Raw genomic sequence first — 288,358 nt, forward strand, 5'->3', positions numbered from 1 at the left:
ATTATTGTAATGGAATATGTGTTTGAGACATGGTCCCTGCCCTCTGGACAGTTTAAGGGAGAAAAAACCCCACAAGAGACAGAGTAGTAAATGATCAAATGCTGACAAAAGTGCAGAGGGAGGAACAATAAAAATTATCCTTCACCGAGAGTGTGCATCTTCCGCAGGGATCTTGTTTTCACGGATGGCAAATTTTTCTTTAAATCCAGGAAATTTCTTCCTCCATAAAATGCCCATTTACTTCATATATTCATAGCACTTAGAATTTGGAAGATCTTAGCCTAGTTATATACCACCTCTGTAATTTAATATGAAGAAATGGATGCCCAGGAGATTAAGCAATTTTTTTCAAGGCCATGGACCAGAACTCGTGAGTTTCAAAAATGCCTAATCCATAAGCAAGATGTGTGGAGGGGAAACCAGTGCTTTAAAATGTCTTTTCCATGACACTGAGAAGATGAAATATTTCTCTAACTAATGCCTTCCATTTTCTTCCTGCTCTTACCATGAATAGATAGGTAACTACTACATATTGGCACTCAGAAATCCCCCTTACTTCTGATGCTTGCTGTCTAAAATGAGTGGTGGTGAGGAGTTGGAGGGGATTAATATGACCTGCCTCTGACAGGCTCTTCAAGCAACTAGGTATGACTGGAGAAAGGCTGAAAAGCTCACTTGCTCAGAAATAGCTTGCTCGAGGATTTGACTCAGGTAAGGTCATAAAGACTACCTTTATGACCAACATAAAGGTAGACAAATGAATGCAGGAATGCAAGTGTGCCACCTGAATACAAAATTCCCATAAATTTGGGCCAAGTTAATGAGCGCTGAAGAATTGATGCTTTTGAACTGTGGTGTTGGAGAAGACTCTTGAGAGTCCCTTGGACTGCAAAGAGATCCAACCACTCCATTCTGAAGGAGATCAGCCCTGGGAATACTTTGGAAGGAATGATGCTAAAGCTGAAACTCCAGTACTTTGGCCACCTCATGCGAAGAGCTGACTCATTGGAAAAGACTCTGATGCTGGGAGGGATTGGGGGCAGGAGGAGAAGGGGACGACAGAGGATGAGTTGGCTGGATGGCATCACCGACTCGATGGACATGAGTTTGAGTGAACTCCGGGAGTTGGTGATGGACAGGGAGGCCTGGTGTGCTGTGACTCATGGGGTCGCAAAGAGTCAGACACAACTGAGTGACTGAACTGAACTGAACTGAATGACCTGTAGATACATAACAAAAAATAGTTAGCAGTTTCCACAAAAATACGAAGTTACCTGTATCAAAATATACAAGATAAGTGAGCATTTAATGGATGACAGGTATGAATTGAACCTGATAATTCACCTTTTTCATTCTTCAACATAGATTAGAAGGTTGCTTTTGTTTGAAGCACAAGTACTCATTTTATTAACAGTTGCAAGAAAACATTCAATACAGAATCACAAGAACATTTTAATTTCTCTATTTCTACAAAGTAAGGAAAAGTATTCAGAAGTTGCCTTCCCATTATTTAATAGATGGGTGTAAATTGGAGCCTGGAGAAGTGAAGAGGCTTGTCCTAGAATCAACAATAGAGGGAGATGTAAACGCAAATCTCATAAACCTAAACCATTTTTCAATTCATTCTATTGCATTGTGCTGTAAAAATAGGGCACGCTGATTGTGGTTTTCTCTGTTTAATACTTTGTAGATCACAGATGAGAAGACCGGTGGCTGTTACCACTGTCCAGATGTTTCTACACAGGCAATTCTTGCTTATCTGCTTGATGAACATATATATATATATTTTTATATCGGTATGAATACTGTGGAAGTTCAGACTGGAACACATGAGCAGGTGGTTTCCAAAGAGAGCCAAGTCTGCTTATGTCAGATATTCACAGAATCTTGGAGCTGAAAGTAAGCTTAGAAATCTTTATCCTGCCCCTTATTTTACTAGATGGAGAAACAGATTGAAAGAAATTAAGAGACCAGGTCAGCTTGTTGAAGATTCTGGCTGAGAAAGCAGAGATGTGTAATTTAAAATGGTTTTGTGTGCCAGTGTTGGAGTTATATAATAAATTTTGATCCAAATTAGTATATTAATTCCAGTTTGTTTGTGATGATAAAATGAAGAGAAAATAAACCAATCTCAGTTAAATAAGTAATTGAATGATCAAATAATAAAAAGGATTTAAACAAGAAAGCCAATAGTCATCAAAATGGTGACTGGTTCCTAGTCTAATAAACTTATTATCTGTTCAGATAGAAACATTACTTTGAACTGAGAGAAAATATGTGTGAGGATTAAGTGAGACCCTAAGAACATCAGGATGGCAGCCTGAGAGCTGACTAATGAACACCCCTTGTGATTGTTCACCTTTGTCTTCTTTATCTCTGAGATGTTAACTCAGAGAAGAAAAAATTTTCTTTGTTGTTACTGAAGATCTTTGAAGTTTGATCTGAATACATTTCAAATGTGCAATGTAAATTTGTTTAACTTTGTTTCAGTTCAGTTCAGTTCAGTCGCTTAGTCGTGTCTGACTCTTTGCAACCCCATGAATCGCAGCTCGCCAGGCCTCCTTGTCCATCACCAACTCCCAGAGTTCACTCAGACTCACGTCCATCAAGTCAGTGATGCCAACCAGCCATCTCATCCTCTGTCGTCCCCTTCTCCTCCTGCCCCCAATCCCTCCCAGCAGCAGAGTCTTTTCCAGTGAGTCAACTCTTCGAATGAGGTGGCCAAAGTACTGCAGTTTCAGCTTTAGCATCAGTCCTTCCAAAGAAATCCCAGGGCTGATCTCCTTCAGAACGGACTGGTTGGATGTCCTTGCAGTCCAAGGGACTCTCAAGAGTCTTCTCCAACACCACAGTTCAAAAGCATCAATTCTTCGGTGCTCAGCTTTCTTCATAGTCCAACTCTCACATCCATACATGACCACTGGAAAAACCATAGCCTTGACTAGACGGACCTTTGTTGGCAAAATAATGTCTCTGCTTTTCAATATGCTATCTAGGTTGGTCATAACTTTTCTTCCAAGGAGTAAGCGTCTTTTAATTTCATGGCTGCAGTCACCATCTACAGTGATTTTGGAGCCCCCCAAAATAAAAGGTTTCTATAATAATAAAGTTTATAAAATTTTAATTCGAGAATACACTTTACTATACAGAGACCCAATTTAACACAAAAAATGAACAAACAGAATACCCTATGGGGTCAGAGACCTAGCTCAGTTCAGAAGTGATTTGGAATCAGACAAGCATGAAGCATGACACCCAGTCCTTGGACTGTGTTCTGAAATCATGAGTTTCTGCCCAGGATTAATTGTTACACCGAAATTACTAAATTTCTCTCCAGCCATTATCCACTGGCAGCGTCTCGCGTCCATATTCCTGGCGGGGGCCAAATGCCAGAAGCAGAACTGTGTAATCTCAACTGGCATCCAGCAATGGAGACTACAGCTAGCCTTGGGAAACTTCTGGCAACTCTTTAAATCTTTACAGGTACAGAATTGCCTGAGGCGACCAAACTGTGGAGCCAGCAGTATAAACCAGAGAGTAAAAGAGTCTGTTACTGTGAGGGGATTCTCCAAGAAGAGAAATTTTCCCTTTCTGGTGAGAATGACTCACTTAGCAGAGCTGATTTCTTGAGGGCAGAACTGAGATGACCCAACCCCACTGGCCAAAAAAATTTTTTTTTGATTTTAGAATGTATCTTTATTCTCTTTGATTTATTTTACTACCTTTTAAATAATTTAAAAAAAGTTTTGGTCACTCCTTGTGGCATTGTGGGATCTTACTTCCCTGACCAGGGATCAAAGCCACACACCGTGCATTGGACCTGCACCTTCTGCATTGAAAGTCAGGATCTCAACCACTGGGTCGCTGGGGGAGTCCCTATTTTACCATACAAACACCTGTTAGCTTTCTGGGGGCTTCCCAGGAGGCTCAGTGGTAAAGAATCCATCTGCAATGCAGGAGATGAGAATTCGGTCCCTGAGGCGGGAGGATCCCTTGAAGAAGGAACTGGCAACCCACTGCAGTATTTTTGCCTGAGAAATTCCATGGACAGAGGAGGACTTGAGGACACAACATCAAATTGGCTTTCTGGGCCATAAATGTATAGCTGCACCGTGTGTGTTGATCTTTATGCATCTCCACAGCATCCTGGCACAGTTTCCCAGCACACACTGACACTCATATCACTTGAACAAGTTAAACATGATCACATGACAGTGCTGGGTTTACTCTTTTCACTTAAAAAATCAAAGGGTATCATTATGTACTGGGGCTACCAGCTATTGTGAAGTAGCAAGCTTCCCTCGAACCCATAGGGACTTTTAAAATGGGGCCATCCTCTGACTGGCACTTGATTCTGTATGTGTGTGTGCTCAGTTGCTCAGTCGTGTCTGACTCTTTTTGACCCCATGGACTGTAGTCTGCCAGACTCCTCTGTCCATGGCATTCTCCAGGCAAGAATACTGCAGTGGGTTGCCATTTCCTGCTCAAGGGGATCTTCTTGATCCAGGGATAGAACCCATGTCTTGTGTGTCTCCTGCCTTGCAGGTGGGTTCTTTACCACTGAGCCACTGGGGAAGCCCCTGATTCTCCACACAAATGCGTAATAGACAGAGTAAGGAAAGGGTTCAGAATCCAGGAAGCTGGAGGCGAGAACATTCTCATTTTCTAGCTTACTCTTTACAAAGGGAGTACTGAATGTCTGTGTTCAGAGCCCCTGGATTGCCCAGATCCAGGGGTCTCTCTGGTTCCTTTCAGAGAAGCAACCTCATCACTATTTATCCTTTAAAATGCAAACTTGAAGTCAGTGTTGTTCAAAGCATGCTCATCGTCATACTGCACCAAAATCACCAGTGTTTGTTAAAATGAAGATTCCTGGACCTCCTAACTCAGAGAATAGGGACTAAAATCAACATTGTATTTATTTATTTAGTTTTCAAACTTTAAACTTTTTATTTTGCATTGGGGTATAGCCAGTTTACAATGTTAAACTACCAATGTTATGGTAGTTTCAGGTGAATAGTGAAGGGACTAAGCTGTACACATACGTTTATCCATTCTCCCCCACACTCTTCTCCCAACCAGGCTGGCACGTAACTTTGAGTTGAGTTCCATGTGCTATATAGTAGGTCTTTGTTGGTTATCCATTTTGAATATAGTAGTGTGTAAATGACCTTCCCAAACTCCTTAAACATCCCTTCGCCTACCGGCAAGTTCATTTTCTATGAGTCTCTTTCTGTTTTGTAAGTAAGTTCATTTGTATCATTTCTTTTTATATTTCACATATAAGGGATTACATATGATATTTTTCCTTCTCTGTCTGACTTACTTCACTCAGTATGACACTCTCTAGTTCCATTCATGTTGCTGCAAATGGCAAAAATCAACATTTTAAATAACATCTGAAATGATCCTTATGAACAACAAAATCTGAGAACCCATTTTTAGCAGATTTATTTCATAGCTTTTAAGTACTGAAAAAAGAACTAAACACGTACTAAATGCATTTTTACTGTGAATAAAAATAGGATTACTTGTTCCAGAACTTGCTTTTTGCTGTTTAAGCCTTGATTTACTCCCTGGTCTTGCCTCTTGATTACATGGGTAGCGCTGTGGCCAAGCAGGACCAGGAGGAACAGGAGAGAGTGGAGTTTGGGTAAAAGGGTATATGAAATAAAACATGGACTTCTATAGAAAGTCTGCAGGTTTTACAGGAATACAAATAGGTGAGAACTTTAGTCTTTCAAAATTATCAGTGGTTATTTGATATTAGGTATCAAATAATAGGAGCCTGGCATGGCAGTCCATGGGGTCCCGAAGAGTCGGACACGACTTGGTGACTGACCAATAACAATTTTATAATATGGAGAGCTTCTGAGGTAACTCAGCAGTAAAGAATCTGCCTGTAATGTAGGAGATGCAGGAGATGCTGGTTCCATCATTGGGTGGGGAAGATCCCCTGGAGGCAGAAATTGCAGCCCGCTCCAGTATTCTTGCCCGGGAAATCCGTTAAGGCTCTCATCAGGCTCCAGTCCATGGGGTTGCAAAGAGTGGACACAACTGAGCACATACATATATTTATATATTTATAATATGTACTAAGATTTAAAAAAATAATCTGCTCTGATATTTTTGGTATCTAATTCACGCTTATTTGGATGGCTATTATATATGTGCATGCTCAGTCACTAAGTCATGTCCAACTCTTTGCGACCCCATGGACTATAGCCCACTAGGCTCCTCTGTCCATGGGATTTCCCAGTCAAGAATACTGGAGTGCGTTGTCATTTCCTTCTGCAGGGGATCTTTCCAACCCAGGGATAGAACCCATGTCTCTTGCACTGCAGGTAGGTTCTTTACCACTGAGCCATCTGAGAAGCCCCACTTAAAGACGTACCCAAGCACAGTTCAAACAAACAGAATATTTCAGTTCAGTAGCCTCTTGGATCACACCTAAAAATCCAAGGAAATTAAGTTTCTGAAAGCGGATTTGGAGTTTTGTTTTTAACGGAAGGCAATCAGCACCATCTAGTGGACACAAGTAAACTTTCTTCTTGAATTCAGTCCAGTGAGAAGGTGAAGAGAACAAACAGGCTTTGGAATTGGGCTGGAATCCAAGTACCATTTAGTTACCAAATGAACTTGGCAAAACCACTTAACCGCTGTGCTCTGCTTCTCAAGTACCCATCTGGGTAATAACAGTGCTGTTGCATAGGTGTTATGAAGTGACATGGAATGACGTATCTGAGGCATGTTCTAAACCCTCAGTAAATGTTACTTTTTAATAACTAAGCCATAGATAGATTCACATGTCATGGGAACTGTCCAGTAGCACACATTTTAAATTGCCCATCGAAGAAATGACTGTTAAACTTAGTTTGTAGAATCTATGATACAATTCTTAGTGAGGTTTCTCTCCTAGTACCGTGTTACATTTGGCTGAAGCTCATGGTGAGAAAAAGGAAATTGGGACAACAAGGCTGGAATGATAGTTGGAGTCCAGATGGAATACAACGTGGGCTCATTCATTCATTCAAATCTGACTCCACTCAGAAGGAGAATGTCAGGAACAGAGAGAGACTGAAAACAAAAAACAAAAACCAGCTTTGAAACCAACGCTGCCATATGTCACCAACCTGGAATGAGACCAGGGAAATTTTAGCTTAAAATATCTTGACTGTAGATGAAATCTTTATGAATTATTTTGAAAGGCATAATTCTTTCTAGAATATTTTGGGGGTGGGGTATGAACACAGCTCTAACATATTTGGTGCTCTAACATATTTGACTGTGAATTGTTTTGAGGGTATAATTGCAATGGTTGGCATAGAAGTAATTCAGGAAATTAAAAACAAAGACACAATTTATTGTGTACTAATACACAACAAATACAATTTATTAAAGTTTGCCCTCAAGGCACATACTGTCTCTCAACAATCTATACAAGGGAAGCAGCAGAAGGTAAATAAAGGGAATGAGAATGATAGAAAGCAATTCAAGATGAGGTGAGTTTTATGCAAAATGTTATCAGTGGGGACTTATTTTGAAAGGTTACAAACAGTAAATGGACACTACATTTCTACTGAATTTGAACTTTCTATTCACTTGCTTTATATGTATTTTATGCTGTGTAAGCAACAGTTTTTAAAAAAATGATAAGTTAATCATGAGCACTGGACACAATCCTGATTTTTCTTAGTTGTTTTTTCCCCTCACATCCCCAAGAAATCTGAAATGTGTTGTTTTCTGAAGAAGCACCATTGATTACCAAAAATAAAAATGGAAAGAATAGCCTTTATTCATGAAATACCAGCATTGTGCGGGCATTTGGAGATTAGTCTGTAGCTACTCAGAGAGTGATCTGTGGACCAGAAGTATTGGCATCACCTGGGAGCCTGTTGGAGTCTTGGCTTCCACCTGACAGAATTAGCACAGAATGAGGAAATTATAGCCCATAAAAACTTATGGATTTACCCAAGGTCACCCAGCTATTTAGTGCTGTGCTGTGCTTCGTCACTCAGTGTCTGACTCTGCCCATGGGGTTTCTCCAGGAAAGAGTACTGGAGTGAGTTGTCATGTCCTCCTCCAGGGAATCTTCCAACCCAGGGATCTCAACCCAGGTCTCCTGCATTGCAGGCAGATTCTTTACCATCTGAGCCACCAGGGAAGCCCATTTAGTATCAGAATCCAAACAGTGGCATCGCTCCCCTTTATATAAAAGTAAGAGTGTCAAGGGAACAGAGTAGGCCTTCCATGGTGGTTCAGAGGTAAAGAATCCACCTGCTAGGCAGGAGACCCAGGATGGACCCCTGAGTCAGGAAGATCCCCTGGAGAAGGAAATAGCAACCAACTCCAGTGTTCTTGCCAGGGGTATCCCATGGACAGTATCTGGCAGGTTACAGTCCATGGTCACAAAGTCACAAAGAGCTGGACACCACTTAGCTCCCTGCCAAATAGAACAGCAGAGATGGGAATTATTATTTAATATAGAGTGGTCAGGAAAAACCCACCTGAGGAAGCAGACACCTGAAGGAAGAGAAGAAACAACCATATGGAAGGCTGGGGAACTGTGTTCCAGGCAATGCGTGTGAGTGTGTGTGTCTGGCAATGTGTGTGAGTGTGTATGTCTGTATGTGTGTTTATTCATATTGGAAGAACAACAAGGAGAAGGAGTAGGATTTCCAAATTCCCAACAGATATTAATATTTGGCATGCATAAACAAGAAATCAGAACTGCTAGGAGCTCTCCAAATTTTAAGTTATTCTTAAAATACTTCCAACCTTCTTCATATTATTTACTCATTATCATGCTATATGAAGCACTTGTTTAAAAAATAAGAACTATTAAAAGCATTTATGAGACGTAGCCTGTAGCAAATATTCAAATATTGGAGTACACAGAGAACATTATTGGGTGGGTACCATTTGAATAATGTAACACACAAATCTCCAAGCAAGGCTAACAGTGCTTCACATAATCATGGGTTGGAAATTGCCCAGTTAAGAACTTATTTCGAATAAAAACTTGTTCCTTGGACTATCACTCATAGAATTTGTGTAAAGTATACAATAAGTATCAACTTATTAACATTTATTTTACTTGCAAGAATGACTATTAGAAGACAGTTAATGTGCAGAAACACACACTTACCACACTAATTGCAAGCAAAATTGACTGGTTGAGTTGTGATCGCGTCCTTCCTAAGTGCTCCTGTCCTGGTTCCTGAAACGTTTATCTCAGCTTCTGACTCACAGTGTTTCCTGCCCTTGCTTTTGATTTATCTTGACATCAGTGGATCTCTATGTTGATTGCTAAGGTTTAATTCTTGCAGGAGAATTAGAACTCTCTGTCCAATTTTCCTGATTTCTCAACTGACTTTCTTTTAATTTGGAAAAACATATAAAGATTCTGAGAAATGCTGGGAAGAAATTCTTGAGTAGAAACACTAACAAGGAGGACCTTGAGGAAGCAATTATTATCTCAGGCCCCAAGGAGGGCCTGAGACTGGCAGGATGCAGTTATTGATTAGGTAAGATAGGTAAGAAGGTGAGGTGGAGGAGGGACTGTGGAGAAGTTCACTTTTTGACATCTTAAGTTTGAGGTCCTTCTTACATCGATGTCATTTAGTCAGATAAGCATGTGGATTTCAGAGCTGGAGATAGAAATGCAGAATGTAGAAGTATATGGATGACATTTACAGTCAGGTTTTTACACCCACCACTGCCCTAGTTCTGCACACATCACTTTTATCTATTTGATCTTCTGAAAAATACTTACAGAATACATACCTCACCACCTAACAATGAGGCTAAAAGGTCCATGTATTGAAAATGTCTTGTAAACTGTAAAATGCTGCTTATATTGGAAGAAGCAGATATTTGATGGCACTGAGGATGAAGAAAAGTCAATTTGAGGACCCAGGGAAATAGTCTTCATGCGCTGAGAATTTAGAATCACAAAAGAAAGAAAGTGCAAATAGCAATTATTACCTTCTTTGGATTGTGGTCCAATCTGGGCAAAATTAATATTTTTTATTTACATGCCATCCAACATTTACTAAGAACGTCACAGAACATTATGGTTTTGAGCGCACAACAATGTTGTGAGGAAGCAATCATTATTACCCCATTTTACGGAGAAGCAAACTGAACTCGGAGAGGATAAGCTGACCTGTAGAGCATCATATTAATAGTGAGGACAGAGGCATACAAACATTCATACATCCTCGTTCCGAGTTCAACCTAAATACGAACAAACCATTCCACACCCTCCGCCGTCCGCCCAGAAGACAGAGAAGACAGTAGAGGTTCCTCAGGTCTCAGGGTTTCGTCAGGTTGTGCCCCAGCCGTTCTTGGGCTCCCATGTCTTGTTTCTAGATGGTACTGTCCTTTTCTCCTATCGCGAGACTGGAAGCGTCCGCTTCTGGTTGCCAAGGGAACGGCGTTCTGAGAGGCAAGAGGGCTTAGGACCCGCCGCTTCTTCCACCTGTAGAGAAAGAGAAACTGCGGTGGCGGGAAAAGACCCCTCCCTTTCGGGGGACAGTGGGTGACGCTGAGTGTCAATGCTCTGACGACTGGACACTGGTTTTCGCCCAGAAGGTGAGGGACCGCACAGATTAGCAGCGGAGCTCTGTCGCCGGACTACAATCCAGTCAGAGTGGAGCGGAGTCCCATCTGGCTGCTGGGCTGGGGATGGGCGGACGGTGTCAGCGGGGGGCCGGCCCGGAGTCCTGGGAGGGAGCGGTGGGTCTGACCTCGGAGAAGCTTCAGTCTCCTCGAAGGCTGTGCCAGGATTTCCTGGACACTGTAGCAAACGTTCCTGACCGTAAGACCTAGTACCAAGGACTCCCACTGTCCTAGCCCATAAGATCTAGAACTTGTGTTACAAATTAATTACCAGCCATTTAAAATAGTCTATAAGTGACAAAGGATGCAAATAGGTATTTCACAGGAATAAAAAAAAAGGTGGGCAGTAAACATTTGACTAGAGACAACTTCTTTGGTAATTAAAGAAATGTAACTCATAGATACTTCTTGACATGTACCAGATTGACAAAGGTGAAAAGCTTTGACATAATCAGATTGGCCCTGATGGGGAAACAGACGCCTTCATCTCAGCATACCCTGTTGGTAGTAATGTAATCTGGTACAGTTTTGTTGTAGGACAATTTGGTAGTTTACCAAAATTTGAAATCCAAGTGTTCTTTGACTCAACAATTTAAAAAAATTTATTGAAGTGTAGTTGATATACAATGTTAATATCTTCTGTATAGCAGTGACTCAGTTATACATACATATATATATATGTATATTCTTTTTCATATTCTTTTCCATTATGGTTTGTCACAGGATATTGAATATAGTTTCCTGGCTATACAGTAGGACGTTGTTTATTCATCCTATTTTTAATATGTTGCCTCTGCTAATCCCAAACTCCCATTCCTCCCCTCTCCTCTCTCCCCTCCCCCTTGGCAACCACAAGTCTGTTCTCTGTATCTGTGAGTCTGTTTCTGTTTTATGTATATTCATTTGTGTTGTACTAAATTCCTCATATAAGTGATACGGTATTTGTCTTTCTGACTGACTTTGCTTAGTATGATAATCTCTAAGTCTATCCATGTTGCTGCAAATGGTGCTATTTCATTCTTTTTAACGGCTGAATAATGTATTTAATGGGCTAAATAATTGTATATATGTACCACGTCTTTGGGCTTCCCTGGTGGCTCAGAGGGTAAAGCATCTGCCTGCAGTGCGGGAGACCTGGGTTCAATCCCTGGGTCGGGAATATCCCCTGGAGAAGGAAATGGTAACCTACTCCAGTACTCTTGCCTGGAAAATCCCATGGACGGAAAAGCCTGGTAGGCTACAGTCCGTGGGGTCATAAAGAGTCAGACACGACTGAGCGACTTCATTTTCACTTTTTCCTTGCCTCTTCTGTTGATGGACATCTGTTGATGTCCATCTGTTGATGGACAGATTTAGGTTGTTTCCATGTCTTGGCTATTGTAAATAGTGCTGCTATGAGCATAGCGGTGCATGTATCCTTTTGAATTATAATTTTGTCTGGGTATATGCCCAGGAGTGGGATTTCTGGGTCGTATTGCAATTTTGTTTTGACTTAGCAATTCAATTTTATATTCTGGACATATAAACATAACTAAGCAAAAATTTGTACAAAGAGGTTAACTTAAAATTGAGGTATTCTTTACATACCGTAAAATTTACCCTTTTAATATTGCAGTTCTGTGAGCTTTGACAAACGCATACAGTTTGTGTTTATGTAATTACCATCACAGTCAAGATACAAAACACTTGCGTCATTCTCCCAGAAATCCCCTTATACCGGTTTATGTAGTTAACCCTTCCTTATGCCCAGTCATCCATTTTCTGTCCCTATGCTGCTGCTGCTGCTGCTGCTAAGTCACTTCAGTCATGTCCGGCTCTGTGTGACCCCATAGACAGCAGCCCACTAGGCTCCCCCGTCCCTGGGATTCTCCAGGCAAGAACACTGGAGTGGGTTGCCATTTCCTTCTCCAATGCATGAAAGTGAAAAGTGAAAGTGAAGTCGCTCAGTCGTGTCCGACTCTTAGCAACCCCATGGACTTCAGCCCACCAGGCTCCTCGGTCCATGGGATTTCCAGGCAGGAGTACTGGAGTGGGGTGCCATTGCCTTCTCCGTCTGTCCCTATAGTTTTTTCTATTCTAGAAGTCATATAATTGGAAACAAATACTATGGAGACTTTTGAATCTGGCCTCTTTCAACTTAGCGGTATATAGTTGAGATTTGCCTAAGTTTTATGTCAGTAGTTTGTTTTCTTATACTGCTGAGCAATGTTCCATTGTATGGCTGTACCACAGTTGCTTATTCATTGTCTAGTTGAGGGACATTTGGATTGTTCCTAGTTTGGGGCAGTTGTTAATGGAGTTGCTATAAACCTTTATGTGCAGATTTCTGTGTGATTACAAATGTTCATTTCTTGGGTGAATATCCAAGTGTGAGATTGTGGAGTCATAAGGTAAGTGTATGTTAAACACTGTAAGAAAGTGGCAAGTGGTTCTGCAACGCTGCTATCCCATTTTGTATTTTTGTATTCTCATCAGCAACATATGAAAGTTCCAATTGCTTCAACTTTGTCAACACTTGGTATTGTTAGTTTCTTAAAAAAGTAATTTTCACCATTTGAATGTGTAGCAGTATCTCATTATGGTTTTAATTTGAATTTTTCCCATGGCTTAATGATATTGACCATCTTCTTATGCTAGCTTGCTATCTATACATCTTTGGTGATGTGTCTGCTCAAATCTTTCTTATTATTGAGTCTTGATACTTCTTTATATATTCAAGATGTAAGTCCTTTGTCAGCTATGTGTTTTGCAAATATTTTCTTCCAATATTTGACTTTTGTTTTCCTTTTCAGTAGTGTTGTTTGAAGAGTGGAAGTTTTAAACTTTGATACATTCCAATTTATCAGTGTTTTCTTTTATGAATCATACTTCTGATGTTGTCTGCCAAGGGATTCCCTGGTGGCTGATGGTAAAGCGTCTGCCTGCCACGCGGGAGACCTGGGTTTAATCCCTGGGTCGGGAAGATCCTTTGGAGAAGGAAATGGCAACCCACTCCAGTACTCATGCCTGGAAAATTCCATGGATGGAGAAGCCTGGTGGGCTACAGTCCATGGGGTCGCAGAGTCGGACACGACTGAGAGACTTCACTTTCTTTTCACTTTCTGATGTTGTATCTAAGACATCTTTGCCTAGCCCACGATCACACATATTTTATAGAAAGTTCATAGTTTTGAGTTTTTCTTTTAGGCTTGTGATCAATTTTGAGTGAATTTTTGTTTTGCTTTTTATAGCAAATCTTCCATATAAGCTAAATGAAACTGATTTTTAAAATGCTACATCTATGCAATAGAGTACTATGCCATGATTTGAAAGCATGAAATGTATTTGTGTGTGGTGCTACAGAAAAGTCTCTGAAATGCATAAAGTGTGAGAAAGCAAGTTGTGAAGTACCATGCCATTTGTGTGTGTTTGTGTTGGGTAGGAGTAGGTAGTTACAGGATAGAAAGTTTGCATATGCCTAAAAAAGTAAGACCTACAAAAATCTATCAACTGTGTTTCTTGGGATGAGGGTAAGTTGAACTTGAAAAACTTTTACATTGTTCTATATTATTTGCCTTTTTTCCCCTCTCATAGGCAAATATTTCTTACATAATAAACAAATATAGAAAGTTAAGAAAAAACACCACAAATAGTTTTTAAACATTAAAATCATGAAAATAAATGTAATTCAACTTTTTAAAAAGGCTGGCTATTCATTGTAACTAAACAGAGGAGGATTAATTTTCTTTTTATTCTTTCATTCATCCCAAAACATCAAATTACATTGGCCCAGTGTCCCCATTTTGGTTTTAAATCATTCATGGTGGTTGCATTTCTCACAAGCCTATATGAAAAAGTTTAATCTCACTTGAAATGAATGTTAGGAAAACTTTGTACCTCTTAACAGTGATTTATTGCAAGTTAGAATCTGGTCATATATCCTTTTGTTTAATGGAATATCAAGAACTGAATAGTATTCTATTTTAGAACTATCTTTAATGTAATAAGAAAATGCTGATCACTTAATGTTAAGTGAGAAATACATGGATTCAATTTTGTTGAAAAAATATGAAAAGCAAAAATGGAAAAGAAATGTGCCAGCAGTGTTTAGCTCAGGGTGATGAATACTGGGTGATTTTTAGTTATTTTTGAATAGACTTTAATGTATTCCAGAAAATTTACTACAATAAATAAATTCTTTAATTATGAATTTAAAATACTAGAAAACCAGCAAGTAGAGATAAGCAAAAGGTAAAAGAAGACACAAGAACACCCATGAACCTGCTAGTCCAGAACCCACCATTGTTACTTCTTTGATTTGTGATCATCCTTCAGGTCCCTCTCTGTATATTTCTTTAATTAGAGAAATTGGTCTTGTTTTTTAAACAGGATATTGATTTGCTTCCTTCCTGCTTCCTGCCTTCCTTTCTTGTCTATGCCCTTTGCCAGTTTTCTATTGGAATGCTTCTTTTCCTTGTTGATAAGAGCTCTTTAAATATGTAAATGTATTAATCTTTTGTATATTATCTATATTGCATATATTTCCTCCAGTTTCTCATCTATCTTTTAATTTAGAGTTTTTTTTTTTTCTTTTTGGTTTGATACTCAAGAGCAGTCAGTGTTATGTGATCACATCTATTAGTCTCTTATTTTTTGACTTATGCTCTTGATGTCCTGCTTGGTAAGTCACTAACCTCATTTTTGGGCTTCCCAGGTGTGTTCGTGCATGCTCAGTTGAGTCTGATAGCCCACCAGTCTCCTCTGTCCATGGGATTCTCCAGCCAAGAATACTGGCGTGGGTTGCTGTTTCCTCCTCCAGAGGATCTTCCCAGCCCAGGGATGGAACCTGTGTCTCCTGCATTGGCAGGCGGATTCTTTACTACTGAACCTGTGGTAAAGTGCCTTCCCAGGTGGCTCAGTGGTACTGAGCCACTCCTGCCGAGTAGGAGACGTGGGTTTGATCCCTGGGTGGGGAAGATCCCCTGGAGAAGAAAATAGCAACCCACCCCATGATTCTTGCCTGGGAAATCCCATGGACAGAGGAACCTGGCAGCTGTAGTCCATGGGGTTTCAAAAGAGTCGGACAGGACTTAGCAACTAAACAACAAAAAACCTCATTATTATGTAAATTAGATGTATGTTTCCTTCCAGTCCCTTGGAGATTTCATATTTTATATTTATTTATTATTAAGCAATTTAAAGGAGAAGGCAAAAAAACTTTTAATAAAGTAATATAGTAAAATATGTCAAAATACAGTATAATATTTACAGTGGAAAAAAATGTCACATCCTTCAGGGACAAATATCTTGAACTTGTAAACATTATGCTTGTTTAACTATTGTTTAGATTTATCAAGTTTTGGATATTCTCTTTGATTTCCTATTTTGACAGGTTAGATTTTTTATACATTTCCTTTTACATACTCCTTCTCACATACACTCAATATAATTAAGGCACAGTATTTGGTTAAATCAATATTCAGTGCTTATATAATTAAAAGTATTTAATTATCATTTGATTGTTTGCTTTCTTGCACAATGCTTTATTTTTCTTGTGGGATTTCTCTGTGGCTACTGAGATTGTTTTCTAATACACTCAGATACATCTCTAAGTTCCTAATTCACTGCCCTTTATCCGTACTTTTTTCTAGATGGCCAAATCATAAGATTGTTAGTTATATCCCTACCCATCCTGGGAAGTGTGTTTTATTTATGATTTTCAGGAGCAAACATAAAAGAACAGACCTATTTCTAAAGCAAATGGAGAGATTTCTGGAGCCTCTTAGCTGGTCCATGCCATTGGTGGTTCCCTGTGCCCCTCCCCTTATTGACGTGTATTATACGGGCTCTGCACAGGCTTCCATCTCATTGCTCCCTCAGTGCACTGCAATAAGTCTCCCTTGACAGGCTGCTTAGGGCATTACAAGACATTTGGCCTTTCAGTGACTTACGCTTTTTGATTGTGATGTGACGGGCCAGGGTGATCCGTCATCCCACAATAATAATGTCAGTGCCTTCCTGAGTGAGCCAAAAACTCTTTTACAGAGTTGAATAATGTTGAGATCAATGCCTTTTTCATTTGGTGAGATGGAAAGAGTTGACCTACTGGTCCTTGACGCCTCGGTACATTGAATGGTTGGGAGCTAAATCATATTATCCCTCTGTGTGCCTTGGAGGAGCATGGGGTTGTTCATGTTTGGGCTTCCTCCTGTGTCCGGAACTTTCTTGGACTCTGCCTTCCCTGTTCATAAAGAGAAAGATAGATGAGTCATTTTGTAGGGTAAGAAAAGGACATTGTTTCACTTGCTGGGCCAGAGGCAGTTGCCTTTATTCTCTTATGAGAGAAATGGTTTGATTCATAACCAGTAGGAATTTAGGAAAGGATTTGTTGGAAGATATCCAGTCACACATATGTAAAGCTAAGTATTGAGAAGGCAAACTCTGAAATTCTCTCTGTTTCTTCCATTTTATTTGGCATGTATGCCACCGCAGCATTACTGAACAAATCTGGAATGGTCCTGATCAAGGGCACAGTTTGGCAGGATCAAGGTGCTGGCAATGCTCAAGTTTTCTCATTAGATTAAACCACCCTGCCTAATATCTCCTGCTTTAGGAAACAGTCCTGGGAATAGAGCAGCCAGACTGGTATAAGGCCTTTGGATGGTGTCACCTGAAAAATAGTTAAGGAGATTGGCAATGTGTATCCAGATAATGAAAGTCTGTCCTCTGCTAGATAGAGTAGGTTCAGTTCTCTGTTGCTTCAGGGCAGAAGTAGTGTTGTGGGTCTTAGAAGGGCAGGGTTGATAGAAGAGTGATTACCAACAGCAGCAGCAGCAGCAGGTACTCCATGAAGATTCGGTACCAAGGAAGAGAGGAGAAATCAGAGCTGAGAGGGAGCCCAGGCTGAAGGCTGAGCTAGAATAAGGAAAGTAAAACCAAAAGCAAGTAGAGGCTTTGGGAAGTTATTACAATGAAGCATGAGTCTTGGCTGAGAGGTGTGGTTCTCCGAAAGTGTCTTCTAAGGCCTAGGACACAGTAAGTGTTTCTCTTGGAGATGCAGAAAGCCACTGAATGGCATTCACTTCTGCACTTTTTTAGCCACTTTCAGAATCTAACATCCTGGGCAGCATGTTTTTTCCACTTACAGTGATGTAAAATGTAATGATCCGTGGACATAGACATCTTTTGATGAAGTTAGGGTCCTGTGAGTTTGGTAGCAACATAATCCTTGTAACAAAGGCTCTGAGTTAACTGAATGTTAACAGTGATGAAACATTTAAACATACAAGTCACAGCTTGCTTAAAATTTTGTTTCAGGATATCAATGGATATTATAAAGGGAAACTTGGATGAAATTTCAAAACCAGCCTCAAATTCAAGAACACGTCCTGGGAGCCGAAGTTCAAATGCTTCTTTGGAGGTGCTCTCACCAGAACCAGCATCCTTCAAGGTACTTTGCTGTTTAGAAATGATATAAACGACTTCTTTCAATCTCTAGCAATTGGTGAACCAGAGCTGTTGTTAACATCCCCTTCTAAGGTTCCTCTTTAAAAGGTGTGTTCTGGGAGCACTCATAGATTTCTTGTTTGTTACTTTAGATCTTTTTATGTGAAAATACTCTTTCCTTCTTTACTTTCCCCTCTTTTGGGGGTAGGGGGGATAGAGTTTGGCTTAATTTTCCATAGTTGTACTTTGATAATGCTCATTTGTTAACTTTTCTTCTTTCATAAGAAAGCTTTGTATTCCAATATCTACTATGCCACCATTGACTCTTAACTATGAAAAAGATTCATTAATTTAAAAAACAGAGTCTGGATCAAGACCACATGGTGTATATTTAGTAGGTACATTACCCGGGTGTGACTCCCTTTATTGTCTTTATTAGTCTTTCTATCTTTTCTCAAAATATCTAATTCAATTTTTTTTTTTTTAAAGAATCTTTTTCTCTCTGTGATGTGGAGCAGTTTATTTGTCTTAAGGTTGTGGGAAACAAAAATTTTGAAGCTTATGGTGAAAATTTTCTTTGCAGTTTTGTGACTCCCTTCTCACGTATTCTTTTGACTTATGGGTTAGACTGCATTACAAAACTCTTAGAGGAGTGTCTATCATGATTTAATGCTGGAAATAGAAAACATTCTAGGCATTTCCAGCCTAGAATGTATTCCAGATTGAATACAAGAAATTCAGTTCCTAAATCAATTGAGGGCCAGCTGAAAAGGCAATCACAGAGGGGACTTTTCTTGGATCATTGGTTCCCAGATCACACTGTGTGTGCATGCTCAGTCACGTGCAACTGTTTTGTGACCCCATGGGCCGTAGCCTGTCAGGCTCCTCTGTCCGTGGGATTTTCCATTTCCTCCTCAGGGGATCTTCCCTACTCAAGGATCAAATCCAGGTCTCCTGTGTCTTCTGCATTGCAGGCAGGTTCCGTACTGCTGAGCTACGAGGGAAGCCCAGTCACACCACCGTATCCAAAATCCAGAGATCTGAAAGCTGCTGCTGTTGCTGCCTCTGATATTCTACACTTCTCTCAGAACCATAAAACTGGTGACTAGACATGCAGAGGTGACTGCCTTTGATATTTCTTGTCAATAATATAGGGCTTCCTTGGTGGCTCAGTCAGTAAAGAGACCAGCTGCATATCAGGAGCTTAGCAAGATGGCTTCTACCTCATTTCTGTGGTATAAATTTTGTGCAGATGCACCTAATTGGATGAAACTAACACATATCCAGAATCCAGCCTGCAAGCAGCTTTGTAAAATACAGTTTCTAGCTTAACTCTTATGTTTTTTTCATCTAATCCTGCATCATTACTGTGTGTTAACTCTTACAGCATTGTAATAGTTCTTGATATCTGATGAGATCGGTCTCCCCATCATATTTTTCTCTAGGACTGTCCTAGCTGTACTTGGCTTTTTGTTGTTTTTATATTTTAGAACAGTTTTCAAGTTCTATGAAAAATACTGTTGAGGTTTTGATTGAAATCGCTTTGAATTTATAGATTAATTTGGAGAGAATTTCTAACTTTATGATAGTAAATCTTCCCATCTATTTACATAGCATCTCATTGACTTCTTTGCTTCTAATTTAAACATTTTACATACTGTGAAATTCAGTCTCTTTTGGTGTTTAATTTTGAGTTTGGCACATGTGTGGAGTGATCTTATCACAATCACAATATAGAACAGTTCCATCATTACCTCTCAAAAATGCCCTCATGCTAGCCTGTCATAAATAGTCTCTCCTACTCTTAATCCCTGGAAACTCTGGATCTGATTTCTGTCCCTTTAGTTTTTCCTTTTCCAGAAGGTCAAATGAATGAAGTTAAAAAAAAAAATGTAGCTTTTGAGTCTGGCTTTTGTTTGCTGGCACACTGCGTCTGAGACTCATCCATGTTGATGCTTGTTCACTCACATCTTTTTATCGCTTAACAGCGTTCCATTGTGTGGGTAAACCACAGTTTGCTTATTCATTCCCCAGGTGAGGAGTGTTTGGGTAGTTTGCAGATTTTGGTGATTATGAATAAAGCTGCTGTAAATATTTGCATATATACAATAAGTATAAAGTAATATCTCACTGAGGGTGCAAATGAAATTTCCCTGATGACTAATAATGTTGTGTTTTTATGTGCTTATTTACAATTCACATATTTTTTTTGGAAAGTTTATGTTCAAAAGTCTCTATCTGGAATACATAAAGAACTCTGAAAAGTCAATAGTAAGTAAATAGTCTTTTGTCAGATATATTATTTGCAAATATTTTCTCCTAGTCTGTAGCTTGGTTTTTCTTTCTTTTAACTGTGTCTTTTAAAGAACATTTAACATTTTAAGTGCAATTCATCATGCTTTTTTTCTTTTGAGAATTGTATTTTTTGGTTGTATCTAAGAATCCTTTGTTTAACCCAAGTTCCCAAATATTTTTTTCCTGTTTTTTCTTCTGAAAGTTTTATAGTTCTGTATTTTGCATTTAGATACTTGCCTCTTTTGTTGCCAGTGAGAAGGCTTTTGTAAGCCCACTATTCATTCCAGTGTGGGTTGTCTATTTTAGATATTTTTCTCTGGCCACTTTATTTTTTTCCCTTTGTTTTTGATATCTATTATTACTCCCCTAGGTATGGACTTATTTAATTTGTGTTTCCGAAGACTAGTACTACTTCAATGTAAGGATATGTGTTTTTTATTTTTATTTTTAAAACTTCTTAGCCACTGTATTTTCATATGTTTCAAATATTGCCTGCATTTTTTTTTTTCTATTTTAACATCCTGGAAGTCCAATAAAATTTCTTTTGAACCTTTCTCTTCTATTCTTTATGTCTCTTAAAATTTAAAAAAATTCATTTATTTCTCTGTGCATCATGCTGGGGAATTTTTAATATATATTTCTTGGAATTCTTTCTAATACTATGTCAAATCTGTTCTTTAATCTATCCATTGAATTTTTAATCTTAATGATATATTTTTAATTTCTTGAAGTTCTTTGTCATTTATTTTCAAATTTATCTTAATCTTTTTGTGTTATTTGGATTCTTTCTTCAGACTCATTAGAACTATTTATCAGCTTTTTATAATAATATCTTAAGTTCTTTTATTTATTCTGAATCTTGCTTATTATTAGGGCTTCCCTGGTAGCTCAGTTGGTAAAGTATCTGCCTGCAATGCAGGAGACCCTGGTTCGATTCCTGGGTTGGGAAGATCTACTGGAGCGGGTTAGGCTACTCACTCCAATATTTCTGGGTTTCCCTTGTGGCTCAGCTGATAAAGAATCCACCTGCAATGTGGGAGACCTGGGTTTGATCCCAGGGTTGGGAAGATCCCCTGGAGAAGGAAAAGGCTACCTACTTCAGTATTCTGGCCTGGAGAATTCTTAAAAAGAATATCTTTTTCTTTTTGTATTATTTGGATTCTTTCTTAATACTCATTAAATCTTAATACTCATAAATCTTTATCAGATTTTTATAGTAATATCTTAAGTTCTTTTGTTTATTGTGACTCTTGCTTACTGTTGGTCATGTGTTCATGGCTTTTGAACTTTGGGATTGTAAGTTTTAATTTTGGAAAATTTATGGAGCCTGATTTGAAGCTGTACCTTCCAAAGCAAGTTTCTGTTTGCTTCTACCAAATGGCTCAGAGATACCACTGGCATGAATATTTTTTTTTTTTTTTTTGGCTAATTTTTCATCTTGAAGCATTCCAGAGCTCATGAATAATATTAATTGGAATTCAAACCCACATAAAGCATGACCCCATGGTTGCACATTCTCAGGGAAGACTGTTTCCCTCTTGGAACTGCTGTTGCTGCTGCTAAGTCGCTTCAGTTGTGTCTGACTCTGTGTGACCCCATAGACAGTGGCCCACGAGGCTCCCCCGTCCCTGGGATTCTCCAGGCAAGAACACTGGAGTGGGTTGCCATTTCCTTCTCCAGGGACACAGACACATTTTTTGTTTGTATCCTGTGCTTTTGGATAGATATATTTTTCTAGTCTGCACTGTCACTGAGGAGGCACCTTTTTAAGGGATCCAGCTTCATGAAGCAGGAGAGGGAAGGGTCTTCTCCATCCTGTCTTGCATGAGCCCAAGTCCTAGTCTCCTAGCTCTGTGTAGGTGGTAAAGCCCAAGGCTATGGCTTTCTGAGGCCAGCATATTTTTCTTTTACCTGTCCTGGTACTGGTGGTAAAGAGTCCTGCCTGCCAATGCAGGAGACATAAGAGATGCAGGTTCAGTCCCTGAGTTGGGAAGATCCCCTGGAGAAGGGCATGGCAGTGCACTCCAGTATTCTTGCCTGGAGAATCCCATGGACAGAGGAGCCTGGTGGGCTTCAGTCCATAGGGTTGCAAAGAATCAGACATGACTGAAGCAACTTAACACACACATACTCTGCTCCCACCCAGCCCCCACCAGGTCATCTGCTTTAAGGATTTATAAAGGTTCCTATTTCAGTTTTTGTTGTTCTTGTTCAGTCTCTTAAGTTGTGTCTGACTCTTTGGAACCTCATAGACTGCAGTACACTAGGCTTCCCTGTCCTTCACCATCTCCCAGAGTTTGCTCAAACTCACATCCATTGAGTTGGTGATGCCATCCAACTATCTCATCCTCTGTGTTCCCCTTCTCCTCATGCCTTCAATCTTTCCCAGCATCATCGTCTTTTCCAATGTGTCAGCTCTGCATCAGGTGGTTAAAGTGTTGGAGCTCCAGCTTCAGCACCAGTCCTTCCAATGAATATTTAAGGTTGATACCTTTTAGGATTGACTGTTTTGATCTTCTTGCTGTCCAAGGGACCCTCAAGAGTCTTATCCAGCATCACAGTTTGAAAGCATTAATTATTTGGTGCTCAGCCTTCTTTATGGTCTAACTCTCATATCTGTACATGATTACTGAGAAAAGTGTAGCTTTGACTATATGGACCTTTGTTGGGGAAGTGATGTCTCTGCTTTTTAATACGCTGTCTAAGTTTGTCATAGCTTTTTTCCCAATGAGCAAGTGTCTTTTAATTTCGTGGCTGCAGTTACTGTCTGCATTGGAGCAGTGATTTTGGAGCCCAAGAAAATAAAAGTCTGTCACTGTTTCCATCTTTTCCCCATTTATTTGCCATGAAGTGATGAGACCCGATGCCATGAACTTATCTTTTTGAGTGTTGAGTTTTAAGCCAGATTGTTCACTCTCCTCTTTCACCTTCATCAAAAGTCTCATTAGTTCCTCTCTGCTTTCTGCCATCAGGGTGGTGTCATCTTCATATCTGGGGTTGCTGATATTTTCTCCTGGCAATCTTGATTCCAGCTTGTGATTCATCTAGCCTGGCATTTTGCATGATGTACTCTGCCTATAAGTTAAATAATCAGGGTGACAATATACAGCCTTGATGTAATCCTTTCCCAATTTTGAACCAGTCCATTGTCCCATATCTGGTTCTGACTGTTGCTTCTTGACCTGCATACAGGTTTCTCAGCTTTTAGTTTCCTTTTAATTTCTGTTGACTGGCAATTTCCCCAGTATTCTTGTGAGCTTAGAACTATTCATTTCTAAGTAGATGGAAAGTTTCAGTTTATTCGGTTTTCCTTATAGCCTAAAGTGGAATCTAAAACAATTTTAAATTCCAATAGCCCAAAACAATTTTAGACTCTTTAGTATCAAGCTTACTGATTATAAACCTAAACTCTGGAGTTATGGGTTCAAAATAGGCTTTGCTGACCACATTTTATGTGATTTTGGGAAAATTATTAATACTTCGACTCTCTGTGTCAGTTTCCTAATCTGTTCAATACTGTCCACCTCTTAGGCATGTTTTGGTGCCGGGGTCCAGCCCCAGTGGATCCAGGGAATTCGAAGCGGGGACGGCGTCGGCGAGGACCAGGAAACAATTGCTTAATTAAACGTTAATTAAGGATATAAAGAGTAATAGAATGAGGATAGCTCAGTGAGGAAATTTCAGTGAAGAAAAGAGGCTGAAATAAGGATAGCTCAGTGAGGAAATTCAGTGGAGAAAAGAGGCTGAATAATTCAGCCAGAAGGTAAGAGAAAGAACGACATGGTGAGACCAAGTTTCGGTGAACAAGGCCCGCACTTTATTTTCCAAAGTAGTTTTTATACCTTAAGTTATGCATAGAGGATAATGGGGGAAGGGGTAGAGTCATGCAGCAAGCCAGGCTTTCTTCCTGCAAACTTATCATATGCAAAAGCTTAGGTGATTTGCATCATCTTCTGGCCCGGAGGCGTGTTAACATTTTAAGACCCTTTCTTCAGAAAACTTATTTTTCTCTAAAGGTAATTGGTCAGGAGCAACCCTCCAAAAGCATTAGATAAAGTTGCATTCCTACAGAGCAAAGGTGTGGTGGGCTATAACAAGAAAAAGAATTAACTCAAGGGTCCCAGGTTACAAACATTAAAGCTACTTACACCAATTATATTAATCAATACACTGCCAGGGACACAGCAGGTAAGGGATATGGAAACTTAGCAGCAAACATTGGCCCAACAAGTGAAAATCCCTTCACCAATACAATTTCTAATCAATCTTTTAACTACTCAAAAGAATCTGTGTTTAGACAGTTTAGAACATCTCCTGCCTCTCACAGTTGGGAGGCTCTGAACAATCACATGTGGCCAGAAAAACCTATTCAGGCAGGCTAGAGGATTTCCAAAGGAGTTTGTAGGTTGAAACACTGTCACACCCAGGAATTATTAACTGGAGCTGTAAGCTAACTCTTCTTTCAGAGAGAGGTAGTGGGGGACAGCCCCCTGTAAAGTCAGAGGTGTAGGTGAAAGCACAAAGCAGAAAGTAGGCAGACTCTGGTTTTGGGGGTAGATGGGGGACTCCTGAGACTCGATCCCGCGTTTGCGTATGCCGAGCCTCCTTCCTCATGACCTTTGTCATGGGTGGAGTTCCTCACGCTGGCTCCCGGCAGTGATAGAATTCCAGTTGAGCTATTCCAGATCCTGAAAGATGATGCTGTGGACAGTGCTGCACTCAATATGCAATATGCCGGCTCCCGGCATTTTGGGGATAAAATGAGTGAAATATCTACAATTTTTAGAAGTGACTAGCAATGGCACCCCACTCCAGTACTCTTGCCTGGAAAATCCCGTGGATGGAGGAGCCTGGTGGGCTGCAGTCCAAGGGGTCGCTAGGAGTTGGACACGACTGAGCGACTTCACTTTCACTTCTCACGTTCATGCATTGGGGAGGGAAATGGCAACCCACTCCAGTGTTCTTGCCTGGAGAATCCCAGGGACGGGGGAGCCTGGTGGGCTGCCGTCTATGGGGTCGCACAGAGTCGGACACGACTGAAGCGACTTAGCAGCAGCAGCAGCACCTAGTACAGAGAAGGCAGTGGCGCCCTACTCCAGTACTCTTGCCTAGAAAATCCCATGGGTGGAGGAGCCTGGTAGGCTGCAGTCCATGGGGTCGCTAAGAGTCTGACACGACTGAGCGACTTCACTTTCACTTTTATGCATTGGAGAAGGAAGTGGCAACCCACTCCAGTGATCTTGCCTGGAGAATCCCAGGGATGGTGGAGCCTGGTGGGCTGCCGTCTATGGGGTCGCACAGAGTTGGACATGACTGAAGCGACTTAGTAGCAGCATGTAGTAAGTACTCAGGACATCTTAGCTAATTGGTCTTAATTCTTTAACCTAATTGGTCAGTCCTTCCTATGTTATTTTTCATGAAATTCAGTGTAAAGTCAGACACATAGTAGCTGTCACATAACTGTGTTTAACAAATTTAGAATGAAAAATTTACCATTTTATGTAGGTAGGATAATATATTTACAAAGACCTGACAAATTTTAGAGTAGCAAAGGATTAGTATTTCTGCTTACATATTCCTAGGTGATGATTTTTTTCTAAAGCAGCAACTTCACAATATTGATGCACATGTTTTAAAACATAGCTTAATATTACCTCATTCAAATTTATTTAAAAGAAATATATCAGCAATTAATTCCAGGCATATTTTATTTGAACCCACTAAGCTATAGGTCAAAACAAACTCTAGCATATTTATTAACCAATGAGGACTTTGATACTTATAGCAAAGGCAAGACTTTGTAAAAGTTGTGATTTACGTGGAAAATTAGTAAGGTTCATCTGGGGTTGGGGTAGAAAATCCACAGGTATGCTGCATGTTGACTGCTGACTGCAAATGATTAAGTGTCTGTAAGCCCTTTTACATTGTCAGAATAATAAATCTTAGTATTTTGATTAGTTTTATTGCTCATTTGTCTTTTATTAATTTCTTGCAAAAATTTCTGAGTGGCAGAAAATGAATTTAAAATGCTAGAGGTTTTTTTTTTTTTTTTTGCCACATGCTGTATAGCTTGTGGGATCTAGTTTCCTGATCAGGGATTGAAGCCGTGTCCCCTGCAGTGGAAGCATGGATTCTTAACTATTGGACTGCCAGGAAGTCCCTAAAATGCTAGAATTTTAATGAAATTTCTGTAGTAATGGTATAGTTCTCAGTCTTAGAATTTTGGTTTATTGTTGCTTCTGAATATTTTTCTTGAAGGAGCCAATTGTTGCAACTGGTGTAAAAATCTCATGGCTTTCAGGTAGGTATCTAATTGTTTGGAAGTGTTTTTATAGACTATCTACCTTTCTTGGGACTAACATGGAGATGAAATAGGGGACATGGAGCAATGAAAAGTGGAGGCTGAATGTGGCTTTGAGAATGAAGAAGTGAAAAAAGCAAACAGGCCACAAGGTAGACGATCAGAGGGGTTGGGAAGAGAGAGGCCCATGGGCAGTGGGATGGGGAGATGGTTGGTGTTACTGGGGTGGGAAACTGTGGGTAAAATTGTGAAATGGGCAGTATTTGCCTTTTGTTCTGTTTCATGTCTTTTGTCTCATTTTTCCTGCTCATTCTAAGCGTCAGGATCATATGGGGTAACACGTGTGAAAGATCTTTGTGTATACTGAAATGTGGTATCTGAGTAGTTGCTAATATCTAGTTATGTTACCCCTGTATAAAAACCCATTCTCAGGGAAAGATCAGCTTGATTCATTTATGCCAAGATCTAAATTACTGACAGGGCTTGTGTGACTTCTAGCAATTTCAGCATTCTCACGAAACTATGCAGCCTTAAGAATTTACTGGATATTATGGAATTTTAGGCTTTAACCTGGCCTTTCACAGAAGAATATTTTTGAACAGGAAACCCTCTTTAACACTTTCAAGATCACATAAAGTAAGCATTGTTTTGCTTATTATAAATTAGGTCTCTACTAGTTTCAGTCCATAATGTACCTGTTTTCTTCTCTGTTAAATTGGGGTAGTAATACCTATCCCAGAGGGTCATTGTGAGACGTGACTGAGGCAGTGTGTGTAAAGCACTCAGCACAGGACCTGGCCAGTAGTAATTCTCAGTAAATGTCAGTTATGATTTTTATACTACGGACTCAGCTCAGTTCTCCTGGGGCTTATGTCCTAGTTCAGGTGAAGAGAGATGCTTGTGCACTCGTGTAAGCTTGTGCAGTCATGTAAGCAATTAAACCCTGGCAGTTTAATTCTCAGCACCACCTGCCTTCTGTCCTGGAGATTCACAAGGGGACCCAGATGGCAATGATGGAGTGTAGACCAGGAGCATAAAAGCCTCCAAGGGCTGAGTCCTGCAGGGCTGGAGCAGACATTCCCTCCGTTGGAGGGGAAAGGTATGTCTCCACTCTGCCTGAGGTTTTGCCCTCTTGTGGGCTGTGTGAATTTCCAAGGTGACTTTTGCTGCCAAGCAGAGCCTTCAAGCTCTGTGATCCCTGTTTTTGCTTCGTGCAGCCATGGATGTCTTTTCCTGTCCTCTCTCAGGAAAACACAGCTGCACCAAACTGGTGTTTTCACCAGTTTTTAGCAAATGAACTTTGCTAAAATGGAAAGAGAAACCAAAATGAGATAGAAAAGCTGTGACTAGTATAAGAGTAAATGATTAACCAAAGCACATGGTTCTGATTTGAAGACCTCCATTAGAAGTACACTGTGATTCAGACTATTCACTTTGCAGCTGTTCAATAGCCACATGTGAGCAGTGACTACTGTGTTGATTAGCTTGCCCTAGAACCCTTGACTCTCCATCTGAAAGTAAGCTCAGGCAGCAGGGACCATTGTGCCTCATCCTCAGAGCTTGACAGAGAGAGATTCTCTTTGGGACGGATTCTTCTCTATTATTGCTAGAAATTGCTGGAGAGTGGTGCATATTACTTTGGTGCAAATGTTATTAAATTCAATTGTGTATGTAAATTGTATTTTATCAAGTGTTATATTATTAGAATAATTTAACACTACTGTATGATGCATGTCCTTACATATACTTATATTTGAGTTAAACTAGTCTAGAAATTTAAAATAAAAAACATTATTTTTGAAAACTATTTCTTTGGAAATAATTTTTAGGTTGATACTGCAATCAATTTGAACTCTGGTAAAGAAGGCCACTCAGAAAGCAATAATACAGAGGAAAGTAGAAACAGTAATGATAATAAAGGGGAAAGCTACTCTGAGAAAATAAAATTGCCTGAAGAGGGGTCAGATGATGATTCGAACTTGGGTCAACATCAGATAGTCCCTGAATGTTCAGGTAGGATAATTACTTGGTAATTAGCTAATGATAATTACAGATGCTATAGTTAAAATATTAGAATTACATAGTTTTTTATTATTTATTTTTTATTATGTAGAAATAATGATACATTTTTTTTGTGAGAAAGCAAATCACCAAGTTTTTATTTACAAGAATATTAAGAGTTCTTAAGTACATGTAGAAATATAATATGTCATATAATAAAATTGTTACTGTGATCATTTTAATCAAGTAGGAAGTATTTCTGTATTTTATGACATGATTTATTGATCTTTTTGAAAATTATATGATAAAATGTATCCTGTAATATATAAATGCCTTTTAAGGGATAATCTCATTTGATTTTAATAACTTCTGGATTTCAGAAAACTCCTTCTTTTCCCATGGTTATTAATACTGGTCAAAGTGAATTAGAACAGCAGTTCTCAAAACATGGACTGCAAAGCCCTGGGCTCTGAGGCCCTTTTAGGAACTCTGCAGAGTAAAAACTAGTCTCATTGTAATACTGATATATCAGTAATATAATTCATTATAATACTGAAATGATTCTGTTTGCTTTTTTGCCCCCTGAGTGGTTTCACTGATGGTACAAAAGCAATGGTGGGTAAAATTGCTGGTGCTCTGACATGAATCAGGACAATGAATGGCATCAAACTGTACTAATAGTCATTGTGTTCTTTAAGGCCTGGCATAGGCAGAAGAAAGAAATAGCCGATGTCACTCAGGAATGTTCTTGATGGAGCAGTAAAATTTTAAAATTCTAATTAATCTTGACCTTTGAGTACACATCTTTTTTATAACCTATGTGGTAAATTGGGAGGTACATATAAAGAAATTCTGCTGTATGCCAAGATGTGAAGGTTGTGTTGAGGAAAAGTGTTTGTGAGGTAATTTGAGAGTTGAACTGGTCCTTTTTTAATGGGACTCCATTTTCACTTGAAAGAAGAAGTGGCAGACAAACTACTGTTGTTCAGACTTAAGTATTTGGCAGACATTTTTGTAAAAATTGAAAGGGACCTGTTAATTCGGGAAAACAACTGAAAGTATTTTTTGTCAATGATAAAATTTGAGCTTTCAAGTAAAAACTTAGAATCTTAGAAAATTTGTGTATGTCAATATGAGCTTTACAACTTCCTAGTACTTAGACTTTTCTGATAAAAATCAGTGGCAATATTAACAAATGTGATTTGTTGATATTGTATATTGAAATGTGTTAATATTTTGAAGGTTTGCCTACTTCAGTGAACCACTGGCTTCCAAATAACCAATGCAGGATAAAAGATCCATTTAACATGAAAAATAGATCCATGGATTTATGGAATAACTAGGGTTACAGATTTCACATTATAACTAAACTTTAAGAAACTACCTCTTGTCCAGTTTTAATATTAGTATTAAAGAAGAATATCCACCATTATCTGAAAAGGATATTTCTCCTCCCCTTTCCAACTACTGTGTAAGGCCAAATTTTCTTCATATACTTTAACTGAGGCAACAGATTACAGTAGATTGACTTTGAAGCAGGTACGTGAATCCAGCTGTCTTCTATTAATCCAGGTACAAAAGATTGAAAATATCACTATTCTTCTCAACAATTTTTTGGGAAAATATAGCTATTTGTCATAAAAGTGTTATATTTGTGTTAAAATGTAATAAGTAATGCCATGTTTATTATTTAAAAATGAATAAATATATATTTATAATATTCTTCAATTTTGATTTCTAATATGATAATTATCCATAGACATAACTCACATAAACAAAAGTTACTTTGGGTTTTCCATAATTTATGAACTATAAAGGAAAGCTGAGCTTGTAGTGGTGGCCTCCCCAGCCTGAACCTGAGGCGTGATGGGCTCTTCCCTCTCTGGCACAGGCCTGTGGGCTCCATTGAGGCAGGGGCTGCTCAGCTGCCCCTCTCCACTCAGGCCTTGACCAGCTCACTGGGCTGGCTGGCTCCCACTGCACAAACAGCCAGCTTGGAGCTCCACTCCGGGGGCACCAACTTTGAGGCTGTCTTGAGGGTCACAGGCTGGCTGGTATGGCCAGCAGAGGGCTGTGCTCACAGTGCCCACTGCCTCAGACAATGGTTCTGGTTGATGGGTGTGTCAGCCATCTCCACATGGCCACTAATGCACTATGGGTTGAAGAATGATGTTGCTGGAGCGGCCGGGTGCTAGTTCAGACCTGGCTGCTTTCTGCAGTTGTACGTTTCAGCTTGGGGTGCAGTAGCAGCGAGGCAGACACCAGCCATAGTTGCCCTACTCAGTCATTGGTTGGTGCCACAGTGGGCCCCTCCCCCAAGCAAGTGACTGTTAATGATCAACTGTCAATCAGTAACCATTAGTAGCCCTGCTCAGCCATTGGTTGGTGCCACAGTGGGTTCTTCCTCCTCCCCCTGTTGTATATTTAAAAAGAGTCCAGATTTGGACTGACAGGGAGATGGATGTTTTTTTGAGATGCTAGTCTGACATCTTCTCAGTCGGCTAGTTTTTTGACTCAAGTTGTCATTTCTTGTTCCAACAGCTTGTTTTCTGATTTATTGGCCTGTCATCTGGTGAGCAGAATGAGTTTGGGTTCAGTAACAAGCTCATAAACTTTGAGAACTGATTTAAATTGTGTTTGGCATGAGATCCGCTCTCAGACCAGGTGACTCAGGATTACAGTTATCAGGAAATGAGGTATTAGAGTTGAGACTAGCTAGTGGCCCCATTTACGTTGTATTGTTTATATTACATTATATTTACATTACAGTGTAAACATTGTAATGTTTATATTATATTACATTATATTGTTTCCGTGTAGCAAGAGTTAACTTCAAAAATGCCTGCTGGATAAACCACCTGTATACATGGAGCTTGAGAATGCTAGGGCTGCCAGTTGGAATTAGAACTAGAGGCTTTTGCGTTTGATGTATGTGAGCAATACAATTTGTAGAGTCTCCTTATTAGTAAGATCAGTATTCTTTTTGGGTAAGCTTCTTCCCTCTAAACATATCTCCTTTTCCTTTAAGAGAAAGTGATATACATTATAGGGAAACACCATTGGACTCTGTATTTTCAGAAGTTGCAAAACTTGGCTTTTCTTTGCATAATATGACATTTCTGATGATCTAAGATCTGATGATCTAGCTGAGACTTTAGGACTTGAACACCTATGCTTATTGCCAGGTTATCATCTTTCATCAGACTTTACAGAGGAGTTATCTCCTGATGGGTAAAGAGCTTTAGTTCTGGAGTCAACACAGATCTGGGCAGAGACTGACTCTGCCTTTTACTAGTTATAAGATGATAGATCTTGGACATGTATTTAACTCAGTTACAAATTAGCCTCAGTTTACTAATTTGTAAAACAGGGGCAATAATTATTCCGTCTCATTGGTTTATGGTGAGGATTACACAAGATAATGAATGTAAATAAAGCATTTAACACTGTGCCTATCAGGTAAATGTATAAATGTTAGTAGTAGTGATAGTTTTAGTCTCTCAGTCACGTCTGACTCTTTGTGACCCCATGGACTGTAGCCTGCCAGGCTCCTCTGTCCATGGGATTTTCCAGGCAAGAATACTAAGTGGATAGGCATTCCTTTCTCCAGGGTATCTCCCTGACCCAGGGATTGAACTGGGGTCTCCTGCTTTGCAGAAGGATTCTTTACTGTCTGAGGTGTTGGCTGCTATTATTAATATGACCATTAATCATAATGATAATTATTATTAATCATTTATAATTATTATTAATCATAGTCATAAGTGAAAACTTAAATAACAGGAGTTCTAAATAGTTCCTAACTATCAATTATCCATAATTCAAGAACATTTTAGAGTGTTTTGGGCTTCCCTGGTGGCTCAGCTGGTAAAGAATCTGCCTGCAATGCGGGAGACCTGGGTTCGGGAGATCCCCTGGAGAAGGGAAAGGCTACCAACTTCAGTATTCTGGCCTGTAGAATTCCATGGACTGTATAGTCCATGGGTTTGCAAAGAGTCAGACATGACTGAGCAACTTTCACTTTTACTTTAAGGTGTTTCAGGAAAATGGGATAACAGGAAGGAGTGTAGATGAAAGGTGTTTAGTTACATGGTATACTTTTCTGAATTTGTTTCTGACATGGTGGAATTACTCTGTGTCTCTGACATGCTATATTTTACTATAGCTATTTGTGTAAGTGACTTCTCTTTCAGTTAGTCTGAAGCAATTGCAGGATAGGGTCTTTGTCTTATTCTTTGTTAATTATGAATATAGAAAGTATGGCAGAATGAAGGAGAAAGAATTTGGGGTTAAAATCATATGAGACCCACTTCTGAATTCAGTGCTATAATTTATTAGCTATTTGAAAGGATTAAGTTATCTCAACTGTAAGAGAGAACTAAATGTCTGTTTCACAAGGTTGTTAGATAATTATATGAAAAAAAAAAAAAAGCGAAAGCAGGCTTCCCTGGTGGCTCAGATGGTAGAGTCCACCTGCAAAGCAGAAGGCCCAGATTTGATCCCTGGGTTGGGAAGAACCCCTGGAGAATGGAATGGCTACTCATTCCAGTATTCTTACCTGGAAAATGTCATGCACAGAGGAGCCTGGAAGGCCACAGTCCATAGGATGGCAAAGTGTTGGACACGACTGAGTGACTAACACTTTCACTTTTTTCCAAACCAAGATACATGACACCAATGTTAGTTATTACACCAACCATAAACATTTGTTGAATGAAAGAACAAATAGTAAAAGTAAAACAAGAAAAAAAAAAAGCTTTATGATTTTAATAAACTTCATGCTCATTCCTACTTTCAACATAATACAGATGAATTTGAATTAAAAGAATTAGATTTTCAACTTCAGGATGCAATTCAGAAGATGAAGAGGCTTGACAAGATATTGGTGAAGAGACAATACAGAGAAAAAGAAATTAAGAAGCAAGGTCTAGAAATGAGAATAAAGCTGTGGGAGGAACTTAAGGTAAGAATTGTATAATCTTGTGCTGACATGTGAGAAGCAACTTCCTCTAATAAGTAGGAATAGCGTGGCCTCTGGTAGTGCTAGTGTGGTCTGCCTTAATTTATTTTGTGGAGGTAGGGCAGTAGTGTTTATATGTGTGTATGGGGTGAGGGAGCAGTGAGAGAGAGAGTTTTCTGGAACTGGAGAAGGTGATTTTGCAGGATTCCAGATTTCGGGCACTGCCCTGAGCGTCTTCATTCCCCAGACAACAAAATAGGCTTCTCTCGCCAGTGGACAGACAGCACAATAGGCTTCTCTCTCCAGTGTCTGGCCTGGGCGCCTGGGTTCCTCCATATCTGGAATAGAAAGGAATTTGGTGCCTACGTTCATCAGCTATATATGTCAGCTTTTTCTTCAGCAAGCTTACAGTTTGGAGATCAGTACACAAAAACAAAAAAATCTAACCCCCTGGTTACCATTATTACTTGAGTAAACTTTTGTGACAAGCAAGCGAGGAGTTGACTATTTCACATGCTGGTCAAGGTCTCTTTGGGAAGCTGTAAAATGCCTGTGGTCTGTGACCATGCTCTATATACTTCTGTCTTAGTGAATTTCTAATGCTTGATTAACTCTCCTTGGCCTTCTTGGACCTTTTATTCTCTGTAGTATTGAGGGGTGGAAGTTGACCAGATGTTGGCACTGACTTGTGTATAGCTATTGCACTTTTAAGATAAGGAACATTATAACAACAGATGGATTGTTTTTTATAAATTCTACCTTGATTAGTTGACTGACTTCCTAGGAAATTTCCCAGGCAATGATGTGAATTAACAGTAAAGTAGTTAAGAATACATTTTTACAGGGTTCCCAGGAAGACCAATGGGATGGAAAAGTAAGTATATAAAATGCAGTGCTTTAAGCTAGAAAAATACATTTTAGCAGGAAAAGTTAGTCTATCACTTACCTCTGTTGAATTTCAAAGCAAATTTTTACTTGCTTGGAAATATGAATTATAACTGGAATCATAATAAAATAATACCAATTTTGAAATGTATGAAACTTGCTTATTATTAAACAGAAACTTAAAGCAAGGTAATTATCATATAGAGATAGACATATTCCAACTCTTAACTGGGAATGCTCATTGACAGAATTTTGAGGGAATAGGAAACATGAACAGATTTCCTAATTAAAGGAGTAAAAATGACCTGTATTTATGAACAGAATTGGAAACCATCTTAGAATTAAAAAAAATATATCAGTGAATACAGTTGCCTTCTTTCCCCATGTTTAAGCTTTTATTCTCTTTTATTAGTCTGCAAAAAATGATGAAGTTTTGCAAAGTAATGAGGAGATGGAAAATACAAAAAAGTTTCTAGCTTTGACTGCTGCATCAGAAGAAACTGTTGGTGAGTAAAATTGATTCATTATTTTTATCTCAGAGTCATAGAATATTTGGATTAAAGTAAAATTCTCAATTCAGTTTTCTTTTTCTTTGTGAGTTTAATTTTTCTTTAGGAGAAACCATCATGTTAGGTAGGACAATATGAAACTATGGTGAATTTGAGTACATTTCAAGAGTCTTCTAGGGTTTGTGTTCTAGGGTTTGTGTCTGCTCAGAGATGAGGAAACAAGGAGTGAAAAACCAGGAAGTAGACCAAGCATGTCTTTGCTGGTAATTGCTGTACCTCTTGGATGCCTCTAGACACCTAGTTTATGTTCACAGTCCCCTAGTTGTGTGATGACATCCCATGGGGTTTCTCACTCAGGCCTCTGCAACCTTTTATAAAAATCTGTTACTGATTTGTCCTTTTCCTATTCTCTCATAGTCCTGCTTTATGAGACCAGCTAGTTACTTCTGTGCACGTGTTTCTACTCCCCTTGTGTGTATGTAGCAGTTGATCCTTGAACACATGGTGTTTAGGAGCACTGGCCCCCGTGCAGTTGAAAATCCAAGTATAAGTGTATTGGCCACCTGTCTCTGTGGTTCTACATCCACGAGTCAGTTCAGTCGCTCAGTCGTGTTCGACTCTTTGCAACCCCATGAAACGCAGCACGCCAGGCCTCCCTGTCCATCACCAACTCCTGGAGTTTACCCAAACTCATGTCCATTGAGTCGGTGATGCCATCCAATCATCTCATCCTCTGTTGTCCCTTTCTCCTCCTGCCGTCAATCTTTCCCAGTACCAGGGTGTTTTTCAAACGAGTCAGTCTCTTCTTCCCATCAGGTGGCCAAAGTATTGGAGTTTCAGCTTCAACATCAGTCCTTCCAATGAACACCCAGGACTGATCTCCTTTAGAATGGACTGGTTGGATCTCCTTGCAGTCCAAGGGACTCTCAAGAGTCTTCTCCAACACCACAGTTCAAAAGCATCAATTCTTTGGTGCTCAGCTTTCTTTATAGTCCAACTCTCACATCCATACATGACCACTGGAAAAATCATAGCCTTGACTAGACGGACCTTTGTTGGCAAAATAATGTCTCTGCTTTTTAATATGCTGTCTAGGTTGGTCATAAGTTTTCTTCCAAGGAGTAAGCGTCTTTTAATTTCATGGCTGCAGTCACCATCTACAGTGATTTTGGAGCCCCCCAAAATAAAGTCGGTCACTGTTTCCACTGTTGCCCCATATATTTCCCATGAAGTGATGGGACCGGATGCCATGATCTTAGTTTTCTGAATGTTGAGCTTTAAGCCGACTTTTTCACTCTCCTCTTTCACTTTCATCAAGAGGCTCTTCTTTTCTTCTTCACTTTCTGCCATAAGGGTGGTGTCATCTGCATATCTGAGGTTCTTGATATTTCTCCCGGCAATCTTGATTCCAGCTTGTGCTTCCTCCAGCCCAGCGTTTCTCATGATGTACTCTGCATATAAGTTAAATAAGCAGGGTGACAATATACAACCTTGACGTACTCCTTTTCCTATTTGGAACCAGTCTGTTGTTCCATGTCCAGTTCTAACTGTTGCTTCCTGACCTGCATACATGTTTCTCAAGAGGCAGGTCAAGTGGTCTGGTATTCCCATCTCTTTCAGAATTTTCCACAGTTTATTGTGATGCACACAGTCAAAGGCTTTGGCATAGTCAATAAAGCAGAAATAGATGTTTTTCTGGAACTCTCTTGCTATTCTGATGATCCAGTGGATGTTGGCAATTTGATCTCTGGTTCCTCTGCCTTTTCTAAATCCAGCTTGAACATCTGGAAGTTCACAGTTTATGTATTGCTGAAGCCTGGCTTGGAGAATTTTGAGCATTACTTTACTAGCGTGTGAGATGAGTACAATTGCATGGTTGTTTGAGCATTCTTTGGCATTGCCTTTCTTTGGGATTGGAATGAAAACTGACCTTTTCCAGTCCTGTGGCCACTGCTGAGTTTTCCAAATTTGCTGGCATATTGAGTGCAGCACTTTCACAGCAGCATCTTTTAGGATTTGAAATAGCTCCACTGGAATTCCATCATCTCCACTATCTTTGTTCGTAGTGATGCTTCCTAAGGCGCACTTGACTTCACATTCCAGGATGTCTGGCTCTAGGTCAGTGATCACACCATGGTGATTATCTGGGTTGTGAAGATCTTTTTTTGTACAGTTCTTCTGTGTATTCTTGCCACCTCTTCTTAATATCTTCTGTTTCTGTTAGGTCCATAGCATTTCTGTCCTTTATCGAGCTCTTATTTGCATGAAATGTTCCCTTGGTATCTCTAATTTTCTTGAAGAGATCTCTAGTCTTTCCCATTCTAATGTTTTCCACTATTTCTTTGCATTGATCACTGAGGAAGGCTTTCTTATCTCTCTTTGCTATTCTTTGGAACTTTCAGATGCTTATATCTTTCCTTTTCTCCTTTGCTTTTCACTTCTCTTCTTTTCACAGCTATTTGTAAGGCCTCCTCAGACAGCCATTTTGCCTTTTTGCATTTCTTTTTCTTGGGGATGGTCCTAATCCCAGTCTCCTGTACAATGTCACAAACCTCCATCCATAGTTCATCAGGCACTCTATCTATCAGATCTAGTCCCTTAAATCTATTTCTCACTTCCAGTATATAATCATAAGGGATTTGATTTAGGTCGTACCTGAATGGTCTAGTGGTTTCCCTACTTTCTTCAATTTAAGTCTGTGGATTGAACCAATCAAGGATTGTGTGGTACTGTAGTACACATTTATTGAGAAAAATTTGTGTATAAGTGAACTTGTGCAATTTAAACTTACATTGTTCAGGAATCAACTGTATATTGTGATCTGCCTCCTCCTCTTCCTTCTTTTCTTTTTCTTCTTCTGCAGAAGTGCTGTGAATCATATAACTTATTTTAACCTTCTTAGTAATGAATGTTTTAGTGATTGGGAAGAGTTGGTGTTTTTTGGCAGAACACTTTTTAAATCCTTTAAGCTACATCATCTAAACTGGTCATATAGTATTGCTTGGGCATTAGACTGGCTCTGAGTAGGGCTTCCAGGAGTGGGATTGCGGGGTCATATGTTAGTTCTATTTTTAGTTTTTAAAGGAAGCTCCCTAATGTTCTCCATAGTGGCTGCCCCAATTTGCATCCCCACCAACAGTGGAGGAGAGTTCCTTTTTCTCCACACCTTCTGCATTCATTATTTGTAGACTATCTGATGATGGCCATTCTGAATGGTGTGAGGTGATACCTCATTATGGTTTTCAATTGCATTTCTCTAGTAATTAGTGATGTAATGGAACATCTTTTCATGTGCCTATTGGCTATCTGTATGTCTTCTCCGGAGACATGTCTGTTTAGGCCTTCTGTTCATTTTTTTATTGGGTTGTTTGGTTTTCTGCTGTTGGATTATATGAGCTGTTTGTACATTTTGGAAATGTTGGTCACATTGTTGGCCAATATGTTCTCCCGGTCTGTAGGTTGTCTTTTCGTTTTGTTGATGGTTTCCTTTGTTGTTCAGTAGGGAAAGATTGAAGACAAAAGGAGGAGGGGGCAGCAGAAGATGAGATGGTTAAATAGCATCGCTGACTCAATGGACATGAATTTGAGCAAACTTCAGGAGATAGTGGAGAACGGAGGAGCCTGGTGTGCTGCAGTCAATGGGGTTACAGAGTTGGACATGACTTAGTGACTGAACAACAATGATCAAAATCTGTATTCTAGAATGCAGGAGTTAAATGCTGATTTATCCACTAACGCATTTCTAAGAGGTCACACTTGCTGTGCTTGACTCTGGAGCAAGGACTTTAAGTCAGGCCACTCCATATGGGAATCCATGGTAGTAGCCTTTTAACATCAGCCTTTTTGGTCACAGGGTTCACTACTGAGTGAGCTTTTGGCCCTGGAGGGCAAGACTTTGGTTTTCATCTGGCCTTTCTTCACAAATTTGAGCTATCAAATATATTTAATTTTTAAAGCCCATGAAAGGTCTATATGGTTAAGTCAATCCTAAAGGAAGTCAACCCTGAATATTCATTGGAAGGACTGCTGCTGAAGCTGAGGCTCCAATACATTGGTCACCTAATGTGAAGACCTGACTCATTAGACAAGACCCTGAGGCTGGGAAAGATTGAAGGCAGGGGGAGAAGGGGATGACAGAGGATGAGATGGTTGGATGGTATCACAGACTCAATGGACATGAGTTTGAGCAAGCTCCAGGAGATGGTGAGGTACAGGGAGGCCCGGTGTACTGCAGTCCGTGTGGTTTACAGAGAGTCAAACATGACTGAGTGACTGAACAGCAACAACAACATGGAGTTCACAGTTGTACCTCTGGAGTTACGTGACTACTGTAGACCCTTAGACATTTACATTTCTAACATGGAATCTTTTTAGCCTTCATGGGCTGAAAGCTGGAGTTACTAGAGGCTTAGAAGCTACAGCCAGAGAAAGTCATTGCTTAAATATTATTATTTCAAAGTTTCAGTTTTTAGATTTTGAATTCTTAGTTGATTATTATGTATTGGCAGTGTTTGTTGTGTGCAGAGCAGATAAGATGTAAAAGTAGGGTCAGTATAAAAGGAAATGGGATCTGTATGTCTTCTTTGGAGAAATGTCTATTTAGTTCTTTGGCCCATTTTTTGATTGGGTCATTTATTTTTCTGGAGTTGAGCTATAGGAGTTGCTTGTATATATTTTTTAAAATTTTATTTTATTTTAAAACTTTACAATATTGTATTAGTTTTGCCAAATATCGAAATGAATCCCGCCACAGGTATACCTGTGTTCCCCATCCTGAACCTTCCTCCCTCCTCACTCCCCATACCCTCCTTCTGGGTCGTCCCAGTGCACCAGCTTGTTTATTTTGAGATTAGTTGTTTGTCAGTTGCTTCATGGTATGGGGAGGGAGGAGGGAGGAGGGTTCAGGATGGGGAACACGTGTATACCTGTGGCGGATTCATTTCGATATTTGGCAAAACTAATACAATATTGTAAAGTTTTAAAATAAAATTAAAAAAAAAAAAAGGAAATGGGATCAAAGACACTTTTGGGTAAGCAAGTGTCTGTTGTTCTTCATTCTTGATGTCGTCTGTCTTGATTAGTTCACACTTGACCAGTTCACCAGAACGAAGAGACGTTATTATTGTATTCCTTGTTCTTCAGATTTATTAGATTTTTTTGATGACTAGTCTTCTATAGGAGGCGAATTTCTTTTTTTTTACTTTACAATATTGTATTGGTTTTGCCATACATTGACATGAATCCGCCACGGGTGTACATGTGTTCCCCATCCTGCACCCCCCTCCCACCTCCCTCCCCATCCCTCTGGGTCATCTCAGTGCACCAGCATCCTGTATCATGCATTGAACCTGGACAGGCGATTCATTTCACATATGATAATATACATGTTTCAATGCCATTCTCCCAAACCATCCCACCCTCGCCCTCTCCCATAGAGTCCAGAAGACTGTTCTATACATCTGTGTCTCTTTTGCTGTCTCACATACAGGGTTATCGTTATCATCATTCTAAGTTCCATATATATGCGTTAGTATACTGTATTGGTGTTTTTCTTTCTGGCTTCACTCTGTATAATAGGCTCCAGTTTCATCCACCTCATTAGAACTGATTCAAATGTATTCTTTTTAATGGCGGAGTAATACTCCGTTGTGTATATGTACCACTACTTTCTTATCCATTCATCTGCTGATGGACATCTAGGTTGCTTCCATGTCCTGGCTATTATAAACAGTGCTGCGATGAACATTGGGGTACACGTGTCTCTTTCAATTCTGGTTTCCTCAGTGTGTATGCCCAGCAGTGGGATTGCTGGGTCATATGGCAGTTCTATTTCCAGTTTTTTAAGGAATCTCCACACTGTTCTGCATAGTGGCTATACTAGTTTGCATTCACACCAACAGTGTAAGAGGGTTCCCTTTTCTCCACATCCTCTCCAGCATTTATTGCTTGTAGACTTTTAGATCGCAGCCATTCTGACTGGCATGAAATGGTAACTCATTGTGGCTTTGATTTGCATTTCTCTGATAATAAGTGATGTTGAGCATCTTTTCATGTGTTTGTTAGCCATCTGTATGTCTTCTTTGGAGAAATGTCTGTTTAGTTCTTTGGCCCACTTTTTGATTGGGTCGTTTATTTTTTTGGAATTGAGCTGCAGGAGTTGCTTGTATATTTTTGAGATTAGTTGTTTGTCAGTTGCTTCATTTGCTATTATTTTCTCCCATTCTGAAGGCTGTCTTTCCACCTTGCTAATAGTTTCCTTTGTTGTGCAGAAGCTTTTAATTTTAATTAGGCCCCATTTGTTTATTTTTGCTTTTATTTCCAATATTCTGGGAGGTGGGTCATAGAGGATCCTGCTGTGATGTATGTCAGAGAGTGTTTTGCTTATGTTCTCCTCTAGGAGTTTAATAGTTTCTGGTCTTATGTTTAGATCTTTAATCCATTTTGAGTTTATTTTTGTGTATGGTGTTAGAGAGTGTTCTAGTTTCATTCTTTTACAAGTGGTTGACCAGTGTTAAAGAGATTGTCTTTTTCCATTGTATATTCTTGCCTCCTTTGTCAAAGATAAGGTGTCCATAGGTGTGTGGATTTATCTCTGGGCTTTCTATTTTGTTCCATTGATCTATATTCCTGTCTTTGTAGCTTCTTGCTGGCTCTTTTCATCATAGACATGTATTCAGTAGTCACACATATCTGATTTTTAAAAATCTTAAAACCCAAAAGAGATGACATTTAGTATGTGCTAAGTGTCCAACTTTTTGTGACCCCATGGACTATAGCCCACCAGGCTCCTCTGTCCATGGAATTCTCCAGGCAAGAATACTGGAGTGGGTAGCTATTCCCTTCTTTGGGGATCTTCCTGACTCAGGGATTGAACCCACGTCTCTTACATCTCCTGCATTAGCAGTCGAATTCTTTACCACTAGCGCCACCTGGGAAACCAGCATTTACTATAGATTATGTTATTAGCCTAATTATACATTTTGAAACACTTTACATAACATAAATTATTAGCTTATTCCAAAAGAGGTAACTTTTGGAATCTTCAGTTTATGAAATGTATTATTAGCACATGTGAAAGAAATGAACAGAAAAGCAAGAGTCCGATTTGACCACATGACACTAATTTTGACAGTCTCATATTTCTACTATTACAACATAGTCTCATATCATGAAATGGTGTGACACTACTTGTATCTGTTCCATCCTGAGGGTAGTTTCTTTCCCAGATAATTCTCTGAACTTCAGCTATCCCCTCTTAATTAAAAATGTAAAAAAATTTAAAACTTAAGCAATTATTTTCATCAAACCTATGTATAGCCATAAAATGTAAAGTGTTCCTGTAAAGCTTATTATGAAAACAGGAAACCGTTTGCTCTGTTTTCCTCCACAGTCATTTTTTCCTCTGTTACCAGGAAAGCGCAAACCCTTGTAAACTGTCCAGTAGGTGGCGGCATTTAGTTAGAATACTGCTTTAAGAGCACCTCTTGAATTTAGAGCCAGGCTTATTTAGACTTGAACTTTAAACACACATTTACAATTATCCAGACCTACTATTTACCATTCTTTTAATTTTTCCCCTTTAAACTAAAGGAAAAATCTTAGAATGAGTATTCTTTATTTTCCCCGATCATTTCCTGAACTTCTTACTTAAGAGTAACTCAAAGGACTTCAGGCTAGTGGCAGAATGGCAATTTCCAACCTGCTTTCCAGCCCCCCAAACATAAAATTCACTGTAGTCCCTTTCTAACATCACAAATAACCAACAGTAAAAAGAAAAGTTACTTGTGTATTTTTTATAGGTACTGAACACAAATGAGGACTTGGCTCTAACAGAAAGATAAAAACCACAGTAATTTTTTAAAACCATATTTTAGCTTTATAAGTGAGATAATAACCCATACTGAGGTTTTGAAAGGGACAGTATTGTACTTTCTAGACGTCTCAGAAATATTTTAAAAGTCTGTCTCATCATGTTTTTGAAGGATCACTTTAAAGTTTTTCTAGAGAAATATGAAATTACTGAACTAGGAGTTTTCCCTTAGTTTATAGCATTTATCTGACGGATAGAGATAAAATTCACTACTCTCTGAGACAAATATATCTAGTGATGGGATTGTTACCGGTGTTTTGGACAAGGGTTATTCTTTTTTGCCTCTGTTACATTTGTGACTTGTGTTTCCAGCTCCAAATGTACAAGTTTGTGTAAATACAAAACAGTGACATTTTAATCAATTAGGTTTCTCAAAATTTGCAAATACCTCTTTTAGAGTGCTTTTCTGTGAAATTCAGGAAATTGTTGCTTCTACTCTCGGATGTTAAGATGAAATATTCCAAGAAAATTTGGTATTCTCTTTCTGCTCTGATTTGCAGAGGACTGGGGGAGAAAATCACATAATTGTGCTCACTGGTATAGCTAAGGAGTCTTTTCTTTTTTAAACTCTGCTGGATTCTCAGTATAGCTTAGCGGTTTCTCTTATATTCTCCAGTATGGCTCTTCTGAATTACTACTGTGTGCTTAACCTCCAGTCTTCTTCTGTAAGTCCTTAGCCCAGGCAGTCTTAGTGTTCAGAGAAAATGGATCAACTGGGTGGGTCCACTCTTACTTTCTGCCTTTAAACTGCACTCTGACTGTGCTTCTCCACCCTCTTCCCTCTTCCCTTAAATGAGGATGCGTGCTCTTTTTCTCCAAGGCCGAAGTCAGTAATATTCTGTGCTTTTCACTCTGCCCCTGGCTCCTGACCCATCAGTTTTTCTGTCTCTTACCACCTTCATCTCTTTCATCTCCTCTGGGTCCTTCCCTTCAGTTAACCACATTTAAATCTTTTGACCATAAAACAGAATCAAAGAGCCCTCAAATCTACTAAGTGAAAGTCTCTCAGTCGTGTCTGACTCTTTGCGACCCCATGGACTATATAGTCCATGGAATTCTCCAGGCCAGAATAGTAAAGTGGGTAGCCTTTCCCTTCTCCAGGGAATCTTCCCAACTCAGGGACTGAACCCAAGTCTCCTGCATTGCAAGTGGATTCTTTTACCAGCTGAGCCATGAGGGAAGCCCCAAATCAACTAAACATGCGTGTAAAACCTCCTCCGTCGGTTCTTCATTATACTCCCGAACAGGTACCACTCTGTTTCCCTCCTCTCTTAGGGTCAGATTTCTTGAGCGAATAGTCTGCACCTACTGGTGCTACCTGGTCAACTTCCATTTACTTCCCAACTGTATTTTCTTTTATCACACTATAGGAACTACTTTATCAGTGGTCCTCCTAACTTCTAAATCTAGTGACTTACTCCTGATTTTTATCCTATTTGATATCTCTGTAGCATCTGACACAGTTGACCACTCATCAGATAGTAACATTTTTACTGGATTCATCATTCCCTGCTGGCTCTCCTCTCCCTCTCCTTACATCCCATTCCTTCTTTTGTATATTTTCTCTGTCTTGGCTGATGGTTTCATCATCCCCCAGTGTCTGTGATGGCTAATTGTATGTGTCAACTTGACTGGATCACAAGATGCCCAGATGTCTGTTTAAACATTATTTCTGGGTGTGTCTGTGAGGGTGTTTCTGGACGAGACTAGCATTTGAATTAGTAGACTGAGTGGAGTGTATTACTCTCCAGATTGTGGGTGGTCATCATCCAGTTAGTTGAAAGCTTGAGTGGAACTAAAATGTAGAGGAAAGGAAGATTTGCCCTCTCTGCCTTACTGTTTGATTTTCTCAGGCCCTCAGTGATAATTATTTTATTTATCCTAATTATCTTTAGTTGTTTGCTTTGAGTTTTGTTAGTTTATAATCACCTGGAAATAATACATATTTTTTTTGTCCTTTCAATAATTATTCCTATTCTGAGAACCTTGTAAAGACTTAAGTGTTGGGATTTATGCAATGTATTTCAATATCTATTTAAATTATTGTAAACTTTTTTCTTCTTGACAAACCAATGTTTCAAAATTAATAGATTTAATTACTAAATTACTCTGTTACTAGATCAATGAATTTCTTGGTTATGGAGGATTATTCTTTTAATTTAGTACCAGCTATGAATGGTTGAATTTATTCAGAATTTTCACAACTATATTGGTGAGTGAGATTCGCTCTGTGTGTGTGTATGTGTGTGTGTGCCCACGTGTATGTATGTCATGGGGTAGCAGGTAGTGGGGGCGTTAGTAATGGTTGTGTCTATGCTTTTTCAGGCTATGTTAACTTCATAAAATGAATGGAACTAGCTGTCTACTTATTTCCATGCTTTGAAACAGTTTGTATAACATGGGGATTTTCTGTTCCCTAAAAGTTTGAAAGATTTCACTGGAAAAAACCATCTGGTTCAAATAATTTCTTGGAGGCGATTCTCCGACTCTTTTCAGTGTCTTTCATATTTACTATTGTATTTCAGTTTACTAGTCTTCTGGAGTCAATTTTGGCAATATGTCCATGTCACTGAGATTTTAAAGTTTCCATTAGTGTTTAAAAATGATAATTCTCCTTCTTATTGTTTACATGCCCCATTTCTTCTAATTTTGTTAAGTGTTTGTTTCTCTTTTTAATCTAGAGTTTTCATAAAGTTAATTTTTAATTTTAGCAGTTTTGGATTTATAGGAAAAATATAGAATATATTTTAGAAATATAGAAAGTATAGAGATTTTCCATATACCCATAACCAGTTTCCCTTTTATTAAGATTAGTATGGTACATTTGTTAAAATTAATGAACTGATATTGATACATTCAGTTCAGTTCAGTTCAGTCGCTCAGTTGTGTCCGACTCTTTGCGACCCTATGAATCACAGCATGCCAGGCCTCCCTGTCGATCACCATCTCCCGGAGTTCACTCAAACTCACGTCTATCGAGTCGGTGATGCCATCCAGCCATCTCATCCTCTATTGTCCCCTTCTCCTCCTGCCCCCAATCCCTCCCAGCATCAGAGTCTTTTCCAATGAGTCAACTTTTCGCATGAGGTGGCCAAAACACTGGAGTTTCAGCTTTAGCATCAGTCCTTCCAAAGAACATCCAGGACTGATCTCCTTTAGAATGGACTGGTTGGATCTCCTTGCAGTCCAAGGGACTCTCAAGAGTCTTCTCCAACACCACAGTTCAAAAGCATCAATTCTTCAGCGCTCAGCTTTCTTCACAGTCCAACTCTCACATCCATACTTGACCACTGGAAAAATCATAGCCTTGACTAGACGGACCTTTGTTGGCAAAGTAATATCTCTGCTTTTGAATATGCTATCTAGGTTGGTCATAACTTTCCTTCCAAGGAGTAAGCCTTGGAAGGAAATTAAAAGTAAGTCTTTTAATTTCATGCCTGCAATCACCATCTGCAGTGATTTTGGAGCCCCCCAAAATAAAGTCTGACACTGTTTCCACTGTTGCCCCATATATTTCCCATGAAGTGATGGGAACAGATGCCATGATCTTCATTTTCTGAATGTTGAGCTTTAAGCCGACTTTTTCACTCTCCTCTTTCACTTTCATCAAGAGGCTTTTGAGTTCCTCTTCACTTTCTGCCATAAGGGTGGTGTCATCTGCATACCTGAGGTTATTGATATTTCTCCCGGCAATCTTGATTCCAGCTTGTGCTTCCTCCAGCCCAGCGTTTCTCATGATGTACTCTGCATATAAGTTAAATAAGCAGGGTGACAATATACAACCTTGACGTACTCCTTTTCCTATCTGGAACCAGTCTGTTGTTCCATGTCCAGTTCTAACTGTTGCTTCCTGATCTGCACATAGGTTTCTCAAGAGGCAGGTCAAGTGGTCTGGTATTCCCATCTCTTTCAGAATTTTCCACAGTTTATTGTGATCCACACAGTCAAAGGCTTTGGCATAGTCAATAAAGCAGAAATAGATGTTTTTCTGGAACTCTTGCTTTTTCGATGATCCAGTGGATGTTGGCAATTTGATCTCTGGTTATTATTAACTGAAGTCCATACTTTATTCAGATGTTTAGTTTTTACCTAATGTCCTTTTCCTATTCCAAGATCCCATTCAGGATACCACATTACATTTAGTCCTCATGTCTCCTTAAGCTACTCTGGGCTATGCACTTTCTCAAACTTTCTTGTTTTTGTTGACCTTGGCCGTTTTGAGGAATACTGGTCAGGTATTTTGTAGAATTTCTGGGAGTTGTGACTTATGTCATGGTTTTCACATGATTATATTTGTGTTGTATGTTCTTGGGAGGAAGACCACAGAGTTAAAGTGCCATTTTCATCACATCACATTGTATTACCAGTATAACATTACTGTTGATATTAACTTTGGTCACCTGGCTAAGGAAGTATTGATATTTGTCAGATTTCTGTACTGTAAATTTTCCCAATATTTCCCTTTTTCCTTACTATCTTCTTTGGAAGAAAGTTACTATGCACATCTCATACTTAAGGAGTGCGGATGTTATGTGTCACTTCTTTGATGGCAGAGAATTCAAATAAATTATTGTGAATTATTCAGTGTGGGAATACAGATTCATTCTCCCATTCATCTAGTCTCCCTATTTATTTATATCACTATGCTGCTGCTTAGTCGCTTCAGTCATGTCCGACTGTGTGCGACCCCATAGATGGCAGCCCACGAGGCTCCCCCGTCCCTGGGATTCTCCAGGCAAGAACACTGGAGTGGGTTGCCATTTCCTTCTCCAATGCATGAAAGTAAAAAGTGAACGTGAAGACGCTCAGTTGTATCCGACTCTTAGCGACCCCATGGACTGCAGCCTACCAGGCTCCTCCGTCCATGGGATTTTCCAGGCAAGGGTACTGGAGTGGGGTGCCATTGCCTTCTTCTTATATCACTATAGATGTGGATATTTGTTTTCTACTTTGGGTTATAATCCAATACTGCTTTGTTTTATTGCTCCAGTGTTTCCCACGTTTGGCCACTGGGCGCTCGTTCAGTTGGCTTTTGTGCCCCTTTGTCGTATTTCCTCCATTGTGAGTTTTGTTGTTGTTGTGTGCACTCCCTTACTCTCTGCCACTGTAAGATGCTTCAGATTCGTCTTCTATATTTCCTACGTAAGTCCTAGAAAATCAGCTCTTTCTCCAAGAAGCCCTGGTTCCTCCCATTGGAGAATGATATTAGAAACCAGATCTAGATGCTTGATCAACTTGTGGCTATTGGGGAGTTGTTGCTTCTGAGAAAGAAAGTATTTGTGTGTATGCTAACCTGTTATACACATATCTGTAAATATTTCTATGTATAACCATCTCTCTCTATGTTAAGCTAAATATAGGTTCATATTGATGTCTCTGACTTTATTACCACATGGATCATTCTTGACTTTTCCTCTTGCTCGTGTATAACCTACATTCCAACAGTGAAAAACCTGGTTCTCACCATCGGCCGTCTATTTAGTTAATTGTTCAATTCTGCTGTACGTGTGTAGTGATATCAGAATTTTTGAGGACGTAACCTAATCAACTGGAGTAAAAAGCTCAGATGCAATTTCTATTGCCTCTAGTCTTGCAGACTCTATTCATTTCCAGTTTACTTAAAAAGTGAGCATTCTTCCCTCCATCCTCTTCAGTGAAATTAATTTGTACATCAGTAACACAGATTGTTTTTCTTTTTTTTAACCAAATTCTGTATTTTGTCCTGGGATTTTATTACATCCTAAATAATCTTTTGATAGTTTGCGTACATTAAGGTTCACTCTCTGTGCTGTGAAGCTACAGGTTTCCAAGAATGTGCAGTGTCATGTAGTCACTGTTATGGTATCATACAGAATAGGTTTACCACCCTTAAAGATCCCCTGGGTGAATCCCCATTCAACCTGCACATCTTCCTCCAAACCCCTAGCCACCACTGATCTTTTTACTGTCTTTCTAGTTTTACCTTTTCCAAATGTTGTAAAGTTGGAATCACTCTGTAAGTAGCCTTTTCAGATTGGGTTCTTTAATTTAGCAGTATACAGTTAAGATCCATCCATATCTTTTTGTGATTTGATAGCTAATTTCTTTTTGTCACTAAATAGCATTTCATTCTATGGACAATATCACTGTTTTTCTCTTCATCTATTGAATGATATCTTGATTGTGTCCAGTTTTTGATGATTATAAATAAAGCTTCTTAAACATTCGTGTGCAGGTTTTTATGTGGACATAAAATTTCCATTTTGTGGGTTAAATATCTAGGAGTAGGACTGTTAAATCATATGATAAATGTCTAGCTTTGAAAGAAACTGCCTGTCTTCCATATTGACTGTACCATTTGCATTCCCACCAGCAAAAATGAAAGTTCCTGTTGTTTTGCATCCTTGCCAGGAATTGGTATTGTCACGTTTTTGGATTTTATCCATTCTTATAGGTGTTTATTGGTATCTCATTGTTTTAATTTGCATTTATATTTCTGTAATGGCAAACTATGTTCAGCATCTTTTCAGGTGTTTATTTGCCATATCTATATTTTCTTTAGTGAGTTGTCTGTTTTCTTATGGTTGAGTTTTCAGAGTTCTTGTCTATTTTGGATGCAGGTCCTTTATGTGATATGTGTTTTGCAAGTTATTTTCTGTCAGCCTGTGGCTTGTCTTTTCTGCAGGGCAGAAGTTTTTAATATTAATAAAGTTTAAATTATCAATTTTTACTTTCATGGATCATACTTGTGGTGGTGGTTATAAAAACTCATCACTAAACTGAAATTCACATAGATTTTTATCCTATTTTTATAGTTTTGCATTTTACATTTGGGTTATAATCCAGTTTGATTTCATTTTTGTGAAAAATGTAAGGTCTATGTCTGGCTTTTTTTTTTTTTTTTTTTTCATGTGAACATTCAGTTGTTCCAGCACCATTTGTTAAAGAGATTATCCTCTTGCTATTCGGAAGTCTTGCTCTTTTAAGATAAGTTGAAAGGATGACCCTATATGTGAGACAGCAGAAGAGACACAGATGTATAGAACAGTCTTTTGGACTCTGTGGGAGAAGGCAAGGGTGGGATGATCTGAGAGAATAGGATTGAAACATGTATATTATTATATGTGAAACAGATCGCCAGTCCAGGTTTGATGCATGAGACAGGGTGCTCAGGGCTGGTGCACTGGGATGACCCAGAGGGATGGAATGGGGAGGGAGGTGGGAGGGGGGTTCAGGATGGGGAACACATGTACACCCATGGCTGATTCATGTCAATGTATGGCAAAAACCACTACAATATCGTAAAGTAATTAGCCTCCAATTAAAATAAATAAATTAAAAAAAAAAAAAAAAAAGCAGGCATTATTTTGCCAACAAAGGTCTGTCTAGTCAAAGCTATGGTTTTTCCAGTAGTCATGTATGGCTGTGAGAGTTGGACTGTAAAGAAAGCTCAGTGCTGAAGAACTGATGTTTTCAAACTGTGGTGATGAAGAAGACTCTTGAGAGTCTCTTGGACTGCAAAGAGATCCAACTAGTCAGTAAAGGAAATCAACTCAGAATATTCATTGGAAGGACTGATGCTGAGGCTGAAGCTCCAATACTTTGGTCACCTAATGTGAAAAGCCTACTCATTAGAAAAGACCCTGATACTGGGAAAGATTGAAGGCAGGAGGAGAATGGTACAACAGAGGACGAGATGGTTGGATGGCATCACTGACCAATGGACATGTGTTTGAGTAAGCTCCGGGAGTTGGTGATGGACAGGAAAGCCTAGCGTGCTGCAGTCCATGGGGTTGCAAAGAGTCAGGCAAGACTGAGCAACTGAACAACAACAAATCACAGTTATAGGCTCAGAATAATGCTAGGCTCAGAATAGTTCTCAAGGAGGAGTATTAAGCCACAAAAATCGAGCTCCATTTATCTGTATGACTCTGAGTAAATTACTTTGCCTCTCTGAGCCTGATTTACCTCATCTGTAAATGGAGGTAATGCTACTCTGTATTGTGGTAATGCTATGAATGTTCAGCAAAATAATGGATGTAAAGGAGACAGTCACTAAATAATAAATAAATAAAGATAAGTTGAGTAGGCTTTTCTGGGTCTGTTTCTGAAGCCTCCGTTCTGTTGCAGTGGTCTTTGTGGCTGCTCTTTTACCAGTACCATGCCACTTTGATAGCAGTGAGTGTTTTCTCTTTTTAAAATTATACTCGAGGATTTGTCTTTTTATACTTTTGTAAATCAATTTTGAATTTCTTTGTTAACTCTAGCGATTATCTTGATTATTTCTTTTCTTGAACTTGTTTTCTCTTCAGTTAAATTAATTTCTTCATTTAAATTAGTTAAGTTCTTTTTATTTTCTCTTAAAATCTGTGTCTGCTAGGGCTGCCATTAAAGAAATACCACAGACTGAGTGGCTTAAAGAGCAGAAGTTAATTTTCTTACAGTTTTGGAGACTATACGTTTAAGGTCAAGGTACTGGAAAACTCATTTTTGGTGAGCTCGCTTCCTGGCTTATGGACCTTCTCACTGTGTCCTCACGTGGCCTGTTCTTGGGGCCCAGGGGGAGAAGAGGTGAGGGTGAAGACACCTCTGGTACCTGTTCCTCTCCTTGTAAGGACACCAGTTCTACTGGGTTAGAACCCTACCTAATAATCTCATTTAACTTTAATCTCCTTAAAGTACAGCCACACTAGGGGTTAGGGCTTCAACATATGAATTTTGGGGGCATAGAGTTCAGTCCCTAACAATGTGATAAAGGCATCATTGCTATGAATTTGTTTCTAAATATAGACTTAGCTCTATACTGCATTCTTTCTTATGTGTCATTATCATTATTCTCTACATGTTGTTACTGTACTCTTATTTCCTCATTGACCTTATAGTTAATTAGAAAATGGTGCTTTTCCTTTGTTCTCCAGAATCTTTTATAAGCCCTCTGCTTTAAAAGCCAATATAGAAATCTGTAATACTGTGGGCATTGTTTTGATATTTTGAGTTTATTGAACTTTTCTCTGTAGTCTAACAGGGTGGTTCTTAATTGCATGGGACATTTGGATGTGTGCATTTAAAAAAAATATTTGTTTTTATTTATTTAATTTTATTTATTTGACTGTGCCAAGTTTTAGTTGCAGCATGTGGGCTCCAGCTCCCCATCTGGGGATTGAACCCAGGCCCCCTGCACTTAGGGCACGCAGCCCCGGCCACTGGACCACAGCGAAGTCCCTGGCTGTGTGCATTTTTGGCTGGTGTCATGATGTGCGCTGGGAAGGGGTCTGTTTCTAATTCTTAGGGGAAAGCAAGCACTCCTGGTTCTCGTCCATGCTCCAGGCCAGCCATGCAATTGTATGTCATATGTTTCTGTGCATGTGTGTGTGTATTAGGAGTAGGGGAGAGAATGAAAAAGAGATAGGGAAAAAGAAAGGGTGACTATATCGTGCCCTGCCTCCCTTAAAACGTGCCCCACTGCCATTGGTGCTTTGGAGCATCAGGAGTAGGTGTGAGCCCTGTGAGTGGAGTCTCCTAGAATTCCAGGTGTTCAGTGAGGCAGAGCCCCCTGTGCTCTGGTTTCCCCATTTTCTTTGATGATCTCAACCTAACTCCAGGATTTCACCTCCAAAAGGGTGAGTTCCAGGGAGCAGTCTCACTTGTGAGTCACTTGTGTCTACTCTAAACTCATCCCAGTGATGTTCTTCTAGGTCTTTCCCATTGTCTGGGATGGGCTTTCTTCCCTAGGTGACAGGAAGCAACTTAAATCAACCCTCCAATCTTCCTCTTTCAAGACTCGTATTGAAATTTGTAAAACACTGTAGAATTTAATGAATCTTTCATTCAATAAAAAATTAATAAAAAAATTGTGCTCAACCCTTGATCTCTGAAGGAAGATTTCTTTTTTCCCTTTAGCTAAATGTTTGTAGTGAGGACATTTGAAAAACTACCTATTAACTTTTAATTTTGATATAATTTCAGATTGAAAGTCTCAAAAGTATGAAGAATTCGCAAATACCCTTTACTCAGATTTTCCATGTACTAGCATCTTACCATATCTTCTGTCATCTTCTCTACAGATGGACACACACACAAATCAGGAAATTAGTATTGATACAATACTATGATGCAATCAACAGGCTTTATTCATGGTTCACCGGTTGTCCCACTTAAATCCTTCTACCAAAAGAAAATTCAAGCCCTTTCATTGCATTTAATTGTCATGTCTCTTTAGTCATTCTTTGTATTTTATGACATTGGCATTTTTGAAGGCTATAGGTCTGTTATTTTGTAGATAGTTGCTCAGTTTGGGTTTGTTTATGTTTCCACATATTGGGTTCAGGTTATGTATTTTTGGCAGAAACCCCATAGAAGTGGTACTGTATTCTCAATGAATCATAACAGGAAGTGTGTGATGTCGATTGTTCCATCGCTGGTGACGTTAACTTTGATCATTTGGTTAAGGTGGTGTCTGCTAGGTTTCTCCACTGTAAAGTTACAGTTTTCCTTTTTGCACTGGCTAAATTATCTTGTGGGAGGATACTCTGGGGCTGTTATCCTGTTATTCATTAATTTCTACCTGAGTCAGTTATTATTATGGTGTTTATCAAATCATTATTTTCTAATTCCATCATTTTTTCTACATGAATTAGATTTTTTGGTTTGCTTTTTACTATAAGGAAGAGCTTTCTAATGAAGGACTTTTGTAATTTAGAAAATGCTTTTTTCCTCTTAAGAAGTTGAGTTTCTACAGTTGAATATCTTTCTTTTACAACTGTTGTCTTTTAAACTCAAGGCTAAGCTATGAGACCTTTGTGTTAGGGCTGTACCCTGCTGCTGCTGCTGCTGCTAAGTCGCTTCAGTCGTGTCCGACTCTGTGCGACCCCATAGATGGCAGCCCACCAAACCCTGCCAATCCTGGGATTCTCCAGGCAAGAACACTGGAGTGGGTTGCCATTGCCTTCTCTGAGGGCTGTACCCTAGCTGTACCAATTCTGTCTGAGGCAATTATATCCTGAGACTATGCATGAAGAGCCATAGGGTCACATGAATGATTTCAGCTAAGAAAAACTCCTTGGTTTAAAACCTTCAGTATCACCTTGCTATAATAGTTTTTTGATTTGCAGGTTTTCATATTTTTATGTCTCTATAGGTACTTTAGTATAAAATTAAGTGAAACTGCTATTAAAGAGGAATTATGTGATCAAAAATATATTACCACTTTGGATATATGATGCAACTTAAACCAATAACAGCATGTTGCCAAATTGCTGACTTGCTGTATGCTTCAATGAATATTTAAGAACCCTAATAACAATGGTTGCAAAAAAATTAAAGTTTGAAAAGAACTTCAAAACTTTTTGCCTGCTAAGTAGCTTACCTGTCTTCTTGTAAGGCTTATACCACTAATTTGCTAGATTAACCCATCAAACAATGAACAAGGATTATGGTTGTACTGTCAGTCCTGGTGATGCGACGCTACATTATTATGAATTCCAAATTAGGGAATTTGAATTGATGAATTTGTTTTTACTATCAGAAGTTGTATGTTTTGAATTTGTTGGTGTTTGTGTCATGGTGAATGTATCTTGCCCATATCATCTCCAAGCAGGTGCTTGAATCAGGTTTGTTTCAGAGGTAGGTGGTGAATCCTCTAATATCTTCAAGACATGCCATGTTTTCTTAAGCAAAAACATTTCTGGGCCACAGCCTGACAGATTCTTTCATGTTAAGGCAAAGTGATATTTATTTATGTTAGCTGTTTCTTGTAAATATACATTGTCTAAATTAGCTTAATGGAACATAAGACAAATTAAATTAAACAAAAAGAGTTAAACACAGTTTCTTAAATTTTTATGTGTAGTATCCCAAGAGAATCAAAAAAAGGAAAGCTAACTGCCAAGTGTCTCTCCAGTTTTCTCTCAAACACATTCTGTTATTTTAATAACGGCTCATATATCTGAAATCTCACCTTGTGGATCTAAAATAAGGAGTAGAAACACAAAGTTATTCAGTGTGCATGTTCTCTGTTTTATGAATGTTAGAATTTGGTATATTATATCCAGGTAATTCATGTGATATTTTAGCACACCCTGGTGCATACTTCTTGCACAGAAGTTCTACGGAAACTGTTGACTGGCTTTGATTTCTCGGTTTCAGTGGCTCATGTGTACAAAGATGATTATCATTTCTATCTGAAAGTGACATTGTCTTAAGAAACGTGTAGAGGAAGTTGAGGAATATTGCAGAGGACATTATTAGATCTTATCTGTTTTTTAAAAACAACTGTCCACATAAACGATTCCTTATTTATTTTGTATGTATTGAACAAATGCTTTTTAAAAATTCATTTGTTTTTAATTGAAGGGTAATTGCTTTACAATATTATGTTGGTTTCTGCCATATAATAGCATGAAGCAGCCATAGGTTCCCTTCCTCTTGAACCTCCCTCTGACCTCCCACCCCATCCCACCCCTCTAGGTTGTTATAGAGCCCCAGTTTGAGTTCCCTGAGTCATACAGCAAATTCCCACTGGCTGTCTGTCTTACATATGGCAGTGTATATATTTTTTCCATGTTACTCTCTCCATTTGTCCCACCTTCTTCTCCCCCTACTGCTGCCCCATGTCCATAAGTCTGTTCTCCATATCTGCATCTCCATTGCTGCCCTACAAATGCATTCATCAGTACCGTCTTTCTAGATTCCATATATATATGTTAACATATGATATTGAACAAAATGTTTAAATCACTAGATCCTTCTTGTAACAAGCATGAAGATACCTTTTTCTCCGTGTTTCACACTCAAGTTCCACCAGAAAACTATGAAAATCATATACAGAATGTCAAACAAGGTATGTGATTTTATATATTGTCACAAGAAGATACTAGCTATATATACAAATATTCACAGATGAAATGATTTGATGTGATTTAATTCAGTGGTGAGGGGAAGTAGGTGAGGTTCTAGATGAAACAGGATTAGTCACGAGTTAATCATTATTGAAGTTAGTTGTTGAGGGTTCATTATAATAGTCGTCTTTAGAACATTTGAAATTTTGTATAATAAACAGTTAAATCTGGCTGCTAGTGATGGAAATCTAGTTTAAGTGAAAAAGAAAATTTATGAAAAGAATCCTCCTGGTAGATAGCTTCTTTGATTCCTAAGATCATATCCTTTCGCTAGTCATTGAGAGGGTGATTCAATTCCATAATCCTAGAGAAGAGACCAACTGATCCATCTTGGGTTAGGTGCCCACCCTTGGTCCAACCAATTCATCCAACCTAGCAAAAGCTGGGGTTACTACCGGGACATGGCAACTTCTACCCTGGATCACTCCCAGGATGGAGAGGAGAAGAGGACATTTCTAGGCAGATAGTTTTTACCAGACTATCTAAGATTTTTTCCTACAATGTATTAAAAGTGTATTTTAAAGAAACTATTATAAATGTAGACAAAGATGCATTTAATTTGATTTATTTTATTTTTTTATTTTTAAAAATTAGTTTAATTGGATGATAATTACAATATTGTGATGGTTTTTGTCATACATCAACATGAATAAAAGTTTTATATGTATAATGTAACAGTATATAACACTTTGTATAATTTGATTTATTTTAATGTGTTGTTTAAGAGAATATGAAACTTCAGCTGAATGAATAAACTTCAGATTTCAGTTAAAAAGACTATATACAACTTGGATTATGGGAAAGAGTTATATATTTTATATCTAAGAAGGCCACTCACCAAAAAAATAACTCATACTTTAACTATTGGTGTTTGTAAGTCACTCAGTCATGTCCAACTCTATACGACCCCATGGACTGACTCCAGGCTCCTCTGTCACTGGGGTTTTCCAGGCAAGAATACTGGAATGGGTTGCCATTTCCTTCTCCAAGGGATCTTCCTGACCCAGGGATCGAACCCAGGTCTCCCACATTGCAGGCAGATTCTTTACCATCTGAGACACCAGATTGATTAAAGAATGAACTCTCAGTTATAAAGCGTAGATTTTTTTTTTTTTTTTGCTTAGAAATGTGTAACTTAAATTTGAGTAAAACTTTGTTGTTGTTTTTTTTTTTACTCAAATTTATTTTAGTCTGAAAAGAAATTAAATTCAGAGATCTAACACTTTTTATTGGTCTTTCCAACTAGTGTAATTAAAATTTATTCTTTAACTATTAAATTTGTACTGAATCTTTGCTAATGAGCCACAAAACACCAATTGACTAGCTCCCTGAATCCTTTTTATTGAGGTTACCTCTCATAAAACAAAGATAACTTTTAAGTAAGCCTGTCTGCACTGAGCTACTGGCTAGTGTTTTTTTTTTTTTCTCTAGTACTTTAATACGGCAGTTTATCCTGTTTTGTAAGGTGGACTCTATTTGTCATTTAGGAAGACTCTTTTTATGCATATTTTTAGAGCTTTAATGAAGGATTCGCATGGTCTTTTTAAAAATGCTTTAAATGTGACTACAGTGAAACCAAGATATTTTATAAAGGGGATAAGAGGCCACAAGTATTTTTCTTGCTCTTGTCTTGAGCACTCAGGGTCTGAACAATTGACGCTGATGCAAAGCTCTTCAAAGGTTGAGAAAAACTGACAAACTGAGATGGGCTTTAGGGGTTTGTGCAGATAGGACGAGGGACATCCAGAACACTTATGCCCCGACCTGGCTTAAAAAACAGGTTTGAACAAGAAGTTTATTTTTCTAAGATGATAGCGAATCAGTGAGTAGTAGGTAATGGTTCTAGTCTTTAGAGTAAGTTTTATGTCATATAAATACTAAAATAAAATACATGTTAAAATTCTCATGACATCAGCGATTTCTCCTTCATGTATATTGCTTGAAGTTCTTTTCATATCTCCCATGATTCCAAAGAAATCAACAGCAAGAAGTTTGACACATGATAATAACAAAAGTTTTATGAGAACTTCATTGTAAATTATGGTAGCACATTTATCTTTTTAAGAATAAATGTTTGTGTGTCTTAAGTTTCTGATCTGAAATTTAGGACCTTTTCTACGTGTGTTTATTTCTTATATGTTTCAATATATGCTTAAGGTAAATTCTGGCATAATGGACAATTATAATTCTGAAAAAATTTTGAACTTTTTTATTATTAGATTCTACCTATGATGTGGAAAGAAATGAGTCAATGATCAAAGCAGAAAATAAACCTTTCTCAAATACAGAAAAGATTGAACTCAGGGGTAAACACAGCCAGGATTTTATTAAGCGAAACATTGAGGTATGTACCTAGAAATTTAGAAGCCAGAATGTGGGACTAAATGAGTTGCAAAAATGGAGATAGCTATGTTCGTTGTCTTAAAAAAAATTTTTTTTGACCATGATACATGTATATGTAATTGAAGCAATTTATATAACTGTAAGAGAAGTTATATGAACCAATGCTTAATTTCACTATTTTCACTCCATCCTAGCCTATTCTATCTCATCCTACCCTCTTAAAAATTGCTAGCTGCAACTTAATACATTTGTTTCATTGCCCAGAAATGAATCTGGTTCCTGCAATTTGAAAAACATTTATTTAAATAATAGTTTTATATACTGTTTCCCAGATTTTAAATTGCATATTAATAAAATTGGTTTTCTTTAAAGTAATGGGACTGATTTTATGGTTGGTGCATTTAGAAATTTGAGTGGAAAATGCTCTTGGCAGAGGTGGAGAGGTCAACTGGTTGTCTGCCTACTGGCCCTGCCTCTCCTCTCCCAGCTCCTGGAGCAGCCTGTTGTTTGTCTCTTGCTTTGATTAGCTCACTGATATAGAGGCTTAACTTGGTTTTAAAGGCTGTGCAGTCTGACTTGGTTTGTCCTCCAGGCAGACTTAGACTAACCAAGGGCACAAGGACTCCTGTATTTGACCAGAATGTGAAATAATTTATAGCAAGAAATAAAAGTATGGTGAACAGAAGGTTCATGGCAAGCCACTCAGGCAGTTAAGTCACTAGAAAGCTACATTGATAAGTGTGATGTTTTAAGAGGAGAGAGTTAAGTAATTCTTCATAGTTCAAGCCTGATGTTTTCCACAATTAGCATGTCTTTTCCAGGGAGACTGGATTCATGGGTCAGCCTGCCACTGCCAGGACTGGCCTCTGGGACTCTTGACTTTTATGTGCTCCATGTTCCTATGATCTGAAAGAAACCTTTGCCAGCTTGCTCTTTTTGCTCCATGTTCCTATGATCTGAAAGAAACCTTTGCCAGCTTGCTCTTTTTGCACTGGCTCATTGTTTGTTGACTTAATGTATAATTTTCCAAGAGCAGTAGGGTTTTCCCCACATCCAAGTTCTTGCTGACACAGATAGCAGTTCCACCATAGATTTTCCTTTTTCCTTTTATCAATAGTAACTGAATCCTATTTAAACTCCTGATGTGATAGTCTTGAAACTTAAAAGCCATTTCATTTAGTGGATATATATCACATAGAAAGTGGTAAGATTCCTCCCAAATGTCTCAGCAAGTATGTTGCATTTGATACATTTAATATAAAGAGAGGTTTGCAAACTGCCCATGTTTTATTTTTTATATAAAATGTTTGTTGAGATGGTTGAATATCTTTGCTTGGATAATGGAGCTCTTCCAAAATTTAGAATAAAACAAAATTACCCAGCAAATGAAAATGCCTAATATAACAAATTTTGCCTTAGTGAATCTGTATTGTAGAAGCCTCAGATTCCATTTTAATTTTTCCTGAACTATGAGTTGCTTTGAGTATTTAATATTTTCTTTTCATACATTCTGTAGTTGGCCAAGAATTCAGGAAAACCTGTGGTTATGATTGACAGAGAAAAGGAAAAGCTGGTTGAACTTTTGAAGGACTTAGACGATAGTGATTCAGGGCTGTCCAGTTCTGAGGTAAGTAAACTCTGATATTCTACAGGCTCCACATGTCTTAATTTTTATTTTTAAAATCATATTGTTGATCAAATAGCAAAAATTGCAGTAATTTTTCAAATTATGAGGCAATATTTTTAACTTAAAAAATCCTGTTTTACAATTTTATTTTTATCGAAATTTTCCAATTTATTCTTGTTGATTCATTATTGACTCTCTTATGGCATTATAAGAGTGGCCTACACGTTGGTTTTCACAATAATACCCTCTGCCTGTGATGTGACGGGCTTGCTCATTGATGACATAGAGATATGTTTCTCTGGATCCTTTTTTTTGGACATTTCTTATTATCCCTAAACCAATTCCACATAATTTCAGTGTAATCTTTAGTAATCCTTAAGAGCACCATCCAGCTCCTGTCCAGGTAATGTTGGGTATTCAGTTCCCTGAAGAGTCTGGGGCAAGCACAGGCTGAGTCTGAGGAGTGAATCCATGGTGTGAATGTGAGTATTTACAGGGCCTGGGCAGGTCACGTGAGTAACGCAGGCTCAGCATTTGCACTTGTTTGCATACTAAACTTCTAGCTCTATTCTTACTTCCACAAAGAAATACATTGTCCTGTGTTCCTTGAAACTCTTAGCGCTGTCATCTAATTTTTATTCTCCTGTGTTTAATAGAGATAATACGGTGACTGCTGCTGACACCCTGGAGCAGCCTTTTACCTAGCACATCTGCGCATCCATCCCCTGCTGTGACTCCTTCTCTGGAGAATTGTCCTGGGCCAAATGGGAGCTGACCAGTCCAGGAGAGGATGGCACCCGCCCCCCCGACCCCGCCCGGCCCCTTTGTTTCCTCACCTTGAAATAGGATGAGCTGTGTGCTGCAGTTTGTCCTCCAGAGCTTCCCCAGGGGTCAGTTGGTCTTCAGCTGAGACAACACCCTTGTCTGGCTTTGTTCCCTTGTTCCTAGCCTGCTTTCCTCACACCTCTAATCCTGAAAGCACTCTTCCGCTAAGTCACTTAAACAGGAATCTCTGCCTCAGGTTCTGGGTCTAGGGAACCCAGCCTAAGACATGTAGGTTCAGAGGGCAGTTTTAGCTCTGGCTAAAAAGCAGTGCATGTGCAGCAATACCTGGGCCAGTATGCCAGTCAGTGGCTGCTGCTGCCTAGAAATCCCTGCCCAGGGCTGCCTGGATCCTCCAATTTGTCAAGAGAAACTAGAAATTCAGATTAAAAAAAAACCAATTCTCTATAATTCCCACTCCAAGAAAGGCTGGTGTATATTCCTCCAGGTTATGTATTCACAGCTGACACTGTGTTCTGGCGAAATGGAAAATGGATCTGCAGACACTGGAGGTGGTTTAGGAGAGTGGTTGAGTGCTGGCTTTGGCAGACTGGCTAGAAAGCAGGATCTGTCACTTTCCAGTTCTGTCACCTTAGAAAGTTAGGTCTTCTCAGCTCAGTTTCTCCTGGACAGAAATCTAAAATGGTCTCACTGGACTAGGATCAGAGTGTTGGCAGTGGGCTGCTTTCCTTTCTAGAGGTTCTTCAATAATTAATTAATTTCTAAAATCTTACGTCTTAACAGGGCAGGATCTTTGGTATGCTTTGATTTCCCTCTTCTCCCATTTCTCTAGAATGCATTGAAATCACTTGGAATTTTAGTTCCAGGATGTTATAAGTTTTCCTTTTCAGGATGTTATAAGTTTTCCTTTTAAAAATAGTATGCTTCTTATATTTCAGGAATCTTTCTCAACAGTAGCCACATTTTAAAACCGCCGTATTACCTGTGTATTTAAACTCAACTAATTGTTTATTGGGGCTTCTCTGATGGCTCAGTGGTAAAGAATTGGCTGCAGTGGAGGAGAGGCAGGAGTTGTGAGTTTGATCCCTGGGTCAGGAAGATCCCCTGGAGGAGGAAATGGCAACCCATTGCAATATTCTTGCCTGGAAAATCCCATGGAAAGAGGAGCCTGGTGGGCTACAGTCCATGGGGTCAAAATCATTTTTCCTGAGTTATTTTTCTGGAATTAAAAGAATTCCCCTAAATATGATGGTGTGTAGATAATTTTTGAGTGTTTGCATATTCAAAAATTAATTCTTCTCCCACTTGAAAAGTGAAAGTGAAAGTGAAGTCTCTCAGTCGTGTCCAACTCTTTGTGACCCCGTGGACTGTAGCCCACCAGGCTCCTCTGTCCATGGGATTCTCCAGGCAAGAATACTGGAGTGGGTTGCCATTTCCTTCTCCAGGGGATCTTCCTAACCCAGGGATCCAACCCGGGTCTCCTGCATTGCTGGCAGATGCTTTAACTGCTGAGCTACCAGGGAAGCCCATATCTCCCCCTTGAATGATGGCTTCAAATGGTAGCTTTAAATGGTGTTAACTAAATTCTAGATGTAAAATCCTTTCTGGAAGCTTGTAGGATTTTTCTCTTTATTTTTGAGTTCGCCAATTTTGTCAGAACTTATTTGTGTACATCTTTAAAAATATTTTTGTTCTTGCATGGCATCTTGTATGTAGGCACTTTTTACATGAAGGTTCAATTTTTTCATCTGTTCAGAAAATTATCTTCTGTTATTTCTTCTCTTCTGTCATCTCTTTTTCTTTCCTTTTGGGCTTCCTATAAAGTGGGTATCAGGTGGAAATGGGATTAACTGTAAGTCACAGAAAACTTTAAAAACCATGACTTAAATAAGAAACTTACTTTTTTTTTTTTTTTGTGACAAGAAATCCAAGTGTAAGTAGCTAGTGTCTTTTGATCTTCTTGACTCATGGTCTTAATGTGTTTTTGTTTCTCAGCATGCAAGATGACTGCTATATCTGTAGATAATGTGTAAATTTTCCAGGCAGAAAGAAAGGGGGAAAGGAAAGGGTAAAAGAGATACCTCTGAAGCTTTGCCTTTTTGCTTGGGAAGCTGTGGTCTCCCCATGACTTCCACCTGCACCTCACCGGCCAAGCTAAGACTGCACATGGTCATTCATTTCATACAGCTGTGCAGTCAAGACCGGGGATCCAAGGATTTTATTTCTTGTTTTTTTAGCAGAGAAAGGTGAAGGAGGAGGACATTGGAAAAGGGGACCAGGTCAGTCTATGTACCAAGCCCATACATGGGTATAGAATCTCCTCCAGGATCTCTCCTCCAGGCCTTCAAGTATTTTTCTTATAATCTTTATCCTTTTTGTCCTTTTGCTCATCTACATTCATTTTACAGTTTTCTGAGTTGAATTTCAAACATCTCTATTTTGCTTACTTTGCTTGTGCAGCCCTCTTTTGAGATTGTTGCTATTTTTACAGTTATTATTATTTTTTAAACTAATATTTGCTGAAAGTTCTTTCTGCAAGTCCTCTGAGGAGAAGGTGTCCTTTTTTATTATCTGATGTGGGAGATATTTTATATGGAGATTCTATGATGCCGGATAGGTGGTGACACATGATGGAATAGAGATCAGAGGAGGAAGACATGGATGTGGCAGGAAGGGACTGCCACTTTGAGGAAGGGATTGATCTATCTATTGTTTCCTGAAACGGTACCAGACTTCTTGCCATGCTTCGGATTTGCTGTATTCTTTCAAGTATCTGTATGTCCTTTTGGAGTGCTCTGCCACTTCACCTCTGACAAATCCAACATAAAGATGACTAACATGGTAATTATGTTTGAATTCCTCAGAACTCATGCCTGCTGGTTGTTCCTTACAGTGGCATGTTTCATTGCATGGATGTAATGTTCTCTTCAATTTGTCTAGGATACTTTGAATTTGTTAAAGATTTTTCCCTGTGTTGGGAACTCACAACTACTAATGACTTTCCCCAAAGCCGGAAGCCTCTGCTGTCACCCTTCCCAGCAAAATGGGTTTTGCATCAGATCTTAAATTCCTCACATCTAAATCAATACTAGACGGGTGAATCTGATTGTAGACCCTCATTCTGGCCTGAATCCTAGCTGTAAAGCAGGTGGTGAAAAGCATTTTCTGGGTTCTGTCTTAGGGAGGCGAGATTCCTACACATTGCAAGTGTAGGCAGAAACACGTACATCATCTGCTGCTGCTGCTGCTAAGTCACTTCAGTCGTGTCCGACTCTGTGCGACCCCACAGACGGCAGCCCACCAGGCTCCTCTGTCCCTGGGATTCTCCAGGCAAGAACACTGGAGTGGGTTGCCATTTCCTCCTCCAATGCATGAAAGTGAAAAGTCAAAGTGAACTTGCTCAGGCGTGTCCGACTCTTAGCGACCCCATGGACTGCAGCCTACCAGGCTCCTCCGTCCATGGGATTTTCCAGGCAAGAGTACTGCAGTGGGGTGCCATTGCCTTCTCCAACATCATCTACTACATGTTACATACCTGTATGCAGGTCAAGAAGCAACAGTTAGAACCGGATGTGGAACAATGGACTGGTTCCAAATTGGGAAAGGAGTACATCAAGTCTGTATATTGTCACCCTGCTTATTTAATTTATTTGCAGAGTACATCATTCGAAATGCTGGGCTGGATGAAGTGCAAGCTGGAATCAAGATTGCCAGGGGAAATATCAATAACCACAGATACCCAGATGATACCACCCTTAAGGCAGAAAGCAAAGAGGAACTAAAGAGTCTCTTGATGAAGGTGAAAGAGGAGAGTGAAAAAGCTGGCTTAAAACTCAATGTTCAAAAAATGAAGATTATGGCATCCATCACTTCATGACAAATAGATGGGGAAACAATGGAAACAGTGACAAACTTTATTTTCTTGGGCTCTAAAATCACTGTGGATGGTGACTGCAGCCATCAAATTAAAAGATGCTTGCTCCTTGAAAGAAAAGCTATGACCAACCTAGACAGTGAATTAGAAAAGCAGAGACATTACTTTGCTGACAAAGGTCCGTATAGTCAAAGTTATGGTTTTTCCAGTAGTCGTGTACAATGTAAGTGCTGGATGATAAAAAAGGCTGAGCGCTGAAGAATTGATGCTTTTGGACTGTGGTGCTGGAGAAGACTCTTCAGGGCCCCTTGGATAGCACAGAGATCAAACCAGTCAATCTTGAAGGAAATCAACACTGAATATTCATTGGAAGGACTGACGCTGAAGCTGAAGGTGCAGTACTTTGGCCAGCTAATGAGAGGAGCCAACTCATTAGAAAAGACCCTGATGCTGGGAAAGATTGAAGGCAGGAGGAGAAGGGGACAACAGAGGATGAAATGGTTGGAGGGCATCACCAACTCAATGGACATATCTTTGATCAAACTTTGGGAGATGGTAAAGGACAGGGAAGTCTGGCGTGCTGCAGTCCATGGGGTTGCAGAGTCAGACATGACAGAGCGACTGAACAACAACACACAATTTCCTTCTGTTACAGTATAAAACATGAAACATTTCAATTTCTGCTGCACTTAGTTGAACAGTTTCTTTTACTTCAGTGTCATTTAAAAAGAATTCCATTCAAACAAGAATTTAAAATTTATTAACCAATATTTAATCATTGATTCCATAGTTTTTATTTTGTGTGTGTGTCAGATTCTTATTTCTCTTAGGTCATACAGTATTTATATCACTTTTACTTAGGAAAAAAGATCAGAATTTATTTATGACTAATTAAATTTTTTATAATTATGTATAATTTTCATATGCCAACTTGCAAGTATATTTTAAATGTTTATTGCTATAGTATATCTTATATGGATATAGTATAATCTCACTTTCTCCCTATTTTCAGACTTTTTGAAATTATCCTTTATTATAAGTAACATGGCAAAAAAATTCAGTGTTTTGGGTTGCCAGAAATGGAGGCAAATTTTGGTTAAAAAAGGGAGAAAATGAATTTTTTGGGAGACTTGGGTACCTCAAAGGTACAGTGGAAAGTTTGAAGGACCAAGTTTGTAAACCAGGCAGAAATCAAGCAAATGGCCAGAAAAAATAGACAGAAAAATGGCCCTAGAAACTCCTCAGAAGCAGGCTGGTTCAGGGTTGCACTGCAGCCGCCAGATGCCAGACACCCGTGCTAGCGAGCACTGCCGCCGCCTTCCCTGCTCCAACACTGGCTCCTCGCTGCTGTTGCTGTCATGGTTAATCTCTTCCCACCTTCCTGGCATCTTTGAATCTGTCTCTCCCTCAACAGTCTAAGTCCAGGCAGGGTGTTTACTTCCAATTGACTGAATCTAGTTCATTTGCTTGTCTTCTTGATGTCAGTGGGTAGGGAGAAGGAGTGTCTGGTGGGGACCTGTTCCCTAGAGAGGCTTATGCAGTATTAGTGTCACTGAAGCAGGAACGGAGATAGGATGCTGGGGCCAGGGAGAGACACATGTTAAGTCTTTCTGCATAAGTTTTTGCATGTACTTTTTCTGGTTACCACTTAGGGATTGATCCCTGGTTTTAGAGTCATGAAACCAAAGGGCATGAAATTCTCATGCTTCCTTGCCCTCCATCTGCCCCTTTGTTGTTAGTGTTCTTCATGGGTCTTCTGTCTTCACGCTTCTCTTTGTGACCTCACCCATTCCCATGCTCTGAGGGTTTGAATCACTATAGAATTATGGGTGAGTCCAAAATACTTATTTCCAAGTCTCTATCTTGAACTTCAGACAAACATATTTAACTATCTGACATAATCTGTGGATATCCTAGGGATATCTGTGAATATTGAAAGGCCCCAAACAGAATTCATTATCATTTGCCTCCTTAAACCTACTGTGTGTCTGGATATTCCTTATTTTGATCCATATGACCACTATCCCCCTAGTTGATAAAAATCAGAAATTTGGTTTTTATTCTTGATTCATACTCCTCCCTCATTCTTCCATCAAATTATTTCCAGATTCTGTACATTCTGCTTCCTAAGTATCTCTGGAATTGGTTCTGTGTTCTGCATTCCTAGGAAATGTTCCAAGTTCAGACACTCATCACTTTTCTTTTAGATTGTGGCTTTTGCTTCTTAACTGGATTTTCTGCCTACCATCTCACCCTCACCAGCTCCAGTTTTAAAGTGCACAGCTAATTGTGTTGTTTCTCTAAGATGTTACTAAGATTGATTATTTCCTTTAGGAAGCCTTCTCCAAACACTTTTTCTCCTTGCTCTTTCCTGTTCAGAGAGGCTAGTTGACCCTCCCTGATCCCCGTGGAGCCCTGGATTTACCAATACTTTTCACACCTTGTTAAAATCTTTGCTGTCAAGGGACTGAGAACTCCTAAAGGCAGGAATGTGTGAGATTCATATTGAATCACTAGTGCCCAGTATAAGGCCTCCCCACAGTAGGGGATTTAAAAAATTTTTTTAATCTATTTTTTAATTGAAGGATAATTGCTTTACAGAATTTTGTTATTTTCTGCCAAACATCAACATGAATCAACCATAGGTATACATATGTCCAGTAGTGGATTTTTGAATGAAATATTATGAATGGCTTTTAACCTGTGAAGAAACTAAAATTGAGATTGACACATATACATTGTTGATACTATGTATAAAATAGGTAACTAATGAGAACATACCATATAAAACAAAGAACTCTACTTAATGCTCGGTTGTGACCTGAATGGGAAGGAAATCCAAAGGGGGGGATATAGGTATCAGTTCAGTTCAGTTCAGTTCAGTTGCTCAGTCGTGTCCAACTCTTTGCGACCCCATGAATCACAGCACACCAGGCCTCTCTGTCCATCACCAACTCCCGGAGTTCACTCAATCTCATGTCCATCGAGTTGGTGATGCCATCCAGCCATCTCATCCTCTGTCATCCCCTTCTCCTCCTGCCCCCAATCCCTCCCAGCATCAGCGTCTTTTCCAATGAGTCAACTCTTTGCATGAGGTGGCCAAAGTACACATATACATATATTCATTTTGCTGTACAGTGGAAAACAATACAACATTGTAAAGCAACTATACTCTGATAAAAATTAATTTACAAAACTAAAAAAAAAAGAGAAACTAATGTTGGTTGAATGGCCAGTTGTGATCTTGAAACCCAAACAACTGAGTTTATAGACTCAATTACTTTTCAGGGACAAATTTTGAAAATAACATGTCCACTATAGTGTAAACATGATTTCTTCCTATTCAACAAACCACTTTTCCAGAGTGGAGAAATATGGATATTATGAGACTCAGACTTTGAGGCTAAGAGATTTATTCCATAGTGGGAAAACCCTGCAAAATATAAGAATATGCAGAGTTGGCAGATAATGAAACCTTAAACTATTTAATTTTTTCTTGTACTATCCCAAGTTAATTCTATTTTTTTAATTTAAAATTTTTATTTGTTTTTGTGAGGAGCATTGATGTGGCTGTTTGAAAGGTATATTTTGGGAAAAATGTAGTGTGAGAATGACCTGGTGACCCTTGTTTCCTTTTAGGGAGGTCAGTGTGGCTGGCTGGTCCCAGGAGAAGGATACACGCTTGCAGTCACCCAGCATCAGCAGCTTGCTGAAATTGATACAAAACTCCAAGAACTTTCTGCCACCTACCCAACAATTTTCAGCTCTTCTCCAAGACCAGAACATCAGAATGATAAGGTATATTTGATTCAAGAGCCTATAGATTTCAGGTTTGTATGTACCTACGCTAGTTCACATCGTTTGACAATCTTCTTGTTAACTAAAGAGATTTCTTCCCAGTTGCTTTTCCCATGACTATAACTGTAGTGATAGTGATTTCCACAGCAGTGTGTATTTTCCCTGGCTGACTTTCTGTTCATTGTTCTTTCAGTTGATAATTTGCTAGGATGGGGTTACTGAGGAAATATTTATTTTAATATCTTTATGACTTAAGCTAATTCTTGATTATGAACAGAGGAGAGGAGAGGGAAGAGAATCAATGCAGTACTCATTCCTTTGAGAGCTTTATTTCTGTCTGTTCCTTGGTTCTAGGAGTTAGCAATGATAGTCACCTGTCCCTTACTCTGCCACATTCTTCTAGCTCCTTTAATTTAACAAGCAGTGAAGCTCACCATATGGGTTTCCCTGTGGCTCAGTGGTAAAGAAAGCTGCCTGCAGTACAGGAGACTTGTAGGAGATGTGGGTTCAATCCTTGGGTCAGGAAGATCCCCTGGAGAAGGAAATGGCAACCCACTCCAGTATTCTTGCCTGGAGAATCCCATGGACAGAGGAGCCTGCTGGGCTACAGTCCACGGGGTCTCAAAGAGCCAGACTCAACTGAGTGACTAAACAACGAAGCTTGCCGTGCTGATGACCTCTATCCTGTGAGGATTCTTCACTTGATAGTTCCCCCAGATATTCTTTTATGTAGCTAGTGGAAGGTGAAGAAGAGCAGAAGAATGGCAGCATCTTTGGAAAAGTAAATTCTTTTCCTGCCCTAGGTGTCAGTATTTTGTGGGATCTAGTTTGCAGTTGGGTGGTAATTTTGCCTGAAGAGAAAATGGCTGGTCATTTGTTAGTCTACTAATCCTCCATCAATTTTGTAAACATATCGCCAAATCATTTTCTTACGATATTAGATGCATGTGATTTTACTTGTTTTTTTAAAAATGTAAATAATATCAGTAGTCTATAGGTAATAATTCTTATTTATAGTGAATCTTTTCTTCAAGCTGTCAGTTGAAGGTTAGGGATCTGGATTTGGGTCAGCTGAACTACCTTAAGGGAAGGGAGCAGTGTTAATATGCTCCCAAGAAAGTTTGGTTGTGAGGGAACCTTTATGGAGTCATCACAGCTTCCTTAAATTACATTCCTAAGGACCAGGCACAGCTGCCTCTGAACCCTTTACACAGCTCGGTGGTGGTAGTGGGAACCACTGTTTTCTGGACTAGGGGCAGAGTTCTAAGAACTATAGAATCTCTGTCCTCACCCAAATATACCCCAGGACTTTGACACATCAGCATTTTTGCTGCTAGTTTATTTATGTTTACTGGGTACCCATTCCCAAAAGGAGGAAGCCAGGACAGGGGAATAAAATTGTTCAGGGATATTCTTTGTTCTTTCTCTGTTATAGCTGATTTTTGTTGTTGTTATTGTTGTTAGATTTCAAAGGCTGCTGAGATCTCAAAGCTGGATAATGGTCCAAAATACAGAAAATGTCTTTTTCACAATCATCAAATGTTATTCTTGAAAGAGAAACTTAGAATTTAGAAATTTGTTAGATGACAATGATCAGATGCTGTCATTGTCATCTAAATCACATTTCAAAGTTAGCATTTATGATTTAAACAAAATATTTAAAAAATAATAAAAGGGAAAACCAGTACATTACTTAGTTGTAACATACTGATATTATATATTTTTATGTGAAACAAACTATATTTAGAGAAAAGATAAAACTGCATTTTGGGACTCCTACTGGATGCAGAAACAGAAATGTGACATCCTAGTTATTGAAAGGAGGTAATTAATGCTCCTTGTATGCAAAAAAAAAAAAAAAATCTTTTGAGCTTTTATTAAATCTCCTGTTGGCATTTCCTCATTTCTAACTAAAACCAGTATTGCACATTGAATTTTCAGGCTAGAAATGCTAGCATGGCAGATTACTTTACGGATATTATTTTTGGATTGGAATTCTCTTTGAATAATACACTGAAAAGTATCTCAGGATAAACCCTGCATATCTATTCAGTTGATGAATGGCCTCCAATCTATTGCTGAACACAAATATTCATAACGCACAGTCATGGTTTTTTAAGCTTTCTGCAAACCATTAACTCATCAGTAATTTTTCTCCATGTTCCTTAAGAAAAAAATGTCTTTTAAGTGGAATATAAATTTCTATTTTCAACAATCAATTAAACAAATGTTAATCAAGTGCTCACTGTATGCAAGGAATTGTAGAGCGTTTAAAGATGAGTCAGGCACATATAGAACTGTGGAGTGAGAAAGCCTTATTTCAGGTTCTGGCTCTTCCACTTACTGGCTCTGAGGACTTGGGTGTTAATTAGAAGCACTTTAAACCTCAGTTTCTTCATCTGTAAAATAGTAATGATAATATTATTCCTGAGGGTTCTTTTAAAGTGTAGGTGAGTTATAAGTTAATATGTGTAAAATACTTAGCACAGTGTCTGACCCCAAAAGATGTTATTATTAATATAATAAGTGACTTAAGAAACTTATTGCCTTGTGAGAGGCACAGAATATATATAGATAACTGTGGTACAAGACATCATAGGTAAGAACAATAGAGGGCTGTGAGCAAAGTGCTTTGCTGGTTCAGAGGAGAGAGAGAAAGCTCATCCGTAAGGAATATCAAGAGAGTTCATTTCAAGTGAGGGATAGGAGGAGGAAGAGAAACCAGTGAGTGAGGTAGAGGAGGTCAGAGTCCCTGGAGAAGGCCACCATCACATAGCATGAGGTTGAGAACTGGTGAAAATGGGTGAACTCATATAAAAAGTCCAGATTTCTAGTTTCTTTTGAAAGATTAGAAAATCTGGCAACATTAGGCTTGAAGCACTGATTGACAAAGTATAGGACTGAGCTGAGTAGCAACTGCTGCTTTCCATGAAGCACAAGTTCTCCAATTTGCTACACCATCCATCACGCCATATTGTGTTGCCTACAAAACATGGGCCTACTTCTTGCATTTAAGTAACTTGCCCAGCCCCTGCCCAGGCCATCAAAACGTCTTTGAATGCCTGTTATTTCATGAGAGATGACGTGGTGGTGGAAGTTGAGTATCCAGATTAGTATGTGGCTTTACTTCTGACCTTAAAGCAGCTTGTAGGGTACTAGAGGATAGGACATATAAACATAGACCAATTTGTGCAGTGGGCCGACCATTCAGTGAAAGAAGTACCACAGTATGGGAACTTATCTTATGAGAAGTATGGAAAACATATGCTTGGGGAACACAGGGAAAGGAAAGTTTGATGAAGGAGTGGTATTTTAATAAGGAGTGATATTTTAAAAATTCATTTGAAAGTTTTAAAATTTTAATCAAGAAAATAAGTTCCCAAACAAGTTGAAACACGCAGGGTTTCTGACTTACCTGACTGTGGCAACAATAAGATGCTAAACTGGTAGGCACATAAGCCCAGGATGAATCAATAATTTGAGGGGCTCCAGAGAGTTGGAGAAGGCGATGGCACCCCACTCCAGTACTCTTGCCTGAAAAATCTCATGGATGGAGGAGCCTGGTGGGCTGCAGTCCCTGGGGTCGCGAAGAGTCAGACACGACTGACCGACTTCACTTTCACTTTTCACTTTCATGCATTGGAGAAGGAAATGGCAACCCACTCCAGTGTTCTTGCCTGGAGAGTCCCAGGGATGGGGGAGCCTGGTGGGCTGCCGTCTATGGGGTCACACAGAGTTGGACACGACTGAAGTGACTTAGCAGCAGCAGAGAGGTGACTCTGAGATGAAGGAAGTATTGGTTGTTGTGAAAGGGGCAGATGAGAATCTCTGCCTTATGAGTTTGCTGATTACAATGTTCTCATGTAGGTGCCCTTGCTGTTAGCTTCATGGAGATGTTTTAAAAGCAGCATTTGGCTTTCACATGTCTGATTTCTTTAGTGTAAAACAAAGCTTGTGGTCACTTTCAGAAGAAAGAATGGCTGCTGTTGCTGTAATGTGAGTAATATCATGTGGTTGCAGTTTTACATCTGCTTTTTACTTTCATTCATCATAGCAAAAGAGAACTAATTGAAGCAATTTTTTTCCTTAGGATCTGCGGTTTAACTGTGCATACCTTTTTGTATCCATCCCCTAACCTCCAACAAATCAGTTATTTCTTTCCACGTACTGTAAATCCCACCATAAAATTGAGTGATGTTCTATAATTTAGTTACTGTATTTCTTATTTGCAGCTGTGTTACATTCCAGCTTTCTCCAGAAATATCCAAGATATAGGTGTTATGTAAGCACTCAGTTTAAGTCCTTAGCAACTGCATTCAATAATAAATTCTATTCAGTTTGGCTCTTGTAAAGAAGTGTAATTTATTCATCTCTCATGCAATCAGTCTTATTAAATCTAGCATTCCAGTTCATCATTAGATTTTGTTTTCCTGGTTGGGAGAGAATGTTCAGAAATGGCTGTCATTGACGTATGAGGAATTTCTTTGTTCTTAAGTCAGCTAGTTTAATTGACTATAAAGGTTTTCCTCAACTCGATTTATTTTCTTGTTCTTAAACTGTTGATTCAGTTGTATATGATTTTGATAAGACCAACAAATATTAACAAACATTTGATTGAGGAAAATTGTAGCTGTATTTACCTCTTCTATTGCCAAGAAAATTTTGACCAGCATTTAACTGTTTTTCGATCTCTTTCTGTTTCAATGTTAGCTAACCTTGAGGAAATATAAAACATGGTTTGATGTGTAATCTTAAAAGATGTTTTATTATTGAGTCCAGGAACTTGCAGAGTTCCAATAATGGCCATGCTGTTCACTTGACCTCAAATTACTTAACATGCTGATCAAGGTCAGGAACTGAGGAGTTTTTTTAGGTATGTTAGTCACAAGCACAGAAATCTTATTGACCATATGTTCATTAAAAAATAATATAGAAGTATGCCATGAGAGCATGGGTTTGTGGATTGAGGAATAAACAGGAAGTTAATTCAGACATCCTTGCCTCTAACCTGGCAAACATGTGCACGTGCAAGCTTGGTCATTCAGACTCTTTGTGACCCCCACGGACCATAGTCTGCCAGGCTCCTTTTGGTCCCTCCTCCAGGGGATCTTCCCGACCCAGGGATCGAACCCGCATCTCTTGTGTCTCCTGTATTGGCAGGCAGATTCTTTACCACTGCGCCACGTGGCAAACGTTCCCAATTAAATCTGTGGAATTCTTGCTACCTGTGTTTTACAGATTACTTTGAAGTTTATATTTATATTTCTTGGTTTTTCTATGCTAAGCCTCAAGATTTCTTTCATTTCATGGAAGTATTTTAAAATGATAAAAACAATCTGGCTAAAAGATATTTTTCTTTAGTTTTAGTACTGCCAGGCAAAAATCCATCTGATGACAGGAAATAGCAGTAGCCTGTGGAAAAGCATACCATTAGCTTGAAAACACAGGGCAAGATGGCTTTGTTTAGGCAGGTTTGTATTTTTCTGGCCCTTAACTCAATGCCTTATTTTCATATCAGATAACTTATGAAGGCGTGAGTAATTTCCTCTGTATTTGGCTTTTAGAAATGGGTTTACTTAGCTTCAAAGACCCCTGTTGGCTCAGTCAACATCACAGATATTTTTCTAAGCATGAACTTACAATCCCTAGGCAATCAATTAGTCAAATCGGCAAATATCTTGACCTCATGATCTGTTCTATTCTTGTGGCTCCTTAGATGTTCTGTGCATATTATAGAGAGCTGAATTTTTATGGAACTGAATTTTACTTTAACTGAATAAAGGCATTTCTGTATGACTCAAGAAATAGAGAAACAATATGCATGGTCAGAAAATCTGCTAAAAACTTTCACCCAGAGGAAATCAAGATCTTTCTGATGATCAGGAAAACAGACGGTACTGATTGGCACTTGGATGTGACAACAGAACCTCTCCTGGCACCACAGAGCTTCTTGAATATACCAGTATGCAATCTTTGCCAGAACAGATGATTACCTTTTCTTGGCCTCTGCTTTCATCACATGCTGTCTTTCAAATATTTGTACTATATGGTTATGCTATCAGAGACAAAGACTGAGGAAAGATATTATATATCCTTGGCTTTAATTGTGGTGAATTGCAGACTCAGCTTTCAGAACTGGAAGAAACTTTCTCAGAAGAAGTTGAGACCAGGAAAGAAAAAGTGACTTGCAGAACTCAGCTAAAATCTAACCTTGAGACCAGTATGTTTTGGTACAGAGAGTCATGTTGTCAAGGCAGAATGAAGATAGGCTTGGTAATGTTTTGTTTTCTTAAAAATAAAAAATAATTTTTATGCATATGAAATCACTATAGGTTTACTGTAGAAAATTCAGGAAATACAGAAGCGTCTAAGAAAAACAAGGTAAAATCAAGATTTTTACCTTACCTTACCATTTACCATCAAGCTAAATTTCCTTCCAGTCTATTTCTCAACAAGTGTGTGCACATACACACATACATACACAGAGTTCTGGGCAAGGAACAGAAATTGACCCAGGTTGGATTTTGAAGATAATGAAATGAAAGAACTATTCATAGATTAAAAGAAAGGAGTCAATAAGGGATGCTGGGATACTCAGGGACTAGCACCAGGGGTTAGGGAAAAGAAAAATTGTACTGGAACTTGGGGAGGCTAGAGTTGTGGTAGAAGAATCTGCCATCCAAAATTGTAATCATATTGGGCATGAGCAGAGGATTAACCAACTCCTCCCTCTTCAGCATGACAATTTGAGCTGTTTCTGTGGCAATCTGATGAAAGTTGGAATGTCAACAATGATAGGGGGCAACTTTGCTTATGCTAAAAATGACCTCTGGATTGGAAGAATTATAGAGACCTGAAGGGGAAGCCATAAATGCAGTGATTCTTGTGGCTGGGAATGTCCCTTGCTGAGACCCAGATAATGTACCTGTGGAGTCATTTCAACAGATGAGGCTTCTATTGGATATGAAATATTTAAGCCAGGGTGGCTTCCTTGCCCCTTGTACCTATATTGTTATGATGTGGACTGCAGCAAAAACTCCCATTGGCCAGGGATACCTGACACTGTGTTTCCTGTCCTATAGCCTTCTGAGCTGGGGCTTCCCAGGTGGCTCAGTGTAAAGAATCTGGCCGCCAATGCAGGAGATGCTAGAGACATGGATTCAATTCCTGGGTTGGAAAGATCCCCTGGAGGAACAAATGGCAACCTACTCCAGTATTCTTGCCTGGAGAATCTCGTGGATAGAGGAGCCTGGTGGGCTATAGTCCATAGGGTTGAAAAGAGTTGGACATGACTAAGCAGCTGAGCACGCATGCCCATCTTTCTGAACTGACTGGCTCCAAGTGTGCCCTCTGTTTGCTTTTGAACATGAATATTCAGTTGAATCTAAGAAAATCCCCTTAATGGGCATGTCAGGGATATATTACTGCCCAAATCATAGTGGCAAAGCAGGGAGTGGAAGGGGAGAATACCCCAAACTCTTTTTCTTGCTGCCCTCCAACCTTCTAACACTCCTTCTCAACATTGACTAAACCTAACCACAAGACAGAGGTCAGGGAGAAAGAGTGAGTGTCCCAGCTTACATCAAATGTTCATTATGGTTTATCATTCTGGTCTTATTAGTAGGCATTTGACTAAGTGCATGAAGCTGCTCTGAATATTCATGTTCAAAGTTTTAGTCATCATTTTCATTTCTCTTAGATGGAGACACAGGAGTGGAATTGTTGAGTCATAGGATTAGACAAGCATTAAAATTTTTTTTTTAATTTTAATTTTTTAAGAAACTGTCAAGCAGTTCTTAAAATGTTTGTGTCATTATATACTGATACCAACAACGTGTGAGAGTTTGCTTGCTCCATACCTCTCCAATGTTTAATTTTAACAAACTTTTTCTTTTGTCCTGTTCTAGTGGCTATGTCAGAGAAGGCAATGGCAACCCACTCCAGTACTCTTGCCTGGAAAATCCCATGGATGGAGGAGCCTGGTAGGCTGCAGTCCATGGGATCGCTAAGAGTCGGACACGACTGAGCGACTTCACTTTCACTTTTCACTTTCATGCATTGGAGAAGGAAATGGCAACCCACTCCAGTGTTCTTGCCTGGAGAATCCCAGGGACAGCGGAGCCTGGTGGGTGCCGTCTATGGGGTCACGCAGAGTCGGACACGACTGAAGCAACTTAGCAGCAGCAGCAGCAGCAGTGGCTATGTAATGACCTCATTGGGACTTTAATTTGCATTTCTCTGATGACTTAATGATGTTGAGGATTTTTTCATGTGCTTATTTGTCATTTATGTTATCTTTTTTTATGAAGTATCTGTTCAAGTCATTTTAAAACTAGATTCTAAAAAATAATTGATTCTTGTTTTTATTGAATTGTGTGAATTCCTTGTATATATTGGATGCAAATCCTGTGTCATATTTATGTGTCATATTTTTCTCTCAGCCTGTGGTTTGTCTATTTTCTTAGTGGTGGCTTTGGATAAGTAAAGTTTAAAAATATTGATGAAGTCTGCTTTACAGTTTTTTTTCTGTTTTTCTTTTTTAGCCTATCCAATGATTTTTAGAAAATCACGGTTGTAGATTTTTTAAAAAATAATGTCCTTTAAAAGATATTTTTTCTATTTAAAAATGAAATCCAGTTTGGGTGTTTTTCAGGTCATTATATTCTATAGACTGACTATGTACACACCAAATCCATATGTTGAAATCTAATCCCTAGTGTGACTGTATTTTGAGGGGAGGCCTTTGGAGTAATTTGGTCATGGGGTGAATAGGGTTAGTGCCTTTATAAAAGAGACCCAAAGAGCTTCTGTGTCCCTTTTATTATGTGAGGATGTAGCCAGAAGATGGCCATTTAGGAAGTAGGAAGCAGGCCTTCTCTAGATATGAAATTTGCCAACACCTTGATCTTAGACTTCCACACCTCCAAAACTGTCAGAAATACATGTCTGTTGTTTATAAGCCACCCTATCTGTGGTATTCTATAATAGCAGCTCAAACAGATGGAGACATTGTGTATCTTAACTTCAAAGTGGGCCATAAAATGCTGGATGCATAGAGCTGCAGGGAGACCTTGGTACCAGCTATTACAAACTCCTCCTTAACATTAGGTTTCCTTCTTAAAGATCTTGTCGCTTGTAATTTACTCAGTGGATGCTTCTAGAGCTACCAGAAGTGAGTCCCCTTTGGGGGAAATAAGATGTAAGAGAGTCACTTCGTGAAATTGAGATACTCTTTTAATAGTCTCTTCATTAGAGCTTTATGCAATATGAATTTCATTAAGACATTGGTGTGATCAGAGTTCTGAGAACTGAAATTACAGTCTGTTGGCAGTGCTGATCAGCTTCAGGTTTGTGTTGGGTTCAGGGACACAGGGTGGGACCAGTCACGATCCCTGTCTGGGCAGGGACAGTGTAGTGAGTGCAGTGAGGGAACATGTGGCATGAGGGGGGAAGAAATTGCCTTTACTGGGTGTGTCAGGAGATATTTTTTAGGGAAATATGTTTGTGCTGAGCTCAGAAAATTAGGAGTCTCTATGAGGAGTTGGAAGGAAGAGGCATTGAGAGTGGAGAACTAGCAGTGGGCAATATCCCTGAAGTTTTGAGTCTGAGACCCAAGCAACAAGAGATGAGCCTAAAAAGCCATGAAGGAGTGAGGACTTTGTCCTTTAAGTCAGTAGTTCTCAAATTTTTGAGCAGTTGTTTCTTCAGGTGTCCCTAGTTCTTATCTATTGAGTCAGAGTCTCCAGGGTGGAGCCTGAGCCTTTGAATGTTTTCATGGGCTCTGGAGGCGACCCTGAAGCACACCGGAGTCTGAAAACTACTAGTTCAAGTGAATGATGAGGAGGCAGTGAGGAAGAGAGAAAGGCCTTGATGAAAAAGGCATTGAAAAAGGCATTGAAAGTGAAATGGTGACCAACTCTATTTAAGGAGTGAGAATGTGGGCAGATTCTGCCTAAGGCAACTTAAAAAATGTCATTTTTGCCTGTTACCTCATGACAATACAGAGTAGGAAATCTGTGGGGGAGATGTAGGAAGTTTAGTTATAGATACAAGACCAGATTTCTGTCAAGAAATATCCATTTTAATGATCTAGAAATAATACTAATTTTGGGAGAATATGGTTCTGTCAATTCAAATATTGCTGATAGTACTGAAGCCTAATGAGATACTTCCATTAAGTGAAGTAGCTCAGTCGTGTCCGACTGTTTGCGACCCCAAGGACTATAGCCTACCAGGCTCCTCAGTCTATGGAATTTTCCAGGCAAGAGTACTGGAGTGGGTTGCCATACTTCCATTACATAATGTTTATTCTTTTCAAAGGATATCTTCAGCCTGTATTTGTTAGTTATTAAGATTTCTGCATGCATGTGATGTACTGTGATAACTTTGGGGCTAGATCTTAAAGTTATTATCATTTTGCAGATGATGAAATTAAAGCTCAGAGAGGTTTTTTGATTCCCCTAAGGCCATCCTAGTCAGGAACCAGGAAAAGCCAGAGTTCAAAACTCCTGACTTTGAGAAGCCCAATTCTCTTCTCATTGTTGCACAACCACCTCTTGTTTGATGTACAGTTGGACCTTTCCCCCCCAAATAGGAAGACATTAGAAAATTATTTCTAAGTATTATTTTGAAGAGTAGAAATATTGTATGAGAAGCAAAGCCAACCTTCAAGGCTCAGTTACTCTGGAAAAATGTGTGATGGTACAGTTTCAGCCTGTGTATGAATTTTTTTTTTTTTAATTAGAAACCTGACCTTAATGGTGATGATAGAAATACAGAAGTAGCTCCAGGAGAAAAGGTTCTTCAAAACACCAAAGAACAACGGGATCAACAGAATCGGTTGAGAGAGATAGATGAAAAGCTAAGAAAGATGAAGGAAAATGTGGTAAGTCTTTTTTTATTTAAAGTAACCATTTGATTGTATTAAAATGTCCCAATTTCCTTTGACTAATTCATGATTGTTTTTATGTGTTACATCAGTCAGGAAAACATGGGGATTTGTCAGTAAGGATTTGAATAAAAGCTAAAACTGTAATTCATAGAACATAAAGTAGTGTTATAATTAATTAATATGACAAAATAAACCTGTGAAATATTATCTGAAGTCAGAATAAGGATCCATATGCCTATATTCTGTGTCTTAAGAGACATACTTGTTCTTTTTTTGTGTGGAAAAATTTGGTAGTTATTCTGTATAAGATCATCTTTACATATTGAACTTAAAGCTCAAATAACTCCCACTTTTGGTTCATAAAAATATATTATTAATCATTAATATTCAGTTCAGTTCAATCGCTCTGTCATGTCTGACTCTTTGTGACCCCATGGACTACAGCACACCAGGCTGAGCTGTCCATCACCAGCTCCCAGAGTTTACTCAAACTCATGTCTATTGAGTTGGTGATGCCGTCCAACCATCTCATCCTCTGTTGTCCCCTTCTCCTGCCTTCAATCTTTCCCAGCATCAGGGTCTTTTCCTATGAGTCAGTTCTTCACATCAGGTGGCCAAAGTATTGGAGTTTCAGCTTCAGGATCAGTCCTTCCAATGAATATTCAGGACTGATCTCCTTTAGGATGGACTGGTTGGATCTCCTTGAAGTCCAAGGGACTCTCAAGAGTCTTTTCCAACATGACAGTTCAAAACCATCAGTTCTTCGGTGCTCAACTTTCTTTATAGTCCAACTCTCACATCCATACATGACTACTGGAAAAACCATACTTTTGACTAGACGGACCTTTGTTGGCAAAATAATGTCTCTGCTTTTGAATATGCTGTCTAGGTTTGTCATAACTTTCCTTCCAAGGAGCAGCGTCTTTTAATTTTGTGGCTGCAGTCACCATCTGCAGTAATTTTGGAGCCCCCCAAAATAAAGTCTGTCACTGTTTCTATTGTTTCCCCATCTATTTGCCATGAAGTGATGGGACCGGATGCATGATCTTAGTTAATATTAATACTCATTAATATTAATACATCCTAAATCCATCTTGAGCCTATTTCACGTTTTAATTGCTTGCCACTTAAAGATGCATTTTTGCTGATTAGAAATGCTGTGTAATACTGTGATTTTTCCAGCTACCCATTGGATGTTTCTGAATTTTGGCTGCATGTTTAATTTTGGTTTTTAACCTAAAATGAATCATGGCAAAGCTGAACTTACGAGTCTACCTGCATCGTCTCCCAGGGCTGGTCAATCATAATTGTCAGCCGTATTTACTTTCTGTTTCCTACTAAATCCTACTGTCTTGAGTGAACTTCAGGCCTCTTTAAGTGTTAACCAGTACTTCTATTTGTGGCTCTGTCTTACCACTGTTCCTTTTGAGTTTTTGAAAATCTTTTCTTTTTTGTCCCTACTTGTATCATCTTTCTCTCAGCATCCTTACCTCCTGTCTAACCTCTTATAATCTTGTCACTTTCTTCTCTCGTATTCCGTTTCATAAGCTGTTCCATGAGAGTAAGTATCAGGTAAGTGACTTTGATTAGATTCTGATCTCCTCAGAGCTCTTCAAGACTGTCCACCAATACTGACCAAGGTTCTTCACCCCTCACGGTCATGTCCAGCTGAACTGCTCTTCCTATTTGCCGCCATGGACAGCAGCACTGGCTCAGACTTAAAGGGTATCTAGGTCTACCTAATAAGAGTCAGGGAGAAGGCAATGGCACCCCACTCCAGTACTCTTGCCTGGAAAATCCCACGGATGGAGGAGCCTGGTGGGCTGCACTCCATGGGGTCACTAAGAGTCGGACATGACTGAGCGACTTCACTTTCACTCTTCACTTTCATGCATTGGAGAAGGAAATGGCAACCCACTCCAGTGTTCTTGCCTGGAGAGTCCCAGGGACGGGGGAGCCTGGTGGGCTGCCATCTATGGGGTCGCACAGAGTCGGACACGACTGAAGTGACTTAGCAGCAGCAGCCTTAGCAGTATAGGTTAGCAGTATACTGTTGCTTCTGTTTTACACATCGAAGAAGAGGTAAGCAAAATGGATCACATTTGGATAGTAGAGTGACAAAGATAAGGAAGATATTAAAACCAGGTCATATTATGATTGTCGAAGAAGCTGGGTGTATTTATTTAGCCTGGTGAAGGAAAGATATGCATGCACGTGTGTGTGTATTCATGTATGTATGTATTCATGTGTGTGTGTTGTGGGAAGGAGGGGAGGAATGGTTTGGTAGAAAAATCACACATGATAACTTCCTAAAGAGATTTGAAGGACTGACATTAGAAGTATTAGTTTTCTTCTTTGTAGTATAGGAAAAAGAAAACACGGTGGTTGGGAAGCCATAATGCCACAGATTCCTGGTAAATACTAGGGAAGAAAGTCAGAGTGATCTCAGTGGGAGTGGTCTATCTGGGGCAAGGTTTTCAAATTAGGCTTGAGTAACACTTGCTGGGTAGCTGTACAGAGGGTTTAGTATTAAGTCCCACTCCTGGGCATATGGGGCTTCCCTGGTGGCTCAGACAGTAAAGAATTCGCCTGCAATGAGGGAGACCTGGGTTTGACACCCAGGGTGGTAAGATCCCCTGGAGGAGGAGGGCATGGAAGCCCACTCCAGTATTCTTGCTTGGAGAATTCCCATGGACAGAGGAGCCTGGTGGGCTACAATCCATGGAGTTGCAAAAAGTCAGACCAACTGAGCACAGCACCTGGGTATATATTTGGAAAAGATGAAAGCTCTAATTTGAAAAGATACATGCATCCCACTTGGAAACAACCTAAATGGCCCTTGACAGATGAATGGATAAAGGAGATGAGATACACTGGAATATTACTCATCCACTTTTGACTGTGTGGATCACAATAAACTGTGGAAAATTCTGAAAGAGATGGGAATACCAGACCACCTGATCTGCCTCTTGAGAAATTTGTTTGCAGGTCAGGAAGCAACAGTTAGAACTAGACAGGGAACAACAGATTGGTTCCAAATAGGAAAAGGAGTTCGTCAAGGCTGTATATTGTCACCCTGTTTATTTAACTTATATGCAGAGTACATCATGAGAACGCTGGACTGGAAGAAACACAAGCTGGAATCAAGATTGCTGGGAGAAATATCAAGAACCTCAGATATGCAGATGACACCACCCTTATGGCAGAAGGTGAAGAGGAACTCAAAAGCCTCTTGATGAAAGTGAAAGTGGAGAGTGAAAAAGTTGGCTTAATGCTCAACATTCAGAAAATGAAGATCATGGCATCCGGTCCCACCACTTCATGGGAAATAGATGGGGAAACAGTGGAAACAGTGTCAGACTTTATTTTTCTGGGCTCCAAAATCACTACAGATGGTGACTGCCGCCATGGAATTAAAAGACGCTTACTCCTTGGAAGGAAAGTTATGACCAACCTAGATAGCATATTCAAAAGCAGAGACATTACTTTGTCAACAAAGGTTCATCTAGTCAAGGCTATGGTTTTTCCTGTGGTCATGTGTGGATGTGAGAGTTGGACTGTGAAGAAGGCTGAGCGCCGAAGAATTGATACTTTTGAACTTTGGTGTTGGAGAAGACTCTTGAGGGTCCCTTGGACTGCAAGGAGATCCAACCAGTCCATTCTGAAGGAGATCGGCCCTGGGATTTCTTTGGAAGGAATGATGCTAAAGCTGAAACTCCAGTACTTTGGCCACCTCATGCGAAGAGTTGACTCATTGGAAAAGACTCTGATGCTGGGAGGGATTGGGGGCAGAAGGAGAAGGGGATGACAGAGGATGAGATGGCTGGATGGCATCACTGACTTGATGGACGTGAGTCTGAGTGAACTCCGGGAGTTGGTGATGGACAGGGAGGCCTGGCGTGCTGCAATTCATGGGGTTGCAAAGAGTCGGACACGACTGAGTGACTGAACTGATCTGATCTGAAGAAGAATGAAATACTGCCGTTTGCAGCAGCATGGATGAACCTGAAGGTTATCACACTAAATGAAGTAAGTTAGAGGAAGAAAAATATCATATAATATCACTTACATGTGGAACGTTAAACCGTGATACAAATGAACTTATTTACAAAACAGAAATAGACTCACAGACAAAGAAAATGAAATTGTGGTTATCGAAGGAGAAAGGCGGGAAGGGAGGTATGAGTTAAGTGTTTGGGATTAACAGAAACATGCTACTATATATAAAATATATAAACAACAAAGACATACTGTATAGCACAAGGAGCTATATTCAATATTGTGTGATAGTATGTGATGGAAAAGAACCTGAAAAAGAGTATATATCTTACCTGAATCACTTTGCTGTACACCTGAAACTAACACAACATTGTAAATCAACTATACTTCAGTGAAATAAAAAGATGGCTGGATGTGGATGGTGTAGGCAGTTTCTCCAGTACAAGCAAGCGGCTTGTATATGGTGAGTATGTGAAGGTGCTGTGCTTTGGGCTCTTTTTCACATGTCGGGGAAGATTTGTGCTGAGCCATTCACCTCTCATCTAGTGGATTCCCACTGGCTTTGGCCATGATCTGTCAGGCAGACTACTTGTGTGGAGATAATTTAAGATGATGCAATCAGGAGGAAGTGGAACTAGCCATATTCATAGAATAGGCAACAAATGCCGAAAGTACCCTCTCCATCATTTTTCATATGGTGCCCTCTGGTACCTTTCATCTCTGACTTTCCCATCTAGCTCTGAGAGTCCCTTTCCCTTGTTTTGGTGCTCTGCAGGCTTCTCTGCCCACACTGCCTTCTAACCCAACTTTGCTTTACATTACCTACCTGGGTTATAGTCACATTACATAAACTTCTATATGTGGGACATAGTGGTTAAAAGCCAGACTACTTGGGTTTGAATCTCAACTCTGTACTTAGTATCTGTGTGACCCTGAACAGGTCTCTTGACCTCTCAGCACTTCAGTTCCTAGATGTGTGAGATGGGGATAGTGTTAATTAATACTTAACTCATAGGCTGATATGAAGATTAAATTAGTTAACACACGTAAAATGCTTCAAACAGGGTCTGATACATTTCAAGTGCTATGTAAATGTTGTTATTATTATTGTTATTATTAACATTATTAATATGGCATTTACATAAGTTTGTTTCTATGATAAGGATGAGGCAGATATAGTATAGAGGATGAAATTGAAGACGGAGAGAGAAGCCTTGGAGAAGAACCAAGATACCCTTTTCCTGACTTAGGATGAAACCAGGGAAGGATGGCCTAGAAGAGGAGGTTCAGAGATGAAGAGAAGATGAGAGTGATCATTCCCGAATGTTCTCTGTAAATTAGAGTTCAAGCCATATGGTCAGGATAAGAGGTAGAGTGGGTATAGGGCCTTGAAGTAGGGTAGGAAAGGATGGGAATAGACCTTGTGAGGTTGAGAAGGAAGCAATAGTGAATAATGATGACCGCCCAGCTGAGGTTGGAAACCCTAGCTATGAAATGGTGCCTGCTAGTAAGACTTTGAATCTTCTCTGATGGCCCTCTGTAGGAAATAGACTCACAGACAAAGAAAATGAAATTGTGGTTATCAAGGAGAAAGGCGGGAAGGAGGTATGAGTTAAGTGTTTGGGATTAACAGAAACATGCTACTATATATAAAATATATAAACAACAAAGACATACTGTATAGCACAAGGAGCTATATTCAATATTGTGTGATAGTATGTGATGGAAAAGAACCTGAAAAAGAGTATATATCTTACCTGAATCACTTTGCTGTACACCTGAAACTAACACAACATTGTAAATCAACTATACTTCAGTGAAATAAAAAGATGGCTGGATGTGGATGGTGTAGGCAGTTTCTCCAGTACAAGCAAGCGGCTTGTATATGGTGAGTATGTGAAGGTGCTGTGCTTTGGGCTCTTTTTCACATGTCGGGGAAGATTTGTGCTGAGCCATTCACCTCTCATCTAGTGGATTCCCACTGGCTTTGGCCATGATCTGTCAGGCAGACTACTTGTGTGGAGATAATTTAAGATGATGCAATCAGGAGGAAGTGGAACTAGCCATATTCATAGAATAGGCAACAAATGCCGAAAGTACCCTCTCCATCATTTTTCATATGGTGCCCTCTGGTACCTTTCATCTCTGACTTTCCCATCTAGCTCTGAGAGTCCCTTTCCCTTGTTTTGGTGCTCTGTAGGCTTCTCTGCCCACACTGCCTTCTAACCCAACTTTGCTTTACATTACCTACCTGGGTTATAGTCACATTACATAAACGTCTATATGTGGGACATAGTGGTTAAAAGCCAGACTACTTGGGTTTGAATCTCAACTCTGTACTTAGTATCTGTGTGACCCCCTGACAGGTCTCTTGACCTCTCAGCACTTCAGTTCCTAGATGTGAGATGGGGATAGTGTTAATTAATACTTAACTCATAGGCTGATATGAAGATTAAATTAGTTAACACACGTAAAATGCTTCAAACAGGGTCTGATACATTTCAAGTGCTATGTAAATGTTGTTATTATTATTGTTATTATTAACATTATTAATATGGCATTTACATAAGTTTGTTTCTATGATAAGGATGAGGCAGATATAGTATAGAGGATGAAATTGAAGACGGAGAGAGAAGCCTTGGAGAAGAACCAAGATACCCTTTTCCTGACTTAGGATGAAACCAGGGAAGGATGGCCTAGAAGAGGAGGTTCAGAGATGAAGAGAAGATGAGAGTGATCATGCCCGAATGTTCTCTGTAAATTAGAGTTCAAGCCATATGGTCAGGATAAGAGGTAGAGTGGGTATAGGGCCTTGAAGTAGGGTAGGAAAGGATGGGAATAGACCTTGTGAGGTTGAGAAGGAAGCAATAGTGAATAATGATGACCGCCCAGCTGAGGTTGGAAACCCTAGCTATGAAATGGTGCCTGCTAGTAAGACTTTGAATCTTCTCTGATGGCCCTCTGTAGTCCACCAGAAATGGAGAAAATAGGTTGTGAATTGAGCAGGGTTGAGGAGAGGTTGGGTGATTGCATTGGAAGATCAAGGAGGCCAAGGGAATTGGAGGTACCCATGAGACCTCAGATATGCTGATGACACCACCCTTATGGCAGAAAGTGAAGAGGAACTCAAAAGCCTCTTGATGAAAGTGAAAGTGGAGAGTGAAAAAGTTGGCTTAAAGCTCAACATTCAGAAAACGAAGATCATGGCATCCGGTCCCATCACTTCATGGGAAATAGATGGGGCAACAGTGGAAACAGTGTCAGACTTTATTTTTCTGGGCTCCCAAATCACTGCAGATGGTGACTGCAGCCATGAAATTAAAAGACGCTTACTCCTTGGAAGGAAAGTTATGACCAACCTAGATAGCATATTCAAAAGCAGAGACATTACTTTGCCAACAAAGGTCCGTCTAGTCAAGGCTATGGTTTTTCCTGTGGTTGTGTATGGATGTGAGAGTTGGACTGTGAAGAAGGCTGAGGGCCGAAGAATTGATGCTTTTGAACTGTGGTGTTGGAGAAGACTCTTGAGAGTTCCTTGGACTGCAAGGAGATCCAACCAGTCCATTCTGAAGGAGATCAGCCCTGGGATTTCTTTGGAAGGAATGATGCTAAAGCTGAAAGTCCAGTACTTTGGCCACCTCATGCGAAGAGTTGACTCATTGGAAAAGACTCTGATGCTGGGAGGGATTGGGGGCAGGAGGAGAAGGGGACGACAGAGGATGAGATGGCTGGATGGCATCACTGACTTGATGGATGTGAGTCTGAGTGAACTCCGGGAGTTGGTGATGGACAGGGAGGCCTGGTGTGCTGTGATTCATGGGGTTGCAAAGAGTGGGACATGACTGAGCGACTGATCTGATCTGATCTGATGAGACCACAACTAAAATTAAAAAAAAATAAACATGGGACTTCCTTGGCAGTCTAGTGGTTGGGACTTCACCTTCCAACACAAGGGGTACAGGTTCAGACCCTGGTTGGGGAGCTAAGCTCCCATATGCCTCAAGGCCAAAAAGCCAAAGCATGGAACAGAAGCAATATTGTAACACATTCAATAAAAACTTTAAAAATAAATAAAGGAACAAATATATATATGTATACACACACACACACCATGGATAGCAGCTGGCCTCCCTTTGCCTTCTTCAACCTGGTTTCAATAAGTTATCTTTAGTGTAAGAGAATCCTATACTGCTGTCAAAAGAATGAGGTAGATCTATATATCTTGGAAAGATGTCTATGATACCATATGAAGGAAAAAGAGCCTGTTGCATAAGACAATGATGAGTATTATTCCATTTTTATAAACAAAGCCAAGCCATGGAAAAATCCTAGGATGGTATATATCAAGTGCTTAAGAGTGTTTTTTTCTTTTAGTGTGGATGGGACAGATGGGGAGGTAAAAAAGGAAATTCACTTTCTATAGCATAAGCTATTGAAAGGGAAAAGTTTGTTGGGTTTCTGAGTGATTTTTATATTATTTCTCATACTTTTATGTTCTAACTTATATGCTTATTGCAATTGTAAACAGAATAAATGTCTAAAAATATGGAACACATTGATGCATATGAAAGATTGCTACTTACTGTCCCTCAATAGGTGGTATTTATACATTTAGAAAAATAGAATGGGTCATCACAAGTAATAATGTTCAGCTTCACTAGTGATTAAAGTTCATATTTCAGCAACCATTAGGCACTATCTACATTTATCAGACCAGAAAAAACAGTGGTAAATGTGATATGATCATGTTACTATAGAGAGGTGTGGAGGTGGGTACAGGAATATTTGAATGTCATTGGTGTGAACGTCTGTTGAACGTCATTGCTCCTTCACTCAGTTGTGTCCAACTCTTTGGCACCCCATGATTGTAGCCCACCAGTTTCCTCTGTCCGTGGAATTTTCCAGGCAAGAGTACTGGAGTGGGTTGCCATTTCCTACTCCAGGGGATTTTCCCTGCCCAGGGATTGAACCCACATCTTCTTGTCTCTTATGTCTCCTGCATTGGCAGGCAGATTTTTTTTTTTTTACCAATAGTGCCATCTGGGAAGCCCTTGAACTTCATAAGTAGTTTTTTAAATTGGTTGCTTTTCCTTTTGGAAAGCAATTGTTCAATTGTTGTAGCAACAACTATTATACTTTTTATATTTTTGACCTACATAATTCTAAAGAATGTTTTAGAAATATTTCTGAAGAAATAACACCCAAGCCAAACCAAACAAGAAATAACTTAAATGCTATCAAATAGAATGTTAAAGCATTTATACAACCTTAACCCATTTAATACTATCATGGGACTAATAAAATAACAAGTATGTAGATTTTGTCAGTAAAGGACTTTTGATTGGAAATGAGTGCTATAAAACATAAAAATTCTAGGGACTTCCCTGATGGTCCAGAGGTTAAGACTCTGCGCTTCCAACGTGCAGAGTTTTAGTTCCTTAATCAAGAAACTAAGATCCCACATGCTGCATAGCACAGTCAAAAATTGAATAAATGGAGAGAATGAAATTATTAAAAGAAGTTCTAGATGGATTCTAAGTATCAGCTATAACTATGTAATGTAGATATGTATATATACTGACAGTTGTCTGAAGGGAAATACATGTGTTAACAGCTTAGCTTTATTTTTCCACTTTGTATTAAAATTTCTTTATTCCTAAAGAAAGAGTCATAATTGAGGCAGTTTCTAATTTTCTTGTTTTATTTATATACATTTTAATCCTTTAACGTAATGATGAACTTTTTGGGTAATTTAAAGAAATAATTCATGTTTGGTCTTATTTTTCTGAGGTATCGAGTGTTCCATTGTGATAATAAAACTAAGAGGATGTTTTAAAAAATAAAGAACATCTTTAATTTCTAGGATAAGATAAAAATTCCTTTAATGAAGTTGCATAATAATTCTAGCTTTCACAAAAGAATTCAATTTTAGTTTTTGCATTTTCTAAGAAAGAGTAGTCAATATAATCTATCTCATTTACTCCTTTAATGATAAAATTTTCTCAAAGATGTTTTGTTACTATTGTCAGGACCTGCTTTCCACGGTTCCATTCATTCTAAATACACTGACCGTACTTTTTACGTCTTTATTGTGTCTCTTTTCAAATCTCAGTTTGAACTGAATTCATTTTTTTCATCATTTGGAAGTCTCTACTATTTCTTTCTGCATTCTTTTGCTTTCTGGTTTCCTGGAAACCACTGAGCCTGACCTTGTCTGGTGAACTGCATTGTCATGATTGCATCAAAATGTTTAGTACTTGAAGTCTTGTTGCTGAGCATTGAAGATAAGAATGCAGTTCACAAAGGGTGATAAATCCTTGTGTTCTGATTCTTATTTCGACATGCTCTTGCCACTTAACCTAGTACAAGAATACACAGACCCCAATCAGAAGACTGGAGGGTTTCTTCTGCTCAGTGAATGGATGGAGGGTCTACCTTCAATTGCTATAAACATGCCATAGAATCGGAATTACAGAATGTGAGAGCTGAAGGGGCCTAAGAGGTCACGTGGGCCAGTTCCATGGATCAGAAACCAGTGCCTTGAACAGCTAAAGGATTTTTCAAAGACTCACAATTAGTTATTGATAGACTTGGGCCAATCCCCAATTCTTTTGACACTTAAACCTGTGGACATTTCATTAAACCCAACCTCTCTAGGTCACTCCTGTATAGTTCAGTCAATTTTCAGCTAAGGTTTGGGGCTACTCACAAATGTGGGCTTTATTCTTAAACTGTTAAGCAGTCATTGTTTATACATCTTTTCTGAGTTCAACAGAACTCCAAACAAACCTAACATGTTTGTGGTTAAACTAGAAGACTAACTAGTAAGCTTAATGTATAGTATTTATACATTAACTAATTAAGGCCCGAGTTGGAAAAGTAATTACATTCTTTCTTTGGTGTCATTGTTCAGAACTGTAGGGTTCATTTAATCTTTATATTTTCATTTGTAATAGCTTTTAGGAAGATGGATAAAATAACATTGACACATTAAAACTGGTATTTTTTTATAGCATATGTAACCTTTGTTTTTCTTCTGTAGGTGATGGCAGGTATGTGCAATGATGATGCAAAATATTTAGTTGAGAAATTTTGAGAGTGAGATTTACACATTGATAGTTAAATCTTAAAAATTTTCTTCTCTTAATCATAGGCCAAGAAACACATTTTGAGACAAGTGGAACATAAAAAGTTTGTTCTCATAATCATAGACAGAAACATATTTTGAAACAAATAAGTAGAACATAAAATTTTGGCACATATATTTATGTGTGTGCATGAACAAATATATATATATATATAAAAATAACAATGCAGAAATTTGACAAAACTTCTTGCAACTGAATAGTATCATCTAATGGTTGAGAAATAGCATGTATCAATTATAGGTACATGGCTGATATTCAGAAATTATTGTGGAGTGAATAAATGAGCCAGTAACCTTTGAAAAGATATTGGTTACATGTGATATTTGACTATAGTGTAGGATGAATTGAAAACAGTTAGTGGTAGTGCTTTGGAAATAGAATGTTAAGGATAATTAGATGTTTTTTCATTGACTTACTTTGTTTCAGTTATCATTTTTAATCCATTTATAAAATACATTAGTAATTTCAGTTTTAAATCCATTTTGGAACAAGAAGAGTTGTAAATATATCTTGTATTCTGTTTGTATAACAAACGTATTTTTATAAGTATGAAGGATATTTTCTTCTGGTTTTTGACTGTTCACATGTATTATGATAATGCAGACTTGATATTATTATTAGGTGTGGTATGGTGCCTTTTTTGAATGATAATGTGTTGTATCTTGAAAGTCATTTTCAAAATGAAAATTTTGATGGCAGCTTTGTTTCATAATACTGAAAAACTTTGTTTTTCCTTAAAGCTTTACTATTGAGAGAGGCTCTAGGAATAGATAATAAAGCTAGTTAGATTTTAGCATAACACATTTTGCTTTCTGAATTGATTTTCAGAATTCACTGGTTGAGGCCATGTGTCATGGATGGGACCAATGCATGGACATACTTCAAGAAATAAGCAAACAATAACACATTGAAGGATATAATTAAATATAATTATATAAAGTAAATGAAGAAGGCAATGGCAACCCACTCCAGTACTCTTGCCTAGAGAATCCCATGCATAGAGGAGCATGACAGGCTACAGTCCATGGGATTGCAAGAGTTGGACATGATTTAGCAACTAAAGGGAGAGCTATAAAGTAAAATAAATATTATTAAAATAGTAATGTATACTCACAAAATACATTTAACCAGTATCAGATCAGATCAGATCAGTCGCTCAGTCGTGTCCAACTCTTTGCAACCCCATGAATCGCAGCACGCCAGGCCTCCCTGTCCATCACCAACTCCCGGAGTTCACTCAGACTCACATCCATTGAGTCAGTGATACCATCCAGCCATCTCATCCTCTGTCATCCCCTTCTCCTCTTGCCCCCAATCCCTCCCAGCATCAGAGTCTTTTCCAATGAGTCAACTCTTCGCATGAGGTGGCCAAAGTACTGGAGTTTCAGCTTTAGCATCATTCCTTCCAAAGAAATCCCAGGGCTGATCTCCTTCAGAATGGACTGGTTGGATCTCCTTGCAGTCCAAGGGACTCTCAAGAGTCTTCTCCAACACCACAGTTCAAAAGCATCAATTCTTCGGCGCTCAGCCTTCTTCACAGTCCAACTCTCACATCCATACACGACCACAGGAAAAACCATAGCCTTGACTAGATGGACTTTTGTTGGCAAAGTAATGTCTCTGCTTTTGAATATGCTGTCTACACTGGTCATAACTTTCCTTCCAAGGAGTAAGGGTCTTTTAATTTCATGGCTGCAGTCACCATCTGCAGTGATTTTGGAGCCCAGAAAAATAAAGTCTGACACTGTTTCCCCTGTTTCCCCAACTATTTCCCATGAAGTGATGGGACCGGATGCCATGATCTTCGTTAACCAGTATAGCATTTGTCAATATAAAATTAGAATGCATAGATAAAAATTATGACAATTTTATACGTTAAAACTAAGCCTATTACTTGAATGTTAACTTGGAGTAGGAATACTGTTTATTTTTCAACACCTAAGGTAATTTTTAGTATCATTCTTTTAGTATATTAAATTCTAAGTGAATGATTGAATGATTCTTTCCTAATGAAAATGTTATTAGTATTCACTGTTGTTGTTGTTGTTTAGCTGCTAAGTTGTGTTCAACTCTTTGTGACCCCATGGACTGTAGCCTGCCAGGCTCCTCTGTCCATGGGATTCTCCAGGCAAGGATACTGGAGTAGGTTGCCATTTCCTTCTCCGGGGGATCTTCCTGACCTAGGGATCAAATCCTCATCTCTTGGGTCTCCTGCATTCGCAGGCCGATACTTTACCATTGAATCAGCAGGGTAGCCCCTATTAGCATTCACAGATAGTCTTTTGTCCTTTTATTATTTCTTCAACCAGCTACAGCTGGTACAGTTTTTCACTTGACCTTCAGATCCTAGCTCTGCTTCTGGTTACCATCTCAGACTCCCTCTGGCCAAAGCAGGGACTATCTAAAGCAGTGATCTCAGTGTAGATGGTCAGAGAACTATTTGCTACTGGTGGGATAAGGAAATGTGACCAAAACATAAATCTGTATACTTTTTTTTACTTCATCAAGAAAAGCTCGCTTAGTGACATGGCTGATTGAAATTCTGGCGTATCTCTTTCTCCCCTAGCAGGACGTTAACAATGAGTTTGAGGCCTGGCATTGCTAGCAGGCCATTCTCGGAGGAACAGTGACTGCAGGGCCATTCTTGACCTCTTCTGGTGAGGCCAGAGGGACCCACGTGAGGTTGGGGACAGAACCATGTTCATTCTGTGCAGCTGGGGGTAGAGCAGAACCAGTTGGGCCATGTGGAAGACAGCCATGGAAGGACGCTGAAAAAGCTGAAGCAAAGTGAGAAATATTGACTGGAATCATATAAAGTTTTAACCTTAGAAACAGGGGAAAACAATAGCCTTGCAGTCAGTCAGTCCCTGTGCCAGGTCTCCAAGTAGGTGGATTTGACTTCTAGTTATAGGGCAGACTAGAGTTTAGAGAACATCTGCTCAGTAGGGAAAACCTAAGTATGCTGGATAAGATGTGTTGTTTGAAAAGTAAATTTAAAAGCATTGCTGAGCTGGCAGAAACGTAAGGAACTGTCTTGGAGGACAGAGATGAAAGGGCGGTATGAATCAGCAGGGGGAAGTAGCCACTGGAGCCCACTTTTGTCCTTGAGGTCTCTAATGATCTCCAGTGACCCAAAGCCTGCATTTTAGCAGGCCATGTGTAGGGGGCTCAGGACATAGAGCCTGAGGCTGAGGAACTGGCAACCTTATGATTAAAACCTCGTGAAGGAGGAAAAACTTGCTCTGGAGGGGGAGTGGTAGAGACCTTGCATTCTCATGTATGTGTGTGTATGTGTGTGTGTATGTATGTATCTGCCCTTCTCTATCTATCTATCTATCTGTCTATATCTATCTCTGCTTTGGTTGTGGGTGGAATGGAGAAAAAGTCTTCCATGAGTTTCCAACTACTAGCCTGCATGAAGGTAGGTTTTGGGTTTGAGTTCACACTACTTATAGGGCCTGAGAAAGCCCAAGTTGAATGTTCAGTTGAAAGTGGTCTTAGGTTGGCAGTACTCCTGAGTCCTGATAGAAAGGAAGGGAAATCTCATCTAGAAGAATACAGTTTAAATTCTTGCCGAATTCCCATGAATTCACAATAAAGACCCCCTTCTCCCCTCAAAAAACCATAAGGAAATAAGCCACCATAAGGATGAATTAATAGAAAAAACATACTGAAGAATCAGTTCCACATAAACTGCAGTTTGGAATAGTCTATTTCAGAGTGTAAAGTAAGTCTGCTTAATATATTTAAAGAAATCAAAGAGACTTTTGAGAGTATGGCAAAGGAAGATTTGAAATGGAACCAATAAGAACTCATAGAAATGAAAATATAGTGAAAGTGGAAATTCTTGGAATGAGACCTTCCTTGATCTTTTCTCAGAATCCTGGCACTTACACTTATTTTCCCCCTCATTTTTCTGTAACTTCTCTAAAGTTTTGCATCATCCCTCTACTGAGAACACCACCAGTGTTTTCCAACCAGCCAAAGAAAAGTTATCATGTAACTTTTCTAGAACAGTACATCAGTCTTTGAAATCTAGGGCAGAAGAAAGAAAAAGGTATAATTACACACAACCTACATTTGTAAGAATCAGTTCAGTTCAGTTCAGTTCAGTTGCTCAGTTGTGTCCGACTCTTTGCAACCCCATGAATTGCAGCACGCCAGGCAGGCCTCCCTGTCCATCACCAACTCCCGGAGTTCACTCAGACTCATGTCCATCGAGTCGGTGATGCCATCTAGCCATCTCATCCTCTGTCGTCCCGCTTTCCTCCTGCCCCTAATCCCTCCCAGCATCAGAGTCTTTTCCAATCAGTCAACTCTTCACATGAGGTGGCCAAAGTACTGGAAGTTTCAGCTTTAGCATCATTCCTTCCAGAGAACGTCCACGACTAATCTCCTTCAGAATGGACCAGTTGGATCTCCTTGCAGTCCAAGGGACTCTCAAGAGTCTTCTCCAACACCACAGTTCAAAAGCATCAATTCTTCGGCGCTCAGCTTTCTTCATAGTCCAACTCTCACATCCATACATGACTACTGGAAAAACCATAGCCTTGACTAGACGGACCTTTGTTGACAAAGTAATGTCTCTGCTTTTGAATATGCTATCTAGGTTGGTCATAACTTTCCTTCCAAGGAGTAAGCGTCTTTTAATTTCATGGCTGCAGTCACCATCTGCAGTGATTTTGGAGCCCCCCAAAATAAAGTCTGACACTGTTTCCACTGTTTCCCCATCTATTTGCCATGAAGTGATGGGACCAGATGCCATGATCTTCATTTTCTGAATGTTGAGCTTTAAGCCAACTTTTTCACTCTCCACTTTCACTTTCATCAAGAGGCTTTTTAGTTCCTCTTCACTTTCTGCTATAAGGAAAGTTCATCTGCATATCTGAGGTTATTGATATTTCTCCTGGCAAGTCTTTATTCCAGCTTGTGCTTCCTCCAGTCCAGCGTTTCTCATGATGTACTCTGCATATAAGTTAAATAAACAGGGTGACAATATACAGCCTTGACGAACTCCTTTTCCTATTTGGAACCAGTCTGTTGTTTCATGTCCAGTTCTAACAGTTGCTTCCTGACCTGCATACAGGTTTCTCAAGAGGCAGGTCAGGTGGTCTGGTATTCCCATCTCTTTCAGAATTTTCCACAGTTTTATTGTGATCCACACAGTGAAAGGCTTTGGCATAGTCAATAAAGCAGAAATAGATGTTTTTCTGGAACTCTCTTGCTTTTTCCATGATCCAGCGGATGTTGGCAATTTGATCTCTGGTTCCTCTGCCTTTTCTAAAACCAGCTTGAACATCTGGAAGTTCACGTATTATTGAAGCCTGGCTTGGAGAATTTTGAGCATTACTTTACTAGCGTGTGAGATGAGTGCAACTGTGCAGTAGTTTGAGCATTCTTTGGCATTGCCTTTCTTTGGGATTGGAATGAAAACTGACCTTTTCCAGTCCTTTGGCCACTGCTGAGATTTCCAAATTTGCTGGCATATTGAGTGCAGCACTTTCACAGCATCATCTTTCAGGATTTGGAATAGCTCCACCGGAATTCCATCACCTCCACTAGCTTTGTTCGTAGTGATGCTTTCTAAGGCCCACTTGACTTCACATTCCAGGATGTCTGGCTCTAGGTCAGTGATCACACCATCGTGATTATCTTGGTTGTGAAGATCTTTTTTGTACAGTTCTTCTGTGTATTCTTGCCATCTCTTCTTAATATCTTCTGCTTCTGTTAGGTCCATACCATTTCTGCCCTTTATTGAGCCCATCTTTGCATGAAATTTTCCCTTGGTATCTCTAATTTTCTTGAAGAGATCTTTAGTCTTTCCCATTTGGTTGTTTTCCTCTATTTCTTTGCATTGATTGCTGAAGAGGGCTTTCTTATCTCTCCTTGCTATTCTTTGGAACTCTGCATTCAGATGCTTATATCTTTCCTTTTCTCCTTTGCTTTTCATTTCTCTTCTTTTCACAGATATTTTTAAGGCTTCCTCAGACAGCCATTTTGCTTTTTTGCATTTGTTTTCCATGGGGATGGTCTTGATCTCTGTCTCCTGTACAATGTCATGAACCTCTGTCCATAGTTCATCAGGCACTCTATCAGATTTAGTCCCTTAAATCTATTTCTCACTTCCACTGTATAATCATAAGGGATTTGATTTAGGTCATACCTGAATGGTCTAGTGGTTTTCCCTACTTTCTTCAATTTCAGTCTGAATTTGGCAATAAGGAGTTCATGATCTGAGCCACAGTCAGCTCCTGGTTTTGTTTTTGCTGACTGTATAGAGCTTCTCCATCTTTGGCTGCAAAGAATATAATCAGTCTGATTTTGGTGTTGACCATCTGGTCATGTCCATGTATAGAGTCTTCTCTTGTGTTGTTGGAAGAGGGTGTTTGTCTGGGCAAAACTCTATTAGCCTTTGCCTTGCTTCATTCCATATTCCAAGGCCAAATTTGCCTGTTACTCCAGGTGTTTCTTAACTTCCTAGTTTTGCATTCCAGTACCCTATAATGAAAAGGACATCTTTTTTGGGTATTAGTTCTAAAAGGTCTTGTAGGTCTTCATAGAACTGTTCCACTTCAGCTTCTTCAGTGTTACTGGTTTGGGGATAGACTTGGATTACTGTGATAGTGAATGGTTTGCCTTGGAAACGAACAGAGATCATTCTGTCATTTTTGAGATTGCATCCAAGTACTGCATTTCGGACTCTTTTGTTGACCATGATGGCTGCTCCATTTCTTCTAAGGGATTCCTGCCCGCAGTAGTAGATATAATGGTCATCTGAGTTAAATTCATCCATTTCAGTCCATTTTAGTTCGCTGATTCCTAGAATGTTGATGTTCACTCTCGCCATCTCCTGTTTGACCACTTCCAATTTGCCTTGATTCATGGACCTGACATTCCAGGTTCCTATGCAATATTGCTCTTTACAGCATCGGACCTTGCTTCTGTCACCAGTCACCTCCACAACTGGGTATTGTTTTTGCTTTGGCTCCATCCCTTCATTCTTTCTGGAGTTATTTCTCCACTGATCTCCAGTAGCATATTGGGCATGTACCAACCTGAGGAGTTCCTCTTTCAGTATCCCATCATTTTGGATTTTCATACTGTTCATGGGGTTCTCAAGGCAAGAATACTGAAGTGGTTTGCCATTCCCTTCTCCAGTGGACCACATTCTGTCAGACCTCTCCACCATGACCTGCCCATCTTGGGTGGCCCCACATGGCATGGCTTAGTTTCATTGAGTTAGACAAGGCTGTGGTCCGTGTGATTAGATTGACTAGTTTTCTGTGATTATGGTTTCAGTGTGTCTGCCCTCTGATGCCCTCTCGCAACACCTACCGTCTTACTTGGGTTTCTTTTACCTTGGACGAGGGGTATCTCCTTGCTGCCACCCCTCCTGACCTTGAACATGGAGTAGCTCCTCTCGGCCCTCCTGTGCCTGAGCAGCCACTGCTTCTTGGACATGGGGTTGCTCCTATGGACCTTAAAGCTTGTGGATATTAAAAGTAATGTTTCTATGTTTTGTGTAATTTTAAAAGCTCTTCTAGTGGTGGTTATTGAGATTTGCAAAGAGGGCAAAGACACTGGTTGCTTCAGATAAATGTGGAGGTGGAATTCTGAGTTTGCTGTTGGATTGGATTGGGACAGGAGCTTGAAATTTTGCAAATGACTTGGGACAAAACCCTTTCTGTGATCAAGGGTCTACTTGTATCTAGCTTGACTGGAAGGGAACAGAGGAAAATTGTAAAAATAGAATAGGGCCATATTTAATGGCAGGCTATGATAAAATTGTATGATCAGCTCTTTCCTATGACCTGAATTGAACTTATAGGAAAGTTTTCATTGGTGTGTTAATTGAACTTTCATGACCAACAAAGTTGATGCTGAAAGTAACTATAAGGACTATTCAAACAAGAAGTTCAGTAAAATAAAACCTTTCACATTTGTTGTTGTTCAGTCATTAAGTTTGTCTGACTCTTTGTGACCCTGTGAACTGCAGCACTCCAGGCTTTCCTGTCCTTTGCTATCTCCCAGAGTGTTTTCAAGCTCATGTCCATTGAGTCGGTGATGCCATTCAACCATCTGATCCTCTGTCACCCCCTTCTCTTTCTGCCTTCAATCTTTTCCAGCAACAGGGTCTTTTCCAGTGAATCAGCTCTTGGCATTTAGGTGGCAAAGTATTGGAGCTTCAGCTTCAGCATTAGTCCTTCCAATGAATGTTCAGGGTTGATTTCCTTTAGGATTGACTGGTTTGATTTCCTTGCTGTCCAAGGGACTTGCAAGAGTCTTCTCCAGCACCCAACTCAAAAGCATCAATTCTTTGACACGCAACCTTCTTTATGGTCCAACTCACATCCATACATGACTACTGGAAAAGCCACAGCTTTGACTATACAGACCTTTGTTGGCCAAGAGATGTCTCTGCTTTTTAAGATGCTGTCTAGGTTTGTTATAGCTTTTCTTCCAAGCAGCAAGCATCTTTTAATTTCATAGCTGCAGTCACTGTCTGCAGTGATTTTGGAGCCCAATAAAATAAAGTCTGTCACTGTTTCCATTGTTTCCCCATCTATTTGCCATGAAGTTATGGGACTGGATGCCATGATCTTCGTTTTTTGAATGTTGAGTTTTAATTCAGCTCTTTCACTCTCCTCTTTCACCTTCATCAAGAGGCTCTTTATTTCCTTTCTGCTTTCTGCCATTTGGGTGGTATCATCTGCATATCTGAGGTTGTTGATATTTCTCCCAGCAATCTTGATTTCAGCTTGTGCTTCATGCAGTCTGGCATGTCATGTGATGTACTCTGCATGTAAGTTAAATAAGCATGGTGACAATATACAGCATTGACATACTCCTTTCCCAGTTTTGAACCAGCTTGTTGTTCCATGCCTGGTTCTAACTGTTGCTTATTGACCTGCATACAAATTTCTCAGAAGATAGGTAAGGTGGTCTGGTATTTCTGTCTCTTTAAGAATTTTCCAGTTTGTTGTGATCCACACAGTCAAAGGCTTTAATGTACTAAATGAAGCAAAAGTAGATGTTTTTCTAAATTCCTGTGGTTTTTCTGTGATCCAATAGATGTTGGCAATTTGATCTCTGGTTCCTCTGCCTTTTCTAAATACAGCTTGACATCTAGAAGTTTTTGGTTCATGTTCTGCTGAGGCCTAGCTTGAAGAATTTTGAGCATAATCTTGCTAGGATGTGAAATAAGCACAGTTGTATGGTAGTTTGAACTTTCTTAGGCATTGCCCTTCTTTGGGATTGGGATGAAAACTGACCTTTTCCAGTCCTATGAGCGCTGCTGAGTTTTCCAGATTTGCTGGCATATTGAATGCAACACTTTCACAGAACCATCTTTTAGGATTCGAAGTAGCTCAGCTGGAATTCCATCACCTCCACTAGCTTTGTTCATAGTAATGCTTCCTAAGGCGCATTTGACTTCACACTCCAGGGTGTCTGGCTTTAGGTGCGTGACCACGCCATCATGGTTGTCTGGATCATTAATATCTGTTTTGCATAGTTCTTCTGTGTATTCTTGCCACCTTTTCTTAATATCTTCTGCTTCTGTTAGGTCCTTGCCATTTCTATCCTTTATTGTGCCCATCTTTGTGTGAAATGTTCCCTTGGTGTCTCCAGTTTTCTTAAAGAAATCTCTAGTCTTTCCAATTTTGTTTTCCTTTATTTCTTTGCATTGTTCACTTAAGAAGGCTGTCTTATCTCTCCTTGCTATTCTCTGGAACTGTGCAGTCAGTTGGGTATATCTTTTCCTTTCTCCTTTGCTTTTCACTTCTTTTCTCAGTCATTTGTAAAGCCTCCTCAGATAATCACTTTGCCTTCTTGCATTTCTTTTTCTTTGGGATGGTTTGGTCAATTCATCCTGTGCAATGTTACGAACCTCCGTTCATAGTTCTTCTTAGTCTACCAGATCTAATCCCTTGAATCTATTCATCACCTATACTGTATAGTCACAAGGGATCTGATTTAGGCGTATCTGAATGGCCTAGTGGTTTTTCCTACTTTCTTCAATTTAAGTCTGAATTTTTCAATAAGGAGCTCATGATCTGAATCACAGTTAGCTCCCGGTCTTGTATTTGCTGACTGTATAGAGCTTCTCCATCTTTGGCTGCAAAGAATGTAATCAATCTGATTTTGGTGTTGACCATCTGGTGATGTCCATGTGTAGAGTCATCTTTTGTGTTGTTGGAAGAGGGTGTTTGCTATGACCAATGTCATAACACTGGTCAAAACTCTGACAAAACTCTGTTAGTCTTTGCCCTGCTTCATTTTTTACTCCAAGTCCAAATTTGCCTGTTACTCTAGGTATCTCCTGACTTCCTATGGAGAGTTCTGACAAATGTGGTCCACTGGAGAAGGGAATGGCAAACCACTCCAGTATTCTTTCCTCAAGAACCCCATGAACAGTATGAAAAGGCAAAAAAGTATGAGAGCAGAAGATGAGCCCCCCAGGTTGGTAGGTACCCAGTATGCTACTGGAGAAGAGTGGAGAAATAGCTCCAGAAGAATGCAGAGGCTGGGCCAAAGCAGAAACGACGTTCAGTTGTGGGTGTGTCTTGTAGTGAAAGTAAAGTTTGATGCTGTAAAGAAAAGTATTGCATAAGAAGCTGGAATGTTAGGTCCATGAATCAAGGTAAATGGATGTAGTCAAGCAGGAGATGGCAAAAGTGAACGTCAACATTTTAGGAATCAACTAAAACGGATGCGAATAGGTGAGTTTAGTTCGGGTGACCTTTGTATCTACTACTCTGGGCAAGAATCCCTTAGAAGAAGAGGAGTAGCCATCATAGTCGATTAAAGAGTCCAAAAAGCATACTTGGGTACAGTCTCAGAAACAACAGAATGATTTTGGTTTGTTTTCAAGGCAAACCATTCAACATCACAGTAATCCAAGACTATGTCCCAACCATTAATGCTGAAGAAGCTGAAGTTGAACAGTTGTATGAAGACCTACAAGACCTTCTAGAACTTACACCAAAAAAGATGTCCTTTTCATCTTAGGGGATCGGAATTCAAATGTAGGAAGTCAAGAGATACATGGAGTAACAGGCAAGTTTCCCATAATATTTGTTATACTCTCAAGGCTTCTAGTCTCCTAATTTTGTACCCTACATTAAGATTGTAGGTTATGTTGGATTTTTCTGTAATCTCCATCTCTTTCAGTAGTTTTTCTATCTCTCTGGAACAATTGCAATCATATTTGTTAGGATTATAACATGGTGTTAGGATTATAACATGATGTCTTTGGTAGACATCATCAGTTGCCTATCCCAAGTCCATTTACCCTTCTTCCTAACTGATAAAACTCTGGGACAGCCATATACCTAGTTAAGCACACCTCACAGTCTCAGATTTCCTTAATATCGATGGGTGTCCTTGTGTGCCAATTCTGGGCAATGGGATAGAAGCAGGCATGCCCCAAATAAAAAGAGAAAGACTCAGCTGACATATGCCCTTTGCTCTTCATCCTCTCTCTTTTTCTTGGTTGAAGCATAAAAATATTTCTTGAGCCATCAGGAGGCATCTTGAGACCACGAGGGCAGAAAGTGAAGTCGCTCAGTTGTGTCCGACTCTTTGTGACCCCATGGACTGTACCTGCCAGGCTCCTCTATCCATGGGATTTTCCAGGCAAGATTACTGGGGTGGGTTGCCATTTCCTTCTCCAGGGGATCTTCCCAACCCAGGGATCGAACCTGGGTCTCCTGCATTGCAGGCAGACTCTTTACCGTCTGAGCCACAAGGGGGCAGAGCAGAAAGATAAAGGAACATGCGACAGTTATACCATCATGAAGCCACTTTATCAGCCCTTATCTGTTCACTTCTGACATATCTCTTGAATTAGAAAAACTAGCCAGCCTTGGCTACTTTGGGCAGGTCTTTTTTTTCTTTTTTAATGAACGCAATACTGACTGATATGGTATCCTACTTCCAGTTAGATACAAAATGTTTAACAGTTCATGTCTTGATCTGAACCTGTCACATTTTAGGAACTCAGTATCCACATATGGCTAGTGACTACTGTATTGGACATGGCAGTTTTAGAGTAGAACAAAGTGATTTGTATGCTATAGAAATACATTGGTTTATTCTAAAAATTTTTTTCACCAAAATTCTAATTGTCTAGGGTAGAAAGAAATATGCGTAAATTAATTTCTAGGAGAATCTAACAATAGTGAGGAAAAAGTCCTATTGAAATTGTCCAACCATCTTTTTAAAGTGAGTCTGACCTTGGTTGTTAGATATGATCTAAAAAAAAGATGACCAAGAAATGAAAATTAAAAGATTTATTGAAACCATGTGTGTAATCTTGGAAGTAGAAAAAATACTCTCAGTTTCACCTCTAGGATATATTAAGAAGTAGGAAACTTATTTGTGTCTTTTTGCAATTATTCACAATGTCTAGCTAAAATGTTGGGAATTTATTTAGCCTGTTTTACCATTCTGTTATTACAGCCTTTTCCTTCTTAAATTGGAAGGGATGAGAGAAGATGAATTTGGGGAACACAGGAAAGGCTTTTATTATTTCATTATTGTAGTCATTGAACTTCATATCAACTCAATTTCATTCCTAAAGTTAGAATATCTCAACAATCTTTATTTGGGCATAATATTTGCTAATGTAATTGTTATTTATCTCAGTTCATTTAATGAATCAAATATTCCAAGGAGTATTTAACTCCTTACTCTCTTTTTGATCAACCAGCATCAGATACTCTGTTCACCAGTAGCAAAGAGTCTGATGTCTCAGTAGGGCCCAGCTCCAATGAAGTTCCTCCTGCTGGAAGTACTAGACAACATTTAAAAAGGTTTTTTCAGACATACAAGAAGTTTTTTAGTTTGTTTTGTTTTGATATGACTAGAGACACACTTTGTGAAGACAAGGGATTCTCTTGTGCCCAATTAAAAATAATAGATGACTGTTTCTGTTTTGTTTCTATTATTTTTATTTTTTAAATTGGCATATAGTTGATTTATAATATTGTGTTAGTTTTTGCTATACAGCAAAGAGATTCAGTTATACACATATATCAGATCAGTCGCTCAGTCGTGTCTGACTCTTTGCAATCCCATAAATCGCAGCACGCCAGGCCTCCCTGTCCATTACCAACTCCTGGAGTTCACTCAGACTCACGTCCATCGAGTCAGTGATGCCATCCAGCCATCTCATCCTCTGTCGTCCCCTTCTCCTCTTGCCCCCAATCCCTCCCAGCATCAGAGTCTTTTCCAATGACTCAACTCTTCGCATGAGGTGGCCAAAGTACTGGAGTTTCAGCTTTAGCATCATTCCTTCCAAAGAAATCCCAGGGCTGATCTCCTTCAGAATGGACTGGTTGGATCTCCTTGCAGTCCAAGGGACTCTCAAGAGTGTTCTCCAACACCACAGTTCAAAAGCATCAATTCTTCGGCGCTCAGCCTTCTTCACAGTCCAACTCTCACATCCATACATGACCACAGGAAAAACCATAGCCTTGACTAGATGGACCTTTGTTGGCAAAGTAATGTCTCTGCTTTTGAATATGCTATCTAGGTTGGTCATAACTTTCCTTCCAAGGAGTAAGCGTCTTTTAATTTCATGGCTGCAGTCACCATCTGCAGTGATTTTGGAGCCCCCCAAAATAAAGTCTGACACTGTTTCCACTGTTTCTCTATCTATTTGCCATGAAGTGATGGGACCGGATGCCATGATCCTTGTTTTCTGAGTGTTGAGCTTTAAGCCAACTTTTTCACTCTCCACTTTCACTTTCATCAAGAGGCTTTTGAGTTCCTCTTCACTTTCTGCCATAAGGGTGGTGTCATCTGCATATCTGAGGTTGTTGATATTTCTCCAGGCAATCTTGATTCCAGCTTGTTTCTTCCAGTCCAGCGTTTCTCATGATGTACTCTGCATATAAGTTAAATAAACAGGGTGACAATATACAGCCTTGACGAACTCCTTTTCCTATTTGGCACCAGTCTGTTGTTCCATGTCCAGTTCTAACTGTTGCTTCCTGACCTGCATACAAATTTCTCAAGAGGCGGATCAGGTGGTCTGGTATTCCCATCTCTTGAAAAATTTTCCACAGTTTACTGTGATCCACACAGTGAAAGGCTTTGGCATAGTCAATAAAGCAGAAATAGATGTTTTTCTGGAACTCTCTTGCTTTTTCCATGATCCAGCGGATGTTGGCCATTTGATCTCTGGTTCCTCTGCCTTTTCTAAAACCAGCTTGAACATCAGGAAGTTCACGGTTCACATATTGCTGAAGCCTGGCTTGGAGAATTTTAAGCATTACTTTACTAGGGTGTGAGATGAGTGCAATTGTGTGGTAGTTTGAGCATTCTTTGGCATTGCCTTTCTTTGGGATTGGAATGAAAACTGACCTTTTCCAGTCCTGTGGCCACTGCTGAGTTTTCCAAATTTGCTGGCATATTGAGTGCAGCACTTTCACAGCATCATCTTTCAGGATTTGGAATAGCTCAACTGGAATTCCATCACCTCCACTAGCTTTGTTCACAGTGATGCTTTCTAAGGCCCACTTGACTTCACATTCCAGGATGTCTGGCTCTAGGTCAGTGATCACACCATAGTGATTATCTTGGTTGTGAAGATCTTTTTTGTACAGTTCTTCTGTGTATTCTTGCCATCTCTTCTTAATATCTTCTGCTTCTGTTAGGTCCATACCATTTCTGTCCTTTATTGTGCCCATCTTTGCATGAAATGTTCCTTTGGTATCTCTGATTTTCTTGAAGAGATCCCTAGTCTTTCCCATTTGGTTGTTTTCCTCTATTTCTTTGCATTGATCACTGAAGAAGGCTTTCTTATCTCTTTGCTATTCTTTGGAACTCTGCTTTCAGATGTTTATATCTTTCCTTTTCTCCTTTGCTTTTCACTTTTCTTCTTTTCACAGCTATTTGTAAGGCCTCCCCAGACAGCCATTTTGCTTTTTTGCATTTGTTTTCCATGGGGATGGTCTTGATCCCTGTCTCCTGTACAATGTCACGAACCTCAGTCCATAGTTCATCAGGCACTCTATCTATCAGATCTAGGCCTTTAAATCTATTTCTCACTTCCACTGTATAATCATAAGGGATTTGATTTAGGTCATACCTGAATGGTCTAGTGCTTTTCCCTACTTTCTTCAATTTCAGTCTGAATTTGGCAATAAGGAGTTCATGGTCTGAGCCACAGTCAGCTCCTGGTTTTGTTTTTGCTGACTGTATAGAGCTTCTCCATCTTTGGCTGCAAAGAATATAATCAATCTGATTTTGGTGTTGACCATCTGGTCATGTCCATGTATAGAGTCTTCTCTTGTGTTGTTGGAAGAGGGTGTTTGTTATGACCACTGCATTTTCTTGGCAAAACTCTAATAGTCTTTTCCCTGCTTCATTCCATGTTCCAAGGCCAAATTTGCCTGTTACTCCAGGTGTTTCTTAACTTCCTAATTTTGCATTCCAGTCCCCTATAATGAAAAGGACATCTTTTTTGGGTGTTAGTTGTAAAAGGTCTTGTAGGTCTTCATAGAACCATTCCACTTCAGCTTCTTCAGCGTTACTGGTTGGGGCATAGACTTGGATTACTGTGATATTGAATGGTTTGCCTTGGAAATGAACAGAGATCATTCTGTCATTTTTGAGATTGCATCCAAGTACTGCATTTCGGACTCTTTTGTTGACCATGGTGGCCACTCCATTTCTTCTGAGGGATTCCTGCCCGCAGTAGTAGATATAACGGTCATCTGAGTTAAATTCACCCATTCCAGTCCATTTCAGTTTGCTGATTCCTAGAATGTTGACATTCAGTCGCCATCTCTTGTTTGATCACTTCCAATTTGCCTTGATTCATGGACCTGACATTCCAGGTTCCTATGCAATATTGCTCTTTACAGCATGGAACCTTGCGTCTATCACCAGTCACATCCACGGCTGGGTATTCTTTTTGCTTTGGCTCCATTCCTTCATTCTTTCTGGAGTTATTTCTCCACTGATCTCCAGTAGCATATTGGGCACTTACTTACCTGGGGAGTTTCTCTTTCAGTATCCTATCATTTTGGATTTTCATACTGTTCATGGGGTTCTCAAGGCAAGAATACTGAAGTGGTTTGCTGTTCCCTTCTCCAGTGGACCACATTCTGTCAGATCTCTCCACCATGACCTGCCCGTCTTGGGTTGCCCCATGGGCATGGCTTAGTTTCATTGAGTTAGACACAGCTGTGGTCCTAGTGTGATTAGATTGACAGTTTTCTGTGATTATGGTTTCAGTGTGTTTGCCCTCTGATGCCCTCTTGCAACACCTACCGTCTTACTTGGGTTTCTCTTACCTTGGGCGTGGGGTATCTCTTCACGGCTGCTCCAGCAAAGCGCAGCCATTGCTCCTTACCTTGGATGTAGGGTATCTCCTCCCCGCCGCCCTTCCTAACCTTCAACGTGGGATAGCTCTAGGCCCTCCTGCACCCGCTCAGCCACGGCTCCTTGGACGTGGGGTTGGTCCTCCCAGCCACCGCCCTGGCCTCAGGCGTGGGGTTGCTCCTGCCAGCCGCCGCCCTTGGCCTTGGGCGTGGGGCATTGGGTAGCTCCTCCCGCCCTCTGCCCCTGACCTCAGATGCAGGGTAACTCCTCTCGTCGCCGCCCCTGACCTCGGACATGGGGTAACTCTTCTGGTCGCTGCCCCTGATCTCCGACGCTGGGTATCTCCTCTCGGCTGCCCCCGCTGACCTCGGACATGGGGTAGCTCCTCTCGGCCGTTCCTGCACCATCGCAGTCTGGTACTCCTGGCCGCTGCCCCTGACCTCGGACGTGGGGTAACTCCTCTTGGCCGCCGCCCTTCGGGCATGGGGTCCTCCTGGCTTCTGCCCCTGACGTCAAACGTGGGGTGGCTCCTCTTGGCCACACTTAGCGCGCCTGTCGCTGCCGCCTGCGCTTTAGCGCGCCCGTGGCAGCTTTAGCATACACATAAATACATTCTTAAAAAATTTTTTTTTCATTATGGTTTATCACAGTATATTGAATGTAGTTCCCTATGGTATACAGTAAGACTTTATTGTTTATCTATTCTATATGAAACGTTGCATCTGGTAGTCCCAAACTCCCAATCCACCCCTCCTTCATCCACAACCTGCTTGGCAACCATAGGATGTTCTCTATGTCTGTGAGAGAGAATTGCTTCTAAAGACAATGAAGGAGATTTTGTTGAAAGATTTCTCTAATAATAAAGTAATTATGTAAACCTGGTTAGCAAAAATGGCTTTTCAAGCAATCCAGAAGGTATATAGAAGAAAGGAAAAATCACCCATAATGTCACCTCCTGAAAAGATGACCAATAACACAGCCATAGTTAACCCGTGGCTGGTACCCTACCAGACATTTTTCCTATTCACATGCTGCTCTCCACCACACACAATCCCCTCCCCTCTTCTCTCTTTGCTTTCCTTCTGGGTTTCTTTGTTTTTGTACAAGAGTGGATTCATATTCTACAGATATTTCATAGCCTGTTCTTTCCTTTAACATCCATTAATAGGCACATTCCTATGTTAATAAAGTATATACTAACCTCATCATTTTCAGTAATATGCTATTATGATGAGTTTATGAGTGTTTCTGTTGTGCGAGTCCTATAACTGTTGATCTCTAGTTATGGTCAGTATTTTTGTTGTTATAAACCATGATGGAGTGAGCATCTTTCTTCTATGCATTTGTTGAGTTATTTTCTTAGGATAAGTTCCTAAGTGGAATTGCTGAGTCAGAGTATATGTAGAAAGAGTTTGGCTGTATGTTGTCAATGTACCCTCCAAAGATGATGTTTAATTTTTATATGCACCAAGTGTTCCAGAGTGCTAGATCTATGTCAGTTGTGTTACCATTAAAAAATTTGTTGCCACTCTAATAGTTTAAAATGATATCACTGCTTTAGTTTGCATCTTTTGGTTACTAGTGAATTTGGACATGTTTTCAAATGTTTTTTGGCAGTTTGTATTTTTTATTTGGTAAATTTTCTATTTATATATATTAAAAATTAAGGTGTTTTTCTTTTTAATATATAGCTATCTTTATATATTTAGAGTACATTCTCTTTGTTATATATTATAGACCCAACTTTTTCCAGAGTGTTGAATTATACTGACTATTTTCCAGTATTAAAGAAGTTTACAAGGGGCTGTTTTTCTAGCTTATTATCATGTGGTGTCATTTGTGAGAAGTATATGTGGGTTGTTGCAACTTGCTTTATGTTTCTTGAAATGGTATATCAAAAATATTTATATCCTTTCATGCCTAAGCCCTATATCTTTTCTGGAATATGTTTTGAGTAAATTGTGCCAGGGAATCACCATCTAAATTATGTTCCTGCTAAAAAGTCTGTTACTGACTTTGAAGTCTGCTGCTAATCTTTTCTTAGCTACAGTTCTTTGGATCTCAGTTTTAGATAAGCAGTGGCAAGTAGAAACATGGAAGAATGTAATTTCTTGTCTTCAGGGAGTCTACTTTTAATATTTTAGTTTAACGTTATAAACAGAATTAGCCAGCACGGTTTTTATTTTTATTCTACCTCTACATTATATGAAAACACACACAGTCAACATCAATGATCTGATATTACCCTTCAGAATATTTTATGAGCTGATTATTCAAGCAACATGCAGCAGTTAGTAAATTTAAAAAAAAAGTGTATTAAGATTTGAAATATCTGTTAACTGATACAGTATTATATACTTGAATGTTGAATAGTCCCATGCAAAAATGAAATAATAATTAGGAACAGAATGGAGATAGTAGATTATGCCATTGCTGGAACCATTTTTTGCAACATATATCTATCAATATGTTTGTATGCCTTAAACATATACAATGTTGTTAATATATGTTAATTATATCTTAGTAAAGCTAGAGAACACAAAAGTTTTGAAACACTTAGGAAAGCACAGGGCTTTTCATGGTTTGGAAAGTTTACCCACTAATTGATGTGTTTAGCTACTATTACACTTTTGAGTGTGAAAATTACATGGTAATATTAAATTTGATGATGAAAGCTAATGATATGTATTAAATTTGTGTCTCTAAGAATTTAAGATTAAATAGAGGACATGAGACAAATAAATACATAACTAGTGGGAGAATGTAAACAATAAAGATTTTGAAGGATGAAGTATAGAAGGTGGTATTTGATGCTTTGGCAAATGTTAGAGAAACCTCCGCAGAGTTTGAGTTATTCACAGAGAAGGAGGGGAATGGGACAAGCAGAGGAGTCATAGCTGGATGCCACAAGGATATGGATGGAAGTGGCAACTGTGGAGGGCGACATGGCAGAGAATAACAAGGGCAGCGACTAACAATGGATCCTGATGTAGGGGTCAAGCACTATCCCCAGGTAGTCAGCTAGAACTTTGTCAAAATACTGGTCTTGACATGACTATTGCAGGCAATCTAAGAAAACGGGTAAAATGAGATGCACACACGAGAGAAGCACAATGTATGTGAAAGCAAGACAGAGCGCTCTAAAACCCTGTGGCTTGAGTCTGTATCCTGGGCAAAGGTAAACCTCACTGACAATGCATCTCTGCTACAAATTTGTATACCTGTGCCGGATTCATTTTGATATATGGCAAAACCAATATTGTAAAGTTAAAAACTAAAATTAAATTAAAAAAAAATAAATGGGCTAAGAAAGAGAGACTGTGTAATTCATTATGATTTTTCAATGGAACCTAACTCACATTATGTATGTTTTAAATTATTTAATTAATTGACTAAAAATACCTTTGAAAACTGCATCATTGTAATTGACACCTTGTTTATAATATATAAAGACATGAACTGATACAGTTTTAAAGAATTTTGTGTATATAATTTGGATCTTTTAAAAGTTGACTTTGTTTTATAATGCTTTCTGGGTTTTAGCCAGAAAGAAAGTGTGAAAATGAAGTTCGTTCAGTTGTGACTGTATAATCCATGGAATTCTTCAGGCCAGAATACTGGAGTGGGTAGCATTTCCCTTCTCCAGGGGGTCTTCCCAACCCAGGGATTGAACCAGGTGTCCCACATCGCAGGTGGATTCTTTGCCAGCTGAGCCATAAGGGAAGCCCAAGAATACTGGAGTGGGTAGCCTATCCCTTCTCCAGTGGATCTTCCCGACCCAGTAATCAAACTGGGGTCTCCTGCATTGAAGGCGGATTCTTTACCAACTGAGCTATGAGGGAATATTCCATTTCCACAAATTTCATAATTCTTAAAACTTTGATATTCTGACTTCCATATTCTTGACTGGGTTCAGAAAGTCCCAATGATAACTCATAGTAAGTTGAATGAGATCACAAGGCCTCAGAGGCCAAGATGGCTACATACTAAAATCTTTGAATTAGCATGAAAAACATAAAGACTACTCAGTGACATTTGCAGAGCATCATCATTGCCTTTGTTTTTATAGTGCATTATAGTTTGGAAAGTACTTGTCCCTGCAGTGTGACTTGATCTTCACGACAACCTTGGAGGTAGGTATAGTCATCACTACCTCTGTTGTTACAGGTGAGACATCAAGACATGGGGTTTAGGTGACCTGCTTGTAATCCATATCTCCTGACTTCTGGAAGAATTCTTGAAACATACATAGCCTCTGTCATCATTATTTGATCATAACTCCCTAATTAGATGGTATCGGAAAGCAATGCTTTTAATTTTCTTCTTTGTAGGGGCCATACTGTTTCAGGTTTAGTGGATTTGGTATTCAAATATTTGAATGAATTCTTTTTCCCAAGAAAGGTAATAATACAGCTCTACTTTAAATAGATTGTTAAAACCTGCTCCACTCTGGCAGATGTTTTGAAAAAATTAGATATAGGAATAGGTCAGTAGCCACGCACTCAGCTTGATTCCTTTGCAAAGATTTATTGCAGCGGTTAAGAGTGGAGAATCAAGTGGCCAGACAAATCTTTTAATTAGCCCGTGATCATGGAGCTTACCTCATTCATTCCCTAGATCTGTAGGGGCACAAAGAGAGGTTTTTTCAAATAATTTTCATACTGTTTTTTGTGGCTTGTATACTTGACTGTTCAGGAGCCACTAGACCATAAAATCCAGCCAGTGAGAGCATTGGAAGTCCCAGAGCTCAAAGGTTTATTAAGTGGTGTGAAACTCTATTGTTTTGTGCATGTGTTAAATAATTGCTGTCAATGCAAGACTGTTAAAAATTCCCAGCTAATAATAACACGAAGAGTACTTTATGGCTTCAAAAGGAGATAAAAGAATTTCTTATTCAGCACTTTGGCCATATCACAGCAGATGTCAGTTTTGTGATTGTGAGGACTTTACTTTTGGCAGATGCTCTCCCTTCTGGCAGCAGAGCTCTAATTACCATATAAATTAAGCTGGGAAATGAGCGGAGGGCACAAAGCCTGGCCCCTTCTGCTCATACCCACACTGAGAGGGCTGCTGTGCCAAGCAGGCAGAATGGGGGCCCCGGCGATGGAGAGGGTTCCACCTCCCCTTTCTTTCCATTCAGATTGATTAAGCTGCTTAGCTGCTGTGCAAACACAAGGATCATTCTTTCGCACTCACTCTCTCTCTCTCTTTTTTTTTTTTTAACCCAGTGTCTTCTCTCCAACAGCATTCCATGAATTAGCCTAATCCATCCTGCTTTAATTCAGAGGCACTAATTATATTTCAGCATACATTCTTACACACTAAATTATAAGTATCCTTACTATAATCAGTTGTAACTAGTCCTTAAATTGAGGGTTTAGTACTTTCCTTTTATGGGATAACAGGCTTTGCTGTGTTATGTGATGGGATTAAATCCTTTAGGACTTGGAGCTGAAGATGTGGATGATGCATTTTTTTTTTTTCCTGAAGAACTCTATGTTTTCTTGTAGCCAGAGTGTAATTCAAACTTTGCAATGTCCTTTTACAATTTGTAAAATGGTATTTGATGTTTAGGTACATTTGGGATGTGAACTAATAACCACAATTTGTTGGGACATAATTATAACACAGATGAATAACGGTTTATAGTTGCAAAGTATTTCCCCTGTAAATTATCTTGTTGGTATGTAATAACCCTCAACATGGGTAATTTAGGAATTCATATGAGGTGACTGCTGCAGGCCACATAGTTAATTGGTAGCATAGCTGGTGTTAGAAGACTTATCTGGCTTTGGGGGGCTCTTTCCTCCCACCTTATGCTGCTTATTTACTGGAAGATTCCCCCAATGTTAAGCTAACAGACTTACAAAATTCCTGATGAAATGATCCTTCCTACCAGCATTATTTATTTGTTTTTTATTAGGCTTGGTGGAAAATCATCACAGTTTGTAGTTTCAAGAGAACCACTTGTGAGTATTGTGCAAAATTTTACTTTTTACTCATACCATAAAATAAGAAGGGGCTTCTCTGGTGGCTCAGATGGTAAAGAATTTACCTGCAACTCAGGAGACCTCGATTTGACCCCTGGGTTAGGAAGATCCCCTGGAAAAAGGAATGGCTACCCACTCCAGTACTCTTGCCTAAAGAATTCCATGGACCAAGGAGCCTGGAAGGCTACAATCCAAAGGGTTGCAAAGAGTCAGACATGAGTGAGTGACTAACACTTACACTTTTCACATAAAATAAGAAACCATATTTTTTACTCTTTAGCTATTCTGGTTTCTTTGAACAATTATGCTTTAAAAATATGTTTAATTGGTTTTAAGCATCTTTAGAAAATTATAAAGAAGGTAGTCTGATGATTTTTCCCTTGAGAACTGTCTATTCAGAGTGGGTAAGAGAACTACAGAGACTTTCTCTTTTCAGAAAAGGGCTGGGTAAGAACCATATCAGTTGAGAGATATATCAGTTTCCTGTCCACTGTCCCCTTTCTGCTATGAAAAAAACTGTATACCCATTAATCCTCTGTGCTGTCTTGACTTACCTCATTGGGATTTCTCCTCTTTAATATTTAGATTTTAATAGATGAGACTGGGTAGAAAGAACCTTGACTTGTCAAGGTCAGAGACTCATCTGAAACTTAACTTCTTAAAGGAGAGCATTCAGCATGGAAATCTGAAGCAGAGGTTCTTAGTCACTAGGCGCTGCCCAGAGGTCACCGGCTAAGGGTGAATTCCCTTGGGCTTCATTTGGTAAGTCCTGTCCATTGACAGGACTTGGTTTACATACATCAAGAAATGATTGCCATAGTAAGTTTAGTGAACATCCATCATATCATATAGATGCAAAATGAAAAGTACGTTTTCCTTGTGATGAGAACTCTTAGGATTTACCCACTTAAAAACTTGCATATATAATATACAGCTGTGTGCTTAGTTGCTCAGTTGTATCGGATTCTTTGCAACCGTGTGGACTGCAGCCTGCCAGGCTCCCCTGTCCATGGGGATTTTCCATGCAATAATACTGGAGTGGGTTGCCATGCCCTCCTCCAGAGATAATATACAGGAGTGTTAATTATATTTATCACATTTTTACATCTCTAGGACTTCTTTATCTTATAAGTGAGATTTGAGAAGTATTAGAAGCCGCTCTTGGAGAAGGCAATGGCACCCCACTCCAGTACTCTTGCCTGGAAAATCCCATGGACGGAGGAGCCTGGTGGGCTACAGTCAATGGGGTTGCTAAGAGTCGGACGTGACTGAGCGACTTCACTTTCACTTTTCCCTTTCATGCATTGGAGAAGGAAATGGCAACCCACTCCAGTGTTCTTGCCTGGAGAATCCCAGGGACGGGGGAGCCTGGTGGGCTGCCGTCTATGAGGTTGCACAGAGTTGGACACAACTGAAGTGACTTAGCAGCAGCAGCAGCAGCAGCAGAAGTCACTCTTTACCCCTCCCCCCAGTTAGACATAATGTTTAATGTTAACCATCTTATACAGGGAGGAGCAGAAAAGATTCCTGGTATGTGTATTTATGATATTTGTGACAAAAAAAAAAAAAAGAAATATGTTCCAGTTGTATGCTGTGATATTGGAATGATATATTACCAAAGAGAGAAGGATACAGAATACTAATTCATAATCAACAGTTTGGTGAGATATTCTTTGATGACTATAAACCAAAGCATTATATGTAGAAAGTTATGTTTTCTAAATTATGTTTTCTAAACAGACAAAGTTATGTTTTCTAAACAAAGACTCACTCCTCTGTGAGTCTTTGTCTGTTTCCTTTGTTGAAATGAGGCACCTGTGTTTGTATTCTGCTTTGCTGGTATTTCGGGCCATAGTAAAGGAGGAAATAATGTTTTGAGATGAGAAACGGTGTGGAGGTGCCACCTAGTGGTCACATCATCATGTCTGAATTCGCTTTCTTGCCAGCCCTGATTGGGTGTCATTGCTGGGTTGCCTGGTAGAGTTGTTTCCTGGAGAGTCATTTTAAGATATAAGTGGTGAATCTACTAGCATACTGTTGTCCTTGGTAGGATAATGTTTTTACCTCTGTGTTATGGTCACTAAAGTTGTTCTGCTCCAAATTCATTATTTAAAATTAGTTTTATTAGCTGGATGGCTTTTGTTATTCTTTTCTCTAATGTTAGCTAATTATATCAGCAAGATTTGAGTTCTACTTGAAAATCACAGCTCATGGTTGTTTACCATTTCATTGAAATGATCTCATATTTGAATATGCAGAAGGCATGTAGAGTGTCTGGAGTGCATTGCAAGACCTAACTGACTTCTGGATGATGGCCAGGTGCAGTGAGATTTCATTAAAAGTCTTTCTTGTTCTTTTAGGATTAATCTCTCTTTAGAAGAATGCCATAGAAGAAAAAGATCAATGGGAGAACTCACCTTTTAGAATACTTTTTCAGATTAGCTATGTTAATTCAGCAAGTACATAGCTCATTAGAAAGATAGCCAGGGACAGCTGACTATACTAATTTCTTTTCTTTACCCTTAAATCCGTGTACTCCAGAAGTGTCAAATATTGAAGTTTTTCAAAACAAACTTGGTGATAGAGATCTTAAGAGTGATCAGATTCCCAGAGGTATAGCTTCTGTTCTCAGTGACAGATGATCTCTGAAGGTTTCTCTATGTGTGTGTTTGATGTGGGAGGGAGTTACAGGCTGGACAGATGGGAGGAGGGGATGCATTTATCATAACTGACTTTCATTGGGATATAAAATACATTTCCTCAGGATGATTTTTACTTTATTAGTATTGTTTTGGTATCCGTTTTGGGCAGTATTTGCACAAAGAATCTTAACATCTGATTAGGTACTAACATTTTGTCTTTATTATTAGCATACTGAATAATTTTTTTTTTTGTCAAAGGAATTCTCATGGTGGAATTAAATAAGATAAAGAAACAGGAGAGCGTTTCAAAACAACATAGCCTTTAGCTAAACACTTCTCCTAAAGATGCCCTCTGAATTTGCAAAGACAACCCATATAATACACCAGTTACTTAGGTTGTAAAGTGTCTACTGCCTGCCCAACACTGTGTCGGGGTCATGTCTGAGAAGACTACGGAAGTGTGTATGATGGAGTGTGTTCTCAAGGTTCTGATGAGAGGCACTGTTGAGACAAGTGTGGAGCCAGATTGCCTGTGTTTGCGTCCCTGCTCTACCCTTGCTAGTAGTGTGACTTTTGAAAAGTTACTCGACCTCTCTTTGCCTCAGTTTCTCCCTCTGTGAGTGGAGATAGTAGGAACTGACCTCGCAGGATTGAAGGGAAAGTGCCTAGGACAGTGCCTCCGCATATGATGGGGAAACTCAAACACTGGGTGTTCTCCTCTTACCGTCTGGTGAGGAAGCCAAAGTGTAGGCACCATAGACGAGAGGACACTTCAACCTTGTGTTTTATCAGGTAGGAAATTGTTAGGACCACTTATTAGAATGATTCACAGAAGAAATACTGGTATCGGCTAGGATATTTTGGAAAGGAAGGAATAATGAAAAGAACTGAGTTTTGAACATTAAAAAATGATCTTAAGCCATTTTCTCCATTCCCGTTTCAAATGAGGAGAATTATGATTCTTGATGCTGTTTCCTTCTATAGTGCTAAGGACAAAATCACCCTCTCCTCATGTCTGTTCACCATTTGTTTTTCATTCATTCAGCAACAATTTATGGATTGTGTCTCCTGTGCCAGGCACTGTGCTTGGTACTGGGGATCCAATGGGGAGTGAGGCAGATAAGAATCATCACTGCAGTTTTTGTTCTCTAACCTTTTCAGTGATGTTCCCCATGTGCCTAAGTGTCCTGTCTTGATTCCTCGTGTTCAACTTTAAAAAATGTTTATGTTAAAAAGCCAATGATTGTGAGAAATTGCAAACACAGTGTATTCAGAGGAGTCTAATGAAAATTCAGGTACCCATCCTCAGCTTCAACATTTATCAGGTCTATGACCCTTATCCTGACCCTATGCCCATTGGAGTTATTTTCAGGCAAATCCAATACATCATGTCATTTCATCCATAAATACTCAGTATGAGTCTCTAATTGATAGGGTGTTTTTAAGAAATATAGCCACCGTGTCATTCTTCACCTAACAAAATTAATAATAATTCCTTAATATTAAATAATCTCAAGGATATTTAAAATTGAAAAAATTTAAATTAATATACAGAAAGTTAGTTAAACATGCAGAAAATGGACATTTTTTTGTGTACGGTCCTATGAATTTTAACATATGTAAGAATACAGAACAACTCCATTGCTTCTCCAAACTCTCCATACTGTCCTTTTATAGTTACCCTCTTCCCACATCTGCAAGAGAACACCACATAAATGGAGTAAGGCAGCATGCAGTCTTGTATCTGGTTTCTTTCACTCAGCATAATGCCTTTGCAGTCCATTCAAGTTGCATATAACTAAAGTTCTTTCCCTTTTGTGTATATTCCATTGTGAATTATGAAATACAGTGAGTGGTTTTTCATTGTATGGATGTGGCATAGTTTATCCTTTTATCCATTGAAGGATATTTGGTCTATTTCCAATCTTTGGCAGTTATAAGTAGAACTATTATAAACTTCGTATCCAAGTTTTTGTGCGAATGTCAATTTTCATTTCTCTGAGATAAATGAAGTTTCAGTGTATAGATCCTGGAAGTGGAAGTGAAAGGAGAGGAAAAAAAGTTCTCACTGCCACCCCAATATAATACAACATGTCTGACTCTTTGAGACCCAATGGACTGCCAGACTCCCCTGTCCATGGAATTCTCCAGGCAACAATACTGGAGTGGGTAGCCATTCCCTTCTCCAATATAGATCCTATACATGCATTTTTAGACTCATATCAAAGTATTGTATTTTGTTTTTTAGAACTTTTCTAAATGGTATGGTTTTTGAGTTCTACTTATACCATGCTAGTATATATAAAAATATGATGAATTTTTGTGTGTTGACTTGTATCTGGTGAACTTGCTAAAATCCCTTATTAGTTCCAAGAGGGTTTTTTTTTCCTTCCTAATACGGTGGGGTTTTCTCCATAGCCAATCATCTTGTCTGGGATGGGAATAGTTTTATTTTTAATTTCCAGTCTTATATACCTTTTATTTCTTTTCCTTGCCTTTTTGTCTTACTGGTGAGAGTTTCCAGTACAATTTGAATAGGGATGGTGAAAGTGAACTTTTCTGCTTTGTTTTTAATTTTGGGATGAAAGCGTTCAATCTTTTACTGTTTAGTATGGTTTTAGTTGCAGGTTTTATTCAATTGAAGTTCTCTTCTATTCCTACTTTTCTGCAAATTTTAAAGTCAAGAATGGATATTAAATTTTGTCAAATGCTTTACAGCATCAATTGATGTGATTATTATTATAATTTTTTTCTGGTAGACCGCTACTCTGGTAGATTACATTGGTTGGTTTTTGCATATTGAGCTAGAGTTGCATTCCCATGATAAATCTACTTGGTTGAGGTTCATGTCAGGTTTTGAAGTTCCAGCTGAAGATGTTTGATAAGGGAACAACTAGCAGAGAACATGTAGACTTGTGTTTGGACTGATACCTTGGAAATCATTTGGCGATTTGTGTTGTTATTCTGCTGCTCTTCTGCTGACCTGTTTGCCAAGAACCCACCCAGAAAGCGTCCCTGCCTGTGCTGCTTACATACTTTGCCTCTACCCGCTTCTATGTACATATATTTGGTTTTGTTCTCTTTCTTTGCCTTTAGTAGACCAGGATCTTTTATCTATTGACCACTTCTAGGTATCTACTTCCTCCATCTGTGCTTGGCATAATTAATTTATAGCAGAAGAGTTTGGGGATAAATGATATTTTAAGAAACAAAAATCTATTTTAAACACATCTATGATTAGAGCATTAAAATTTACATGATATTAAAGAATTGCTTTCACAATTATTTAGCATCCTTTCATGAGACAAGAAAACAATATGGATGTCTTGTCATATATAGTCCTCTAAGATTTGATTTTAGATTGTAGTTTATTTTGGAAGGTCCTGGAAACAAACCAGAGAGTAATATAAATGTTTGCATGTGGTTAACATAATTTGCTTGCCTCCCCAGGGGCTAAATTCCAAAGAATTTGTTTCTGTATTCTCGAGTCTGGAGACAGTACAGCAATGCAGAGATCCCTGTGAAAGCAAGCCCTCATCCGCAGAGCCTTGGAGCACAGGGCCTCCCCTCCTGCCCCTTCCTGGGGAGCGGTGAGGATGCCATGGATTGTGGCATGAGCTCAGAATTCTGCTTTCTGTTAAAACATAGTCTCAGTTTCTTTGAGCAAACCATTAATAGATGTCAAGTTCACATTATAGGTTTTAGTTCCCAAGCAGTGTTAAAAGCAAATGTGTGGGGTTTTATATTTCCAGCTGCCTATTTTTTTTCAAAGTAAAATATGTAGGTTTTGGTTTTCAGCAAGCCACATTTCTTCTAATAAAAACAGTTGGAACAAAATATGTTTTATAAGTATATAAAAATGTCAGGCCATAATGATTTTAGTGCTGCATATTTAAAAAATGGGTCATTAATACTTAAGATATTAGTATCTGCAAAGAAAGTAAAGTATGGAAAGTAAATGACAGTGTATCATTTATACAAAGGAGAAGGTGGTCAGAAACTAGCTCAGCAACCATATTGAGACCATTCTGTTTCAGCTTCTATATAATATGCACGTCTTTCACAGCTTCAAGTTATATTTAAATTTTGGCCTTAAAATTATTAAACTTTTGTGCTTGAAACTGGGCCCCAAAGTTTCAAAAATCCCATCTGTGTTTGGAGACATAGTGTTAATGTGAAAAAGTACCTTCCTTCCATGGTCTCACCACAGAAGGCATCTCAGTAGGTTCTGGTCCCCAAATTAGTTGTGTTTCCTTCTCATATGTTCATTTCTATCATCTGATCAACACACTGAGCTCCTTTTGCCCTGTCTGCTAGGAAGCTCAGAAAAAGATTTTTCAGCCCATTCTAACAAGGCTGTGGGACTTTAGCCTATGCATTTGGCACACTATCATTTTCATCTTATTTCTTTCATCTTTAGTTTTGCTGAAGTTTTTTCACTTAACTCTCTTCCCTTGATAAACTGTAGTGTTATAAGTTGCTGAATATCCATATTGGAAAAATATAGTTGGAAATAGACTTTTATAAATCTGATCTCTTTGACCACTTTATCTGCATCATTGCATTTTCCTAGCACTTTGCCTTTTTGTTTTGCTTTTTCTTTTGGTAATTTAGACAATTACATATTCTTAAATGATAAAATTCCAAACAGAAAAATTCCCAGGACATATTTTAAGGGAAATTTTTACTCTTTTTTTCAGATAATAAAAGTAGTGCTAACTGGTTACAAAATCTTCAAAAGTAACAAATAAAAGTCCTCCATAACCTCCTTCCAAAACAAAAGCAAAACTCAAAAACCAAGACCACAAACTGCCGACTGTTTGCTGTGACTATGGCATGACTTTGTTTTATTCTATTGGGGTGGCAGTGAGAACTTTTTTTCCTCTCCCATATTTATGTCTGGATAGAAGGTCCAGGTTCCACAGTTATCAAAGATCCAGGTTCTTTGTTCTCTGTTGCTCCTAGTCCTTGGTATCCATGGGGTATTGGTTCCAGGATCCCCCATGGATACCAAAATCTGTGGATACTCAAGTCCCTTGTATGAAATGGCAGTAGTACAGTCAGCCCTGCAGATCCATGGGTTCCTCAAGGGTTGAATCCATGGATGTAGAACCTACAAATAGGGAGGGCCCTTGTAACTTCCATCTGTCATTTCAGATATAGCAGAACTCTTACTTTTAAATCAGACTTCAGCCTTGTGTGAGCAGAATAGTAGCTGAGACTATGACCAAAATTTGGGTGTTACTTGGGGCAGACCTTCTTTTCCCAGACCAATTTTCCAGGGCCACAGTTCAGAAAGATGTACATGGACTTGCACTATTTGTCCAGATCTGTTTGATTTCTAAAGCTCGATTTAAGATATTCAGGGTTTTTAGTTGCTTAGCTTTTACCCTACTTTGGACTTTTGGGCTACTGCAGTGATTATAGTGAACTATTCTCCATCTTTCTTAAAAACCTAATGTCAGTTATTTGAGTGTAGAACTTCCTAAAATTTCATGAAAATCAATTTAGCTTGTTTTAATTAACAATGAGAAAAACCAATTCAGAGACATTAAATAGCTTAGCAAACTTGGCTGATGAAGGAAACTGAGTATGAATAGCCCAACACTCAGATAAGATCCACCTTTGCTTTTGAATTCTGTTTCGAGATTTTTACAGAGAGGACTTCTCTTGGATTGAAAAAACAAAAGACAACAACAACAGAATACCCAAAGAACTGAAAAGCCTAACAGTCTTTTGATCAGTCAGCAGTGAATCTGGTTTCTAGTGTAAAATTTTTGCAGCTTTGGGGGCTTGGTGTGGGCAGTTTTTTCTGGGAGGCAGGCTCAACCTCTGTGATCCATGTTGCCTTCTTGCAGGGATGCAGGGTTTCCAGTGGATGGAACCAGAAATCTGTTATCGTCATTGATTTTATGTAGTGATGACATAAAATGACATTAAAGAAAGAAAATCATACCCTTGATAATACCCTTGATATTAAATCATATGATCAATATACAATCATACCCTTGATAATAATTGGTAGCAGAATTTTATTTTTAGAAAGCAAAATTTGAAAATAACTATTTATTATTTTAAAAGTTTTTAGAGTATTTTTGTAAGGTGTGTTTCAGTGTTATCATTACTCTACATACGAATGCTTCTATATTTTAAATAAAATATTCTCTGATATTTACCTTTCCAATGAGATATTTTATTTGCATAACTATTTTTAAAGCATGTGCTCATTTTGGTGGAGTTGCTCTCGTGGTGTTTAAACCGTATTTACATATTTTCCTCTTCCTTATGAATGTCTCGTTTCTGACTTATAAGACTAAATACCAACTGCTTTTTTTGTGTGGTTGTTGGGTAGCTCACAGAACGCACACACAAAAAGAATGGTTATTATTAACTAAATATATTTATATTTCATTTATAAAGAATTATTTTTGTCATTTTTATGTTTTTAAATATATTAATTACTAAATTTTATTAGTAAAATGTATTAACTACTTTTAACATTTCAGTGTATTCCCTTTCCACAACTCCTTTTTCTATGTATACAAATTACTCATCCATACCCATATAGTAAATGAGAATCTAAGTGTATGTGTATATGTGTGTTTGTGTATATGTATATAATATATAAATATACAATATATAGTGTATAAATAATGTTATGTAGTAAAAATCCCCCTTTTAATAATTATGCTTTGTGAATCACTTTTAAATAACCGCCTAGTACCACATCACATTGTGTGATATACCACATTTTACCAATTTCTTGTTGTTGAACATTTAGATTTTGTTCTATTAGAGAAAATTCTGCAACCAACAGCCCCATATATTTATTTTTGTAGCTCTGATGATTTCCTTAGGATAAATTCCTAGGAATAGAATTAAAGAAGTTAGTTCTATTAGATTTAAGAATTTAACAGGCTTAATGAAGTATGGAAAAAAAATTTAAACTCTTTATACATAATTCTGAGTTCCCTCATTCAATCAAAAAATATTTCCTGAGCACCAATAATATGTTGTGTTATTAGGATACAACAATGAATAAGGCAGTCCCAACTATCAGTTCACAGTCTAGTTGGGGGTTAGACATGTGTATGATTAAGCTTAAGTCCATGCTCTCCAGAAGTTTACATACTGATATATGCAAGTAGTTTTGGAATGTGTTGATGTGTTCTGTTGAAATTAGGACATCATGGAATACATTGTAGGAAATATTTGTGTTTTGATTAGTGCATATCATGAATCACATACCTAATAATTTTTGACATTAGTGAGTTAGAAAACCTAATCCATTTCAATATCCTCATTTCTGTGCAAGTATTTGCCTACATTTGTGCTGTGTTCTCATTTCCATAGCTCTATGAGGTCTTTCCTACCTTCTCCCAGTGTCCTGGCAACTTTCTGCCACTGCCACAGAGGAGTAGAACACTGCTCTGACACTTGAAATGGTTGATAATGAACCCATTTGCTTAAAACTATCTTACCACAATTTTGTTCTCCTTTTTAATGAAGAAAGACCCTTATTTTATATATATTCTTTATAAATATGGACAAAGCATGTAAGAGTGAAATCTAAATGACTCTAGCAGTGAAAACTCATGATAATGCTATTGTATTTACCCTTAGGGTCTCTGATACCTATTAAGCACTGCTTTAATAATTTAGCACAAAAATGGCAGATTTTCCAGTTTTCAGGACAATAGGTTTACTGGTTGTATTCATATAACTAGTATGTTAACTATCTGGCAGTCAAAGGCAATTATTTGTCATCAGAATAGACTAGTGACATTAAGGAGGGAAAAGTCACATGGTTTTAATGTTATCTGAGAGTTGGGAGTCTAAGTGTGGTTTTCTTGGAGCACTGGGCTGCAGTCCCATGCTCAGAACAGGCAGTCCTCGGGAATAATGATCCTATTCACTGCTCGATAGGTTTCCCACATGTGAAGGCTGCCAAGCTCCTCTGGCTTCTAATTTAGGAGCTAAAGAGATTTCCTTACTGGGCTCAAGACTGATCTTTGAGCAAATGTATGGCTTTCCCCATTCACTCAAAAATGGCTGCAGATGGATACTATACCAAGTGTGGCAAGAAAAATTATGTGACTGAGCCGTTTTCCAAAACATATCTTTTCATAATAATATACCTAAAAATGTTTTTCTCAGTTCAATTCAGTGGCTCAGTCTTGCCTGACTCTTTGCAACTCCATGGGCTGCAGCATACCAGGCTTCCCTGTCCATCACCAATTCCCAGAGCTTACTCAAACTCATGTTCATCGAGTCAGTGATGCCATCCAACCATTTCATCCTCTATTGTCCCTTCTTCTTCTGCCTTCAGTCTTTCCTACCATCAGGGTCTTTTCAAATGAGTCAGGTGGCCAAAGTATTGGAGTTTCAGCTTCAGCATCAGTCCTTTCAATGAATATTCAGGACTGGTTTCCTTTAGGATGGACTGTTTGGATCTCCTGGCAGTCCAAGGGACTCTCACAAGTCTTCTCCAACACCACAGTTCAAAAGCATCACTTCTTTGGTACTCAGCTTTCTTTATGGTCCAACTCTCACATCCATACATGACAACTGGAGGAACCATAGCTTTGGCTAGATGGTTAAAGATGGGTTTGAAAAACCATAGCTTTGACTAGAAAAATATTTTTCTGGTGCACTGGAATTCTTTGAGGCTGTCTTTATGACTGTGTGTATGATCTCCATCCTAAAATGAGTAAATATGCTGTTTTTAATAAATAATGAGGGCTGGCATCACATCTATCACTGCACACTTTTAGTTTCATCCATTTGTATTTCATCTGATCTTGATGAAGTACATATTTTTATTTAGCAAATGAAGTAAGTGAAGTAGGTTGCATATTACACCATGAAACTTCTGAAGATTTGTACTTTTAGGATACATTTTTAGAGAGGTAGGTATTTCAGTTTGATTATTATTTGGATTCCTGGTTTAATATACCCTTAAGTTTTATATTTGGGTTTATATTTGATAAAAGGTATCTGGTAATCTTTGGGGACTTAAATTTTCCAGGCTTTACTATGTTGCCAAGATCTATCTATATTTTTCCATGCATCAGTAGAGCACTCCTTCTGAGGGCTGTGTAACATTACATGGTGGGAACGTACTTAAATTTTTCATACATATTCTTAAAAGCTTTCAAATTGTGGTGCTGGAGAAGACTTTTGAGGGTCTCTTGGACTGCAAGATCAAACCATTGAACCCTAAAGAAAATCAGCCCTGAATATTCATTGGAAGAACTGATGCTGAAGCTGAAGCTTCAGTACTTTGGCCACCTGATGCGAAGGGCCAACTCATTGGAAAAGACCCTGATGCTGGGAAAGATTGAGGGCAGGTGGAGAAGGGGATGGCAGAGGATGAAATGGCTAGATAGCATCATGGACTCAACGGACATGAATTTTAGCAAACCCCGAGAGATAGTGAAGGGCAGGGGAGCCTGGCATGCTGCAGTCCATGAGGTCTCAGAGTCAGACACGACTTAGTGACTGGACAACAACAGTGACTTATAAGTAGACATTTGGGCTATTTCCAGACCTTTTTTTTTAAACTATGAAAGCTCTTGTCATGAACATTCTTGTCTGTGTTATCTGCCTTACATGTATAAAAGTTCCTCTAGTTTTTACTACTTTGGAGTGGAATTCCTATTTTAGGGTATCTGAATATTCAACTTTACAAGATAATCCAAATGCCTTCCAAACTAGTTGTACCAGTTTACATTCCTACCAGCAATACTTAGGAAATATTTATTCATATTCTCTCTGAACAGTTGGTATTATCAGACTTTAAAATTTGTGGTCAGTATGTGAGTTTATAATGGTCATTTGCATTTCTTTGATCACTATTAAGGTTAAATATTTATTCAAATACTTATTGTCATATGTATTTCTTCTTTTGAAAAATGCCTGTCCATGTCTTCTGCCTAGTTTTAAAAATTGGATTGATTCATTTTTTTCTTATATTGTTATATGAATTTTTAATATATTCTTGATACTAATTCTTTGATGATTTTGTAGGTGGGAGATATCTTCTCCCAGTTTGTAACTTGTTTTTTCACTTTCCCTAAGGTGACTTTTAATGGTGAGACATCCTTATTTTTAATAGTCAAACTTGTTAATGTGTTATAATGAATACTTCTCTTTTTAAAAAAATTAATTTATTGATTTTAATTGGAGACTGATTACAATATTGTGGTTTTTGCCTTACATCGACATGAATCAGCCACAGGTGTACATGTGTCACCCTCTGTCTTTTAAAGAAAGACTTTCCTTTCAAGGTCAGAAAGAACTAAAAAATATTTTCCACTAAAATTAAAAAATTTTTGCATCTGATATGTTTAGTCCAGATCATCTGGAATTAGTTTTCGTATGATGTGAAACAGAGGTTCAGCTTTCATTTTTATTGCATAATTCACCATCTTGGTCATATATTAAAGTTACAGATGTATTTGGGACTTTTCTTCTGAGCTCTCTTCTAGTCCATAGGTCAATATGTTTATCCTTGCCTGGAATCATGGTCTCTTAATTGGTTCTTAAGAAGTTCTAATATTGGATCGGGCACAACTCCCCTCTGTGCTCTTCTGTTTCAAAAGTGTCTTGGCTGTTCTAGACTTAGTGTTCCACACAAATCTTTAAATTAGCTTCTAAAGATTCATGAAGAACCTTCTTAGGATTTTAATTAGCATTGTATTGGATTTTTAAGTTAATTTGGAAAGAATGTCATCTTTATGATGTTAGGTTTTCCTAATTATGAACCTGATATATCTCTCAGTCTATTTAGGTATTCCTTAATGTTTCCCAATAAAGTTTAAAACATTCCCCTGTTTGAATCTGGCATCTATTTTAAAATATATTTATTCCTAGTTAAACTGGATGGAACAACAGACTGGTTCCAAATAGGAAAAGGAGTACATCAAGGCTGTATATTGTCACCCTGCGTATTTAACTTATATGCAGAGTACATCATGAGAAACGCTGGGCTGGACGAAGCACAAGCTGGAATCAAGATTGCTGGGATAAATCAATAACCTCAGATATGCAGATGATACCACTCTTATGGCAGAAAGTAAAGAGGAACTAAAAAGCCTCTTGATGAAAGTGAAAGAGGAGAGTGAAAAAGTTGGCTTAAAGCTCAACATTCAGAAAAGTAAGATCATGGCATCTGTTCCCATCACTTCATGGCAAATAGATGGGGGAACAGTGGAAACAGTGACTGACTTTATTTTTGGGGGCTCCAAAATCACTGCAGATGGTGATTGCAGCCATGAAATTAAAAGACGCTTACTCTTTGGAAGGAAAGTTAAGACCAACCTAGATAGCATATTAAAAAGCAAAGATATTACTTTGCCACCAAAGTCTGTCTAGTCAAGGCTACAGTTTTTCCAGTGGTCATGCATGGATGTGAGAGTTGGACTGTGAAGAAAGCTGAGCCTTGAAAAATTGATGCTTTTGAACTGTGGTGTTGGAGAAGACTCTTGAGAGTCCCTTGGACTGCAAGAAGATCCAACCAGTCCATCCTAAAGGAGACCAGTCCTGGGTGTTCATTGGAAGGACTGATGCTGAATCTGAAACTCCAATACTTTGGCCACCTCATGCAAAGAGTTGACTCATTGGAAAAGACTCTGATGCTGGGAGGGATTGGGGGCAGGAGGAGAAGGGGACGACAGAGGATGAGATGGCTGGATTGCATCACCGACTCGATGGACATGAGTTTGAGTGAACTCCGGGAGTTGGTGATGGACAGGGAGGCCTGGCGTGCTGTGATTCATGGGGTCGCAAAGAGTCAGACATGACTGCGCGACGGAACTGAACTGAATTGATATTTTTAATGCTAATTGTAAACCATGTTTTTAAAATTTTGTATTTTAGCAGTTTATTGGTGGTTTATAAAAATGTAGTTAGCTTTTGATCTTATGTTGGTCTTATATTGATCTTATATCCAGTCATCTTGCTAAACTTGCTTCTTAAAAAATAATGTTATTTGTAGATTTTTTGGGCATTTATATGTATACAGTCATAGTTGACATTGTTATCTCCTCTTTTCCATTCTTTTTGCCTTTTTTCCTCATACTGTTTAGGAGTTCCAAGACAGTATTGAATAGAAGTCATGATGATGGGCATTCTTTTTCTTGTTCTTGATTTTAAAGGCCATGGGGTGGATACTTGGGATATATTATAGTGATTATGGAGAAGACAATGGCACCCCACCAGTACTCTTGCCTGGAAAATCCCATGGATGGAGGAGCCTGGTGGGCTGCAGTCCATGGGGTTGCTAAGAGTCGGACACGACTGAGCAACTTCACTTTCACTCATTGGAGAAGGAAATGGCAACCCACTCCAGTGTTCTTGCCTGGAGAATCCCAGGGATGGCGGGGCCTGGTGGGCTGCCGTCTATGGGGTCGCACAGAGTTGGACACGACTGAAGCGACTTAGCAGCAGCAGCAAAGTGATTATGAGCATTTGGAATGAGATGGGTTTAAATTTGAACCTTGGCTCTTCTTTTACCAGCTGTGTGGTCTTTAGAAAATTTAATAACCACTCTGAGCATCAGTTATCTGAAAATTTTGCATGACATCTTCATCAAGGTCTTTGTGAGTGTTAAACTGCATCTATTATTATTATTGTCATATCACCATCATATATAACTAATTTTTGTATCTCCAAGTATACTGGATGCAGATTCAAGTTATTGGTCTGGTTTTTCCCTCACGTGTGCTAAAAGTGCTAGTTGTTTTATTCCCTAAATTCTGAAAAGAACTGCAGTGCCAAAATATCCTTATCTTTACTTTTCAACCAGTGATTGTTTTCTATTGTGTCTGTGGAGACAGGCCTTTTCTAAGCTGAGCTCATGTATGGATGTGTTTGGGCTGATCTCAATGCTGGGAACAATATTAACAGCAATTAATGCTCCTGGGAGCATCTCTTCAACAGCCCCTGTACTGAATGCCTTACTCTTATCATCTCACTAGATTCTTACCCAATTCCCCAAAGCAGATTTTTCACTTCATTTTAAACATGAGGCAGTTGGGCTTGGAGAGGTTCAGTAACTAGCCCAGTGTCATGCAATTAGTAATTTTCAAAACCAGGAGGCACCCCTGGTCTTCATGACTCTGAAGCCCACACTTGTAACCACTGCCTATCCAGATGCTATTTCCTGAAGAATTTTTATATTCCATTTTTTTGGATACTGACTTGCAAGTATGTGGAGCCCAGAACTCAGTGGGATTTGCTGAGTAGGTGATAGTTGGATTCTCTGTGCTGTTTTGGGAAGCCAGCCCCTACCTGAGGCAAAAGAGGCTTTGGAATCTTTGGAGGCTAGCTGGCCATTTTCTACTAAAAATTCAATCTAAAGCGTTCAATGGTGAGGCTGGTGGGTTTGAGAGACTTTGCATTATTCACTTTGGGTATGAATATTTAGATATGTGAACTTCATAGCTATATTTTGAATTTTTAAGTCAGAAAACTAGAGGGTTTATAAAAGTCTTTGGAAAATATCTGTAGCATGCTGAAATAAAGTGAGAGTTTAATAAAAATATGCATTAATGCAGGAATCCACTGCCCTCACACTAAGCACAAGAGATCTCTGTTGGACCTTGGGAAAAATAAACTTACTCCCTCGGCTTTTATGGCGGTAGCACTAAAATTTGGTGGTTGTGTCCAGCACTAGGTAGGGGCGTAGAGGGGAAACAGTCTGCAGGAGCCTTGGAGTTCTTTAAAACACAACCAAGTTAAACATTAACACAGTCTTTACAGAATGAATTCCTGATTCCTTCATTCCATCAGACAGCTGATTTTTTGAAAAAGAAATTCAACTTAAAACATTAGTTTACTCTTCTACTTTTACCAAGTGTTTAATTAATTGTAATTAACCAAAGCATAAAAGAATAAAAATTTCCATTTAAAGCCTTTTCTTCTCCAGCACACCAAAAAACTGACACCAAGTTTTAGGAAGAATTGTTAAATTTTTATGTTTTGCTCTTTTGCTAGTTCTGTGCCTTGACCCAGTTAATATTAAAATGCTCAGAAAGCAGTCATCATTCATCTTTCAACTTGATCAACAAGTATTTTCATTGCAAATGAAATATGTCCTGTAAATAATTAAACATTAATAAAAACTAGAATCAACCTGATTTGTTTCAACACCTCTGTTTCTCTGCAGGAGGTGACATTTTTCTGTCAGTTTGTCAAAGTGCTATTTTTGCAGCCTCCCTTTTGCTTAAGTAGTGTATATTTGGCTTGGTTTTTGAATTCAAAGAATAGGATTGGATTCTAAAATGAAAAATAACACTCAGATTCTGTTTGTAAAAATGTTTCAAACATGCTTACAATACATTTAGAAGTTTGTGACTCCCAAGAATTTCTATGGCATCCCTCAATATTCAGCATTTTTAGTGTATTTAAGTTATTGGTAGCATTGATTAGCAGGCAGTATAACATGTCAATCCTATTAGGATTTCTGTTTGAATAGCCTTACTAAGATAGCAGCTATTTCTGCCTATGATAGAAGTTAGGTGCAACATACAAGCAATTGATCAATTGACCTTTCTTCAGTATTCTTTTGTACATCATTGGGTGGGCTGCCGTCTATGAGGTTGCACAGAGTCAGACACAACTGAAGTGATTTAGCATAGCATAGCAAGAGAGCTGGATTTCCCTGGCGGTCCAGTGGTTGAAAATACATGCTTCCACCGCAGGGGGCATGTGTTCCATTCTTGGCTGGGAAACTAAGATCCTGCATGCCACACAGTAATAAATAAAACTCTCTGGGCTTCTAAAATATGCTTACTTAAAAAAAAGAAAGTGTAATAATCAATACTCTTTAGTTTTCATCTAATACATGGCTCTTTAATTTACTCCTAATATGTGGAAGTACGTTTTCTGCCCTTTTCATGTGTTTTGGGGCCAAATTTGTTTCCTGAATTCCTATTTCTGTTCACCAAAAGAAATGATCACTACTGGAATAGATTTACCCGTCCAAATATTGATTGACACATTGTAGGTACTCAGTAAGGAATGTTTGAATGAATAAATACGGGACACTGAATGCAGGGACCTTTGGGCTTCTCTGCATGTCTAATTCAGTGGTCATATATTTAACGGTTTAGAGTGAACATTTCTTTCTATATCACTGCTATCTGTGTAATATAAATTATCCTTACCTGAATAGTTTAAAACCCCAGTCTTTAAACATCACCTTCAAATTTAGATAAAAGTAAAATTGAGGCATTGGCTATAATTAAGCAGGGAAATATATTAAATTCTGGCTTTCAAGAGTGTTGGAAAAAAGACTTTTGTAGACTAATCATGGTTCCACTGTAAGTGAGAACTAAAATTAAATGGCTCTAGTTGTATTAAGCCTTGGCAGTAACTTGTGAGTGGATCTTCTCTCCCTTGTTGGCTTTATATACATGTTTTGGTGACAAAAATGCTGATTGTTAATTTACTGATGCCAAGCAGTTATAGAACCAGCTTTTTGTAGCACATCGAAAACTAGACTGAAGGGTATCACGTTTGGGTCATTATATTTGTCTTTGTTCTCTTTTGCATCGTGGAATTGCATGTGCACATGTAAAAATAACCCTATTGATGTTACTAATTCACTTCGTATATTTCAGAATTTACTTGCTGAGATATAGTTGAAAGTTTGTGTTCAGTAAGGGTAAAACAACAAGTCCTTTGAATGATAACCTGAAATAATGTATTATAATGAGAATGCGTTTTAATGCTTTTTTTGAAGTACACATTTTTTTGATGTCACATATGATCTGAAGGGAAATCTGAAGCCCCTAATTATATTAATTAAGTATGCAGAGAGGCCGAAAGTTCTCTTCCATACTTATTACAGAAGGAATATCATCTAGTTTTAATGTAGTAGATCTCTTCTGTGTAGCGGTGCTATGGCAGCATCAGTGCAGTGATGCTGTCATTCCGTTAGACACGCTACTGAAGTTTTACACCTTTATTTTTAGCTTCATCACTCTTTTCCAAAGTTATTTGAAATAAAAAATCAGATGTTCAAACTTGGCCTATGATTAAGTTAACTTGAGGGTTTTTTTTTTTTTAAGTATCAGCTAGGATTCAATTTACTTAAAATAGAAATAAAAATATCCTCTGTTAATGAATAGAACAATTTCAAGTCAAATTACTCAACAGGCCTGTTCTTGGCATTTCAAATATGTATTGATAGTTAAGTTTTACCTTGGCCTAGAAAGTGTCTCCAGTCAGTAGAATGTGGCCGTTTGGATTCTTTAGCCAAGGTGTGTCAATGGAGTTTGAGGTGCAAGATGTTTATTAGGAGCCTCACCTGTAAAAGAGAGGAGGAGGAAGCATATTTGGGCAGAGGGAGAAGCTGAACTGCCCACAGACCTGGAGAGCCTCCACCCACTGAGGGTTGCCAATCCACAGTGTCCTGTGTTGACTGAAGTGGCTGGCCTTCCTATCCCCTCACTCCATCACTGAACGAAGGCCATCCAGGAAAATATATGGCCTCAGGCAGGAGTCTTTCAGCAGCTGAGGCCACTCAGAGAGCTGCTTGCTAGAGGCTGCCTGCTGACCACACTCCCCACAGCCGGGCAGAAGGTCCTTCTTAAGGGAGGACTTAGCTCTACCATATGGGGCTCTCATTATTATTAGCATTAATACTTATCTGTTGTACACTTATATTATTGTCTTCATCTGACCAGTGAAAAAAATAAACCAAACAGTTTGCTTAAGATCTTATGGATAATTCTAGACAAAGCTAGAAAGAATAACTTGTGTGTGTCCTACTCTCTTAGCCTTCAGCAAACTGACCTCATGCTGCAATGGACATATTATTTTTAAATGGGTGGTCAGTGTAAGTGAGGAAAAAGTGAGGGGAAGAAAGTATAGCTATTCAAGAGCTGGTGTGGTGACCAAGGAAGGGCCCAGGTTTAGATTCCAGCTGACTTGTTGTCCTAGTTCATGCTCTGTCTGGCTCTATGAAAGTCACGTCCCTAGTCACTCTCACCTTTGGGTTTTGGTTCGTTAATAAAAGGAATGTAGTTGATGTATCAACTAAATAGCCTAGATGAAAGTACATAGTATTGGTGCTTATAGGAGGTAATACATACAGTACTCACTTATGGTCTTAAATACCCAAAACAAGATGTAAAATGTTGTTAAAGAAATGAAGATTTGAACCTGAAGGCAGAGAGAACTTTTTCTCCCTAATTTTTTCTTTTGTATCTCTCTTGCGCCTTCAGTGTTGAGGAATTAGGAAATGAATTAACAGACTTATTTTTCTGGAGAATTGCTGCTGCTCTGTGGGGTCGTTTTGGACAGATACGAGAGGGTACTTTTTTAAAAAAGGAGAAGAAACATGGAATGAAAAAGATTGGCTGAATCAGCAGATATTCGTGGAGACACTTACTGGGTACCAGGCCTTCTTAAAATTTGAATAACATAGTTCATTAGGATATTAATAAAAGTAACAGATCTGAGATCATTATAAACTTCCTGCGTCTCCCTTTCCCACTGCCACTCTCTGGGTTTAGTCTCCCATTATTATCCTTGGTTTACTGAAGTAGGCTGGCAGCTGTTGTCCACCTATCTATTGTAGGCCCCCGTACAACCCATTCTTCACTCTACAGGAATTCTGAACAGCATTTCCTACTTTCATAAAGCCAAAAACACTTGGCATTGACTGTTGCCTGGAGCTCATCAACCTCACCTCTCACTATTTACATTTCCAAACCCAAATCCACAACCTATGCCCTTCCCTCTGCCCATCCCTCTTCCCTCACTAACTCCTCCAATGGGCTTTGCCCCTTTTGCCCATGCTGGTTCCTAATCTTGGACTGCTCTTTTCCCTTTCCCTCTCCACCTGGCTAACTTCTCATGTACACATTAGTTCCTTTGGGAACACTTTTGCTAATACCTGGGCTAGACTGGGCTCTCCCCTCCTCCTCTATTACTCCCTGTTAACACTGACCATAGCAGATAGTTACATGTTTGTTACCAAACCAAACTTGGGTCTGCTCACCCAAGCACAGTAAAGCCAATCTACTGAAACCAGACTATGGTGAAGGAAAGTGTAGCATTTATTGCAGGGCACCAAGTAAGGAGCTCAGGACAGCTAGTGCTCAAAAGCCTGAACTCAACTCAAAGTCCTTGAAGGTTTTGGCAAAGCATTTTTAAAGGCCAAGTGAGGTGGTGGTGGTAGGGTGTTGCAGAGTGTGTGATCAGCTCATGCACAGTTCTCTGATTGGTTGATGGTGAAGTAACAGGGTGGTGTCACTGGGGTGAACATCATCAATCCTAGCGCTAGTAGGTCTGGGGGCTACCTGCTGATGATCATCAAGTAGTTTATTTCTTCCATTTGGTGATGGTTTTAGCATTTCCCTGGTGGCTTAGATAGTAAAGCGTCTGCCTCCAATGGGGAAGACCCGGATTTGATCCCTGGGTCGGGAAGATCCCCTGGAGAAGGAAATGGCAACCCACTCCAGTACTCTTGCCTGGAGAATCCCATGGATGGAGGAGCCTGGTGGGCTACAGTCCATGGGATCGCAGAGTCTGGCACGACTGAGCGACTTCACTTTCACTTTCTTTCACTTAGCATACGTAACAAAGAAGAGAAGCTAAAGGCAAAGGAGAAAAAAAAAAGATATACCCATCTGAATGCAGAGTTCCAAAGAATGGCAAGGAGAGATAAGACAGCCTTCCTCAGTGATCAATGCAAAGAAATAGAGGAAAACAATGGAATGGGAAAGTCTAGAGATCGCTTCAAGAAAATTAGAGATACCAAGGGAACATTTCAGCAAAGATGGGTGCAATAAAGGACAGAAATGGTATGGACCTAACAGAAGCAGAAGATATTAAGAAGTGGCAAGAATACACAGAAGAACTATACAAAAAAAAAAAAATCTTCATGACCAAATAACCACGATGGTGTGATCACTCACCTAGAGTCAGACATCCTGGAATGGGAAGTCAAGTAGGCCTTAGGAAGCATCACTACAAACAAAGCTAGTGGAGGTGATGGAACTCCAGTTGAGTTATTTCAAGTCCTAAAAGATGATGCTGTGAAAGTGCTGCACTCAATATGCCAGCACATTTGGAAAACTCAGCAGTGGCCACAGGACTGGAAAAGATCAGTTTTCATTCCAATCTCAAAGAAAGGCAATGCCAAAGAATGTTCAAACTACCGTGCAATTGTACTCATCTCACACACTACCAAAGTAATGCTCAAAATTCTCCAAGCCAGGCTCCAATAGTATGTGAACCATGAACTTCTAGATGTTCAAGCTGGATTTAGAAAAGGCAGAGGAACCAGAGATCAAATTTCCAACATCCGTTGGATCATTGAAAAAGCAAGAGAGTTCCAGAAAAACATCTACTTCTGCTTTGTTAACTACACCAAATCCTTTGACTGTGTGGATCACAACAAACTGGAAAATTCTTCAAGAGATGGGAATACCAGACCACCTTACCTGCCTCCTGAGAAATCTGTATGCAGGTCAGGAAGCAACAGTTAGAACTGGACGTGAAACAATAGACTGATTTCAAATTGGGAAAGGAGTACGTCAAGGCTGTATATTGTCACCCTGCTTATTTAACTTATATGCAAAATGCTAGGCTGGATGAAGCACAAGTTGGAATCAAGATTGCCAGGAGAAATATCAATAACCTCAGATATTCAGATGACTCTACTCTTATGGCAGAAAGTGAAGAACTAAAGAGCCTGTTGATGAAAGTGAAAGAGGAGAATGAAAAAGTTGGCTTGAAACTCAACATTCAGAAATTTATGATCATGGCATCTGGTGCCTTCACTTCATGGCAAATAGATGGGGGTAACAATGGAAACAGTGACAGACTTTATTTTTCAGGACTCCAAAATCACCGTAGATGGTGCCTGCAGCCATGAAATTAAAAGATGCTTGCTCCTTGGAAAAAAAAAAAAAAACTATAATCAACCTACACAGCATATTAAAAACCTGAGATATTACTTTGCTGACTTAAGGTCCGTCTAGTCAAAGCTATGGTTTCTCCAGTAGTCATGTACAGATGTGAAAGTTGGGCCATAAAGAAAGTTGAGCACCGAAGAATTGATGGTTTTTAATCAATTTAAAAAGTTTGACCAAGCTCTGGGAGTTGGTGGACAGGGAAGCCAGGCATGCTGCAGTCCATGGGGTCGCAAAGAGCTGGACAGGACTGAACTGAGCATCTGTAAAACAACTCAGGAAATGTGATTCAGATATTATTATCTAGGTTCTTCAGAGAAGAGCTAAAGCAGATATTGGGGAGGGCCTGTACTGGGGAGGTTCTATGGGGTCCTGCTGGGTTACATCTAATTAGGTGTGTGAGATGGTCTGTTTTTCTCCTTGGAGTACAGCTCCATGAGAAAGTAGGTCTGTTTTGGCTCACATTTGGCAAGCATAGTCCTGGCATAGAGTAGGGACTCCTTGAGTGTTTTTGAATGAAGGACTTAAAAGGCTCGCATAATCTTCTCCAAACCAGCTGTGCTTCACACTTCACTGCTGGGGCCATCTAAGGATGGACATGTGCCAGTGTAAATCCCACTCATATGAAGTTGTATATTTGCTACCACAAAGACTAGGAGCCAAACCTTTACTGTGATGTCTGCAGTTAAAAAAAATTCTGATCTTTGCTTAAACCTGGTACTCTTCATGTTTTAGTGTATGCTTGTTATGGCAGGTTCAAAGATATGGTACTTTGATTTTAAAAATTATTTTTCTTAAGTCACTGAATTATGAGAAATCATAATCTTCAAATATTATTATTAAAACCAGTTTTTTTTAGAGGACTCTTTTTTGGAGGGGGAAGAAGATCAAGCACTTTATTCACTTTTTCTCCTAAAAGCCCTCCCAATCTAATGTGTTTTCTTGGACCCCAAATTTATCTCTTTACAGCATCAAGTATTTTGTAGGAAGAACTGGAGGAAGAGTAAGATGGAAGTGAAGAGTGGAAATCTGTAGTTTGCTTACAAGAGGGAATGTAAACCTTCTCTTAATAAGTGCATTTCTTGGCCATTTTATGCTGGTCTGAGTTCAGGCTGGCCTACTTTAAGATGGACATTTTCTATTTTCATAGGAAACACATGGAATGTCTGGAATTCTGCTGAGAAAAAGGAATCTGCATCCTGCTGTGAAGCTGCCAAGTGCTTGCTTTTTGTTAGTTGTGGTCCCAGACTTCAATTCTAAAGGCATCCTAAAAATCGCACATGATTGACTGATGTCCAATACTGTGTCTTCAGCTGAAAATGAGAGACTACGTATATTTAGTTTGAAAAATTTGAAAATCTGTGTTTCATTCACTTTGATAGTATAATTTAACTGGCCATTTTGCCTTTATGTTTTATTTTGAAACCATTTTCTTTATAAAACCTTCCATATGGATATTTATTTTCACTTTGAATAAATTAAAGCAACTGGTATTTTAATTGTCGCATCTTTGACATTCCAGTGGTCCCTATATATGAATGCCAGAACTAATGGACTAAAAAATAGTTCAGAATCATTCATGCAAATAACAATATTGAAATCATAACAAGAATAACTATTTGGAACTTTTTCTTGTCTTTTTAAAATTACTGTTAAAATGACGTCTTGTAAATTGTAAGCTTACAGATTTATAGTTAGTTAATGTTAGTCTCTTTAAGTCTTGGCCATGTCATTCTACCATACACATTAATTGTACCAGGAATAGGGCTGGCTGAATTTTTTAGTTGCACAGATATAGCTTTATCTTATTTTATTCTTCAGTGCAGTCTGCCATTTTCACTTTGAGGAAATTCGGAATTGATAGATCAATAGAGTTGATAAGCATGGAGTTTCTTGTTTCACTGTTATTCCTTTCATGATTAACCAGAAGCTCCAAACTGCTGATATATTATTTAATTTTTAAGTTTAATGAAGTTAATAAGTATGTGAGATTCTTCGAAGAGCATCAGTTTCTACACTGTGGATGTAAACTCTCTTGGGAAACACAAGAATTCAAGAAAAAGGGAAATTAGGTGTTTTTCTTGCATAATCATTATCTTGTAGGAATCCACACAGAAAAATAGCTATTGTGCTCTCAGGGAGTTTTTTAAAAGTGGCTTTTGTTTAGCTCTGTGTGGAATGGCCCAGAAAAAACTCTGGTTTGTTCTTAATCGTTGCTTTCCATTATGTGGTTTACTTAGTACAATTAATTAATTAAAACTTTACTCTGCCTTTGTTCATAGGCAAGATAAAATTATCCACTACCTCCATAAGAATAGAAATCTTGAAGTCTGAGGATGTGGATTGATGGAAAATGAAAGCTCTTTTTAGTGTTGGTGAGATAAAGTGTAGTTAATTGACTTTGCTATGGAGTTAATCTTTGGGGAAAAACATGATCAGTTTTTAGTTTTCTCATTACAGACAGACTATCTTTTCATCAAAGTGATTCTGTGTGTGTCAACTTTATGTCTAAATGACTTGCAAATAAAGAAATTTTTTGGTTATCCATAAAATACTTTATGGTACATGTTTTTTGTGAAAAACTACGAGCTGGAACTTGGAAATTATTTAAAAAAGCAAATTGGGGCTTTTCCACCAATTCAGCTAGTCCTTCCTGCAAAGTACCGGATTAAAAAAAAAAGTTTCTCCTTTGTTGTAGGAGGGATACAAATGTATGGGAGCAATTAATTTTCCCTGGATGTAGCTGTGTTTGTGTGTGCTTATGCTTAGTCACTCAGTCGTATCCAACTCTCTGCAGCCCCATGGACTTGTAGCCTGTTAGGCTCCTCTCTCCATGGGATTTCCCAGGCAAGAACACTGGAGTGGGTTGCCGTTTCCTTCTCCAGGGGGTCTTTCTGACCCAGGGATCAAACCCGGTCTCTTGTGTCTCCTGCATTGGCAGGCGGGTTCTTTACTACCAGAGCCACCTGGGAAACCTCCAGTAGTTGGGGTATGCTACTTGATTGAGAGTGGTGGTAGAAGAGGTTGTGATTTTCCAAAAATATTCAAGGAATCCTTTTTGCACACCCACTATATATGGGCACTCTTGTACATGTTAGAGAGCCATTGTGAACAAGACATCTGCTTTTAGGAACTTCTCTTCTAGTGGGAAGACATATCAGTAGCTATTTCTGACAAATAGTATTCTCAAAGGTAGAGAGGAGGGAAGTTTTTTCTGCATTTTCTCCCCTTGAATGGGTCGTAGATGCTTTGTGGAAGGTCAAGAGTGCATGTTGGGGGCTTAGCCTCGGTTGAAGGAGGGGTACCTCTACTTGGTAATAGGACGGAGAAAGGGAAAACGGGAATTGAGGCAGAGGTTTGTACCTGATGGTGGTATTTTTAAGAACTCTTTGTACAGGCTTTTGTTTTGCCAACAGAGTTGAGTGAGGTCATCAGGTGAAGTTGGGGTCAAGTGTCATTTTGAGGTGGTTGAAGGAGAGAGGAGAGTGTGAACAGTTGTCTGAGGTGGGAGTGCACACTTAAGAGAAATGTAGCAGCACTCTGGGCAGCGCTGAGGAGAGCAATCGTAAATAGAAAACAAAATCCATCTGCTTGATTTTCCTCTTTTAATAGTCTACTAATATTCAGCTCCTTGCCTACAGCTTGATGTCTGAGTTCATCTAGGGCTGAGGTGTTGACTGACTGCAATAAATTTGATGACTAGATGGATTCTTGACCAATTTTCATATTTTAAAAATTCTTTAAAATGGGCTCATTTAGCCAAAATGGCAACAGATTTCTTAATTCTAATTCTTTTTGAGCATAAAGACTTTTACAGCTTGACATTTAAATATGCCCCACCCTTTTCAATTGCCATGTCAATTCATTAGCTTGCTTTTTTAGAGGGAGTAAATTTGTCAGGCGAAACTGCTATTGTGGAATGTTTTTTAATTTTTGAAGAATAACATAATTTTAGTAACACAGAAACCCTTGCCTTCCCCCAGTGCTCTCTAATTGTGAAGACCTTTTCCCTGCCTCAAACCTTGCAGGTTATTTCATGGCTGCACTTCTCTGCCTTTGTTTCTAACAGCCCTTTAATGTTTTCAATTCAAAAAGCTTTTAGTTACCATTAGGAATGGATCCAAAATCAGTGACAGAAATTAATAAACAATGCCTTTGAACAATGCTTTGTTACATTCCATTGCACAATATCTATCTCCATCAAATTCTTTTCTTGCCAGTGAAGTAGAGTTTAAATAGAATGTAGGATCACTGAAAAAAGCCTTAAGAAACATTCTTAAAACCTAGTTATCCCTTTAAGACTTCTATTTCCTTTTTCTGTGCCCCTGAACAATGTTTTATCGTGGAAATTAATTCTGCAACCCCTTTTGTTTCATATCTTGTTTCTCTCAATACATCACATTGTTACTTCTGCTCAAGTTCCCTTCAATGAAAATGGTTTAGTCCATTTTCATTCCTAATCTTGTAAGGATGTATTATGAGTGTGCCAAGTGCAGTTCCTTTTATTTTAATTTGAATATAACTACTGCTACTATAGAGACCTAAGAGTGAATTTTCATTATCCTCTCCTTACTTTACATTAGAATTTAATTTGGACTGAATATTAAGTTGGATATTGTAATATTAGATTTGAGCACAAATAAACAGATAAATATAGAAATTACTAGTATCTATTGAGATACAAAATCAAATGTATATGTATATTTACTTATACCCTGGGGAGTAAATTACTTCTGTTGCAATAGCAATTATTTGTGGTGTATTTAGAAATTCATTGTGTAGTGTATATATGTAGGTTTTGTTGAAAAACTCTGCACAGATGGGCATAGTAGTGTGATCTACTTATTTTCAGGTGGTAAAGAGTTGTGTTAAATTTAGTCACCATTATATGGCATCTAGGGGATTTGAGAACACTGGTGTAAACTTGTAAGGAATCTTTACATGTCATGAATGTTTCAAGTTTTTGGCAGAATTAATTTTATCAAAGCAAATTTTAACAAAAGAACTTGTTGAGTTTGGCAAGGATGTTATCTAAGATTATGTTTTAAACATATCATTTTGTATTTTTGCTGGATAAAGTTTTTTCCAGTGAGAAAATGTATAGAGCACACGAAACAGTAATCCTTTGGCTGTGTTTTGAATTATGGTCTCTTCTTTTGTCCCATTAACCAGATTTGCAATTAGCAGGGGATTGCTTAGCTTTCCTCAGCACTATTTAACAGCAGTTGCATTATATTATCAATTAATAGGCTTTTTAAGGAAATCAATTAATACAAAGCATTGATTGTATTCTATTTTTCCTACAACATAATAGATTTTTCTTAACCTTACAGCCTAGTGCTGAATGTTAAGATAATTATCCCCATCTAACTGAGGAAGTCAATTTCATTTCCCTGTACTGTTCAGTATGAAAGACTGGAGAACACCTGACTGCCTATTAATGTATCCTCTTCATTATTCTTCTTTCAGTAATATTATGCAAGTTAACTGAGAAAGATTCACAGAGTGTATGACTACACATCTTTAATCTGCACAGCATCTGTTATTTCAGAACATCTTACCTGCTAAATCTTTCCTTTTTGAGTAGGTACTGGGACCCTCACGATAATTCATCTTCTAAAGGGCCTTTTAGGTCCTGGGTTTTCAACTTTTCTAAATTAAAAAAAAATGAAGTAGAGTTGATTGACTTTTATATTTATAGCTGATATTTCAAGGCAGTTAAATCTATTCTAGGCATAGCACATCTAGACTCTTGCTAACCAACATAACTTTATTAAAGTTAAAAAATAATGCAACTTGCCTAAGTATTTGCTTGAATGTATTTGAATAATGACCTTCACCCCTCCTCACAACCATTTTCCCCCACCAATCCACACTCCAGCTAGACAGAGAGATGAGCAGTTGCACATGGAATCAAAGACAGTCTTTTAATGTTATCATTAACTGTATTTCTGAAAACTGGATACCAGCCCTTCTTCCAGTTAGTCCTATTACTCATTCATTTGGGTTACAGTATCCTTAGGGGGCGATCTAATAATTTTTCAAAGACATCCTGACCTGTCTTAAGAATATAACCTTAACAATGCTTACACTGTATTAGAAGGTGTTAATGGAATGAAGGAGAGCAGGCTTCTGAATGCCTGATTAAGTAATATTTTTATATCCTGAAATAATGTTAAAACCAGGCAATCTTAGTGGAAAAAAAGAGTGATTTCCAGCTGGGCAGAACTCTACTAGATATGACCTAAAAATTAATATTTGAGGTTAGAAAGTTACATTGCTTACAGAGTCAAATTTTCTCTGGTGTGTGACTTGAGGGAAGGAATAAGGTAATAAGTTAATTGGTTCTGACATCTGTAACCAAATCCATAGCACTCTGAGTCTAGATTGTCACATTTTCAGCAACTGGGGCCCAGTGAATTTTTACCAACAGTGCTTAGAAAAAAATATACCATCTTGAAGCTTGTGAGTAAGCAAAATCTATTTGGAATTGTCTTCTCATCTTCATATTATTCAGATTTTTCTCAGGATAATCATGTAATTAGACCTGAGTATGAAAAATATCCGAGTAGTTAGATTGTACAAAATAATCTGGGATTGATTTAAGTGTGAAACTTTTGCATTTGCAAAAACAGGCTCAGAAGTGTCAAAATTAGTAGCAGCAGCTCAGCTTCCCTATTATTTAGCCATCTCATGACTTTGATGTAACCTAACTAGAAGTTTATCCTTGTTCTATATGTTGAAAGAGAGTTGGTTTTGAAAATAAATGGGAGAAAAAATTCCACGGGGGATACTTAGTTCCTTAGTATTTTGAAGTTCCTGGTTTGCATACCAACAGTCTTGAATGTTTTTCACCAGAGAAGTCTTCAGTTTCTCAGTGATTGCTTTTGAAATACGGTTTCTATTTCACACAGGAAAATTCACTAAGATTTAGAATGCAGATGTTAAAAATTTATATAAGATTAATTTCAACTTTCTTATAAATAAAGTTTTTCTCTAAGTTAAGCAAATAATCTTTTGTTATAAACCAGTAAGTTGTTACATACTGTATGTTTTAAAGACTTTTCTTAGCCATTTTTTGTTTAGATTAGTTATTTGTTAAAATATGCCCAAAGTTACTTTCTGATGGAAGAAATCTAACTTTAGGATTTAGAATCGAGGAATCAATACACTGGTTTATATTCCATGTAAACTATTATATTAATAATGTCATACATACCCAATGATCTCTTCTCTCACTCCTTTTTTTCTGATTAAACTTTTTCAATGAGTTCAACTAACATTTCTTGAAAGTTATTAAAAAGACCACAATAAGCTCCATTTGCACAGTGTCTGGGGTGAAGAAAATATAAAAATGGTTGACATTTATGAGCTCTTCCTTCTGTATGGGAGCAGATTGCCCTTCCTGTGTTCCATGCTTAGTAACGGGGAGGGAAGCCAAGGACACTCTGTCCTTCTTTTCACTCTCTCCGGTTTCCCCTGAGGAAGGTGGGGCTGCTCAACTGATTGGCTCAAGCTGAGGATAGAAGTGTTGCTGGTTTTTACTTGCTGCTACCTGATGTGATGAACTGACTCATTGGAAAAGACCCTGATGCTGGCAAAGATTGAAGGTGGGAAGAGAAGGGGACGACAGAGGATGAGATGGTTGGATGGCATCACCGACTCAATGGACATGAATTTGGGTAAACTCCGGGAGTTGATGATGGACAGGGAGGTCTGGCGAGCTGCAGTCCATGGGGTCACAAAGAGTTGGACATGACTGAGTGACTGAACTGAACTGAACTGATGCTGTCAAGGCAGATGTGGGCTCCTCTTTCTCTCTTCCTCTCTTGATCCTGGGGAAGGCTGGCCATTCTTGCTCTTGCAGTTCAGAGTTGGCCATTTTTCTTTTCCCCATAGGTAGGTACAGATTCTGTGGGAATTGTGGGGAGGGATGGGAGGAGGAAGTCACAAACAGGTTTGTGTTATTTCATGTTTTGAAATATTTTTTGGTCTCAGATACTGTATATTTAGAAAAGATTTTAGAATTATGACTAAACTCTTGCTATCATAAGAGGACCCAATGACACTGAATTTTTTACATTATAGCATTTCAATTTTAGATGTAAAAATTGCAGTAAAAATTCCAGAATCAGAATACTATAATGTTGCATGCACTGACAAAGTGTTCAGATTTATTCACGTAATGGACTTTTGTTTATTATATACAAGGAAATAAACCAGTAACAAGAAAGAGTAAAAAGTGACAAATTTTAGAGAGCATTGAAAGGCCATTAGTTTTTCTTTTTTCATTAACAGCTTTATTGAGTTGTAATTCACATAGTATAAAGTTCACTCTTTTAAAGTGAAAATTCAGTAGTTTTTAGTATATTCACTGACTTGTGCATCATTCATTATTATCTAATACCAGAAGATTTCTCTAACCCTGTACACATTAATCATCACCAATCTCTTACCACTCCAAACCAATACTCTTTGTTCATATTTGCATAATCTGGATATCTCATATAAATGGAATCTTATGTGGTCTTTTATGTCTGGCTTCTTTCATTTGCATAGTTTTTGTGGTTCATCCACAAAACTATTATGTTGATTGAAGGGATAGATTATCATGTCTGCTGAAGCTAAAAGAAGAATCAAATTTCCTTGTAGAATATTGGCTAATTTGCCTTGATATTTCATTGTCTAAAATGGTAACCTGATAACTAATGTTAACAGAGTCCTCATTTTTTAAAAAAGGATGGAGTAAAATAGCATGAAATAAGTAGTTTTATGTCAAAGTACATAGCCAATACTCTTTTGCTAAATTTCAAATTAATCAATGTCCCAATGATTTTGTGCTAACCATTACTGGTTCTACTAAATACACTGTTCTTGAATGAATGGCCAAAATCCTAATTAGGCATTTCAGAATTTTTTGTTGCTAAAATCTTTCCTATGAACTTTTACAGTCATCTCTTTTTGTGATAAATTCCCTTTTACCCACAAATAGTAATTTTTTGTATCTCCTTTTACTCTTGGATGAAATTGCTTCACTGAATGTCTGCTGGCTACGATTTTGTATTAATATTAATTTCATGGTCAGAAGGTAGAGACTTTGGTTGTCTTCATTTTTATGTCCCCTAGGATTGACATAGTACTGGCACATTGTGGGTGACCCCAAAGTGTCTGTTTTATCAGTAAAAGAAAGAATGAGTAGAATTTGACACTGAACTTTTTATTTTCAAGAAGGAGGAATAGCAAAGTAAGAGCTTCAGTTCAGTTCAGTTCAGTCGCTTAGACGTGTCCGACTCTTTGCAACCCCATGAATCACAGCATGCCAGGCCTCCCTGTCCATCACCAACTCCCGGAGTTCACTCAGACTCATGTCCATAGAGTCGGTGATGCCATCCAGCCATCTCATCCTCTGTCGTCCCCTTCTGCTCCTGCCCCCAATCCCTCCCAGCATCAGAGTCTTTTCCAATGAGTCAACTCTTTGCATCAGGTGGCCAAAGTATTGGAGTTTCAGCTTCAGCATCAGTCCTTCCAATGAACACCCAGGACTGACCTCCTTTAGAATGGACTGGTTGGATCTCCTTGCAGTCCAAGGGACTCTCAAGAGTCTTCTCCAACACCACAGTTCAAAAGCATCAATTCTTCAGCACTCAGCTTTCTTCACAGTCCAACTCTCACATCTATACTTAACCACTGGAAAAACCATAGCCTTGATTTTGGAGCCCCCCAAAATAAAGTCTGTCACTGTTTCCATTATTCCCCCATCTATTTGCCATGAAGTGAAGAGACTGGATGCCATGATCTTAGTTTTCTGAATGTTGAGCTTTAAGTCAACTCTTTCACTCTCCTCTTTCACTTTCATCAATAGGCTCTTTAGTTCTTCTTCACTTTCTGCCATTAGGGTGGTGCCATCTGCATATCTGAGGTTATTGATATTTCTCCCAGCAATCTTGATTCCAGCTTGTGCTTCTTCCAGCCCAGCATTTTGCATGATGTACTCTGCATAAAAGTTAAATAAGCAGGGTGACACCATATAGCCTTGATGTACTCCATTCCAGATTTGAACTAGTCCATTTTTCCATGTCCTGTTCTAACTGTTGCTTCCTCACCTGCATACAGATTTCTCAGGAGGTAGGTAAGGTGGTCTGATATTCCCATCTCTTGAAGAATTTTCCAGTTTGTTGTGATCCACACAAAGGCTTTGGCAGAGTCAATAAAGCAGATGTTTTTCTGGAACTCTCTTGCTTTTTCAATGATCCAACGGATGTTGGCAATTTGATCTTTGGTTACTCCAGCTTGAACATGTGGAAGTTCATGGTTCATGTATTGGTGAAGCCTGACTTGGAGAATTTTGATCATTACTTTACTAGCGTGTGAGATAAGTGCAATTGTGTGGTAGTTTGAACATTATTTGGCATTGCCTTTCTTTAAGATTGGAATGAAAACTGACCTTTCCCAGTCCTGTGGCCACTGCTGAGTTTTCCAAATTTGTTGGGATATTGAGTGCAGCACTTTCACAGCATCATCTTTTAGGATTTGAAATAGCTTAACTGGAATTCTATCACCTCCTCTAGCTTTGTTCATAGTGATGCTTTCTAAGGCCCACTTGACTTTGCATTCCAGAATGTCTGGCTCTAGGTGTGATCACACCATCGTGGTTATTTGGTCATGAAGATTTTTTTTTTTGTATAGTTCTGTGTATTTTTGCCACCTCTTCTTAATATCTTCTGCTTCTGTTAGGTCCATACCATTTCTGTCCTTTATTGAGCCCATCTTTGCTGAAATATTCCCTTGGTATCTCTAATTTTTTTGAAGAGATCTCTCGTCTTTCACATTCCAATGTTTTCCTCTGTTTCTTTGCATTGATTGCTGAAGAAGGCTTTCTTATCTCTCCTTGCTATTCTTTGGAACTCTGCATTCAGATGGGTTTATCTGTCTTTTTCTCCTTTGCCTTTCACTTGTCTTCTTTTCTCAGCTATTTGTAAGGCCTCTTCAGACAACCATTTTGCCCTTTTGCATTTCTTTTTCTTGGGGATGGTCTTGATCACTGCCTTCTGTACAATGTCAGGAACCTCTGTCCATAGTTCTTCAGGCAGTCTGTTTATCAGATCTAATCCCTTGAATCTATTCATCATTTCCACTGTATAACTGTAAGGGATTTGATTTAGGTCATACCTGAATGGTCTAGTGGTTTTCCCTACTTTCTTCAATTTAAGTCTGAATTTTGCAATAAGGAATTCGTGATCTGAGCCACAGTCAGCTCCTGGTCTTGTTTTTGCTGACTATATAGAGCTTCTCCATCTTTGGCTGCAAAGAATATAATCAATCTGATTTCAGTATTGACCATCTGGTGATGTCCACGTGTAGAGTCTTCTCTTGTGTTGTTGGAAGAGGGTGTTTGCTATGACCAGTGTGTTCTCTTGACAGAACTCTATTTAGCCTTTGCCCTGCTTCATCTGTACTCCAAGGCCAAATTTGCCTGTTACTCCCCGTATTTCTTGACTTCCTACTTTTGCATTCCAGTCCCGTATAATGAAAAGGGCATCTTTTTTTGGGTGTTAGTTCTAGAAGGTCTTGTAGGTTTTCAAAGAATCTTTCAACTTCAGCTTCTTCAGCATTACTTGTCAGAGCATAGACTTGGATTACTGTGATATTGAATGGTTTGCTCTGGAAATGAACAGAGATCAATCTGTCATTTTTGAGATTGTGTCCAAGTACTGCATTTCAGACTCTTTTGTTGACTATGAGGGCTACTTCATTTCTTCTAAGGGATTCTTGCCCACAGTAGTAGATATAATGGTCATCTGAGTTAAGTTCACCCATTCCAGTCCATTTTAATTCACTGGTTCCTAAAATTTCGATGTTCACTCTTTGACCACTTCTAATTTGCCTTGCTTCATGGACCTAACATTCCAGGTTCCTATGCAGTATTGTTCTTTACAGCGTCAGACTTAACTTCCATCAGCAGTCACATCCACAACTGGGTGTTGTTTTTGCTTTGGCTCTGTCCCTTCATTCTTTCTGGAGTTGTTTCTCCACTGATCTCCAGTAGCATATTGGGCACCTACCACCTGGGGAGTTCATCTTCAGGGTCATATCTTTTGCTTTTTCATGCTGTTGTTCATGGGGTTCTCAAGGCAAGAATACTGAAGTGGTTTGCCATTCCCTTCTCCAGTGGACCGCGTTTTGTCAGAACTCTCCACCATGATCCGTCTTGGGTGGCCCTACACGGCATGGCTCATAGTTTCATTGAGTTAGACAAGGCTGTGGTCCATGTGATCAGTTTGATTATTTTTCTGTGATTGTGGTTTTCATTCTGTCTTCCCTCTGATGGATAAGGATAAGAGGCTTATGGAAGCCTCTGACTGAGGGGGAAACTGGGTTTTGTTCTGATGCTCAGTAAATCTTTTCTGTTATGCATGCAGCTGTGTTTCCTCCCTGTTGTTTGACTTGAGGCCAAACTATGAAGATAATGAAGGACCTCCTTCAAAAGGTCCTGTGCAGGCACTGCCATGCTCAGTGCCCCCAGCCCTGCAGCAGGCCAGTGCCGACCCACGCCTCTGCCAGAGACTCCTGGACACTCATGGGCAAGTCTGGGTCAGTCTCCTTGGGGTCACTGCTCCTTTCTCCTGGGTCCTGGTGCACATACGGTTTTGTTTGTGTCCTCCAAGTTTCTGTTTCCCCAGTCCTGTGTAAGTTCTGGCGGCTCCTAATGGTGGGGTTAGTGACGACCTCCTCCAAGAGGGCTTGTGCCATACCCAGGTCTGCTGTACCCAGAGCCCCTGCCCCTGCAGCAGGCCACTGCTGACCCGTACCTCTGTGGGAGAAGCTCAAACCCAGTCTCTGTGGGTTCTCCTTGTGCACACAATGTTTTGTTTGAGCCCTCTGAGAGTCTCTGGTGGGTATGGGGTTTGATTCTAAATGCTATTTTGCTCCTCCTACCATCTTGTTGGGGTTTCTTCTTTGCCCTTCAATGTGGGGTATCTTTTTTTGGTGGGATCCAACATTCTCCTGTTGATGGTTATTCAGCAGCGAGTTGTAATTTTGGAGTTCCGCAGGAGAAGATGAGCGCATGTCCTTCTACTCTGCCATCTTGGATATGTTAGAAGCTTATTTGCTCTATTTATAAGCATAATTTGAACCTCCCAAAACACAGGAAGTTCACTACTAAATTAAAGGTGTTTCAATTTTTCTCCAAGAACAGAAAAGGCAGGATAAAGCTTTTTTGTTTAAGGTTAATACAGCAGAAAGAAACATGTCATTTTTTGTTTGCCAGTACTTTTTTCTCATTATATCGATTGAACATAGTGGTGATGTGGATCAGTTATGATCCACTTTTATAAGTTGTGCAACTTTGTCCCTGTGTTTATGTATAAACTCTTCTCCACATTGAAGACATAAAATTCTGAGTATGAAACTGATTTACATAGAAGGCTTCTGGTTGATTCTTTTTTCTTTAAAATAAATTTATTTATTTGGCCATGCCAGATCTTAGTTGCAGTATATGGGATCTTGATCTTCACTGTAGCATGCAGGATCTTTGCAGGACCTTAGCTGGGGCATGTGGGATCTAGTTCCCTGACTAGGGATCGAACCCGGGCCCCCTGCATTGGGAGCATGTAGTCTTAGCCACTGGACCACCAAGGAAGTACCTGTTGGTTGATTCTTTTCGGTAATTCTTTTCATTGATCCTGATTCAGGTTACTGCTCCCCTTCTCTCCATTTAAGAGGAAGTTTTGCATATCATAAACATTTTGTGAAATTTTGGGCCAAATCTGCATTTGAAAATCCACATTTCTTACTTCTTGATGATTTCATTACTCTAGTTCTCTTTTGTTACTTTTCATCACAGGGGGACCTACAGTAATGGTTTTGTTCTCCCAGTTATTTCTAACAAAATTCCATGGACAGAGGAGCCTGAGGGGCTACAGTCCATGGGGTTGCAAAGAGTTGGACATGACCAAGCAACTGAGTATACACACACACACACACAAACACAGAGTAGGAGAATTCTTTAAATATATAATGAGGGCTACTAGAGGTTTATAGAATTATTTTCATGCACAACATTCATCCTTTCTAAAGGATGCTGATTTTTCTGATATTTGCTATTTGTACTTAATAGCTTTCCATTTATTCTACTTTTTCCTTGTGCTAAGAAAGTCAAGAAGATGCATTTTGTGTTAAGTTCCTCCAATTTCCCACTTGTCTGATTTCAGCAGTCACAGAAACTACATTTTTTGTTTAGCAGATGCCCCCTGTGATCTTCTTCATACAGGATTGCAGAGAACCCATTCTTGGATTTAACAACTTTGTCAGTTATTGAGGTTCACTGAGTTGTTAGAGTTTGTTACATGATCTTCCCCTGAGTAGATCTGAGAAATTACTATAACAGCCACAGTGCTTGTTGAAGAAGAGAATGGAGTCACTGGTGAAGAGGAATAGCGTGACTAATCCTAACTGTTACTGTTCAAAACTCAAGCCATCTTGGCTCAAAGTACTGAGATCCAGGATGTGAGAGCTGTAGTGCATGTTTTTAGGTGCACAACCAGTATTCTGAGGATCGGTGCTGATGGCTTTTTTCAGGAAGTGCCAGATACATTTGGTCCTGCATCTGTGTGGTCTGTCGGAGTGCAGCCAGCAAAGCGCAAAGCCCAAACCTCAGAAAGCAGATTTGGCTGTGCTGACTTCTCTTAGGGAGTCATTAAAAAGAAAAAAAAAAAAAGGCAGCAATATTTGTGTTTAGCCTTTTTAAAAAAAAAAACAAAAAACAAAAAACAACAGTTCTTCAAAGTTGACTTACAAGTGCAAAACTTAAAAAAGGTCAATGTTTTGAAAAACAAAACCTATACAGTCTAATAATTCATATGATTCTGGAAAGTACACAGTTTCATTGGTGCTAATAACTCTGCTCTTAAAGGACTTCTCTTTGAAAAAGAGTAGGATAAAGCCTGTGTTTCAGTTCAGTTCAGTCACTCAGTCGTGTCCAACTGTTTGCAACCCCATGAATCGCAGCACGCCAGGCCTCCCTGTCCATCACCAACTCCCGGAGTTCACTCAGACTCACGTCCATCGAGTCAGTGATGCCATCCAGCCATCCCATCCTCTGTCGTCCCCTTCTCCTCCTGCCCCCAGTCCCTCCCAGCATCAGAGTCTTTTCCAATGAGTCAACTCTTCGCATGAGGTGACCAAAGTACTGGAGTTTCAGCTTTAGCATCATTCCTTCCAAAGAAATCCCAGGGCTGATCTCCTTCAGAATGGACTGGTTGGATCTCCTTGCAGTCCAAGGGACTCTCAAGAGTCTTCTCCAACACCACAGTTCAAAAGCATCAATTCTTCGGCGTTCAGCTTTCTTCACAGTCCAACTCTCACATCCATACATGACCACTGGAAAAACTATAGCCTTGACTAGACGGACCTTTGTTGGTAAAGTAATGTCTCTGCTTTTCAACATGCTATCTAGGTTGGTCATAACTTTCCTTCCAAGGAGTAAGCGTCTTTTAACTTCATGGCTGCAGTCACCATCTGCAGTGATTTTGGAGCCTCTAAAAATAAAGTCTGACGCTGTTTGCGCTGTTTCCCCATCTATTTCCCATGAAGTGATGGGACCAGATGCCATGATCTTCGTTTTCTGAATGTTGAGCTTTAAGCCAACTTTTTCACTTTCCACTTTCACTTTCATCAAGAGGCTTTTTAGTTCCTCTTCACTTTCTGCTATAAGGGTGGTGTCATCTGCATATCTGAGGTTATTGATATTTCTCCCGGCAATCTTGATTCCAGCTTGTGCTTCTTCCAGCCCAGCGTTTCTCATGATGTACTCTGCATATAAGTGAAATAAGCAGGGTGACAATTTATAGCCTTGATGTACTCCTTTTCCTATTTGGAACCAGTCTGTTGTTCCATGTCCAGTTCTAACTGTTGCTTCCTGACCTGCATATAGGTTTCTCAAGAGGCAGGTCAGGTGGTCTGGTAAGCCTGTGTTTAAGCAGTTATAAATATGACTCAGAGAAATTGTTCTGGAAAAGGGAATTACACGGACCTGGGGGCATTATGGGCTTCCCAGGTGGCACTGGTAGTAAAGAATCTACCTGCCAATGCAAGAGACATGAGACGCAGGTTTGATCCCTGGGTTGGGAAGATCCCTTGGAGGAGGGCATGGCAACCCACTCTAGTATTCTTGCCTGGAGAATTCCATGGACAGAGGAGCCTATCAGGCTACAGACCATCGGGGTGCAAAGACTCAGGCATGACTGAAGGGACTTAGCATGCACGCACAGGGGCACATATAGTGTCATGCTGCCTGTCAGATCAGAAGGAAAGACATGGGTTGACATTCAGAGATGTTGGTGGTTAGGATAGTGCCCTTCCTCTGCATGATGTGTGGGGTGAAGGATTAGCTCTTACCCTGAGCACTGGTGAGGGTCCTGAGGAGTGATGACCCTCAATCCTCCTTGGGAACTGTTGAATCTTCTCTGAGACCCACTTTAGCCCATGTATGGAAGAGGGAGTCATGGAAGGGTGCCCAGGTATGCTTTCCACAGAAGGTGTTACTTTTTGCTTTTTCTTGGCATTAATGATGAGCCTTCTGGCTTATCACTGGGGAAAGGATCTGGGATCCAAGAAGCCTGAGCTTGTTTGCCTTTGTCACCAACACAAGAGGGCCCTCAACCTGTCTGCCTTTTCTCCTCTGTAAATGAGGGCGCTAGATGGAGGAACACATGATCTCCTGAGTATAATTAGTAAAAAAATAAGTGATTACCTCTTTCTCAAAAAAATGTAAACTTTGATGATTCTCTCAAAATGGTTCAGAATTTCCAAAAATGTCACTTAATTCAGCAAATGTCAGTTATCTATTGGATATTAATACAAATCCACAAGATTGTGACAGTGAGAACTTCTTAGAAAATACATTATAGATAGTAGGGTACTTTCCACTTATCTCTTGATTTTCAAAAAACCATGTGAGGTAGGTTATTTTGCTCACTTGATAGATGTAAAAATTCATGTTCACATTAAGAATTTGCCTAGGTCTCCAGCAGGTAGCAGAGTCAGGACTTGAACTCAGGTCTTCTGCTTCAGGCTCACACCCTCAGACAATTGTTCATTCCCCAGGAAGGATGCTGGACATCCTTGACATGTGTCCAGTAGCAGGAAAGGACAAGCTTTAGAACAAGACTGTCTATTGGTAACTTTGTTTTGGTTTTTAATTTCATAGGAGCTATCAGTTCAGTTCAGTCGCTCAGTCGTGTCTGACTCCCTGCGACCCCATGAATTACAGCACGCCAGGCCTCCCTGCTCATCACCGACTCCCAGAATTCACTCAAATTCACGTCCATCGAGTTGGTGATGCCATCCAGCCATATCATCCTCTGTCATCCCCTTCTCCTCCTGCCCCCAATCCCTCCTAGCATCAGGGTCTTTTCCAATGAGTCAACTCTTCCCATGAGATGGCCAAAGTACTGGAGTTTCAGCTTTAGCATCATTCCTTCCAAAGAAATCCCAGGGCTGATCTCCTTCAGAATGGACTGGTTGGATCTCCTTGCAGTCCAAGGGACTCTCAAGAGTCTTCTCCAACACCACAGTTCAAAAGCATCAATTCTTCGGCGCTCAGCTGTCTTCACAGTCCATGGAGCTATAGGTATAAGGAATTTATATCTAATTCTGTGTTGTACACATTGAAGTAACATTATAATAATGATAATTTAACTTGAAAAATCATTACAAGCAGGCTGTGTACTAGATTCAGGCATGAGAAGTGTTGTGGTAAGGCACTGTGCTTTTGAAGCCTCTTTCATTTTTACATTCTCTTCTGAGCTGTTATAGCAGACTTCACTGGCTCCCCAGCCTCCACACACTTCTTGCTCCAGTCTGGTCTAACAAAGGCATCTTTTTAAGAGTTCAAACTTATTCATATCCTGCCTTCCTCTATGTACAGATGTTCTTGCCTGACATTCAAAGTCCTTCAACTACACACAACTGTCCTTTCAGCCTCATCAGATCTCTTAAGTTTTATTCTAGACATGGAGTTCTCTACTGAATTTCTCCCAATATCCTCAGATAATTACTCAGTGCCTTTGGTGACATCCCCTATCCCCCATTTCCTACTTCTGTTTGTTCAGTTCAGTTGCTCAGTTGTGTCCGACTCTTTGCTATCCCATGAACTGCCACACACCAGGCCTCCCCGTCCATCACCATCTCCCGGAGTTCACTCAAACCTATGTCCATTGAGTTGGTGATACCATGCAACCATCTCATCTTCTGTCCTCCCCTTCTCCTCTTGCCCTCAATCTTCCCCAGCATCAGGGTCTTTTCAAATGAGTCAGCTCTTCGCATTAGGTGGCCAAAGTATTGGAGTTTCAGCTTCAACATCAGTCCCTCCAATGAACACCCAGGACTGATCTCCTTTAGGATGGACTGGTTGGATCTCCTTGTAGTCCAAGGTCAGTGAACCCCAATGTCAAGCCTTTCCATAAGACTCCAAGCAGAAGCAATCTTTTTCCCCTATTTTTTTTTAATGGTGATGAAACACATATAACATAAAACTGATCATTTTAACCATTTTTCAGCTTTGATGAGATATGATTGACAAATAAAATTGTAAGATATATGAGGTATATAGTAATTTGCTAGATGGTGGGAATCCTTTCAAAATTTATCTATATATCAAATCACCATGATGTACCCTTTCAATATCTTACATTTTAACCATTTTAAGTGCACAGTTCAGTGGTTTTCTTGTTTTCTTGTAACCATCATCTCCATCTATCTTCAAGACTTTTTCGTTTTCCCAAACTGACACCTGAGTACTCATTAAACAATGACTCCCCAGTTCTCCTTCCTCCCAGACCCTGGAAGCTGCCATTCTACTTCCTGTCTCTATAAATATGACTACTCTAGGTGCCCCATGTAGGTGGAAACATACAGTGTTTGTTCCTGCTTGTTCTTCTGTGTCTAACTTGTTTCACTTACCATCATTTGCTCAGGGTGATCCATGTTGTAGCATGTGTCAGAATTTCCTTTCTTTTTAAGCCTAAATCACATTCCATTGCGTGTGTGTGTATAAATATAGCACATTTTGTTAATCCATCCATCCTTTGGTGGACACTTGGTTTACTTCTACTTTTCAGCTATTATAAATAATCCCACTATCAATATGGGTATATAGATGTCTGTTCAACTGCTTTCAGTTCTTTTGGGTATATACCTTAGAAATGGAATTACCAGATTGTATGTTTAGTTTTTTGAGGAACTGATGTTTTCTGTAGTGGTTGCAGTATTTTACATTTCCACAACCAGTACCCAAAGATTGCAATCTCTGCATCCTCACCAAAACTTCTTTTCTTTTCTTTCTTAATAATAATCATCCTAATGGCTATGCAAATTGGTATCTCTTTGTGGCTTTGATTTGCACTTCCCCAGTGGTTAGTGACGCTGTGCATCTTCTCATGTGCTTATTAGCCATTTGTATGCTATCATTGTAGCAGCACAAAAGAAGATTTGAAATGACCTGACATACTTCAAGACTATCAGGAAAGTTTTGAATCAACTGTTTTTTTCCAAGCCAATAAGAGCAGTTCTGTCTTTAAAATCACAGAAGTCCTTGCACAAGGCATTTCCAGTTTGGAGTATGCTGGTAGCAACAGGCCAAGGGTGACATAACCCTGCCTTCCATTCACTCCCACAATCAGCTACTGTTTTCAGAGGTTTCTGGGATTTAGGGGCAATCCTGTCATATTACACTCAATTTCTGCGTCTTAGTGCCTTCTTGACTAACTTCCAGAAACAAAGTGGGGGTTCATCTGAACACTGGCTGTGATTGATGCCTTCAGCATCTCTTCATCTCAGCTGCTTGTATGTATGCATATATATATGCATACATATATGTATGTATGTATGTATGTATGTATGTATGTATATGTATATATGTAGACCTACATATATCCATATGCAACGGGAATGGGACACTCAGTGTCTCAGTGACTGATCCTGTTCTTGGACTGGTGGAAGGATCCAGAGCAACCTGCCCAAGATTGTGAATTGAATCCCAAAATAAAATATATCGTAGTCTCCCTTTAGGTTGGTCCATGTACTTCCCCTCCCGGGGGATTGGATGGCATCTGAGTAAGGAGGATGGTGTTTCTCTAGCTTGGCTTTTAAAAAGTAGTTACACACTAGCAACCAGTATTTTAGAGACAAGACACTGACACTGAGAGTTCAAGAAATTTACTCAAGATTACACAGATTTTGGGTTTCCGAGCCAAGATTTCTAGAGCATTATTCCAACATGGGGGCTTCCCAGCTGGTGCCATGGTAAAGAATCCACCTGCCAATGCAGGAGATGCAAGAGATGTGAGTTTGCTTCCTGGGTCAGAAAGATCCCCTGGAAAATGAAATGGCAGCACACTCCAGTATTCTTGCCCAGGGAATCCCATGGATATTGGAGCCTGGTGGGCTACAGTCCAAGGGGTTGCAAAGAGCCAGAGATGACTGAGTGACTAAGCACACACACGCACACGCACACACATAGACACACATTACAACATGGGTTTTGTGATAGGCATTCAATAAATGTTTGTTACATGAATGGATGAATTAATAGATGGTCAGTCTGTTAATGTCAGCTGAAATGTCAGATCAGCAGAAGAATTGGTTGATGATTGCAACTGAACAGAAGATATCCATTCTTAGGCTTGTTTCTCTGAAAAAAATTCTAGAATGGAGACATTGTTTTAATATAACAGATCTCTAGTTCAATATTTTTGAGCCTAAATGGCAACTGTTGGTGGGGCGGGGGGTTGGGGGATCATCTATATCCATGAAGACCCTTAGAAAAAGATTCCCTATATGTTTAAATTTCTTTTCCATAAGGACAGGTTCTCATGTAACTTAGTTCATGACCTGTCTTAAATCTCTTTATAGACAGTGCACCTTCTCACATTGCTAACAAGGAGAAAACAGGTGCTGGGAAAACTGTAGTTTGGGGAACCCAGATGACAGGGAATTTCCTTGGGATCTTTCTGTACTTGTTATATAAACGCTCATATCCTGATACATTTTGATTGGTGAAACTGATAAGACAGAGAGAATGCCAGCTTAAGCAATAGCACGTGATTATCAAGGTTTTGATGTTTTTCATGTATTACTGGAGAAGCCATCTTTTTATCAGCTAGTGTGTCTTTTTCCAGAACATGTGCAGTTCTATGATTCACCTTTAAGCCTTTAGGCAAACAGCCTTCCTGTAAAGGAAAGGAATTTACATGGTCGGAACAGGCAACTATTTTCATTGTCATTCATCATTCACCAGACTTGGGGGCTGTGGAATTTTGTCCCCTGTTTAGCCCATTAGTCATGAGAGCCATTGGTCACACAGGTCTTCCTGACTGATGTGTCTTTGTAAACTAGCCCTATTGAGCCTGCAGGCCTTGAGACTGGTGAAACATGGATACACTTGCTATGTCTGAGAGAACATTCGCTCTTGCCTCCTCTTTTGAAACTTCCAAAGGGCTGTCTTTTTCTACTGGGCAGACTGAGTTGGATGATTTTCTCTCAAAGGGCTCTAGCAATTTTTCTCTGTAGATGCTCTATTTAAAATTTCTCTTCAGTTGTAGTATTTCAGGCATCCAGTATTCTCATCTATTGTTCTTTTGAAATTTTCTGCCTTTATGGTGATAAATATGAGGTCATAATTTTCTAATCTAATAAATGACAAGACCAGTTCTTCTGACTAACTTTAAGAAACATGTCTTTCTTGCAATTTATGTGACTTTGAGAACATTTCCTGGACGCATGGACACATGAGAGGACAGCTTCTCCTCCATTATTAGGCACCCTAGAAGGTTTGCTTAAACAACTGGTGTAGAACAGATGGTCTTGTTATCTATTGCACTGTTTAATTTAGTGATTTATACAATCTCTCCTCTAGTGATAGAAACCTTTGTAATTAGCAAGACAATCTCTGGGCTTCCCTGGTGGTTCAAGTGGCAAAGGATCTGCCTGCAATGCAGGAGACCTGGGTTCAATCCCTGGGTCAGGAAGATTCCCTGGAGAAGGGAATGGCTACCCACTCCAGTTCTCTTGCCTGGAGAATTCCATGGACAGAGGAGCCTAGCAGGCTACGGTCCATGGGGTGGCAAAGAGTTGGATATGACTGAGTGCCTAACACTTTCAACCTCTTATGCATATGAAAGTAGTTTGTGGAACCCAGAGGAAAGAGGGGAAAAAGCAATGAGAAACACATACCTTTATTTGTTGGTCATTAGGCACATTCATTTTTCACATTCCCAAAGGTATACTTGGACTTCTACAGAGTTTTTCAAGAAACTTGACGTGTTTTACACATGAGATCTTGCTAATCTATATATCCAAACTCAATTTGGAATTAGAGTAGAACAATTGGGAAAATGGAAATTGTTACATGCTATGAAAGTAAAAGTGTTAGTCTCTGGTCTGTGTTTGCTCTTCATGTGTGATCCCATGGATTATATAGCCCTCCAGGCTCCTCTTATCTATGGAATTCTCCAGGCCAGAATACTGGAGTAGGTAGCCATTCCCTTCTCCAGGGGATCTTCCCAACCCAAGGATTGAACCCAGGTCTCCTGCGTTGCAGGCAGATCCTTTACCACCTGAGCCACAGGGAAGCCCACACACTATACACAGAGAAATGAAAATACACTATTAAAAAAGTACAAGTCTTTGTATCTAGAATCTGACATTTATAACCCTCTATTTGGTGAGCTTCCAGAGACCAGAAACTGTACTTTTGATTCTGTAATGTCCTTAGTAACCTCTAGGATGCTTCTTTTCATGTCAAGTTAAAGAGAATGGAATATTTTGAACTTCACTGCATTTCTCATCTACATCATCCAGGTTAATTATTATAAATTGCTGTGGGTGGGGACTCTAAGTAGCCTTGTTCTCCCCAAAATAGCTAGCACAACATATAGTTAATGATTAATATATTCTTAGTTAGTGGTGTTTGGCTCAGTCCAAAGGAAGGTACTGTCTGCTTGAAGAACTTCCATTGGTTAATAATTATTAAATGTTATAACAAATAAAATGTGCTGAAGTCTTAGAAAAAAATGTTTGAGCAATATCATAGAGTAAGTTTACTTTTCCTTTGGTTTCTTCCAGCAGAAAGGAACCCTTAGATAAGTAGGATCCAAGATTAAGAGGGGAAAAATAGAAGGAAAGGTTTAAGTAAATGAAATCTTTTCGCTGCTAATCTGCATGTGGAAAATCGACGACAATTTCTTTTTTTCAGCATCGCTTAGTCCTATACAAGTAGCATTTGCTTCTGTTAAACTCATATATGACTAAGTATGTATTGATACTAACTCTGAATGTAGCAAATATTTAGAAATTAACTTTTAACCCAAACATCACTTCATGTTGTCTTAATCTGCACTGTAAGAATTTAAGTAAATGAGTTGAGGTTGTACTCGTCAAAACGGAGTTATGCTTCATTCTTGAATAGCACTGAGCTTCTTTTTAAAATGATAATATTTAGACTGATCCTCCCCTTCAGACTTGACTTTCCAGAAAGCAACAGTGTGGCCTTTGAGGCTGCCTTCGAGTTGGAAGGGAACCACCGAGGTCATCTAATCCAGTGGTTTCCCCACCTACTCACAGTGACGCAGCTGTCTATTGACATGAGTCAGCTATGGGGGCACAAGTTGTGCCTTCTGCCTGGGGAGGAACAATCTCTTCTTTTTGCTCCTTAATTCATCCTCCAATCTGTGCGTCAAGCATTGAGCTGTTTCAGTCTGATTTCATCCAATTTCATTTTACTTCTTTCCCCCAGTTAATTGCTTTAAGCTTCTTGGATGACATGAATTGGGGGAGACAGATGCTTAGTGGTTGAGATTGGGGAACTGTTAAAGGCAAAAGAAATCACATGAAAAAGATTTTCTGGGTTTTTTCCCACTTGGGATCTGGCTATTTTTATAGGTTGATTTAGAGGAGTGCAAAAAAAATTTTGGCTTTCAGATCAAAGTGATGTAATCTCCTCAAGAGGCTTCATAGAATCCTTTCTGTCATTTAAGAAAGAACACTACTACTACTACTAATAACAAACAATGACAACAACCGTAGTAAAACAACAGTAATAACAATAGCAACAGTGATGTGTCAAGTGTTTTAATATGTTATTTTCTTGAACACTTATGACAACCCTAGAAGTAGATATTATTATAATGTAATCTCTGCTTTGAGGAGGGGTGAATGAAGAAATGAGGAGGCATGAGAAGTTAACTTGCCCCAAGTCACATACTTTAAAGCTTCTTGAAAAAAATAATGCAGTTCCCATAGCTTGAACTAAACATCCTTTTTTATAGATGGTTAGAAGAAAAAATATGAAAATTTGAGTTGCTTATCATTTTGCAGTATATTAGGAGAAAATCAATTAATGTTGCAAAATTCATTAGAAAAATGGAATAGAGATTAACAGTCACCATTTCTGGAATCTTGGATTTATGATGATTGTTTTTTTTTTCAAATGGATTCTTGAAGCATAAGAAATTTTGTATTTGTTAACTTGCTGCTGCTGCTGCTAAGTTGCATCAGTTGTGTCCGACTCTGTGCAACCCCATAGATGGCAGCCCACCAGGCTCCCCTGTCCCTGGGATTCTCCAGGCAAGAATACTGGAGCGGGTTGCCATTTCCTTCTCCAATGCATGAAAGTGAAAAGTGAAAGTGAAGTCGCTCAGTCGTGTCCGACTCTTAGCGACCCCATGGACTGCAGCCTACCAGGCTCCTCCGTCCGTGGGATTCTCCAGGCGAGAGTACTGGAGTGGGGTGCCATCACCTTCTCTGATTTGTTAACTTAGAAATTCCTAAATTTTGAAATGCATTGTTTGTTTAGTTGTTAAACCATAGAACTAGAGCTATCACTAGACATGGGGACTTGCTTCAGTTGTTTTTCAGAGGTTTATGCCACCCTCCTCTTTAAACAAGTTTTCCTTACCATAGACAGTGCCCTTTGGGACTCTGTCTGACCGACCAGAGATGTATATTGTGAATTAAAGAGCATTTGGGGTGTTGCTGTCACTATTATAGCTGAGAGGCATCCCATTCTCTGTCTCATGAAACCTTGGTTAACTCAAATTCAAATCACAAGAAGCCTCAGTTAACAGGGATGTTTTTTATTTAAAGGAGGCAAATAATAAGAAAATAAAATAACATTAGAATAATGATAAAGCAGAGCACAAAGCACAAAGACTTCTTAAGAATGTTCTGGGAATGATGAGTTCAGTCTACTATATGATTGTTTTGTCCTTTCCTTTATGGGGCCATACAGTGAATACTCATTTAAGGGATAACAATTAAAAGACGCTTACTCCTTGGAAGAAAAGTTATGACCAACCTAGATAGCATGTTGAAAAGCAGAGACATTCTTTGCCAACAAGGTCCATCTAGTCAAGGCTATGGTTTTTCCTGTGGTCATGTATGGATGTGAGAGTTGGACTGTGAAGAAGGCTGAGCACCAAAAAATTGATGCTTTTGAACTGTGGTGTTGGAGAAGACTCTTGAGAGTTCCTGGGACTGTAAGGAGATCCAACCAGTCCATTCTGAAGGAGATCATCCCTGGGATTTCTTTGGAAGGAATGATACTAAAGCTGAAACTCCACTACTTTGGCCACCTCATGTGAAGAGTTGACTCATTGGAAAAGACTCTGATGCTGGGAGGGATTGGGGGCAGGAGGAGAAGGGGATGGCTGGATGGCATCACTGATTCGATGGACGTGAGTCTGAGTGAACTCTGGGAGTTGGTGATGGACAGGGAGGCCTGGCGTGCTGCAATTCATGGGGTCACAAAGAGTCGGACACGACTGAGAGACTAAACTGAACTGAACTGAATACTGAGATGCTGGAAGACAGACCATCAGAACTGGGAGGTTCCTGTTATTATTTAGATGAGGACACTGAGGCCCAGGGAGGTGGTCTACAAGAGGTCACTTTTAAGAGTGGTGCTATTTTATTATTTCATCCTGCCTTGGCCATCAGAGATTTGTTCATTATGCTGCTTACTAAGGCATAGATATAGATTCATGTGTCTTAAAAAACTTTTACCAAGGATTGAGTAAACACTATTTTTGCTTTTAGTCATAAGGGTGGAAGGACTTAATAGTTTGGATATTGGAAAAGTGTTAAGATGCATAGAAAGACAGAGGAATAATCGGATAATACCAGAGAGCCAGAACAATTAAGTGGTAAGTCATGTAGCAGTTTTAAATTGGTACCAATTTTAAATACCAATGAACAACACTTCCCAAGCAGGATTTCCCTGGAATATCGGTAGAAATATAAAAAAGTTATCCTCCTTGTCCAAGTAAGTTTGTGAAATGCTGACTCCTTTATACCTTCTTAGGAATTCACAACTGATGTTAACTTTTTATAAAGGCTCTGAGAATTCCTATAGTAGAGAAACATATTCAACCTTGTTTAAACCAGAATTTTCAATTTTATTTGAGGAATGGAGTTTTTAATGGCATCTTTTGGTAGTTTGGAGTGTTCTTACTTATTTTTGGCTGTGCTGGGTCTTTGTTGCTGCATATGGGCTTTCTCTAGTTGCAGAGTGAGGGCTGCCCTTCCTTGTAGTATGCAGATCTCTCATTGTGATGGCCTCTCCCATTGCAGAGCATGGGCTCCAGAGCTCTGGCTCAGTAATAGTTAAGGCACAGGGGCCTGGTTGCCTTGCAGCATGTGGGATCTTCCTGAAAAGTGAAAGTCGCTCAATCCTGTCCAACACTTTGTGACTCCATGGACTATATTGCAGGCCAGAATACTGGAGTGGGTTGCCTTTCCCTTCTCCAGGGGATCTTCCCAATCCAGGGATTGAAACCAGCTTTCCTGCATTGCAGGCGGATTCTTCACCAACTGAGCTATCAGGAAAGCCCAACTGACATTTAAACTAGCAGAGGGATCTTACTGGACCAGAGATCAAACCTGTGTTCCCTGCATTGGCAGGTAGATTCTTAACCACTGGACCACTAGGGAAGCCCGAGGGATGGAATTTTTTAGTGTTCTAGGCCAATGTTTTATAAACCCAGATTGAGAAATGTGTGATTTAGGGATTCTGAGGATAAGGGAGGCAGGTGGCAGGTGAGCAGAATTGAGAGCTTTGTGGAGGGCAGGGTGTATGAACCAGGCTTTAAAGAATGGGTGAGGTGTGAATATACAGAGGAACAAGCATGAGCAAAAGTGTGGGGCCAGGAATGACTACCAGACCCAGCACTCAGCTGGTGCTCAATGAATGTTAACTGAGTGAGTGTATGAGTGAAAATCTGATTTCCATGGAAGGCAGTTTGAATATCAGCTGGATTGGCATGAACAATTGAGAGGTGGACCCAAAGGGAAGAGGCAGCAGCATCAGATTCTTGAGGGTCAGGCTGAACGTTCAGGACTTGATCCAACAGGGAACACTTGTTGGTTCCTAAGCGGAGGGTGACAACACTAAAGCAGTGTTTGGGAAGAACACCCCAGGGTGGTGTGGGGCCAGGTAGGGGCGAAGAGACCAAAGCCACAGTGAAGAGCAAGGAGCCTTAGAAAGTGATCTAAGCTCTGTGGTTAAAAAGTAGGTCACATACTGGTTTTTATACATACCCAAGTAATAGCAAAAACAGGAGACCTTTTTAAATATAAGAAGTAAGCTAGACTATTCCATCACAACCATCTTTGATATCTTGACGAACACAGGGATAGTGAAGTATTATCATAATAGGTAGGAAAAATGTCCCTGGAGACAGGAAACTTGTGGTATGTATATATGATATAATATCTGTATATCTATTACTAATGCATATTTGTCCTTATTATGCTAGCAAGGTGCGAAATTCAGGATAAAATATTCCATCAGAAAATGTCACCAGCCAGAGTTCCTGAAGTGGGTTAGACACTGGCTTTCCAAGGGTTTTTTGTGTCCTCATTTTGCAAAATTGTGTATATGAAGAGGCCAGTAATTTCTTTTTATGCATCTTATGAAAACTCTTAGGACTCTCAACACAATTCCTTTTCCCTTTCTTAAAGAAAGAAAACTAAAAGTGTTCAGTGAAATGCTTATGTGCCTGTTTGTCTTCATTTTGCTGTTATTTTCTGTTTGCTTTGCTTAATTCTCTTTCATTTGCTCTTAGGCTAGACAAAGAGTTCAGTTCTCTTTCGGGTGAAATATTTTCCAGAATCAACCAAAATAAAAAACTTTACACACACACGCGCACACACACACACACACACACACCCTGGTCTTAAATAGCATTCCTTTCTAAACAGTTACATAAAGATAAGTTACATCACAGCCATTATTGCTTGGTGGCTTGAATGCTCAGATAGTTTTAAGGGGTGGTCTTGAAATGCCTACTCATTTATTCCATGTTCAGTGACTCTATCGGCTGTTATACTTTTATTTATAGTGTACCTTTTGTAAGAAGTACCCCAACCCTGCACCATTGACCCTAAACCACCTACCACATCCTACATCTATGCTTTCCAATCTTTTACTTTTGTGCACAGAGCTAGTATTTTATTTACATAATTAGCATGTTCTATTTGTGTGCTTATTTCTTCCAGGTTCTTAATCATTGCATCTGTCTTTTCCTAAGGAGTCAGGTCTTGGAGATCACTGCTCTGCCCCAGTGGTTCTCAATCACTAAAGATAAGAATCACCTGGAGAGCTTTCTAAGCATTCTGATGCTTAGGTCTCACCCTCTAAGATCATGAATAATTTGTAGAACCCCCTGTTTATATCAAACCCAAATCATAAAACTATGTTGTATTGAGTAGGTGCTAGGAAAATCTATTAACATATGGTAAATGCTTTATATTAAGGTAATGAAAATTGTTTAGGAAATTTCAAGCTGCCAGTACAATGACAAATTTATTATTATTATTTTTTGGTAACAATTTTCTAAAGATCACTCTTGCTACTGTTACTGCTAAGTTGCTTCAGTCATGTTCGACTCTGTGCGACCCCATAGATGGCAGCCCATCAGGCTCCACCGTCCCTGGGATTCTCCAGGCAAGAACACTGGAGTGGGTTGCCATTTCCTTCTCCAATGCATGAAAAGTGAAAAGTGAAAATGAAGTCGCTCAGTTGTGTCCGACTCTTAGCGACCCCATGGACTGCAGCCTACCAGGCTCCTCCGTCCATGGGATTTTGCAGGCAAGAGTACTGGAGTGGGGTGCCATTGCCTTCTCCGAAAGATCACTGGTGACCATCTTTTAATTAACTCAAGGGTAAAATCTAGTGATGATAAATTCACTTTTGGATTCCGACTTTATCATCCTGGTTTTAAAAAATTCAGCCTACTAGTGCAATATACTGTATGTCCTATTTAGCAGATATTGTTGGAACACTTAAACACGCATTTTCTTTTGGAAATTAGAAATTAAAAAAAGAAGTCTTTTAAGAAATATTTTGTTGTAGTTGTTTAGTTGCTAAGTCGTGTCAGACTCTGTGACCCCTGGACTGCAGCATGCCAGGCTCCTGTGTCCTCTACTATCTCCCAGAGTTTTGCTCAAATTTCTGTCCACTGAGTCAGTGACACTATCTGCCCATCCCATCCTCTGCTGCCTGCTTCTCCCTTTGCCCTCAGTCCTTCCCAGCATCCCCCCATCCTTGGTGTGTGTGTGTTTTCAGCCTTTGAGGGATAATTTTTGGAATGATTGTTCTTAAATTTTACCCATAAATTATCGTCCCATGGCCCACGTGTGTTAGAGAACACCCAAACCAGTGTGTAACAACACCCTGTGAGAGGCCTGGGGGTGTGGTAGGAAGGTGTGGAAAGAGCAAAGGTGTGGTGTGCCCGGGGCAGGAAGGGGTGGGATCAATACCTGAGGCCCACTTACCAGTAGACAAAGCCACATATTCAACGTTAGGGAATAAACCCCAAATTATGCATCCTCAGGGCTTTTGTTCTCATCCCTCTTCCTGGCCACTTTGTTCTGAAAACCTTTTTTCGTATAACTGCCTGATGATTATTCATCTCACCAATGCCTGGATGAGAAATGGAATTATACAATTTTACACGAGCAATTTGAAAGCTTGAATTAAATAATTTTTTCAGTTTTTGAGAGCAGCAGATCTTGAGAAAGGAGTTTCTTGAACAAATAGAAACTAACTATAAAATAGTTGTACCTTTAGTTAGGTATTTAAATCATCCTTTCTGCTAAGTTTAGTTTTTCAGTACTTATAAATCACAGTGCATTCCAGAGAGGTTTTGAACATCATGCATCCAGATGCTGGTTTTCAGCTCTAGTGGAAATACTGTTCTCAGCTTCTAAATTTGAAACTGCTTGCAAAATTCTCTTGAGTTCTTAGAGGCTATAAAGCAAGTCATGAGCAATTAAACAGGTCTCTCTTGTTTGTGTCTCAGATGCACACCAGAAAAGAATCATTTTGGCAGATTTGACTGATAAATGAGCACTGGTGGGGGATGCATGGTGTGCAGTCAGGACATCTTGACAGGTGGCAATGACAGAGGGTCTGGGGTGACCTGTCCACAGGGACACAAAAGGGTTGCAAAGTTCCAGTCATTAATCACCTCTGGAACAGCTGTTTTAAATGTTCAAACCTAACTGATAGGAACGTGGCACAGCCAGACGGCTGGAGGTTAATGTACTTTCCTGTAGGCAGGGGAAGTGTTTGGATACTCACAGGCAGTCAGCTGTGATGGGCATGAAATTCCAGGAGAAGGTGCACTTGGAGAGGTCAAGTGTATGGAGGGAGTTTCAGAAATTGAGTTTTTAAAGTAACAAAAGCCTTATGAAACATCTAAAGATGGAGAAGGACGTCTCACAGATTATTTTGACTAATAGTTTCAGCTGAGGAAAATGACTGTCACCAAGGTTTGTTATTCATACACTTCATGACATTAGATCTTTTGTAGGCTTGTAAGCTGGGCTGCCCTGGTGGCTCAGCAGTAAAGAATCTGCCTACAACCCAGGAGCCACAGGAGACGTGGGTTCGATCTCTGGGTCAGGAAGATCCCCTGGAGGAGGGCATGGCAACCCACTTAAGTATTCTTGCCTGGAGAATTCCATGGCCAGAGGAGCCTGGCGGGCTACAGCCCATTAGGGTCACAAAGAGTTGGACACGACTGAAGCGACTTAGCATGGCATGGCGGGCTTGTAAATCATGTAGCCACATGGTCACCCCTTCAGACCTTATTTCAATTTATGGTTGGCACACTTGCAGAATTTTCCAATCATACCTCACTGGAAGGTTGACAAATATGACATTGATTGTTGAAGCTTAGATCCAATTTAAAGAACTTGCTTGTGAAAGAATATTTGCAGAGGCAGTTTGTAAAGTATGCACCAAATTGCAGGCACATCCAGAAATAAGGACCAGACTTAATAATCCCACTTGTTGTAGGTAACAATCATTGTTTATTACTAAAGTTGAAGCACATCATCTAGATTTTTCCAAATATATCCAGAAGTCCCAGAATAAATACAAACAAATTTGAGACCTACAAGCGTTAAGTATTTTCTCATGGGTGTGGGCAAGCTTGTTTCAGATCAGAAAACAGGCTATGTTGTTCATCTTTTCATCTTTTTCCACATCTTTTTTTTTTTTTTTTTTTAAATCAGTGTTTCTCAGATCTTTCCTTCCAGGTGCCTCAGGATTTGATAAGACCCAAATTAGCCTACTTGGGCAGTTCCACATAGGAGCATAGGATTTGTATGGGCAAATATTTTCCAGAATTACTCTCAACACTTAAGAACTCAGTTTTAACTTTCTCTAATGCTTTCAGTTTGAAATCCATAAAAAGAAAACAAAAATTTTGTGATTTTCACTGTTATTGCTTGTCTTTTAAATATTTTCTCATACCTGTAATTACTGTTCTAATAAAATAACAGTCACTTCATGTATTGGACCTGGTTTTTTCTTCTTCTTCTTCTTCTTTTCTCTTTCCCACTATGTAATCGAACTTTCCTCTACCAATACCTAAAATGGTGCCATTTTTCTGCCACACTTCTGACCTCAGGCGCAAAGGACTAATAACACAGCCACAGGATTCTCTCCAAGGCCAAGTCTGAATATGAACTTGTTGATTCAGTAGTACGTCCTAAAAATGAACTGCTTTCAAGGATGAAATCAATTGTGTAAAGAATTTCTCCATTAGAGAAATTTTATTTTCTCACTACAACTCCTGGGAGAAAATCATAGTACAAAGTTATTTTAGAGATACGTTCCATGAAGGTCGACAAGTACAATGATAATAAACATCCAAATTATTCACTTTCCCAAAGGAATTAATTTGCATGTTGTTTTAAATTTTATTTAATCATATTTATTTATCTTAGATTTCGTTAAATGGACCTTCATGGTTGTCATTTCATGATCTGTACCATTACTGAGGCAAACTGAAATCATTTTGAAAGTTTATCCTACATCTCCCTTCAAAAGAAAAGCTCTGGATTTTCTTAAATTTTCTTATTTTTACTGAGACAGTTTCCTCCAAGAAATGAAAAATGACTTTATAACTTTGAACTTGCCAGCTGAGTCACAGCAGGCCTGAATATAAAATAGCTGAAAACACGTGTGTGCATTCCTACCCAAAGCAGCATTCTTTCTTCCATAGATCACTGTCACTAAAGAATTCAGTTAAATACAAAGACCCTCAGGTAGAAATGGGTTGTTGAGAGCCACCCTGAGTCTCTGAGTCTGCGAGGGAGTTGGAGAAAGCTACTCATATATGTGAGCCCTGCTGGAAAGGTCATTAGTAAATGTCTATCACGCCAGTGGTTTCTTGGACCCCAAGCAGGTTAAAAATAAATAAAATATAAGGGTGGGGGAAGGGAGCTTACATTGAAACTTTTCTGTCTTATCAAAATTAGCAAGAATGCTCAGTGCTTTCTTCATTATAATAAAGGATCAGCAGATAAGGTATTTTATCCTGTAGTATTCTGCTTCTGTACCATGAATACTTATAGTATTATTTAATGATGATATTATAGTATTGAATGATATAATAATAACTGTGATAATGGGATCAGGGATAGATATTGTCTGTGATTCATTTCAGTTTCACTAACTCTGACAAGTATAACATTAAAATTGGAGGCTTTGTAGCAGAATATTACATGTGAGGTAAAAAAAAATGAAGGTTGATTTCAAAGGTCCCAATCCACATCCTATTCGTATGATTACAATTTGCATTTTTATAGCACCTTTTAATCAAGGACTGCTCAATAATTTTGTGAACATTATTAAGGCTTACAAGCTGCTATACATTTATACTCGCATCTAGGTGATCTGTTCAGAGTTCTGAATTTTTTCCTATTTTACATCTGATTGTTGATGCAAATGTCCTAGAACATGGGTGGTGGACTTGCGTTTTAATGCTGTGTAATTTTGTTATAACATAGGAAGGAGGGCAGATCTTGGCTTTAAATCATGTAAATGGCAAAGGGGCAAATAGAGACTGGGGGCGTGGCTCATGGTTCTTCCACTGTGCCTCCAAAACAGCGTTTCATCAGGGAAACCAGAAAAATTACATTCACTGGAAAGTCAAATAGAACACCGCATTGGCTTAATCTCATTTTTATATGTCATATTTTACAGTATTAGTCATAGTGCTTATTTGATTTCAAATACCATAAACCCTGTTAATTATAGTCCATAAACAGTTTTGAGGATTTTTTGCCTGCTTATAAAAACTGGTCGGAGAAGGCAATGGCACCCCACTCCAGTACTCTTGCCTGGAAAATCCATGGACAGAGGAGCCTGGTAGGCTGCAGTTCATGGGGTCGCTAAGAGTCGGACACGACTGAGCGACTTCACTTTCACTTTTCTCTTTCATGCATTGGAGAAGGAAATGGCAACCCACTCCAGTGTTCTTGCCTGGAGAATCCCAGGGACGGCGGAGCCTGGTGGGCTGCCGTCTATGGGGTCACACAGAGTCGGACACGACTGAAGCGACTTAGCATTAGCATTAGCATAAAAACTGGTTACTACATGTAATGTGAAAAGAGGAAAAACGACAGGCATCCAGGGGAGTTGTATGCATGTATTTACCCACTGGTGCAGTTGAGAGTTGCCAGCCACCCATGCTGATTATAAAAATGAGGGCCTAAATTTGTTCTTATGCCCCAGTGGTATTGTGCCCCAGTGGTATCTTATGCACCCAGGTAATGTGGTGGTACCACATCTCTTAGACTGAAAAGATGTGTACTGTAGAGAGAAACTCCTGCTTCCCTCTCTCTTGAGAGTAATGGGAATTAAAAAAAAATAATTTCAGTCTGAATTAGAAATGGAAAAAATTTGTATATATAACTTGTATATCTTCCTTACTCATATCCTTCTGTGGCTATATGAGACATCTTTGTCTCCAAAGATTTTCAAGCATCTAATAGATCCTACATGTAGTAATGAATCGTTTCTGTTTGAGCCTTTTTGGGATTAAAAAGTTTGAATAAACATCTGTACCATTTAGTCTTTTTTGCAGCACCTTGGTGGATGCCATCCCTCGTAGTTCTCTGTTGTACCAGGTGAGAAGAGGAATGTGGGAGAATTGTGTTTTACACATAGGCTCTCCCACCTTTATTGTTCTCGTGTAGCCTTCATTTGGGGGGCTCCCCTCGTGGCTTGGTGACAAAGAACCGCCTGCCAATGCAGGAGACTTAAGAGACATGGGTTGGATCCATGGGTTGGGAAGATCCCCTGGAGGAGGGCATGGCAACCCACTCCAGTATTCTTGACTGGAGAATCCCATGGACAGAGGAGCCAGGCAGGCTACAGTCCATGCAGTCACAAGTCGGACACGACCAAAGTGACAGAGCACACACACACACACACACACACCCTTCATTTGGACCACTTTTTGAGACTTCCCCTGAGGATCCAGTGAGGTTGTTAAGCACCTCTCCTTTTTTGAAGCATTTGAGTCCTGTTACTACCAGTTGGATTTAGAGGTCCTGGTGTCATTATCAAGACAATTTAATACATTTGCCTATTTACATTTTCCCTAACTGTAGGTTAAAAGCCAGAGGTACAGTGGGAAAAGGCCTAACTCATGAGTGGGAAATGAGAGCCTAGAAATCTAAACATTTGCTCTAGAGCTGTTTTCACCCATCCTGTATGCATCCTGATGCCACATTGGAACTCAGTCAGCCCGTGAGTTTTGTAGAGAATGACTGTGTCACATTGCTATTAGAATGGAAGTAGAACAGTTGGACTGTGAAGAAGGCTGAGCCCCGAAGAATTGATGCTTTTGAACTGTGGTGTTGGAGAAGACTCTTGAGAGTCCCTTGGACTGCAAGGAGATCCAACCAGTCCATTCTGAAGGAGATCAGCCCTGGAATTTCTTTGGAAGGAATGATGCTAAAGCTGAAACTCCAGTACTTTGGCCACCTCATGTGAAGAGTTGACTCATTGGAAAAGACTCTGATGCTGGGAGGGATTGGGGGCAGGAGGAGAAGGGGATGACAGAGGATGAGATGGCTGGATGGCATCACCGACTCGATGGACATGAGTCTGAGTGAACTCCAGGAGTTGGTGATGGACAGGGAGGCCTGGCGTGTTGCGATTCATGGGGTCGCAAAGAGTCAGACATGACTGAGCGACTGAACTGAACTGAGAAGTTCAAACCTAGAAGTGGCTTGAAAGGTCTTGAATTCTTAATGAATGGTTAAAACTCTGGTGAATACAAGCTAACAAATATCTTGATTGTGTCAAACTTTAGGACTCTGAAGGACGGAGGTTCAGGTTTTCACACTGCTGCCAGGGCCCTGGGCCAAGGTACTCAGAGCCTCTGGGAAGTTCTTCATCTGTGAATTACTGAGGTTGAATTAGATGGTTCATGTGTTTCCTCCCAGCTCTAGGGTTCCTTGATTCTATGACATGACAACAGATCCCCAGAGTAATTGTACAGCCAGACGAGACTTCATTTTACGTTATTAGGTGTAATGGTGTGGGGGGATCATTAATTATGCCCGGAACAGTATTATCTCTTTGGTGGCTCCTTGAGCTATTCCATTTGAAGAGCTCTATTAGTTGAAGGATGAGCGTTTTCAAGGTGCCATTGACTGCCAATAGGATTTTACAAAGGCAGGTGATATTTTTCTCTATTTGTTTTTGCTTCTCATTCTTTCATTTTCTCACCTTTTCCACTTCTGCTTATTTCTTATTTATATACATAAATATATATTTGTCTGTGCTGGTTCCTCATTGCAGCATGCAAACTGTTAGTTGCAGCATGTGGGATCTAGCTCCCTGACCAAGGCCAAATCTGGGCCCCTGCACTGGGAGCATACTGGCCTGCCAGGCAAGACCCTCCTTTGCTTATTTCTTAGTTGACATTATTTGGGGACTAAGTATATTTTAGTAGATACATGAAGTTAACACAAATATTCATTGAATTATTCTTCTATATATTGAATATTCATTTATTCAGATATATGTTTTTTTTTTTTCATTTTATTTTATTTTAACTTTATTGTATTGGTTTTGCCATATATCAAAATGAATCCTCCACAGGTACACATGTGTTCCCCATCCTGAACCCTCCTTCCTCCTCCCTCCCCATACCATCCCTCTGGGTCGTCCCAGTGCACCAGCCCCAAGCATCCAGTATTGTGCATTGAACCTGGACTGGCAACTCGTTTCATATATGATATTATACATATTTCAAGATATATGTTTTGAGCATCTTCTCTATGTCAGGTACCCTGTTAAATGCCATCATTACAACAGTGAAAAGAGGAAATTTACCCTTGCCAAATGGTACTTAGAGTCCAGTGGAAATAAAATACAATTTCTTGTTTCAATTTTGAGAGGAATTTGAAACTACTGTTTTTAACTAGATTAAATTGCTTGTTACTTATTTGTGAACCTTTTCTTTTCCTTTCATGGATTAGTGAGAATTTATATGAAATAATAATTCTATCTCTTCTATATCACACTCTTGGGTATCCTGAGGATTCAACTGAATATTCACTGAACTTTTATAGTGTGCTCTTGTTTGCATTTGTGATTCAAACAGGAAAGGTGCTCTCCATACGTTGCTGTATTTTGTGGGGATAGAGAGTCAAAGGATTACTTGGAGTAAAAAAAAAAATCTGACAATCATAGGACTCATGAAAAAAACTTCACATGCTCAGTTGTGTCACAAAGTTCCAATATAAAATAGAGTTTATCCATTTCCTGACTACAGCCTTTTCAAGAATATAATTGTAGAGTCTTGTATACTAACTTATAATTCTTTTTTGTTCTGACAGCTTTTATTGCCTTTAACTGAGATTGTTTATTTAATTACAGACCAAGTTTGTGGTTTCCTAGCTTTTTTTTCACAAACTTTCACAAGGACTTTCAAGGAGACCTAGGAGAGCTATGTTAAAAACACTTAAATGTTGCCAGAGAAATAAGAAAAAATACTTTCCCTGCCTCATCACCTCCAGGGCTCAGTCATTCCTCTTAAATGTCTCTGGATCCCCCACAGACCTTCCAACTTTGGCCGTGACTGCTATGGCTTTAGCTTCAGAAGAAAGTAAAGTGGTGAACTTTGGCCTTAGGTGTCTCTTGGGGACTAAGAGAATTTGGTAAATTTTTAACCTCATATTTTGAAGCTATCTGCTCTTTTTTTTTTTTTTTTTTTCTTTCCCCAGTATTACTTGTGATTTCACAATATCCCTCTGACTTCATAAACTACTTTTAAAATCTGAGGATACACCTTTAAATTTTCCCCAGCATATAGCATTGGGTCTTGACCTGACCTGAACTTTCTTCCCCTAGCTTTATTGAAATATAGTTGACATATAACAGGTATAAGTTTAAGATGTACGGTGAGAAGATTTGATATAGGTCTGTATTGTATGATGATTACTATGACTTATAAGGTCAGTTAATATCTCCATCACCTCACTTAATTACTTTTTTTGGTGGTGAGAAATTTAAGATCCTCTTTCTTAGCAAGTTTAAGGTATATAATATGGTATTTTAAATACAGTCACCAGGCTGTACATTAGATCCCAGAACTTATTCATCTTACAACTGGAAGTTTATACCTATTGACCAACATCTCCCCATTTTCCCCACCCTCCCCAATCCTTGGCAGCCACCATTCTCCTCTGTTTCTGAGTTTAGATCTTTTAGATTTCACGTGAAAATGAGGTCATAGAGTATTTATTTTTTCTGTCTGACTTATTTCACTTAGCATAATGCCTTCAAGGTCCATCCATCTTGTAACAAGTTGCAGGATTTCTTTCTCAGGCTGAATAATACTCCATTGGTGGTAGTGGTGGTGGTGTGTGTATATTTATCCACTTATCTATCCAGTGACACTTAGCTTCCTTTCCATGTCTTGACTTTTGTTAATAGCTGGCACTAGTTTTATACTTAGAAATAATAAATACAGAATTGTGAAGTTGAAAAGTGAAGTGAAGTGAAAGTCGCTCAGTTGTGTCCGACTCTTTACAACCCCATGGACTATACAGTTCATTGAATTCTCCAGGCCAGAATACTGGTGTGGGTAGCCTTTCCCTTCTCGAGGGGGATCTTCCCAACCCAGGGATGGAACCCAGGTCTCCCACATTGAAGGTGGATTCTTTACCAGCTGAGCCACAAGGGAAGCCCTTATACTTAGAAATAATAAAAACAGAATTGTGAAGTTTAAAGTTTCCATTAAAATGGAGCAAATTTGCTAGTCAAAGCCACACACATACACACAGATATAAACACACATAGGGAACAGTAGTCACTTTTACCTTTGTCTCCTCCTCGCTGTTTCCCTTTCCCTCTTTTCTCTCTTTCACTCTTCCTGTGGTCCACCTAGCTACATTTTTATGAAGTATTTTGTCTTCTTGATGTCCATAATGAAAATACACATAGTGAGATCTGTGTAACCACTCATGCTAACAAGAGGCTAAATTACTTAAATAATGGTCAGGAGATTTATAGCTAGAGGGAGGGACAGATCCTTGCTTAAGATGAGAGATCACTGTGTACTTCTGTAGCTTCTATATTTTCTGTTTTCTTAATATGGAGAAAAAATGCCCTGCTCTTTGCCAATGGCAAAATTTCTAAGATCGCCATGTACTCACTAATTCCTTTGCCAAGTCACATATTACCTCCCCTTCTCCATCCAGTTAGACTTCTGGTTCTCCATTGTTGCTCTGTTTCTTCTTTTGTTTCTCCTCTTAGTTCTTGTTGGAAAGCAGATGTCTTTAACATGCTGTTCCATAATGTGCTTTAAGCACACTTAAGGAAAAGAATGGAATAAAGTTAGAAGAATTTTTTCTCTTCTTTGATGCTTGTATCCATTCAAATTGGTAGCAAATGTTCTCCCGTAGGTCCTTGTGGAATTTTAAAACATTCTTGAGAAAATATTAGCAGATATTTTAAATACCTTTTCATGAATTGGGTTTAAGTGAGAACTGAAAAAAGATGAGGGAAGAGTATTATTTCCAGATTCTCTAATTTACATGGACAAACTCAAGGGAACTTTTACTATTTACCAGCTTCCTTTTTTTCATTATAAGATACAAGTTTGGGGAGGAATAGATACATGTATATGGATGGCTGAGTCCCTTTGTTGCCCGCCTGAGACTATCACAACATTGTTAATTGGCTATACTCCAATATAAAATAAGAAGTTTTAAAAAAAGATATTCCTCTCCTTCACAGATGCCAAATACCCACAGATAAGTGAAACTTTTGCAACACTTTGTTTTCCCCTTAGCATTGAAAATTTCCAACTTTGGTTTGCATAAAAATCTTATCTTCCTGTCTTTTTCTGCTGTAATGATGCTTCCCAATAATATAAAGGGGATACCTGTATGAGATGTCCTTCCCTTCCCTTCCCTCCTTTCCTTTCATTTTCTTTTTTCTGACTGCCTAGCATATGATTCCTCTTCCTTGTTTGAGAAAGTCCCCACTTTATGAATCTTAGGATTCAGATCTGCCCCTCTTACTATAGCATCTGGGAAGTCTCACTATTTAGTTTCATAGTGGCCTTTGCCACAGGACATACATAAGACCTAGCCTATCCATCCATCCAACTCTGAACTAATGGTTGGGGCAGAAAGAGTGGAGAATCCACTCCACGTCACCACTGGGGATGGAAATGTCAGTTTCCTGAGGCCAAGTGCAGCACCGGTGGTGTGATAACTTGCTGAATGGCCCAGTGGAGCAGCAGCCTGGAACTCTTTGGCATGATTCTGGTGGTGGTGGTTAGCCTTCTGTTGGTCCTGATTGTTTCCCAAAACCCTTCTTAAACCTTCTCAGTGATTATGTGAGAGTATCCAACATCATTTCCATCAATTGTTTCTACTTAAAACAGCCAGTCTCAGTTTTGCTATTTCTATTGTTTGCAACTAAGAACCCGGAGGTATGAAATTTGGTAACAGAAACGGTTGCAAAAAATGGAACTGCAGAGAAATTGGATGGTGGTGGGGGCTCTGGGATTGGTTGTCTGGTTTAGTTGGAGCTAAAGGTAATACAAAAGTCCAGCTGCATAAGGATTGAAACCCTGGCATACAATAACATTCAGGGGCAAGTCAGCAGATAGAGCATTTGTGAACTACTAAAATTAAGTAGTCATTGAAGGAAAAGGTCTTTGGGAACCTTTATGGAAGCAGGAACTTCCATAAAATAATGTGATGGGATGAGGATTTCAAGGACTGGGGTGGTGTGTTAGTTGCTTCTAACAGTGCTGGACAGCTTAAAGAAAGAGAATTTGAGCTCAAATTCCAAAATGTTTTTCTCTAAGCATGGATTAAAAACTAGGCACTTTCCATGACTACGGTAAAAGAATCTCTTTTCTTTTGTAATTCTTGGTGGCAAAGGTCAAAAGCCAAATGCAATCATGCAGGTTGCCAAATTAGTGTCAGTTGAATTCACAGCTAGGTCTCTTATGTTAAAGCTGGGGCTTTGAGAGAGAAAGGGTGGGACTCTGAGAATTAGAACAGGGGATATGGCAGGATTTGGTGAACTTGGGGTACCTTGAATGCTTAGAGTCGTCAAGCCACCCTTCCCAGCTGAAGTACCACCTGTTTTCCTGTTTGATGAGTCTGTTCCTCTTTTGATTGAATTTTCTGACACCTGAAGGAGTTGCATTACCAAGTCAGTTCTCCCTGTGTGCCTATGACCAATTCACAGATGTACAGCTAAACCTGGATCCCAGCATACCTCAGAATGCCAATAATAAAGTCAATGTTAGGAGGAAATAGGTTAGGGTGCTAAAAAATTGTAAAATTTTGCCAGTTAATATTGAAAAAAATAGGAAATGTTAAAATGGATTTTGAAGGTTCTATGTCCAAGAAAGAAAACTGTGGGAGCACTTAATCAGAGGTTCTGGATTCAATGTGCTAGTCTGAATAGGCAGCATTGATTCTAATTGTTTCCTGGATTGGTTGACCAAAACTGGGATGTGACTCCACTGAGATGCTAGAAATTCCTTTATAGAATGTAAAAGTAAGGAATCTAAACACTTAGGGAGATAAGATCAACAGTGGGGATATGTCATTGGTATTGAATCCCTTGAGGGTGTCCTGATGAAACTCCTCGGTGAAAGCTTGAGAGATACAGTGATAAAGGGCCTACTCACATCTTTGGGAGAAAAATTAGTGGTCATCTTGTATAGGCCAGTGGTGCTAGTAGAATATGCTCAAGCTGAAATGGGGCTCCCTGATGTTACTAGGAATATTAAGATCCTGATATAATGGAGCTTCTGGAGAAAGGAATGGCAACCCACTCCAGTAGTCTTGCCTGGAGAATTCTATGGACAGAGGAGCCTGGTGGGCTACAGTCCATGGGGTCGCAAATGGTCGGACACGACTGAGCAACGAACACACACACATAATGGGGCTTAAGTAGCAGCACTTTACCACTAGAAGCCAAGATGGGAAACATGGCTACCATAACAGGCAGCAGGATGGGCGTTTTGAATGTAATGACAATCAGGGATCTTTGGGAATAGCTATTGATGATGGATCCCTGTGACTGAAATAGATACTTAGCTGTGCTCCTTGGTTCTTACAACCAAAATCTCAGCATCTTGGGCAAACAGAGGCTTGTTTGACTTTTCTTTTTATAGGAGGATGGTTTGGGCTCTCACCTAATTCCTAGACAGATATCTGTTCATAAGCCCAACATCCTTTCAGTGGAAGCAAGATCAAGAACTTCCTACAAAAGAGACCTGAGCATATTTATTAGAATCTTTTTATTGAAGCAACCAAACTCATTCCTTGATATTTGCTGTGCATTTATTTACCTGGCAAATGCTTTTTCCTCTGGGCAAATAAGCAGAGCATACTCTAGAAACAATTTGCTTTTATCTAGTGAGAGAAGCAGAATAATTTCACTGCCTTGCCTCAGAGTGAGTGATATCTCCTTTGGCACTGTGTCACCGTTTTGTCCACAAAGTTGTTGACCATCACACAGGACATCATGTTAGTCCAGTGTATTTTGACTTGCTAATAGGATCTGGAGAGTAGGATAAAGCAGGTACCACTGATATCTTGGTATAAGACACGTGGGTAGTAGCATAAAGGAGACAGTCCAGGCAGCCGGCTGCCATCCATACAACAGTGAACCTCCTTTCTCTGTCCCTGACCATTGACAGAGTAATTCTCACCATGTTATGGATACTTTATTTTGCTGTGAGAAATAATCCTGAAAAGATCATATACTGGTGTGGTGATGGAAATGAATAAAGGAAAAAGTAGTTTGAGAAAGTTATGGTTCTTGGCCAAAAAATGGAATTGTTGGTTAAATTAAAGTAGAAATGGCACTAGCTTATGAAATCTATAATATGCTCTATGCAGGTACTGCTAAGTGTTCTTCCTTCCAAGAGTAAGAAGGTTACTTAAATGTATAGATGAGGGTAGGACAGTACAGAGAAGAGTTGTTCTGGCAGACTAGAGAATATACACATTCTTACATTCTTCTTGAAGACATTTAAATTTTAAAAAAAGATTAAAAACACTAGACCATCCAAAAGAAACATATTGGTTACAGAAGTAAGAAAAAGTGATTTATCAAATTATTCAAGCAAAGATTCCAAATAATGCCAGTATCATTCATCAAGTAGGAGGTCAAATTTTACTGGAGAATAAAAAAAGGATGCTCAAGTCATGATATGAGAACATCCAGGTGTAGCACGTCCCTTTCTAAGAAAAAATATTTCATTCATTAGTCAAGTTTCGTTAAGCTCCTACTACGTCAAAATATTTTTCTGGGGATAGAGTCATGAAATGATCAGTGAACATCTCTGTCCCCTTTGAGCTTGCATTCCAATGGAAGGAGGCAGGAAACAACAACAAAAAATTATAGAAGATATAAGAAGGGGAAGTCCTGTGTATGGAGAGAAATAAGGCAGGGAAGGGACACCAGGAGTGGAAGTACAGAGGACGCTCTTGTACTTTTATGTAGAGTGGTCAGGGAGGGGTTCCATGAGAAGGTGACATTTGAACAAATGCTTGAAAGACATGGAAGAAGAAGTTGTGAAGATATCTGGGAGGTGGCCGTTTCAGGAAGATGGACAGCAAGAGCAACATTCCTATGACAGGAGCATGCCCTTCATGTTCAAGAAACAGAAGGGTAGTTAGTGTGACTGGAGGAATTGAATTGAAAGGAAAGTAGGAGATTAAAAACACAACGGTGATAAGGGAACCAAACTCCTAGGAGTTTGACTTTTATGTTCAGGTAGCTGTGGACCATTGGAAGGTTCTAAGTAGAAAAGCACCCAGTGGTTTAATGTACATTTCTGATAGGACTCTCAGGGTTGAGAATGCTCAATAGGGCAGCCAAGGGAAGCAGCGCAGTCTGGAGGACAAGCAGCAATCTGGTGGGAAATGATGATATGTTAGCGTGATAGCATGGAAAAGTGAGAATAAGCTAGATTCTGGATATATTTTGAGGTAGAACCAATATTTCCAGATACATTGTAGACATGGTGTGAGAGAAAGAATGGAACCAGGGATGGCTCCATGGTTTCTCACTTGAGCAGCTGGAAAGCTGGAGTTGCTATTAACTGACATGAAGACTGTGGGAGGAGCAGGGTTAAGGGCGAGATCAGGAATTTGGCTTTGGACATGTTAAACTTCAGGTGCATCAGTTCAGTTCAGTCTCTCAGTCGTGACCGACTCTTTGTAACCCCATGGACTGCAGCACGCCAGGCTTCCCTGTCCATCACCAACTCCCGGAGCTTACTCAAACACATGTCCATTGAGTCGGTGATGCCATCCAACCATCTCATCCTCTGTCATCCTCTTCTCCTCCCGCCTTCAATCTTTCCCAGCATCAGGGTCCTTTCCAAGGAGTCAGTCCTTTGCATCAGGTGGCCAAAGTGTTGGAGTTTCAGCTTTAGCATCAGTCCTTCCAATCAATATTCAGGACTGATTTCCTTTAGGATTGAGTGGTTTGATCTCCTTGCAGTCCAAGGGACTCTCAAGAGTCTTCTCCAACACCACAGTTCAAAAGCATCAATTCTTCACCATTCAGCTTTCTTTATAGTCCAATTCTCATACCCATACATGACCACTGGAAAAACCATAGCCTTGACTACATGGACCTTTGTCAGCAAAGTAATGTCTCTGCTTTTTAATATGCTGTCTAGGTTGGTCATAACTTTTCTTCCAAGGAGCAAGCGTCTTTTAATTTCATGGCTGAAGTCACCATCTGCAATGATTTTGGAGCCCAAAAAAAGCCTGTCACTGTTTCCATTGTTTCCCCATCTATTTGCCATGAAGTGATGGGACTGGATGCCATGATCTTAGTATCTGAATGTTGAGTTTTAAGCCAACTTTTTCACTCTCCTCTTTCACTTTCATCAAGAGGCTTTTCAGTTCCTTTTCACTTTCTTCCATAAGGGTGGTGTCATCTGTGTATCTGAGATTATTAATATTTCTCCTGGCAATCTTGATTCCAGCTTGTACTTTACCCAGCCCAGCATTTTGCCTGATGTACTCTGCAGATAAGTTAAATAAGCAGGGTGATAATATACAGCCTTGATGTACTCCTTTCCCAATTTGGAACCAGTCTCTCTTTCCATGTCTGGTTCTAACTGTTGCTTCTTGACCTGCATACAGATTTCTCAGGAGGCAGGTAGGGTGGTCTGGTAGTCCCATCTCTTTAAGAATTTTCCACAGTTTGTTGTGATCTATTGCATATCTAAGTGGAGATATTCAGTAGGAAGTGGGACAGAAGAATTTAAAGTTCGAGGAGTGCTCCAATCAAGAGGTAGAGATTTGAGAGTCAGCCTTGTACAGATGCACAGGATCACCAAGGTGGTGAGATTAGTAGAAAAGAGGATTGATCCAAGGGCTGAGCCTTGGGGCATTCGCCAAGGTAAAGAGATTGGGGAAATCAGGAAAAACTGGCCAAGGGGCCAATGAGGAGGAGCAACCAGTGAAGAAGGTGGAAAATTGGGAGAGAGCAGTGATCTGGAAGCCAAGTGAAGAGTCATCAGCTGTCTTACATGCTGAGAGGTCTGGTTAGATAGGGACAGACCTATTGGTTATGTCCTCCATAACCAATGTGGAGGACATTGGTCCATGGGCAAGAGCAGTTTAGGTGGAGTGGTGGACTAAATCCTATTAGGAATGGGCTTAAGAGACATTAGAGGGAGAGGGATTTGATGACAGTAAGAGCATTTAAAGAAATTTCATTGTAAAGAAAATGAGAGCAATGGAGTGGTGGGTGGAGACAGATACAGGGTCAAAGATGGGTGTTTTCTTAAGGTGAAGAGCAACAGACTTTTTGTATGCTCATAGGAATAATTCAGGAGGGAGAAGGGAACATGGTGATGCAGAAGAGGATGGGGAGAATTGTCAAAACAATGACTTTGAGTAGGCAAGAAGGGGTCATCTCTTTGTACAAGTGAAGGGGTTAGCTACAGAGAAAAGCATGGAGAGTTCATCCAGTGATGACGAGGGCCAGCAGGGCAAGAGGTAGAGATTCTGGTAGATGGGGTGGTGGAGCTTGTAGATAAACTGAGGGGAAAGCCAGGAACTCATACATGTGTTTATGTATTTGCAGATTTGGGGGTCATGAGAGTCTCAGGTTGGGCCTTCTCTGGTGGCTCAGCAGCAAAGAATCTGGCTGCAATGCAGGAGACACGAGTTCGATCCCTGGGTTGGGAAGATCCCCTGGAGGAGGAAATGGCAGCTCACTCCAATATTCTTGCCAGGAGAATTCCATAGACAGAAGAACTTGGGGGCTGTAGTTCATAGGGTTGCAGAGTCAGACGCAGCTGAGGTGATTGAGCATACATGCGTGAGAGTCTCAGATCATTTCAGAATGACGATAGTCTACTTTGCTGTTACTTTTTTTTTTTTTCCACTTTTTGTACAGTATACATGGTGACCAACTGTAGTGTTTCAGATTACATGTAGTTGGAGATGGTGCAGCTGGCATCTAATCTTTTAATATCTAGCTCTTAAATATGAAATATATTTGAAATAAATTAGATTGATAATGTGCAGTGGTTTCAGGTTAGAAACAGAGCATTAAAATCCCAGATGAATCTTCAATATCATGTATTTATTAAAATAATTAACTACAATCTAAAGATTTTCATTTCCACTGGCTTTATAGTTATATATTATTAATTTTAATATGGTATGTTAGTTACGACATGATAATTATACTATAGGTTGATAGAGTTATAATTTATAAATACAAAATTAATTTTAACAAGTTAGTCATGAAAAATTAACTAGTGAATTCAGATAAAAATGCATTTTAATAATTAAAAACTGGACTTATTAAGTTAATAGTTTTGGCATTTTATCAGGATGGTCTATGTGGGAAAAATTTTGGACATTAAAAAATGATAATTATAGTAAGAGAATTTACACCCAACAAACGGAAGTGCTTATTTGAATATACTTCCCTTTTAAAAAAAAATTTTACTTAAAATTTTTTTTTATTTTTTTAATTGAAGGATAATTGCTTTACAGAATTTTGTTGTTTTCTGTCAAACCTCAAAATGAATCAGCCACAGGTATACATATATCTCCTCCCTTTTGAACCTCCCTCCCATCTCCCTCCCCATCCCACCCCTCTAGGTTGATACAGAGTCCCTGTTTGAGTTTCCTGAGCCATACAGCAAATTCCCATTGGCTATCTGTTTTACATATGGTAATGTAAGTTTCCATGTTACTCTTTTCATACATTTCACTCTCTCCTCCCCTCTCCCCATGTCTATAAGTCTATTCTCTATGTCTGTTTCTCCATTGCTACCCGGTAAGTAAATTCTTCAGGACCATTTTTCTAGTGAAACTTCCCTTTATTTCCATTTTTTTCCAAATGCATTTTGTATTTAGCCTGTCACCCTAAAATTAATTATTATTAGCTGCTTTAGGGGAACTTGTGTTTTTACCACACATACTTGAAGTTAAAACATTAATTTGAAATTTTATTAAAAGGAGATAAAGGCTGTTCATTATTTTGTCTGATTTGACAGTATTTTCTGTATCATAAAATCAGAAAATACAAAGATTTAAAGCTTTTATTCTTTTTTTCCCTATTTTTTTCAGGAAGATAATTTTAACACATTCAATTAGATGATGTTTCCAACACCACCATGTTGAACATGGATTGTACTTATTTGTCTTGATACCTTGCATATTTCATTCTAAATAAGTGACTCAGCACCCCCACCTGGAGCTGGGGCTGTAGCTAATCCTTGCTCACCCCTGGAAATCAAAAGAGAGAATGTTAACATGACATGATTAGAAAATATATCCTGTGAAAAGTGGGGACTCTATTTTGCCTTGTTTATTTAAAGTATTTACTTCCTAATAAACAACCTTTTTAGAAGGCTCTTTTCCTATAAATACTTATGAAAAGAAATGGTTTTCTGCTGTGCGTGTGAGGCTTTCTATATAAATACATGAGCAGATTTCCATAATTAAACCTAACCACAAAGACTGTGATTATTATTCAGTTCTATTTTCATGGCAGACCAAATTAAACCTCTATGTCAAACATGTAGTGAATATCACAGAGATAGGCCTGGAATATAGGCTTTTTATTGCACTTGAAAATTTTTGTGAATCTGAAACATTTTTTCTTGGTCAGTGGGTATGGAGATGGTGGGGATGAGGGGGCATCCATAGATGGGGGGAGTCATTGCCTGTGATGGGTGATATAGAGAATACCAGAAGTATCTTCTCCCTTCAGCCAACTTGTCTGCCTGTCTGCTGTTGGCGACATCTGAAATGTTGGGGATTCTTTAGGAGTTAAAGCTTTGTTATCTGGTCTTCTCAAATAGTTAAGTGAAGTTTCATTAATCCATTAAAACCTTACCTTCCAAAGTCAAGTGGAGTGAGCAGGGTCCAGAGGGAGCGGGACATAGGGGTGAGAAAGGCCTGGGGGACAGGCTAAGCCACTGAGTTGAGTTTAGAGTGAGTGCTACTGTGGAAGGTGAAGGAGCACCCAGAGAAGGTCTCAGGTAACCTATAAAACTTTGCCATGTGTATGTTTTGTGCCACAGACGTGGGAACACAGAGATGGGAAGAATCTAGTCCCAGTCTTGAGAAACTTAACATCTATCAGGAAGGGCAGATGAAGGGGGTGCTGTGCTGATATAACCTGGCACTGCAGGTTTGGGGGAAGAAGGGAGCAACTGCCAGACACTGGAAGGAGGTTCTTGATCATACTTGTGTTTCAGGTTTGTGAAGCGGAAGGGGCTCTACTAGGCTCTTTTGTTGTATAATGTTTTCAGATGCAGAGTGTGGAGGGGACATGTCATGGCACCATACTACCGCCAGAGTGCTTCCCCTGGAAAATGGAGCTTCACCAACTCTTCTGAGCATCTGTGTGAAGACAGTGAAAGTGAAAGTCACTCAGTTATGTCAGACTCTTTGCGACCCCATGGACTATACAGTCCATGGAATTCTCCAGGCCAGAATACTGGAGTGGGTAGCCTTTCCCTTCTCCAGGGGATCTTCCCAACCCAGGGATCGAACCCAGGTCTCCTGCATGGCAGGCAGATTCTTTACCAGCTGAGCCACAAGGGAAGCCCAGTAAGATTATGAAAATTTCTGGGTTTATATTCTGACTTCATTTTTTATTACATCTGGACCTTGGACCAAGATACTTAATTTCTCTGAGCCTTAATTTCCTTATCTGTTCAATGTGAAGAATGATTTCCCAGTTCCCTCATTGGGTATTTGGGAGAATGGAATGGGATAATTATGTCAGCATTCTTGGTACATACCAACAGTAGTATTTGACTTCATATAAAATCTATCCACACCCCAACTCCACACCCCAACCCTAGTGCAACTAACTAATGACCAGAGCTGGAACGGTTACCTGCCTAACGTAGGACTCAATGGCCAGAGAGGTGGAAAGAGTTATCCCTTTAATATGGCTTCTTGCTCTGTGTAGAAGGGACAATTAAATTCATCATTTAAGAGAGAATATGCATCAAACAGTTTAGATTCTTATGAATTTGGATCCAGTTTACTACATGGATTTTTTTGTTTACTTTCTGGAGAATTTAGCTCCCACAATTTGGGTCATAGCAAAACTTAGCAGTTATTGTTCCCAGCACATTATCCTAAGTCTCAGTGGTAGCATGACTTCACTTTCAGATTGGCAAATGTAAAAGGACAGTTCACTGAGCAGCAATATTAATAGGGAGCTTCATGTTTATGTAATGATGTCGGGCTTTGTGTGCCATGCAGAATGTATGGGGTAATTAGATGTTTCAGATACATGTCTAGACAGGGTAAAGCTTGAGGAGCACTGTTGAAACCCTGGGAAAAGCTACAGGCCACCCATTTGTGACCAGAAAAAAACTCTCCTTGATTATCAAGTTAAACATGGAGTTAACTCTCTGGCCCTAGACTTAACACATAAGAGGAAAATCAGATCTGATGAGATTAGACAGGACTGACCACTTCATAGCTAGACTAGGCCTCACTGTGTGACTTCTTTGAGGCTGCTAAAACTGGGATCTCCCAAATATCTGCTACTGTGCAGTTGTGGGGCCTGGATTCCCATTCCTAAAATTGCCCCTTCAGACTAAGTCATTCTATTTGAAGAGCTTGCTCCTTGCGAAGATTATCCATAGACCTAGATTGCTTTGTCTGAGGGGGAGTAATGAGGAAACATCTCAGCACAGGTAAGTTTTGATGGGAGGGCGGTGAGACATTTAAAAAGGTTTGGAATTGATGTACTTTTTGAGAAGCATGTGCTCAGGGGAGAGGGCTGAGGAGATAGCCATAGGGTTTCTAGATGTCTTAGGGCAGGGAGCAGAGCAAGGAGGGGACATTGGTGAGAGGGAAACATGTCCTCTGCAGGAAAAAGCCTATTTCACCTACATTCCTATACTTCACAAAAGTCATCTTGAGTCATTGATTATTTTGAGTACTGATATAAGTGTCATGAAACCATCCCCTCTCTGGTCCTTTTTGGTTACTGCGGTGCTTTCTGGTACTGAGGACTTTAGAGCATCTTCTTGAAGTGTCAGCTTTGGCAGGGGTGATGGAGATTCACTTTCAACCTCTTGCTCGCGTGTATCCTCTCCTGACATCTGATGGTTGCCGTAGCCCCATATGAAGACATTAGAGGACAGTTCACTCTTTGCAAACTACCGTGACACAATCTGAAAAGCTCTACTCCTGGTACTCCAGACAGACTATCAGTGGGTAGGGGCCACTGGAAGTTGGGATGTGCAGATTTCAGTAGGCAACTTCATAAGTGGGTCATCTAGCCCCTGCTTTTCAAGTCAAGTTTAGTGTTTCTCCCGGTGTTTCGACATTGATTGAAATCCATCCTACTTTGCGTCAGGCACAATGCCAGCAGCCTCACACCTGTATCTCCTTCTCATTGCCTATTATTGGTTGTTAGTACTCCTCACAACCAGATGTTCGGAGTCAGTGAGTTGATAGTGTTTCACTTTTACAGTTTAGACGTGTGAGGCTTTGAGAAATCGAGTACTCTGCCCAATATGAAATGGAACAACTGGGAATGAGAGATCTGGGGTTTAAACTCAGAAACAGCAGCCTCAGGCTCCTACTCTTGCTGTTAAAGGTGTTTTTTCTCCTCCTGGGGATTTCTGTTGCTTCCCCCCATCCCCATCCCCCCCAGCAGAAAGATAGCATGCAGCCTAAGAACACTTCACTTGGGGGCACTTTACCAAATGGAATGTCAACAGCTGTGGGAAAACAACACGGAGAAAGGATGCTGGAGATGCATTTAAGAAGAGGACAAATGCCACGTATTTGCACAACTTGCCCAGCACTTTGTGTTGATCCATTAGTAACTGCTGACAAGAAAGGGTTTGCTTCTGCTTAACTCTCTTTCGAGCCTGGTCTTGAACTCTGCCCACCCAGAATGAAGGCAGATCTCCCTTGTCTTGGCAGTGAATGTGACTTTGTACGGAACACCATTCCATGGCCACTTTTACAGCTTGTGTTGGTCATTTTCTGTTTATCTTGACACTCAAACCTCAGCTGTCTCGCCTTGGCTCCAGTTCATATTCTCCCTCCAGCTTCGCTATCTCTGACTGCCCCGGGCAAATGTCCTCCTTTGAGCTGATCCCTCAGGCAGTGCTGTACTGTGGCAGTAGGAACCAGCTTTAAGCCATAAACCCCAAGGATCCCAAAGCATTACTTTGCCTCCTGTGACCTTGACAGTGCTGGCCATAGTTCGGCAATGTCTGTGCCCAGCCAGCTCTGCCTTGCAAGCCTCTGACCAGTTTGTAGAGATTGGGGCGGAGCTGCTGCCCCACTGCTCCCAGGCTGATCCTGCGCAGCTCAAGCTGCCACTTCCAGAGCCCTGCCCAGACTTGGAAGCTGTGGCTTATTGTGACTGTCTCAGTCTGGAGAAGCAGAGCCTGAAATTTACAAGCTGTCACTTAATTGACTATAGTAGCACCAGAAAAGCGGAAGTGGGTGGGGGCAATAAAGCTGGCCACAGCACGTATAGTTAGTTGATTGTTTCATCTTGAGGGATGTCTTCAGAGGGGATCCATATGGGGGCTACATATTAGGGCAGTCCTCCCAGAGGAAGGAAGGGAAAGGATTTTATTCACTGGTTCTCCACTCTTGGTCAAAATCTACTCTAAGGGCCAACTAATTTGCACAAGTGTGGAAGTGGCCAGCTGAGCATCTCCTGCCTTATTAGCAAGTCACAACTCAGCCTCAGGAGGACAGCCTTGGATGAGTGGCTAGAGGGGCGCGGTGTGCCTGAGGGTGACAGGAGGGGTGTGGCAGTGGCATCAATAGCATGCCTGAATCTGTAGCTGTGGGGGCACACAAGCCTTGTTAGATCCGCTCCGCCCCGCTTCAGGCAGGTGCACAGCTCCCAATGATGGATAAACTGAATACAGTCATACTGGAGCATTTTAATGCCAGTGCAACTTGGTCCCTGGGCTTGTCCGTGCTGCTAGGAAACTTCTTGTATATTCAAGGAAATAGTTTTCCTTTCCAGTTCCCAGGGTTGGGGCATCTCTCTGAGGGATGTCACATGTGTGGGTTGTGTTATGGAACCAAACTTGAGTCTGCTCTCTGGGGCACAGTAAAGCCAACTGATTGACAGCAGGTTGTGATAAAGGAAAGTGAAGTGTTCACTATACGGCATCAAGCAAACAGTCTGGGGCAACTTGTGCTTAGAAGACCTGAACTCCCCACAGACATTCAGGGAAAGATTTTTTAAAGGCAGAGTGAGGGAGGGGGTTTGTGGGGTATGTGATCCGCTCGTGGACCTTCTTCTGACTGGTTGGAGGGGAGGTAATAGGAAGTCACCATCATCAATCTTCTGATTACAGTCAGTCTGAGATCTTTGCTTGTGTCAAAGTACAGTTCACGTCTTCTACCTGGTGGGGGCATCGGCACCTGCAAAACCGCTCTAAGGACGTGGCTCAGAATATTATATTGACTTTGTTTAATGGCTAAACTATTACTGTTTGGTCCTGTTTGACTGTTTTCTTTTGCCTTTGCATTTTTTTTTCCACTTATCTGATTAAACTTAAACTTTGACTAAAGTTTTTCTACAGACAGAAGACCTGCAGAGGACATGGGGGAGGGAAGGCTGTCTGGGAAGGCTGCAAAGGGTCCTGCTTGGTGACCGGTGGGGTCCAACTGAGTGTTCTCTTTGCTTGGGGCTTTCTAGATAATACTGCCATAATGAAATCCTTCACAGCAAAAGGCAGAAGAGCTGTTCTCGGAGCAGCTGATGAATGTGGCACTGATGGCCGCTCTCTCTGGAAAGCAAAAGTCCTCTTGGTCAGAGCCTGTAGGCTTTGTTCAACCCATTGACAGGCCGTGTGAGGCGGCCAGGTGCTACGTTTAGGGCCATGCTGTATCTCCACTTGTTTCAGCACCCCTAGAGATAGCCTCCTTTGTGGTCTTGTAGGCTGGGCGTGAGTGGTGGTCAGTTATCCTCCTCAACACCTGTTGGATATACCCCCCTGACCTTATAGGAGTGCTTGTTTGGGATGGTCCTGTACTGACTGCAGCATTTCTGCCTGCAGGCTAGCCTAGAGAGCGCATGTTGAAGATCCCAGAGACAGGGTTCTAAGATCACCTTCTCCTTAATGGGAAGTTTAGATGATGTCAAGAGAAGTATTTAAAGTTTTAGGGAGGCAGCCCTGTGGGCATACAGAGGTTCTTTAGGTTCTTGTTTTTTGGGCTTTTTTTTTTTTCATTGGAGTTATGGCACCCCACTCCAGTACTCTTGCCTGGAAAATCCATGGACGGAGGAGCCTGGTAGGCTGCAGTCCATGGGGTCGCTAAGAGTCAGACACGACTGAGCAACTTCACTTTCACTTTTCACTTTCATGCATTGGAGAAGGAAATGGCAACGCACTCCAGTGTTCTTGCCTGAAGAATCCCAGGGACGGGGGAGCCTGGTGGGCTGCCGTCTATGGGGTCGCACAGAGTCGGACACGACTGAAGCGACTTAGCAGCAGCAGAGTTGATTAACAATGTTAGTTTCACATGTACAGGTTTCATCAAAGTAATTCAGTTATGCATGCATCTATTCTTTTTCCATTTAGGTTATTACAGAGTATTGAGCAGAGTTCCCTGTGCTATATAGTAGGTCCTTATTGGTTATCTATTTTGATGATACCAAATTTCTCTAACTTGACTCAAGTCCCAGCTGACCTCTGACAAAAGGGTGAGGCTTGATCTGGACTCTGGCCCACATTTAAGCATTTAAGTAGGTAGTGGCCGTCTTGACTTCTGACCCCATCATGACCTCCTCTGACCCAACTTATCTCTACATAGTAAAGATAAACTTCAAACTGAGAGTAGAGAAAACCATGCAAATGATTTTCACAACTGTTACTGTGCAATAAATCAGCAATCTTGCCTAGCAGTGAGACATGGTTGTTTTAAAAGTGACATGCAGGATTTATTTCTCCAGGGAGTGGGGAGTGGGTGGGTGGTCCAGCCCCCTATGACCAGAAAAAAATGCGTTGTGTGCAGGCTTGTCCACCTCATTGCCAACAACGTCCTGGTTAAGCTTTGTTTTGCTGGGAAAATGTAGGGCAGGAGTGCCAGGCTCTTTCCAGCTGTGGAGTTGTATCCCAAGCCTTGTTTCTGCAAAGAAAGTGACAGATGTGTTAAAGAGGGGCCATTCCAATGTCTTGCTCAGTGCAAAGGGAATCTGATTGACGTGGATCTACTGTTTCTATCCTAGAAAATAGCAACTGCTGACAATCCTAAAATGATAGTTTTCCCCCAGAATGGAAAGATGAGAGCTCCCTTTCCCCATCATTGTTTTATGAACCAAAGTTGTGAAGTCGATCTAGCTCTCCATCTGCACCCTTCTGACTATGTCCCCAACTAAAGCTCAGTTCCTGGCCCCTTTTCAAATTGGAGGAATGGAGAATCCCATACCTTGGTTCTAGCTCCTCCCATCCATGCCCACCCTTCCTTTATACACTGGGATTCTGCTGGCATCCCACCCTTCTCATCCTCTTAGAAACAGAAAGCCTGATTTCATGGAGAGCAGCTCTGGTACCAAGGCTGGGAAAAAACCATCACTGAGCGCTCAGGGGCACAGCAGCCTTTCATCGAGCAAACACATCAGGCAAACCCTCTCAGGCCCTGCCTCGCCCAGCCATTTGGGGAAGATAGGTGGCCTGGGCAAGGGCAGTGTCCTGTGCTACATAGTTCCTTTGACATGCAGGCCTTGCGTCAAATCAGGCTTCCAACACCACTGCAACATTCATGAACTCACTTCGGAACCACTTGTCTTGACCTGTTTCACTCTCTGTGTTATTCTGTCCACAGATTCTCCGGCTTCTGACCTGAGGGCTGACTCATTTTCCTGTTTACAACCTTGCCTCAGCCCTCATTCCTAATGTTTTACATAGTTTCTCTGGCAATGACCTTTGCTTTCCTTTTAACTAGAGTTCAGATTCTCTTCTGGCCGGACTACTTCTGAGTATTCTGGGTGAAAATATGCCAGATCTTGCTTGGTCCCCAGGACCTTTGTGACCTCCTGAAGAGTGTTGTACCTGCCAGACTTGCCTCTATGCAGTTGGGGCAGTCTCAGTGTAAGAGAGAAAGAGGGAGGAATAGGAGAAAGAGGAAAGGAGCTAAGGGGAAAGGGAAAGGGAAGTCGCTCAGTCATGTGTGACTCTGCGACCCCGTGGACTGCAGCCTACCAGGCTCCTCCGTCCATGGGATTTTCCAGGCAAGAGTACTGGAATGGGGTGATGAATAAGTTCATTCCTTCTGTGAATTCCTTGGCACTGCATCCTGGTTGATGCAGACATTAAACAGAATACTAATCACTTACCCTCACCATTTTTTTAGACTTTACTCTTAAGAGCCTCAACTAGTGATATAACTCTATTGAGCCTATGTGAGCAGATTGGTGGTATGTCAACTTGCAAATGCTGTTCTGTAGTCCAACTATAAGTCTTACTATTCTATCCCAAGTGATTATTTTCTGACAAGTAATTCTGCTTTTATATCTCAGTGAGCTATTCAATGAATGCTCAGACTGAATGAGATTGGTGAAGTTCAGCAACACCTTGATTCTTAATCCTTTATACTTTATTAAATGTCAGGTCCCTTCTATTGTTTATTTACTTAATAGCAATTTCAAAAGTTGCACAATGATCAATAGATCCCTCTCTGCTCATGCCTTCTTCTTTGGGAAATACCCCTTACCCCAAAACATGGACTTGAATGGCCAAGTTCATACCATGTGACCCTCACCACAGGTGATTGGACGAGTGGTTGAACACTTGAAACTGACATGGGTCAGTCTGTCACCTGGTCAATGACCAACTCAGTTATCTTGCTTAAAAATTTGAGCTAATGGACATAAAGACCATGGTCAGTCATTGGTGGGTGTTAGACTCAACATCATGTCGAGTGCAGGCAAGAGTTAATTCATGCTACCTGGTCAAACTGAGGTTGTGAGAGAGCAGAAACCATTAATAAACAGAGAAAGCTCATTTGGAGAGAGGAGGTTGGATCGAACAAGCAGTTGAGACCACAGGGACTTAGTAAGAGAACAAGATGAAGAAGATGACTTTGGTTCCTGGGGGCTTCTCAGCTCCAGACCCCAAGAGGCCTGTTGATAGTTCATTTCCTGCTTGTTGATGACTTCAGCAAACCATCCATGAGATGACTTCTTAGATCTTTCATCAATACTCACCTCTACTGCCTGAATAAAGAGTTTTCCAGGCAAGCAAAAGCTAAAGGATTAGTTCATCATTCCCTACCTTGTTTTTTTGAGATAAGGATTTCTGTTCCTTGTGGCTAAAAACCTTTGATTACACCACTACTTAGGTGTTGCCAGCAATGGCTGCAACAAAGAGTTGTAAACTTATATATTGGTAATTAAGCAAAAGGTGGAATGTTTTCTAGTTGCTTCTTTTAAAGTAGAACTTGATGTCATTTAAAGCTGTTTACATCCATACTCTTGCTGTTAATCATTTAGGATGTTCCAGTTTTCCACCCTTTTCTCATTTGTGATCATTGTATTGGCTTTATAGGGTGTGTCTTCAGGAACTTAACATTGTGGGCGGGAAAATGCACATCAGACATAAGCTTACATCAAAGGACAAAATTGCCTTTGCTAGTTTATAATGCTTGACTTTCTGGTTATCTGCACCAGAGATGTAATCTTGATTGCCTTGTCAATAAATCCAGTGTGAAATGAGTAGAGATTTTTATGGCTGGGGAAATCCAGTTACAGAGCATAGTATGGGAGGCAGGGATGAGGGTGAGGTAATCCACAGTCTGTGATCCCTCTCCAGCAATTACAAGTTGCACTCCCCATCAGATTGAGCTCCTACATCAAACTGGTGTTTGTATGGGTGGAGAAGTGTAAACAGTGGGCACCCTGGGAATGGAGCTGAGGTTGTCTTTTTTTTTTCCTCCCTGAAATGAACTGAAGGAGAGGACACTGTATAAATCTGGGAAAGATACTAAGCTAGTGTGGGAAATAAAGTCCAAAGTTAAGTGAAATAATCTACAGGAAGAGTTTTTAATATCTGAGGGAATGGACTGAAGAATGAAGCTCAGTTTGGAAAAGGACATGTAGAGAATGGTAGAGGGAGAACTCATTTATAGTGAGAGGCTGTGTAGCCTGGTAGTTAAATATGTAGGCGGACCCAAACTACTTGGATTCAAGTTCCACTACTTACTAGTTGTATGCCCAAGGACAGTTTTCTTAATTTCTTATTGCTTTAGTTCTTCATCTATAAAATGGGAATAGCAATAGTATCTACATAGATTTGTTATGAAGATTTAAGGAATTGATACATGTAAGGTGCATAGGGCAGTATTGGCCCAAAGTAGGTGCTTAGTGAATGCTGGTTATTATTCTGTAAGACATCACCTGGGGTGCCAACAAGACCAGCAAGATGCGTGAGAACTAAGACCACAAGTGGTCTGTAGTATTTTTTTTCTAAGGAGAAAATCGAATACATTTACTCATTGACTCTGGAGTGTGTCTGTTTTGACTAAAACAAGAAAGAAGATCCATAAAAAGGTTACTAAAATGAGGATGGGAAAAGAGGGGCTTTCATAGAAGGAGAGAAAATAGATTGGGCTCTGGTCTGGAAAAATGAAGACTGAAATGCTCTATGGTGAATTTCATAAAGGACAGGAATAGCATGAATAAATAACTTGTTTATGAAATACTGGAAAATTAGAGCTGGCATGAAAGATGAATACTTTGAGGTGAGGACTTGAACAGATGGTTACTTGACTGTGCTTGCACAGTGAGTCATTCAGCTAATGGAGCTCATTAGGTCAGAGTTTCAAAGCAAACTGGATGAAGGATATGGATTATGGCCCCTGCACTATCAAGGGTCATCAGGGATATTTGTTATAAGACCCAGTTTAGTCCCATTCAGCATTTGTAAATAACTTATATTAATGTAGTACTTAGCCATTTCAAAAACTCAGCAGCCTTAATTCATTTGATTCCCACAGTACTGATTTACTGAGCTTAGATCGTGGGCAAGGTTCTGCAGAGAATCAAAAGATGAGAAAGATGGCTTGTGATGGCTTGTGTTGTGTCTGATATAATTACCACTACGAAACACTGTGATGAATTTAATTTAATCTGCAGGCTTAATATACTTGGTTCACTTTTACTTATAATGTTTTGAGACTAGAGGATTTTTCATTATTTTTTGAGTTCAAGATTGGTATTGTGAAGAAATTCAAGAAATACAAGTTCTCTTTTTGTGATATTTTGTCTTCATAAATTCTATCCAGGTCATATTCTGAGGTACAATTGAACATCTCATATTTGTTTTTAATTTTGGAGTAGTTATTCACAGAAAGCACTTTTGTAGCTGAAAGTTAATGCAGAGTTCTTCAGTTCCCTATTTCATAGCTGCATGAAATGGGTCCTTAAGTGACATGAACAAGGTGGGAAAGCTTTGACTAAAGCCCAAGTTCTAGTCTTCTAGGTTTTCTTTCCCATCAAACTGCTTCTCCCAGAGGATCAGGGTGATTGTAGTTGAGCTTATTTATCTGTGTGTATTTGTGTGTGTGTGTATTTGTGTATTTGTGTGTGTGTGTGTGTATTTGTATATGCACGTGCTTAGTTACTTCAGTCATGTCCAACTCTTTGCAACCCTGTTGACTGTAGCCTGTCAAGCTTCTCTGTCCATGGGATTCTCCAGGCAAGAATACTGGAGTGGATAGCCATGCCCTCCTCCACATTTCTGTGCTTTATCTTGGAGCACTCAGGAGTAAATGTACTATGGACCCAGTGAGGCTTAAGCTCCAGAGCCCCTTTCTTGTATGAACCTTGAGTGGGGAGAGGAAGCTAGATTGTAATCAGGAAACATTTCTATATGAGCATTTTTGGTAAATGATCTAAAGAGATAACATAAGAGATGAACTTGATTTTCCAAGCCTCCATTAAGTTGCTGTGATCTTTTCACATTCTAAAGAAAAGAAACTCACTCTTGTACCTATTTTCTATTTGTATTTTTGTATTGTTTTTCTTAAAGAAGTACCTTTCCCCTGCTACAAGATTATATAAATTTCAGGCTCCTTGAAATCTGGATAGGCTTCTGATACCCAAAGATATAGCTGGTTGACATAAGACAAACACCAACAGACATAAAATGAGAAATTGACAGTAACACAATAATAGTAGGAGACTTTCACACCCCACTCGCACCAAGAGACAGATCATCAAAACAGAAAATTAATAGGAAACACAAGTCTTAATATAAATAGTGATGACCAGGGTAACCAAAAATTGTGATTTGACTGTTTTGGTAAAATGGTAGGAAAGAGAAGGGATATTTGAAGTAACAAAGTTCAATCTTTGGCTACTGTTAAAATAAGTCAGCATATAATTGATGTAATAATTATTACAATTATTACAATTATAATTGATGTAATAATACGATGCTACTGTAATAATACAGTAGCATTGTATGATTGATATGAAATGTGAGGTATTGACACAAAACTGATCAATTAGGAAAGAAAACTATTAAGAAACAGTATGAAGTCAATGGCAGGAGAAAACTTCTAAGGAATTAAAAGGGGTTGACTCTGAAAAACAAAACTAAAGAGTGGGGACACAGGGGACAAGGAGCTACCATATTTGCTTAAACATTTAAACAGTTATTTCTTTAGCATTTTATTACTTTGAGAAAATTTAAAGTAACTTAAAACATAAAAATAAAAGTGCTATTCAAAATTTTAAATAAAATTAAAAATAATAATTTGAAATATTAAAATGAAATTCCAACCAGCTCTTTTTTTTCCTTGTATAATATTTTTAATTTTATTTTAAATATTTTATTAAAGGATAATTGCTTTACAGAATTTTGCTGTTTTCTGTCAGACCTCAACATGAATCAGCCACAGGTATACATATATTCCCTATGTTTTGAAATGCCCTCCCATCTCCCTCCCCATCCCACCCCTCTCTGTTGATACAGAGCCCCTGTTTGAGTTTCCTGAGCCATACAGCAAATTCCCGTTGGCTATCTATTTTACATATGATAATGTAAGTTTCCATGTTACTCTTTCCATACATCTCACCCTCTCCTCCCCTCTCTTCATGTCCATATTCTCTATGTCTGTTTCTCCACTGCTGCCCTGTAAATAAATTCTTCAGTACTATTTTTCTAGATTCCATATATGTGCGTTAGAATATGATATTTGTCTTTCTGACTCACTTCACTCTGTATAATAGGTTCTAGGTTCATCCACCCCGTTAGAACTGACTCAAATGCATTCCTTTTTATGGCTGAGTTATATTCCATTGTGTATATGTACCACAATTTCTTTATCCATTCATCTGTCAATGGACATCTAGGTTGCTTCCATGTTCTAGCTATTGTAAAAAGTGCTGCAGTGAACAATGGGATACATGTGTCTTTTTCAATTTTGGTTTCCTCAGGGTATATGCCTATGAGTGGGATTGCTGGGTCATATGGTGGTTTTATTCCTAGTTTTTTAAGGAATCTCCATACCATCTTCCATAAGGGCTCTCTCTATTAATTTACATTCCCACCAACAGTGCAAGAGCATTCCTTTTTCTCCACACCCTCTCCAGCATTTATTGTTTGTAGACTTTTTGATGATGGCCATTCTGACTGGTGTGAGGTGATATCTCATTGTGGTTTTGATTTGCATAAGGGATTGGGGGCAGGAGGAGAAGGGGATGAAAGAGGATGAGATGGCTGGATGGCATCACTGACTCGAGGGGCATGAGTCTGAGTGAACTCCAGGAGTTGGTGATGGACAGGGAGGCCTGGCGTGCTGCGATTCATGGGGTCACAAAGAGTCAAACACGACTGAGCGTCTGAACTGCATCTGAACTGAATAATGAGCGATGTTGAGCATCATTTCATGTGTTAGCCATCTGTATGTCTTCTTTGCAGAAATGTCTGTTTAGGTCTTTTTCCCACTTTTTGATTGGGTTGTTTGTTTTTCTGGCATTGAGTTGCATGAGCTGCTTGTATATTTTGGAAATTAATCCTTTGTCAGATGTTTCATTTGCTATTATTTTCTCCCATTCTGAGGGCTGTCTTTTAACCTTGCTTATAGTTTCCTTTGCTGTGCAAAAGCTTTTACATTAATCAGGTTCCACTTGTTTACTTCTGTTTTTATTTCCTTTACTCTAGGAGGTGGGTCATAGAGGATCTTGCTTTGATTTATGTCATTGAGTGTTCTGCCTGTGTTTCCTCTAAGAGTTTTATAGTTTCTGGTCTTGTATTTAGGTCTTTAATCCATTTTGAGTTTATCTTTGTGTATGGTGTTAGGAAGTGTTCTAATTTCATTCTTTTACATGTAGTTGTCCAGTTTTTCCAGCACCATTTATTGACGAGGCTGTTTGCCCCATTGTGTATTCTTGCCTCCTTTGTCAAATATAAGCTACCCATAGGTGCATGGGTTTATTTCTGGGCTTTCTATCTCATTCCATTGGTCTATATTTCTGTTTTTGTGCCAATACCATAGTGTCTTGAGGACTGTAGCTTTGTAGTATAATCTGAAGTCAGGAATGTTGATTCCTCCAGCTCCATTCTTTATTCTCAAGACTGCTTTGGCTATATGGGGTCTTTTGTGTTTCCATATGAATTGTGAAATTTTTTGTTCTAGTTCTGTGAAAAATGTCATTGGTAATTGGATAGGGATCTATCTCATTGAATCTGTAGATTACATTTGGTAGTATAGTCATTTTCACAATATTGATTCTCCTACCCAGGAACTTGGAATATCTCTCCGTTTATGTCATCTTTGATTTCTTCCAACAGTATCTTATAATTTTCTGTGTACAGTTCTTTTGTCTCCTTAGGTAAATTTATTCCTAGATATTTAATTCTTTTTGTTGAATGGGATTGATTCTTTAATGTCTCTTTCTGATTTTTCATTGTTACTATATAGAAATGCAAGTGATTTCTGTCTGTTGACTTTGTATCCTGCAACTTTGCTAAATTCACTGATTAGCTCTAGTAATTTTCTGATACTTTCTTTAGGCTTTTCTATGTACAGTATCATGTCATCTGCAAACAGTGAGAGCTTTACTTCTTCTTTTCTGATCTGGATTCCTTTTATTTCTTTTTCTTCTCTGAATGCTGTAGCTAGGACTTCCAGAACTATGTTGAATAATAGTGGTGAAAGTGGACACCCTTGTCTTGTTCCTGATCTTAGGGGGAATGCTTTCAGTATGTCATAATTGAGAATAATGTTTGCTGTAGCCTTATCATATATGGCCTTTACTATGGTGAGGTAGGTTCCTTCTATGCCCATTTTTTGAAGAGTTTTAATCATAAATGGGTGCTGAATTTTGTCAAAGGCTTTTTCTGCATCTGTTGAGATTATGGTATGGTTTCTAACCTTTTGATTTGTTAAGGTAGTATATCACATTGATTGATTTGTGTAGATTGAAGAAACCTTGCATTCCTGGAATAAACCCAATTTGATCATGGTGTATGAGCTTTTTGATGTGTTGCTGAATTTTGTTTGCTAAAATTTTGTTGAGGGTTTTTGCATCTATGTTCATCAGTGATATTGGGCTGTAGTTTTCTTTTTTTGTGTTGTCTTTGTCTGGTTTTGGTATCAGGGTAATGGTGGCCTCATAGAATAAGTTTGGAAGTGTTCCTTTCTTCTGCAGTTTTTTGAAACAGCTTTAGAAGGAGAGGCATTAGCTCTTCTCTAAATGTTTGATAGAATTATCCTGTGAAGCCATCTAGTCCTAGGCTTTTGTTTTTTGGGAGATTTTTGATCACAGCTCCAATTTCAGTGCTTGTAAGTAGTATTGTATAGTATCCTTTCTTGTACAACTTTTTTTGTTTGTCATAGAGTTAATAAATATATTATTTTCTTTTGCTTATTTTTCTGTAATCTCTCTGAAAAACTACCTTTCCTTTCTTTTCATATAGCTTCTTGTTTTTTCAGAGTTCACAATTATTTTTCCTTTGACTTAATTTTCTGTGTATCTAGCTAAATAAATCTTTGGAACTTCTAAGCATTTATCCTATCAATATTATTTTGGGACGTGGTCAAACATATCAGATAATCTACGAATTTTCCACCGCCCCCTTTTTTATTTCCTCCCAGAGACCTCCTTCCATATTCCTTCACCCTCTTGCTCCAGGATGGACTGATTTTATTCTAAGGTCTGGAAATTTCATATGTTAAGCCTTTGGTTTGATGTTTGCTGAGGATAACAATCAGTGGACCATTTCTAAATCCTAGCGAATTGTTTATGCATTGCAAGGAATTTTATATAAGCAGTTTTTGAAGGTGTATTTTAGTTATCTGGTATCATATAAGGACTGCTTTCATTTTCTAGCTGTCTAGCTTCACATAGTTGGGTGAAGGAAATGCTGCTAGTAATGGATAAAGTACTACATCTGGATACCTGAAATGTCTAGTGATTAAAAGTAGGATTTGCTAATATATGATACAACTCTTTTTTTTCTTTAGAAAAGCTACAACTCCTATTTTTTTTTGTCATGCACATTAGCCTTAAGGTGAAATACCTGAATTTTGAATCCCAGATGATTATTAAGAATATATTCCCAGATAATTTCTTGTTACTTTTAAACTCTTAATGGTACTTGCCAGTATGAAACTTGGTTTTTAATATATGGAAGTTAAATATAATTTTAAAACATGATATATTTTAAAAGCACGATATGAAGTTCTTTTTACATGCTACTTTTTGTTAGCTACATTAGAGGCATTACACAGTTATGGGGAATTAACTATACTAGTTCCATGATAGCTCCCCACCAATACTTTGTAAATGCAGAATATTCGGTTAATTCTTACTGTGTACTACAGATTAAGACCAATAACATTGTTTTACTTTATTGAAGTAAAAGTTAAAGTCGTTACAAGTCATGATTAGGTTTTCTTATGGGGACTTCTTGTTGTCAGATAATTCACTCCCCTGTAAAGGAGGATTAATGTTATCATAGATAATCTACTATGTAAATCAGGTACAGTGCTAATTCTTTAAAGAAGGAGAATTTTTTTCAGTGTCTTTCAGTATATTTCAATCATGTTCCTTTCCAATCATTGTTGCAATTCAGGTGGCATGCTGTTCAGTTGAATTCTTGTAGAACACATAGCTCTATAATTTTGTTTGATTAATTTTGTTTCCTGAGAACATTACTGGAAGAGAAAAAAAATGTTTTGAAATCTTTACTATCTTGTTTGAAACAATCAATCCTGATAATGTTTACAAACAGAGATAAATGATCAAATCCTCCTCCCAGAGTGCACTGCTGTTGGGATGCCCCTGGCCTCTGTCTAGACCTGTAGCACTGAAGCCACTGCACATCTCAGGATGCATCACCCCCTCTCCCTTCCTTCTCTGTCTTCCGTAGTATTGTCCACTGAAAGCTGTAGACAGACATAGGAGTGGTGAATCCCCAGGGGCAGGTTAATCCACCCTGTTTGCCTGAGTTAAGGAATTGGGTGGTGATAGGGTTCACACCCAGAAATGGAGGAAACAGAGAAACACCAACTAGATATTGTGGCAGAATTTCTTGCTTTCTATCAAAGAAGTGGTTACTTACTAACCCTGCTTGATGCCCCAAGACTTAAAAAATTGAAGGGTTTTTCTAATATCTTCATTTCAGCCCAAGGTTATTACTATATGTGAAGTGTTAGTGGTTAGTTTGGTGCAGTAATTTGTTTCCATCAGTGTCATGGGACTTTTCCTGGATTTTGGTATGTGTGATTGATTCTAAGCTTCTTCTCTAAGTGTGTTGTACATTTCCCCTGCAATTTTGAATGGCTTAAAATGAATGATTGTACTATTTGGGTGTTTTGTGTAAAGGATTTTCTGTTACTTGCATTTATATTGTATTACTGAAAGCTTACCAAAGATAAATGTGTTTACTCATTCAACTAACTGAAAACTTTTGGTTTGTCTTATCAGTTAGATTCAACATCACTTCTCTCTGAGGAACAGTTAAGGTGTCTTCTGGATGAATGCTCGTTCAAACAAAAATCCACAGTTAGACTGTCTCCAGAACAAGAAGAGAAAGACATTGAGGATGTGATACCTGAGTTCCCCCAACTTTCTGGATCTAGTCTCTCTGAGTCATTAAACAGGTCAAAAACAAAGGTTAGAAGCACTGAAGTGGAGGACATAAATGTGCCCAGGAATGTAGAATGTGCAACATCCAGAGGCTACTTTCTCACCAAAGCCTTGACTGGGCATCACATGTCACCAGCTCTTCTCCTTGAAGCAGAGAATGTGAAATGCCTTCAGTTTTCTGAGGACAAGGTTATTAGTGATGCAGAAGACTACTTTATGTCTAAGACTCTGGGCATCGGGAGACTGAAAAGGCCCTCTTTCTTGGACGATCCGCTGTATGGCATCAGTGTGAGCCTTTCATCTGAAGACCAACATGTGAAACTCAGCCCTCCAGAGAAACTCAAACCAGGTGAGGCTTGGAGAATACGCTGAAAATAATCTTTACTAAAACCTCAATATAAAGGTAATACAGTTCAAAATATAGTAGGATAAGGAGGTATCCTTGAATGTCACAGATGGGTCAATTAAGAGCATGCTAACATAAGAACATATTTTTAATGTTTCTATCAGATCATTGTTGGGATTAGTACTTTTACAAAATACGTTATTTTTAATAACTAATGCCATTATTAGTTATGGTAGTTATGGTTATCCAGAAAGCAGTGTTGATTTCAGAAGAAAAGAGAAATTAGTTTGAATGGCTACAAATAATTTGAGTAGATTTGCTTAGTATTTTAGCTTCCAGATATCAGTGGTGAATATTTGTTCCGAGGAATGAATTCGTGGAATGCTGTGTATCATTGTGGTTTTGTTAGTTTTGGTATACAAACTTCCCCTCCCAGCTACTTGTATATTGTCAGTTTTTTTTTTTTTTTTTGATCGAGTGTTGCATCTTACCAATGGTACAAAATACCAATACTACGGGCAGTTTTTTGGATATAAACAAATATTCAATTACTTATGTTACAGGTCTAACATGGTCTGTGTTATATTTGTTGAGTTTATAAACTCAAACTTTGAAGTTAAATAGCTTCAACTTTTGCTCTCATATAGGTTAAAATATATTTCCTATTACCTATTAAATCTATAATCTATTAATTCTGAACTAACTCCTTAGCCCTGTATTTCTAACTGCCATCTGGATATGAACTCAAACTAATTTCCTCATCCTTCCCTCTCAACTCAGATTTTCCTCTTGACTTCCATTTCCTCAATCATCCAGGCTTAAAATGTGAGTCATCATTGATTCTTCCCTTTGCCTCGCTTCCCACTTCCAGTCTTCAAATCTTGTTTGTTCTGCTTCTGCACTGTCTCCCATGTCCATCACTCCCTTGCTGTTCCTGCCCTCTCAGCTGGATCAGTGCAGGAACCTGATCAGGTATGCCTGCTCTGCTGTCTCTTCTCCTGCCATTGTCAGCCACCTAAACTTATTCCCCCAAAGTACAACTTTGATGAACATACTCTCCAGCTCAAAAAGCTTCCATGGCTCTCCTCTGTCTGTTAATGAAATTTGCATTCCTTTACTTGCTGTTCAAGGCCTTCAGAATCTGACCTGAAGTTGTCTTCATAACCAGTCTCTATGTAGTGCCTTAAATGTTATTCAGGTTATATAGCTAATTTGGGCTCAGGAGGTACAGTGCTGTCTATGTTGCTCAAGTCTATTTCTTCTCAGGAATGTGCAGGTGTACCTTCAATGGTAGTTGAATTCTAACCCCAGCCTGTCAATGTAACCTTCCCTGCTCCTCTCTTTTAAAAGTTTTACTTCTCTTCTGAATGTCCAAGGGTATCAGTCCCCTATCACATCATTTTATACACAGTCTCACATTGTTAGGCACACACACCCATATACTCTTCCTTAGAACTATGTAACCTTTTTGAGGACAGAGGTCCTATCTTCTGATTCATTGTTAAATCTTCTCTGATGTCCAACGTGCTGCCTTACATCAGTTCAGTTCAGTTGAGTTGCTCAGTCGTATCTGACTGTTTGCGACCCCATGAATCGCAGCACGCCAGGCCTCCCTGTCCATCACCAACTCCCAGAGTTCACTCAGACTCACGTCCATGGAGTCAGTGATGCCATCCAGCCATCTCATCCTCTGTCATCCCCTTCTCCTCCTGCCCCCAATCCCTCCCAGCATCAGAGTCTTTTCCAATGAGTCAACTCTTCGAATGAGGTGGCCAAAGTCCTGGAGTTTCAGCTTTAGCATCATTCCTTCCAAAGAAATCCCAAGGCTGATCTCCTTCAGAATGGACTGGTTGGATCTCCTTACAGTCCAAGGGACTCTCAAGAGTCTAAATCAAGTGCCTGTTTAATAAATAAAGGAATTTAAATTATCCAGGTTTAGACGTGTGAGTGCGTGCTAGGTTGCTTCAGTCATGTCCGACTCTTTGAGACACTGTGGACTGTAGCCCATCTGGCTCCAGGAATTCTCCAGGCAAGAATACTGGAGTAGGTTGCTGTATCCTCCTCCAGGTGATCTTCCCAACCCAGGGATCAAACTCACCTCTCTTACATCTCCTGCATTGACAGGCAGGTTCTTTACCATTAGCACCATCTGGGAATCCCTAGTTTTAGTATAATACACTGAAAATGCAGTTCAAATTTATTCTTCGCATTATGAATGAAAGCACGTGGTATTGCTTAAGAATTATGCAAGCCTGATATTCTATATAAAGATTTGGAACTTTTTTCTTTTTTCTTTTTTTAGTGAAATTCCACAAACTATACTCTTTTTACCTAGCAACAGAGTTTACTTACAACAGATAATTCAGTTAAATGAGTGTGGGCTGTCTTCTCCCACTAACCTTCTTCACTTAACAAATAGACTGTAAAAACTTTGTTCTACTCTAAAATTGCAGTGTATTTTTCTCTTTGGACAAAAAGGTTTTATTAGGAAGAAAGTATTGGGATTTCTTTTTTGTCAACTGTAATCAAAACTTATTCAGGTGGGTATGATGATTTATTGTGTATGGGGTCTCATTCTCATGAAATCAGTATGTGGGGGTTGAGAAGAGTATTTTACTGGGATATGACACTACTTCCATGTGAATGTCAGTCACACTGATGTACATCTGTCGCCAAGTGGAGCATGAAAATATGGAATGAACTAGAATTTAAGAGCCTGGTAGGCTGCATTCCATGGGGTCGCTAAGAGTCGGACACGACTGAGCGACTTCACTTTCCCTTTTCACTTTCATGCATTGGAGAAGGAACTGGCAACCCACTCCAGTGTTCTTGCCTGGAGAATCCGAGGGACGGTGGAGCCTGATGGGCTGCCGTCTATGGGGTCGCACAGAGTCGGACACGACTGAAGTGACTTAGCAGCAGCAGCAGCAGAATTTAATGTGACATAATGGAAAGAAGTTATGGTGATTTACCTTTAACTTCTGAAAACATGCCTCTGATGGCTCTAGATATTCCTAGTATTTTACTAAAACAACCTTGTGATTATGGAGGTTTAAGATAGAATAGATGTGAATATATGAACCATATTTTACTTTCTGTTTATTACATGATAAACTTTAAGGAATAAATCCTACATTATTATTTTGGATGCTTGTCAGCCTATCTGAACCTGGGAATTTTTCTTTTACTGACCTCAATATTTACAATTATTAAAATAACTTGCTAATCAATTTATTCTAAAATACCAAATTGGACATTATGTGATTTATGCAAAAGTGAACCCCAAAAGTAAATGCTAAACCAGTTTTCCTGGGAAAAAGTTTTTTAAAGATGTAATTATAATGAGAAATTACAGTGTATTCAGCTGTTATGTTATATTCCCTCTCTTTCTCAGGAAATAGATATGTGTGAATACATGATTCAGATGAGATTTCTGTAAGCAGACAGGAAGAAAATAAGAAGAATCATTCATCATTTTCTCTTTAAGTAGCAAATATATTGTTTTATTTTCCTACATGAACTGAGGTCTGTTATGAATTTTAAAATTCTGCTTCTAAAAGATAGAGTCAGATAAAACTTCAGTTCAGTACTCAGTCGTGTCTGACTCTTTGTGACCCCATGACCTGCAGCATGCCAGGCCTCCCTGTCTATCACCAACTCCCGGAGTTTACCCAAACCCATGTCCATTGAGTCGGTGATGCCATCCAACCATCTCATCCTCTGTTGTCCCCTTCTTCTCCTGCCCTCAATCTTTCCCAGCATCATGGTCTTTTTAAATGAGTCAGCTCTTTGCATCAGGTGGCCAAAGTACTGGAGTTTCAGCTTCAGCATCAGTCCTTCCAGTGAACACCCAGGACTGATCTCCTTTAGGATGGACTGGTTGGATCTCCTTGCAGTCCAAGGGACTCTCAAGAGTCTTCTCCAACACCACAGTTCAAACGCATTGGGGTCCACATCTAGTGACACTGAGGACCGATTTCAGTTGTGGTATTGAAGATAAGGATTTGCTTCACAGATGTATTAGAGGTTTCCAGTGTGAAGTACCTCATTTTGGGGGAAGTGTGGTTGATTTACAATATTGGTTTCAGGTGTGTAGCATGGTGAGTCAATATTTTTGCATATTATACTCTATTAGTGGTTATTACAAGATAATGTCTAGAATTCCCTGTGCTATATAATATATTTTTGTTGCTTATCTATTTTACATGTAGTAGTTTGTATCTCTTCATCACATATCACTAACTTACCCCTTCCCCTTCCCTCTCCCCTCTGGGAACCATTAATTTGTTTTCTCCGTGTGTGAGTCAGTTTCTGTTTTGCTGTATACATTGATTTGTATTATCTTTTAGATTCCACATGGAATTGATATTATACAGTATTTGTCTTTCTTTCTCTGACTTAAGTATAATATACTCCAAGTTCATTTGTATTGCTGTAAATGGTAGAATTTCATTCTTTTTATGGCTGAATAATATTCCATCATTGGAGAAGGCAATGGCACCCCACTCCAGTCCTCTTGCCTGGAAAATCCCATGGATGGAGGAGCCTGGTAGGCTGCAGTCCACGGGCTCGCGAAGAGTTGGACACGACTGAGCAACTTCACTTTCACTTTTCACTTTCATGCATTGGAGAAGGAACTGACACCCCACTCCAGTGTTCTTGCCTTGAGAATCCCAGGGACGGGGGAGCCTGGTGGGCTGCCATCTATGGGGTCGCACAAGGTTGGACACAATTGAAGTAACTTAGCAGCAGCAGCAGCAGCAGCAATATTCCATTGTAGGTAGGTAGGTAGATAGATGTGTCACTTTTTATGCATTTTTCTGTTGATGGTCACTTGGATTGCATCCATATTTTGACTATTGTAAATAGTACTGTTAAGAACTTTGGGATCCATGTGTTTTTTTGAATTAGTCTTTTCATTTTTTTTTTTTTTTTTCCTGAGTATAGAACCAGGAGTGGAATTCCTGGATCATATGGTAGTTCTCTTTTTAGTTTTTTGAGGAAACTACATATGGTTTTCCACAGTAAATGTACCAATTTACATTCCCACAGACAGTGTACAAGGGCCCCTTTATTCCACATCCTCTCTAACATGTGTTATTTGTAGACTTTTGGATGATAGCCATTCTGACAGTTGTGAGGTGATATCACATTTTGTTTTGATTTGCATTTCTCTGACAATTACAGTGTTGAATATCTTTTTTATGTGCCTGTTAGTCATCTGCATGTCCTCTTTGGAAAAATGTCTATCAAGATCTTCTGTTCATTTTTTGATTGGGTTGTTTTTTTGATATTGAGTTATATTAACTGTTTATATATTTTAGATATTAAACCCTTGTTAGTCATATCATTTGCAAATATTTTCTCCTATTCTGCAGGTTGTTTTTTTGTTTCACTGATGGCTTCTATTGTTGCACAAAAGCTTTGGAGTTAAGTTAGATTCTGTTTGTTTATTTTTGCTTTTATTTCTTTTGCCTTAGGCTACAGACTAAAAAAAGTTACTACAACTTATGTCAAAAAATGTTATGCCTATTTTGTCTTCTAAGAGTTTTATGGTTTCAGTTGTTGCATTTATGCCTTTAATCTGTTTTGAGTTTATTTTTGTATATGTTGTGAGGAAATGTTGTAACCTCATTCTTTTACATGTAGTTGCCCAGTTTTCCCAGCACCACTTATTAAAGAGAGATTTTTCTCTCCATTGCATATTCTTGCCTTCTTTGTCATAGATGAATCGACCATAGGTGCATTGGTTTATTTCTGGGCTCTCTGTTCATTCCACTGATCTACATGCCTGTTTTTCTGCCAGTACCATGCTGTTTTGATTTCTGTAGCTCTGTGGTATAGTTTAAAGTCTAAAAGGGTTATACATCCAGCTTTGTTCTTATTTTTTCTCAAGATTGCTTTGGCAATTTGGGGTCTTTTGTGGTTCCATATAAATTTTAGGATTATTTGTTCTAGTTCTGTGGAAAATGGAAAATGTCATGGGTATTTTGATAAGTCAGAGAAGGCAATGGCACCCCACTCCAGTACTCTTGCCTGGAAAATCCCATGGATGGAGGAGCCTGGTAGGCTGCAGTCCATGGGGTCGCTAGGAGTCAGACACGACTGAGCGACTTCACTTTCACTTTTCACTTTCATGCATTGGAGAAGGCAATGGCAACCCACTCCAGTGTTCTTGCCTGGAGAATCCCAGGGACGGGGGAGCCTGGTGGGCTGCGGTCTATGGGGTCACACAGACTCGGACACGACTGAAGCGACTTAGCAGCAGCAACAGCAGCAGCAGCAGCATTTTGATAAGTATTGCATTAAATCTGTAGATTGCATAGGGTAGTATGGCCATTTTAACAATATTAATTCTTCCAATCCAAGAGCACAGGATAATTTTCCATTTCTGTGTATCTTCTTCAATTTCTTATATAAATGTTTTATAGTTTTCAGAGTATAGGTCTTCTACCTCCTTGGTTAAGTTAATTCCTACATATTTTATTCTTTTTGATGTGATTTTAAAAGAGATTGGTTTTAAAAGGGAAAATTTTCTTTTTCTGATAGTATTATTGGTATATGGAAAAACAATAGACTTCTGTGTATTAACCTTATATCCTGTTCTCTTGTTGAATCTATTTATTAGTTCTAATGGGTTTTAGGTAGAGAATTTAGAGTTTTCTATATAAAGTATCATGTCATCTACAAATATGACTTTTACTTCTTCCCTTCCCTTTTGTTATCTTTATAAAAAAACAGCTCTTGGTTTCATTGATCTTTTCTAATTTTTTGCCCCTATTTATTTCTTCTTTGATTTTTATTATCTCCTCCTTTCTGAGCTGACTCTGCTGCTTTTAAGTGTCTGTTTTTCCCTCTCCCTGTTCAAAACTCTTGCCCCAGAGAAGGGGGCTGCTGAAATAAGTAAGGTCCATGCACAGGCAGAAGTCTGATGTGCTACTTATGGAGGCAACCGTGTCTTTGCTCAGATGCAGGCTCGAGTGCTAGTAACCTTTGTACCTCACAACTGATCACTGCCCCCAGCTTCTACCACCCCTGCCCTGTGGTGGAACCATTCTCCAGGGCTGACTGGGGCCCATGTGGAGTCTTGATGTGTATCAGGAGGTGAGTTGTGGTGGAGCAATTGCTGTCAGAGATCTGAGCAGTTTCTGAGATTCCATTTGAGTAAATGCCAACAGTGGCAACTGCCGTCCCACCCAGACTCCACCTCAGGACTGGGTTACCTCTGTGTCCTACAGTTGAGTTGTTTCTTGGTCATGGGCACCTCAGATTCAGTGCCATGGTGTGGCATGGGGTGAGCAGGCTGGAGCTTCGGCTGGGGCACATGGCGAGGGAGGTGTGGAAAACCAGCTGCTCCTAGAGCAAATGTCTCTCTGTCCTGCCTTAGGCCTAGCCAGTGTGTATGCACTCCTTATATGAACAGTCTAAGCTTCCCACAACCCTTCTAATTGTTCCAGAGGTCCTCCAACAAGCCAAGGGGCTTATCTCCCCTCTGTAAGACCCCAGACTGGAGCACCCGACCTATTGCTTGAATTGCTCACTCTCCAGGGCAGGTGTCTGCTTGAGTAATCTCCATTTTCATCTGAATCCTCTCCCAGGGGCCCAGGTCCTGTCCCGATTGCTTTTCTTCCCTTCCTAATTCTGTGTGTATCTTTCTTATAGCCTTGACTGTATGAGTCCTGCCAGTTTGTTTTCAGAGAGAACTGTTTCACATTAGATGTGTTTTTGACATGTTTGTGAGCTTCATGTCCTTTCACTCTGCCTTTCTGTCCTTTCACTTGCTTGCCCCCTCCTAAAATACTTCATTTTTCATTCTGCGCTTTAAGCTTAGTGGTAACTACTGTTATTTGACTTTTTGGATATAATGTCTAATAAATTCAGTGTTACACTCACCTACTGTTGGGGTTTCAGAAGACCGATAAATAGCGTCTTCTCTTCCCCACTCCTATCAAACCAACTGAGAGATGTATAGATTCTGACAAATGAAGATTAGGAGGTTGGCTTTATTGCTGATGAAAAGTAGGGGATTGATGCCACCTGGGTAGGTAGCCAAATGGTCTTTTGGATGTTATGACCTCAAGATAAACCTACATACTCACTCTGGCAAAGGTGAAAATCATCAAGCCTCACCTATGGAGACCTGTCCATGTGGATCAGTAGTACAGAGGAGCAAAGGGCACCCTGGCAGAGAATGGTGACCCCCTTGGAGAGAGGAATGAGTTGAGCATACTGTTTCTTCCACTAGACTCACCAGTCAGATAACTGGCTGTTCTTTCCCATGGTGGGGGTGAAGCTGGATGCATCCCCACTGAAAGTTCCCCCACATGGAAGTGTGAGAGGAGTAAGTGGTCTTTGATCACATCAACCACGGAGACACTGCCAGGTATGCTAGTGCTGCAGGTCTGTGGTTAGTCTAGTACTTAATCAAAGCTTCTTATGCTGAATTGACTTCTAGATAATCAAAAAGGCATCTGTGCATGTACAGTTTTTTTTTTTCTAATCAAGCGCTTGAGCTGCTTATGAACAAATTCATGTAACTAAGAGGAAAATATGATTGGCAAATAACAAAGATAGAGTAAGGCATAAAAGGACACAAAGTCAATCACATAGTAAAAAAGGGGGACAAGACTACACTAATTTTTCAAGGGAAACAGTGAAATTTCCCATAGGACGGACCTATTTATTGAATAATGTTTTTTAAAATTTCTATAACAAATGTAACAGTGAATCAGATAGGGTTATTTTTAACATAACACCATTAAATGAAAACTAAGGAGACCAACTGTCTTGGTTTGCTCAGGAGTGTCCTGATTTTACACTGAATGTCCCTTGTCTTGGGTAACCCTCAATCTCTGGCAAACTGGGAAGGTTGGTCACTCTAAATTAAAACTGAGAACATAAAATCAAGGAGAAAATTAATTACTCAAAGGATAAAGTTAACAGAGTCCAGCTAAGTATCAGGATGAGCAGAGATGTCTGGCTCAACCACCCACCAGCATGATTGGTTTAGGGGTTAGGAATATGGGCTGTGAGTGAGACAGACCTCCTTTTGAATCTTTGCTTGACTTTTAACAGATGATCTTGTGCAAGTTACTTAATCTCTCTCTCCTCTCTACCTTGGTTCCCTTATCTATAAGATAAATGGCTTTAGTACTTATCCTCTAGGATTGTAATAAGAATCAAATGAGAAAATTCACATAAAATGATTAGTGCAGTGATTGGACTTGGCTGGCCTACATAGTACTTAACATTTCATCAGATTTCTCATAAAAGCCTAGATTTCTGACTTTTCTAGCAAATCAGCAGGTCTTACACTTGGGGAGGAGAGCCGGATAGCAAATATTCCCCTTAGGAGCATGTACTCTGCTAGAAAACGTGGCCGCATTTGGCCCTCTCTACTTCATGTGCTTGACCCTTTGGGGCCATATGATATCCATCCCATGTTATAAGCCTTTGTTGCTTAGAATATTGTCCAATTACTGGAGCGTTGTTAGAAGTTCAGGGCCTAAGGCCCCACCCCAAGCCTACTGAAACAAAATTTGCACTTTAATAAGCTCCCCTGTGATAATTACAGTGAAGTTTGAGAAGCTCTGTTACAAACCACTAGAACATTATTCCTAACCAGGATGAATGTAGAGATCATCTGGGAATTTTTTTACTTGTCTGTTTTACGCAACCCACTCCAGTGTTCTTGCCTGGAGAGTCCCAGGGACAGGGGAGCCTGGTGGGCTGCCACCTATGGGGTCGCACGGAGTCGGACATGACTGAAGCAACTTAGCAGCAGCAGCAGCAGCCAAGGTACTAGCCAGACTTATTAAAATCAGGCTTCCTGGTGTGGAGTGCTCAATCTGTCAAATTAATGCAAGTGACCGATTTTGCCCTGCATATTGAGAAATATGGCATTCAGTTTATATATAAGAAAACTAATTACATTATCCTATTAGGGTCCTCAGATAGAACAAGTTCTCAGTTCAGTTCAGTTCAATCACTTAGTCACGTCCAACTCTTTGTGACCCCATGGATTACAGCATGCCAGGCCTCCCTGTCCATCACCAACTCCTGGAGTTTATTAAAACTCATGCCCATTGAATCAGTGATGCCATCCAACCATCTCTTCCTCTGACATCCCCTTCTCCTTCTGCCTTCAATCTTTCCCAGCATCAGGGTCTTTTCCAATGAGTCAGTTCTTCACATCAGGTGGTCAAAGTATTGGAGTTTCAGCTTTAGCATCATTCCTTCCAAAGAAATCCCAGGGCTGATCTCCTTCAGAATGGACTGGTTGGATCTCCTTGCAGTCCAAGTGACTCTCAGGAGTCTTCTGCAACACCACAGTTCAAAAGCATCAATTGTTCGGCACTCAGCTTTCTTTATAGTCCAACTCTCACGTCCATACATGACTACTGGAAAAACCACAGCTTTGACTAGATGAACCTTTGTTGGCAAAGTAATGTCTCTGCTTTTTAATATACTGTCTAGGTTGGTCATAACTTTTCTGCCAAGGAGCAAGTGTCTTTTAATTTCATGGCTGCAGTCACCACCTGCAGTGATTTTGGAGCCCAAAAAAATAAAGTCTGACACTGTTTCCACTGTTTCCCCATCTACTTCCCATGAAGTAATGGGACCAGTTGCCATGATCTTAGCTTTCCGAATGTTGAGCTTCAAGCCAACTTTTTCACTCTCCTCTTTCACTTTCATCAAGAGGTTTTTTAGTTCCTCTTCACTTTCTGCCATAAGGGTGGTGTCATCTGCATATCTGAGGTTATTGATATTTGTCCCGGCAATCTTGATTCCAGCTTGTGCTTTTTCCAGCCCAGCGTTTCTTATGATGTACTCTGCATATATGTTAAATAAGCAGGGTGACAATATACAGCCTTCATGTACTCCTTTTCCTATTTGGAACCAGTCTGTTGTTCCATGTCCAGTTCTAACTGTTGCTTCCTGACTTGCATACAGATTTCTCAAGAGGCAGGTCAGGTGGTCTGGTATTCCCATCTCTTTCAGAATTTTCCAGTTTGTTGTGATCCACATAGTCAAAGGCTTTGGCATAGTCAATAAAGCAGAAATAGATGTTTTTCTGGAAGTCTCTTGCTTTTTTGATAATCTAGTGGATGTTGGCAATTTGATCTCTGGTTCCTCTGCCTTTTCTAAATCCATCTTGCTCTGGAAGTTGATAGTTCATGTAGTGTTGAAGCCTGGCTTGGAGGATTTTGAGCATTACTTTGCTAGTGTGTAAGATGAGTGCAATTGTGCAGTAGTTTGAGCATTCTTTGGCATTGCCTTTCTTTGAGATTGGAATGAAAACTGACCTTTGCCAGTCCTGTGGCCACTGCTGAGTTTTCCAAACTTGCTGGCATACTGAGTGCAGCACTTCACAGCATCATCTTTTAGGATTTGCAATAGCTCAACTGGAATTCGATCACCTCCACTAGCTTTGTTCGTAGTGATGCTTTCTAAGGCCCACTTGACTTTTCATTCCAGTATGTCTGGCTCTAGGTGAGTGATCACACCATCGTGATTATCTGGGTCATGAAGATCTTTTTTGTATAGTTCTTCCATGTATTCTTGCCACCTCTTCTTAACATCTTCTGCTTCTGTTAGGTCCATACTATTTCTGTCCTTTATGGAGCCCATCTTTGCATGAAATGTTCCCTTGGTATCTCTAATTTTCTTGAAGAGATTTCTAGTCTTCCGCATTCTATAGTTTTCTTCTATTTCTTTGCACTGATCACTGTGGAAAGCTTTCTTATCTCTCCTTGCTATTCTTTGGAACTCTGCATTCAAATGGATATATCTTTCCTTTTCTCCTTTGCCTTTTACTTCTCTTCTTTTCACAGCTATTTGTAAGGCCTCCTCAGACAACCATTTTGCCTTTTTGGGTTTCTTTTTCTTGCGGATGGTCTTGATCCCTGTCTCCTGTTTAGTATATCACAAACCTTGGTCCATAGTTCCTCAGGCACTATGTCTATCAGATCTAATCCCTTGAATCTATTTCTACCTTCCACTGTATAATCATAAGGGATTTGATGAAGGTCATACCTGAATGATCTAGTGGGTTTCCCTACTTTCTTCAGTTTAAGTCTGAAGTTGGCAATAAGGGGTTCATGATCTGAGCCACAGTCAGCTCCCAGTTTGTTCTTTCTAACTGTATGGAGCTTCTTGAAAAGAATATAATCAATCTGATTTCAGTGTTGACCATCTGGTGATGTCCATGTGTAGAGTCTTCTCTTGTTTTGTGGAAAGAGGGTGTTTGCTATGACCGGTGTGTTCTCTTGGCAAAACTCTGTTAGCCTTTGCCCTGCTTCATTTTGTACTCCAAGGCCAAATTTGCCAGTTACTCCAGGTATTTCTTGACTTCCTACTTTTGCATTCTAGTCCCCTATAATGAAAAGGACATCTTTTTTGGGTGTTAATTCTAGAAGGTCTTGTAGGTATTCATAGAACCATTCAATTTCAGCTTCTTCAGCCTTACTGGTCTGGGCATAGACTTGGATTACTGTGATATTGAATGGTTTGCTTTGGAAATGAACAGAGATCATTCTGTTTTTGAGATTGCATCCAAGTACTGCATTTCAGACTCTTTTATTGATTATGAGGGCTACTCCATTTCTTCTAAGGGATTCTTGCCCACAGTAGTAGATATAGTGGTCACTGAGTTAAATTCACCCATTCCAGTCCATTTTAGTTCACTGATTCCTAAAATGTTGATGTTCACTCTTGCCATATCTTGTTTGATCACTTCCAATTTGTCTTGTTTCATTCCAAGTGCACCTAACATTCCAAGTTCTTATGCAATATTGTTCTTTACAGCATTTGACTTTACTTCTATCACCAGTCACATCTACAACTGGGTGTTCTGCTTTGGCTCCCTCTCTTCATTCTTTATGCAGTTATATCTCCACTGATCTCCAGTAGCATATTGGCACCTACCAACCTGGGGAGTTCATCTTTCAGTGTCCTATCTTTTTGCCTTTTCATACTGTTCATAGGGTTCTCAAGGCAAGAAAACTGAAGTGGTTTGCCATTCTCTTCTCCAGTGGACCATGTTTTGTCAGAACTCTCCACCGTGACCCACCCATCAGTCTTGGATGTCCCTACATGGCATGGCTCATAGTTTCACAGAATTGGACAAGGCTGTGGTCCATGTGATCAGATTGGTTAGTTTTCTGTGATTGTGGTTTTCAGTCTGTCGACCCTCTGATGAAGAAGGATAAGAGGCTTATGGAAGCTTCCTAATGGAAGAGACTGACTGAAGGGGAAACTGGATCTTGTCCTGATGGGCGGGGCCATGCTCAGTAAATCTTTAATGCAATTTTCTGTTGATGGGTGGAGCTGTGTTCCCTCCCTGTTATTTACCTGGGGCCAAACTATGGTGGAGGTAATGAAGATAAATAATGACAACTTTATAGTCCAAATACATTTCATCTCAAAATTCTCCCCATCAAAGGATCTGATTGCAACTTTCTCAGTTGAGCCTGGGTGCAGGTAAACTGGGTTTGGGGAAGATGTTTCGTTGGTTTGAAGGAGGTGTGAGTGAGTGTATATCCTTGCTCCTACCACCTGAACAGTCTGAAGGGAATTAGATTGTTTTGAGAGAGTTGTACTATATATACAACAATGTATATATATATTTTTGTACTATAGTCTTACTGGTTTGCAGCAGAACAGTGAGATTCTGAAAATTACTACCACTCCTAGCTGATTTTTTTCCAATAAAAATATTTTGTCCTGCTCGTAGGGTAATGTTCAACTCATCATTGCTTTGATGGAGTTCTCTTTCTCTCAAATAGTGTGTGCCTTCAGGCCTCCTAGTTATCATGTGAAATTACTTTTCCAAGTCTACTAATTGCTTCTCAGATGCTCTTAGTAAGCCAACCCTCCAAAGTTTCTTTAATCAAAATATCACAGTTGGCATATTAGGAATTCTCAGTGTTAATTCCCGTTTTATGTAAGACCTTAGTATATAGTAAATTCGTATCTGATGAATTTATTTTTTCAAGTTACTCTCAACTAATTTTCTTTTTTTTCTTAATATATATTTTGTTGAAGTATAGTTGATTTACAGTGTTTCAGGTTAGCAAGGTAATAAATAAATAGCAAAGTGATTCACTTATACATATACACATATATTATTTTTGAAATTATTTTTCATTATAGTTTATTAAAAAATTATTGACTGTAGTTCCCTAATTCAGTTCTTCTTGGGGTAGACTTCATAGAAATATTTTCCCCCTGGTTATTTTCTCTATCATAAAATAACACTTTCTCTACTGTTTTATTTAGTAGTATAAAGTGAACAATGGTATGTTGGAGAGTTTTGATATTTAATTGTAATGAACTTATCACTTTGTCAAGTATTGGGAACTTCTGATTCCACTGCATCATTCAAATTGAATAAAATGAAAACATGAGTTACTGAAGATCATGACTGTAGACTAGATTTATGAACCAGCAGTACTGGCATCCCTCAGGAGCTTGTTAGAGCTGCAGAGTCCCAGACCTACTATATCAGGTTCTGCATTTTAACAAGATGCCCTGCAGTAGGTGTATGCACTCTGAAGGGTGCTGCTGCTGCTGCTAAGTCGCTTCAGTCGTGTCCGACTCTGTGCAACCCCATGGGTGGCAGCCCACCAGGCTCCCCCATCCCTGGGATTTTCTAGGCAAGAACACTGGAGTGGGTTGCCATTGTCTTCTCCATTACTGAAGTTTGAGATCTGAATTAGATGGTTTACTAGTCACTCTATTTTAGGATTATAAAAAAAATAGCCTATGTGGTGATGGTGAAAATAATATCAGAAAGTATCTTCTTTTCCTGCCTACTCTAGCCCTGCTTTATCCTCTTGAATTTCATTTTAATGAAGACACTGCCTTCTCCAGACTGTCCTTTTACCTCCCTACCCATCCCACTTTTCCTTCTTGTGTATAACCTTCTTCTTCACCACTGAGAGCAAGCTGTTGCTGCTGCTGCTGCTGCTGCTAAGTTGCTTCAGTCGTGTCTGACTCTGTGCGACCCCATAGTCGGCAGCCCACCAAGCTCCCCCGTCCCTGGGATTCTCCAGGCAAGAACACTGGAGTGGGTTGCCATTTCCTTCTCCAATGCATGAAAGTGAAAAGTGAAAGTGAAGATGCTCAGTCGTGTCCGACTCTTAGCGACCCCATGGACTGCAGCCTTCCGGACTCCTCCGTCCATGGGATTTTCCAGGCAAGAGGACTGGAGTGGGCTGCCATTGCCTTCTCCTTGAGAGCAAGCTAGTCCTACTCTTTAGCTCTCTACTACTTTTTCATGGCTAGCATTTTATTTGGAGACATACCTAGCTGGTATGGGATCATCTGTACTTTGTGTACTTTTGATTTTCAGACCTCTCTCTTTGGCATCTGCCTCAGGTCTGCCTGGCATGTAAAGCTATACTGAGTCCATCCCTTAGACAGTGCTTCTTATCTCTGCACATTAGAATCATCAGGTAATATTTAACAACAGGTTAATACCTTGTTTCCATTCCAGAATTAAATCAATTTCTAGGGGTTGGCTCTGGGCATCTGTGTTTTTTAAAGCCAGTTTCTGAGGATGGGGTCTGGGTGATTCTGTTGTTTAGTTATGACTAAAACCTGCTCCAGGGTTCCATCGTATTCATTCATTAAGGATGCTGCTCCTAGGTTATCAGGTGAGTAGGACATGATCACTGCTCTGAATTATTTCATAGGATATTGATGAAGGCAGGCACTTAAAGTAGACAATCTCAGCATATGGGGCTAAGTATAAGAGCTTCTGGACAAAGTATTTGGCAACACTAGAGGGAATGACGAACGATTGGAGAGATGGGGAGGTGGCGTTTGAATTGAGCTTCTGAGGATGAGTGGTCACTTACTGGGTGAGAAGGAGAGCACTCCAGATGGAAGGACTAGCACTTATGAAGATGTGGTGCTGAGGGCTTATCAATCCTCACCTCACACGTGAGACACAGAGGTGCACTTCTCATACATCCCACCTTCCTGTCCATGCTAATATTTCTTCTCCATGCATTGACAGTGTCACTACATTTCTCATTGTACTCTGAAACTCCAAATCATTTTTTGTTAAATATTAGATTGATTTTTAAAGTAACCGCTTTATCGACATCCACCCTAAACACCTGCATTGCTGCTGCTGCTAAGTCACTTCAGTCGTGTCCGACTCTGTGCGACCCCATAGACGTCAGCCCACCAGGCTCCCCTGTCCCTGGGATTCTCCAGGCAAGAACACTGGAGTGGGTTGCCATTTCCTTCTCCAATGCATGAAAGTGAAAAGTGAAAGTGAAGTCGCTCAGTTGTGACTCTTAGCGACCCCATGGACTGCAGCCTACCAGGCTCCTCCGTCCGTGGGATTTTCCAGGCAAGAACACTGGAGTGGGGGTGATTGCCTTCTCCCCATGACTCTTAGCGACCCCATGGACTGCAGCCTACCAGGCTCCTCCATCCATGGGATTTTCCAGGCAAAAGTACTGGAGTGGGGTGCCATTGCCTTCTCCAAAACACCTGCATTAATTTCCTACAGTTGCCACAGCACACGATCACAACAAAAATTTATCGTCTCAGAGTTCTGGAGGCCGAAGTCTGAAGTCAAGATGTCAGCAAGGCCACACTCTGCCTGGAGGCTCTATGGAAGGATGCTTCCTCGCTTCTTCCACTGTCTCAGGCTGTTGACATTCTTTGGCTTCTTCGCTTTGTGGCCATATCACTCCAGTCTCTGACTCTGTCTTCACATTGTCATTCTCTCTCTGCACGTGTCTCAAATCTCCCTCTGCTTGTCTCTTATAAGGACATTTGTTCATTAATATAGGTCCCACTTGTATAATCCAGGATGCTCTTATCTCAAGATCCTTAATTATATCTGTAAAGACGCTTTTCCCAAGTGAGATGACTTTCATAGGTATCAGGGATTAGGATGTGGATATAACCTTTTTGGGGTAACATTTCAACAATACCATACAATTCAGTGGGTTTTAGAATGTTCACAGAATTTTGCATTCATCACCACTATCAATTTTACAATATTTTCCTTATCCTAGAGAAAAATACCATACCCACTCACAGTCAGTGCCCATTTTCCCCCAACCCCCAGCCCTAGGTGATCACTAACCTACTTTATGACTCTATGAATTTGCCTAGTCTGGACACTTCATATCAATGGGATCATATAATATGTGGCCTTTTGTGTCTGACCCCTTACTTATTATAATGTTTTTAAGATTCATTCATGTTGTGGCTTGTATCAGTACTTTACTCTTTTATTATTGAATAATATTCTTTTGTGTGAATTTACCACATTCTCCTTATCCATTCATTAGCTGATGGACATTTGAGTTGTTTCTAACTTTTTGGCTGTTATATGTAATTCTGCTATTAATCATGGTGTGCAGGTTTTTGGGTAGATACATATTTTCATTTGGGGCTTCTGTGATGGCTCAGCCATCAGTTAAAAAAAAAAAGTCTGCCTGCAATGCAGGAGATGCAGGAGATTGTGGGTTCAATCCCTGGGTCAGGAAGATCCCCTGGAGGAGGGAATGGCAACCACTCTAGTATTCTTGCTTGAAGAATCCCATGGACAGAGGAACCTGGCAGGTTATAGTCCATGGGGTCACAAAGAGTCAGACATGACTGAGGGATTGAGCTCAAACATGTTTCTCTAGGGGACATACCTAGGAGTAGAATTGCTGGGTCTATGGTAACCTTTCGAGCAACTGTCAGATGTTCCCCAAGTCAGCTGCCTCCTTTACATTCCCACCTGCAGTGTTTGAGGGTTCCAGTTTCTCCTGATACTCTTTTATTGTCTTTTATTTGGTGCTATTGTCAATTCTGCCTTATATGAAAAGCTTCTTACTAATATTAGAAGAATATTTACATTCCACTGCAGTTAGTGTCTCAGTTTGTTTCTAACATTGAAGAAATGAAGGGCGATCAGTTCTTATCTACCGTAACTGTCACATTTACTTCTTGTTTCACCCAGCTTCCTGGAATCTTAGTACAAAGCAAATAATAATGATAATAATCATTTTGATGTATGTCTCCAAATTCATAACCATTTTAGTTCAAAACCCAAAAAACTATCCCATAGCTGTAAGCTCAGTGAAGGCAAGCCCCTTATCTTTCACTTTTTCTTATAAATTTTGTGTACAGCTTGTGGTGACTGTGCAGTTCAGTTCAGTCGCTCAGTCGTGTCCAACTCTTTGTGACCCCATGGACTGCAGCACACCAGACTTCCTGGTCCTTCATGTTCTTTGAGTCAGTGATACCATCCAACCATCTCGTCCTCTGTTGTCCCCTTCTCCTGCCTTCAGTCTTTCCTAACATCAGGGTCTTTTCCAGTGAGTCAGCTCTTCATACCAGGTGGCCAAAGTATTGGAGCTTCAGCTTCAGCATCAGTCCTTGCAATGAATAGTCAGGGCTGGTTTCCGTTAGGATGGACTGGTTTGATCTCCTTGCTGAAGAATCTTGCTCCTCAAGATTCTTCTCCAGCACCACAGTTCAAAAGCATCATTCTTTGGCACTCAGCCTTCTTTATGGTCCAGATCTCATATCCACACATGACTACTGGAAAAACCATGGCTTTGACTAGATGTACCTTTGTCGGCAAAGTAATGTCTCTGGTTTTTAATATGCTGACTAGGTTGGTCAGCAAGTATCTTTTAATTTCATGACTGCAATCACTGTCTGCAGTGATTTTGGATATTTTGAATATTGATTTTAATATTAAATAAATATTAAAATAAATTTAATATTTGCTCCACAGTGGTGATTGTACAATAAATATTAAATGAGAATGTGACTTATCTTATATGTAAAAGGATTTAATGTTTATAAAACATAGGCTGATAATTTTTCTTAATTCTGCACAGGTATCTGACAAATTTGGTTATTCTTTTTAATGTGCAGATGAACAGGAGACTGAAGATGTGACAGAAGAATGTAAAGAATCTTAAGCACTGACTTGCTGGGTTGTGCTTTAAAGAGAGTTGGTAAATTAAGTTAAACCACATTTTTTTCCAAATTCTTTTAATTCAGTGAATGCATTATAGAGACTATTCCTCAAATGACGATTTTAATGTTTAGATTCTCTCTTTCTGGATCATATTTTTTTGGTATTTTTTGAGACTTGTGGTAAATTGCTCACTGGTTTTTCCTCATTGAAATTCCCAGGAAAATTGCTTTTTATTGCATTATAGAAACCAACATTTTATGTATGTGTGCTATGGTAAAACTAGTTGAAGTTTTATGATTGTTTTGTATTTGATATTACACATTACTACTTTGTTGGGGTTTAGACAGGTTTGTTGACCATGACTTGTAGTTTTGCCCTGATTTCCCTTCTTTCCTTCTCTCTGTGCCTGTTAAGTAAGGATAGCTTGCTGTGAAGAGAAATGAATTTTCCCAACAAAACAATGTTAGGCTATCCTTACTATCTTATTAGTAGTGGTACTTTTCATAAGCAGAAGTTTGACTGAATTATTTAATATATGACGTTTAGTTTGTTATCGTCTTTCAGAGTTTACCTTTTAGAATTCAGCAAATAAAGATCAGCTGGTTTTAAAAAAGCTGTATTACTATTTTAAGAGAGAGGGTTTGTTAGTTACAAGTCAGTAACCTGAATTTATGAGAACATTTTATGTCTTTTCCAAATGATGTGCTTCTGATATTTGATTGATAAGTATGTGTGTATGTGAGAGAGAGAAAAAGAGAGGGAGAGGGAGGGAGAAAAGAGGAGAGGGAGATAGATGGCGAGGAGATAGTTTATGGCTTTATAGTATATTTCTCCAAATGGTATTTGGGGCATAGTGGACCTTTATGTTACAAAAGTTCAACAGAGGGTAGGAAAGCAGAATGATTACGTAATTAATTTTACCCTTGAAAGGAATGAGACCCTTCCATAGCATGTAAACTGAAGGTACCTACCTCTAACAAAGAGCTGGCAAGCTGAATTTGTATAATATACTCAATAGGCTCCAAATTAAATGAAAGATTACCTTGATAAGAAAGAAAATGTTCTTTAAAAAGCAGTGTTTTTATTTTAAATTTCCCTCTAGACCTGAGTGTTTGCCCCCAGAAATGGTAGAGAAAAAGTATGAAAGAGCAAGAGCTAACTCATTTCAGGAATAAATTTAGGATCTTAAAATTTGAGTTTTTTTTTTTTTTTTACTTATGATTCCTCAAGAAAACTACTGGCACCACCTTTATTGTAAATTCCCATAGGACCTAGAGTTTATTGCCCTTCAGTCCAACTCTGAAACGCATGACAATAAACTCCTACAGAAGGAGAGAGCTATCACCCTGATGGCATAGTTTAAATTTTTAACAAGTCCTTTATTTCAGTACAACATGATTCGAAGGTCAGTCTTGGAGTGCATATGGAGCATTCCTGGTCAGAAAGCTCCAGGTCCCAGTGTCTTCTGTCCCATCCTGATACTATCAGTTACTTTTGTTTCGTTACTTAAAAGTGAATTCGAATTCTCTCCCAAGACTTCACCTGCTGAGCTGCTCTGAGAATGAATGGTGTCATGTTTCAAAGAATATTTCTTTCAAATCAGTTTTCCAAAGTTTATAACCAACACCTTCCAGTTCCTGATTCTTCACCTAGATACCATAAAGTGATTTGGCAATTTATACTTATATATGACTATACAATTTATACTTATGTTTCTAGAACGAGAGAGAAAAGTCAATAAGGGGAAAAAAGATTCTGTCTCACTCAGCCTGTCCTTTTTGTTTAATGGACCTCAAAGGGAGATCTTTAGTCATAAAAATTTTTATTCTAAAATTTTTAAAAATTCTTTTTAAAACTAAAAATTGGATGGTATTCTACATTCATGGTTAGTGCACCTGAAGCTCAGGTTCTGCTTTTTGTAAGGCTTTGGCTTTCTCTTCACAAAATAAGTTGATATTTTATGTGTGTGTGTGTACATATATGTGTGTGTGTGTGTATGTGTATATATATATTAGGATTTATTCCCAATTCTCCCTCTCTTAAGTCGTCTTTCTGACCAAAGGCATAGTCACTCTCCAAAATGTGGTATCTATAGAATTTGACCCAGCTTTTCAAGGACACTTTGTCTTTCACTAACATTTCTAAAGCTTCTTCACAGCCTGGTGTCCTCATTCATGGGTCGGAAGATGTAGCTGTGAGTATGTGCTTCACTCCTGTTTTCCTTTTTATTTTCAGGAACAGAACTGGGCTTTGAAAAGGATTCGATAAATGACATTTAGTGACATTAGTAAAATATAAACTTATATCCTTTTGAGTCTCACATCTTGTGGGGGTGGTCATTTCTCATTGCTTGTTTTTAGTATGATAGGCTAATTTATTTTGTTCTTTTATTCCACAAATCCAGCAAATACGTCATCTAAGCAACTGCGTCTTAAATTGTAAAGGAACTGTGAACGTTACTGTTAACTGTGATTTCTTTTTGTGTATGCTCTATTGGCTTAAGGATACAGTTTACCCATACCTCATAACATAAGGCCAGAAATCAAATAAACACGGATACAGTAAGTATAAATATAAATTTCCATATGATTTATTGTTGTTCCTTGTACATAAGAAACAGTAATATACAACTTACACTGCTTTAGAATGTAAAATGGATAAAAATGTGTACAAAAAAGCACATTCCTAGAAAAGTATTGGCAAATAGTAAAAACAAGGAGGAGGGTAACAAGCAAAAAACAAATCAACAAAACAAAAAACGAACAATTCTTCAATTCAGTGTGCAAACATTTTATAAAAATAGAAATACTAACTCTACAGGCAGTATTTCCTGATAAATTATTTAAATAGCATATCTACACAATCTGAGATATCTATTCCAAAGGCATTGAGAAAATAATTTATAAAAATAAAGCAACGGTATACAAGATGATAGAAAAAAAACAACTTTCAGAAAACGTATATAACATTTCAATGCTATTTCCTTACTGGGAATACTTTTCTGCAAAGAATTTTTATACTATGTACAACATTGATTTTTTTTTTTTTAGGTACTACAGTAGCTTTAAGTTTGTTAGACACTTAAACTCTTTCTGTTTGATCCCAAAATTCTTTACTCAGTCACACAACAAATGAGGTAATATTTGTATACAAGTTTCACCTTTGTCATTTTTTTCTTTTGGAAAAAGGCAAAAATAATAAATGTAGATGCTTTTCATCTCCCTGGAAATAGGCACAAGGGATGGGATAAGACAGTATTAATGGCCTCTTGGCTTTCTTTGCAAACTAAAAACACTTGCAAATGGACAACCAAGTAATTCCACTTGGGAAAAAAAAAAGGAAAAAAGAATTCCAAATCATTCAGTCTAAGCACAAGGTGAAGAGCAGCTTGCTATGCTGGTTTCCTTGTGCCATTCCTGTGAAAGATTTGCTGATCAATCTCAACTACCTGCTCTCAAACACTTTCCATATGAAACTAGATTCCAGGTAGAACAGAGTTAATAAATAATCTGTATTTACAATCTTACAGTCATAATGACTTGTAGCAAAGATGATATGGATAGTCCTTACGCTTCTTCCTGTTCCATGAATAGTCTTTCAGACAGATCCCCCAGAATAAGTAAAAAATAAATAGTTTACATTGTAAAGTGTTTGTTTAAAACACTAAAAACTACAGTCCAAAAGAGACAACTGGAAAACTCCATGATGTTCAGGAAAAAAAGAGAAAAAAGGAATGTCTTAGTTGATAATTTTGTGCCTTTCTAACCATAAAAATACAAGCACGGCTGCCCGTCCCTTGGGAGACAGCCTGGTGCTCGCTGAGATGGTGGGTATTCTTATTTTGCTGCTACATCTGCAGAAGCTACATCTGGAATACAACTGACAATTTCAATAGAACCAAGCTGCAGCAGCTGGCCCTGCCTTGTGTCGGTTTAACTCCGACTCCCTGTTCTGGTCACTACAGGTGATGTGTTAAGGGGTGGAAATCTGGGAGGAAGTCCAGAAGCCAGTCTTTTCCTTCCTTCCCTGCTCCTATTTAAGTGCCTATTTATGTGGGTTAATCAGCTAACACCGGTCAGCATCACGAAATCCAGCAATAGTCTTTCAATCCCCTGAAAATGATTTAGTACCAAAAATGTAACAGTTCCTCCATATTTTCTTCATACAATCGTCTCTTGGGTATGCATCCTCCCCTTTGGGCTTTGGCCCCCCCGCCCCCCCCATTCCAGAGGGAGTAGGTCAGGGCTGGTTTTGTTTGTCAATTCTAGTGAGTCCTCCCTTCTCTCACATGCCTGAAAACATTTTGGAGTCCACTGCTCAGAGCTGGCCTCACAGTCGCATTCTGCTCTGACAAAAGCAGAGTGGGACAGGCACCTTCCAACCAAAGGATGTGGATGCTTTTGCTTTTGCAAAAGCCAACCAAAGTCATTGTTTGTCTCCTTGGAAGATTCTTCTCAGTCAGAGGCTGAATGCAGGGTCTGATTTGGAAAATTGCATTTTCTTGAGGCAAGTCACATGTTCTAGGAGTCCACACTCATGCAAGCAGAGAGCAAAGGCAGGCAGCGAGGCGCGATCCTGGGGGTTTTCTAAAGCCCATGGTTCCAGAAGGTGCAATACCAGCATTGGTTATGATCAGTCTTTTGATCAACAGTTTGATGATTAGGAGTCTGTGAAATAAATATATAAACACATAAATATATCAACTAATTCACTGAGGCACTGTCATCTTAATATCCACTAATACATTAACAACCTTGGCACAGCTCTACTTTTATAATGGCAAAGGTATATTTTGAGATTGGTAGTTTATAAAATTACACATTAATGTGTTTGAACACCATTGCGAGGTGTTTGATATAGCATAACCTTCCAGAACTTATGCTCTGCTTTCTAAGGCTTTCATTATTTCATTTTTTTATCACTGTGTCTTCAACAGCAAGATAGAAACAACCCCGTGTCTTACACAGCCTTTATCTCAGCCTCTTGCATGACCGACGTTCTTGATACTGGTCTGAACTAGGGATTTCACCTACATATTCACTGTCATTTTGCTCCTACCTCTGCATTCATATTTCAGGTCGGAGAAGAACACCATTTCTTGAGAGAAGACGAACAAGCCTAGCCGCCCACCAGCATAGGTTTTGTCATAGATGGGTCCTGAGTCAGCCATGATTTTCTTCCCTTCATACATTACCACTCTGCGGGAAAAATGGAAATCACCTTAGTGCCACCCCTTACCTTTGGTCCCCTCCTCCCTGCCTGTCAGTATGACTTAAGGGATATTTAATCAGAGCAATCCTACCTGATGAAACCTGTCTTTGGCCTGTGGCTCAGATGCCATCTGTAGGCAGTGAAATCTTTCCAGCCAATGTGACGAGGGTCATGCCACAGTGTGCGCACCTGGAGGAAAAGGAAAAGCAAAGGTTGAAACAGCTTCATTATAAGATTTATGGTAGATTCCATGAAATGGAATGGTACTTGAAATGGTACTTGAAAAGGTACTGAGTTGACCTAAACTAGAGGGCTGCAATGTAGGATTTTTTTCCCCAAGGGCTTTATTGGCTATGTAACCTTGAATGTGCATATCAGCAAAGAGAAGGGACGTTGACATTTTTGTTTGTTTGAAGAGGCTAAAACAAACAGTTTTAGCCTTTTGATTTCAAGTGAGCTACCCTCTCAGACGCTAGGATGGTTTTTGCAATGCAGAGCTTAATGCTACAGTTGGTGATGCTGGGAACGTGATGTCTAAGACTCCCTGGTGGGAGGCTTGGCCAAACACAGCCTCCCTTCCCCTCCTGCAGGGTGCTGTTCTCACCTGGCCAGAGGTGTTTCCTGTGTGCCACAGGGCATTCCGCAGGTGCTCGCCAGGCCCCGTGGTGGAGTTTACAACCTTCACGGAAAGTCCAGAGTACCCCTGAGCCCTCGTGGGGTTGGTGTCCCAGTAGGACTGAGTGACTTGCTTCCACATCACAACATAGAAGCGGCTGCTGGACTGGTAGCCAAACACAAAGCCGGCATAGTCGTCGTCCCTCTCGGTGTTGATGAAGAAGGTGCCACTGAAGTCCACGGCGTTAAATTCGTCATAACCTGGAAGAGGAGGCCACACCCAGGTTAAAACCTGCAGCCTTCAGGAGGTTCTCTGTCACATTCCCAGCCATTTTTAGCACGCATGGGGACACATGCAACTGCCTGCTTTTACACTGGCTTCTTTCCCCGGTACACACTGGCCTTTCGTTTGAAGAACTCTCTACTCACCTACAGCAAGTCCAGGGTCACAGTTGACAGTCTGGACGAGTTCTTTACCCTGATGGCGTACAACCCAGTTAGGGTCATTCTGGGATGTCCCTTTGGGATCTAGAGGAATCATCTGGAATCGGCGGAAATCAGTCTCACTGATATCAACATTTTCGGGACAGATGTCATCAATGTCTGGCACCTTGTCCTGGTCAAAATCATCTTTGCAAGCATCACCTCGACCATCACCTAAAGGCAGAAAGGCAAGAGTTCAGTGAAATTCCAAAATATCATTACTGGTGCTAGAAATTCCCTGTCTTGTCAAAGTTAACATTCAGTCTCTTCATCCTCAAATGTATTCAGCTTTGTTTTTATTTCCTCAATCCAGACAGCCATGGTTTCAGTTACTCGCTTTAAAGGTGGCTCCAGTGACTCACCATCAGAGTCCTTCTGGTCAGGATTGGGCACCAGCCTGCAGTTGTCCCGGTCATCAGGAATGCCATCATTGTCGTCATCATGGTCACAGGCATCGCCTTTGCCATCCTTGTCATGGTCAGCCTGGTTGGCGTTGGGCACGTAGGGACAGTTGTCCAGATTGTTCTGGTGGCCGTCTTCATCAATATCCTGATTGTTGTCACAGGTGTCTCCAATGCGGTCCGAGTCAGAGTCGAGCTGAAAGAGCCAGAGGGTGAGTTGGAATGTGAATCGCTGATGCTAAAGAAAACTTACGGAGATTCTCCAGTGTCTGATAAGACCAGTGAGGTTTCACATCTATATCAACAAATCTTAAATGTTTTATTCTTGATCCTTGTATGTATTAGACAGTTTTTAAAGGGATATTTGAAAGTTCTTTTAAAATAGAAAACTTTCTAAATAAAATTAAATAGAAAGCATCATTTCATCACTAAGGATAGAATGCCATATTAACTACTTATATCTTAATAGATGAATTGAATGCTCTGGGTACAATTTATGTTCTATTCAAATTTTCAGTTAGGAAATTGTTGACACGTCAACTTCTACTCCAGGTCATTAAATCATGGCAACATGCGCTGCTTTTCATACATACTGGGTAACCTGTATGGTGGGATAAATCATTTTCTTCTCTTTTCGGTATTTGGTTTTACACATCTAGTCCAAAAGGATTGTCCAGTGTTGGCTCAGGTAAAATCAAAATTCTAATTTTTTTCAAAACCATATTTCTCAGAGTACCTTTTTTACCTTATTCATTACGTATGGAATGCTTACAGATTATTTATACAGAAATTACAATTTTGCTTGCCAGTATTTATGCTCTTTGCCATTAAGATTTTTACATGATGAATTGTTATAAATTTTATTATCATCTGAAGAACCAACACCTTATCCAGGGAGGTTAAATGGCACTGAGGTTTAATTTACAGTAAGACTCAAATTCAAAACAGATGACCCTCAATGCCTTTTGATCAAGAATGCTATCCCAAATCATTCATGCTTTCCTCTATTTCCCCAAAGCAGTTCATCCTGGTGCTTTTTGTTTTAGAGAAAGTCGTAGAGCAAATAGTAGGAGAGTTTCTGGATTCCTCCAGAAATTAGCTGGCTTTATCATTTCTTGAATCTTTTAAAAAATATTTGCATTTATAAAAAGGTGGTTTCTAAATTTCCAGAATAATGGCTTTTAGGGGAAAAAAAAAAGCCCTAAGTTTCACACCGAGAAAATAATGATGAGCGATTATACCAGAAAAGAAACACCTTCAGACATGGAACTTGTTCTGGCTATGTCTGTTTGCAGCACTCCGTAGCACCGGTACAGAATTATGTGTTTGCAATGCCAAAACACTTGAAGAATGACAAAGAAATCCCTGGATTTCTTTTCTTGCAGTCAGATTATATCGTGAGCCATGAAAATGGCTGTGTATCTTGCTTAGGGATATTTTCTTCCATCTCTTAGTTTCAGACATGATTAATATTTCTGTACAGTTGTCAGTCACAGATTTCTGCTTTGTATAATTTATCTTAACAATGGTAGATTCCACTGAGCAAATCATGTGGGCTTCTTATAGAGGATAAGATTGAAGTTACAAGACTGTCATGCTAAAGACCTATGGAACTCTGCAAAGAGCTTAGGTCAGGCAAACTGTTCACATGAAAATGCTGTAATTGGCTATGAGATCACTGATAGCCGTGGTAGTGAAAGTTTTTGAACTTAAACTCTTCTATTTTTAAAAGTGGTTTAGAAAGGGATATTCTAACAGTTTACTGAAAGATTCTGAAAGGAGTCTACGTACCTGGTCTGGATTGTGTTCCAGGGGGCAGTTGTCACACTGATCACCAACCCCGTCCATGTCAGTGTCTTTCTGGTCCACATTGTAGACATACTGGCAGTTGTCCCGTTCATTGAGGATACCTGCAGAGAACACGGGACAGATAAGAGCTGGAATCTTTAGCCTCAGCTGTTTCAACCAGACTGCACACTAACAGCCAGCGCTGTTCAAGGCTGAGAGCTGAATGCCATCACAGCTGCCTACGGGCTGGCTGGAATCAGGTAGCGCCTTACCGTCCCCATCAATGTCAGCTGCGCAGGCGTCTCCTTCCCCATTGTTATCTGTGTCAGCCTGGTCTGGGTTGTGGTTGTAGGGGCAGTTGTCACAGCGGTCTCCCACGTCATCTCTGTCATAGTCGTACTGGGCTGGGTTGTAATGGAATGGACAGTTGTCCTGCCAAGAGAAGAAGCGGAGCATTGTACAACTTGGTCCATGAAACTAGCCTCAAATCACATGCATAATATATATAAAACTGTGAAAATCTGCAACAGTCATTTTCTACTTGGTGGATATACTAAGTCCCCTGTAAAATGATCACTGCAAAAGTTAAAAGCCAGGACATAATGAATGAAAAATGAATTTCTGTTGGTTATGAGTCAGTGAGATGTAAATAGAAACTCAACATCTCCATTCTCGGTGCAAGCAGAGAAAACCTTACTGTGACCTAAAGACATTTGAAACCAATATGGGGAGCAAAGTGTCATTTGCTCACACATAGTAACTTTTTGCTCCAACTAGGGGAAAGGCAAGCTGTGATGAAAAATAAAACCCTCATTTAAAAATTCTCTTGGCAACATTTATATCTTAAAACTACAGAATCACAATGAATAATTTCTGATGACTAGATATCAGTAATTTTGTTGAATCTTAAGGGTTACAGGCTGTTGCTGAACACAAATACTGAAAGAGGAATGGAAAACAATTTTACCCTGTCATCTGGAATCTTATCATTGTCATCGTCATCATCGCAGGCATCGCCGATTCCATCCTTGTCATAGTCTTCCTGCCCTGAGTTGGGAAGGTTGGGGCAATTGTCCTGGAAAGAGAAGACACATTGCAGCTGCAGTTTGCAAGCCTTTTGCTCAGCTCATGCACTAAAGCGTGCACCGAAACACTGCAGACAGAACTGAATGCTACTTTGTGACAGCAAGTATTTTCAATGGGAAGACAAAAAAGTTTGCTTGGAGGATCTATACACACACACACACACACACACACACACACACACACACACACATACAAACACTTTGTATAAATGTTCTAAACTTTATATATACTGGGAACATGGGTCATGCTCTGCTGGCATTTGGTAGAGAAATGAACTTTTTTTGGACAACATAATCGACTGTGGAACACAATTGCCCAAAGGGCCTGTCCCATTCATGTTCTTGGCATGAAGTGACTTAATAAGAATTAGTGTTCCTCTGCCTTTGGATGATTTGATCTTTCAGTTCCATTCCCCAAGTTTAAGCAATTCCTCAGCTCATCCCCTTGATACGGTTTCTGGAGGCGGGTGAGGGCGGGCTACCTTTCTGCAGTGGTAAGTTGCATTGGCCACGCACAGCAGGTCCTCATTGGGCCAGCCGTCCAGGTCTGTGTCCTCCCCGCAGATGATGCCGTTGCCGGCGTAGCCAGGCTTGCACTCGCAGCGGTACATGGGGTCACTGTAGTGGCCCAGGTAGTTGCACTTGGCGTTCTTGTTGCAGTCGTGTGTCCCGTCTGTGCAGGGGTTTCGGGGCTTGCATACCTGAAGGCACAACATTCTCAAGTTAAGGCAGAGCCTTGGAGGGTCCCCAGCTCCCCACTGCCTCTGGACAGAGATCCATGGGAAGAGTGCGAGTCCTCCCCATCCTCCCCTGGGAATGTCGATGCCAGGTTATAGGCTGACATGGCTTTATGTGTGTTTTCCTTGAACTTGCACATCACCCTGGCACTTACAAATCCATCCACTCACAACTCACTCCAGAGCAGCATGGTCAAATGTGATGGACCAATTTTCTCTGCTGGATGAACAATTCATTTTCTAGTCCTGTTTCTAAAAGCCAGATTGACACTCACCCCCTTCCCTACTTTCCCTGAAGGGTGTGAGAGGACATTCCCTGCATTCATGCCCCCCCACCCCACTCCCATCTACTAGTCCCCTCTGCTCTACCTGCTTGTTGGCGGTGGCATGTTCCACGCCCCGGCCAAAGGGCTGCGAGCCAGTGAAGCGCGGTGGGCAGGGCAGGCAGTTGTAGCCGGGGTCTGTGTTCTCACACCTGTGCTCTCCATTGTGGTTGAAGCAGGCATCAGGGACTTCTTTGCACTGTGGAAGAAACAGGTTTGTTCATGTTTAGAGAATACTGCCACAAGAAGTGACCAAGGCAGATGAGATGCTTTCCTAGGTCTGGTAGCTCCCAGCTCCTCACCTCATCAACGTCTTTGCACTCGACTCCATCTCCACTATAGCCTGGGGGACAGGCACCACACTTCCAGCTGCCATCAGGGTAGCTGGTACACTGGACACCAGCAAAGCAGGGATTGGACAGGCATCCGTCTGAGATAAGAGTGACAGGCAAATGTGGGTCTCAGCTGCTGTTACTGCCATTCTGGTCACTTTAAATGGGGGTATAATATTGTAAGGTCTGTGTAACTGCTAACTTTTGAGATTATGTTGTCCATCTGGCATTTTAATCAAACCACTCAGGACCATCCAAACTGAACCCCCATGAAAGCTGACCATGCCATTAAGTGGTTTTGTCCTGGGCTGCCTGGGCTGTGTGGCTTACCAATGGGACAGTCCTGCTTGTTGCAGATCTGGTTTTCTGTCACATCACCAACGCAGTCCTTGCCTCCAAACTGGGGTGTGGGGTTGTTGCAGAGCCGGCTACGTTTCTGTACCCCTCCTCCACAGGTGACAGAACAGATGTCCCATGGTGACCAAGGTCCCCAGCCTCCATTGACTGTAAGAAAATGACCACAGGCCAAAGCTAAGACCAATTTTCAAACACTTTACCTTCATAGGAGACTCTCCTGAGTGTGTTCAAGAAACCTCCATGACCCTGACACATGGTAAGGACGTCTGGGAAGAGGGTGAGTCTGAAATGGTTCTATTTGTCGTTAGAAGAAGCTGCTGTGCCCTGCAGGGCTGTGCTTCTGTTTGTTTCTCTAGGAGGCAACCTCCCCCCATCCGTGACTCATGGATGCCAGGCAGCCAGCGGGATGGAGCTGCCAGCATCATGCCAGGGGATGCATGCACTTACTGGGGCAGGAGTCTTTCTGGCAGGCTTTGGTCTCCCGGGCTTTGCCCTCACACGGCTTCCCATTCATCTGGGGGCTGGGGGAGTTGCAGAGCCGGATCCTTGTGATCACACCGTCTCCACATGTTACGGAGCAAGATGACCATGGGGACCAGTGGCTCCAGCCGCCATCCTGTTTAACTAAAGGACAAACCTGATGGTTATATGGTGCTTCCCACAAGCCAAGCTCTATGTTAACTCTTTAAATGCATCCTCTAAACCAAATCTTCAAACTCGCCAAACTAAAAATCTTTAAACTATTTTTACCCCCAATTTACAGATAAGGAAAGAGCCTCAGAGAGGACAAGCTGTGCTCAGGGGTGCACAGATAAGGCAGAGAACTGGGATTAGATCAGAGCCTAGAACCTGTGCCCTCAACCTCTGTGCTCTGGAGTTGCTATTGGTGACAACAAGGACACGTCAGGTCTCTACATCCCCAAGTGGCCAAACACTTACATCTCTTGTCACACTCCTGGATGTGGCAGGTCCGCGTCTGCACAGAGGAGCCCTCGCATCTGTTGTTGAGGCTGTCGCAGGAGCGGCCACGCTGCTGGATTCCATTGCCACAGGTCACAGAGCAAGAGGTCCACTCAGACCACGGGGACCAGCCGTCGTCTGCAGAGTCGCTGGCTGCTGAGCAAATGGGTGCATTTAGTGTGTTATCATGAAAACAAGCTATTCTTTGGACTGCTCTGCTCAGGACTTTCTTCCCATTCCAGAGAGTGAAAAGCAATATATTTGTTAGGCCAATGGCCAAGTGGTCATTCTGTGCACAGCTTTGGGGTAATTGCATGCTTTGCCTGGGTTGGTATAGCTGAACCTTTCCCCCACATGTTTCTAGTCATCCTCGCCTCCTCCTTCCAGTCTGGATTTAAAATGAGTTTCCCTTTTTTGACTTAAGATGTCTTGGTAGGCATTTCTAGCCCCAGGCTTCCAAGAATACTTGGGTTTTAGGCAACTTATAGGAGTCACTTCTGACTTTCAGGAGAGCCCATGTGTTTGGCAGATGAATCTGAAGGCAGCGGAGCCGCTGTTGGCTCTGGCCCTGGATCAGTCATAAGGTCAGTCAGCGGGTGGCCCCTCTCACCCTAGCATTTGGGGCCTTTTCTGCACATATTTTCATAAGAGGGAAGTGTGTTTGTTTACCATCTGCCCAGGCGCCATGACTACAATCACGTTCTGTATCTGACAGGAGATAGAACTTGTTTTCTCTTGCCATCAGTTGGAAGTTTTCCTAGTAATCCCTGACTCAAAATTCAGTGCTCTGCTAGCCCCTAGCTAGCCTTGTTCCCTTTAACCCACATCTGAAGTGAATGCTGAACAGAAAGCAATGTACAAATGATTATGACAGTTCCAATGTCACTGATATCTCTGAAGGGAACTGGTTCTTCTGAGCTGTGATCCGTGTGTGTAGGAAACGGGGAGTGTGGGGGGTGTGGATGTGAAGGGTGAGTGCTACTTTCCTGTTTTATGCATCTTAGTTGTGATAAATCATTTCTATGACTTGTACTTACTACAGTGTCTCAGCAAAGTGATTAATTATACTGTCAGCAAAACCAGTACCAGACTGGGTACCATGAAACAATACAATTTCTTACAGAGCCCTGAGACTCAAACTACTATTTTTTCTTAGGTCTCCTATGCCTGTAGATAAAATGGGTAGAACTTTCAGGCCCAGTTAAGTCCATCAATTTCTCCAGTGAGCAGATTTTTCTTGACTCTAGGCCATAAGGTCAGATTCTAAATCCAGTTAACTTAAAGCTATTGCTGCTACCAATTCATCTCTTCTTTTCTCAAAGCACAGAATCATACTCAATAAACTATACTAAGGTTATTGTCTACACCATAATCCAGGGGGGTAATTAAGTTTAGTCATAATGGCATTTTTTGGCTCTATACAGCAGACAAGCCATCAGCTAACCAGATGCTGCAGCAAGAAACTGAATGAAAACGTGACAGAGATGGGACTGGGATTCCAGCATTATGCACAATTGATCCAGTCGCTGAAGCATGGTTATGCAATCTTAGGAACTTACGCCAGCACCGTGGGCAGCATTCTCCATCTGGAACTGTGGCATTGGAGCAGGGCATGATGGGACAGGACACTTTTTTGCAGATGGTAACTGAGTTCTGCAGGGCAACAGTGAAGGAGAAATGGGTACTAAGCATATTGCAAGCAGAAGCTTACATACTGCAACATTTCAATTACAAGCTGAAATGTTGTCTGGGCTATAAACGCTCTAGTGGAATGATTTTAATAGAAGATCTGCCTGTCTTTGGCAGCCACCAGTACTGTGGAGACAGTTCTAGTGCTGCTTACTTGTCACTCCATCCCTCTAGAATTCTTCTTAATTGCCACTTAGTCACTTCTTCATGCACAGAACAGCATGAATTTATGCAATTGGAACCACCTAATATCATGAGTCAGATCTGTTACTCTGTGTCTAAAGTCAAACTCCTGAAACTCAGCCAGGACTTAAAAATTTTTTAATTACATCTTTATGGGGAAAAGAAGATCAATGAGCATCTTACTTTCTCATATATAAATATGGCTTTATATAATATTGGACAAGAATGGGAATTTAGTAAAGGTGACTCCCAAATCCAGCAATCCATGATTTGTATTTAAGCTTGACTTGCTCAATGAGCCAGTAACACCCCCCAAATCCCTCTGCCCCTGGCGTTAGGTAGCGGGTGAGCCAGAAGGACACATACGCTGCAGGCAGTACCATCTGAGGTAAATGGATAGTTCTAACGACGTTGGGCTAAGTGATTTGAACAGCAGTCAGTACCGTATTAAAGAATCTCCATGTCATAGCTGAATATGAATCAGGTTTGGGGGAGAAAAGTTCCAACTCGGTTTTACTTACCTGATATTCAACACTTAGCTTTTGAACTAAAGCAGGTAAGTTACCAAGATATTTAAATAGATATATTCTTTTAGATATTACTCTTAGCCTATGGTATAATTAAGACTTTGAAAACCTCTGAGCATTTAAACGATTTTATAGATGTCATAACTGCGTCTTAAGAAAGAGACACCACTTGGGTATCCAGCCATGGAACATGAACAGAGCCTCTGCAGCCATCTGGCTGTCTCTTCAGAGAGTGCGCCATCCGTTCGTGTCTCAGTCCGTCGAGAGCCTTACCTGGCAGCGACACTCAGTGCAGCTGTCCACCGTCCACTCGTCGCCAGTCCTGTACTGCACTCCGTTGTGGTAGCAGAGTGGGGGCCTCCTCAGCTCGTTGGCCAGCTCTTTGTTCTCTTCGGTCTAAAAGGGGGAGAAAGGTTATTAGCATCGAGCCTCACTTTCAGTCCCTCAGCATCATCGGGGATACACATGCAGGGGCTCCTGCTAACAGGGGGCGGGTGGAGGCCACTGACCACTTTGCGGATACTGTCCTGCAGCGTGGTCACGATGGTGCGTAGACCCCTGAGCTCCAGGACCATGCTGGACAGCTCGTCACATGAGATGCCACAGATGGCTTGCAGGTCCTTTGTCTTGTGGCCAATGTAGTCGGTGCGGATGGCAGGGCTGGACCCATTCACCACATTGTTGTCAAGGGTGACAAAGACACTGGTAGCTGCCAAGGAACAAAGGAACACAGTGAGGAAAGTAGGAGAGTATCTTCAAGTAGATGCTCCCACCAGCCATCCCCTGGGCATCCTAAGTGTAAAAGACATTTCATTTTGGGTGAGGGAGGCAAAAGGAGGGGACCCTTGAGTGTGGAAAACTGTTTGAGGTCACCCTTATATAAAGGTAACTATGTTACCTGGGGTAATTTTGCACAATCACCATTGCTTAAGTTTCTCAGCTTGTTTTGGGTGGAATGCCCTCAGTTCCCCATATGCCCTAAAAACAGAGGGATACTTACAGCTGGAGCAGCCTTTGTTCCTGAGGATGTCTTCTGGTGTGGTTCCAAAGACAAACCTTACATTCTGCAGCACCCCCTGTGAGCAGAGGATATACAGTGTTTGTAGAGTGTTGGTGGGGGCTGGGGGGTCGGTGGGAGGGGGGACTGTTTACGCTAGAAGGAGCACACAACAGATGTTCTAAAATTTGAAAAGAACTCCCTTTCAAGATCACCGTGTCAAAATAACACACCAAGTAACTGTTGGTGAATTGCCAAATTCATGGGAATTGCAAAATAACTTCAAAAATCTTAATTGTCTCTTCTGCCAAGTCTGCAGTCTTTTACAAAGAATTCAGTTATCGGCCTACTTGGGGATACAGGAAATGGAATCTGATATTGAGACCGGAGGATACAATGACACTCTCCAGTGTCAAACAGTTAAATGTGGGAGTTTCAAAGCCACAGACCCAAAGATCTAGAGGTTTAAGCAAGGAAGACACTGCAGCAGCAAATAGCCACTATTTTAATCTTTTCTTTGGGATCGGTTACATCCCCATGAGGAAGCAAATAGCCAAGTGGTATTTATCCTGCTCATAAAAAGTATCCACTTCAAGCAATATTATAATTGGTGCAATGCATTTGAAATTATTTTCTTGAGAAGAGCATAAAGAGTATTTAAGGTTTGAATAGGCAGTTACAGGAAAACCATTTCTTGTTTCCTTTAGAGGTTTTCAATGTCTGACCCCTAGAACACCAGCACCAACCTCACCTTGGAACTGGTTAGAAATGTAAATTATCAGGCCGCATCCCAGACCTATTGAATCCAAAACTCTAGGGGTGGGATGCAGCAGTATACATTTTAGTAAGCTCTCCAGGTGATTCTGATGCTCCCTACTGTGTGAGAACTACTGCTTTAGTGCATAGGCAATATTTCCTATACTGGAACCCCTGCCTCTCTTGTTATCACACTCCTGGTCATAAGCTGCCTAGCAGTTGACCCCGTGGATCAGGAATCAAAGCGGCCTCACCTGGAAATTGTCATTGACACCTCCTTTGGCAATGCGGAGCCTGGCGATGCTGGCCAGGTCCCTGGTGAAGATGCTCTGGATGGGGACATCCAGCTCCGCATTCTCCATCTTCTCACAGTCGATGTACAGCTGGGCCCTGTCCTCCTGCACAAACAGGGTGATGCTCTTCCACTGGCCAGTCGCCAGGAGTGCTTCTTCCACCGACACCACATGCTGCTTCCCCTGCACGGTCAGGCTCAGGTCCAGGGTGCCCGCCTTGCCATTGGAGACCACGCTGAAGACCTGGCCAGAGTGGTCTTTCCGCTCCACAGCCAGCAGGGTACCCCGGGTCTTCTTCATTTGCCTCAGGGAGGCCAGGAGGAGGAAACCTTTCTCCGCCCGCACAGCATCCACTAGGTCTTGGAACTTCTTGTCAGGCACAGGGGGGATCAGGTTGGCATCCTCGATGCGGAAAGCTGGGCTAGAAGGGTCAGGGCCCTTCACCAGTCGGCGCCCAGAGCCCTTGCGGGCAGCTCCGGTGAGTTCAAAGATGTCAAACACACTGTTGTCTCCCCCAGACTCTGTTAGACAAGAGCAGGACACGTGGTGAGCGCTCTGGGTTGGGGGTGGGGTGGAGGCTCAGCTCTGGGGGGTGGAGGTGAGGCAGAGGGCTGGAATGAAAGCTCTTGACAGCCACTGGAGAGCTAAATAAAGGGCACGGTCAGAGGCAACCGGCATCCTGAGGTTTGGTCAGGGCTCAGGGGAGAAGCAGCTGAGAGAGGAGTGCACAGGGAGGGAAGCGCACCTGGGGTAACCCGACCTCCTCCTCTTCCCTCCCCCCACACAAGATATTATACAGACTCACCTGGAATGCGGTTGGAGCCGCAGGCATGCAACAGGAGCAGGACACCGAGTCCCCAGGCCAGCCCCATGGTGGAGCTATTTGTGCCCAGCAAGGAGCCTGCAGCAAGGAGCACAGAGCCCAGGGTCAGAGGCTGCCAAGCAGGGAGTGTGGGCAAAACCCGGCTGGCCTTGGAGCTGGGGATCCCTGGGGATCCCCCTTTGGGCCCACATTTGCTGGAAGGAGGGGCAACCGTATTTACTTTGGAGAGAGCATCAGGAAGAAAGTAAGAGTTGAGGGGAGATTACCGCTTTAAACAGGTGTTGGGGGCAAGACCAACCACTGAGGAGGGGTTTTTCCTTGAGAGTTAAGGGTAAACACTGGACCAGGAGATGTAGTTTAGGGGCGCAGGGAGGCACAGTCCTTTTCTAGAGGACTGATAGGACTCGGGGAAAAGAAGAAAATCTTGGGGTGTCCTGGTGGGTTAGTCTGTGAACCCCAAGGCTGGAGAGGATGGCTCTGGAGCCCTTCCACAAGAAGAGTCCCCCAGAGGCTGGGAGCGATAGTATGGGGAAGGCAGAAAGTATTGAGATCCGGGGTTCCGGAGGCGCTGAAGCCTGGGAGCTCCAGGTGGCTGGCCAGGGCAGCACTCGTCCTCGGCGGCCGTCCGGGAGTCCTTACCTGTGCGGACGCGGATGCAGCGGCCGGGGCCGGCGACAAGGGCGCAGCGACGGGATAGAGCGCTGGAGAGGCGCGGGGTGGAGGCCGTGGATTCGGAGGCTGCGGCTGGGAGAGCTCGCCAGGGTGGGCTCTCAGCGGCCGGCCCGAGTGCAGTGGCTGGCGAAGCGGAGGAGCCGCGCGCTTTTAAAGGGGCGCTCACATTCCTGGGGTTTCCTCTGACCAATGAGAGGCCGCGGGGCAGGAAGCGGGAGGGGGGCCAGTCTGGGTTCCTCTCTCCGCCCCCCGCTGCCTGGCGCACAACTTTCCAGCTAGAAGGTGGAAGGGGGGCGGCGGGGGTCGGGGCCTAGGAGCACTGGAACTTCTCAGAAAAATAGGTGCCCGCCCACGCGGCCTTGGCGTTCACGGACTCAGCACTTTGGCTCTGGCGCCGAGCGGCCCCAAGCCCTGTGCGCGCATCCCGAGCCGACAGGCCCTAGCCACCCAACCCAAGACCCTTAAGAGAGGCTTTCAGGCAAACTCGTCCCTTTGAATGCCTGCGCGATGGCTGAAGGGTGGACACTTGGGGAGCGAACCCGTTTGTACAGAAAAAAATAAGCCCAACGCGGTAAATGGGACCAAGAGGGAATCAGTAGTTGAAGGAGTTCCCTTTTGGGTACTTGTTGATCCTTGTCCATTCATCCAGGTGGGGTGGGGACCACGGGACCCGCTTAGCGCCGCGCCCCTGCCCTCGCCCCACGCCTGCCCTCCGCCTGTCCTCCATGGACGTGAGTGGGTGTCGCACTGGCCAGCAGTGCGGGTACCCGGCTCGGCTTCCCACGCGTGTCGGGGCAGCCTTTCCGCAGGGGCTTGCCGCCCGAGTCCCCGGGAAAGTGCCATCCCCCAAGTGCTGCGGCGCTTCCACGGCTGGCCGCTTGGGGGCGATGTGCGAATTCTGATCAAGGGGATGCGAGCGGACAGCTTCTTTCTAGTCAGGAATGTTAAGGAAACGTACTTATTCTTACCGACTTTCCTAAAGCCAAATTGGAAATTGTGTCTTGAAAAACAGTTTTTTGTGCCCACTCGTGCTGCTTAACGTGACTTCTGGTTGGAGGATTTGCAGCACCATCTGGCTCCAGAGTCTTGAACTATTTACAGAATGGACTCATGGAGTAATAAATTACCTTCTTCCTATCGTTTTATTTCCTTTTCCCCCCCCCTCCCTGAACGTTCTTTTCATTTTTAGGCTCCCGAAACCGAGGTGTGGGTTACATTTCTGTGGGTGCACCAACTGCCATGAGTGCTGCCGCTTGCTTAATGCTTCTGTCATTGGAAGTTTGGTGTCCAAGCCACCGTCCCAAGCCAGCATGACTCCAGCTGCCTGGAATTCCATTCATCTCTTCGGCTGGGACGTCAGCAGCCGCACTTCCCCTGCTGTGATCCCAGACTATCAGGCTGGCCCTGGGACCCAGGGCGCAGGTAGTAGCTTCACCAAATAAGGATCTCAGCCACCGGACAGGGGAATCCCTAGGGTTCACTTCCCTCCTTAGCATTCACACCTGGCCAGATTCCCAACACCCACACGTGTGTAAACATTCATCCAACTGGCAATTCACTTTTCTTGTGTGGGAGTGTTGTGTGACAAGGGGCATGTGGGTGATGGAGTATTTACTAGTTACTCAGTACACAGCAAACACCTCTAGAAGATGACAAGTATGTTCTTAAGACAGTTGTTTGTTGCTTAAGTAGTTGCTAAACCTGACAGATAGATTTCACATGCTGGGAGACAGAAATAAAAACCTCTATTGGATGATTAGTCAAATCAGATTCCTGTCGTGAAAGTCATAGGTAATGATTCATCAAACAGATCTGACAATTCCAGAGTCAGCAGCCATACACTCCCCTCCCCTTCCTTCTCCTTCCTAGCATCCTGTTAGCTCCTTGAAAGGTGATTTTTCTTTCTTTTTTTTCTTTTTTTTTTCACTTGCTACTGATAATACCAGGTACTTAGGAACAGTTTCATAAGATGGCCTGATGGTCTCCTGCTCCTCTGGCCTACTTGTTAATTTTATATAGATGAATGGAGGGTTTGGGGGCCACAAGAGGCGCACAAAAGCAGAATACATTGCCCCTTTTAGATCATCTCCTCCTATAGGCTTAGCTGAAGGGACAGAGCAGAAGCTTACTGGAAGGACCCTTCAGGGGGGCCACTTCCAGGACTGAAGGACTGTAGGCATTCCTCTGGACTTCTCTTGGAACGTGGCTTCTTCCAACAAAAGAAGAAATCTACAACCTGTTATATACCCTGCAAATAGCAAGGTGATCTGTACGGTAGCAGGGAAGAGCTTTCCTGCCAGACAAAGCTCATGGAGGCCGTCCAACACAGAGGCCTTGCCCAAGCTGTGGTACTCCAGTTTTTCTGGTGGAAAGGAAGGATCACAGGGGAAAGGGTGGCTGGGTCACTGATAGGAGCACATCCACATTTCTGCTAGTCAATGTGTGCTGAAAATATTCCTCAGAAACCTAAATACTTCTTGGAGAAGCAGGATGGCAAAAGGGGAAAGAAAAATTATACCTTTAATATGGATGATATTTCCCTCTTGTGTGTGTGTATCCTCGACCTGGAAGTTCTGGGATTTCAGGCCAATAATCTGACATGGACTCAAGGGACGGGCCTTTCAGGGACAGGATCTGGTTCTTGCTTTGCTAAGTTGTTATCATTGAGGATTACATATTTAAAATAAAGTTGTTAAGTATATGACATTTTTCTATAGGATTTTATTTTTATAAGTTCCTCCTAATTGGATATGGAATTGATCTAAAACCATTGCCCATGAATAGGAAGAACAGGACTGTCAGTAATATCTATCTTAAAAACTACACGTGATTAAAAAGAGCAGGATAATTGAGGAAAAAATTGCTTATGTAGCAAAGAGAAGCAAGATGTGCTGTGATTTTGTAGGAATTTAAAAAATGCTAGAAATGTTCAGCCTTTTTATTAGTAATTTCCTAGAAGTGAACAGCAGCCAACTATTGTATTCTAGAATGGACCAAAATCCTAGCATCTCTGAAATGAAGACATCAGGTATTCATTCCTTCTGTGTATTTTCCCTAGATCACGGTTCAGAGTTTGCTTTAATTCAGCCACCTGGATGGTCCGAGCCAGAGGGGAGTTGGCAACAGGTGTTTCTTATCTTTCAATCAAACATCAACTCAGGCTTCCCTCTCCTTCAGGAGATGTTCTCCTGCAGTTTTAAATTGACTTGTTTCTTCTTTGGAAACATGTGTTCTCTCTACCACACTACTCATCGCCCTCCATTCTTTAGTTTTTCAAAATCGATTTTATTTCCAAATGTGTAAGGACTAGAATGTAAGTATCCAAAGGTTTGGGCTTGGAAAGAGCTCCAATATTTGGGAATTTCCAAATCCTTTTATACTCAGCTTATGGCCCAGAAAGACTGGAAACTCACCAGCTCTCAGACCAGCTCCAGAATTTCCTGCAGTTATGCCTGAGTTCCTGGGGTAGATGAGGTGATAGACCCCCCAAAACATTGCACCCCTTCCCCACAGAATTGAAGCAATACTCTTGGGGAATTGATCTTAGTGGGAAGAGGTAGGACTATCACTTTAATGGTAATTATGTTTCCTGCTTGCGTCTCCCTCTTCCCCGCCAGAGATTGATTTGGAGATTAGCATGAGACCCACTTCTGGCCAATGAGAGTTTTGCTGAAGGCTTCTGGGAAAACATTCTTACTTGAAAGAAAGAGCCACGTGAAGTCAGGTTCTCTCCATCTCCACTTAAGTGTGAATGCTGCTAGGGGAACCAGACTTAATGTGAGACCAATGCTGGAGAAGGAGGAGCAGGGAGATGAACAGAACTGTAAGTCAGAGCACATTTTTGAGCTGCCAACCTTAAAAGCCATGATACCTCCAGATTTCTCTGGATATGTGCTTATTGTGTGTGTGATTGTGTGAGACTCAGTTGTGTCCAACTCTTTGCGACCCGATGGACTGTAGCCAGACAGGCTCCTCTGTCCATGGAGTTCTCCTGGCAAGAATATTGGAGTGGGTTTCTGTGCCCTTCTCCAGGGGATCTTCCTGACCCAGGGATCGAACCCAGGTATCCTGCATTGCAGGCGGATGCTTTACTGTCAGAGCTACTAGGGAAGCTTATTAGTTAGGCCAAGTTGTTGTTTTTCTGTTACTTAGAGCCGCAAATATTGTAACTCATGAGGCTTTTAAATTCCCTCTGCTTAGGTTGTCTTTTCACACACTTTGCTTTAACCTCTTCTGAATTTTTTAGAGTAAGAGAAATAAGAACAGGTCATAGGATAAAAATATTTTCAAAGACTCTTCACGTATATTATTAAGGTGCTTTCCAGAAAGGTTGCATTGTTCTCTCTCTCCCTGTCCTTTTGCCAGCAGGCCCTGCTAGCCCCAAGCATGACTCACAGCTGACTGGAGAGACAGAGCATGACTTCTGATGTTATTGTGTCTTTGCATCCCTTCTTTGGGGAACTGGGAGGTATAGTCCAGTGCGTTCAGGAAAGAGTATCCAGAATAAGCTTATCAGAGGGAAGGAGTTGGGAAATTGATCTATTGGGAAATTAAGGATATGGGGCAAGAGGATGGACAAAGAAAATGATGAGATTTTGACCCGAGCCTAGGGGTGCAGGGCTAGCCAGGGTGGGTGATGGAAAGCCCTGCATTTGAGACCAGTCTCTCTGACTCCCCTTTCATACTCTTCTCTCTATTCAACTTTTTTCCAGCTTCCTTGAGGTGTAATTGACCAATAAACTTGTAAAATACTTAAAGCATACAATGTGATGATATGATACATTGTGAAAGTATTCCATCCATGGGTTAATTAACACGTCTATCACCTCACATAGCTACCTTTTTGTGTGTGTGAGAGAAAATGTTTAATTCTATTCTTAGCAGATTTCAATGATACAATATGGTGTTATCAACTACAGTCACTGTCTTATCCACTAGATCCTCAAACTTAATTCTCTATTCAACTATTTATGTTTTATCATCTTATTGCCCCTCAGGGCATCAATAAGGATGGGCTGGTTTGAGTTTCATTGTAGAAACTTGTTTTCATTGTTTGTCACCCTGCAAGAAGACCACACATCCATAGGTACTTACTAATAGGGAAGGGAGCTGGGAAAGCATAGTCATCTTTGGGACTTGATTTTTTTTTTTTTAGTAGTGTTTTTTTTTTTTTCACTTTTTAAAAAAAATTTTATTTAATTTTTAAACTTTACATAATTGTATTAGTTTTGCCAAATATCAAAATGAATCCACCACAGGTATACATGTGTTCCCCATCCTGAACCCTCCTCCCTCTTCCCTCCCCATACCATCCCTCTGGGTCGTCCCAGTGCACTAGCCCCAAGTGTCCAGTATCGTGCATCGAACCTGGACTGGCATCTCGTTTCATACATGATATTTTACATCTTTCAATGCCATTCTCCCAAATCTTCCCACCCTCTCCCTCTCCCACAGAGTCCATAAGACTGTTCTATACATCACTGTCTCTTTTGCTGTCTCGTTTACAGGGTTATTGTTACCATCTTTCTAAATTCCATATATATGCGTTAGTATACTGTATTGGTGTTTTTCCTTCTGGCTTACTTCACTCTGTATAATAGGCTCCAGTTTCATCCACCTCATTAGAACTGATTCAAATGTATTCTTTTTAATGGCTGAGTAATACTCCATTGTGTATATGTACCACAGACTTGATTTAATGCGTACAAAGCATACCTCCTGCATCCCAGTTTCTTCTCTTTCCACCAGGACTTCAAGTTCCTCCAAAATAAAACCTTGGAACTTTTTTAAGCCAGAAAGAGCCTTCTGGTCCAACTTCTCAGTTAACAGATGAAGAGGTTGGTTCAAGGAGGTGAAGTGACTTTTGAGCGTGTTGACTGGGGGGAAGTCCAGAAAACAATTCAAGTGCTCGTACCTCCAGCTTAAAGTCTTGACCTTCATAGGGCTTCACCCTTTGAAATTCATTTCATATGATTTCAAAAATGTTTTAGTAGTAAATCAGAAATGCTTCCCAATTTTCCAGTTAACAGCAAGGTATGTGCCCACAGTTGGGAGAGGTGGGAGGCTAAAGAGGGCTAGGCAAGAGAGAGGAAGGAAAGACAGCAGAAGAAACTGATGTTAGCTTGTTAACCAAAGGCCCACCTGCACTATGTATTGCCTTCTCTTCCCTTCAAATGGAGTCCCAATCCTCCTGGACCCCACTCCTGAGTTGACTGAAATGCTTACTGCTGCTCCCAGGAGAGTGTTACACTTTGGCTTGAAGTCAGGATTGTCAATTGCCTTAGAAACAGAACGCGTGTTTAGAAACATGATATCACCTCAGATTTACCCAGCCTAGGACACAATGAAGAATCACTTTGATTCTCAAGCAAGTTTTATGGAACCTGAGGCATCTGGTCTTCCGGGGTTTCTAGGAATTGTGAAATAATCCTTCTGCCCAGTACCAACCTAATCTTTTGTAGGGTGAGATGTTTAGTCATTCTGACCACAAATGCAAGGTCCAGGGAGCACCTATGGTATTAGAGCCATAGAGATGGTTAAAGATTAAAAAAAAAAAAATAGGCAAGTTAGCTTGCAGAAGAGTAGAATGTGCTTGAGTTCTGTGCCTTTTTTGGTACTGAAATTGTAAAGGTATTGATCCTGTTACTTTCACGAAGGATGTGGAGCAATACCAGCTTCTTTGGAAATGGTGAAGGATTTCCTAAAAGTGAGAATGATAATGCATCAGAATGTTCCTGAGATAGATTGTGAAATGTTTTCTGGTTGTCTTCACCCATAGTATGGATTTGGTAGTTAATCTGGAATGGAATGACCTCCAGAGGTCCCTGTCACTGAGGAAGTCTGTGAGTCTGCCAGGCTCTGACACAATGGAGTTTCCAGGACTGCTATGAGGGAGTTGGCTTCTGACGCTAATGAAACACATTCCTCCTAAAGAATTTAACTTTTCTGAGGTTCTATTTCACACCACCCATTTATTAATGATAATTTTTCAAATTTTCTGAACAGTTATCCCATGTGCAGTCCAGATTAAGTGATATTTCCAAATTTTCTATTGTTATTTTTTTGCCTTCTGGAAGAAAATTATGAGTGTCAGTTAAAAGGGTAAGACAGGCACAAGTAAAGAAAACCCCAACTATTGTGTGAAGAATTTTGAAGATTAAATTTGACATGGAGATTGGCATCCAATTTCAGTCTGGATGAAAGACTCACACGGCACTGGGAAATGTGGCCAGCACCCAAATGGCTGGGTTACCCAGGCATTTGTTTTAAGTGATATCCATCTCTTGGGAGGTTGTTTTTTCCCCGGTCCCTTTGTTAATAGTGAGATCATGACAATTTGCATTTTGTAGAACTGAGCCAAGGGAATTGTCACTCTTTCTAATTTAAGAGGATGAGTGTGTAGTCTGGAAAAAGCTTTTAATTTTATTATGACACCAAAGATAAGCACTATTGCTTCCCAGGAAAGAGGTGTACAGGGAGGCTATCTTTCTCTTTCTCCACCCTCCTCCCCAGCCTCCTTTCTTCTCTTTTCTTTCCCTTTCCATTTTCCTATTTTATCTCCTCCTCCTCTTCTCCTCCTCTTCCTTTATTTTTCCACTTCTCCTTAGGCATTTAGTGAGGACGAACTGCAGTAACACACGGAAAGCACTTGCAAGTGTAAGTGTTAGTGGCTCAGTCGTGTCCAAGTCTTTGCAACCCCATGAACTGTAGCCCACCAGGCTCCTCTGTCCTTGGAATTCTCCAGACAAGAATACTGGAGTAGGTTGCCATTCCAGATCTTCCTGACCCAGGGTTCAGACCCGGGTCTCCTGCATTGCGGGTGGATTCTTTACCATCTGAGCCACCAGGCAAGCACTTAGTTCACCATTATTTAATGCCCTGGAACTCTATGACCACTCCCTCTGTCCCTCATTGTTCCAAGACTTCAAGGCAGAGGGCACCTATGTGGCTTCACCCTTCCTGATTCCCTTATTGGTCTGTCTGTCCTTCTCTAAGAATGGTACTGGGTGTCTTGAGCCTCATGGCCTTGTAGGTAGGTTGGGAATTGGATTCCATGGGGGGTGGGGCATGGGAGGAGGGCAGAGGTGTTTTTACAAACAAATCAATGGAACTTAAGTTTCAGGGCTCCTCATGTGCCTGGGTTCCTTCCAAGGCCATAGAGGGGCCCTACTGATATGTTCACATGGTCATATGCTTGGTAGCATTTATTAAAGTAAGATATTTTAACTGCAATTGGTTAAGTCCACTGAGTTTTCCATTCTAATTTGTTTCATTCACTCTCCCTCTCATGTTGAAGAGTTAGGGTGACTGCAGGAATTTTCTGGATCTAATAAAGAGGGACATAGAAGAGGGATCTATTTATATGGTTTGCAGTCCTTTCTACATACAGTGAAGTAATGACTAGCTGTCCTTGCCCTTTGATGGCTTCCGTGAGTATTCCTAGTGCCCACCTGGTATCTAACAGGAAGGTGTAGGCTTAAAGGTAGTATCATGGCATATGTAGTGTCTGATGTGGATGTGTGTGAAGAAGAAACAAATGTTGACATGTATGGAGTCAGTATGGAAAAGTGTTATAGAAATGTATCATACATTTTTTTTTTTTTGTGATGTTTTGTGGCATTTGTTACTTGAAGTATTTTCTAATTTGTTGTGACTTTTCTCATTTTAAGTAATTATTCATTTTTACCTTTGAATTTGAAATTTTATATTATTTAACTAAGTAAAATCATCTAAACTGTATACTTTTCAGGCCCAACCTAAGTTGAGTTCTCCCTGGTTGAGGGGCATAAGAAGGAGACTAGATAGGGAGAAAAATGAGGAGCACCACACTGAACAATATCAGGCCAGTTTGTGAAAGACACTCAGGGCTGGGTGCACAGGTGTCTGTGTTTTGGTGTCTGTGCCCGTGTGCAGTGTGGTAGGCACTGTAGACACTCAGGGCCACTTGCAGACACTCAGGACCACTGCAGACACTGGCGCTTCTCCACACAGCGAACGAATTAAGCCAGAGGGGGAAAGGAAAGTACAATTTAGCCGTGCTAATTATTATAATAATTACATGAATTACTTACCACTGATACATAACTATTGTGGAGCAGAATAATAATTACATATACCAACTCACATTTCCATGTAACTTGTTTATTTGATTGTAACCTCACATATTCTCTACGTGCAGTAATCTTGCAAAGTTTGATGAGTGAACTCCAACAGCTAACGCTTTCCTTGGTGTAAGATTTCTGTAGCTGAACTCATGATGCCTTCAGTGTGCCTATGTGTCAACATCCTGTTCTGAAATGCTTTCCACTATTAAAAATAATGGACCCTACGTCTTCAGTGATTAGAGTTGCCTTTAGGCTAACTTCTCCTTTTAGGCATTTTGGAAGATGGTGTGAGTTACATATACCCTGTTGGATAGGTCATTCTTTTATCTTCTATGTGCCAGATTTTGTTCTGTTTACAAATGCAAACTGCCTTAGTGTAGTATTTAAATGTACACAATGAGTATTTTCTTTTATGTTTTCCTGTAAATGCATGCTCTGAAAATTTCATCATTTATGTAAGTATGTGTCATTTTTAAGTGCCTATTTTGTGGCAAAGACCTGCCATTTGGCCACCAGGCCTGTGAGGGAGGGGACCCACAGACCCACAACCCTGACGTTGAGGGATGAGCTGTGAGGGGAAAGCAAGGAGGCATGGGAGTGAGAAGGGGCCTCTCCTGGCCTGTTGTGTGAGTGGGGTAGCGGGTGGAGAGGTCACAGAAGCTTTTCATGAAGAAATGGTATCTAAGCTTAGTCTCGGAAGACTGTTCAGAAAGACTTGGGTCTTTGGATAAAGAGGAAAGGCCAATTAATGTGTTGGCATTCACAGCCACCACTTTTGCTTTCACTAAACTGTTTTAGAATCTGGGCAGGAGGCTCTGACCAAGGGCCCTGGAGAGGAACATCTGTGTTTTTTATTCTTCCCGGTGTATTTTGGAAGAGCAATTCTTTCAACTCTTTCTTGGCTTCTCTTGCCTTGTGTGGTAAGATAATACTATAGAGCCAGGAAAGCAATTAACCAAAGCCAGTAATTAACTTTCTCCTTCCATGGACATAATGAATTGAGGTTTCTTGGCTGATGAAATCTACTGTGGATTTTTCTGTTTAATATCTCCTTTGTTGGCAGCTTTGCCAGCAACATAGACGCTGCATTTCCTGAGGTTTAATTAGTCCAAAATCTCAGAAGCTCAAATCATGGTACTTTCAATTTGTATGTGTATCAACATCCTTCTCTTAAATACTCCAGGTTCCTTCCTGTGTATTTCTCTTAGCACAGAGCCTTGAATCGGAAGGTACACAGTCAACTCTTAAGAATAAAAGAGGAATGAATGTAGGAATGCATATCCAGGATAAGTTTTAGTATCAACAGGACTGAGTCTCAAAAATTAATAAAACTCTACAAAACTGAGTAGGGAAAATACAAGAAGGGGAAATTACAAATGCCAATTCAAAGTATTTTCTCATTTTCCTTGAACTTTTCTCTTTGACTCATGGTTCATTTAGTAATGTGTACACCAAAAATAAAAAAATTAAAAAAAAAATAAGAAAATGCTATAGAATTTTTAAAATTGCCTAGAAAACCCTTTCCCAGAAGGAAAGTAGATAATAAGCTCTATTTTCTTTCATTTTTAAAATACCTTCATTTAGATAAAAGTATTCATTTAAAATATCTTAGAAAAAAACAAAACAAAATAGGAATAAGTCTCAGAGCATGGAGTAATGTGGGAAATAATTTTTTTTGTGTGTGTGAATCTGCTTAATTATGCTAACCTTCCTCCCCTCTCTCTCCCCTCACAAAAACTATACACACTCACAGAAACACTATACATTTCAAAAAGAGATTTAGGAAGTAGTTTTCAGTCTATTTTTAAGCTCATAAGGGTTTAAAGACTAATTCTTTGTGAAAAGTCATTTAATTCAGAGAACATGCTTTGTTGTGGTCCAGGAAAAATGTATTTTCTTTGAACAGTATAGGTTTAAAACACACACACAAAACTCAAAGGAAAAAACAAAAACCCTTCAACCATAGATACAGCTGAATGACCAACACAGAGAAGTGAATGGCCCCAGATGACATCCATAAAAAGAGCAGTGCTCCCTCTGGCTAGCCTGGCCTGGTTAAGGAACGTACGAAGGCCAGGTTCAGGTACCAGGACCTTGTTCCCCTCTCAGCGCCCCAGTCAGGGAAGTGTCCATGGCCACCCAATAGAATCTGACCTGAAGCCTGCCAAGGTGAAGGGCGACACAGGTAACATTCCTTAGCTCGGGTGTGTATCTAGTAAAGACCCAGCTGTGTTTCCTTTTCTCTGTGTCTTTGTCTGTCACCTTGGGTTATGGGTCTAAATTGAAATAGAAAATTGTTCTCTAGGTTACAGCCCCAACAACTAGGAACACTTACTGTATTCATATTTTCAGGCTTACACAGATAGATTTAGAGATTAGATCTAAATGAAAAGAATCCTTAGGCTGAGAATTATGGAATGAGTTACAGGAGTTAAACAATTCTTTTGGCAGTAAGGACAAGAACAGGTGTGGCGTTGAACAATCTTTTCTCTCTAGGGCTCTGTCTCTTGATCTGCATTTAGATAATTGCTACAGTCTCTTCTAGTTCTGACATGATGTGTGTGTGTGTGTGTATGCTAAGTTGCTTCAGTCGTGTCTGACTCTTTATGACTCCATGGACTGTAGCCCACCAGGCTCCTCTGTCCATGGGATTTGCCAGACAAAAATACTGGAGTGGGTTTCCATGCCCTGCTCTGGGGATCAAATCCAAGTCTCCTGCATTGCAGGCAGATTCTTTACTGCTGAGCCACCAGAGAAGCCCCTCTGACATGATATCTTTCTCTAATTCTTCCCCTTGCTGCTTTAGGTCTACTATGCTCAAATGTAGACAGGTAAGCTGATCAACGTGTGACTTAGTTGTGTGAGAGGAGATAAACTACATATGGTTTCTAGAAATACTATGTACTATATACAGTATACTATAAAAAGAGTATCAGTCAGATGACTTGACAGCAAGGAAATGGATTCTGGCTAGTTTAAGCAGAAAAGGGACTTGTCACAAAAATGATCTATAAGGCAACCCACAGACTCTCTGGAAGGCTGAGAACTATTTGAAATAATGTAGTGTTGCCAAAGCCCACCCAAGGTTGCTTTGGTAAGGACTCTGCTCAGATTATGGATAGCTGGAACATTTGTTTTTATCTCCTGAATATTGCCAAATAGCTAACCCTTGAGTGTAAATTTTCTATTGAGGTAACTGACTGCCCCTAGAGTTGAAGCTGGCATACACATATTACACCATGCATGCTGAAATACGGAGAGGAATACAGATACTGCCAAAAAAAAGAACCCAGTTACAGGAGTCCCCACTTCCCAGGATAAAAGACAGAAACTCACCACACCAGCCACCCTTGCTACTAGGCTGTCAACTGGATGCCCTTGTACCTGACTGACTATGAAGTTAGTAATACAAAGAAAGAGGTAAGACTTTATTAATAAGCATAATAAAAATGAGAGATGGATTTTTAATATGAAAATAATGGCATGAATTAGCAAGATAAATATTGGGTAAAATTAGGATATTATTAAAGACTGAATTGTGTTCCCCCCAAATTCGTATGTTGGACTTTAACTCTTGAACGTCAGAAAATGGTTGTTTAGAGATAGGGCCTTAAACAGATGATTAAGTTAAAATTAGGCCATTAAGGCTGGCCCTAAGCCAATATGACTGGTGTCTTTGTAAGAAGAGGATGTTTGGATATACAGCCAGAGCCAGGGATGCACAGGCACAGAGGAGAGACCATGTGAGCAGGGTGAGATGGGAAGGCAGCTGTCTGCACACCAAGGAGCAAGTCCTTAGGAGAAACCAACCCTGCTGACACCTTGAGCTTTGACTTCCAGCCTTCAGAACTGGGAGAAATAAATTTCTGTTGCTTAAGCCTCCCAGTTGGTGGTAATTTTTCAATAGTAGTCCTTCCTTGGACTACCCAAAATTTCTGAAATGTGTAAGATTTGAAAGTAAACTATGGCCTCCTAGGAACTACTTGAATTTGTAATTACTAGCTGTGCTGTATATGACTATGGATCTAAATCTAGAAATCAACCACCAATAAATTATAGTAACTTCTAATTAATTTAGACTCTCTAAGGGGAAGAGAGGCTTCCCAGGTGGTGCAGTGGTGAAGAATCTGCTTGCCAATGCAGGAGATGCAAGAGACACGGTTTCAATCCCTGGGTCGAGAAGATCCTCTGGAGTAGGAAATGGCAACCCACTCCAGTATCCTTGCCTGGAAAATTCCATGGACAGAGGAACCTGGTGGCCTACAGTCCCTGGAGTTGCAAAGAGTTGGACATGACTGAGCAACTAAGTACACACACAAGGGGAAGGGAATAAGTAACTATAAGCCCTAATAATTTATAAATTAAAAAATTGATCTTTGCATGGATTCCAATCTTACTGGAAGGTGAGCATTATTGGATTTAGAGAATCTATTTGAAAATCATCTAGTTAACTTGAATCATCTAATTAACTTGAATCACTTCTGTACCCTCCAGAAAACCAAGATACATTTGAAAAGCTACCATCAACAGTGGAAAATCTATTCGCACATATTGTCAGTGTGTGTACAGTGTGTTTAGACTGATATGGTAGTTAGTGCTGTCCACCCGTACTTCCAAGTCATTTTCCTTTTAGGCAAATGTAGGATAGAGTTTCTTTGTCCTTTTGAAGGCAGGCATGGTTGTATGACTTGATGTGACCCATAAACTGTGATGGGAAATGATGTGTGTCCCTTGCAGTCAGAGGCTGTAAGAACCCATGCATAAATTTCCAGCTTTCCTGCCCCTAAGCCAAGCAACAATAACGGACGACACTGGATTGTGAAATGGGCCCTTGAGACAAAAAACTTAGAGCCTAAGTGAAAAATTCAGTCTTCATTGTTCCACAGTTTTAAGATTTTATGGTTGTTTTCTAAAGCCATAAAACTTAGCCCATCCTAGTTAATATAAATGATGACAGCAACCCCAGATGTTGCATTGCTCATTCACATTAAGAGCTGGAAAAGATTCATATGATTAAAAAGCCTAAGTAGTACAATTATATCACAAAGAAAAATGGTGGCTTACTTAGATAAAATAAAATAGAATAAGAATAGTAGTATACTATTGAATAGTATACTATTGAATAGAATAAGTATACTACTTGAAAGTAGAGGATTAAATTATGAGTATAAATAGGAAAGATTATGTGTCAATCTAAAAATCCAAGACAATCAACTGCAAAAATATTAGTTCAACAAGATGAATGTGTTCAAAATAAATGTTCAGGGGTCAACAGTTTTTCTTTTCTATCAACCATTGCCAATTAGAAAATTTAGTGGGAAAAACGGAGAAGGCAATGGCACCCCACTCCAGTACTCTTGCCTGGAAAATCCCATGGACGGAGGAGCCTGGTAGGCTGCAATCTATGGGGTCGCTAAGAGTCGGACACGACTGAGCAACTTCACTTTCACTTTTCACTTTTATGCATTGGAGAAGGAAATGGCAACCCACTCCAGTGTTCTTGCCTGGAGAATCCCAGGGACGGGGGAGCCTGGTGGGCTACCGTCTATGGGGTCGCACAGAGTCAGACACGACTGAAGTAACTTAGCATAGTGGGAAAAAACAATCCTTTTCAAAATGCAATAGTCTGTACAAATTCAGAAGGATCAATAAACCATTGTTTTAAAGTTTGCAATAAAAAGCACTAGGACAAGACAGTATGATTGAATGAGGAAGGTGGGGATAGAGGCAAGACCTCTCTGTGTATATCTATCTGTACAGATTTGGTCTTGTAATCATGTAAATGCATCATTTTTACAAAAGATAAAAATTCAGTAATATGCCATCTGAAGAGGAAGACATGTTTTAGATTTGACTATATACAAAAAGATTCCAAGTGTTAAATGATGCTATGAATTAAGTAAAAATTAAATGAAAATATTTGTAATGTATATATGACCAAGGAGATATTAATATATATTCATAATCTTTTCAACTCAAAGAAAACTGTGCATAATCCAGCAGAAAAGTAGACACAAGACACAAAAGATAATTTACATATAAAATAATACAAATGACCATTTAATCAAAGGAAAAATCAAAGACCAATCTCACTAGTGACAGAATAAATAGAAATCGGTTTATCAATTTGGCAAGGATTAAGAAGAAAGATAACACACAGTGATGGTATTGTAATAAGAAGGATGATTTTATAGTAAACAGTGAAAAAGCCAATGACAAAAATGTTTCTATTTTGCAATAAAAAATACATGCCTATATATTTGGAACAAAACACCTGTACAGAAATATATTAGGATGTCAATAATAGTTATATCCTGTTGGCCATGAATAATTTATATTTTTTGCTTTTAATTTTAATGTATTTTTCAAAATTTCCATGACAAACATGTACTATTTTTATAAACAGGAAATGTCATTAAATAATAATGTGAGATAAGAATCTAACTTCCCCTGAGTCCGGATTTCCTCATACTCTCATACCTCCTCCTCTTCATAAAATTCAAATTAAACTTTATTTCCTGGGGCTGTCCTCACTAAAGAAAACTCTTAAATATTTTTGTTTAAATGATTTTTAGTTTTTAAAATTAGTATTTATTTTAAATTATTTTGCAATTAGTTATAATAATGGAACAGAAGTATTTCCCCTGTTTTTATTGTGCAGCATGGTTTTAGCTGCATTATGAATTCTTTAGTTCAGACTGGGCCCCTGTCCTTTGAACAAATATGTTTGGACCTCTCAGCAATGAATTTAAAAAGAAACTTTTGGTATACAACCCATTGGTGAGTAGCTGGTGCTTCCAGTTCCTGTACTTTGAATTTCTGTTCCTTTATTGTTCTTTAAAATTCTACAGGTGACTTTAAAGGTGTCTTCTTGTCTTCAGTATGAGGCTGGACACTGCCCTGGAGGGGCAAGTGTACACATGCTAGACGAATGGATCATTCCCTGCCCTTCCTAGAGTATGCACTAGGCACTCAACAAATGCCAGTAGAACAAACTGGAAAAGACTCTTGGTTTGGAGGCAGGTAGAGCATCAGGTAGCTGCAGAGAGGAGAGCCCATGCTGACAGGTTACATTCCAGCAGTTTCCAGGTGAGGGCCGGGCATTGTCTTTCTGGTCCCTTCACCTGGATCCAACAAGCAGATTGCATTTCGCTTCCATGGAGAAAGGCGGGGAGCTCAACTCTCCAGTTTCCCCTTAGTCCTGTTTGGTTTCTCTCACAAGCACACATTGAGACATTGAACTCCTGATCCAGGGAGGGGCTGCTGCCTGAACTCTGGGTATGTGTCTCAGATTTGATCCTTCAGGGACACATCCCTCCCAAAATTAGTTGGCTTTTCAATGGAACATCCCTCAATTTCAAAGCCCCTTCTCTTTCTCTGTCAAATTGTTCTTCCTAAAACTCAACCATTAGAATTTAGCCAGCAATAACATAAAATTTAATTTTTATGATGTTTTGAGGGATACTCAGCTCTCAATTTACCTATACTTTATATTGGGGAGATTGACTCTGTCCTCTTAATAAAACTGAGCCATAAAAACCTCTACATCTTCCAGGACCTTTCTGTTTGAGGGACACAGGCTTTTATGCAGAAGGCTCTTACTTCATGTGACAAGAATTTTAGTGGGGCAGGGGCTGTGGTTCAGATAGTGTTAATCTTCTGTTCTTATGGGTTTTCCTCATAGCTCAGTTGGTAAAGAATCTACCTGCAACGTGGTAGACCTGGGTTTGATCCCTGGGTTGGGAAGATCCCCTGGAGAAGGGAAAGGCTACCCACTCCAGTATTCTGGCCTGGAGAATCCCATGGACTTTATAGTCCATGGGGTCGCAAAGAGTCACACAAGACTGAGCAATTTTCACTTTCTGTTCTTATCTCTCAGCTGAACCAGAAACTCCTCTCCTAGCTGATCTGAGGCTTGTTTGCTGGTGAGTGGGTTTCCATGCTGCCTCCGTAGTACGTTTCTTTCTGCATTTAGGGCTTGGAGGTTGTGACATCCACTAATTTTGCAGACTGTAGGATTCCCCCAGGGCAAAAAGGTGGCCAGCACTCTAATCATCTCTGAAGGCTCAATTTTAGTGGGACCTAGAAGGATTTTTCCTTAAACTATGAACCACAGGCTACCTGAATTGAAATCACCTATAGAACTTTTTAAAATGGCAAACTCCAGGATCCAGCCCCAGAATCCCAGTTCCTGGGGAGGGGAGCTCTAGGATCTACATTTTTAACCAGACCCCTGGGAAATCTGGTCTGGAGGCTCAATGCCAAGTCCAGTTCTCTTTTTACCAAGCAGGATGCCTCTCATCATTCTGTGCCTTTAGCAAAGGGCTTTCTTTGTCCCTGTCTTCTCCGGGAGGGGGTTACGGTGACCCAGCCACTACCTTTCATTCTGTAGATATGATTTGAGAATCTCTTATGTTCTAGATACTGGAAAATCTCAAGAGATCTGAGGATGGCATCCAAAGCTGCCTTTGGGGCCAGTAGCTGAAGTACAACAGTTTATGTTCTCACTGAAGCCTTTCCTCTTCCTGTTGGAGTCTGTGCGCTAAGAAGCCCTTGCCTGTGGACTCCACCCCACTGAGTAAGCAAGGCCCTCCTCCAGTCCTCTTTCCTTTGTAGCAGAAGTGGTGTTGAGTCACATCCACTTTGTATTTTGGCAACAGTGACAGCGACAATTGTCACGGCAGAGGGTGTTTGATTGATGGTGAGATGTGATGGGAAGAGGGATCAATGGTGTACTTGCTCATCTGTTTTTTGCTTATGTTCAGGCACTCTGAGTTTAGATTTAATTTTTCAACATCTCAACAGCTTCTCAGTTTGTCTAGAAGGTCCAAAACAAAAAAGATGTATCTAAAGTCAGCAAGAAGCATCCGTTAATTTCAGAAATATTGACTAGCCCTTTTGGAATCTTATTCGTGAGTATTTTTCCTTCATCCTCACCCATAAACCCTTCCTTACTGTTTGCCCCAAAAGGCCCACTGCTGGCAGCCATCCGACTTAACTGCATACTTTGTTTGTTATTCTCCATCTTCCTTGGGATAAAGAGCTGCAGGAACAATGTCAGAGGTATATTAGTCTACACAAGACAGGAGAAATGAGAAATAGTCCCTGGAGAAGTAAGCAAGAGAATTAAGTATATGAAACCTCTCCATCTAGGGATATTGAGAGTGCTTTTTGAGCCTTCTTGGAATCTTTATCTCTGCTCCACTTGTTTTTCTAGCAGTCATCAAGCATTTCTGAGTGCTTCACTCTGAATGCTCACTAGCACCCATTTTACTTATGAAGAGACTAGGGCAGCGAGAACTGTTTAAATTCAGGACTTATACTCAGACCCTGCAGCTCCTGCATCTGTGCTCTTAACTGCTCTGTGTTTGCCTTCTCAAGGGATCCTGCATTTCTCTCCATGTCCTTTTAAATGCTTGACTACTTTATTTCACCTTTTCAATCCCTTCTGCCTGACACTGGACCCTCTGGGCCTGAGACTGACTCACTACAAGTCAGAACCACAGAATTCTGCAGGAAACATTCCCAAGGAGCAGGGGGACTCCCAGGAGAAGGGGATCTTTGCCTTCCCTGGCTGAGTAGTGAGAGAGGGGCATGGGGATTAGTGGAAATCATAAGTATCTATGTTATGGAGAGTCTTGCTTGTTGGCTGGGCCACAGTGAAAGGGTCTGTGTGCTAGTGCCTAATAATGGCTAACAGACATTTCTTTAAACATTTTATTTTTCTAGACAGAAACCATCAATATGCTGGTCATCAATATACTGACAGGCTTTGCCTCTGCCCATGTTCTGGCTGATATTGATAGGTAGGCAGAGTAGGATGAGGTGGGTGGGGCAGGCTTACTGGGTCCAGTACAGCCTGACCTCCTCATGGTGGTGTCTGCTCTTACTCCATTAGTTGAAACCCTTTTGTGATATGAGTCCTTTTGCTTCTGTAGTATAAGGAGCTCTGATTAGTGTCCCTCCAATGAGCTTGTTTGCCTCTTTATAAATAATCTCAGCCCTCAGTTATTTCGTCCATAGGTTAAACCTTGTGGGCTTGTCTATCTCAATTTGGACTTCTTCCTGGGGTTTGGCAACATCCCCCTTTGCAAGTCTTCTTCACATCACTTTCAGGGGTCTCTTGTTGTCTCTCCCACATTGCTAATTAAAATGCACAAGGAAATCTAAAGTGAGCAAGCACTGACCTTGGGACACCCTGCTGAGCACCTCTTACTGAAGACTTGTCTGACAAATTCACCTTTCCTTCATAATCTTCTGTTCATATTCAAGCCATGTAACTTGCCTTCCCTGCCAACTGAACCATGTTAGCAATTAAAATTTCATGAGTTGCTGTATGAAATACTGCAACTTGAGTCCCAAAATGCAGCATCTGCTGTGTTTCTTTTCTCCTATCATATGGTTACCCTTTCTAAAACAAAAAAACCAAGATATCATGTTGTTTTGCATTCTTTGTCCTTAAGCAAGTTTTTTTGGTTATTTCTTGAGAATTCCACTGCCCTGGATATATCTACAAATCATATTTTAAACCGTCACTACCCTTACTTCGTTAATTACAGACCTACAAGTGCTGCTTAATTTCAGGATAAATGTTCAGATCTTTCAGTTCTGACTCCTTCCACCCCTCTATAAATTCAGAGAAATAATGAAACCTTTCACTGGTTTCTTACCCAGGTCTTTGAACATCCCAAACTACTTATTACCTGCGCCCTTTGATTTGTAAATGTTCAGGTTGTCCAACCACTGCTTTTTGTGTTATTTTCCGTCAGCTCTATTTGTAGAGTCTTTGAAGTAATACCATGGTATCCAATTTCTTTTATTTAGAAAAGTCTTTATCCGAGAGCCGTGGTTTTGAGCTAGGGCTGCACATGAGACTCCAGGGTGGAAACTTAAAAACACAGGTGCCCAGCTACACTCCTCACAAGGTCTTCTGAGTGGGTAGGTTTGGGGTGGACTTTGGGTGTCTGCATGTTTTTAAAAGCTCCTTAGTTGAATTTTAAGGGCCCCTGGTTGAGATCCACATTCCAGAGTGAGGCCCAGTTCTGTAGGGTCTAGATGAGGCCCTGGTCCTTGGACCCGGATCCTGGACTCTGCCTTCTATGACTGGAGGAGGGTCCGTGTGAGCTGGAACATGGGTGTGAGTCCGTGTGAGTGGGTGTGGGGGGAAGGTGAAGGGCAGATAGGAAAGGACGGCTTTCTAGGTGGAGAGAAGAACAGGATGAATGACATGAAGGCTGGGAAGCAGGAGCTGGCTGGTGGTGAGGGAGGAGCTGGCTGAGATGGACCTGAGTGGGGGCTGCCTGATGGGGAGCAGTGGCCGTCCAGGCTGGATGTAGGTCAGGGCCTTGACTTCATGTCGGAAGCAGCAATGGAGGCCAGGCCTGTGCTATTGCCAGGAAAGAGGCTGCAAATCCTAATGATGTCACCTGCAGAAATAAAGCCAAGTCCAGTCTTTATTCTTGTCATTATTTCCAGGACATATTATAACACCCAGAACTTTCTGAAGCCATTAAGAATGCACTTTGCTTTTCATGCCCTTTCTTAAGGGGATTATAATACTGACGACTTCTTTCAGCCATTTTGCCCGGTGGCCTGGCTTCTGTTACTGTGATCCCCTGGGCCACTGAACTTTGCCCCAGGACCCCTTTCTTACCTTCCGGCCAAGGCAACCAACGATGGCAAACTGCAGGCAAAGGTCCCTGTGCAGCACAGGATCTCAGCCACTGCCTAGTTTATTTTTGTTGAGTTTATAGGTTCCCTTTATAAGATGAGGAAGGACAGGATAAGAAATGAGGAGCTCATTTGTATTTTAATCTTTCCCCAAATGTACTTGGACAGACATTACTATCTACATTTTATGGCCAAGAACACTGAAACTTGAAAGAGGTTAAGTTACTTGCCTGCAGTCACAAAATAGTAAGTGGTGGAACGAGGGTGGAGAAACCAAGTCTCTCTGGCCCCAGACCCATGCTTTTCCCATTACACCACTTCAGCCGGTCTTGGTCTTGGTCGGAGTCTTGGCCAGGGGCTGTGGAGGCACGCCTGGTGAGGTTAAACTTTATTTGCATTTTTAATCAGACAGGAGTCTAATGGCATGTCTAGGCTTATTGGAGGATTGGGGGCAGATTTCAAGCAGCGTAAGTGCAAGTAGTGTCTGGGAGGTTGATAATGAGGCAAGAAGAATTGGGGCGGTTGTAAGACCAACTTCGCCTGCTTTGCATTTTTGCCCAGAGCTGCGGTAGCACCTGGGGCTGTTGTTCAAGCTGAAATAGCAGCACTTCCTTGGAGTTCCTAGCATCTGCTCTCTCCAATCTCATCTTCCTGCTTGGCAGAGGAGGAGAGGGAGGCAGTTGCAGTTCTGGAGATGTTTTTGAGTTGTCTCAGGTAATCCTTCTCTCGGGATATTTCTGGCTAGTACTTCCCTTTCTCAGCACTTCGGAGAACAACAAAGGGATGGATGAGCTCAGAGCAGTGTTGTGTCTGACAGTGTTGTCTGGCCTACCAGGTGTTGTGAAACAGTCTTCTAATAAATCTCCGAGCTGCTGGAATAAGATCTCCATGCAGGTGGGGTAGACCTAATATAGTGCCTGACACAGAGAGAATGCTTTTGAAATATTTGTTGAATAAACACAAGTGTTCTAGTTCCACATGGGCTTTTCTTCAATGGTTCTACATCTAAGAGCTATCTCTAGTTCTATAGGCAGAATAGAGAGGATCTAGATCCATTATGGGCTTCCCTCGTGGCTCAGACAGTAGGGAATCCACCTGCAATTCAGGAGACCTGGGTTCGATCCCTGGGTCAGGAAGATCCCCTGGAGAAGGGAATGGTAACCCACTCCAGTATTCTTGCTTGGAGAGTCCCATGAACAGAGGAGACTGACGGGTTAGACACAACTGAGAGACTAACACTTTCACTTTCAAATCCATTATACCACTCTTCTTTTCCACTGTTAGCTTTCTTATTTTACCACATGATCACTTGAGGGTCCCTTTGTCACTTTGAGTTCTCAAACCAATTCCTTTGGTATATTCTTGCATTTTAATCATGCGATAGAAAAAAGTGAGGTAAAAAGGAAGGAGGGGTGGTCAGCATCCCTTGGTGACTTTTGAGAACAAAAAATCTCAGGCCCTATCTGCTTTGAGGAACTCCTCACCTGTGGCCAGGCTAGGGCACCCTTGGTTGGAAAGGGCAGGGCAGGGGCAGAATCCCCCTCACTGAAGGCTGGGCATAAAGAAGATGAAGACAGGGCTTATCTCTCCTTGGAGTTCAAGTGTCTCCTACAGACAGGCTGTAGTCTGGGGAGTGTGGAGTAGTGGTAGGGATGGTGTGTTGCCATTTGCTCTTTAAAACCTTCAAATTATTCATTCCAGGTGTTTGAACTATTTGGGGAGTGGGGGTCAAAACCTGGGAAAATGAGAATGTTTGATCTTTATTTAGACCTAGAAAATGGGGCTTGGCGGTGGAAGGGGGTCAGAGCCTCTGAACTTCTTTGGTGCAGTTGGGCTGTGTTGAAAGTGAGAGAAAATGCACAGGGGATTACTTAACCACGAAACATAATTTGGCCTCACAATTAGTTTATAAGGTAAAGCCTTATATTTAAAGAGCACACCCCTTCCTCAGTATTAGGGCTAGGTTACTCTTTCCTATTGCCTAGAGATTCTGAGTGGTATCCTCTGAAGTGAGTTTCTTTTATTGGAATTCTTTTAATCTAATGCTTGTGATAAAAGACTATAGGGTTTTGAGGTGGGCATTATTAAGTGAATTCCTTCTCACTGAGTTGTCAAAGACAGCCAAAGAAATCAGAAGTCTTCAAGAGTTAAGTTGTTAGCTCAGAAAAACCAAGCAGAGCAAAGCAAACCAAGGGAAAGCAAAGGCAAGCAGACCCAAAGCACAGCTCTGATACTTACTCACTGTGGAATGGAATTCCAGAGGGCCACACAGTACCTTAAAATGTAAACTAATACTAAATTCCACTCTACATCAAGCTTGCCAAGTGGTCACTTTATTCTCGAAATATCCAGTGCTGGGAAACTCACCATCTTTTATCTAAAAATCAGTATGACCATGAGATAGAATTTTTACTCAATAAATCAAAGTTTGACTGTTTTCCTGGCTTTTCCTCACAAATTTACCAATTGATCATCTAATTTCTTTCGGGCTTGACAGTTCTGTAAGTAACATGTTTGTGAACCATGTATATTTTTATCATTCTGTATTCTGATGCTTTTACTAAATGTATTTGTGAACACTTGCCTATGTCACAATATATTTTTCAGAAATGTGCATTGTAATGACTGCAGAGAGTTCCATATTATTATTATTTGTATTGCCCTCTTAGTTTTTAAAATTATACTGTCACAACAGCAAATTCTGATTTCATCTCTTGTTATTTCCTTAGGTTATTTTAGACTTGAGACTACTGCATCAAAGTGTGTGAAAATGAGAAATCCTAACATCCTAAAACATTTAGGATTTTAATGTATATTGTGTTTCACATGCTGCTTCAAGGACATAGAGGTTTGTGTGCAGAAAGTTTAGTTGAGTACCCTCAACATTTGTGAGAGGGCCAGCAGAAGGAAGAGGAAAGGCAGAGGAAGCAGTGGGGCTGTAGTGCACTTTGATAATGACCTCAGCTCATCCTGGGGAGCTCTGGAACTTGGGGATCCCTTTAGAATTGTCTCAGATTGAGGCGAGTGGGCCAAGCCTTTGTGCCATTATGTTGACCACTTATTGGCTACAGGTTGACTCTTGTGGGTGGGGTTGTTCTTAGGTAAGGTCTCTCCCTTTAGCCAAGGGCAATTCCTAGAGAAGGACTCAATTGCAGGCTGAGGGTAGCTAGCAGTCTTGGCAGCTGGGGGATGAGTCCTCAGAACTGAAGGGGAGAATCTGGTGGTGCAACACAGCATCCACCGAAGTTATCCCTTGCACTTTCTGCACACCTGGTTTCTTCTAAAAAAAATTCATCCTACCTGGGAATAGAGCCCATAGGATTCTGGTTAGCCTCTTTTCCTTGGGAAATGTACAAGAGAAATTTTAATGGGTCAAACTACAGCTCTTAACCATAGAGCTGTTCTCAGCACACCTGAGGTTCATCGAATCCTTTCTCTACACCCCACTGCTGATTCTCTTCCTCCCTCGCTAGCAGTTCTGCTGGCTCAGGGCACATACCGTGTGGGCGACCCAGATGCTCATCTTTGAAGGAGCTGAGCCCCTGGTCGTTGCGCTCTTTTCTCAAGCGTGACTACCGCTCTTACTTATTTATCATTACAGTTGGTTAGGAGGTTAGCAAGAGATGCCACATAGGTCTTTCTTGGTGCCATGCGTACTCCTCTCCTTCCCAGTGTGTGGCAACAGCCCAACCTTCTTCTGATGGCCAGAGTCAATTACCCCTGCAAGGATGATGCTGATGCATTTTTCTGCTTGTTGAACTCTTGTTACAAGAGGTCCAAAGTGTGACTGTAGCTTAAAGTTTAATGGATTCTTGCAGTGACCATGGTGGAAGTATTTCTGTTCTTGGAATCAGAATCTCTAGCTCTGTAGAGCCCAGAGTTTTGGAGTTGAAAGAAAGAAATTCCCTTGGTAACTCATTGAATGAGATGGTAAGTGGGATTACCCCTACTGCTATCCACATCATGTGTTCTATATAGAGAGGACACAGTTCTATACAATTCACATTGATTAGGGGGTTCACTGCATTCTGCAGCATGACACCATATCCTTAAGTATTACCTCTAATGTGGTGCTTCAGTGATTTGTTGTTCAGTTGCTAAGTCATGTCCAATTCTTTGCAACTCCATGGACTGTAGCATGCCAGGCTTCCCTGTTCTTCCTATTTGCTTAAATTCCTGTCCATTGAGCCTGTGATGCTATCTAACCATCTCATCCTATGCCACCCTCTTCTCCTTTTGCCTTCAGTAGCTTCTTCAAATGACTATTCTTTCACTCTGTAAAGTCAAGAGCTTCTCATACTGTGGTGCAGTATGAGACAAGATAGTGGAGCCCATGGTCCTGTGTTTAATACTATTTCTCCCTTGTTTTAGGTTCCTTAGTATGATGAGATACTATGTGGGATTCTGTGTTTGTGAACTAAACATGAGGTAAGCCCTTACACAGTGATGCCAGACAAGACTCTATGAGCAAGAAAGGAAAATCCATACAATGAGTATGTGTTGATTTCATTCAAGATGGATTATTGGCCCTTCCATAGAGAAAGTGGTTCAAAGTAATTAGTGCACCACAGAGTAGCTGGTTGATCTTCTTGAAGAATGGTTCTGTACCAGGGGCTTGGCAGTAATCTTTGTTTGTGCCAATCTGGTTACTTAGCAGCAGCAGGAGATAGGTCAACATTTTCATAAACAGGATTCCTGCTTATCCTCCATCCCTGCCATCGTGACCTCTTTGTTCAAATGTCTGTAAGACCAGCACGGGTGTGGCAAATGAGAGAGGCTGTTGACATCAACTGGCCAAGTTATTCCATCCACTTGACTGTAAAGTGCCTCTTCATGATGAGTGCTCTTTGGTGGACATTAACATGGGGTCCAGAGATCTCACATTTAACGTCCAGTTCCATGCTCTCTCCTAAACCTCTTGTCCCTCATCTTTTAATCTCTCTCCTTTCAGGCCACTAACCAATCAGCCGAGTTACTGACCACTGACCATAAGTCTGTATGTATTTCACAAAGTGAGTGATTCTGTGCATCACCGGAAGCTCACTGGGAGAAAATCCCCTCTCTTCTCTCTCTCAGGGTCATTCTTGAGTAGGACTGAGAACACTGAAGTCCATTTCGGGTTTGCATCTATACATCAAGCTGACTCATTTGTTAACAACATTTGACATTTTTTCTCCTCCATCAGCTGGACATCAGGAACCTCTGTGCAGCTAAATGTGGTGCACCAGAGGTGAATGGCTCTGTATCCAGCAGTCTTCAAAGTACTGGGACATTTCCTTTTCCTCAGTTTATGATTATTGGAATAGATAGCCACGGACCCTTTGGAGAAGACTAAGGCCATCACTACCTTACACACCTGCTGAGCCATTGCAGGCTTGCTCCTTCTGAGTACTTTGGCCTCTCCTTCAGTCAGAAGGTGAGGCATCTGATAGCTGGTTTAGTTCTGGAAACTGGGCAAGGGATCACAACTTTTTATTGGGTGGTTGCCCTTAGCCTCCTGATCATTCAGTCTTGGACTATCCAGATTGAGAAACACTCTTGTTGACAGCCCATCTTTCCTGCTCTTAGGGATGCTGTGTTCTATTAACCATTCCATTGCTCCCTGCATGTCTGATGTCCCTGGCTCCCACTCCAGTTTTTCTGCCCAGTACAATTATTGCATTCATTTTGTTTCTGACACTTAAGCACTGTCACTTAGCCTCGATTGTGTTTATTATTTCCTTTGATCTCCATTGGTCTCTGGGAGCCCAGCCCTGTAATAGCACTGATATGGCCCAGCCTAGAGAACAGCACCACTGAGCTGCTGCTTGCTACTGCTGCTCCTCCCAGCACATCCCTCATCACTGGCAGATGCAGTGTGGTCCCAGCCTGCCTCCTACAGTATATAATCTGCTGGTTGTTTCCAGCTTCCATTGTCTGCCCCACCTCTTGTCTACCCTTTTGAGCCTTTGGTTTCTTCTTCCATAATATATCCTCGTGGTCTGGCTTTCTAGTTTTACTTACTGTGAACCGTGCTTCCCAGGTGGTACTAGTGGTAAAGACCCTGCCTGCCAGTGCAGGAGACTTAAGAGATGGGGGTTTGATCTCTGGGTTGGGAAGATCCCCTGGAGGAGGGCATGGCAACCTACTCCAGTATTCTTGCCTGGAGAATGCCATGAACAGAGGAGCCTGGTGGGCTAGAGTCCATAGGGTTGCAAAGAGTCAGACATGACTGAAGCAACTTAGCATGCACACATGTGAACCATTACTTTTTTCTAGTTTCCAAGAGCCATTCTAGCAGAATGTTAATAGCATCTGTGTGGGTGCTCATAAGAGAGAGTGCTTTCATATGCAATGATCTCTCTCTCTTATTCACACTTATCTTCCACTCCCCTTGTTGCATGTTGTCTGGGACCTGTGGCCCCTTTGGGGTATGGTCTCTTTCCTCTCCTTGGAGGCCCAGCGGTTTCCTGGCTAGTTTCAATGTGACTTTCTGGTAGCCAGAACTAAAGAGATGTGCCTAGATCCTGAGGGACACCATATCACTTTGCCAGATGGAGACCCTTGTATTTTTTTTAAGTAAGAGAAGGATGTTAGTTTTTCACAGGGATTGTGTATCAGGTCAATTGTGTATCTCCAGGAAAGTAAAGTTTTCTTTTTCATCTGTGCAATTAGCATCCTTTGTAACTCCAAGGGTACCACCCTTCGCTAATTTCCCTTCTGCAGTAGCAAGCTACATTTTAGCTGTGCCTTCCACTCTAACCTTAAATAGCCAAGGGCATCAATAAATCATTTTTTTAACCTTCCTCCCTTCTTACTCCATTCCTGGTACCTCCCTCCCTTAGGGTATGCACAGCTATTTGGAAATTCTTGGAAAATCGCTGCCAGCAGGCTGGCTGCTCCAAACAGTTATTGGTTTGTTGTCTATCCAGTAAATAGAAAACTTGGAAACATTTTAGAGAATTTCTCACCTTTTCTACCTTCCAGTGTCTGTAGCAAGGCCAGCCTGGGACTATGCCAGAATCTGAACACAGGAAATCAGCTTAGGAACCACCTAACTCTGTTGGTTCTTGGGCATTCTTGGGACCGGAGAATGTTTCTGTCTGGCCAAAAATACTGAACTGGCTGCAGGCCGTGGAGGGCAAGGCGAGGACAGCTCTCAAGACAGAAGCAAAACTGTACCCTGTGTTCTGGGTCTGCCGTTAAAACAAAACAGGAAAAGACACACATCTTTAAGCCCTGTGTTAATTCTATGTGAAGATTAAATGCTGTAAAGGTCACACATTAATGAAGGAACTTTCTCCATGAGCTGCCAAGATGCGGTTGCCTTTCTGTTGAGAAAGTTAAAGTTCATTCTCTGGGATATTTGGGTGGCTACTCAGTTCAACAATGCAGTATCTTTCTTTCTTTTTCTTTATATTTGACCCTGTTGCCCTTAACCCAAGACAAGGCAAATTTCTCCTATTTCTGAGATTGTATCACACCTGGTTTACTAGAATGGCAGACTCTATTCTCTTTGGGAAGAGGTGGTATTTGGTTCCCTCAAATTGTTGACAGGACAAAAAAATTAGGAAATCTGAAGGCCAGCTTTACTCTACAATTCTTTTTATCCGAGCAACACTTTGAATCAATATTTTCTGGGAGAAGTAACATGTCCTGTTCACAAAAGACATATCAGAGACTATTTGACCAGAAAAGGCCATTCCATTTTAGAATGAGGATGTTGGTTCTCTCTTGTTTAGAGGGCTTTCTATTCCCATAAGATTTTCAGTTAAGCCATAGCTGGAATTGCAGTGGAATCAGCCCAAATCCTCAGCAAGCCCCAATGAAAAATGTCTCTAGGGACCTGTAATAATCATGTAAAGGATGCAGAGCCATAGACCTATGAGTTTTCTCCCAAGAGCTTTGCTGATATTGAGTGAGGAAGGGTCCTGCTGTAGCTGATTCATTATGAAAAGTGAAGGAAACAATGGAGGACCCCAAACCAACACTCTCTGCAAATCTTTACCAATGAGAAGTTCTTGGGGAAGGGAAGAATGTCTTTTCTAGTTTTAGAGTGAGTATAACAGATAATCTTCACCGATCCTTATTTGCCTAACTACTGCATCCTATCTGATCAAGGTATAGTTCTAGGCTACAAATCCCTAAACCTCCATGGATTGGACCATGCCCAGTGACTGCCAGTTGATATATTTAGACCTCATTGATTCTAAATTCCCAAAGGTTTTGAGGCTGCAGGTGAAACTCAGCAAGAACAAGACTCCTACAGCCCAGCTTTGGCCCAGATCAGGCCAGAGAACTGAAGTTCTTCTATTAATGAACAATTTTATCAGATTTCCTTTGTATCTCAGTTGTGCTTCTGACTCCACCTTTCCATGTGGGTTCCAGCAAGATGGAGAAGATTAGGGTTGGCTGATGCTTCAAGGCAAACATTACCTTTATTTGACTCTAGAAAAAAATCGATCTCTCCCTTCTCAACTGAGTAGCTGAGGTTAGGAAATATTCTAATTGAAGGAGAAAATGTTGTCACTGATCTCAAAATGTGGACTCTACTCTCTGATTATTGCTTCTTAACTGCCATCTCTCCTTTGTCCCTACATACTCAGCCCACTTGTTCTCTTGTTTCATGAGTGTGTAAATTCTCTTCTGAAGTTGGAAAAACTCTGTAGAGGAACTGTTGCCTGTAAAGCTACTGTAGCCTATGCCAGTGTAAAAGCAGGCAAGGATCTGGGGCTGGGTTGGGTCAGCGTACATATTTATAACCAGGATGGTCAATAGCAGAGTGGCTAGAGGGACTTTGCAAATCTGAGCATGAGGAGAAAGGATAGCAAAAGTCAAAACTGGAGTGATATCTAATGTCAGGTTCACGGGTATGGCAAGACCTCACAGTGAAGATGAATTGTCAAAAGGATTAGGATGAGAAATCAAATGTAGGTCCCCAAAGGTGCAAGTAGGGAAGAACTGATGCTCTGAGGTCTAATTTCACATAACCTGGACTGTATATAACAGAGTCAGGCCTATTGGAAAGGGGGCCCGGCAGACAGGATTATGACTTCAATGCTTAGTCCTGAGCCTCTGCTTGATCTGGGAACTTCTTCCTGGATGCAGTGGACCCCCTTTGCCCTTTGGACTCTAGATTGTGGTCAGTGACTTCAATTTTATCTAATACCGTGGACTGCTTAAGCAGCCAGCTTTTTCTTAAGTGCTTTATGTGTTAGTTGTATTTCCCTAATGGTGGCAATGGAGTTATGTTATCTTCTTTAGAATCTCTAGCAGAACCTAGCATCCTCCATGCTCAAATAACAGATAGCAGAACAGTTGAACTATGGCTTCATTATATCAGCCTGTGGTTCCCTGTGCTTATTTTTGCTGAGGGAAGTTACCCTCCCCCCATACACACATACCATGGTACCCACACTTATGAAGAACTGTGGAGAAATTCTGGATGTGGAGGAGCCAGGCCACTTGCTCAGGACTCACCTTATTTTCTAGGATGTGCCTTGAATGCTGTGCATGTAGGGTTTACTTGCTATGTGCCACCTGCCATACCACTGGCTTCCAGAAGCTCCTCTGAGGCTTGTTCACCCCAGTGATTGCCTTAGACCTTTGGACTTGTGCTCTCTTTGGGCCTCTAGGCCTGACCTCTGAGCTGGGAGTGCGTTTCTCTCCATCCCTTCAGCCTCTGACTTTGGATTTGTCTTCAGGACTTTGAGTAAGTACATCTTCTCCACGTAGTTTCCTTCGGCCAGTCTTTGCAGTCTGACGGCAGTCACTCTTCATCAGTGTTTCTCAAATGGTAATCTCTACTAGAACTAACTGAGAAACTGGAGAAATGCATGTTCCTGCCTGGTTCCCACCCTAGACCAGTGGAATCTCTGGGGTTGAGCCCAGAAATCTGCATTTTAGCAAGCCTCCAGGTGGGTTTTCATGCTGCTAAAGATTTCACTCATCCTTTGGTCAGTCCTGCTACTTCGGGATGACTCCTAGGTTTTGCCCCTCTGGCTTACCCTGTTCTTCAGCTGCCCAGGACCTGGCCTTGGAGTGCCCTTCTGTTGGTGTGTCAGACAGCCTGCTCCCCACCTGTAAGAAGGCTCCTAATCCTGTGGATACCGCTTTAGCTTGCTTCGCATCTCTGGTCGCACTCTATCCTCAGTCACCCTCTGGGGGAACCCACCTCAGGCTGGAATGTATGTCAGCTGCTCTTGGAGGGGCCAGTGCTGGACTGGAGTGGGACTGCATTAGCTTGTTTTCCTTCCACTAGAAAAGGGATGTTGACCATGTGACCTCCAACAAGGTAATTGGAAACAGACCACAGCCTCAGTCACGAACAGGAAAAATTTCTAGTGTCCATTTCCAAAACAGGAGTGAGGGAGCTGGGAAGGCATGGCCCCGTTGTTGAACAGGAGAGCAGATAAAACTATCATGGGCTTTTTCCTGCTTGGTTTTCTGCTTGTAAAAGGATGAGGAAATATAGAGATTATAAAAATATAAAGGCAAGTTTTGCCAGTGCTTCCATGAAAAGGCCTTTTCAGTCTTTAATTCTGATGGGATCTCAACACAGGAAGCAAGAGGCAAGGGGGGCCTGGGCCTCTCTGGGGATTTCCGGTTCAGCCCGCAGGTCAGAGGTGGGAGAACGGACCCCGGTCAGTTCCTGCTGCTGCTGATGGTGCAGCCAGGCTCTTCACTGAGGCGGGGGTTGTGGGGGAACGTGTGCCTCCGCGCCTGGGGTGCTCGTCATGTCTGTGTCGTGTGGCCTGGGAGGCAAGAGGGCATTAGGAGGTCTGTCAGCTGAAATCCCGGTGGAACTCCATGTTTCGGAAGCCTCCCCAAAGAGGATAGCTTTGGCGCTTTATTGCGGTGTTGTCAAATCCGAGGTTAATGCTCTCGGGAGCGTGGTCTCTCTTTTGTGTCTCTGCCTGTCTTCCTCCAGCCTGTGAAAGCAGTGCAGAGCTAGAAACTCGTTTCCAAAAAGGGCTTCTGAGAAAGTTTCCAGATAAGACTCTTTGCTCCCTGCTTGTTTACAAACTCGCTTATCAAAGGCTGCAAATGGAAAGGGGAAAACATACATATTCAGAACAATAGAGACAAATGGGGACAAATAAACCTGTGAGATCGGAGGGCCACTGGTCGTGAAGGAGCTCGCAGGATGGGGACAGCGGCCCATGATGAGGGACAGCTCTGGCTTCTCAGAGTGTGACAGCCTGGCCCGCTTGTCCTGGAGCATTTGGGTCTTTTCTACCCATATGACAAGTAGCCTGGGGAAGGCTGTGACTTTAGCTTTGTATACCATGCAGAAACCTACCATGATTCATGCATATGGCTGGTCCTCAAAATATAATTGCTGAATACTTCCTATTGCCTTTTAATGGGCTTTGGGGTTCATTAACCAGCTCAGAACTATGCCTTCTTTGTTTCATTCATTCACTCATTTGGCAAACATGACATATTGGTTGATAGGCGTCCTCGTCTTCCCTCCTTGTAGTGATGAATCAGAAGTACCCCAAGGACAAGGTCTCCTGGCCTCTTCCCAAGGGGGTGGTTCCTTCAGGTTTGTGGGCTATTGTTCCTGTGCACAGAATGATCGAATATGTGCATGAATGGATATGCCTGACACAGAACTAGTTCTCTGTAGAGTATTGCCTTATTCCTCATGTTTTTGTGACCTTTGCCAAACATGCTGCCTGTTTTATAAGCAGCAAGTATCCATCTTTCTCTGTAAAGAAAGCTTTAAAAAACAACTAGCCTCAAGATGGTTTTTATCCCTACTGTACTAAGAGAACAAACCCCTCCATCTAGAGCATTTCCAGCTGTTTGGAGTTACTTGGCACCCCAAGTAACCCCAGAGGTTACTGTAGCAGAGAAAGGTCAGGGCTAGAGATGTATGGTTGGGGGTTTGTAGTGAGGGTAAAGTCACTAGATTGGTGAGATCACTAGGGGAATGACAGAGAAAGAAGAGAAAAGAGATCGACAGACCTGGGACTCTGTAACATTACGTGGTTGGGGAGACAGGGAGAAACAAGCAAAGGAGACCAAGTACGAATGGCCAGAGAGGTAGGAAGAAAACCAGACCTCTGTGTTCTGGAAGCCAGAGGAAGAAAGTATTTCAAGGATGAGCAAGTGGCCATCTGCAGAGTATGCTGCTGAGAGGTGTAGAAAGATGAAGATGCCATGGTTCTAACCAACCATTTTGGGTGGAGAACCGGAGGTGACAGCTTGATGGGAGTAGGCTCAAAGAGTTCATTAATAAAATGGAAGAAAGCAACTTCAAGGACCTCCTGCAGGGCAGAGTTCTCCATCCTGCTTGTATTACCTTCTCTTTGTTTTCTCTGAAATTTTCTATACATTTCTAGTTGATGGGACTATGGATCCAGCTCCGTGAGAAAGCTTGCCATCAAATTTTGGGATTGTAGCAGTTATTGCTGGAGAAGACAATGGCACCCCACTCCAGTACTCTTGCCTGGAAAATCCCATGGACGGAGGAGCCTGGTGGGCTACAGTCCATGGGGTCGCTAAGAGTCGGACACGACTGAGCGACTTCACTTTCACTTTTCACTTTCATGCATTGGAGAAGGAAATGGCAACCCACTCCAGTGTTCTTGCCTGGAGAATCCCAGGGATGGGGAGCCTGGTGGGCTGCCATCTATGGGGTCACACAGAGTCAGACACGACTGAAGCGACTTAGCAGCAGCAGCAGCAGCAGTTATTGCAAGGCTTTGAAAAGAAAGACTCAGCCTTTAGAAGGATACAACATGCTAACATAGGACGTTAGAAATCATCCAAATTGAGTCCCTGTATTTTACATAGAGGAGACTGAGGCCCAGACTGGGGAGGTAACACATCTAAGGTCACACAACTGCTTTGCCTCTCTTCTTCCACCCGAGCGCACCTGGCTGGTGAATATCTGAGCTTTTAGAAAAGGTTACTGGTGATAAAGTTTTTATTTTTACCATTTCCTTTGGACATACCTTTTGAAGCTGTCAAATTCTCTTCATAAATAAATTAAGCTACTCAGATTGCAGTGTAGACCAGTTTTCCATGTAAAGGATTATGCCTACCAAGTTTCAAAAATCTGGGAAGACCCTCATATGACAGCCCATTCCTTAAGAAATGAGGGAAATCCTGTGGCCTACAATGGGCTCCTATTCAGAAAACCCTGAGCTCAGTCTTCCCGTCTTCCTTCTTGAGCTTTTCTGTGATGTCAGCGGAGTCCTTCGGCCAGCTTCCCTGGGTTTCTTCCTCCAGAGATGGCAGCTGGCTATCTGCCTCTTGCCAGTTGGTGCTGTCATCCTTGGAGGGGGCCCAGGTTGGACTATTTCATGTGATTAGAACTGCCTGGTGTTAAGGGTGTGCATTCAACGTGCATCACCTACTGGGCTCTGATCCAAAGGGAGCAAAAGAACTTGCCTCCTCCTGTGCAGAGTTACAGATGCTTTTTCTTTTAAATTGAGGTGTAATTGACATATAGCTGTAGTAGTTTTGGGTGTACAACATAGTGATTTTATATTTGTAAACATTGCAAAATGACCACCACAATAGGGCTAATTACCAAATCTGTTATAAACTGTTTGTTACACTTTTCTTGTGTTGAGAACTTTTAATATGTACTCTCTTAGCAACTCTCAAAAATGCAATATGATTTTACTAACTATAGTCACCATACTGTACATTACGTCCCCATAACTTACTTATTTTATGACTGGGAATTTGTACCTCTTAACCCCTTTTACTCATTTTGTCCACCCCACAACCCACATTGCTCTGAAAACCACCAATATGTTCTCTGCATCTATAGATTTGCTTTTTTTGTTCATTTGTTTTGTTTTTAAATTCCACATTGAAGTGAAATCATACGATATTTGTTGTTGATTTATTTCATAGATTCTTAACTGAGTACAATAATGAGCCTTCAGGAGATCAGCCCTGGGATTTCTTTGGAAGGAATGATGCTAAAGCTGAAGCTCCAGTACTTTGGCCACCTCATGCGAAGAGTTGACTCACTGGAAAAGACTCTGATGCTGGGAGGGATTGGGGGCAGGAGGAGAAGGGGACGACAGAGGATGAGATGGCTGGATGGCATCACTGACTCGATGGACGTGAGTCTGGGTGAACTCTGGGAGTTGGTGATGGACAGGGAGGCCTGGCATGCTGCAATTCATGGGGTCGCAAAGAGTCGGACACGACTGAGTGACTGAACTAAACTGAACTGAAAGGATGATGAACGGTAAGCTAAGGCCTGGCTGCTGAGTGCTGAAGGGTGGGCAGTCGGGGAAGAGCTGTGTGGGCAGGGAGAGTTTCAGGGAGGACTGGTCCCTCTGCTGGGCTGCCTTCAATGGGGGAGGGGGAGAGGGTGATGGAGAGGGGGAGAGGGAAGGAGGGAGAGGGACTCCTCTGCTCAGGCCTGGGTCTTTGAGGCCCTAGAACATAAAACAATGGCCTTTGCAGTAGAAATGCCAAAGACAGCTGATGGCTGATGACTTGCTATACTTTAGCATTACAATCTTAGGACTTCAGTGTCAGAAAGCCCTGGAATGATGACTTGGGTCAACCCAGTCCATTCTCTGCAGACGAGGACGCTGGGATGGCTCAGCTGTTTTGTGGCCTCAGTCACAGAGCTGCCAGCAGCAGGCCCAGAATTGCTGGGAGCCGGGGGACTCCCTGCATGGCTGCACCTGCATCCCTGGGTCATGGTGTCCTGGCACAGCTGCCCCTTGGGTAGAGCTCAGCAGAGAGTGGCCCTGGGCCAGGGGGGATATTTCTGGGGGCCTAGAATTCTCTAACTGAGAGTCAGGAGTCACTTTTTTGTAGGAACCTGCTCCCTGCCATGGTCTAACTGTCTTCTCTCTTTTTCCATTTTTTCATTAGATTCATTTCCATTATAGGTTATTACAAGATATTGGGTATAGTTCCCTGTGCTATACAGTAGGCCCTTGCTCTTTATATACTTTGTATATAGTAATACGTAGGTGTTACTCCTAAATCCCTTATTTATCCCTCCCTTACCCCCTTCTCCCTTTGGTAACCATAAGTTTGTTTTCTTTGTCTATGTGTCTGTTGCTATTTTGTAAATAAATTCATATGTATCCTATTTTAGATTCTACGTATAAGTGATATCATATGGTATTTGTCTGAATTCACTTAGTATGATCATCTCTAGGTCCGTCCATGTTGCTGCAAATGGCATTATTTCATTCTTTTTTATGGGTAAGTAGATACATATCTCACATCTTCTTTATCCATTTATCTGTTGATGGACATTTCCATGTCTTGGCTATTGTAAATCATTCTGCAGTGAACATTGGGGTGCATGTTTCTTTTTGAATTAGAGTTTTCTCTGGATATAAGCCCAGGAGTGGGATTGCAGGATATATGATAACTATTTTTAGTTTTTTAAGGATGACTCTGTTTCCTCTTAATGAGTTTCATTTATCATCCTGAAGTAGCCTAACTGTTCTTTACATTTTTGATTCCTAACATTCCCCTTGCTAATGAACAGGAGATGCAAGCTATGGAAGGAGATCCCCTTATTAAGCAGAAAGCAGCTGTCACCTCCACACTTCTCTTTGCACAGAGGTCCTGGGATAGTGTCTCAGAGCCTCTGCCCTTTCACTTGTAGTTGAGGTGCCATCTGTGACAGGTGTTGGGGTGGAGAGGTTGGGAAGGGTCCTGTCTGTCATCTAATAGCAGGGGCATCTGAGCAGGCTGGCTGGACCCTGAGAGCTAGTTGTCATATAAAGGTGCCTGTGATGCATCAGCTCTCAGGGTGGTCAATGTATGTTCCATGACCACACAATGCTTGACTTTGGACATCCAGAGAAAAACAAGTGCCCTCTTTGTCTTTGCGTTGCTCTTCTGGGCCATAGGGGAGCCAGACACACACAACAGAATTTATGCTGAGATGCAGTGATAGAGGCCAGGCTGTCCCTGGGCACAAGTATGAAGTCTGCAAACTGTCATCAGGTCCCTTTCTTTTTGGGTTCCTGGCCACTGGTATTCTGGTTCCCTGGTGCTCCTGTTCCTCCCTTCTCTTTCTCTGTTTCCCTTCCTAGTGAGGCAGTAGAGGTGAACGTTAGACATTCACACTCAGAAGCAGGTGTGCAGACTCCACAGAGACATACCCCTGCCTCCATGCCCCAGTGCTGTTCACCAGAGAGGCCAGGTGGGCTTTGGCAGGGAGTGAAAGCTTCTGCAGCTGCAGACCCTCCAGTCATTGCCACAGGGATCCCTGCTGGACTGACACAGGGCCCAGGAGCAGGACCTTGTCTGAAGGGCAAAGGGTGTGTGCCCTGGAGAAGGCAGGAGTGGGAGGCAGGGACCACAGACCTCTCAGTCCACAGGCTCCACATCGGCAAATGGGGAGGCGGGACACTCAAGATGTAAGCCAAGGCAAGACACTGAACTACTCAAGGGTTGTTTTCAGCCCCCTGTTAGAGTGGGAGGAAGAATATTAGGTATGAAAATGGTAGAAGGTTAGTGCTTGCTATACTGCACTTCCTTGGAGGTGAGCGTTTATGGAGGTGAGTGTTCATGGAGGGGAGTGCCCTTAGAGGTAAGCGCCCTTGGAGGTATGCGTTCATGGAGGTGAGTGCTCTTGGGCACTGCCTTCACAGCTGAGCTGAGACCTGCAGCTGTCCCCTTGCTGTCCTGTCTTACTCGTCTGATGACTTCCATTTGCTTTTCCATAAACAGTGTTCTGTGGTGTGAAGACACTCAGGCCAAGGCAAGGACATAGTCACTTCAGTGACTCTGCTCCCTGGGGCTCTCTGCTGAAATTTGGCATGAGCTCCACCATCAAACTGTGATGTTATCACTTTCCCCAAAGCTGAGGCCACCTAGTTCTTGTGCTAATAGAAAGCTCCCTTCCCGAGCAATGGACTATCATTCAGAGAAAGCTTTAACTATGTGGTGGTTTTGAGTGCATTAAGATCGTGCTCTTAAAAGAGTGAGTGCACAGATGAGTGAGGAAAATCTGGAGGCAGGGGGAGAGGTTGAGGAGGAAAACCACAGTGGACTTGGGTTTCATAAGAGAGTACTTGTGAAAGTGACAGGGAGGGGGAAATTGGCCAGTCTTGCCACGGCCACATAGTTGAGATGTTACACAGGGTTTGGGTCATAGTGAAGGTATCTTCTCATGCACATGGAAACACAGCCTCACGTCTGTGCAGATGTTCTCAGTCCCCAAACACTCATCCACCTATCATGGGTGTGCATCTCATGCTCGATTTCATCCTCTCCTCTGTTCAGGGGTTGGATTTTCAACTGTTTCCCGAACATTTCCTCACTTGATCTCTGTAACTCCTCCTCCTCCTGTCATAGGAATGGCGGTTGATGATTTTATCTTTTTAATTGTATGTGCAATGACAGTGTAATTTTTAACATTCCATGATGGGTCTAAGGGATTTCCCCAGTGGCTGAGAGGTAAAGGACCCACCTACCAATGCAGGAAACATGGATTTGATCCCTGGGTCAGGAAGATCCCCTGGAGAATGAAATGGCAACCCACCCAGTATTCTTGCCTGGGAAATGCCATGGACCAAGGAGTCTGGCTGGCTACAATCCATGGGGCTGCAAAGAGTCGGACATGACTTAGCGACTGATCATGCATGCATGCACGGTGGATCTAATCTTGCTCCAGCACCCTTGCCTAGTTAGGTAGAAAAAAACCTATTTTCCTAGTGTTTAACTTGCCAGTTAAAGTACCTGAGACCATTTTGGTTGAACGGTGTCTTTCAGTTTAAATCAGTGCCCTTGAGTGGAACGGTTCTTTGAAGCAAATTCTCAGACTTTTAGATCTCTACTCCTACTTTTTTTTTCCTTGTCCAACAAGGTAGTGGTGGGGGCTCATGGGTGAGGGGAGGGCTTCAGATGCATGCCAGTGGACTTGCTGTGACCCTGGTCCTTTTGGCCCTCTTCAGCCAAGTAGGAGATGGTCTGGTCCTGGGTCCCTGTGCAGGGCCTGTGACTGCTGGTGGCCTTCCAGTATCGTGGAACCAGCGGCTGATGAAGCCCGGGTCTGGCTCTTTGCTACGTCATATTCTGTTGAGAGTCTAGCACCTTCCTTTCCCTCAGAGGCTTGCCTAGGACCTTCTCAGCAGATGGGATTTTCTCCAGAGCTTATCCTGCTCTCTCTGACTTCATTCCTTCCTTAGCCCCCATGTGCTACGTCCATGAGCTGTCATTAATCCTGGTGTTCTCCCACTTCGGAGCTATCTTTTGTGAAAAGGGAGGTGTAATGGGTTCAGCTGTGTCCCTGCTCCCACTGCCCCCACCCAGAAAGACATGTTGGAATCCTAACCCCCAGCACCTCAGAATGTGACCTTATTTGGCCTTTGGGTCTTTACAGAGGTAATTAAATTAAATTGAGGTCATTAGCATAGGCCCTAATTCAGTATGACTGGTATCCTTATGAAATGGGATGAAAAAGTTGGAAATCTAAACACAGAGACACAGAAAGAGGGAAGAGGACGTGAAGATACATGGAGAAGGCGGCGTCTACGAGTCAAGGAGAGGGGTCTGGAACTGCCTTCCCTCACAGTGCTCAGGAGGCACCAACACTGCCGACACCTTGACCTTGAGCTTGTAGCTTCCAGAACTGTGAGATGATGCATTCCTGTTGTTTAAACTGCCCAGCGGGTGGTACTTTGTTACCGCAGCCCTGGAAAACTAATATAGGAGGAACTGACTTCTTTTTTTGGTTTTGTTTTGTTTTCATCCCTAGTGAGTTAAGCAGTCCTCCAAATTCTAGTCGTCAATTCTCTGTCAGTATTGGTTGTTGACACTCACTGGTAGATCTCCTTGGAAACTTTGAGGGCTGGGATGAGCTAGAGATTGATGCTATTCATATGTGTTGAGCAAAGTAATTTAGGATGGACTAGGAAGGACCAGGCTTCTCTATGAAAAAATTTATTTATCATTGTTTTGGCTTAGAATGATCTCCACTTAATCCAAGTTCTACCTTAATCAGATCCGTGCTCTTATGTTTCTTAACCAGGCTGGCAGGACCACAGGCCTCAGTAGTTTGATCTCAGGTCCAAAGCAATGCTTCTTCAGGTTTTGGCAGCTAACTAGAGGGATACTAAGTGAAAATGTGACCCACATCACCCTCCCCATCATAAAGGGTGCTCAGGCCATTATGAAAGCCAGGGAAATATTGAAATGTGAACTTTGGAAACTCTCTGCCCAGGGATGCCTGCTTGATGCTGGTGTGATGACTGGGCCACTTCCAGGTATATCCAAGATGGAGCTCATTCTGCTTGGCCATCTGCTTCCACAAGAGCTGAGCTTAAGCTGTTTCTCTTCCCAGTGCTTCTGTGGCTTCTTGAGTTTTCTGAGTATTTCTCCTAAATCTTGCTGATGGAGGAAGTAACACTAAAAGAGTAGATAGAGACTCTTGATTCAAAAGAAAGAAAGGGTGGAAACTCAGAAAAGCAAATTTGGTGTCAGATGACATCTAAGCAATCATGTGCCCCCCCCCACCTTGATTTTACTGATGCTGGGATGAAGTTCCAGATGTCAGGTGATTAGCCCTGTGTCACAGAGTAGGTCACTAAGTAAAGTATGTTCTGTCTGTAAAACGGGGGTGATAACAATGCCTCTGTCCTGACTACCCCATGAGCCTGTAGAGCTGGTCAAAGGAACACAGCTAAGCATCTTGCGAATTATAAAATTCTCTGCGAATATAAGCAAGCTATTTCCACACCCAAAAGGCAGGTGCCTAATCCACTAGATATTTCTCTCAGGATCAGCATAAAATGACCAGTTAAAAGAGCAGATTATCAGGAAAAAATATCAACTTGAAATAGAGCCAGTATGGGATCTGTGCCTCATGTGGTCTAGAAAAGTATTCAGTTACTGTTTCTTTGATTTACCTGTTTGTGGGAGTTGTGTTCTTGCTTTGTCATGTGATTAAGCCTTTCTAATTCCTCTTCTGTTCTCCAGTAGCAGCTATACAACTTGTAATCTTTCTATTTTTCTGTTGTTGCTGACCATATCAAGCTCACATAGTAGGAACTTAAGGTAAAACCTACAGGCAGTAAAAATACCAGCAACAGAGCCTTCACTGGCAGTCCAGTGGTTAAGACTCTGTGCTTTCAATGCAGGGGACGTGGATTCGATCCCTGTTTGGGGAACAAATATCCCGCCTGTCACATGGCCAAAAAAAATATTAGCAATAAGCATAAAACCAAAGAAGTGAAACAGTCCACCAAGATTTCGCGACAATGTTATCTTTTAGAAGGTTGATGGAAATTTAACAAGGTAGCCTCTGGTTTAGACTTGGTGCACACAAGCCTGGCTTTGACAACTTCTACAGTTTGTGCCTTCTCTGGCCTCTGTATCTTCACCTTCCAGGTCTGTCCTCTGCAAATCCATTAATCCTGTGGAATGGTCTGCGTTATTTCCTCAAATTACACTGTGTATTCTAACCACCACCTTTGTTCAAATCATCAAACCACCACCTCAACCCGAGACCCCCTCTGCTGTGGTGGGTTTCATCAGTGCCTCTTTCTTTTTAAGGTCACAAAGGCTTCCTCCAGACCCCCTTCCAGGGGCCTCAGGCCTCTTTGGAGGATCTCTGCCTGTATCCTGCACGTGCCTTTAGCTTAGACTGCCTCGTGCTGTGCTGCAAGTTGTCTATTTGAACAGCTGTTAGGCTCAAATTGTAAAGAATCTGCCTGCAATGCGAGAAGACCCAGGTTCAACCCCTGTATAGGGAAGATCCCCTGGAGAAGGGAATGGCTACCGAATCCAGTATTCTTGCCTGGAGAATCTCATGAACAGAGGAGCCTAGTGGGCTACAGTCCATGGGGTTGCACAGAATCAGACATGGCTGAGCAACTAACACTTTCCCTTTCACATTTCCATAGACTACATGGCCCTTAGAACTGTCTTCTTACCTGTGTACCACAGGCTCTGGCACAGGTCCTGCACACATGTCAGGAGCACAGTCATTATTTATTACTGTTGATAAAAAGTCTGAACTAATAGTCTCCTTTGATAAGAAAGAGTAATCAGGGATAGACAGTTGCTATCTCTAGATAACTTCTAGAGAGCAACCTGATATGTGACCAGATGAGCTAGGTGGAAGGGTTATGTGTGTGGGCCCTGGAATCCAATTGTAAGACCATTTTCTTTTGCTTCCAAACATGTGTAAGCATTAATCAAAAACATTAAAAAATCATGTGCCCCTCCTCTTTAATAATAAAATTTCTTTCTTCCTAACGCAGCATTCAAGTTGTCACATTCACTGGCCCATGAATTTGAAATATCTTTTCACTTAGGCATTAGAAACAGACCTAGAGGAGAATATTGGACCCATTTAAAAGAGCTTGAAACAGCAGATATTTTTCTGAAAACCTGTTTTTAACCCAGCAAAAATGTTATGTCTTCCAAGGTAGTAAACATGTCTCTCACAAAGAGAATTTGTAAGTGGTTCTTTTATTGTTTGTTTTCCACCATTGTGACCAGAATCATATTTGAATACTATTATCCAATGAGGAATTTTCTTTTTTTAACATTTATTATTTTTATGTATTTATTTGGCTGCACCAAGTCTTCCTTGTGGACACGGGGTCTTTGATCTTCCTTGAGGTGTGAAGGATCTTTAGTTGCAGCATACGGGATCTAGTTCCCTGAGCTGGAATTGAACTCGGGACCCTGCCCTGGGAGTGCAGAAGCTTAGCCACTGGACCATAAGGGAAGTCCCAGGAATTTTCTTATGAGACAAAGTCTAAGCACTTAGGCCATGCTATGCTGAATTTTCTAAGGGAGCCCAAGTTTTCCAGGTATTTGAGGCTCAGGGAATCAGAAATAAGTATACTGATGGCATGAACTTATAAATTGTCCTTTCACAATCCAAATGCACCTTCTATTACAAAAAATTTTCTTTTTTCTCAAGACCTTCGGGATCTAAATTAAATGGAAGAATCATATGTGATTCTTGAGTTCATTTGCCAGTCTTTATTTGATAATGCTGCCAGCTATACCTTATTTTAAATAGTATTGTGAGATACCTGATAGATGAAGTTAGACAAAGAACAGCATAGCCCCAGAAGAGGTAGCTGCCCATCACTGCTGCCCACTGGCAATAGGTGGATGCCCAGATAGGAATTCAGCTGCTGGTTGGCTTGCAGGATACACTGCAGAAAAATACCTGCCAGCTCTCCTGCATTCTGGGTGGCAAGTCAGTCTAGTCCAGATCCAGACATTTGGAAGAAGTGAACTTTTAGCTAGAGTATAATGAAATTCAAAGTGTTTCACCCAGTAGCTCTTGAACAGCTATGAGCCCCTGACTGCTGCATTTACAGGTCAATTTAACAGGTGAGGAGAGATGGAGATGAATAAAGCTGCTCTTAGGGAGGCTGTTCTGGTGGGATCCGTTCATTCTCCACCTAGACCCCATTTTGCTATCCCCCTGTGCAGGGGGCACATTCACATTTGTGCCTTAGCAAATGACAGATGATTTAACAATGGATCATAGGAATGGATCATGAGCCAATTTACCTCTCAAATACCAAGAAGTCCTGGATAGAATATTTTCCCCCTCAATTTGTTTCTGGGATGAGATGCTCAAGAGTCGGTTTGTCTTGGTGGTCTAGAAGGCAGGGGGTCTTGTCTTGGCTCTAGGACTCATGTTGAAAGCAACGCTTCGGGTAGTCACTGTGCTGTCTGGACCTCACTTTCTCCATGTACAGAATGTGTTTGGCTTTGGAGAAGGCAGCGCATTTGGTCAAATGTAGCTGAGCTTGAACTGCTTTTGCCAGTGATTGGAGTTCTTAGTGATGCAGGGCCTCCAGTAGTTGAAACCTGCTGCTAATCACCCCTATTCAGAGACCCATCCACAAAGTGTCTGCATCCAAGGCTCTGTGAGAAATCTAGCAGCAGCCTAGGCCCTAGGGAAAGGTTTTCTTCTTTTTCTTAAAGCACATTTGAGTAAGGAACAATACTGCTCATTCTCTCTGCTCCTCCCACCTGGCCCAGGCAAGTGAGTGCTCTGTGTTTTACTCCCTGCCCCTTTCAGGCAGCTGGAAAACAGCTGAAAAAATGCAATAGCAGCTCTGCATGGAGTGGGATTGCCTTCGAGCTATCCCATGCTCAGGCCCGAAAAGCATTTTTAAAGCCAGTCATCTTTGGCAGGAACTGCTGAGATTAAGTATTGTTGGGAAATTTCTGAGTTTAGTTTTGAGTCTTCCTCTCTTATGTTCCTCCCTTCAGGAAAGCAATGCAACCGGAGAAGCAAATTTGTTTACTTTCCTGAGGTCCTTCCATCTGTAGAGTGTTAGTGGCCTGTTTGTTATGCTCCTGGTTCACTGCCAGACAGAAGGGAGGAAATTGGAGGTATAGGTGGAAGGATTTAAAAAGACAATAATTCAGCCAAATAAAAGCCACATAATCAGGCCTGGCACCTATTGGACAAGAGTCTGGGCTTCCCAAGTGGCTCAGTGGTAAAGAACTCGCCTACCAATGCAGGAGATGCATATTCAATCTCTGGATTGGAAAGATCCCCTGGAGGAGGAAATAACAACCCACTCCAGTATTCTTGCCTGGGAAATCCCAAGGACAGAGGAGCCTGGTGGACTACAGTCCATGGGGTTGCAGAGTCAGACACGACTGAGTGATTGAGCACACAAATTGTCTGTGGCATAGTGTTACTGAGCCAACAAGGGAAATTAGCATTCCATGTTCTCTTAATCAGCACATCTTATCACATTTCTGACCGATGACCTAGGTGAGCTCAGGTATTCTGATTTCCCCTAATTCTTAAAGCCTCTTTCTATGTTGCAGCTGAGTTCAGTGAAAGGATGGACGAGCATAAGCATTGCAGCCCCAAACATTGGAGCTCATGGAACTTTCCGGCCTCAGTTCAGAGTAACTGAGATTGCTATGACATTTGTGAAGCTGTGTGTGAACAGATCCTGCTGAACTCCTGTGTTTTCTTATAGGATGAAAACTCTTTTAAGATAGGAAATAGGTCCCTATAGAAAATATGACTCTCAGAGCATATTTCCTAACTTCTGGGGTAGTGGTCTCTGGGCTTCTCATCTGTGTCAGAGAGGGAATGGTTTCCATCCTAGCTGTCACACTTGAGATAGTGGCACTTGTTAAATTTGAATCTGTTTGAGGCTGAGGCCTCATCAGTGGAGATATGGACAGTAGCCAGAGTCCCTCTCACTTTTACCCCCATTTGCAACATGAGTTTTGGAGGCAATTCATGCATTGGTAAATGGATTGGGGACAGTGTTTTAAGAGTTTTAGAGTGAAAATTATCCTTGGAGATGATTGTATCCAATTTCTCCACCTCCCTATGCAGAAATGTTTTCTTTAAGAGGCCTAAAAGAAAGGGTAATCTCTATTTAGAGTATTTAGATATTCTTTTAGGGTATTTAGATACCCTAAAAGAAAGGGTATCTTCTATTTGAAATCCATCAGCCCTTATTAGGGGCTTCAGCTAGAATGTGTCCATATGGCAGAATGTATATTGATGTCCAAGGAGTGCCATAACATGATAGGTTAAGATGTGTTTTAGACCCTTCTCTTTGCCTCTGGGCATTGAAGAACTCTTCCAGGATGTTGGTTCCTCTGTTTGTAGAATCATGTCATCATAATTTAGCTGCTTCATCAGTTCCCTTCTCCCCAAAAGGTTGGCTAACTGACATCTTTGTGGTGAATTAAAGTAAATTTTGATTGTGGTTGGCAGGTAGGAGTCACAAGGCTACCATGTTTGGTTTAACATTTTCTTTTTAACTAGGAGGATAGACAATATTGAGGAGGAGTTAGGACTTAACTAGCAGGGACTTCTGCTTGTGCTGTGAAAATAACTTAGAGTTGTTGTGAGGCAAATCTAGGCCATAAGTAATGCTTTTGTCTGTGAGCAAAATGGCAGCCTGTTGAGGTGGTGATACAGTTCAAGGAATCCTAGACTTGCTGTCTGAAGGCATGGGTTCTTGGAATGAAGCTGTTCCTTATTAGCAAGTCACAACATCACTCAGGCTCTGTTTCCTCATCTGTCAAGTATAGATAATAATACGTGCCTCAACCATCATGGATTTGTTCTGAAAATTAGAAAAGATATAGTGGAATTTCATCTTACATGAGGATTCTGAAGTCAGTACCTATGATGAAAACCAAATATAGCACAGTTTATCCTTATGACTAAGGAGATTCTGACACAGTATATTTCCCATCTTCAGGATGGGTCATGGTTTCTTGAGTTGAATATGAGATGCATCATAAAAGAAACTGCCTGGAACAGTGACTCTGAACTGCTGTGTTAAGCCCAGAGGTTGCTATATGAGGAAGAGCAAACTAATGTGCTATATTTTTCCCGTTTATCATTATATAATGCTATTTTTTGTCTTTTGTTATAGGCTTTGTTTTAAAGTCCATTTTGTCTGATGTGAGTATTGCTACCCTGATTTCTTGTTATTTCCATTTACATGAAATATCTTTTATTTCTTCACTTTCAGTCTGTATGTGTCTTTAGCCCTGAAGTGAGGCTCTGATAGGTAGCCTATTGAAGAGTCTATTTGCTTATCCAGTCAGCGCCCCCTCCATGTCTTTTGATCAGAGTGTTTTGTTCCTTGACATTTAAAATAATTACATTTTATTAATTGTTTTCCAGTCATTTTTATAGTTCTTCTGGGTTCATTTCTTCTTCCTTTTGATTCTTTCTTTGTGGTTTGATGATTTTCCTTATTAGTATGCTTGTTTCTTTCTTTTTAGTTTTATTTTTTGTGTATTTATTGTACCACTTTTCATCTGTGGTTACCATGGGGTTTATATGTGTTGACCTATAATTATATCTATTTGTTTTAAATTAGTAGTCATTTAAGTTCAAACACATTCTAAAAGATCTACATTTTTTTACTCCACACATTTTGTGTTTTTGATGTCATATTTTACATTTTCATGTTTCTCTCTTAACTCTTATAGTTGCTTTTACAGTGTTTTCTTTTAATCTATGTACTGGTTTATTAAATGGTTTGTCCTCAGTCCTCACTATATATTTGCCTTTCCTAGTAGGATTTTCCCTTTCTTATAGCTTCTGCCTTCTTTGCCACTTAGAGGAGACCCTTCAACATTTCTTTAAGAGCAAGTTTAGTTTTGAGAAAGTGACGACGTTAGATTTTGCTTGTCTGAGGAGTGTCCTAGGTTACAGAGTTTTTCTTTCAGCACTTTGACTATGTCATGCTATATTCTCTTGTGGTCTGCAAAGTTTCTGCAGAGAAATCAGCAGATAACCTTATGGGGACTCCAACTCTTCGTTTTTCTCTTGCTGTCTTTAGAATTTTCGCTTAGTATTTAACTTTTGCCATTTTAATTATAATATGTCTTGGGGTGGGTCTGTCTGGGTTTGTCTTGTTTAAGAGCTTGTGTACTTCCTGTTCCTGGATATCTGTTTCCTTCTCTAGGTTGGGGAATTTTTCAGCCATCATTTTCTCAGATACATTTGTAATCTCCTCTTTCTCTTTCCTTCTGGGATCCCCACAATACGAATGTTGGTATGCCTGGGTATGTTGGTATGTTAATATTATTCTAGATGTCTCTTAAATTGCTTTTACTTTTTTGGTTTTTCTTTTTGCTGTTCTGATTGCGTGATTTCCATTATTCTATCTTCCAGATCACTTATCATTCTTCTGTATCACTTAGTCTGCTATTTATTCTTTCTGATGTGTTTTTTATTTCAGCTATTGCATCATTCATTGCTGATTGATCTTTTCTTATATTTTCTAATTACTTGTTAAAATATTCAGTTTATAGCAATCCTTTTCCCTAATTCAGTTAACATTTTTATTATTTTACCAATGTTTTGAATTTTTTATCTGGTAAATTGTTTATTTCTTTTTTTTTTTTCAAAAGTTTTCTCTTTTTCAGTTGAGAGTAGTATTTTGCCATTTTGTTTTGCTTAACTTTCTCCTCTCATATGAATTTAGTTATCTATTGTGGTCTTAAAGGTATGTTCTCATGTGGCAATGCCCCTGAATGGACTGCCTATGTCCACTGCCTTTGGTGTGCACTTTTACCTATTGCCTTGGAAGGGGGTCAGGCTGGAGATGGAGAGGCTAGAGCAGCACCAGGTGTGAGGTGAGACCTCCATTATGCTCTGTGGCTGTCCTGCCCTATTAGGGATTGGGGCGGTCTGACTCCAAGTTGCTTGAGCAGAGTTGCTGAGGGTTGAGTCCAGGCTGGCTCTGTTCCCTCTAAGTGTGTGTTTTCCCTTTCCTTGCACCAGGATCTTTGCCTCAGAGGAATGGAGTGCTGATGCAAATAGGGCCCACATGTAGACAGAGACCTGATGAGCTACCCATGTTGGTGTCCATGGCCCCACTGAGACACAGCCTCTGGTACAAGTCTCCTTTAACCCTCACAGCAGATCATGCCCCTGCCTCCTCTGCCTTGTTGTGGAACTGCCCTCGGGGCTGGCGGGGGCCTGCATGGACACTCAGCCTGTGTCAGGAGACCAGCTAGGACACAGAGGCCACCATCAGAGATCTGGATGGCTTCTGAGGCTCTGTCTGACAAAGCACCAGCAGTGGCCATCACTGCCCCACCCAGGCTTTCCCTCAGGGCTGGGTCATCTCTGCACCCCCCACTTGAGTCTCTTCCTTAGTCACGGGTGCCCTGGATCCAGTGCCATGCTGTGGTATGGAGTGAGCAGGGCCAAAAAGCTCACTCAGCTTCCTGAGGGCCATTCGTGACCAGCAGTGGTGGACTCTCCAGGGGAGAGGGTCCTTCAAGCAGCCCCACTTGGAGTGCAGCCTCCAACATGCAGACCGTCAGGACTGCGGGCTGGAGCTTGGATGGCCGCCCAGCGCACCTCAGTGTTTAGGCTTCCTGAACCAGGACACAGATCACGGGGAAGGCAGGAAGGCTTTTTCACTCTCCCATTTTCAGAAGAGTCAGGTTTCATTGCTTCCATGACTTATTTATAAAATCTGATGGGCTTCTGATCAGCCCCCGTTTTCTTCCTCTCCTTTCCTACTCCTTTTGCCCCTCTTTTCCTTTCTTCCCCCTCCCTCCTCTTTACACCTATTTCTTTGTCTCCCTTCCTGTTTCCTTCATTTCCTTGATAAGCTCCCTCCATCTGCTTTAATCATTAGATTAGGTGTAGACATTCAAGGTGTGAAGAGATTTCTTCCTTTGAAGGGGACATCTTTCCACGGTACCCTGTGGGGTCCCTGGGACTTCATCCCATCAGGCAGGTAAATACCACCCCCTTAAATGGAAAAGGCTTAGCGCTGAAAAGATGAGGAAGTTATAGGGAACTGAGACATGGACATCAAACTAGGACCTCTTTTTTTTGGTTTTATTTATGCCCATTTTCTACCTGTGATGAGAAAGCAGGGTATAACCAGGACAAGCAGAACAGTAGTTGAACATAAACAACAGTAGAGAAACTTTTTTTTTTCCCCCATGAAACTAAAAGGTAGGCTGATGTTGAATTCTCTTTGCCTCTTGGCTTTGGCAGGGTAGGGAAGACGGAAGCCCAGGTTAGGTGTTTCAGGATGTCCAACTCATTGCAGGAACATTTCTCTTGTTCTCTATGACTCTGCTCACCTGTCTGTGAGCCAGTCAGCTTTCCTTGAACTCTTCCTACTATATCCCCTATATGAACAACAATTCAGGATTTTCCACGACCCAGAGAATAACAGTTGGCGATAGAATTGGGAGGCAATTGCCAGGAATTTTTATTTGTAGAGAAATCTCTAGAGAACCTCTTTTCCATCTCCACCCTATTCCCATTCTGATTGGCCCAACATCCATGGAACCCAGTCCAAGAAAATGGGTGAGTCTGTCCCCCAAAGGCCTTATAACTTAGAGTAAGGGAAAGTCTGGAGCTGGACTTCCATCTCCCACGCTGCCATCTGGTACAGACTGGGTAGTGTCCCATGAATGAAGCACCTGCAGCATGTCAGAATCGCTAGGACACTAATCCTGACATCACCTGGCACATGTAGAGCTGGGATCCCCTGAGCTGTGAGCTCATTCCCAAGGGCGGAAAGAGGTGGGTTATTTGTGTGTTTTCTGTCTATACATGGCTGCTCCAGGCCTGACCTTGTGGAGGCTTCTTGGCTTAGCGGGAGGTGATATCACTCAGCACTTCCTGCAGCTGCTATAGCGTGAGGAGTCCGCCCCAAGGCCCTAGAGAGGAACAGCCATTGAGAGCCAGCGTGTGTGGGCTTCGCAACCTGAAGATGACTCTGCTTGGGGAGGCAGGACAAAAGTGGCTTTCAGCATATCAAATGGGTTAACAGGGGTAGCCTGAGTGATAGAGAATCAATGTGACCCTGAAGCATGTCCACGTCTCCACCCTAACCCTCTGGGGTGCAGTCCACACCAGGCCAAGCCCAAAGTCTCTTTTGAATCCAAGTGGTCTACATGATCTGCTGAGTTGTTCTTACCAAAAAAATCCAATATTCCTCAATACTACCACTGAACTCAAGTTGTTTTTTAAAATTACGATCTTATAAGTAGTGTACAAATTAAAGGTCTGATGTTCTAGGACTTCATTTTC

At 40.5% G+C, this 288,358-nt stretch overlaps 2 protein-coding genes and 1 non-coding gene across 4 annotated transcripts; 2 read left to right on the plus strand and 1 right to left on the minus strand.

Annotated features, from left to right (window-relative positions):
* Window positions 1-10,442: 10,442 nt before the first annotated feature.
* On the plus strand, window positions 10,443-222,784 carry FSIP1 (fibrous sheath interacting protein 1). Its single transcript, XM_005888930.2, has 12 exons — window positions 10,443-10,596; window positions 17,920-18,052; window positions 28,474-28,657; window positions 33,454-33,608; window positions 34,903-34,996; window positions 55,588-55,686; window positions 57,964-58,088; window positions 59,604-59,714; window positions 68,011-68,169; window positions 78,914-79,054; window positions 200,405-200,915; window positions 219,819-222,784. The coding sequence occupies exons 2-12, from the start codon at window positions 17,927-17,929 to the stop codon at window positions 219,863-219,865; spliced, it is 1,752 nt and encodes a 583-aa protein (XP_005888992.1). The 5' UTR covers window positions 10,443-10,596; window positions 17,920-17,926; the 3' UTR covers window positions 219,866-222,784.
* On the plus strand, window positions 21,221-21,292 carry TRNAC-GCA (transfer RNA cysteine (anticodon GCA)). The gene has a single exon. It is a non-coding gene; the product is annotated as a tRNA-Cys (tRNA).
* THBS1 (thrombospondin 1) lies at window positions 222,431-238,225 on the minus strand. Of its 2 annotated transcripts, none has more exons than XM_014482984.2 (22): window positions 238,064-238,225; window positions 237,407-237,502; window positions 236,563-237,122; window positions 235,556-235,631; window positions 235,065-235,264; window positions 234,829-234,951; window positions 233,716-233,809; window positions 232,136-232,309; window positions 231,644-231,820; window positions 231,170-231,343; window positions 230,810-230,937; window positions 230,554-230,706; window positions 229,930-230,148; window positions 229,330-229,437; window positions 228,635-228,794; window positions 228,366-228,484; window positions 226,536-226,770; window positions 226,120-226,347; window positions 225,680-225,951; window positions 225,167-225,264; window positions 224,923-225,062; window positions 222,431-224,531 (listed from the first exon to the last, which is right to left on the minus strand). In XM_014482984.2, exons 2-22 carry the CDS (start codon window positions 237,471-237,473, stop codon window positions 224,524-224,526), a joined length of 3,513 nt encoding a protein of 1,170 aa, XP_014338470.2. In that variant the 5' UTR covers window positions 237,474-237,502; window positions 238,064-238,225; the 3' UTR covers window positions 222,431-224,523. The 2 variants fall into 2 exon arrangements, with proteins under 2 accessions (XP_014338470.2, XP_070234350.1); XM_070378249.1 differs by having other exon boundaries at window positions 232,136-232,312.
* Window positions 238,226-288,358: the final 50,133 nt, after the last annotated feature.

Source organism: Bos mutus, chromosome 10, assembly GCF_027580195.1.
Source record: "Bos mutus isolate GX-2022 chromosome 10, NWIPB_WYAK_1.1, whole genome shotgun sequence".
NCBI lineage: Eukaryota > Metazoa > Chordata > Mammalia > Artiodactyla > Bovidae > Bos > Bos mutus.

What these genes read in the sequence shown, in the direction of transcription:
- FSIP1 (XM_005888930.2), top strand. Translation starts at nt 17,927, where the DNA reads ATGGATATTATAAAGGGAAACTTGGATGAAATTTCAAAACCAGCCTCA. An exon ending in TTATTAAGCGAAACATTGAG is followed by an intron (nt 58,089 to 59,603) that starts GTATGTACCTAG and finishes TACATTCTGTAG; the next exon opens with TTGGCCAAGAATTCAGGAAA. An exon ending in CAGGGCTGTCCAGTTCTGAG is followed by an intron (nt 59,715 to 68,010) that starts GTAAGTAAACTC and finishes GTTTCCTTTTAG; the next exon opens with GGAGGTCAGTGTGGCTGGCT.
- THBS1 (XM_070378249.1), bottom strand. Translation starts at nt 237,473, where the DNA reads ATGGGGCTGGCCTGGGGACTCGGTGTCCTGCTCCTGTTGCATGCCTGC. An exon ending in ATGCCACCGCCAACAAGCAG is followed by an intron (nt 230,149 to 230,553) that starts GTAGAGCAGAGG and finishes TTGTGCCTTCAG; the next exon opens with GTATGCAAGCCCCGAAACCC. An exon ending in CAACTTACCACTGCAGAAAG is followed by an intron (nt 229,438 to 229,929) that starts GTAGCCCGCCCT and finishes TTCTCTTTCCAG; the next exon opens with GACAATTGCCCCAACCTTCC.